At 43.3% G+C, this 245,488-nt stretch overlaps 1 protein-coding gene across 6 annotated transcripts; it reads right to left on the bottom strand.

The window, feature by feature from the left end:
- Nucleotides 1-13,457: 13,457 nt before the first annotated feature.
- On the bottom strand, nucleotides 13,458-159,438 carry PALS2 (protein associated with LIN7 2, MAGUK p55 family member). Of its 6 annotated transcripts, none has more exons than XM_050938639.1 (12): nucleotides 159,236-159,438; nucleotides 83,152-83,273; nucleotides 74,731-74,883; nucleotides 68,219-68,371; nucleotides 67,330-67,557; nucleotides 52,764-52,895; nucleotides 38,429-38,528; nucleotides 35,767-35,835; nucleotides 34,607-34,768; nucleotides 31,532-31,734; nucleotides 30,928-31,056; nucleotides 13,458-23,083 (listed from the first exon to the last, which is right to left on the bottom strand). In XM_050938639.1, exons 2-12 carry the CDS (start codon nucleotides 83,266-83,268, stop codon nucleotides 22,907-22,909), a joined length of 1,623 nt encoding a protein of 540 aa, XP_050794596.1. In that variant the 5' UTR covers nucleotides 83,269-83,273; nucleotides 159,236-159,438; the 3' UTR covers nucleotides 13,458-22,906. The 6 variants fall into 6 exon arrangements, with proteins under 6 accessions (XP_050794596.1, XP_050794595.1, XP_050794599.1 ...); XM_050938638.1 differs by having other exon boundaries at nucleotides 83,152-83,270; XM_050938642.1 differs by having other exon boundaries at nucleotides 83,170-83,270.
- Nucleotides 159,439-245,488: the final 86,050 nt, after the last annotated feature.

Genomic DNA, 245,488 nt, shown 5'->3' with positions numbered 1-245,488 from the left:
CTGTAAATTCAGCTTGGGGTATTTCCAGTTAGGGTCTTTTGCAATTACATTGACGGTCTTATGACCTTTTAATTGCGAATATATATTGCACAAGCTATTAGAATATTGCATAGGTCACACATTTTGGCAGTGATTAAGCTGGTCACTTGACAACGCCACCTGGCAATTTTCTGTAAGCAAACAGTCTTATTATGCTGTATTTTGCTTAAAGCCAGATTGGCAGGAAAAGACCCCCTGATCCCTCCCTGCCCAGTTCCTCTTTTGTCAGTGTCTATACCCTATTTCTTAATACTTGGTTTCCTCCCCACCCAGTGCAAGACATTGCTGATAAACAAGTTAGGTCTGGATATATGAGCCTATAAACTAATAAAGCTAAAAGCATTTAATTGTTACAATATTATATGTTAAGATTACAGATGCTTATAGACAATGGTAGAGCTCTGCAGCAGGGACAGATAGATTACTATTTTAATCATAGCCCTGGTACAGTATCTGACCAGTGACAGCAAAAGGCTTTGGTAGCAAGACAAGATCCCATATAAACAGTTGCAAAGCTCTATCCAACGAGATGGGGCCGGGGGGGGCGGGTTACGTTCCCTCACACTTCCCAACCTAAACTACCATCTTCAGGAGCATGGCAGCTGTCATGCCCCTTGATAGACCTAAGTCTTGGGCCTTATCGAGCCCAATCAGCACCATCTTGTTGTAGGCAAGGGCCACGGGAAGTGAAGCTCTGCTGCCTAGACACGGGAGGCCCAGTAGTAGGCCAGCTTGCTATACATGCATGTTGAGGCTCCCGCCCAGAGGACGCCTGCTAGGGTGTGAGATGGCCACAGGCCCAGCTTGAGCCAGGATGGCACCAGTCTGCTAGACTTTGGCCCCTCTCGCAGAAGGAAAGATAGTGGCCTTGATGCTTGGATTAGGGGCCGGGGGGGGGGGGGCGGGGTGCTGGCTGGGGATGTGTGTGCGCTGTTTGGGGGGGGTGGGGGGGTGGTGCTAGCTCTGGAGAGGGGTGTCACGGGATGGGGGGAAGGGTGTGTGTGTGTGTGTGTGTGTTGGGGCTTGGGTGCAGAGCGAGGGATGTTATGGAGGTGTGTGCATGTAGGAAAAAAAGGCCTGGCAGTGGCAACACTGTGCCCAGGGACCACCAGCCCCTCCCCACAACCAGCCCTGGCAGAGCTCGTTCTTCTGCAGTTTCCCCCCACCATGACACCTCCCCCAAGAGCCAGCATCTCCCTCCCCTTTGCCACGCGGTCCAGCCCCTCTCGACACCCCCCCCCCCACCCCAGAGCCAGCCCCTCTTCCCCCACGGTGCACCCCCCCCCGCCAGGATGTTGGCTCTGGAGGTGGGCAGGGGGGAGGTGCTGTGGAGGAGGGAGGGGCTGGCTTGGGGGGGTGGGAGGGCACATGGGGTGTGGGGGAAGGTGGTACAGAGGGTGGTGCCATGAGGGCAAGAGGTGCTGGCTCAGGGGCCGGGGTTGGGGGAGGGATGGTAGAGCCCACAGTGGTGCCACTGCAGTGCCTATTTTCCTGCACAGCAGCCTACTGAATGTCAAAGACGGACATGGGTGAAACACTGGTCACAGTCAGAAGCCCTTGCCCCCTTCCCTCAGGCAGTGCCTCCTGGTCACTCCATTTCCCCACTTCTGTCACTCAATTCCCCCCCCCCCCCCAAATCAGCTTCACCAGGCTGAGGGGGGCGGGGGGGGGAGGGAGGGGTCGGGGGTGTGGAAGTGGGGGGTGAAGGCTCCAGCTCGGGGTGTGGGCTCTGGGCTGGGCCCAGGGATGCGTTTTTCTGACCTAGGGCAAAGGGTTGGGGTAGAGGAAGAGGTGGAGGGGGGCATCTCCAGCTAGGCAGCACTTACCTCAGGCAGCTCCTGGAAGTGACCAGCATGTCCAGCACCTAGGCAAAGGGGCCAGGGGACTCTGCATGCTGCCCACACCCACAGGTGCAGCTCCCCGCACCTCAGGGTGGGGCAGCACACAGAGCTCCCATGGCCACCCCGAGCCTAAGAGCTGGACATAGCAGCCACTTCTGGTAGCTGCAGGGAGCCTCCCTTAGCCCTGCTGTGCTGCCAACTGGACTTTTAGCAGCCTGGTCAGCGATGTTGACCAGAACCACCAAGGTCCCTTTTCGACCAGGCATTCTGGTAAAAAAACCGGACGCCTGGCAACCCTAGTACTGGGGCTGTGCTTGGCTATGCCATGCAACCTGTTCCTCAAACAGGGGCTTGGCCACTGCTGGAGACAGCCTCAGTAAGTGTGGAAATATCTCCCATAACTCCTAGCCATGGCTGGAAGCTCGGAGGTGACCAGTCCCAGTTCCTTGCCACTTGGGAAAAAGAAGCCAACCAGGGCTACTAGACCAAGTTCTCCCACCTCTCAGGAGCCACAGAAGTGGCTGGGGAGGGAAAGAGCAGAAAGAGCCCAGCAGTGCCAGGGCAGTCTCTAGCCCTGCCCTCTTTCCCCTGCCACCAGAGAGCCAGAAATCTGCAGAAGGATATATGGGGAAGGGAAGAGGTAAATGAAGCATTCCCTGCTCTCCTCCCATGCCTGAAAGCAGAGGCAGGTGTGAAGAGGCTCCACAACTGCAGGAGGAGTAGAGGTGAGAATGCTGGGGGCAGACATGGGTTATTTGAGAGTGTGTGGGTGGTGGGGGTAGAATTGGTGCAGTCATGGGGAGGCAAAGTTGATAGGCTGAAGACTGGGGGAGATGTAGGGGCTTGGACACTATTGATACGGCAATTAGGGGAACAGATTTACATGGGGGCTGTGTAATTAATTGCTAGGCAAGGAAATGGGCAGATGGAGGGGCGAGGCATGGTCTTCATGGGAATTTTGTGGAAAAGCCTTCAGACAGCACCATGTACAAATCTGTGTCATTTGACCACAGCTGGGTCTTCCAGTAAGAGCTCCTGCACTGAGGGGTAAAACACATTTTTTCACTGTGAATTTGTGAGCTGTAGTAGCATTGTAATTGTGCCCCACACACTGAGGATGGGCACTTGGAGTTGAAGAGGATAGTGTATTTTGGTCTAGCATCTTTTTAAAAAACCCTTAAGCTTTTGGGGCTAATTTCATAATATTTCATGGGAAGAGGTCTGACTTTTCCCCTCTGAGGCTGGAAATACTGCTGTGTCACTGCAGCAGGGCTCGCTCCCTATAACTAGCCCATGGCCAAGAGGAGACAAGAGCTAGAGCAGTGGAAGGGAGGGGGAACAGCAGCCCTGGGGTGACCAGGACTCCCAAGCTGTAGGTTAAGAAAGCAGGAGAAGCACTGTGCTCCTCCTAACGCTCATTGCTCCCATAACTGTGCCTGCCGCTGCCTTTCCAACTCTCTTTTGACAACTCGTGTTAAAGGGGCCACTGCTCCCTGCCATAATACACGTGACACATACCTATATGTAAATAGCTAACAGAAAGGTGCCAGGGGCTGGCACTCATAGTTCCTAGGTACAGCACAGGACTAAAACTTGTGCACTGCATTTGGCTTCTTCTGTTAAGCTCTCCATCAGTTGCTAAGAAGATCCCCAAGGAGGAAAGGTCAGGATCTTCCCCTTAGCTCTGCTAGGATATACCTCAAGGAAAGGGGGAGTGTCCCTGCCCCCTCTCCCTTGACTCCCGCTCTTCAGCAGCCACAGCCACCCACCTGACTGATGGGGAACCTAGAGCCTCTTCCCTAGTTAGGGATCATTCTGAGGGAAGCAGCTCCAGGAGAAGCAGTAGCAGCTGGATTTTGAAGTCCCTTCTGCTGCCAGCTGTTCTTTTTACAAATGCTAGCAAAGAGGGTTGAAGGAAGGATGGATGGATGCAGGAGCAGCAGAATGAAGCAGGAGGTGATCTGTAGCAGTTCCCAAACAGCAGGGCTGGCACCCTAGCCAAAATTTTAGGACTTGTATTTAACATGTAATGTCTGCATGAGATAGCTAAAACGGATTGGGCACTCATCATGGCTGTAACTCAGTTTCTCAAACTGGGGTGGCTGCTTGTGTAGGGAAAACACTGGCCCCGTCCTCAGGTCCAGCCCATAGCGGCTCCCACTGGCCACGGTTCACTGCTGCAGGCCAATGGGGGCTCCTGGAAGCAGCGGCCAGTAAGTCTGTTGGCCCATGCCACTTCCAGCAGCTCCCATTGGCCTAGAGCTGCGAACCAGGGCCAGTGGGAGCCAAGATCGGCCAGACCTGCAGATGGGGAAGGTAAACAAACTGCCCTGGCCTGCCAGGGGCTTTCCCTGCACAAGCGGCAACCCCCGTTTGAGAACCACTGCTGTAACTCAAGCAATTTAACATGCTACAGGCAATGTGTTTGTCTACACTATACTTTCAGCACATTAGTGAACAGGGGCAAATATCACACCTTAAATTCTAGTCTACACAAGGCTGCTGGTCTCCTTGTGCTGCCCTTGGGGTGGGAGAGGGAGAGGCTCCATTTAGAAAGCTGACTTTCATGGCAGCAGCTGGTTTCAGTGGGCGCAACATCTCATTGCCCTGGGGGCTTGCCCTCCACTGCAGAAGCAAAAGCATTCCATGTTTTTTCTTCAAGGGTTCCAGAACACAGACTTAGCAAACCACTTTCCATACCCTTAGCCCCACCCTTTCCTCCAGCTACACCAAGAGATGCAGCCCCATTCTTCCAAATGGGGCTGCCTAAGGATCAATGCCCTGAAGTAGGCCAATGTATCTGCCACCCTTCACATCATGTTAGGATCACTTCGGACTTTCTGAAACACTCCTTAAGTCCTGAACAAAGCTGACTAAGGTCAGTAGAGCCTTGCAGGGACTTCAGCTCACAAAAGGATAAGGTTTACTCTGGACATGTGTAAGATGATTCTATGATTCATTTCTAGGTGTTGATGGAGGCCCATGTAATTGACCCTATCCTGCACTCTTAACAGTGCAGCTCTCTTCCTTTCCCTTTCGCCCTAACAAGGGAGATGGAAGGTACAGGAACAGGGGGTGTGAGGGGAGCTAGCATTGAAGAAGTCTCAGAAGAATAGCTAACAGCTCAGATGAACCTCCCAACAGCTGCAGACGCCAGAGAACTTACAGCTGCTGCTGTCACCTTCTTCCTGCCTCTCCAACTCTTCCAGACACAGAACTGACCTAAACGAATGCAAGCGAGCTTCTCTCTCTTTCCTGTTCTGCAGATAGAACCTTTTTAGAGGTTAGGTATAGGACTCTTTCATAGACCATGGCTACTAAAGCTGTTTCTGAAGCTGCTGGTGGAACACAGAGGCCTGCAGGCCTCCAATGTTGAGGCTACACATAGAACTAGAGGTTGAGGGCATGTTCTTCCCAAATTTTTTTTGGTTATACTGATAGCTGAGGCAGCAGCTTCCTGCTCCTGCCCCACCCCACAGCCAAGTTTCCCATATCAATAGCTAACCCAGAACTGATGCTGAGACAGATTTGTGACCTTGTGTACCAAATTTTTAAGTTCCTAGGGCCAGATTCCAGTGGTATTTAGGCACCTAAAGATGTACTTAGGGCATTTTGAAAAGCTGACTAGGTGCCTAACTCCCATTGCTTTTTATGGTTTAGGTATGTAGGGCCTTTTGAAAATCCCACTACACCTTTATCTATGTAAATTTAAAATCTGACATTTTGTGTTAGTCCTGGGTAAGGAACTAGAAGGTACTAGTCACAGTTTAGAAAGTTTAAATCAGTGGTCCCCAACATGGTGCCCACGGGCACAATGGGGCCCATGTACCGGCTGGCGGACAAGTATCTGCCAAAATACCATCAAAAAGCAGCAGCATCAAGAGGTGTTGCCGCTGAAAAGCGGCATCACCTTATTTTTGGCGGTGGCACCTCTTGATGATGCTACTTCAGTGGCTTCTTGGCCACCATGCCTCTTGATGTTGCCATGGTCCTCGGTGGCTCATTGTCCGGTGCCTGCCACCCAGTAAAGGTTGGGGACCACTGGTTTAAACCCTAGATGGGTAAATCCTTCAAATGACTCCCACTACCAAAGTTCAAGAATTTGGGACACATTATAACGGGTCTGGTCTATTTCCCTGCTCTAATCACAGTGATTTAGGCACCAAGCTCTGATGGCAAAGGAGGGTGTGGGAAATATCTGTGGTATGTCTATGCTACCATCACTATGCTCTCTGAGTGCCTCACAGCCTTTGAATGCATTTATCCTCACAATATCCCTGTGAAAGGATGTCATTGCCTCATTTTACAGATAGAGAAGTGAGGCAGAGAGACTAATGCCCCATGTCACACAAAGTCTGTGGCAGAGTGAGGAATTGAACATGGGTCTCCTGAGTTGTAGGCTAGTAGCCTAATCACTAGACAAGGGGAGCTCAATCTTTTCCTCTCTGAGGCCCCACCCCACACATGCTATAAAAATTCCATGACCTAGCTGTGCCACAACTGTTTTTCAGTAGATTAAAAGCCAGGGCCAGCATTATGGGGGCAGTAAGCAGAGCAATTGCCCAGGGCTCCCGCAAAGCTAAGTTAGTCAGGCTTTGGCTTTCTGCCCTGGGCCCCAGTGAATCTAAGCCTGCTCTCTGGCTTATTTTGGCAGACCCCCCTGAAACCTGCTCACAGCTCCCCAAGGAGCACCAGACCCCTGGTTGAGAACTGATGCACTAGACCATCCTTTCCCCGTTAGACAGAGGTAGGAAGAATACATCTTCTTGCCTTTTAGACAGGAATATAGAATGAAGCTGTCTGCCACAATACCTTCAGCAGCTAGTCCGAAGTGGGATGCAAGATTCCAGCCACCCTACTGGAAGGTGTTTCCTGGCCCAGGCATCTCATCTACAGCTCTTGTAAATTCCTGGATTGGCATAGACTCAAAAATCTGGCTGACAAACTCCAGAAAAGTTGCCTCTACCAATGGCATCAAAAGTATCATTCTGGTTCACTTATTTTGAGTACATAAGTGAGTGGCTGAAAAGGTCATCCACAAGGCTGTATCCTTGATAAGCACAGTCAGTATGGACTACTCCTTTGTCAAAGACCCTTGATGCAGGGAATACTGGTGTTGGGGCCAATTTCTGCATATCAAGAGAGCAAACTTCAAGGACTTAGCCATTGATGTGGGCACATAAAAGAAGTCCAGTGGCACTCAGAGATCTGCCATCTTATGTCATAGGGCTAGGGGAGAGCTCAATGGAAGCACTGCAAGCTTTCAGTCAGCTTCAGAGATGACCAGGTCTGACTTGGCCAGGTTCTTGAACTTGCACTGCTACTAAATCTTCCCAGCTTAGTCTATTCCCTGCACCATTATCCATCATTTCTTCTAAGGACAAAATACCTCATTGGATAAGGCAGAGCTTAGTACCCTCAATTTTGAGAGTCAAGTCAGAGGCCTGGTCCACACTACAGCGTTAAATCGATTTAAACAGCATTAAATCAATTTAACGCTGTACCCGTCCACACTACAAGGCACTTTAAATCGATTTTAAGGGCTCTTAAAATCGATTTCTGTACTTCTCCCCAACGAGAGGAGTAACCCTAAAATCGATATTACTATATCGATTTAGGGTTAGTGTGGACGGAAATCAAAGTTATTGGTCTCATTCTTTTACTGAGCTACCCAGAGTGCACCGCTCTGGAAATCGATGGTAGCCTAGGACCATGGACGCACACCATCGAATTAATGTGCCCTAGTGTGGACACACAAAATCGATTTTATAAAACCAGTTTTATAAAACCGGTTTTAATAATTTCGATTTTATGCTGTAGTGTAGATGTAGCCTTAGACAGCAGTACTACCTCAATATACAGCAAGACGTTCCAGGCTTAAAAGGGACACAGAAAAATGATAAAAGACAAAAACACCGTATCACTTGGGGGTGAACAGTTTCCACAAAGTGATCACTCCATATCTGACTTATCAGTCCTCATCCTCAAAGGAAACCTACCCAACACTTTCAAAAGATGAACCTGGGAACTTAAATTCATAACTTTGCTAGACACTGAAAATCATAGTCTCAAAGAACTATATTTATGGCTTAATACAACAAACTGTAACCTACTATTCTGCCCTGCCCATCCCCCCACCCATCCTGCTTTTGTCCTATGACTACAGGAATGTTAACAGGCACTTCACCTTGAATGGTTCCTTAGACTATGTGCTAACTACTTGTACTAAACTATCTGTTTGACCCTGTATTTAGTGGTGGCACTCTGAGTACCTTTCCCAAACCTGAGGAAGAGCTCTGAGTAGCTGGAAAACTAGTCTCTCTCTCTCACCAACAGAAGTTGGTCCAATAAAAAATTATCTCACCCACCTCATCTCTCTATAATCCTAAAAAATAAACTATACTTCAGGCAGGCAGTTTTGAAGCTCAAAACTCTGAAGCCACAGAGAAAACTGAGGCTTTATTAAATGTTTCATGGAGGAGCCCAAGTACAGGCACTAAGGCACCAATGTTCTCAAAACACAGACACAGAAGCACCAAGGCAAGGTCACAACTCACCAAAACCCTGATATGAGATGGAACTACAAAGTACTGCGAATACAGGTGCTGGCAAGGCCAGTGTCATAAACAGATAGTTAAGGGTTAATGTCTCTTTTACCTGTAAAGGGTTAACAAACAGGGAACCAAAAACACCTGACCAGAGGACCAATCAGGAAACACGATACTTTCAAATCTCAGTGGAGGGAAGCCTTTTTTTGTGTTTGGCTTTGTTCTCTCTGGGTCCTGAAAGGGACTAGACGTGCAACCAGGTTTCTTGCCAATCTCCCTGCTACAGTCTCTCATATATTCAGAACAATGAGTATTAAGTAGGAAAGGCGGTTATAGTCTTTTGATTGTTCTCTGTATTTGCAAATGTGTAGTTTGCTGGAAGTATTTTAAATTGTACTTTGCTGGGTGGGAGGCTTCTTTCTAGTGTCTATAAACTGAAAGACCCTGTAACTTTTACCATCTAAATTACAGAGACTTTTACTTTTTTTCTTTCTTTTTATTAAAAGTTTTGCTTTTTAAGACCTGTTTGATTTTTTTTCTCCTTGTTGAGGCTCAAGGGAATTGAGTCTGTACTTACCAGGGAATTGGTGAGAAAAGGAAGGAGAGTGAAGGGGGAAAAAAAAAACCTGATTTCTCTGTGTTGTGATTTAAGGAGTTTGAATCACGGTGATCTCCTAGTGTACCCAGGGAGGGAAAGATCTGGGAGGAAGAAAGGAAAAGGGGGGGGAATGGCTTATTCCCCTTTGTTGTAAGACTCAAGGAATTTGGGTCTTGGGGGTCTCCCAGGGAAGGTTTTGGGGGGACCAGAGTGTATCAGGCACTCCAAGTCCTGATTGGTGGCAGCTTATCAGATCTAAGCTGGTAATTAAGCTTAGAGGAATTCATGCTGGTACCCCAACTTTTGGACGCTAAGGTTCAGAGTGGGGAATTGTACCATGACACAGGCCAAGGCAAACTGAGAAAAGTGCCTAAAAATCTTGACCAGAGACTGCTCCTGGTGGGAGTCTCGGAAGAAGTTCCTTCACTACGGAAGAAACTTCCAGTAGGTTTGTTGCCTAAGAACAGTGGTTAGAGTCCGGAGTAGTGCACACAACCACTAGAAACAGGGAAAGGATGAGGGGCATTTGCAGAGTTCTACCTTTCTTGTGCTGTAAAGAGCACAAGAATTTAAGTGTGTAGATTTCCTTTGAGCATGGGGACTGAGAGGTCAGATATAGTGATCATTTTGTGAAAAGTATTCACTCACAGGTGATAGGGTGTTTTTGTGCTGTAAGAGCACAAGAGCCAGAAGACCTGCCCAAACACAATCTATAGAGGGAAAAAATGTTTCCACTGGAATATATGGAAGGAATGGAATGGTTGTCCCAAAAAATTTAGAATAGATTGTGGTGTTACACAACACCAAAGTGCTTGTGGATATTCAAGGACCCAGGGAATTTTCCCCCAAATTTTTTTAAACTTAAACCATACATCCCACCAATATATTCTCTACGTTATGACTTTCAAGTTAATTACCTTATTGGAAAGTTGCCTGCTGGTCTCGAGAGAGTTTTGGAGAGGCTTGTCTAAACTAATTTCTCATATAATTTTCAGTGGAAGTGTTAAGAGGCAAACTTTAGGACCACTGCTACTGTTTTAGACACAAACATAGACACTTTAAAATATCTGTTTGAAGAAATAGATTGAAGCCATTTCTGTAAAACCAATGACTTTCATTTAATTTTTACATCTCGTCTTTTTCCTTGCCCACTGCTGAGAACAGTACCATACTTCACATGGAGTGAATGTTAAAACTGATTTTTAGTAACTAAGGAAAACTACTGCATTTATGTGCTTAGGGCTCAAACTGGCAATCTGATCCACGTGGATGGATCTCTGAGTCCATGTGTAACCCCTTGACTTCAGTGGGATTCTGCCCAGGCAAAAAGATTAATTGCTGCTGATCAGATCACAAGGCCCTGGTTTGTAAGATGTCTGCCAGAATACTGTACAGAATTTCTAGGTATACTGATTATGTGCATTGATTGACAGACAGTCCACTTGCAACACCAGAGGAATTTTTGCACTTAAGAGAATAAGATGGCTCTAGTTAGGGATTTAATTGAGGTAGGATCTAATGTGTAGTGTGGTCTAATCTTGTCAACTTTATTATTTGATTAAAAGTCACAGTATAGTGAACATCATGAAAAAAAAGACGACATTTTCTCCAATATTAAATCTTTATTTTATTATATACAAAAATATTTTGTTGTGAATTAACATAATTTCACATTTGTACATTAATATTTTTTATGCTGGACTATGCATGGCATGAAAAAGATAACTGTGTAAAAGACAACATGATAATGGCGGGGATCTTTGAATACAAAATGATTAAAAACCATAGTCCGACATGTAAGCTGATTTTATCCATGTAAAGATATAATACTAACAGGTTCCATTTGTTGGACCTGTTCCACAATATCGTGTTTCTTAGGCAAAAGTTTCGTTGCTAAGTTATTTTCAGTGTCTTGCTTTAGAAAATATAACTCAATAGTTGCTTAATGTTGCAACGACAAGGTTTTCTGTTTTGTTTTTTGCACTGCTGAGACCTGTATACATCAGAAGAGAACAATTTTTAAAACTCACAAGTACCAAGTCCAGTTTTAAAATTTAATAAGTTACACAAAAAGCATGCACGTTAACATCCAGAAGAAAAAGTCACTTGTGAAAACACGCGAGGTAAGTCAAATCTTAATTCAAGGTGACAGAGACATATTTTATATAAATGTAAATCAGAGTTTAACTTGACCAAAATCTTGAAATTTCTTAGCACAATCCCCTGACAAAGAAACTTCAGATTTTAGACTCCTTCAGTAATGGTGGGTCCCCTTACTGTACCACAATATATAGAAACATTATACATATGAAGTGTTAAGATTTGTGGGAGAAGAGGATACTCAACATGCATTTTTAAAAATCAAGAAAAAGTCTATGGAAGTAATATTTTGTACATCATGAACACAGTATGATGTCCTGGACTGTGTTTTGAAACAGAATAGACACCAGTTCAAAACTGCATTGCACTGGCCAATACACTGCCATTCAACAAAACCCAGTGTTAAAAGGAATCTTGTGACTCCTCCTCTATGCCTTATTTGAGAGGTCAGATAGTATGGAAAAACCACTTGGGTTCTGGAGGAAGCATTACTAGTCTTCATGTTCTAGAGAAGTACCTGTTGGGTATCTTATGGAGCAATATTTAGATCAGCCTTGGAGGTGCCCAACTATCCAGTCCTTGAACCTGGATAACAGCTGACAGACTTATTAAAAAGAAAAGAGATTACAGGAGAAAGTGTCCCTATAGCCAATGTAATTCTTTCACACTTGAGGATCCAATCTTACATTAGCAGCAAAGGCAGGGGAATCCATGCCCACTAGCATGGAATAATGAAGTATTATAAAAATTATGAGTACCAAAAATCTTTCCTTCTGATGTACATGTATGATTTCACATTTACTTCTGACTAGAATTTGCGCCATAGAATATAAATACTGGCCACTATAAAAAGTAATTAACTGTTTATAGGCGGTTTACTTAACAGAAATGGAACTACTTACTTTACAGAATGCCTTTAGTCAAGATGCTTTTCATATTTTGTACAGTTAAACTAGAACTTGAGTAGAAGTACAACATACTGCAAATGACATAAAAGACAACATATTGCAAATAATTTCTTACAGACAAGACCCACTGACTTACTTGGGAATTCTCTATGCTGAAAAACGGTGGGGTATGATTCCTCAGGGTGATGGACATGTTAACTACCACTCCTGTTATGAACTCATGTACCAAAATATCCCTTTTAAAAACTAGTAGGACCTGACATTTTCAAAACTGAATTTGGCAGTATAAATTATACTTAATAATCTCTCCAGGATTTAATGAATGGGCCACAGTTCTAATTGCAGAAGCATGAACCTGCCTTTGAACAGGACCATGCATGTTCCCCACTGGGTTTCTCAACTGGGTTTTGAGGCAAAAACCCCTACGTACCACACTAAGTTTAGAATCTAGCCTCATATCTGTATTACAGTAGTGCCTAGAAGCACCTGAGCTGGGGACTGTATTGCAGAAGGCACTATGTAGACACAGTAAGAAACAGTGTTGTTTCTAAAAGCTTACAGTCTAAATAAGCAAGACAAAGTGTGGAGGGGAAACAGAGGCACAGAGAGTGGAACTGACATAGACAAGGTTATACAGAAGGTGAAGGGCAGAGCTGTGAAAAGAACCCAGATCTCCTGATTGCCAGTCTAGTGCCTGACCCACCAGACCACATTGTTTTTGCTGTAGCTAAAATAAGGAACAGTATAGACACAAACTTTAAAAAGGACCCAGCCAGGCATTTTTCATATTTCATAAAACATTTTTCTATTTCCTATTTGCATCACCATCCTGGAAACCTAGGACAGCTCGAGTGCTGAGCATCAGGCAATTTGTACAATAAAAGCACTAAAGTTTGATTTTAAAAGACATAATTAGGATTGCATGCAAGGAGCAGGAAAAAGTAGGTCACATTTTGAGCCTTCATAATCCTTGACAGTGTCTTTAAGCACAGAAGTTAAGGTTGACTTGCCATCCTGTTCCACACAATTTTTGCACCTCAATACACATACAGAAATTCTGATCTGAAAACACTGCACAAGGGAGAAAAATAGTCATACTATGTTGCCCATAAGGCTGAGTTTCCTTGTCGGTGTCAATTTTTTTCTTTTTGATCTTTTAAAAGAAAGCATCAATTTTTTTTCCATCCTGCCATGGAGTAATTTGTGGTTCATGACATTCTAATTTCACATTTTTTTATTTAATACTGAACATTTTAAAAGCCCTTCATAAAATACATATAAGTTAACAGGTTCTATTATGGTTTACCACACTGAACCTTAAACAGACTCTGGCTTGTCAGAATATTTAGAAATTTGAGTTGAATCAATAATATAACTTTTAAAGAACAGAGTTATTATGAACTAATCAGTTATGCACCCAAAATATTTGCATTAAAGTTTATTTGGTGTTTACTTAAATTAGTCCATCTATGAAACAGGGTGGATTAATTTATATCAAAGCAATTGAAATCAGCAATCAGGAAACCTTTATTTAAATAATCTATTTTAATTGTATTTTGCATGTGTACGTTTTAGTTATTTTCCCTAAAGATTGATTCTTATTGATTGGTAACCATTAAAACATGTTGATTTGCAACTAAATATAGCCTTTACACTAAACTGGCGTGTGTTTTGCTAACCAGGAGGATACATAATATATATGCATATTTAAGCAATTATATAGCTTAACATACATTTGTTCAGATTCTTAATTTTTACATTTTTTATGTTAGAAAATGGTGAATGATGCATTTCTTATTTACTAGATTATTTTACTTGCGATTTGTTTCAAGATGTATTTAATTAAAGATGCACAAAACCAAAATTTTTTAAACATTAAATAAAACTACATCAAATGTGCTACACGCTTAAGAAAAAGGTTTTATCAAAGTATGTTTTGCATTTAAAATTGGAATTGAACTGATAGTTTCTGGTCACTTTGTTTGTCAAGATTTTAGAACTAGTAGATCTCATCGTGACACCTAGTCTTTATTCCTAGGTTGGAAGAAGAAAACAACCTTTCCTGGTTTTCAACTCTCAATTGGTTTCTAATTATGAATGAACTAGTAACTGAACTGAACTAGTTGAATAAACAAATAAAATATTGTTTCTGCACCTGCAGAAGAGGCTACTCCTGTCAAAACTGCTGTGTTAGCCCTTAAACAGACTTTGGTTCCAGGTGCTTTGCCAGTGATTACCACCAGTTCAGTGGTTTGATTTTCTTTAAAAGTTGGCAGCAAACATGAACCGCTTATTTTTTTTATTTAATTTAAATTATTTTAATAGATAATAAGTTTGATGACCTATGCTAAGGTCTATTTCAAATTTAAACAGATATTTTAAAAATAAACCTGCATTTAATTTAACTTAAAAAATCCATTTTTTTTCTTTTTGATCTTTTAAAAGAAAGCATCAATTTTTTTTCCATCCTGCCATGGAGTAATTTGTGGTTCATGACATTCTGATTGCATTCTAGCAAAACGTTATCATTCACAGGATGAACCCAATATTTCCTCGATAACTCTATACATATACACAATTTTATGGTACATCATGAACTGCTTAATATAGATAGAAGTTACAGATACAGAATAATTTTTAGAGTGAGCAAATGTATATTTTAAAAAATATACATTTATTAATAATCACCACCATCCAGGTAGAGATATATGTGCCGGTTTTCAATATATCTCATAGTAAGGAATACTTCCTTTTGATTAAGTCTTGGTACATCAGTAATATGATTGTGCACATTAACATTTTTTGTTTTACCATCCACGCATGCACACATTCACCTCCCAGATATTTTACTATTATGAAGATAAAAGTAAACTAATATATTCATGTACCTTACAAATTTAGCAACATCTCTAACTCACTCACACATACCCATTGTGGTGTTATGGGTAGTCAGCATAAAGTTTAGCTACTTTACTTTTCCAGTGTCCAGGAAAAAGTGAGCAAGTGCTTAATACTCAGAAGATGAAAAACACAAAAGTGATTTCTGGACAATAGGAAATGTTATAATTTGAAACTCCCAAAATACTATTAACAATATAGTACATGCTATGAGAAATATTTTCATTTTTTCAAGCTTAATGCATTCACAGCATCTCATCATTACTTGTATATTATGCAGGTCAGCCTAACTTGTGTATCTTCTAGCCCAGTGGTTCTCAACCAGGGGTACGAAGAGGTCTTCCTGGGGGTATGTCAACTCATCTACATATTTGCTAGTTTTACAACAGGCTACATAGAAAGCACTAGCAAAGTCAGTACAAATTAAAATTTCGTACGACTAGTTTATACTGCTCTATATACTATATTATACTATGCAGTAACGTGCACATACACACTGTATTAAACATGCGTTTTATGTCATTTACTGATGCATGCAAGCACATTAATGAGGTTGAAGTTTTCATGGTATGTATGCAGTTCCAATGTAAAAACGGACAGATTTTTAAAACAAGATGCTGGAAGCGGTGGTAGTGGTGACAATGAAATTTGTAAGAAATTGAAGATGACTGCAAAAACTCCATCAGTTCTGCGAGGAATATGTTGCTTTTGGATTCACATCTACAAACAGCGATCCACCTCAAACTTAGTGTTTCCTTTTTGGAGAAGTCTATTAAACAGCAGTATGAACCTGGCATATTTACAACAACATTTGAAGACAAAACATCCTGTGCATGCGTGTAAACTGGTAGAACTTTTTCAAAGAAAGGTTTCTGAGTTCCAGATTTGTCAGCTTAAAATGAAAAAAGCTTAAACTATTTCTGCAAAAGCACACGAAGCCTCACATGCTGTCTCCTTTCTTATAGCAAATCAAAGAAGTTGTACACTATTGCAAAAGATCTGATTCTGCCTGCTGCTGTGGCGCTTGTTAAAAAAGCAGTTGATACACTCAAGAAAGAACCCTTATCAAATGTTACTGTGTGTCGCAGAATTGAAGAAATGGCTGAGGAAATTTTTTCTCAACTTGTAGAGAAACTTAAAATGGCAAAAATATTTGCCCTTCAGCTTGATGAATCACGGATATTAGTGGAGAAGCTCAGCTGATTACTTATGTTCGATACACGGAAACTACTATCAACAAGCACATACTGTTTTGCAAAAGTTTAAAGGCAAACTCAGTCGGAGAAGACATTTTTAAACTGACTTTTTCTTCTGAACACAATTTGAGTTGGAATTCATGCAAAGTCATCTGCACTGAGAGGGCCACTGCAATGACCAAGATAGTGAACGGACTTGTAGCTAGGATCAGGAAAGAAAATCTTTCCATGCAGTGGGTGCACTGTATCATACACAGAGAGGTACTTGCTTCAAATAAGATGAGTTCTTAACTGCATGAAGTTTCAAATGTGTCAAAATTGTCACTTTATCAAGTCTAGGCCCCTCAATGCTCACCTGTTTTGCATTGTTTGCGTAGAGATGGAGTCAGATCAGCAGCTACTGTTGCTTCACACAGAGGTTCACTGGCTTTCATGATGGAAAGTACTTGACAGACTGTCTGCATTACACAAGTTCACGCGTTTCCTTCTGATCATTCATTCCCTCATTTCCTCAGCCATTTCTTCAATTCTACGACACACAGTGTTATTTGAGAAGGGTACTTTCCTGACAGTATCAACTGCTTTTTTTATCAAGCATGTTTTCTGCAAGCGCCACAGTGCCAGGCAGAATCAGATCTTCTGCAATAGTGGACAGCTTCTTTGATTTTGCTATAAGAAGGGAGATAGCATATGAAGCATTGTGTGCTTTTGTAGAAATAGTTGAAGCTTTAAGAATACTATGTGGTTACCCCAACTTGCCTACCTCCCAGAAACACTTAGCAATCTGAATTATCTAAATTTGTCCATGCTAGGCTGTGAAACCAACATTCTGAATCTCTATGACAAAGTGAATGCTTTTATCAAGAAAACTGAATTCTGGAAGTCCAAATGTGGAGATAAAGACTTTACATGTTTTCCACTGCTTCATGCATGTCACTGATTTCTGCACAGGAGAAACTGAGCAGAGCAAAATTAAAGATATAATAGTAGATCATTTTGCTCAATTGCCCTCTGAGTTCATATTGTAGTGAGAGATTCTGCTTTGAATGTTCTGAAATACCTTGACTATCTCAATAGAGGCTTACAGGAAAAGATCAAAAGGAGTTTAAACTTTGCAAAAATTCACTTTTCCCAATTGATATAATTATGGTGGTGGCAGTACACCTCTACCCTGATATAACACGAATTCGGATATAACGCTGTAAAGCGGAACGGGGGGTGGGGGCGGGCGGCTGGGTGCTCCGGTAGATCAAAGCAAGCTCAATATAACACACTTGTACCTATAACGCAGTAAGATTTTTTGGCTCCCAAGGACAGTGTTATATGGTGTAACAGGACACTTTGGTTTGCATAAAATAGTAGTTCGTTTTAAGGTTAAGGCTCTAATTAAGTAGAAATTAATGATAGTTTAAATTTAGAAAATCCAACAAGGCTAATCAAAATGGGAGAGACAGGAATGACTTAGTTCAAAATTAGGTTGTGGAAAGTTTAGCAAACAAGATGGCATCAGAGGGAGGAGCTTAGAAAAGTCTAGAATCCAAGATGGCATCAGAGGAGTAGCTTTCCTACCTAAAAAATAGGTATCATGTCATATGGAGGAGCTGAAAAACTAGCAGCTGATTGGCTGAGAGGAGCTGACCTTGAGAGAGCAAACACTATATAAGGCTGACAGCCAGCAGCTGAGTTTGTAGTGGGTTCAGCCAGCAGGCTGAAACTATAGGAGGCTTCCAGGTAATAGGCTGAAAATAGTGGGTTTATAGTGGGTTCAGCCAGCAGGCTGAAACTGAAATACGGAAGCTGCTTGAAAAGAAGAACGGAACATCCTGCAAAACAGCTACCTGAAAAGCAGCTACAATAGCAGAATTCCAAGGTTGCCATAGCAACAAGCAACTGCCTGCCAGCAGCAACGAACAAGCAGCAGCCACCACTGCATCCGTGGCCCGACTGAGCAGGGAAACTGCACGCTGTGAAAACTGTGCTCTCTAAATTCAGACAAATCAGAGGGACCAATGGACGAATCACAGGGAAATTTTTAATAAGAAGTGATAAGTCTGATCTTTTTTATCTAATATTTAAGAGTGTATGGGTTTGTCTGTAAATAAAGCTGGATGCCTGTGTCTTGAGTGAGATCTTCCCTTCCCCTCTTGTAATCACTTGGCCAGTGCTTACAGGATGTTAAATGTTAAGTAAAGATTTTATGTTAAATGTTGTGACAATGATTTCTTATATATGTATATAGAGACTGCATATCTTATATTAAGTACAGGATTAGACTGTAACACTAAGACTAAAAACCTTTGTGTATGTGGGATCTTTATATACGTTACACTGAAGGTGCTGTATTCTTTGTAAAAAGAACAGGAGTACTTGTGGCACCTTAGAGACTAACAAATTTATTTCAGCATGAGCTTTCGTGAGCTACAGCTCACTTCTTTGGATGCACAGAATGGAACACACAGACAGGAGATATTTATACATACAGAGAACATGAAAAGGTATGTATGTATAAATATCTCCTGTCTGTGTGTTCCATTCTGTGCATCCAAAGAAGTGAGCTGTAGCTCACGAAAGCTCATGCTGAAATAAATTTGTTATTCTCTAAGGTGCCACAAGTACTCCTGTTCTTTTTGCAGATACAGACTAACACAGCTGCTACTCTGAAACCTGTATTCTTTGTGTGTGTAAATACTGTAAGCAGTCTGTCTTATTTAATTGCACTGCTTTAATTACGATGTTTTAAATGTAATTTTATTGCATTTTTACTATATTCTATGTTATTCTTTCTTGCTTCATTAAATACATGGTAACTACTTATCTTTTAAATAAACAATTATTTCATTTTCGAAGAATTACTGCTTATGTGTCGATCCTTGAGAGGAAGGCTGTATCCGTGTCTTTTTAGGGAGTAGCAAGACTAGCTTGCCCTGGGGAGTCCTCTGTGGGGCAGAGACAAGTCCCCTGGTAACACCCTGGCAATTCCTTTAGGGCAGACCACAAACCTGGTTACCCTTTCAAGAAATTAGAAGTGCCATTGTAGGTGACATAATTGGTGTCTAAAATTTTAGGGTAACAATATTGCCCCAACATTCAACACAACTTAGCTTAACTCGACTGGGTAAGAAACCCATTCAAACATCAATTTTGTCAGATGTTAACAGCAGTAACCTCTCTGCCAGTCGGCAAAAAAATCTTCTTGAGCCATTCTAAGACCAAGGTCAGCAAATGAAGTTTAAAGACTCTGTACTAAACACCAGAACTGGGTTAGAGTGGAAAGAGTACAGTGACCTTGGGAACCATGGTTTGGATGTTCGGTTACCTTTTGGGTAAACATTTTTGTGAAGTCTCATTTTCTGTTATGACTCCCATCAAGACAAAGAGTAGGAATAGACTCAATGTGGAGAAAAACTTAATTGTTGCTGTTGCTTCACTGCCTCCCAGAATGACAAGGATCAAGTATCACACGGAAATGTAAGTACAATCAATATTTATATTCCAATCCATTTATTTTATAATTATATGGTAAAAATGAGAAAGTAAGAATTTTTCAGTAATAGTGTGCTGTGACACTTTTGTTTTATGTCTGATTTTGTAGGCAAGTAGTTTAAGTGAGGTGAAATTTGAGGCACGCAAGACAAATCAGACTCCTGAAAGAGGTATAACAGTCTGGAAAGGTTGAGAACCACTGTTCTAGCCTACCACCCTTTCTACCAATATGTATTATGAGATGAAGCTATCACCGTAGTTATGGTGGAAATTGCATCTTCATTCTCTAACCCTCTGGTGAATGGCAACCTCTCTAAGAGGTTAGTTTGAATTCAAAATTCTTATTGCTGTCAGACTAGAAGACTTTTTTTTAAAAAGAGTAAAAGAAAAAAATTCAGCAATTTGAGTGACCATATGCGCTGAAAACCTATTTTTTATAGTTTAAAGAAAAGTTTCAATGTTTTCTGAACAGTTGTTTTAAATCCAAAGCAGGTGTGTTTATATAGCTAACCTGGTCCTCAATGAGGAAAGCATACTTCACTAAATTTGAAAGATTTGGTAAAAAAGTCTGGTAAAGAATTTTTTTTGCTTACCACCTTAAGTGTAGAGATCCAGATAATCCCCATAAAGGTTTTGATACACTAGGTTCTTATATACATCCTGTCAGACAATCCTTCCTGTGAAGGAGTCCCAGAATCACACTCCCCAGCTGCTTCTACATTAAATACCTAAAAGGATACAGCAGGCCTGATGGCACTTATGATAGGCTCCAGTGTGATCAATTTCACATTTTGCATGCTACTGAACACAGGAGGGCTTAGGCCCCAGCACAAACCACCACCACACTGTCCCTTTTGACAGTCCTATTTCTATGATGGTACTGGAAGTAGTACAGTAGTTTTCTGACTAGACCTTGGTGCCTACATTTCCATTTGGCGAAATACGCTCTTACAAAGCTGCAGAGTAAGTGAAATTTGCAATATACGGCACTACAGTGTGGAAAGTAAAATCTTCTAATGTCACTCACTAGGGAGGAGCTAGCTCAACCCACTTTTGGCATCACAGTTCAGGAGTTAGTCATTTATAACTCATAATGAAAGGCGTAGTGTCTGTCTAGATAACGTTTCCCACATACAGTACACGTTTATCTCCGATTACATAGTGTACAACAAGGACACTGATAGATCAATCATAGCTATAAAGTCCTATAGTACCAAGATTGAATCTTTAAAATATTCAAGCATAGGTTCTGCTATTTGTTGGCAACAATAGATCTATTCCTCAAAGTACCTTTAGAGCAGTAGCATCATAGAACCTAGTCTCCTGAGAATACCAAACAGAAAAAAGTGTCATGCTGGCACCACATATTATGAAATCTACCAAACTTTTAAAAAGAAAAAAGAAACAAACCCATATATATGATGCAGAATTTAACAGAATAAAAACAAAGTAGTGATACAAGTTTTCCTTAAAAGTTTCAGACTCACTTTAAAAAACTGAAATCTCAATACCAAGAGCCACAGAGACGACTGAGGCTATGCAAGATTTTGTATAACATTTACAAAATATACTGGAATCTTTGAAAAATATTTTAGGGTTTTTTTTGATTGTCTATATCTTTTGAGACTCACGGTTTCTTTGTATAAAGTAACTACATAAAACTACCTGAACCCTGTTTTCTTGTGCACGTAATCAAAAAACTTTAGAAGCCCAAGGGCACACTATTGTTTTTACAGTGTATCTACTCTTTTGGGTTTTTCATCAGAAAGAGAATTCAGCAGAAGTCCTCTTTTTGTTGGCATTCTGTGTAATATGCTTTGGCATGGAAAAAACTTCAGAAGACAGGTGCCTGTCACCAGAGAGAAAATAAATTAAGTGGACAGATGACTGTAATTTAGGGTCATAAAGCTGGTAACTGATGAAGAAATGTGACTATATACAAGAGCTAGTGTAATATAAAATATGGTCACAAAAGTTTGTCTTAGTGACAATTTGTGTTTTCATTTTATACTTGTTAAGGAGAATTTATATTAGTAAAAGCCTTGGAAATATGAATCAATATGAATTTGGAGATAACAGGAATTATGCCAGTGAGTCTACTGAATGGAGAATTATTTCATCACGAAACAAAAAAATCCTGTTAAAAAACAAAATATAAATAACATTGATTTTTAGCATCTGACAACAACTTTCTAATTTCACAAGCTATCCAAAGAAGAATGCAGTTTAAACACAATATAACAAATAGCACAAAAATCTCATCACATCACATTTCATAAACACAACAGCTGATCACTCACAATATTCCAAAATGTAAAATAAGAGCCAGCTAAATATCACAGGAACTCAATTCACAGATCAATATACAAATACCGAACAATGTCTCAATAAAAAAGCAGGTTTTTTTAGCCATGTGTTTTCACAAGTGTGAATAAATAGTCCTACGCACCAAGCCTCATTGTAAGGCTCTGCAGTATAAGGCTCTCTTCTCAGCTACTTCACTATGATCCTAACTACAACGACTTACATTACATACAACCTTTCTGACATCAGTACCTCAACTGTAATGGGCTAGAAGGTTGGCTCCCAAGAACAGCCTAATAAGTAGCGTGCAAGATATTGTTTTACATCATTGTTTTTTAACGGTACACAGAGGGGAAGTCTACAGTACATCTGTCTAAATCAAAATAGACAACAAGAAACCATGAAACTGCAAAAGTGTATAAACATTGAGCAGAAAAATGTCAGAGCAATGTAGCAAAGCAGTGCTGGTTGCTGCTTTAATATTTAATATTCTGCTCCCATAAAAAAATAATTTAAAGGTGCCTATTAGGAAAAGAATTAGTGTTTTTTCCTAATAACAACTGACCTTTGACCAGATGAACACTAACTTGAACAAGAGTTTTACAAAAATTGTTTCAAGTATCCTTCCTTATCACAGTGAAAATGTAAGACCAAAATGTAAATGCTAAAGTGAATGTCTTGAAAGTTTAGATGAAAAAGGCAAAGGTACTAAATTAAAACATATAAAAATGCTTCAACGCATTTCCTTCATGTGACATGAATAGAAAGGTTATCTGTAAAAAGTTAGAAAAATTAAAATAAATTACATATTTAAGTACACTTTTCCTTCAATGTGTTATATAAAAACTCAGAATAGTGTACTATCATCTGAATATACATAGAGTAAAAATGCAAGGGTGCTGCAGGTATCTTCCATTTCCACAGAATGTCTTCCAAGAATGTTTGTTGCAGCTAATTTCATTTGTTAGCTAAGTCCATCTTCAATAATCTGTCAGTATACCCAACTAATTGGGACCCATTGTTGCTCCAACCTCAATTTCTCTATAGCAGTCTGTAGCTTCTCAAAGGCTTTGTCTAGATTGTCATTTACAATGATGAGATCAAAATAGTGGTTGTATGCTCTCTGAATCCGTGCACTTTCATCAACTGTTTTTTTCAAATCAGTGTCCTGTTGAAAAGATTTGGAGACTAATTAAAAATTGTGACATTAGCAGTTCATTACAAGTTCAAACAAAGATAAATGAATGAAACAATTAGTAACATCAGTTTGTCAGGTAGTGCAACCGACTTTCAGTTTAGTTGCAATATTGAACAAAAGCTTTCATTTACTACAAATACTCAGAAGTAAAGTTTAAAATATTTGATAGAGATGGAAGAAGGTATGCTTAATGTAATTTGGGTAACAGTATGAGCACAAAGAACGAGGAGTACTTGTGGCACCTTAGAGACTAAGGTGTACTCCAAGTACTCCTCGTTCTTTTTGCTGATACAGACTAACACGGCTACCACCCTGAAATCTGTCACCAAGTAAGAGCAAAACTTTCAAAATCTGCTAAATTTGAAAGGTGACTACCAGCCCCAATTCAGGAAAGCACATAAACATGCGCTCAAACGTACATACATAAATGGTCTGATCAGCTGGTGACTATCTGCCCAAAGAGGCCTTTTACTGCAGCTACTTATTTTGTATGTGGAACTGTTGGATGCAATGAGTGTGGAGGTAATTTTTTCAGGAATTATTCACTCCTCCAGCAGCACACTTTCTCACTCCTTGCATACACCCCTATTAAGTGATGGGAGGTCCTTTTAAAACCAGAAGTCCTGATTAGCCTGCCTGCCATAATTGATTCTAGAAAGTTCTTAATTGGCTCCAGGTGTCCTGATTAGCTCGCCTGTCTTAACTGGTTCTAGCAGGTTCCTGATTGCTCTAGGGCAGCCCCTGCTATGGTCACTCAGGGAACAGAAAATTGTTCATCCAGTGGCCAGTATATTTGCCTTCTACCAGACTCCTGTAACCTCACTCCTGTTCCTGTTATTTCATTAGTTGTTCCCCAGAATTATTTGGTATCACAGACCTGTGGATTCTCCCCTTAGGCTGGGGGGAGGTCCTTTAGCAGTGGGCGGGCTTTGCCCACCCACTCCCTGGATACCAACAGGACCAGACTCCTATACCCCACTGGCCTGGGTCTGTCACAATAAGAAGACAGTAGATATCATAATGCCACTATATATATATATATATCCATGCTATGCCCACATCTTGAATACTACATGCAGTTCTAGTTGTCCCATCTCAAAAAGATGCATTAGAAATGGAAAAGGCACACAGAAGGGCAACAAAAAATGATTAAGGTTATGGAACAGTTTTCATATGAGGAGGGATTAAAAAGATTGAGAAGTTTTAGTTTAGAAAAGAGACAACAAAAGGGGGAATATGACAGAGATCTATAAAATGTGAATAATGTGGAGAAAGTGAATAGGGAAGTTTATTTTCCCTGTCATATAACAAAAGAGTTAAGGGTCAGCCAGTAAAATTAATAGGCAGGAATTTAAAACAAACAAAAGAAACTACTTCATACAACACAAAGTCAAACTTGTGAAACTTGTTGCCAGTGGCTGTTGTGAAGGTCAGAACTATAACTGGGTTCCAAAAAAAGAGTTAAGTTCATAGGGGATAGCTCCATCAATGGCTATTAGCCAAGACAGTCAGAGATGCCACCCCATGCTCTGATGTCCCTAGCCTCTCACTGCCAGAAGCTGGGAGTGGAAGATAGGATGGATCACTCACTAATTGCCCTGAGGGAATCTGTTCATTCCCTCTGAAGCACCTGCATTGGCTGCTGTTGGAAGACAGAATACTGAGCTAGATGGACCATTGGTCTGATCCAATATGGCCATTCTTAAGTTCCTCTTCTCTAAAGGAGGAATGCTAATTTAGCACCAAAACAGCCAAAAGTAGTAGGGAAATTTGCAATTGCTTGTTATATTAGAAGTGATTTAAAATAATCCACTAGTATGCAAAGCAGATTCAATGGGGGGAGGGATAGCTCAGTGGTCTGACCATTGGCCTGCTAAACCCACGGCTGTGTGTTCAATCCTTGAGGGGGCCACTTAGAGAACTGGGGCAAAATCAGTACTTGCTCTGGCAAGTGAAGGCAGGGGGCTGGACTTCATGACCTTTCAGGGTCCCTTCCAGTTCTATGAGATAATATAATATATGGAGATATACCTATCATCCAAATGCACCCATTTACTCCGAAGTGGCCACATAAACATATAATATTAAATAAATACACACTTTCTGTCTCTCTGTGTAACACACACACACAGATTCTGTATACATACATATATAAAAGGCACAACAAAAACACATTAAAAGAACATTCTTTAGGTTGCAAAGTCACACTTGAAAGTCAGGTATCAGAGGGTAGCCGTGTTAGTCTGGATCTGTAAAAGCAGCAAAGAATCCTGTGGCACCTTATAGACTAACAGAGGTTTTGGAGCATGAGCTTTCGTGGGTGAATACCCACTTCCTCAGATGCATGTAATGGAAATATCCAGGGGCAGGTATATATATGTGTGCTAGCAAGCAAGCTAGAGATAACGAGGTCAGTTCAATCAGGGAGGATGAGGCCCTGTTCTAGCAGTTGAGGTGTGAAAACCAAGAGAGGAGAAACTGGTTCTGTAATTGGCAAGCCATTCACAGTCTTTGTTCAATCCTGAGCTGATGGTGTCAAATTTGCAGATGAACTGAAGCTCAGCAGTTTCTCTTTGAAGTCTGGTCCTGAAGTTTTTTTGCTGCAGGATGGCCACCTTAAGGTCTGCTATAGTGTGGCCAGGGAGGTTGAAGTGCTCTCCTACAGGTTTTTGTATATTGCCATTCCTAATGTCTGATTTGTGTCCATTTATCCTTTTCCGTAGAGACTGTCCAGTTTGGCCGATGTACATAGCAGAGGGGCATTGCTGGCATATGATGGCGTATATTACATTGGTGGATGTGCAGGTGAATGAACCAGTGATGGTGTGGCTGATCTGGTTAGGTCCTGTGATGGTGTCGCTGGTGTAGATATGTGGGCAGAGTTGGCATCGAGGTTTGTTGCATGGATTGGTTCCTGAGCAAGAGTTATTATGGTGTGGTGTGCAGTTGCTGGTGAGAATATGTTTCAGGTTGGCAGGTTGTCTGTGGGCAAGGATTGGCCTGCCACCCAAGGCCTGTGAAAGTGTGGGATCATTGTCCAGGATGGGTTGTAGATCCTTGATGATGCGTTGGAGGGGTTTTAGCTGGGGGCTGTATGTGATGGCCAGTGGAGTCCTGTTGGTTTCTCTCTTGGGTTTGTCTTGCAGTAGGAGGCTTCTGGGTACACGTCTGGCTCTGTTGATCTGTTTCCTTATTTCCTCGTGCGGGTATTGTAGTTTTGAGAATGCTTGGTGGAGCTTTTGTAGGTGTTGGTCTCTGTCTGAGGGGTTAGAGCAGATGCGGTTGTACCTCAGTGCTTGGCTGTAGACAATGGATCGTGTGATGTGCCCGGGATGGAAGCTGGAGGCATGAAGGTAGGCATAGCGGTCGGTGGGTTTTCGATATAGGGTGGTGGTAATGTGACCATCACTTATTTGCACCGTGGTGTCAAGAAAGTGGACCTCCCGTGTAGATTGGTCCAGGCTGAGGTTGATGGTGGGGTGGAAGCTGTTGAAATCATGGTGGAATTTTTCCAGAGTCTCTTTCCCATGGGTCCAGATGATGAAGATGTCATCAATGTAGCGTAGATAGAGAAGGGGTGTGAGTGGACGAGAGCTGAGGAAGCGTTGTTCCAGGTCGGCCATGAAGATATTGGCATATTGTGGGGCCATGCGGGTGCCCATAGCAGTGCCACTGATCTGGAGATATATATTGTCATCAAATTTGAAATAGTTGTGTGTAAGTATAAAGGCACAGAGCTCAGCAGCCAGTTGTGCTGTGGCATCATCAGGGATAGTGTTCCTGACAGCTTGTATTCCATCTGTGTGTGGGATGTTTGTGTAGAGAGCCTCTACATCCATGGTGGCTAGGATGGTGTTTTCTGGGAGGTCACCAATACATTGTAGTTTCCTCAGGAAATCAGTGGTGTCGCGGAGATAGCTGGGAGTGCTGGTGGCATAGGGTCTGAGTAGAGAGTCCATATATCCAGATAGTCCTTCAGTGAGAGTGCCAATGCCCGAGATGATGGGGCGTCCAGGATTTCCGGGTTTGTGGATCTTGGGTAGTAGATAGAATAACCCTGGTCGGGGCTCTAGGGGTATGTTGATTTCTTCTGGTGTTAGTGTAGGGAGTGTCCTGAGTAGATGCTGTAGTTTCTTAGTGTATTCCTCAGTGGGATCTGAGGGAAGTGGCCTGTAGAATTTGGTATTGGAGAGTTGTCTGGCTGCCTCCTTTTGATAGTCAGACCTGTTCATGATGACAACGGCACCTCCTTTATCAGCCTCTTTGATGATAATGTCAGGGTGGTTTCTGAGGCTGTGGATGGCATTGCGTTCTGCACGACTTAGGTTGTGAGGCAAGCGATGTTGTTGTTCCACGATTTCTGCCTGTGCACGCCGGCGGAAGCATTCAATGTATAGGTCCAGGCTGTCATTTCGACCCTCAGGAGGAGACCATGTGGAGTTCTTTTTCTTGTGCTGTTGGTGGGAGGGCACCCGTGTATCAGTGCACTGTTCAGTGTTGTCCTGGAAGTATTCTTTGAGTCGGAGACGGCGAAAGTAGGCTTCCAGATCGCCACAGAACTGTATCATGTTGGTGGGGGTGGCAGGGCAGAAAGAGAGTCCCCGAGATAGGACAGACTTAGGTTGCCTCACAACCTAAGTCGTGCAGAACGCAATGCCATCCACAGCCTCAGAAACCACCCTGACATTATCATCAAAGAGGCTGATAAAGGAGGTGCCGTTGTCATCATGAACAGGTCTGACTATCAAAAGGAGGCAGCCAGACAACTCTCCAATACCAAATTCTACAGGCCACTTCCCTCAGATCCCACTGAGGAATACACTAAGAAACTACAGCATCTACTCAGGACACTCCCTACACTAACACCAGAAGAAATCAACATACCCCTAGAGCCCCGACCAGGGTTATTCTATCTACTACCCAAGATCCACAAACCCGGAAATCCTGGACGCCCCATCATCTCGGGCATTGGCACTCTCACTGAAGGACTATCTGGATATATGGACTCTCTACTCAGACCCTATGCCACCAGCACTCCCAGCTATCTCCGCGACACCACTGATTTCCTGAGGAAACTACAATGTATTGGTGACCTCCCAGAAAACACCATCCTAGCCACCATGGATGTAGAGGCTCTCTACACAAACATCCCACACACAGATGGAATACAAGCTGTCAGGAACACTATCCCTGATGATGCCACAGCACAACTGGCTGCTGAGCTCTGTGCCTTTATACTTACACACAACTATTTCAAATTTGATGACAATATATATCTCCAGATCAGTGGCACTGCTATGGGCACCCGCATGGCCCCACAATATGCCAATATCTTCATGGCCGACCTGGAACAACGCTTCCTCAGCTCTCGTCCACTCACACCCCTTCTCTATCTACGCTACATTGATGACATCTTCATCATCTGGACCCATGGGAAAGAGACTCTGGAAAAATTCCACCATGATTTCAACAGCTTCCACCCCACCATCAACCTCAGCCTGGACCAATCTACACGGGAGGTCCACTTTCTTGACACCACGGTGCAAATAAGTGATGGTCACATTACCACCACCCTATATCGAAAACCCACCGACCGCTATGCCTACCTTCATGCCTCCAGCTTCCATCCCGGGCACATCACACGATCCATTGTCTACAGCCAAGCACTGAGGTACAACCGCATCTGCTCTAACCCCTCAGACAGAGACCAACACCTACAAAAGCTCCACCAAGCATTCTCAAAACTACAATACCCGCACGAGGAAATAAGGAAACAGATCAACAGAGCCAGACGTGTACCCAGAAGCCTCCTACTGCAAGACAAACCCAAGAGAGAAACCAACAGGACTCCACTGGCCATCACATACAGCCCCCAGCTAAAACCCCTCCAACGCATCATCAAGGATCTACAACCCATCCTGGACAATGATCCCACACTTTCACAGGCCTTGGGTGGCAGGCCAATCCTTGCCCACAGACAACCTGCCAACCTGAAACATATTCTCACCAGCAACTGCACACCACACCATAATAACTCTTGCTCAGGAACCAATCCATGCAACAAACCTCGATGCCAACTCTGCCCACATATCTACACCAGCGACACCATCACAGGACCTAACCAGATCAGCCACACCATCACTGGTTCATTCACCTGCACATCCACCAATGTAATATACGCCATCATATGCCAGCAATGCCCCTCTGCTATGTACATCGGCCAAACTGGACAGTCTCTATGGAAAAGGATAAATGGACACAAATCAGACATTAGGAATGGCAATATACAAAAACCTGTAGGAGAGCACTTCAACCTCCCTGGCCACACTATAGCAGACCTTAAGGTGGCCATCCTGCAGCAAAAAAACTTCAGGACCAGACTTCAAAGAGAAACTGCTGAGCTTCAGTTCATCTGCAAATTTGACACCATCAGCTCAGGATTGAACAAAGACTGTGAATGGCTTGCCAATTACAGAACCAGTTTCTCCTCTCTTGGTTTTCACACCTCAACTGCTAGAACAGGGCCTCATCCTCCCTGATTGAACTGACCTCGTTATCTCTAGCTTGCTTGCTAGCACACATATATATACCTGCCCCTGGATATTTCCATTACATGCATCTGAGGAAGTGGGTATTCACCCACGAAAGCTCATGCTCCAAAACCTCTGTTAGTCTATAAGGTGCCACAGGATTCTTTGCTGCTTGAAAGTCAGGAAATGCCAGATTTACAGTTGCATATGCAATCTGTTTTCCAATTTTAAAAAGAAAAAGGTAAAACTAATTATTTTATGTGCAAATGTAAGAATATCGTACCACAATCATGAATCATCAGTAGCATTTCAGCCTTTGGTATTACAACAGAGATTGCTTCTACTAGAGCTACTTACAGGACTAAGAACATCAACTGGCAGCAAGCGAAGCTGTTTTCTCATAGAGGACGGGGAAGAAATGGGTTACTGGGTTCATATGGTGGATCCAAGGAGGAGCCCAGTCCAGCTCTCTCCTTTATGCTGCTGGAGTTGGGGGAGTTCCTGCCCAATGTGTTGACCCAGAGGGTGGATTGATATCATGTGCTTGGTCTATGGGATAGCCTGAGGAAGCACAGCTCATATTCTCTCCCCAAGGAGCTAGGGGAGCTCCTAGTCTATGGGTCCACTTGACTCCATGTGTTGCAGCCAGATAATTTATAGGGGCAGAGGAACCCAGCTTGGCTCTCCATCATCTCCCCTCTCCCCTGCCCCCAGCAGCTCCCAGGTGTTCCCAGTGCAGGACGTGCTGCTGCTGTGGTAGCAGCAGCACACGCCTGTTCAGTGATTGACAGGCTGTCAAAATCTTTCCAAGGAACACAAATGAGAGAAGGACCATTTTGATTTTCAAATCATTTATATTTTAGACAAATCTCAATGGAACTTCATGGGACAAAGAAAAGCTACCTCTGCAGCCCTAAAAGATTCTCCCTCTCAAATATCAACGGTCTACTGCAAACAGTGGAGGTGTGAGAACATCCCAAAGAAAAGTTTTAAGAATCCTTTATAACAGAAAGTATTAGGTAACCCAAATTATAGGGGGTGTCACCATAATAAATTAATTACCTTTATTTAAAAATCTATCAATTCATGTCAGAACATAACAACTTGTGTTAGTAGTATATGATCAGCTTAAATTACTCTGTATTATGCAATTAACATAAATCTTGCCTAACCTTCCTCAGCAAGACATTACATTCACATGTGTTACAAATAACTTTTTGAAAAGGAAAAAAGGTTTAAGAAAATCCTGTGAAAAAGAAACTATATATGGAAGAATTTGCTTACTGTTAGAAGTTTGGTTGTAATTCCAGCATCCACCACAGCCTTGTGCATACCACGCAGAGTCTCTAACTCTGGAGCAGCAATAAACACTACATAGGGCATAAACTCTGAAGTTCTCAATACTTTCAAGGCCTAGAGAAACAAGAAAACACACAAAAAAACAAACAAAAACAACGTCCCCCCCAACACTAAATTGAATTAGTTAAAAATGATAAGTCACTGTACCTCTCAGTCACTAATCACTGAAGTACTGCAATTTTAATCTGGTAGCATTAACAAAATAACGACAATTTTTGCACTCCTATCCCATCCTTAAAATGCTATTTTGCCAAAGGAAGGTATGAAACTCCCCTTTGAAACGTTCAACATCACTCTTACATTGGCCAAATGGATTACTGATCAGCAATGCAAAACACTGTCTGTTACAGGCCTAAATTGCCTTTTCACATTCCTGATCTCTTCCACCTCAAAATGTTAAAAATTCAAACTAACTTGTGAATCTTCCATGGTACTGTAGGATACAAGACTAGCTTACAAGTCTTCAGATTTAAAAAATCTCTCTTCAACACTCTGATATTCATCTTAGGATACATGACACATTACATACCTGTGGGTTCACATCCAAGATGCATGTCCTTCCAGTCTGAACCACTTCAAGGATGGAATCTATTTTGGTACCATAAAGGTTTCCTTCATACTCTCCATGTTCTAAGTATCTGCCAGCTTTAATATCTGCTTCCATTTCAGCTCGTGACACAAATCTGTATGCTTGCCCATCTTTTTCATCATCCCTTGGCTTTCGTGAAGTAACTAAATACAAATTTTTGGCAAATCACTGGATATAAAAACTCCCAAGACATCTGAAGATTGATTGGGTGTAAAACCACGTACATATAATTTGTGTCTTCTGTGTGGCGAACAAACCACTGTTCAAGCTCGTGTTCAAAAAACTTATGAGCATAATTCCTCCCAAACTCATTCCCTCTGCCCTCACTCTCTTCCCTCCCTCATTTCATCTACCCTTTCATTCATTTATTCCCTCACCTTCATCATTCCATACTCCAAATTCATTATGCCTCTTCTTCAATCACTATTGTGTAAGATTTTCAACAGCACCTAAGTCCCATTTTCAAAGATGACTTAGATACTTAGGAGCCTAAGTCCCACTGACTTTCAGTAAGACTTAGGCTCTTTCCAGCTGATCCCACAACACTCATTTATTTTCTCTCTCTCTCTCAGACACACAGTGTGGAAGTGGAAAAGCTGTAGAAAAACACTAATTACCCATTCCTCCTTCAAGACCCACTTCTATTGTAAAGCCTATGGTAAATTTTCAAGTGATAGTAATTAGGCAGTTGGACAGTAGAAGCTTCTAATATTTGTCTTATTTATTTCTTACAATAGCATTTTTTTAAAAATTGACACTAAAACCATCTAGCTGTGTTCAAAGCTTCCCTACATAAATGCATGTCCTTTTTACAGCTTCTCTGATGGTTCCTCCACCACTCCTTTCTACTGTTTGTCACATCTTATCTTAAATTAGGTAGAAAACTCTTCAGGGCAAATGCTGTCTTTTTATTCTGTACAGCACACAGTACAACAGAGCCTTGATCCTGAATGGGGCCTCCAGGTGATATTGTTATACAAATGAATAATAAAATATTAAATGTGTTTTATTATAGTTAAGTAGTTTTCATCATTGTCATCTTCATTATTTTAGAAAACCACAAGTCTCACTAGCTTCTTATGATGCATCAGACACCACAGTGATGAGTATGGTATAAAAACCTGGATGAACTAGACAGGGGATCTGAGGAGCTTGAAATGGCATTTGGAACGTGAGCAATGGAAGACTTCATATCCAAAATAGATATTATGAAAGCCCCAGAGGAGGGAAGGTAGACTTTGCACTGAATCCAAATCCACAGAATCCAGAGGATTCTATCTCAGTGCCAGAAGATATGCACATACACATCCCAAGAGTGGGGATCAATATCGATAATACACATCTAAAAAGCGGGGATCAGTACTGACAATATTTGAGGGAGAATACAACCCTGATAAAGAGAAAAAAGTATTTAATGAAAAATCTGAAAACATTTTACTGTTCAGTTATAGAAACTATGATGCCTTTCTGAGACCATTCCTATCTCCAAGTAGAAATATGTATATATTTATTTATTTAGGTATAGTTCTGCATATGAAAGCAGTTTTAAGTATACATCATTTATATCCACATACACACACATGCATGTGTACAGACATATACTAATATTACTGAATATGTACTTATATGAATCTCCAAATAAGTTACTGTGGTAGCTTGATTAAACACTATTTAACTTTACACGTTTTGTTTATATGTTGCTGGTTTACTGCTTGGTAATTTGCCTTGTCTATTTAAGTTGTCAGATCTTTGACACATGGACCATGTCTTCTCTGAGTTCTGTGACATTCCTATTCAAGTGGCCAAAAGTGCTCTAAATAGATTAAACAATAAATAAATAATGTTGGCACATATACTAATTGTGAGATCTCATTTATTACTTATAGGTTTCTGTAAGATGTCATAACTGCAGATAATTTGTTAATTTTTAGATAATTTATTGTTAATGTCATGTTGTGCATTGCCCTTTGCCTACATGGATTATTAACCTCATTCCCAGCACAGGTTCCTTTGGACAGATTATGCTAGCAGATATGCACATTGATTCTAATGGCATGGACCAGTTTGGACGTTTGGTGAGCATTACAGATGAGGAAAGAGATTAGGACTCCTACGGCTATCTGGTTTCCCCGCCTCAGACACAAGTCACTCCTGGCTTGTCTTTCAGACTTGCCCACATCCCCACTACTGCCGGTCCCATTCTTTGCCACACACTATGAGGCAGAAGTGAACAGATGGCTCTTAGAAGTGGCTGGACATAATGGGGATGGAGCAAGGAAACTGTTTTGTGCTCAGAGGTCAGTCAGAAGGGGTGGTCTGGCAGACAGGAAGGAAAGGGTTCTTTCAGAAAGTGCAAAGTAGGAAAAAATTCTGATACTGCAGGAAGGGGCACCTTTTTCAGCAGCTAAAAGGAAGAAAGACCAGAGCAGAGAGGGAAAGGGCTGGTGCTGGAAGAAGTAGGAAAAAATTACATTAACTGGCCTCTCATCCCTCAGTTTATAACATTAACAACAAATAAAACAGAATTCATAGTTTATTGATCCCTAGGGCTAAATCCATGAACTAAAATTTTCATATGAAGTTTTAGTTTCACATACAGACTAAGACAAACAATAAACAATAAAATGAGTTTCTAAGCAAAATTCTAGTAACTGTTGATTATTAAAATTTATCAGGAATTTTTAGAGCATTCAGATATTGATGATAACCTGAACTATATGAAAACCCCAAAATAGATATATTTGAATAATACTGCCAGATGAATGCAAGGGAACTCCTGTCTTCAGCATGAGCAGACAAAAGTCTGACTGGTAGTTAGATGTCATTAACACAGAAACAGGGTTTTCCTACTTATTGAGGAGATTGAAAACATATTTCATTCTCCAGTCAAAGTTTTCAACCCACAATTATTACTCCCAGATTGAGTCACTACAACAAGCTTCAGATTAGAGTAAATTTTTCCAGATGAATTACAGGCTTCAAAAGGATCTCACAGTTGGAATGCTGATAACTTACATGGCACTGTAGTTCCAAACCTAATAGGATTCAATACTATAAATCTGTTTTTCAAGCTTCTTCGACCCACTCCCTGGGCCCCTATTAAGACCAATGTCTTCCTCTGAAAAGGAGGCATTTTGGCTACCTCCTCATATATCTGGATTTCATGACGATCAAATTCTATATAGAAAAAGTGACAAAATATTAAATGCAGATCAAGTTATTACCATTTGTAGAAAACCAGCAATTCTATTCTGTATTCACATATTACCTATTACAGTAAATAGTATTTAAAAGGTATTTTTATCTGATATTTTTATCAGTTTTCTTATGTATAAACAGAAATGGGAATACTGTAGATTCCTTCAATGACCCTCTGCTCTAAACAGTGATTCTACAGGAGGATTGTTTTTTGGAAATGTAGGCAATAGTCACACCATGCACAGGTGCTGACTTTCTAATGTGCCGTGGGGGCTCCCCCCCACCCTCGGCTCCGTCCCAGGCCCTGCCCCCAACTCCACCTCTTCCCCAAGGGTCCTTGCTTTTTCTCACCCCTGCCCTGCCTCTTCCCACCTCCTCCGAGGAGCGCACTCCCTCCTGCTCTCCCCAGCGCCTCCTGAATGCCACGGAGCAACTGATCCATGGCGGGTAGGAGGTGCTGGGAGTGGCGGGGAGAGGAAGGATGCGCTGATCACCAGGGCCTCTGGCGAGCAGGAGAGGTTGGGGGAAGGCATTGATGGGGGGCTGTCGATGGGTGTTAAGCATCCAACATTTTTTTTCCCATCGCTGCTCCAGCTCTGGAGCACCCATGCAGTCAGTGCCTATGACACCATGCCAGCATTTACCACTGTGCCAGTGGTGTTTAAGCATTTGAAAATTGTTCTTTAATACTTTGACCACCTAATACATCTGCTCAAGAGTAACAACTTTTCTTTGGGCACCATGACTTTACCACAAAAACTACCCTGTTTATAATTTCTGATCTAGCTGATCAATTTGCAAATCAAGCTACTATAATTTATTTTAAAAACTTTCTCCTATAACATAGGAATTCACTGTCATAGTAGTTTAATCTGCTATACCCAGTGTGATAAAATGCAGATTCAGAAACTCTACAACATACTGGACTTGTACACTATTCCACTAGATTTTACTCATGATGTAAGACTAAAAAGTACCTGCATTTCTAGTTGTGAGGTACATCATCTTTTTCTTTTTTTTGCTACTTATTGTTCCACAAAAGGGCCCTGGAAGTAAAACAGACAAGTATACTAAAAGCAATCAAACTCACTTTTTGATAAATATCTTTTCACGGCGGCTTACTCTATGTAGATTTTAGGGTTAACTAAAAAGACATCCATATTTTGAAGGATGGTTGCCTTTTTTTTTAAAACCAGAGACACAGTATGACCTTTTTTGGAGAGACTAATCATTATTAATCTTCTTTGCACATACTTTAAATGGTATAGCAGACACATAAAAGCTAATGCTCTACATAAATGTACCAGAAAACAAAATTTTCTAGAAACAAATAGGAAAGGGTCAAAATGGTTTCCAGTAAGTATTTACATTTGGGCTGTTGATTAATTGCAGTTAACTCATGCGATTAACTCAAAAAAATTAATCAAGATTAATAGCACTTTTTTAATCGCACTGTTAAGCAACAGAATACCAACTGAAATGCATTAAATATTTTGGATGCTCTTCTACATTTTCAAATATATTGATTTCAATTACAACACAGAATACAAAGTGTGCAGTGCTCATTTTACATACTTTATTACAAATATCTGCACTATAAAAATGATAAAGAAATAGTTTTTCAATTCATCTGATACAAGTACCATAACGCAATAAAACTTACAAATGCCCATTTTTTTTTGTTACAGAACTGCACTCAAAAACCAAAACAATGTAAAACTTTAGAGCCTACAAGTCCACTCAGTCCTACTACTTGTTCAGCCAATCGCTAAGACAAACAAGTTTGTTTACATTTATGGGACGTAATGCTGCCTGCTTCTTTTTTACAATGTCACTTGAAAGTGAGAACAGACATTTACATGGCATTTTTGTAGCAGGCATGGCAAAGAATTTATGTGCCAGATAAGTTAAACATTCAAATGTCCCTTAATGCTGTGGCCACCATTCCAGAAGACATGCTTCCATGCTGATGACACGTGTTTAAAAAAAATGTATTAATTAAATTTTTGACTGTACACCTTGGAGGTCTTGTGCTCTGCTTTACCAGCATTCTGCCATATATTTCATGTTATAGCAGTCCCGGATGATGATCCGGGCACGTTGTTCATTTTAAGAACACTTTCACTTCAGATCTGACAAAACGCAAAGAAGGTACCAATGTGAGATTTCCAAAGATAGCTACAGCACTTGACCCAAGATTTAAAAATCTGAAGTGCCTTCCAAAATCTGAGAGGGAGGAGGTGTGGAGCATGCTTTCAGAAGTTTTAAAAGAGCAACACTCAGATGCAGAAGCTGCAGAATCTGAACTATCAAGAAAATCAACCTTCTGCTGGTGGTATCTGACACAGATGATGAAAATGAATGTGTGTCGCTCTGCACTGCTTTGGATAGCTATTGAACAGAACCAGTCATCGTCATGGACGCATGTCCTCTGAAAGGGTGACTGACACATGAAGGGACATATGAATCTTTAGAGCAGGAGTCAGCAACCTTTCAGAAGTGGTGTACCGAGTCTTCATTTATTCACTCTAATTTAAGGTTTTGCGTTAATACATTTTAACCTTTTTAGAAGGTCTCTTTCTATAAGTCTATAATATCTAAGTAAAATATAGTTGTATGTAAAGTAAATAAAGTTTCAGAATGTTTAAGAAGCTTCATTTAAAATTAAATTAAAATGCAGAGCCCCCTGGACTGGTGGCCAGGACCCAGGCACTGTGAGTGCCACTGAAAATTAGCTCATGCGCCACCTTCGGCGCCAGTGCCATAGGTTGCCTACCCCTGCTTTAGAGCATCTGGCATGTAAATATCTTGCAATGCCGGCTACAAGTGTGCCATGCAAGCACCTGTTGTCATTTACAGCTAACATTGTAAACAAGAAGCAGGCAGCATTATCTCCTGCAAATGTAAACAAACTTGTTCGTTTGAGCAACTGGCTGAACATGAAGTAAGACTGAGTGGACTTGCAGGTTCTAAAATTTTACATTATTTTATTTTTGAGTGCAGTTATTTTTTTGTACATAATTCTACATCTGTAAATTGAACTTTCATGATGAAGAGATTGCGCTACATTATTTGTATTAGGTGAACTGAAAAAAAATTCTTTTGTTTTCCACTGTGCAAATATTTGTAATAAAAAGTAATATAAAGTGATCACTGTACACTTTGTATTCTGTGTGGTAAGTGAAATCAATATATTTGAAAATGCAGAAAACATCCAAAAATATTTAAATAAATGGTATTCTATTATTCTTTAACAGTGTGATTAATCGTGATGAATTTTTTAAATTGCATAATAACGATTAATGTTTTTAATTGCTTTACAGCCCTAATTTTATTAATATATATATTTTAAAAGCAACGTGAAAAATGGTCACCCTATGGCTGATTTTCCCGCTTAATTTTACCATTCACCAGCAGGTGGCAAAAAGGCTCAGAACTCTGAAAACAGTGAGTGTACATTCTAATCCTCGCTCTTCCAGTCAAGGTAAAAATAAAATACATTTGCAACAACTAGCATTTATTATGTATTGAAACCACCTGTGGAGCCTCTTTTGTAAGGTCTGACTTATTGTGTAAATGGAAAAAGCAAAGCAAGCTAATCATAAAGGAACTCATCTCTGAACGCACATTAAACCTTACCCGAATTATCCCAGTCCCTCCTAACAAATGCCTTCCGCTTCTCTTCCAGGAACTGGCTAGGTATAAGACCAGCACTTCCTCCTTCTTTGACATGGCTAGCCTGTAATCAAGTTAATAAGCTATAAATCCCGTGACAAATACTTTAAATTTTAGTCCAATGATGCAATCAAGCAGCAGACTTTCAGACATTCAATCCTGAAGACTGGGTTCTTGAAAGATGTCACACTGTCAGTTAGGATTTCTGGAGGCTAAGCACTGATGCATTAGTGATGGACACCTGAAAAAGGACAGTTACCTGTTCTGTAACTGGCGTTCTTCGAGATGTGTTGCTCAGGTGTACTCCACAGTAGGTGTGTGTGCTCATGTGCTCACCATGTGCACCGGTGCCAGAAGTTTTTCCCTTAGCAGTACCCATAGTGGGGGAGCCCCGCTGCGACCCCTGGAGTGGTGCCTCTATATTGCACTATAAGGGGAGCTGCGCACTCCCCCCACCCTCAGTTCCTTCCTGCCAGACAACTCCGACAGAGGGGAAGGAGGGCGGGATGTCAAATACACCTGAACAACACACCTCGAAGAACGCCAGTTACGGAATAGGTAACTGTCTTTCTTCGAGTGATTGCTCATGTGTATTCCACAGTAGGTTACTCCAAGCTACACCTGATGGAGGTGGGCAGGAGTTTAAGGGTTACTGGGGCAGAGCACTGCCCTAAAAAACCGGCGTCAACGTGCATTTGGGAGACTATCGCATAGTGCAATGAGAAGGTATGGACAGAGGACCATGTAGCAGCCTTGCAGATGTCCTGGATAGGGACATGAGCCACGTAGGCAGCAGACGAGGCCTGAGCTCGTCGAGTGAGCCTTCATTATAGGAGGCAGGGGAACCCCTGCCAGGTCGTAACAAGTGCGTATGAATGAGATGATCCTGCAGGAGATCTGCTGGGTGGATACTGGTCACCCCTTCATGCACTCGGCGGAAGCAACGAAAAGCTGAGGGGATTTACGGACTAGCCTGGTTCGGTCTAAGTAAAAAGCCAGCACGCTATGCACATCTAGCATGTGCAGGCGTTGTTCCCCATTAGAGGCATGGGGCTTAGGACAGAGGACTGGGAGGATGATGTCCTGATCCATGTGAAAAGCTGAGATTACCTTTGGCAGAAAAGCTGGGTGCGGGCGGAGCTGGACCTTATCCCTATGGAAGACTGTATATGGGGCTTCAGAGGTCAGGGCCCTAAGCTCCGAGACCCGGCGGGCTGAGGTGATAGTTACCAGGAACGCCACTTTATACAATAAGTGGGACCAAGAACATGTGACCAAGGGCTCAAATGGAAGCCCTGTCAGGCAGGAGAGCACTAGGTTCAGGTCCCAGAGCGGGACCGGGGATCTAGCATAAGGGAATGTCCGATCCACCCTCTGAGGAACCGGGAGATCATGTAGTGTGAAAACGCCAAGTGGCCCTGCAACGGGGGGTGGAAAGCCGAAATGGCTGCCAGATGCACCCTGACCGAGGAGGGAGCCAGCCCTTGGATCCTAAGGGACAGAAGATAATCGAGGATGAGCTGGATAGACGTGGAGGAGGGGGAATAACTCCTCTCCCTTGCCCACATGGAGAACTGATACCATTTGGCCAGGTAGGTTCAACATGTGGACAGTTTCCTGCTCTTGAGCAGGACTTGTCTAGCACCCTCAGAACACCTCCCCTCTTCCTCATTCAGCCACAGAGCAGCCACGCTGTCAAGCGGAGTGTGGCCAGGTTGGGGTGAAGGAGACATCCTCCCTCCTGAGAGAGGAGATCCAGTCGGAGCGGCAGTCTGCATGGGGGTGGGGGCACTAAAAGCTACAGGAGGGTCCCGTACCAATGTTGACAGGCCCAATCCGAGGCTATGAGGATAATCCGAGCCCCGTCTGCCTTTACCTTCTGTAGGACCCTGCCTATCAAGGGGAAGGGCGGGAAGCCGTAGAACAGGCAGTCCACCCATGGGATTAGGAATGCGTCCAATATCGCCCCTTTGCCCTCTCCCGCCCTGGAGCAGAATCATGGGCACAGGCGATTCTGGATGGTGGCGAAGAGATTTACCTGAGGAGCTCCCCACTGTAGGAAGAGCTGCCTGGTCACCTCCCTGTTTAGAGACCACTTGTGTAGTTGGGAGAAGAACCTGCTTAGGCGATCTACGAGCATATTGCACCTGCTGGGCAGGTGAAAGGCCCTCAGAAGGATGTTGTGGGCTATACAGAACTCCCACAGGAGCTGGGCATCCTGGCACAAGGCCACGGAACACATGCCCCCTTGCCTGTTGATATAATACGTTGCGGTCGTATTGTCCATGAGGACCCTGATCACCCTCCCGCTATGTGCTGGCTGAAGGCTACGCACACCAGGCGTGCCACCATGAGCTCCCTGACATTTATGTGTAGATGCAATTCCGACGGTGAACATCTGCCCTGCGTTTTGAAGCTCCCAACATGGGCTCCCCATCCCAGGTCCGAGGCGTCCGACACCAGATCTAGTGAGGGAGGGGGTTCCCTGAAGCATGTTGCTTGGGAGGAACCATCATTGCAAGTCAGCTACTACATTGGGTGGCAATGTGACGACCTTGTCCAGGTCGTCCCTAGCCTGGGAATACTGAGATGCCAGCCAGAGTTGGAGGGGGCTCATCCTGAGCCTGGCATGTCGCACTACGGAGGTGCATGCTGCCATATAGCCTAGGATTTGAAGGCATACTCGTGTCGTTGCCACCGGAAAGGCCATGACTGAGGTGATGAGACCTTTGAGTGTCTCAAACCTGTCGTGTGGGAGGGAGGCAGTGGCTACCAGGGAGACTAACAGCACTCCTATGAAGTGTATGCGCTGAACTGGGACTAACCTGGACTTTCCGTTGTTCACCACTAGGCCTAGACTCATGCAGCAGGAATTCCATCCGCACCTGCACCTGGGACCGAGACTTGCCCTTGAGCAGCCAGTCATCCAGGTAGGGGAAGATCTGCAGCCCATTCCTCCTGAGGTGGGCTGCCACCACCACCATGCATTTGATAAAAAACCCTGGGGGCCGTGGAAAGGCCAAAGGGAAGGACCGTAAACTGGCAATGGTCTGTCCCTACCAGGAAGTGGAGGAAATCCCTGTGACCCTTGAAAATGTGGATATGGAAGTACACATCCTGGAGGTCCAGGGATATGAACCAATCCCCCGGGCCCAGGGATGGAATAATAGAGGCCAGTGACACCATACGGAATTTGCAGCGAACCAGAAACTGGCTGAGATTCCACAGGTCGAGGATGGACCTGAGCCTACCTTTGGGATCAGGAAATACCGGGAGTAAAACCCTTTGCCCTGGAATTCCCGAGATACCCTCTCCACTGCGCCTAGGGCGAGAAGATGTGTCATCTCCTGATTTAAAAGAAGGGCGTGTTCTGGGTCCCCAGGGACACCCTGGGGCAGAGGATGATGTGGTGGGGTTGCATCGAACTGCAGCCTGTACTTCTCGGAGATGGTACTGAGGACACACTGGTCCGACGTTATACGGGACCAATGCACTCCGAAGGCTGATGAACGCTTGCCAAAAACCAGCTTTATTAACTGTGAGTTTTCCCTGGCAACAGGCCAGGTGGTCCCCTGCAAAGAGTCAAAAACACCTCTTCCCCTTCGAGGGGCTGGGGCGTGGGGCTGAACGGGACTGGCACTGTGACCTGCACCTCTGGTCCCTTTTTGGCGAGGGCTCATATCTGCCTCTTACGCGGGGGAGCCAAGGGCTGCGGCCTGGGTTTGTCCTTGGCTGGCGGGACATACAGGCCGAGAGTCTGCACGGTGGTGCGGGAGTCTTTCATCTCCTGCAGACACATATCTGTTTGGTACACAAATAATGTTTTGTTGTCAAATGGTAGGTCTTGCATCATGGACTGGGATTCCATGGACAGCCCTGACAGCGAAAGCCACAACGCCCGTTGCATGGAGATAGCCGAGGCCATTGAATGTGCCACTGTGTCAGCCGCATCTGAGGCTGCCTGGAGAGCTGCTTTCGCCGCCGCCACACCCTCGTCGACTAGAGCCTTGAATTTCTTCCTGTCGTTCTCTGGGAGGGAGAGCTCAAATTTAGGCAGAGACCCCCACAAGTTAAAGTCATACCTGCTCAGGAGTCCCTGATGGTTTGCCACCCTGAGCTGAAAACTCGCAGAGGAATAAACTTTTTTCCAAAAGTGTCCAGTCTCCTCGCATCCTTGTCCTTGGGGGAGGGCGTGGTCTGGCCGTGTCTTTCATGGTGGCTGACCGATTCCACCACCAGTGAGTTCGGGGCAGGGTGAGAGTAGAGATACTCATGCCCCCTTGTTGGCACAAAGTACTTCCGCTCTGCCTTCTTAGAAATGGGTGGCAGAGAGGCCGGGGTTTGCCATAGAGCGAATGAAATATTGGCTACCCCTTGGTGAAACGGTAGGGCCACGTGGCCCAATGCCAAAGAGGACAGGACATTAAACAAATTGCCCGATGGTTCCTCCATCTTCTCCACCTGGAGCTGGACATTGGTGGCTACATGCTGGAGAAGCTCCTGATGAGCTTTGAAGTCCTTCTGAGAAGGAGGTGGCAGCGCCGCGATGGACTCATCTGGTGCCGACGAGACAACCGGTACCGCGCCTAGGGCATCGGATGGTGCTGGTAGGTCGCACTCCATGTTTGGGTTTGGCACCCAAGGACTGCTCTCGGTATGGAGGCAGAGACACCGAGGGAGCTTGAGATGCCCCAGCCACGGAGCAGGGCCCCGGCAGTGCGGGTGCCTGGGACCACGGTGCCCACTGGCACCACTGTCTTTGCCATGGTGCCCCTTGCCACTGCATGGGCTGAGGCCCAACCAGGGTTACACGTTCCTGAGGGACGGTGCGGCCTGGGGAAGGGCGGCAGGGAGCCGAGGTTGAAGTGACTGATGATCGCACGGTGCCACAGGAGGGGCTCAATCGGTCCCGTCCATGTCGGGTCTGACCCCGAATTTAGACCTCGACGACGATGAGACATAAAAGTTGGAGGTGCTATTTCTGGACTCTCATTGGTGAACGCGGATATGACATGTTGGTGCCGGTGACTGTCGGGATGCACTCTGAGCATGGTGCGCGCCATGGTAAGATTGGTGGTGCCGAAGGCATCGCGACCTGCTATCACTGCGGCTGGACGAGGAGCGTAGATGCTTTTGGTCCTGGTGCCTGCGGCTCCTATGAGCTGAGGACGACTCCGGCGACTCGCTCCCAGGCGACCCCGACAATGGAGTGGAAATGAGACGTGGGATACGGGAAGGCCCCGTGGATTGAGCAGGGACCTCAACCTCTGACCTGGCTGGTGAGGGCTCGTGGGCACTCAGCGGTGGCTTTCCTTGGGACCGGGGCCCCAACTGGGGTGGCCCGCTCGGTACCGGCATGATGAGGATGTCGCACGCTGCCCAAGCTGCCTCTGGCATCGATGGAATCCTCATCGTTGGGTAGGCACGCACTGACGGAGCCAGACTACTCTGCTCCATGCGAATCGGAGGTCTGGGTCCCAAAGGGGATCGCGGGCTGCCCAATTCGGGTCCGGCCTCACCCCTGTCCTTGTCTCGGCACCGCTGGGTCTTGCCTTGCTTCTTGGCAGAGGAGTGGTGCCGACTGGTGAATGGGGCTTTGCTCCGTACCAAGGATGCGGTGCCCAGTAGTGGGTCGGCGCACCAGAGCCAGGGCCAGAACGGACTCCATAAGTTGAGCTCGGAGTCGAATCTCATGTCCTCGTTTAGTCTGGGGTTTGAAGGACTTACAAATTTTACAGCGCTCACTTATATGAGCCTCGCCCAGACAGAGAAGACACTCGGAGTGTGGATCGCCTCTGGGCATGGAATTGCGACAGGAGTCGCACGACTTGAAGCCTGGGGCTTAGGGCATGCCCCGAGCCAGGCTACTAACTGGAGAAACTAGTAACGGTTGAAGATCGTACTCCTAAGGAAGACACTACAGTAAAGCTGGAACACAAGTTCCGACTACCTTCACTGGCGGCAAGAAGGAACTGAGGGTGGTGAGGAATGCGCAGCTCACCTTATAGCATGATAGAGGCGCCACTCCAGGGGTCACAGCGGGACTCCCCCACTACGGGTACTGCTAAGGGAAAAACTTCCGGCACCTGTGCACATGGCGAGCATGCACACCTACTGTGGAACACACATGAGCAATCACTCAAAGAACCACCCAAATTTAGCACACTATGCTTCCCAGAAACACAGGGGGGTTTGCCAGTTCTCTAGTCCACTTAAGCATCATAATTCAAGGAACACGGCTAGAGTAGACACACAGAAAACTACTTATTGATAACGACCTTATTGTACTGTTTGCCATATCAATTATTAAGTCTCTAATTCCAGAGGTTTATATTTCAGACATTAAAAAAAAACCCTTTGCTAAAATGTACATTTACCAAATGGACCAAAATGGCTCAGAAAACACTTAAAGCCATACATAATTCATTTGAAAGGATTCTGCATGGCACATCACCTATGGAGCTCTGCTGCATACTTATGTATTTATTCTGTATTCTTGTTATAATCCAGAGGCCCTAACCTAAGCATGATTCCAAATATAGGTATCTGATTAACCTATTTTTTCTGTCATTTCACGAACATGGATTATCATCCTTGCTTAATAACTGACCACACCTTAAAATTCCCCTTGCATTGTACTGTTTTACTACTTCTTGGGAGAGAAAACTCATAGATCTAGGTTTTATAAACCAAAAATTATGCTTAGTTGTGAAAGATTAGAAGACAGATATTCTCTACTGAAATCATTTTATGGTGAGAGTCCCATTGTCAGTAATTCAGGACACAAAAATGTGAAATTTTATAGTTTTGGTCCTCTCAATAGCAGCTACATACATCCATTTCTCTTAAAAAGGAATGGTATAAACAGCAGGCTGAGTCAGAGTTTCATCTTATTAGTCGCCAGGTGGAATGAAGTTAATATCTCACTTTTTGCCCACTCAAGAAAAATACTGGTTGGACGATGAAAAATCTCTAGCTGTAGAAATTCAATGACACCTATTCTGGTACACCTACAAGTTACTACTTACAACTTAATACATCATTCTTCATGTCAACAAACAGAATGAAATGCAAAAACCCACTAGAGATGGATTGTGTGAGAGGGCTTTTGGTTTATTTTGTTTGGACTCTTGCAAGTTGCCAGCTGGAGGAGTTTGAAAAGACAGATAGGTGACAGCATGCATGCTGAATGTCTCCAATATGCTCTTGTGAAGAGATTCAGAGTGCCTAACTTCAGAAACACATTTATTTGGCAGTAACTAATTATGCAGACTATTTTTTTTCTTCTTTATTTTCCCTTCCGTAGCTACTGTAGCTGGCTGGTTAGAAGAAGATGGGAACTTTAAACACATAAAAAGAGTGAGATGGAAATTCAACTCTTTGAGCAACCAAGAGAAAAGATACCTGCATCATAACTGCTGTTCTATGAAATGTGGGTGCAGACATGTATTCCACAACATGTGTGTGCATGAGATTACTCTGTCTTGCAATATTCATCATGCTCACTCCTGCCCGAACTCCCCCTCAGTTCCTTCACGCCAAAATCCCTGATTGAAGACTCAATTGCAGAGGGATGGAGAGTAGGTCATGGAATACATGTCTGGAATACATGGAATACATCTCGAAGAACAGTTACTATACAGGTAAGTAACCATTTTTTATTGAGTGGTGGTAGACATGTATTCCAATCAGGTGACTCATAAGCAGTTCCAGTGGGAAGCTGGCTCAGAATTATTCAAACAGTGAGTGCAGAACTGCTCCCAAGTTTGCAGCTGATCTTAATTCTGTGGTGATAGCACAATGTCTAGCAAAAGTATGTACAGAAGACACATCACAGCCTTGCAGATATCCACTACTAAGACACCACTAAGAAATGCAGCTGATGTCACATGAGCTCTCTTTGAATGACCCCACAAATGATGGTGGAGGTGTCATCTGAGTCACTTCACAAGCCAAAGTAATTCAGGCAGTTATTTACTTGGAAATAGTCTGAGCAGAGAATGGTTGTCCCTTCATCTGCTCAGCGTAGGAAATAAAGTGCTGAGGTGATGAATGAAACGGCTTAGTCCTTTCTAAATAAAATGCCAACCACTACATTTAAACCATGAGTTCTCAAACTGGGGGTCAGGACCTCTCAGGGGGTCACGAGGTTATTACATGGGGGGGCTGTTAGCTGTCAACCTCCACCCCAAATCCCTCCAGTATTTATAATGGTATTAAATATATAAAAAGATGTTTTTAATTTATAGGGGGGGGTCACACTCAAAGGCTTGCTATGTGAAAGGAGTCACAAGTAAAAAAGTTTGAGAGCCACTGATCTAAACTATGCAGATGCTGTTCCTCCACACTTGAATGTGGTTTGAGAAAAAAATATCAGTAAGTAAATAATCTGATTAAGGTGAAACTGAGATACTACTTTAAACAAAAAATTTTGGTGTGGTCTTAAAGCCATCTTGTCCTTGAAGAATTGAGTATATGAAGCATCTTCCATTAAGGCTACAACTCACAAATCCTTGTAGATGTTATAGCCAGTAGGACGGCAGTCTTCTGAGAGAGCTCAGAGGAGAGCCCATGAACGTGTTGCTATCAGCTCAAATGGTGGACCAATCAGTGCTGGCAGGACCATGTTATGGTCCCACAATGGCACCATTTCTTTTGCTAGTGGAAAAAGGTGCATAATACCCTCTCAAAACCCTTATAATCATAGGATTTGAGAATACCAACTTCCCCTGAATGGGAGAATGGAAAGCTGAGAACGTCTCCAAGTGAACTTTTAGGGAGCTCAGAGTGATGCCTGAAGATTTCAAATGCACCAAATACTCCAAAACGTGGGCTGAATTTGCATGGATGTTGGGTTTAACTGGCGTGGACACTGCCCAAATCAAAAATTGTTTCCACTTAGACAAGTAATGACCCTTATGGCTGGAATGCTACTACTAAGGAGAATATAGCTAACTGCCTCCGAGAGCTAGTCATGCAACATCTACACAGTAAGGTGCAGACTACTCAAAGCTGGATGAACAACCTGGCCAAGATGTTGAGTCAGTAGGTTGGAAAAAAAAGGAAGAGGCTTGGGAGGTCAAGGCGACAGAGAGGATGTTGGAAAATTAACACTGCCTCAGCCATGCTTGTACAACCATAATAAATTTGACATGGTCCAATTTGAGCTTGAGGATAGTCCGAGGGATCAGAGGAATAGGAGAAAAGGCATACATCAGGTTCCCGCCTCAATGTAGATGGAAAGAGTTGATAATAGACCCTGGGCTAAGCCAGGCTCAAGAGCAGAACTGATGACATTTTCTGTTCTCCTTTGTTGCAAAAAAGTTCATGTTAGAGACGCTCTATTGCTGAAAAATGAACCTCACACTCTTCTTTAGGGACCACTCATGGTTGATCGAAAAACATCAGCTGAGATGACTGGCCATTTGGTTCCGAGAGCCTGGCAAGTATTCTATGAGTATAATATCTTCCTTGATGCAGAAGTTCCAGACCTTTATTGTTTCCTAACAAAGCTGGTTGGAGCAAGCACCACTCCGGTTGTTCACATAATACACTGCAAGGGCGGTGTCCATGAGAATGTGAATCCATGCCCCCCAGATCTGATCCTGAAACACTCGATAAGCATTGTATACTGCTTGAAGTTCCAGCAGGTTTATATAACAGGAAGCTTCCTTTGACCATAAACCCTGAATTTTTAACTCTCCCAGATGTGTTCCGAAACCAATTGGGGAGGCATCAGTAACTACTGTCTTGGTTGGTGGAAGGTAGGCAAAGGGGACTTCCTGACACACAGTGTTGAATTCTATCCACCACTGTAAGGAGTGCAAAATTTTTAGGGCACCTGGACAGGGTGTCCAGCAACTGGCAACACAGGTGACTCCAGCCACAACTGAAGAAGGTGAAAATGCAACCTCACATGTTTCACTACATATGTGCATACCATAGGGCCCAGTAACCTCATGCGTACCTGAACAGTCATCAAAGCGTGCAACTGAAGACCCGAAACAAGGTGATGAACTGCCTGGAACAGTTCAGACAGAAGAAAGGCCCTCAAATTCATAGTCTATCACAGCACCAATGAACTTAGTTTTTTGAGTTGGCTTCAAAATTGATTTGCTCCTGTTGTTTCAGATCAGACCCAACTGATAAAAAAAAAAAAAGTCCAGTGTGAACCTGACGTGACAGAGAACCTGTTCCCTGGATGCACGTCCTCAGTAGCCAATCATTCAAGTATGGAAAGATATAAATTCCCCTTCTCCTGAGAGAAGCAGCCATCACCGCCATGCATTTAACAAAGACATATGGGGCTGATGACAGTTTGAAGGGAGAACCATGTGCTGGTAGTGATGGCTGGTGATGAAGAATCTGAGGTACTTTCTGTGGCCTGGGAAGATTGCTACATGAAAATAAGCATCCTGGAGATCGAGAGCAGCAAACCAGTTGTAATTCAGAGCAGAAAAGAACAGTAACTAGGATAACCATGTGGAATCTCTGATAAGTTTTTTGAGATCAAGGACAGGTTTCATTCCTTCCTTAGATGTGAGGATCAGGTAGTATCGTGAATAAAAACACCTTTCCGCAAAGGTGACGAGGAACCTCCTCTATAGCGCCCGAAGTATACAGGGTTTGTACCTGCTGTAAGAGCAGTGACTCATGAGATGGGTCCCTGAAAAGGGACGGGGTAAGAGGATGGGAGTGGGGAATGGATAGGAACTGAATGGCATAATCTGATCCCCCAGTGCTTAGGAGGACCCCTCTGACCATAGTTATTGTCTCCCAAACACTGTAGAAGACAGACAGCCTGTCCCCAAATAACTGGGGCATAGAAAACATTGACAACTGAGGTGCTGCTCTCAAAATACCAGTCAAACAGACTGTCTAGTAGAAGGAGGAAGATAGGCCATTTGACTAAAAGTAGACCCAGAAGGTTTCTTCCTCCATGATTTATGCCCCTTTCTGGGGAAATCTTGCTGCCTTGCAGGGTAGGAACACTGACAGAAATATCATTGAGGATGATATTGCTGCTGCTGCTGCTTCCCCAAATGCAGTCTCTTGCTGCCTGGATATAAATCCCCAGTGACTGTAGGGCAGCAGAAGTCTTTTAAAGAGTATAATGTCTCATCAGTTTTCTCTCAGAACAGGAGATGAACATCAAACAAGTCCTCTATGCTTTGCTGAATCTCAGGCGCTATGCCAAGGTTTTGTACTCATGAGGCCACAAGCCTGGACGAAGCATCTGCTATACCCAGGGTTGATTGTAAGGATATTTTTGGCCACTAAACTACCATCCATAAAAAAAGCCTTGAACTCCTCCTTACAGGATACTGGTAACTTGTCCACAAATACAGACATAGTGTCATAGTTCACAAAATCATATTCTGATAATGGAGCCTGATGGTTTGCAAAACACATCTGCAAGGAGGAAGTCAAGTAGATTTTTCTCCTCAATCAACATAGCATTTTGGACTCCTTTTCTTTAGGCATAGATTTATATCTTCCTGGTCTCACTCGCTCATTTGCTGCTGTCACAACCAGGGAATCTGGAACTGGAGGGGTGAAAAAGGATTTGAAGCCCTCCATTGCCACATAGTATCTCTTGTCAGTGCACTTTGCTGTGGGTGTTAAAACCAGGGTATTGCATAATGATTTACAGACTCTAGTGTTGCTTCGTTTATAGGGAGGGCAGCTCTCCCAGGAACCAATTGTCGGAAGATATCTTTCATTTTATGGGTGTTTTCCAGCACAAACCTGGCCTTAATACATATGGCTGATGCCATGTGTTTGAGCAGATCCTGATATGATCTGAAATCCTCTAGTACTGGAGATTAGGACTTGAGTACCACTGCATCATCTGGTGACGAGGATGACAATGTAGTTGGGGCCAGTCAACAAGTCCCTGAATATTGGTACCAGCCGTGAACTCATTCTGGGACCCCAAGAAGGCATCAGTACTAAAAATAAAGCTGGGGTCATGCCAGCAGATCCAGACTGCTGTAGAGAGCATTGATACAATGGATTCTATGCATGCCAAAGACACCCTCAGTACCAAGCAAGAAGTCGACAACACCCATGAATTGTGGGTAAACTGAAGTGTGGACGACGGTGTCAGAAATGATTTAAAATTCACCAACAACCCCAGGGTAGCAGAGGATACCACAGATTATGCAACTGCAGTCAGAGGAGAGTCCTGAATAAGCAGTGAGTTAGGAACAGACAGGCACAGCAAATCTGCTGCTGCCTGATCCACAGAGTGGAAAACGATGGTGCCATCATCTCTCTTGAAGGTACGGAATCAATGGGTGTCCCCAAGACAGTATACCAGAGTTGCTGGTACAGATTCACAAACCTGATCTAAACGTGATACTAGAGAACGGGTTGATGGTCCCACTCTATCCCTCACGCCAGGGGGCTCCCAGTGCCAATTAGTACTTCCCTTAGTCTGAGAAGATGAATCTCCCCATCCTCTGGAATGACCCTCATCTGTTTTGTTGGTTCTTTTTGTTTGGGGCCCCAATGAAGGGGAGCAGTCTCTCTTCCTTCTGGCAAGTAATCTGAGCTCAGTCTAGAATAGGGTGGGCAAACTTTTTGGCCTGAGGGCCACATTGGGTTTTGGAAATTGTATGGAGGGCCGGTTAGGGGAGGGGGTCGTGGCTTTGCCTCCACCCCCTATCCACCCACCATCCGGGACTCCTGTTTCATCCAACCCCCCGTTCCCTGACGCCCACCCCCGCCCCCGGGAACCCTACCCCATCCAACCACCCCTTCTCTCTGTCCCCTGACTGCCCCGGGAACCCCTTCCCCTGATTGCCCCCCGACGGCCCATCCGACTACCCCCCCCCCGGGACTCCTGCCCCATCCAACCACCCCTTCTCCCTGTCTCCTGACGGCCTCCGGAACCCCTGCCCCTGACTGCCCCTCGCTGCCCCATCCAATCCCTCCTTTTATTCCAGATTGGCCACCCTCGGAACTCCTGCCCCCACTCAACCCCCCTGCCCTCTGACTGCCCCAACCTCTATCCACACCCCCGACCACCACCCTGAACTCCCCTGCCCTCTATCCAATCCCCCTGCTCCCTGTCCCCTTACTGCACTGCCTGGAGCACTGGGGGCTGGCGGCGCTACAGCCGCGCTGCCTGGCTGGAGCCAGCTACGCCATCACCACTGTGCAGCACAGAGCACTGGGTCAGGCAGGGCTCTGCAGCTGTGCTGCCCCAGAAGCTCGCAGCCCTGCCGGCGGGGCAAACTGAGGCTGCGGGTGAGGGGGGACAGCAGCGGAGGGGCCGGGGGCTAGCCTCACGGGCCAGGAGCTCAGAGGCCGGGCAGGAGGGTCCCATGGGCCAGATGTGGCCCGTGGGCCATAGTTTTCTCACCTCTGGTCTAGAAGTACCAATACATACTGGCTCCAGTACCCTTTCAGAGGCCTGACTCTCCACACCGGTCCCCAATGTTGAGGCAGGCAACATTGTCTGATTTAATCTTACATCACTAGTTACCTGTGTCCTCTTTTTAAAGGACTTACAAACAGAGCCCCTTTCTTTAGCATGCCCTTCCTGAGGGCACAACAAACATTTGGGGTAGGGATGGTTATTGGGAACAGCTGCCTCACAAAAAGGGCAATGTTTTAATCCCAGTGAGGGCATCCCACCAGAAGAAGCTACCTGGCTACTAACTATTATTAACTAAGGGTACTAACAATAACTATATACAAAGATGACACAAAAAGCTGTAAAGACAAGTGACAGGAAAGATCACACTAAGTGCTCCAACTCTAGCTGTGAGCAGTGAGAGGAACAGAGGGGAGTTGGGATGGTGCTGCCCTTTTATAGCCTTGGGAAAAGCCATGATGGGAGGGAAGCCAGTGCCGATTCTATGGGTACTGCTAGGCAAAATTATCCAGCTTTGGTGCGCTGGGTGTGCACGCACCTGAGTGCAACACATGTCAGCAACCACTCAAAGAAGAACCTGCTCTTCCACAACCACTGTCAGAGGGAGGTTAACCATAATTAACTGACAACCTAAGACTTAATACTTTCCTGGAAATTATCTTTCTATAATGAATTTTGGAATGTAGCAGCTTGAGACCAAATAAGCAGTAGTATAAAAAGGATAGAGTGGTATAGATAAAACTGAAGTGAAAGACTGAATGATATAAAGTTGTTTTAAGACTTTGAGGTTACACTGGAGAGTGAAAAGCAGGATCAATACTTCTTCCTAAAACTCCTACCAACAGGATTAGATTAATACAAATCTATTACTATTATAAATAATAAAAGTAATAAAGGTCTCAGCATTTTACCAACCTGCCACCAATTTGAGTCTTCACGGTTTACGATTTGAAGAATTTCTCCTTTAGAAAATTTCAAACCTGCTTCTTTGCATGGGATCAGGTTGTCATTGTATGGATTATAATCAAAATGACACTTCACAAATACCTGAAACACATTGTAAACTTTCAAAGCTTAAAAGCTTGGATATCAACAATTGCTACTGATATCAAAAAGTCTCATTACTTCATTAGTAAAGCCAAAAATACTTAGTAACTTTGCTAAAGAGATACAAAATTTCATTAAATGGTTAAAAATGTGCCTCGGTCAAGCGAAATACAAGTTATTGGAGAAGATTTAAAGAACATTTTGCATGACATATATACTGATATTATACCAGCAAAGAGCACATTAAAGTAAGCAGCAACACTAAAATGATCTCAAAAAGCTTCTCAACCCAGGAAAATACAATTAAAAAAAACCACACATATATTGTCTAACTGGAACTGAAACACTCATTTTTACACTTCAGTATAAACCACAACTCAGCATTCTGACATGCACTAACCTGAAATTAATCTAAAATATGCATTTCTGAGAATGCGAGCACTGGCCTTGGGATTTGTGAAATTCTATGTATGAGCTTAGGCTACGAATTGCCGAGGTTTTGAGCAGTCACTTGTCTTGCTTGTATTAAAGGCCTTCCTCTCAGAGTTGCTATTGGAAAGTGAACTGGCAGTAAATTGCCCCCCTTCTCTGTGGTTCCAGTGCTTCAGAAGATGGGGATTTCTGTGCCTTATCCCCTGTAAAGGAGAATGCATCTCTGACTAAAGCTCAGTGCATTCATATAATCCTATAGCTCCTGCTTAGCCCAAGCAGTCTTTTGTCTTGCATATACTCAAGACTGGTCTTGGAGAATTTATGTTTTTGATAACCATATTCAGAAAGATAAATTTACCATCTGCAAAGAGCTTTTTTTAAATCTTCAAGTCCATCAATTTAGAACAATGTATTTACTCTTTCAGTGTACAAGTTAGCAGGAGCAATCAGTGAGAACACTGAGTTTTTGGCACCTCACATTCTCTCAACAAAATCAACTTCTGAGGAAGTTTCTCTCTCTCTCAAATTGAGACTGTACCCAAATTCAGGCAAGTCTCCGAAAACTGCAGTTTGCTCAGTAGAAATTTGTGAGACTGGCAGCAGCATCACTCTCTGAAGAGTCTGCCTGCACAGAGCATTCTTCATCCCCATACATCTCCTGTGGACCAGCCAGACTAGTCATATGCCGTTCCAGGGATATAGGGTTGGGCCAGACTTTACTTGCAATTGCTTCTCTCAACAGCTGAACAATTCTGTGCTGCCAGGCACTGGAATTGAGAACAGGAAGAATGTCCCTCCTGTGTTCTCAATGCTTCCACTGCTACCGCCAAGGCAGCATGAAGGAGAAGGAGGAAGCAATGTGACCTGAATGCAGAGGTGTGAACAGGAAGGAGCTGGTGGGAAGGGAAGGGAAGAAGTGGAGGTGGGATAATGAAATGAGTTGTGTGAGGGCGAATAAAGAGGAGCAGAGGAGTAGTGATAGCCTGGAGAGAAGGAGGACGGGGCAGAAGGGTCTATAGCCACCTTAATGACACTAACTATAAGATCACGTACTATTTTTCCAGAGTGTACTATAACACAATCTTAATTCTAGCATTTCTTAACTTCTGAGTGCTTGATATTCCAGCCTTAGCTTTCTTTAAGTGTGTGTGGGGGCGGTGGAGGCTGTAAAGTAATTAACAAATATATTAAAATAAAAACTAGTTGAAAGTTTTCTACCAAAACTGTTTCTACAGAAAATTCAGTTTTTGACTAAAATAGTTTTTGTGGAAAATGTCTACTTTCTATGGAAAATTGATTTTGTCAAAAAACTGGACATCCAAGAACCAAGCCCCTCTCAAGCTGGACTACAGCTTTCACAATGCACCATAGCCAGGCAACTGCCATTATCTATGTCTCTGCTCACCAAGAGTAAAGACCCATATGCATCATGGAAGATGTAGTTTGCCAAGGGAGCCCAGCCTACAGAAGAGAATGAGAGCATTATGTACTGCAGAAGCATTTCAGAGCAGAAATATTTTGGGTTTTGGCTAAAGTGTTCTGGTTTTCAATTTTGCATGGAAAACTCAACATTTTCTATGGGACAAATATCCCATTTTCTAGGAGGATATTCATGGGTGGGTGAACAGGGAGTTTGGCAGATCCATAAACCAGAACTGTCTCTGCCAATTGGGTGCAATCAGGATGACTTGAGCTCTGTCTTGGTGGATCTTCCATAGAATCTGCGGTATCAATGGTATGGCAAGGAAGGCATACTCCAGGCAATCCGTCCATGACACCAGAAGAGCATCTCTAATTGAGCCCCTGCACAGGGCTGCTCTGGAGCAGTACTGAGGAAGTTTCCTGTTCCCCCATACCTCAAAACAGTCCCAGTCTGGTGTTCCCCAGTGAGAGAAAACATTGAGAACCAAAAGTGTAAACCTCTCATTTGTGATTTGCAGAAAAATGTCTGCTCAGACAATCTGCTAGGGAGTTTTGCACCCATGGTAAATATGCTGATGGTAGGGCTATGCGAAGGCTGATGCACCAGTTTCAGAGGATGCTTTCTTATATGCACGGAGGATGTCAGCTTGTTCCCCCCTGCTTGTTTATATAAAATACCTCTTTCCCGTTGTCCAACATTTAGCCATGTTTGGGTTGTATGAATGGGAGGGAGGTGTCACAGGCTCAACGGATTGCTCGGAGTTCTAGTCAACTGATATGCATTCTGGACTCCCAACAGTCCAGATACCTTGTGCCATATGACCACTCACGTGAACACTCCAACCCAAGGAGGCACTGTTAAAAATGATTGCATCAAGAGTCAGTGTGAGAAATGGAATCCCCATCCAAACCTTTTCCAGTTTCATCCACCATCTGAAAGAGTCCAAAACTCTGAAGGAATGGTCACCTTACCATCTACATTGCCATTCTGATGTGTCCATAGAGAGAAGCTAGGCTTGTAGGCAACAAAGATGAAGTCTGGTGAATGGTGTCACATGTGTGCAAGAGACAATGTGGCCAAGGAGGGAAAAGCAAGTTTGGACTGACATCCTGAGTCTGATATTGACCTGACATATGAGTGCGCTTATGGCCTGAAACTGGTCAAGTAGTAGATATGCTCTTGCTGTGGTTGAGTCCTACATTGCCCCTGTAAAGTTTATGCATCTTGTGGAGGTCCACATGGACTTTTTGTGATTGATGCAGACATCCAGGTAAGCCAGAGGCTGAGCAGAACACTGGCTGTTCACTGGACTTCCTCATAGGAATTGCCCTTCAGAAGCCAGTTGTTGAGGTAAGGGAAGCCTGTAAATCCCTTCTTGTCCGAACTGCCACTACTGAAAAAAACCTTCATAAAGACCTTAGGTGTTATAGGTAGCCCAAAATGAAGGACACTGAGCTGGTAATGTGATTGATTGAAGAGGAACCTCCTGTGACTTGGGTGGATGTCTTTGTGAACATATACATCTTTCAGGTCAAGAATGTCAAACCATGGTGTCCTCCTCTAACAAGGAAATTATTGATGCCCAAGGATATCATGCAGAATTTTAGCTTTCAAATGAATCCATTCAGCTGCTTCAGACTGAGAATTGCTCTCCTTCTCCCATTCTTCTTGGAGGTCAGGAAGTAAGGGGAATAGAATCCCTTCCCTGATGTAGTGGTGGAACCCTTTCTACAGCTCCCTGGCAGAGAAGGGGGCTTGCCTTTTGTTGTAGAATTTTCTTGTGAGAGTGGTCCTTAAAATGGAACAGGGAAGGGGATTTGTGAGTAGGAGGTATCAGAAACATGATCAAATAGCTACTATGAATAATCGCTAATACCCATTTGTCTGTAGTGGTCCCTCCAGTTTTTGGCAAATTAGGTAAGGCAGCCTCCAAATATCAAGGGAGGAAAAGGGGGAATGAAGCAGCATCAATAAGGGTATGCTGGTCTTAACAGACCTATCAAAAGAAACTCTTCATTTGGAGGCTGGAATATGATGTTTCAGTTGATGTTACAGTGTCTGAGTTCCTGGATCTATAAACCCTCTGTCTCTTGTGTGGTGGCTCCTGAGGATGTTGGTGGTTAAAAAGCTGAGGAGATCGTCTTGCCCTATTCCCCGTGTCCATGGTGTTTTCTCTGAAGGGTGGGAGTATAAATGCCCAGCAAGCAAAGCATTACCATAAAGACTCAAGGAGTGGAGAAACGATCATGAAATAGGTTGATACTATCAAAAGGGCAGATCTTGGATGGTACTCTCCACCTCTCTAGGGAACTGAGGATTGCAACCCATTAGCCCCTCCTCATAACAATGGCTGCAGCCATCTTTCTAAATGAGCAGCTTAGAGGGAAGCTTTGGCCACCATCCTATCCTCATCCACTAAGGCCTGGGAGTGGGCCTTATCTTCAAGGAGCTTGTCCTTGAATTCCAAAAACTTATTACAGTTGCTAACATTGTATTTGGGCAAAAAGGCTTGCTAATTTGCGCTCCTGAACTGGAGTGATGTGGATGAAAAGACCTTTCTCCCTAGCAGGTTGAGTTACTTGTGTCTCTTATCAGAGAGTGTAGGCTTTGGGTGCTGTTGCTTGGACTGTTCTGTAGCTACCTGCACTACCAAAGAATTAGGCAGTGGGTGAGAAAACAAAAACCCCTCCCCTTCCCCTCCAGGAAAGAACAAAGCTTGAGATAAGCTTTTTGGCCCTCTTCGTGGTGGGCACACAAGAAGCCAGGGTGTGCCAAATCATCTTTTCAAGGTCCACGATGGCCTCATTGATGGGGAGGGCCACTCATCAGGGACCAGAAGGTTGCAGAATATCCAAACTGTGCTGAGGCTCCTGGACCTTCTCCAGCTCAATCTGTGGCTTTACCGTCACCTTGTGCATGAGCTCCTGGTATTGCTTAAAGTCATCTGAGGGAAACAGAGAGAATGGAGTAACCACCTCATCTGGTGAGGATGGCAAGAACTGTTGGCTCCTGCTTACCTTCCCCTTCCAAATATTCTGACAGTTTCAACTGTGGGTAACTGGATGATGATAAATAGGACTCCTGAAGTGATCCTTGGTGTCTCTGGTAGGCTCCCATAGTCCACAAGATTGCCAGTAGGATGGATCAACTGGTGGAGGAGGAATCCTTGGTATCAGATACCACCTGTCCTTTGGCCAGTTATATCTGGTCTGGGACTGAAATCCTGATCATCTGGGGTTCGTCTCATGTTCCCTCTGCCTGATGCTGCAGAGACTAATACTCATCTGAAGAGAAATCTGGATTCCTTATCTCTGGTGGAACCAATGGTACAAATGGCTGTCTTGCTGGAAGAGTCTCTTTCTAGGTGTATGCATGGCCAAGAGTAGAGATGATGCCAATAGGAGGGTGAATGAAGGTAAGGAAGAGCAAAGATGTCCTCCAGGGAGAGGCAGATCGCAGAACACCCTGTAGTCTGAGGAGAGTATTATTGGCAGAGCCATTGGAACAGAGCTTCTCTAGTCACCGTGGCTGCTGGCTCCCATTAGGGCCATGTCGTTATTGGTACCACATAAGCTTTAGAAGTAGATGGCAGTGTCAGAAGCTGTTTATCCCAAGCCTTCACCATCAGTCAATGTCAGAACCATTGGATCTATAACCTTGTGTGCCTCCTCATTCTGTCAAGAAGATTTACTGAGGCCTAAGCCCTTAGAGCCAAGTGCACCCTGGCTCTCTTGACTTTGATGGGTCAGGTAGGGAGCCTCTCTCTTCAGGGCAGTTTTAGATGAAGATGACTTGTCCTGATGTCTATCAAACTGCACCTCATGTGAAGCTTCCTCTCTAGGCTTAACAGTTGTAGTCTCCATTCCTGAACTTGTGCTTTGAGAGGCATAGCTCGCTTGCCGAGACTGATAAACAGAGATGTCCCCAGACAGGATCTGATTGGGGCCTTATTGCCTTCTCCACAAGATCTTTTCTGAGTCTCAGTTCCTGACCCTCACAAGTTTGGGGGGAGAGGGGGAGGAAGAGAATGGCAGATGCTGCACTAGACAGAAATATGAGCATCACCCAGGCAGTAGAGGCACTGTTGATCTTTGTCACTCACTGAAAAGGAGAGAGGGCAAGAAACAGTTTTTGACATCTGAGATCCTGGCCATAATCCCAGACTGCTTAGGGTGAAAACATCCCCGGGGGGGGGAAGAAAAAGGAAAAAACCCTATCCAACTATACTATGCAGAACGTGCTATAAAAATACTAAAAACGAACTATATCAAATATCCTACAGCAATGACAGAAAAAAAAAAAAAAGAGGAGCAGAGGACACCAAAGATTCTCACTCAGACCATGCAGCAGTAAGAAGGAACTAGAGGGGCATCGGCTCGCACCACCATATATGCTGAGTTTGGAGAACAAGGAGAACTATAGCCCATAGGTGGGGTAATGAATACTGCTTACAAAAATTTCCAGACTCAGACACATGGTGCGCATCCATATCCCACATGTGAAATACACATAGGAACCATCACTCGAAGAACAAGCTAAACTTTATTGCTGCTAGTTCTAGCCCAAGCACATGCGTCCACAGGACTGGCTCTGACTGAAAGTGAATGTAAACCAATGGAGGGCAGGATGAACAGGGGGGACACAAGAGGCATCTCCTGTAATTTTATGCAGTAACATCTGGTCATTACTGAGGGTGCCCAATCTTGTACTTATCAGTGTTTTTCTCTAAGAACGAAGACGCCTACTCACTTTAAATCACTCAATGAGATGGTATGGTAGATAGACTGAGCCTTAAAAGATTCTCTCAAGATGAAAGAACCTCTTCTTCTATTATAGGAAATAAGGAAATGTGAATTTATGGAAGGGTGAGAAAATGTTACCCTTTTCTGTATGGGTCTAGATTGGGGTGCCAAATGTTGTCCGGATCCAGCCCACCAAAGACATTTGCATGGCCTGCATAGCATGTTCACAATCTGTAGAACCTAAGCTCTCACCAAAAAAAGTTCCTTCTCTCCTGGCTACACATTATAACCTTTCAGATGTGAACAAACTGTAACCAATGTAGTGCTGTCTGCCTGATTCTGCAAACAGCCTGAAACAATGACTCACAGATGTGAACTTCCTCTGACTACCAATAAACTAGACACTTTAAAATGTAATAATTAACTATTTAATTTATTCTTTTAGCAATGAAATGAGGAAAGGGTTGAGATCAAAATCCACAGGTCAGAGGTGAGAAAGTGGGAGTTGCTACAGAGAACAAAGTACAAATGAAACAAAGTAACAGAAGGGGGAAAGAAGAGAAATAGTGAGCAGAAAAACAGCAGTTCTAAAGTGAAGTATGTTTTCCCTTCATGCAACAATAAGGTACTGAACAGATAATAAATCTGCACAAAATAAGTTTGACAAATCCAGTCCAGTCTTACGCTTGGGAGGCTTGAAGTTTCAATTTTGAGTCTTTAAATAAGTCCTTTTAACTGAATGATACTTAAAAGGATCCTTACATGATAAAAGAACAGCAGTAGTGTTACTGAGCAATCCTTATCGGTCTTGGCAGAAGCTAGACTTTGCTGAGGAAAAGAAGTTTCTTGTTTTCTGGGCTACTGATTATCTGAATTGAAGGTTCCAACAGGCTGAAGGTCAATTTGTGGGTGCCCAAGTTGAGACACCTTAAAGGGGCCACATTTTCAAAAAATGTTGAGCACTTATCCTCTTAAAATCAGGCCATTTTTTAGTAGTCTCAAGTCAGTCAGACAAAAAAAGTAGACTCAGCCAAAAATCACTAATCCCTTTTAAAAATCTTGCCCTCCATGTTCTAAGTGGCTTTTTCTGTTGCCTCGTAAGTTATACACAGAAGGAACAACCCATCAAACCAGACTGAAGATACAGAAATTATATCTCTTCTTGCAATTTTCCATCCCATGCTGATTTGTGTTAGCCAAAACCGTGGGTTGAAAAAAGTTTAAAGGGGGTCTTATGATTTGTCTCTTCATATTATATAACACCCAGCTCTAATATTGCACTTTTCATCAGTAAATCTCAAAGTACTTCACAATCTTTAATGCATTTATTCTTACATCACTGTGAAATGAGGAGAGTAGCACTTCCCTGTTTTTACAGATGGGGATTTGAAGCACAGAGAGGCAGACTGACTTGCCTAAGATCACTTAGGAAGTATTCTGTAGAGCAAGGAACTGAATTCAGGTCTATCAAGTCCTAGGCTAGTGCCCTAACCACTAGACAAGCCTTCCTCTCAGTTAGGCCTCTGAAGCAACTAAGGACATAAAGATCACTTGAGATAAGCTCACATGATTTACTGTAAGCCAACATATGTTTCAGTAAAATCTTATTCAAAATTTTTCAGGAATATAATTTATTTTGTACTTTATAGGTTTGATCATTTAAACATAGATTTCTTTTAGCGTGGAGAAAGTGCTCCGGGCAAGGGCAGCACGTGGAGCCCTGTGGCCCCCTCCTATCTAGGAGCTGGACATGCTGCTAGGCCCTTCCAGGGTGCAGCGCGGTGTTGGAACAGATAGGAACTAACCTGACTTAGCCAGGTAGTACCGCCAACGAGACTTAACGGCTCGGTCAGCAGTGCTAACTAGAGCTGCCATGACCCAATGCCTTCCATTCCGTGACCCAGTACTGGGTCACAACCCACAGTTCGAAAACCACGTATCTACAGGGACAGTGAGGGGGAAAATAATTTGAAGAGACATGACTGGAAGAATGTGCCTACCAAACCTGGCAAAGCACTGAAGCTGTGCAGAGAAACAATTCACCAAAGCAACAACAGAAGAGTCTGAAGTACTACAAGACCAGAGACACTGAAAAGAAGCCAACAAAGTGTGCCAAAATAGACAATCTATTAAGATAGAAACCCTCCAAATACAGAGAAGCAAAGTAGGATAAAACAAGCTCTGAGCTGACTCATGAAAGGATTTCAGCAGATGGCAAAGGAACAAGCAAAACTTTTGGAATTAAATAACCAGAAGCGCTGACAAAATGCACCATGGGTTAAATAAACCAGAAAAATGTATTACAGATCTGACTGGACTGGCTGATTCAAAAAGAAAGGATATAAATACAGGAGAAAAAGCTATCCTGGTACATGTGAAAACAGAAGTGGAAGCCCCAAAAGTCAGGCTACATCACTTAAGGAGAGATCTTTTACCAATCAAGGCAACACTAAGTGGAAAGTCCTGAAAACTGAAGTAAAGGCAGCTAGGAAATGAATGCTGACCAGATTGTATGAGGGAGGACAGAGAGAAAGAGAGGAGAGAATCTTGCTTGCTTGATACCACCATCTTATTTATCTCTCAGAGTTTGGATAGTTTTGCCCTATCTTACTATGGGGACGTTTCTGCTCTATTTTATTCATGATAGTTTGAGGTCCTTCAGAAACACATTATGTGATGTGACTAACAGCTTTAACATGTGGTTCATCCTCTCATCATCATACCCCAGAGGAAAAATTGTGTGGCAATAGAGTGTTCAGTTGTGGTAGTTTTTTTTTAAATATATGTATATTTTACTCAAGATATGACCAAAGAAGCATAACTTGCACTTGGAGTGGAAAGTGAAGAGATTTATGACAGTTCTCAGTTCCTGTGGGAGTGTGTTCCACAGTCTTGGCTCTGCTCCCACAGCAGCTGTCTCCTGCACACAAGAGCTTTACCTTTGTAGCAGACAGCTCCGTTGTGCCTGAGGAGCAGAGCTGTCAACAGCGATCCTTATTTCAGAGCTTTAGATGATCTTCTAGATATCCTGAACTCTAGCTATTAAGTGCCTTGAATGTAAGGATCAAGACCTTGAATTTGACTCTATGTTCTATGAGAAGCCACCATAGAGAGATGATGACAGGTCTGATGTGCTCACTGTAGCCCGTGTTGCTGTGGAAACACACTGCCACATTTTGTAGAAGCTGAAGTTTCCTAAAGTCTGATGGCTTCATGTCCAGGTATATTTTGTTGCTGGAATCACAGATTCCATGGACAAAAGAATCCATTGTGATCCTCTACTCTAACTTCCTGTACAACACAGGCCATAAAACTTACCTAAAATCAATCCTAGAGCAGATCTTTCAGAAAAAAACATTCAACCTTGATTTAAAAATGGTCATTGTCAGAGAGTTCACCACCTCCTTTGGCAAACTGTTCCAAAGGCTAATTACCCTCATGGTTAAAAAATTACATCTTACTTCCAGGCTGAATTTGTCTAGTTTCAAACTTCCAGCCATTGGATCATCCAAACAGAAGATGATAAAGGCAACATATAACTGAGGGCCAGGTCATTCTCCATCAGGATAGGACTTAGTCCTTGCCAAACAGAGACGGTAGAAAGTGTTACTCATGGATGCTATGTGAGACTTAATCTCAGCCAGAAATCCCGCAGCAGTTCTAAACTATGGAATGAATTGACCAATTGTGCATATGTACTTTTAACTAAAAGAAACTGCACTCAAAACTTCCTAAAGTGCTTTCTGCTGCCAATCAGAATCATCATCTTGATGATCACATTCAATCAGGTGTTCCTAATTGGTTAGCTGATCTTGTCCAACCACTGTCATGATAGTAGTACAGATATATGTACTGAAGGAGAGGTAGAAGTTGTGTCTCATCTGCATATTGTTGGCACTTGAATCCATGAACTCCCACCAATTCACTTAGATCAGAGAAAATTTATCCTACGGGACTCCACAAGTGAGGCACCTGGTGGCAGAGATGCTGCTTCACATCACTAGGCTTTGACTTAAACCATTTTAGCACAGTCTTATGGATCCTTGCTTCTTTTCTCAGATGAGACAGCAGTATCTCATGATCAGCAGTGCTGAATGCTGCAGAGAAGTCCAGGAGGATCAGAATGGATGTCTGCTCTCCATCCATTCACAGCAGGAGATCATTCATCAATGTCACTAAAGCTGTTTGATCCTAGGTCCTGGGCTTGTAAATTGGCCTTTGTCTTCTCTAAGATTGTGCTCAGGAACAGAAGATTTGATACTGGCTGGTAATTAAGCTAAATCTGAAGTATCTAAAGTGGATTTCTTCAATGGAGGTTGAACTATTGCGTATCTGAAGGAGGAAGGAAAGATTCCTTCCTAAATGAGGTATTGATTATTTTGGTAAGGAGTAACATGATACCCAAAAGTGAGAGCTCTGTGTGTAGCACCTTTAAATAAATGTACACTCTCCAGACCTCTTTACCCCCAATGAATAAAATTCCAGTTACTTAAACTAACTATAGGTATCCATGTGAAATGTGGATTTTGAAAAGAGAAGAGTTCAAGTAAGAGAAGACATGGTAGTTCAAGAGACTCTAATCTTACTCAACCCTTAATTGTTAAATATGTCAATTTTCTTTTCTTTACTATATACAAATAAGATTCAGCTTTTAAAATTTACAATTCCACAAAAAATAAAAAATAAAATAATCTATTACCAAAAACTGAGAATTGGGCATTTGTTTCAGCTCAAAGATTTTAAACAAAATAAAAAATACAGGAACTGCAGTAGAAAGCCTGATTTGCCTCAAATATAGAAATCAGGCTATGACAGAATATATAAACCCTTCAGGGTCTGACAGGCAAATGGGTTTACAACGGTGTGATACTCTGTACTTCGCATTCATTCCTTTTTCAAGACTATGATAAATTTTGTACAAAGTATGCCTTGTGAGGTATTATTTGAAAACTCAAAATTTGCTGGTCATTATTATCCAGGTAAGATACATGTGGCAACATTGTATGAAACGTTATAAGATTCTACTGTATGATATTACTAATACCAGGCACAAACCAGTTCTGCAGAGACAAAAGGGAAACGGACGTTTCAATCAGGTGTCAACAAAATGAAACAGACCATCACCTGATTAGGTGGCCATTCTTTGGCAGGAACAAGGGTGAGAGACAAATTTACAACTTGGCAAATAAATAGGTGGAGGTTCCTATCCCCACAGACTTTCTGTCTCCTGATTCTCAAAGAGGACAAGATGTAAAAATGGGGAACAGATGCCCCAAATCTCCTTTCATTTTTACTCACGACATCGACAACACTTGAAGAACGAAGTAAATAGCTTTGGACCAGGTGGAGAGATCCTGACTGAAAGATTCAGCCAGTAAGTCTTCTAGATGAATAGAGATGAGATGAGAGAGACCCTAGCTTTGAATTCACTGAGCTTATGATGTCAGGTATTAGTTTTGTTTTGCCTTTCATTTCTTTGTAATGAATTCTGACTTTTATGCCTCATTACTTGTAATCACTTAAAATCTATCTTTCTGTAGTTGTTAAACTTGTTTTATTGTTTTATCTAGACCAGTGTGCTTAGGCTGAAGTGTTTGGGAAACTTCATTTGAGGTAACAGGGTTTGTGCTTTGAGCATTGGCCGGCTAAACCCAGGATTGAGAGTTCAATCTTTGAGGAGGCCATTTAGGGATCTGGGGCAAAAATCTGTCAGGGGATTAGTCCTGCTTTGAGCAGGGGGTTGGACTAGATGACCTCCTGAGGTCCCTTCCAACCCCTGATATTCTATGATTCTATGATTTTCTATTAATAAAATGACCGACTTTATATGAGCTTGTGTTGTCCAGGAGAGGACTGGGCAGTGTAAGATGCACATTTCTGGGGAGGAATCTGGGACTGGTGTTGTTCTGCAGTGTAATTCAAGAGTGGCTCACCATAGCACTCACAAAGTATAGCTGGGAGTAATTTACATGCTGGAGGCTGTGCGTGACCAGTGTAAAAGGCACCCGAGGCTGGAGAATTGAGGGGACATAGCTATTCAACAGTCCAGATTGCACCCTGGGTAATGCCACAAACAAACAGACACACCCCACTTTGTGTTCTGTGTTGCAGGAATTCACAATCAGTGCACAAATTGTTAGAATATGCATGGGTCACTATTAGTAGAATCAGAAAACCAGTACTAAAATACCACTCTGTTTGCATTCACAACTTAGTTAACTAAATGTATGGGCATTCTGAAGCCAACTGCCATAAAAGCGAATTTGGCTGGTGGATAAATATGTGATAAAAGCCAGGATGGGATGTGGAAGAGATTTATTTTACATTGTATTATACTGTTTCGATCTCTTAAGCTCAGCAATACAGCTTTTTGAGATGCTAGAACCAGAAACACCCATTAAACAACAGTACTTAGCACTTACATAGAACTTCCTATTTGTAGGTATCAAGGAAGGACAAGACCCTGTATTTGCAGAACGTTAACATGGCTACCAGAAATCTATATAAAAGCCAGATCCAGAAGAGTGGCTCTCTCATACAGTTCATATAGATTAGGATAAAGTATATGTTCTAGTGTGCTGACCATTCACCAAGGTTACTGAGTGACCATTGGCAAGTCACTTAATTTCTCTGTACTTCACTTTCCTCATCTGTGAATGGAGAAACTGCTACTTACCCATCCTTTTAAGGCAGCTGAGCTCTTCTAATAAAGAGACACTATGCAAATGCAAAGGACTATTACTCAACATACAGGAATATGAAGATGTGAGGGATTTAGGGAATTCTTGGTATGAAATCAAATTAGAATTATTGGATAGTGAGGCACATGCAACACCAGCTTTGTGTGCACTAGAAAGCAAATAAACTTTCTTCATTGTTAATTGGTTAAAAGGTCTTTACATCATCCTGTGTGTCTATATGAAGGACTTAAGAGGACAGATATAAACATATGAAATTGGCACACGTTCCCAGAACAAAAGTTTTAAAACCAAAATGTTATTTATATTAGTAAAGGAATACCATATAATATTAAGCATACTCTTTATGTGCTATGTTTATCAATAAAAATTAATCCATAGCTCAGTTGTATACTCATCCGGTTTTGTCTGGCAAAAATCCTGTTAGGTGAACCTTCCTTTATTTATCCATCTTTTAATATCTGAAGCAACCTACCACATTAAGAGGCAGTAGGAGGCATTTTAAGACACCAATTACCATGGGGCCAGATACTTATATTCTCTAGTTTATCTGCAGCATCTGTGTTTACTACCAAGTGCTCCAAATGACGAGAAAGAAATACCCATACCGCATTGCTTTACATGAGAAAATGGTAGCAAATACAGGTCAAAAAGTCACTACAAAATTTAGTCCAAAAATTGTTACTCTTCAAAATATTCATTTTTTTCAAAATTTCAACCAGCTATATAGTAACTTTACATTACATGATGTATCCTGTGTCTATCATTAAAAGGACAACTTTATCTATTTAATTTATTTATTTATTTATAGAGAATTAAAGATACTACACTTGCTCTTCAACCCCTACGCTAACTTTTGTGGTTTTAGCTACATATTCCTTTCTCTTTTAAAACAATCTTTTTTCTTCCTCTTCTCTACTATATGGGAAAGACCCAGACAAAGGGGAAACTGGCTGACTATGCAGGGGAAGAGTTAAAGTGACTATACAAAGAGTGCAGTCAAATGCACAAACAAACAAAAAAATAGAGAGAAGTATTTTGTCTCCATTCCTTCAGTTATAATAATCTTATGTATTATAAACAACATCATTAAATAAAATATTTTCTGGCAGAAGGAATGAAAATATCATGTTACTGACCTGTTGAGGAATAACAGTGTCTCTATAGCTGGGAAGAATTTTCAGAGTGACACTGCCACTAATATTTTTCAGTAGTTCTTGTAGCTCTTTTGGATTGTTTCCAACTTCATGGCCATTCACCTCTTTAATGATGTCACCCACATGCAGAAGACCTTGTCGATCTATCATTCCGCCATGCAAGATTCGTGCTATTACTAGATCATTATTCTCAACCCTAAATGTAACACCCTAAAGGAAGCATTGAGTACCACCATTATTTAGTTTTACATCACAGTTTGAGTTTCACTTTACATTTTGTTTTAACATTTACCTAACAGTTACTACAGACATTATCGGAGCTATCCTAGTTATTCCTTATCCAAAGTAAAATGCTGAGTTTTTAATAGTGACCACAAATTGTTAACATACTGACCTTATTGCACTGTATTATGCAAATATGCATGGTACCAGTGAAATAAATGCAAATAATATGTACTCCAGACAGGAAGTTGATATGTAAGCATACACCGGTCAGACCATTTGCTCTTGACTTCACCAAGTTCTGTCGTTCTTTATTAGGATCAAATACTAAAAAAAGTTTCTTCATACCACTTATGTTATCATATCATCCTGCCTAATGACAAAGTCATCATTTGTCCTTGAAGAGAAAAGCGTGGGAGAATGGTAATGTATCTTCAGATTTTAGCCTTTCATATTCCATCTCTTGTCAAACTGATATTGAAAATGTAAAAGTGCACATTATAATCAATGGGATTACTCAATATAAAAATTATAAACGTCAGTATGAATAAAGAGAAGTAATAAAAACAGTGTAGAAAATTCAAAACATCTAAAATATTTCTCTTACTGTTTAGGTGAATGACAGACACACCTAATTACATTTACTTACCAGTGGCTCCCCTGCTCGTTTGTGAATGCCAAGTATACGAATGGCATCTACTGGTACTACCTGGTTGTTCATTGAAGAATTATTAATTTCTGGGCTAGAAGGAGGGGAATCATAACACTTTGATGCCACAATATCATGGGCTTCCAAGAGTGACTGTAAACGAAGAGTGAATAAAGCATGTTTACTATTAATATCCATGGAAAGCATGTCACTAAATGACAATTCAATACCTAAAGGTTTTGAAGTAACTCATTTAAGCCTAGATTTTGCAATTCTTATTTCATTTTGAATAGAGTAACACTTAAATAGAGTTCTTTGGGACATATGATTAAGTATTTACATGACCTCATCACCATACTATCTGAACAAATATGGGACTACTCACATAAGTACTATTTACTGTAAGCAGTTGTAGGAGATCCAGAGTAAATAGGGGTTGAATAGGACCAGGTGGACTCACATGCATGCACACATGTACAGACACCCTAAAATATTCTTTTTCTTTGACTAATAAGGAAGTATCTAAGCAGTCACATTAGGTTCCTAGAGGCTCATGAAGTGGTGGAAGTAAAACAAACAATCCCTCACAAAAAAGCTAACACTATGCAGAATTATACGTCCTAGATTTATAAGAGTGTCTAGTGATTTTGCAAGATGTGTGTGGTTTCTACTTACAAGAACCTGAATTATAGTCCCATTTACAATTTGGGATATATGTAAACTGAGATCCTTTATTTCAAAGTTCTGATAACTCCACTTGCTGGAAACAAGTGAGTTCTTCCCAGTCTACATACATGGACTCACACACACACACACACACAGGAAATCTTATAGTGAATATCTTTGGAAGATAATTTACTTTACAGTTTTAAGGTACCTGTCATTAAAAAAAAAATCTAAACGTCTAACATTTATGAAAAATCAACATAAATCTAGGTTTGCTGGACAAAGCAAGAGACCAGACTCTACGGGATAGATTATAGTGACTTCAGACCTAAGTGGAAAACATGGAAACAAGAAGGGTACTCTAACTCATGTCCGTACCACCTGGCAATAATTCAGTCCGATGAGATGGAAGTACCAGGCCACCTCATAAAGGTAGCTAAGGGGCATCTCATTGGTAGAGGCAGGGAGAGGAAATATGGGCCCTTGACAAGTTAGTGGAGCGGGATGGCCCTTAATCCTACCTCGCCTTGAAGTGAGGCAGTAGCAGTTTATTTCACAAAAGGACTTCCTGGAGTTCTAGTCACAGGCAAGGCCACCAACAGGCATCACATTAAGTAGTTGGATAAAAAAAAGCAGAGTACAAGATACCATGGATGGTAGTTTTGGTAGGGCCACACACACAGCACGGGTAGGTAGAGGACAGGACCAGTAGCTAGGTTAGGCTGTACTATTTGAAAGCTGCAGCTTCCAGAGGCCTACCAGAGCACGGACACAGAAAGCAGAGGCCTTCACGCAACTCACATGGGATGCTTCAGGAGCCTCTGTGCCACAAAAAGGGAAACAGCGAAACAGACATAACAGAGAAAAAGGAACTTCAGGTCCAGCTGTGGATAGGGGCTACAGGTTTTTGGGAGCCTCTTGGAGGGCCAGCAAAAATTTGCTTGAACTGCTGCCAGTTTGCTTCTGATTGAACCTGGCAGTTACAGGACTGGAAGCTATTCTTTTATAGAGGCAATCTTCTGTGGGACAGATCCTGGTCCTCTGCCAAAACTTGAGTAAATGGGTTTTTGTGTAGGAATCTCTGCAAAGGGAGAGTCAGAATCCTCATGACACCATGAGGAGTAAATTATGAAAAAATATTCTAATATACTCTTTCAAAATCAGTTTAACCTAATGTGGTGCCATAAAATGCTAAAATTGCTTAATCATAATAATCTCACAATGTTACTACAGGGCAGAGTTAAGGTTATTTTTTTTTGTATCATCACAGAACGTAGGAGCCCTAGTCCTGGGCCAGTACCCCACTGTGCTAGGCCCTGACATACACAGAACAAAGATATTCCCTGCCCCAAAGAGTTTAACAATCTAAATGAAAGAAAAGATAATAGAGGGATACAGACAACCCTACAGGAAAGTACAAGGACACAAGGGACATTATTGGTCAGCGCAATAAGCTGCAGGCTCAGTACAGCAGCAGCCTAACTTTTGTCAAGTTTTTGTACATAGCACCACACAGAAGGGTGTAAAGGAGGAATCTGAAGGAAAATAATGAGTGAGCTTTGCAGATATTTATGGGGAAAAACTCACAAGTGAATGGGGCAGCATGGGAGATGATGCTTGTTAAATTTTCAGATAAGTGAGCCGGGGAGGCTGGAGTTGACCTTTTGGTACTGAATGAGAGATGATGGATAAGGTCGTTTGGGTGCCATAACTGAATTTCTTACTTTAAACATTTTGGATCTCTTAAGTATTACCCTTAACTCTGAATTTCCTGGTTTTGTAGTGCTTGGTTTTGGTAGGACATCATCATCATCCAGGTTATGTTTTTTCCCTTAAGTTACTGGCACGTACACTCAACCTTAACTCTGCCTTGACCATTTTTTGTTTGAGAATATGTAGAGGGCATAGCTCACGTCAAGTGCAATTCCTAGACTATTAATGATTTAATAGATAGAAATATGCCATCTCTTTCCTGTTTGAGTATCTTGCTAAAAGTCCATAAATATTTATAATAATCAAAACTGATATATATCTAGCCTCAGTGTTGCTATTCTCATTTATCTTTAAGGAATTACAGACTTAGTTTTGGTTTTATCGGTGTTTTATCATCATTATTACTGCTTTGCACCTCATATGATTGCGAATTTACCACCCTGTACATACAAAAATTATTAGCTAATATAGGCATACAAAATTGTATTTAAACCATTTCTCTGTTGCTAAATTTTACACTTGGGATGTCCGGTAAAATACTTTACTTTTTGTGCAGCAAGGTGTATGAATATACTTAATAGATTTAACAGCATCCACAATGTAGCATCTGTTGACAGATTGGTCAAAACCAGCCTTTTCTGAAAAAGAACATTCTGTTTAACCCCTATTTTTAAGTAAATTTAAGTATTGTGAAAGGTGCCATATTGACAGCACTGGAGAGTGGGTTCCTCTGTTTGCTTAAGAGGTACAGCATGCACTATAACAGTGCAATGTTCCACTGATTACGTGCCTCAACAATGAAGAAGCCACCTTCTGAGAGTTCTCAGTATCAGTTCAGTCCTTGGTCTTTTTGTTAGACTGTAAACAAGACTGATTACTGTGGTTATGGTGATACTGTGGGCACATACCAAATTCAAATAAAGAACAGAAATTAATTTAATCAAAAGGCTGTCAAATGGTAGTAATTACAAGTTTAAAATCAATCCCAGATAGTGAGAACCAGACACAAAAGTGACTATTTCTACCTGCAGCGTTGTTACAACCGCATCTGCTCCAACCCCTCAGACAGAGAACAACACCTACAAAATCTCCACCAAGCATTCTCAAAACTACAATACCCGCATGAAGAAATAAGGAAACAGATCAACAGAGCCAGATGTGTACCCAGAAGCCTACTACTGCAAGACAAACCCAAGAAAGAAACCAACAGGACTCCACTGGCCATCACATACAGTCCCCAGCTAAAACCCCTCCAAAGCATCATCAGGGATCTACAATCCTGGACAATGATCCCACACTTTCACAGGTGGCAGGCCAGTCCTCGCTCACAGACAACCTGAAGCATATTCTCACCAGTAACTGCACACTGCACCATAGTAACTCTAACTCAGGAACCAATCCATGCAACAAACCTCAATGCCAACTCTGCCCACATATCTACACCAGGTTGAGGGGGGATATGACTGCTCTTTATAAATATATCAGAGGGATTAATATGAGGGAGGGAGAGGAATTATTTAAGCTCAGTACCAATGCGGACACAAGAACAAATGGATATAAACTGGACACTAGGAAGCTTAGACTTGAAATTAGACAAAAGGTTTCTAACCATTAGAGGAGTGAAGTTCTGGAACAGCCTTCCAAGGGGAGTATTGGGGGCAAAAGACATATCTGGCTTTAAGACCAAGCTTGACAAGTTTATGGAGGGGATGGTATGATGGGATAGCCTCATTCTGGCAATTAATCAAAGATCAATTGCCAAATTATCAGCAGGTAAGTATGCCCAGTGGTCTGGGATGGGATGGGATCTAAGTTACTACAGAGAATTCTTTCCTGAGTGCTGGCTGGTGAGTCTTGCCCACATGCTCAGGGTTTAACTGATTGCCATATTTGGGTTCGGGAAGAAATTTTCCTCCAGGGCAGATTGGCAGAGGCCCTGGAGGATTTTCGTCTTCCTCTGCAGCATGGGGCACGGGTCACTTGCTGGAAGATTCTCTGCAGCTTGAGGTCTCCAAACCACCATTTGAGGACTTCAATAACTCAGACATAGGTTAGGGGTTTGTTATAGAAGTGGATGGGTGAGATTGTATGGCCTGCGTTGTGCAGGAGGTCAGACTAGATGATCATAATGGTCCCTTCTGACCTTAAAGTCTATGACACCATCACAGGACCTAACCAGATCAGCCACACCATCACCGGTTCATTCACCTGCACGTCCACCAATGTAATATACGCCATCATATGCCACCAAGACTCCTCTGCTATGTACATCGACCAAACTGGACAGTCTCTACGGAAAAGGATAAGTCAGATATTAGGAATGGCAATATACAAAAACCTGTAGGAGAACACTTCAACTTCCCTGGCCACACAATAGCAGATTTTAAGGTGGCCATACTGCAGAAAACAACTTCAGGACCAGACTTCAAAGAGAAACTACTGAGCTTCAGTTCATCTGCAAATTTGACATCAGCAGCTCAGGATTAAACAAAGACTGCGAATGGCTTGCCAACTACAAAACCAGTTTCTCCTCCCTTGGTTTTCACACCTCAGCTGCTAGAAGAGGGCCTCATCCTCCCTGATGGAACTAACCTCATTATCTCTAGCCTGCTTCTTGCTTGCATATATATACCTGCCCCTGGAAATTTCCACTACATGCATCCGACGAAGTGGGTATTCACCCACGAAAGCTCATGCTCCAAAATGTCTGTTAGTCAATAAGGTGCCACAGGACTCTCTGCTGCTGCAAGAGAGAGTAATTTTTGAATCTTAGTAATGAAACCAATTTTTTGGTTTCTCGGTCTCCAGAAGCCTATGAATCTTGACACACCACCACTACAAACAAGGTAGATTCACCATCAGGATATCTCAAGTATTTTTCTCTGTTGGTTATATCCCAGAAGCAAATAGCTCCCTAAAGACTGATCTGACACAGCTGATAACACATTCCTACACAACTCCTCCCATTCTCAAAAGGGAATGGAAATCATCCACATCTTGCTTCCATTAATCCTTTTATTTTTCCCTTAGATAAATACAAATTCTCTCTGAACAATTTGTAATATCTACCAGCCAGATAAGTTTGTCCCAGTCAAATTCCTCTTCAGTCTATTTACACAAGTACAAGTCATAGAAGCACTTTTGGAAAAGCAAGTCACCACCTGCAACTGTGAACCAACTTCTCCTCTGAGGAAGGAAATCTACCAACCCCTTCAAAGCACACCATAATCCAACCAGTATTTAAACCATTGCTTGACAAAACCAACCTCTCCCAACTACTGCCCAGTAATTAACCCACCATTCCTGATCAAGCTAACAAGAAACTCACCAAGGTTCTGCACCAGTTTTACACAGATAAACTTCTATTTGCCCAGATTCTTAAGAAAACGTTTTTCTGAGGGATGAGAAATGCCACAGACTTATGAATAAGGGGTTTCCTGCACCTTCTTGTGAATAACCTGCTACTGGCTATTGTCAGCGATACTGGAATAATGGTATAGTTAAATGTCTGCCAAACACATCACAGCAGTGGAGAAAGGTAAATCCAAATTTAAGATAAAAGTAAGTCCAGAGTAAAAAAAAAAAGTTAGGGAAATCCTTTTAGACCTTGTGTAATCTTGGAAGCATAAAACTGTCTAGTAACCTCCCCGCCCAAAACACTGTATCCAAGAGTAACAGTGTGACCAGTTCTAAAAAAATCAGAAAGATTATTTAGCTGACAGTGCAGGACTAGGTTTCCAGGTGAAAGGATGTCAAATCTGTATGTAATATACATCATCCCCCTGAGCATAGCAAATTTGGACCAGGGGAAGAAAGAATGGCAAGTGCTTGGCTAGAGACAGATTTGAGAATATGTCAAGAAACGTATAATATGCTTTGATCAAAATGAATTAGTCAGCATATATACCTAATCCCTCTGAGTGGCCTTCTTTGTTTTGGTTTTATCCTATTTCTCGTTATCTTTATTCTTGATGAAAAAAGACTATGGTGTTTCTTCCAAATTCTTCCTCCTTATTTGGTTGGGGGTGGGGGGTTAAAATTATTTTTTCCACTCTTTCTAGTTAGATCAATATGCATATGTTGATATATTAAGTGGTAACATATTTAAATATTCAAACTGAAAAAAATGGTACCTGAAAATGAGGATCCTTGAGTATACCAACTAATTCTGCAATACTTTCATCTTTGTTTATTAAAGGACTGATGTCTTCAAGAATTTCATTCACTAGCTCCAGGTTGTTGTCACTGACAGCCTCAAGTTTAGAATCTTCCAGTCGCTCATGAGCCTGTGAGAGATTAAAAACAAGATTATATTAATGATAGCCAATGAGTTGCAGCAGTACTTTTAATTCATTTAGCACTGTGATTAATTTTATTTTCTGATTTATCTTTTCATCAAGAAGATTAAAAAGAGCACCTTATCTAAAGTAAATCTGCTGTTTTGCCTTCACAGACTCATCGTAGGATTAACATGCTTAACCACTTGGCCACAGAACCCCCATTTTAAAGCAGGACTGGACTGATGTTTGTGTGTACACGTATCCCCTCAAGCTCTACACAGTAACTTCTCACTTAAAGTCGTCCCGATTAATGTTGTTTCATTATTACATTGCTGATCAATTAGGGAACATGCTCGTTTAAAGTTGTTCTAATGTCGCTTGACAGCCGCCTGCTCTGTACACTGCTTGGGGAAGAGCAGCCCATTGCAGCTAGCTAGTGGGGGCTTGGAACCAGGGTGGACCGGCAGCCCCCCATCAGCTCCCCCTATCAGCTCCCTGCTCCTCTAAGTTCCCTGTGCAGCAGCTGCCCAGCAGGCTAGCAATTGCAGCTGTCCCTCCCCGCACTGCCATGTGCTGCTCCTCCCTCTACCTTGGAGCTGCTCCCCGAGACTCCTGCTCGCTGTGCAGGGGAGAGGGAAGGAAGAGGGGGCTAATGTCAGGGTGTCCCCCTCCCCCCGATCCTGCACCCCGCTTACCCCATCTTCCATAGAGCAAGGGGGGGACACCACAGGGCTCAGGATGGAGGGAGTTTGCTGTCAGCAGCTGCGGTCTCAGCAAGCTGATGTAATTAACAAGGCAGTGTACTTAAAGGGGAAATGCGCATCTCTCTCTCTCTCACACACACACACACACACACACACACACACACACACACACACACACACACGGTGTGTGTCTCTGTCTGCGATGCTGTCTCCCCTCCCTCCATTCCTGCTGCCTTGTAGAGTGTGAGAGTTAACCCTTGAGGACTTGGCCAACTGCTAGTTCATCATTTATCAGTAAGGCATTCCCTGGGAAATATCCCACCCTCTGACTCCTCCAGCTCAACCAAGTTTCATAATCATCACTGTGTACCAGTATTAAACTGTTTGTTTAAAACTTATAGTGTGTGCGCAAGTGGGGGGTGTCTTATCTGGTGAAAAAAATTCCCTGGACCCTAACCCCCTCATTTACATTAATTCTTATGGGGAAATTGGATTCGCTTAACATCGTTTCGCTTAAAGTCGCATTTTTCAGGAACATAACTACAACGTTAAGTGACAAGTTACTGTATTACACAACAGTCTAATAGCCCACCATCTCTGAACAATCTCTCAGTTCCTCTCTACCTTAGAAGTGCTACAAGGGCTGGGCTCTGAAACAGAGAGGAAGGAGGAGGATCAATGTTGCTTTATGAAGGCAATACAGTTGGAGAACAAGAGTTTATCTTGGTAACTCTCTTTTTCTTGATCCTGGACATTTATGTCACAGAGTCCCACTCTAAGAGACTAGTTAGCAGTGGGGTGACCAGGTGGCAAGTCTGAAAAATCGGAACTCTTTTTTTCAGGAGTAGGGGGTATAGTGCCTATATAAGAAAAAGTCCCTAATATCAGGATGTCTGGCCACCGTAGTTAGCAGTGACCTCCTTGAAAAGAAGGTCCAAGGAGCCCTGCTAGTTATAAGACTGAAGCATTGTCTTTCTGAAACAGGCATCTACTCTTGACAGCGTCAAGAGAACATGTGAACCAAGCCCATACAGCAGTCCTACAGATTTCTAACAGATGAACACTGGTAACCCTTCAGTAGAAAAGAGATGCGTCATAGAGGCTGCCATTTCCTCACATAGCATACCCTGAGGCATTCAGACACGGGAACATCAACGACTTCATACATGCTGGATGTAGCACCTCATCCACTTAATCTCTGTGCATAGATTTTTGAGTTTTTCTCCCCTCCATAATGACTGGGCAACATAGTCTGACTTTCCTCTAAATACATTATACTCCATTTAGCCGAAACCTTATTATCCTCATTATCTGAATCTCTTCCTTGTCTCCCAGCAGCAGAGGGCCTGAATCTATGCTGGGGGCCAAGAAAGGGATTTGGATAATGCAGAGATTCTGATACCTGAGCAAAGACTCCTGGCCAGGAGGACAACGACAACACACCTTGGCCACAGGGGAGGCCACCATGATGTGGAATGGCTCCTGCAGCTGCACAGGGAGCCCTGTGCAGCTCTGCTGTCACGGGAGTGGGTGAAGTGGTGCTATGACAGTGAAGCTGCAGAAAGTTCTCTGCGCTGCTGCAAAGCCGGTAACACCTGACCCCTGCAGGCGCAAGGTGCAGGAAGAAGGCTGCACTCCTGATGGGGAAAAGAGGAGACCCCCTACACCTTCTCGCTAGGACTGTGAGGAGGAGCCATCCCACTGCTGAACAGCTCCTGCCCTCTCCAGTATCTGAGCTCCCAATTATCTGAATAAAATCTCTGTTCCCCCAGGCTATTTGAGTAATCAGGAGTATACTGTAATAACTAAGAGCTCTTAATCATCTCAACCTCGCTTCCCCACAGCAGATATTGGGCTCTGGGGAAAAAACACAGGCAGTGAAACGACTTATTGAGATGAAATATAATTTTGGTCAGAAACTTGGGGTGCAGCCTAAGGACACCACTTCTTTGTGGACTATGATAATAATTGCTGGCTCTCACTGGCAGCTATGTAAATATGAATGTTGCCAAGAACTGCTTAGTGATACCAGAGATAGGACAAAGTCCAAGACAATTGGAATCAGACAACCACCATGCCAAAGCATCTGCCTTGAGCAATTTTAAGCCAGTTCCAACTTTGGCACCCCTCTACGAGGCTGCTTTCTGATCTCTAACTGACTGAACCACCTCAGACAAGTAAAGTTATCTTGTTTTGAAAATCAACAGCTATGAAGGGACATGAAGTCTGCAAAAACTGCTCTGCTGAGACAAGAAATCTGGACTCAAAAGGAAGAGTGAAAGGATAATCTCCTGAACAGAGCAATATGCTCTGAGAACTGGGTCTGCCAGTTCCATGTTGGCTTTTTCCTGCCAAATCTTCTACACAACTCTGGCAATGAGAGGAAGTGGAGAAAAAGCATTTTTTCATAAAAGGCCCTTTTCCCCCACAAATATAAGAGAAGAGTGTCGATAACCACACTGTGGATTACTGCTCAATCTAATGCAGAACCTGAGACACACATCTCTACAACCTAGGATTCGGGAAAGCCAACCACAATAAAGGCTGAGCAGATCAGATGGCTCAAGTCCTGTCTTCTCCTCTGTGCTGAACTACCTCCAACCTAAAGACCTTAGGAAAATGCTTTTTCCAGCTCCATGCAAGGTGATTGGATCCTAAGATTTATAAAGTCGTTTAGCTTATGTTGTCATTCTTTAATGATAACCCAGAGGACAACTTTGAAGTCCAGTGATGTGATATCAGGCTTTGACACTGAGGTAAACTACACTTCCAGTGCCTTTTTAGGGGACGATAACAGGCTCATGAGCTCCTATATTCCCTTGTAAAGGCAAGTTCTAAAGAAAAGTCTGTTGGGCCTCTTCATCCCTTTTCTTAAAAGACTTACAGATGTACTGCCTTCGACAGAATCCTTCCCTAAACTTAGCAGATACTTACTGTGGTCATCAGAAGCTGGGAATTTTGTGGTACAATCAGATTTCATTATTTGTTAACAGGGTGGAGCTCAAGACAATGAGAAAACAGGGGGGGAATTCCCAATGAAACCAACAAAAAAAATTAAGATGCTCAAGACCATATAAACTAGTAAAATTATTTACAGTAATTTTAACAAATAGAAATCAGCAAAAGGATTGATTCATGATCACTGGTTGGTAGAGAGAGAACTGACACCCCCTTACAGGGAGCAAAAAATATATACCCTCAATATATGGAGCCGGATGGACATGTGCACATGTCCAATTACTAAGTACTGCTTTAATATGGGTCCTTTAGTATGTGCCTAGGAAAACCACTTCTCAGAGTGGCTGTGTAGAGGCAGTGTCAAAGGCAGATGTTTAAATTTAATCTTGCTATATAAAAACAGAAAAATCTGTATATTTTTTCTGAAATAATGTCTCATGAAATAAGTAGAATTCAATAATAAGTAGAATTTACAGATAGAATCCATTCTTACCTGTAAATTTTATTAAGTGAGCTCCAATAATTGTTATTAACCTCTGAAGTAGCTTATTTAAACACAGAAAAAGACAAAGTTTCAGTTATTTTTCTATTTTAAAGAAAAAAAGTCAGGTCATTGACTAAAATAACCTTGTTTATTATAAGGCTCACTGAGAATTTTCAGCCAGACATAAACATTACTCTTAAAAGAATAAAGAAATGTTATGGTGCTGCTGTTTTTTAACCATAAGTGTGGAATGCTGCTATTGTAAGTGTGTATGGGGAGGGGAGTCTGCTATTGTCTGAACTTACAAGACAGCATACTGGCACACTCAGCCCCCCAAAACACACAGTCTCTCCCCCCACATACACACAACACACTACCTATCACACTCCACCCCCGCCCCCAATTGAAAAGCACATTGCAGCCACTTGCACACTGGGATAGCTACCACAATACACTGCTCATTGGGGTTGCAAGAACTGCTAATGTGGCCATGCCAGTGTGCTTGCAGCTGACAGTGTAAACACACGGCAGTGTTTTCCCTGCTGTGGTTTCCGAAGGCTGGTTTAACTCCCAGCGCTCTTCATCTGCAAGTATAGGCAAGCCCTGAGTTACTGTGTGGCACACTAGCACTGTAGATTTGTCTCTAACTGTTCTTCTAGACAAGCTCTTAGACTGTAATTTGCCATACAAGAGAAGCTCTTGCTAAAGAAGGAAAAGAAGCTTCTTTCTAAAGCATCATCTTCCTGGTGATAAAAAAATAAAGTATCAAATTTAACATAAAAGTGGAGGTATACAATTCACATTTGAAAGTCAACACCATACCTGTGCTGTAAATCTGTATGCAGTAGATAGGGAATGTCTTTTGTAAAAGCAGCAAAGAATCCTGTGGCACCTTTTGAGATCCCTGCAGTACTTTTGTAGAGTGGCCACTTCTTTAGCCCAGAAGTCACTCACTCTTGTTAAATTAACATACAAATGATGTTATTTTCTAGTCTTATCTCACTCCATACTGCCATTGTTTCTCTCTACACCAGGGGTCGGCAACCTTTCAGAAGTAGTGCACTGAGTCTTCATTTATTCACTCTAATTTAAGGTTTTGCGTGCCAGTAATACATTTTAACATTTTTAGAAAGTCTCTTTCTATAAGTCTATAATATATAACTGAACTATTGTTGTATATAAAGTAAACAAGGCTTTTAAAATGTTTAAGAAGCTTCATTTAAAATTAAATTAAAATGTAGAGCCCCCCAGACTGGTGGCTAGGACCCAGGCAGTGTGAGTGCTACTGAAAATCAGTATGTGCCCCATAGGTTGCCTACCCCTGCTCTACACCTCTCTCTCTTGGTTGCACCACGGTGTACTTTTTTCCTTTTTTTTTTTTTTTAAACTACAATTTTCTTTCTCTTACATAAATCTGATAGCATTCTTCAGTGAATCTCTTGCTTTGCCGGTCTTTATACTCAAAGATCATTGAACAAGGATTTTGTTGTTTAGATTATTTCACCAGTTCTGAAACTATGATTTGTGGAGCACCTGCCGATGATCCACACAGAGTTGGTCTGTCATATAGTGCTGGCTCACCTCCTTGTTTATTTGCATTAAGAGATCACTTGAAATACATTAACTACCTTTCCACATAAGCAATTACTATAGCTGCCACAGGTATGGAGGATGCCAGCATGAATGGGTAGGGATGTGCTCCATGAAATGACAATTAGAAAAGAAGATGGCTGATGAGGCCATCCCTGCTAAGATATAATTCAAATTATAAAAGTGTTTGAGAAATCTTCAATTGTCTACTTTACGTTTGTAAAGTAGCATTATCATTTATTACCAAAAATGCTTGATGCTGTACATGACACAAATAAGGATGGTCCATACCCAGAGATGCTTACAATCAAAGGCACAGATTCTGCACTGTGATCCATGTGGGTAGGTTTCTGTAACTGCATGGAGCCCCACTGACTTCACAGTGGCTCTATACAGACACTATCTCATATGTGTGGATCATAATGTACATTTGATCAAAGACAAACCAGATGAGATGCGACAGGAGACAGTACAGTACTATATAAATACTAAATACTGAAAATCTTGAAATATTGAGTATTTTGAAATTGTCTTCACAAATAATTTTACCATATTTTTGATATCTAAATTTCTTAAAACACAGGAATTTGCCTAATCAACAACTCCTACCTTTGATCGGCCTATGATGTCAACCTCCATTGCCCACTTGTTACATTTTCATAGATTCCAAGGCCAGAGAGAACCATGTGATCATCTAGTCTGGCCTCCTGTATAACACAGGTCATAACACTTCCTCAAAATAATTCATAGAGAATATCATTTATAAAAACATCCAATCTTGATTTGAAACTTGGAAGTGATAGAGAATCCACCATAACCCTTGGTAAGTTGTTTAAATGGCTAATTATTGTCACTATTGCCTTATTTTCAGTCTGAATTTGTCTAGCTTCAACTTCCTGCCATTGGATCATGTTACATCTTTCTCTGCTAGATTGAAAAGCTTATTATTAAACATTTGTTCCCCATGTAGATACTTATAGACTGCAATCAAGTTACCTCTTAACTTTCTCTTTAATTAAGTTAAACAGATTGAGCTCTGAGTCTATCACTATAGGGCATGTTTTCTAATCCTTTAATTGTTCGTATGGTCTTCTCTGAACACTCTGCAGTTTATCAACATCCTTCTTAAACTGTAAAAGCAGCACATCCAACGAAGTGGGTATTTACCCAAGGAAGCTCATGTTCTAATATGTCTTAGTCTATAAGGTGCCACAGGACTCTTCACTGCTTTTACAGATCCAGACTAACACGGCTATCCCTCTGACACTTCTTAAACTGTGGGCACCAAAACTAGACACAATATCCCAGCAGTGGTTGCACCACTGCCAAATATAAAAGTAAAACAACATCTATTCTTACTCAAGATTCTCCTGTTTATGCATTCCAGGATCACATTAGTTCTTTTGACCACAGTGTCACACATGGAGCTCATGTTCAGCTGATTACCTTCCACAAACCCCAAACCTTTTACAGAGTCACTGCTTCCCAAGATAGAGTCCCCCATCCTGTAAATATGGCCTATATTCTTTGTTCCTAGATATACACATGTACATCTAGCTCTATCAAAACACACATTGTTTGTTAGCACCCAGTTTACCAAGCGATCCAGATAGCTTTGAATCACTGACTCGTCCTCTTCATTATTTACCGCTCCCCGAATTGCAAACTCTATCAATGACTATTTTGTTTTCTTCCGGGTGACTGATAAATATGTTAAATAGCATAGGGACAAGAACTGATTCTTGCTAGTCCACACTGGAAATACACCTGCTCAATGACTATTCCACATTTACAACTACATTTTGAGACCTGCTGGCCAGTTTTTAATCCATTTGTGTGTGCCACGTTAAAAAACTAGAATGATATAAAACTAATCAAAATATTGTGCGGCACCAAGTCAATTTCCAGACAGCCTCCTTTGTGTTTTCTCCCTTCATGCTTGGAAGAAAGGCTCCATGACATCTACAAAACTCACTCATTCTTCTCCCTTAATTCCCTCCTTAAAATTCTCCTCTGCCGAGGTGCATACGAAAACCTGACAATGGTAAGGCTGCTGGTGTGTGCTGAGGCCACAGCCTATCACACTGACCAGTAATGTTTCTTGTAGTTACCTATTGGTCTGTCTATAGCCATCTAAAAATTTCCTTTTATTTAGATTGTAAGTTCTTTTGAGGCAGGGAATGTCTTTTTGTTCTGTGTGTACAGTGTCCAGCAGAGTAGGATCCTGGTTCACAACTGGGACTCCAAAGCTCTTTGATAATACAAGTAATAAATAATAAACTTATTTTCATCCTCCCTATTCCAACCCCTTTTCTAAATGCTAGAAATGAAACTGAGTTTGATAGGTGGAGAAAGGATCAAGTCAAGGGAGTCCAGGATTAAATCTGTTCTCACAATTTCCTCCAAGTCCACCAGTGGTAGCTATGCTCTGGACAAAATGAATTTATACTACCAGTCAGAGCTCTCGAACTGACAATATTCCAAGTAAAAATATCAAAAATGTCAAATTTAATTCAAACTATCAATACATCAAAATACCTTAGCAAGTGATCTTACAATAGGGTTCTCCATAATTCCTTTGAGGAAAATAAGGTCTATTTCTTCAGCTCCTGTTGATGTGGGCAGATCAGTAAGATTATCCAAAACTTGCTGCATTGCTGCTGATAAAAAGAAAAAGTAATGACAAAAATACTCAGGACAGGCCTTTAAAAGCTGAAATACAACTAAAACCCAATATTCATAAGACATCTCAGATGTTTAGAGACTACTGATGTACTGACTGCCCCAGTGGAATTACTGTAGATATTTTATATAGCACATTGGAGTGAGTGCGGGGCAGTCAACATTCCAATTGCATTTACAAAGAAAGATTTTTAATTTTTTTTTTTTTTTTTGAGATCCACCTAGAATTTTACCAATGCAATCGCTTTGAAGCCAGGTGCAGCACATCTTTTCCAACATTTGCTAGTGTGTAAAGGTGTCAAGAAATATATAAATGAGTATATGCTATACATTATATTCTTGGAGACAAACCTGCACATATTATTAAATGTAACATGTATTAATGACTGCTTTCCTTCTATTTCTCTTTTCTTTGCACATTCAAAAAATGTTTTCAGCCTTCACGTGCATATGTCCACACATACTGCAGCTCCAAACATATGCATGTTGTACCCTTACACTTATGTACAGTTGAACAATTCTGACATTTGCATGTACACGTGGGCTAGCAAATGTTTCACACCATTTTTTTTTAAATAATAATAATAATAATAAGCTACTGTACTGCAATAGTCCACAGGCTGCAAAAAGTCAGAAAACTACACACATACCCTTTCCTCCCACACAGGAATGCATTCCTAATCTGCATTACTTTTTCATGGCTTTCCACAATAGCTTTCATTATGTAACAACAACTTTACAGAATGGATGGTATTTAAAACACCTACATTCTGATATCTATCCTTCCTAGAAAAATCCACTTCATGAAAATATTTACTGGCCACTCTTTATTAAGTAGAACGTTTTAACACAATTGAATGCTATCCTGAAGTACAATAGCTTTTGTCAATCAACAGGTTCGTGAACCATTTTTAATATTTAAAAAAAGTCTTCTATAACCATATTTTGTAATAAACATCCCCCCCTTTTACTTTAAGAAAGTGAATTCTCCTTGAAAGGGTGAGTAGGAGGGAAATGACAGTTACATTATGCTTTCATAGATTCTGACAGCAATATATGATTTCCAATCTTTAGCTGATAGACAAAAGCTGTTGACAACCACACTGTGAGGTTCATGCTGAATACTGTATTTAAGTCAGCAAAACAAAAATGACTAAAAGCAACCAAATCAAACTCTACATAGCCCATATGTTTTTTAAAAGCCCCTGTTCAAGTTGGCAAACAATGCTGCACTCCCATTTCCTGACTTCCAAATTCTCTAACTACACAACTGTAACATTCTCTTAATGCTGGTTTTCTGGTATAAAATAAATAGCTTTGTATAAATATACAAGTGCTTCTATCTAGCATTTTTATTGGTGTAATATGTGTCCATACAGTGTTGGAATCTCAAATGTTAAATCACAATAATATGCTTTCTTTGCTTTACAAAGAAATTGTGCAGAGCTCACCAAATTCCACAAAATTACACATCTTTGCCAATGCCATTTCATAGTTAATCTTCCTAAAATTAAGAACTTATTCCAAAAAGTTCTAACAAATTATGTGTTTTACAAACAGAAGCAACCATTACATGTGGAACAACAGCACTAGTTACTTATTATTGATACTATGCATCAGCTTTCTCCTTCTCTCTCTCTTTAAAGTCCCCCATATGGGTGATCTAACAATTTTTAAATGCCAGGGAGCTCTTTAGGCTGACAATCTGTATACTTTTCCACATTTACTGGGCATACTTTGTCTTTGCAGACTGTAAATTCTTTGGGAGCAGGGACTGTTCTTCTTAAATGACTGAAGCACCACATGTACCACAGCACTGTATAAAAAATTAACTACCATCACTCCTCCCCTCTCCAGGTTAGATTGAAAGCAGCACTGTGAAACTCTACACAGTGGGGGAACGCCCTGTAACCCCCATATTCATCATTTGTATATAATTGTGATATTGCATATAAAGCACGCCATGTACAGTATCATGGGAAAGATTATGATCTGCTGAAAGCCACTGTTCTATCTAAATATGTATATCATTAATGCATATGAAGTTATGAGAATTGCATTGTATGGTTGTCATTAAAATATTAAAATATGCTTTGAGCATCCAGACATTAGCTCCCCAAAGACAATAAGAAGGGGCATAACCAGCGTCCAGGTGGGTGCTGAACAAATATCATCAGCCATTGTCCAGCAAGAGACAATTCAATGACTCACTTGCAGAAGGCCACATTAGGAGAATAGTTCAGCCTTGACTGATGACTCAGCAATGCCTACTAGACATGCCTAGACGTATGTTCTCCAAGCACATGGACTAAGGCTATAAAACACAACACAATGGCCCGATCCTTCGTCCTCTCTCTTCTCCCCATCTATGCAGAAGGCAACAAGAATGCCGGAGCTGAAGAGACTGGTCCCCAGACTAAGAGGGAAAAGCCTGAGTATTGAAGACTGTAACCAACCTGAAATATCCAGTGAGGTGAGAAAAACTGCTTAACCTAGATCAGGGGTTGGCAACCTTTTGTTTACCTTGATCATCCAGAGGTACGGCCCCCTGTAGCTCCCAGTGGCCGTGGTTCACCGTTCCCAGCCAATGGGAGTTGAGGGAAGCAATGGGCCACAGGGACATGCTGGCCGCTGCTTTCTGCAGCTCCCATTGCCCGGGAACTGTGAATGGCAGCCAGTGGGAGCTGTAGAGAGCCGTACCTGCAGACGGTCAACAAAGAAAATGTGTTATGGCCCACCAGCAGATTAATGATGGGCCACATGTCAAAGGTTGCCGACCCCTGACCTAAATGTTGCCCAGTCTAGTAGGGTTGAGAATTTAGACTGCATGCTTATATTTTCTCTTTTTTGGGGAGGATAACCACTCTTTTTGCCCATCACTTATAATCACTTAAAATCTATCTTTTGTAATCAATACACTTGTTTTACTATTTATCTTTACCAGCGAGTTTGTCTGAAGTGTTTGCCAAATCGGCTCAGGTCACAAAGGCTGGTGCATTTCCACTTTCCACTGATGAAGCTGTGAACCAATTAATAAATTTGCATTGTTCAAGAAAGGGTCTTGAACAGTGCAAGATGGTATATTCTTACGGTACAAGGCTGGGAGCTGGTGGGATCTGGCTGGTACCTTTCTCTGTGTGCTCCATGAGTGACTCTGGGGGTATTCATGCAATCTAGCTGGGCGTGGGGCTCCACATGCGATTGTACTGAGTGGTAACAGCACCTGGAGGGGTTTGCTGCTTGCCACCAGTAAGGCATTATGCGAGACAACCCAGAATAGCGAGCAGAGGCGGTACAATGGTCCCACAGTCCCAGGTTGCACCCGGGGATCCTATCACAAGCAGATACACTAGAATTCTGCTAGGCACTTCATTACAACTACAGTGGTATAGTTCCATTCATTCTTTAATAATTAACTAATATAGTATGTAGCTGAAATGTTAAATCTGTGATGCACCAAGAAAACAAGAACGCTCTTAGGCAATACATAAGACAGTTGATCCTGTTTCAATATTATTTTCTGATTTTCCTTTCACTTCAGACATCTATCCCTCAGAGCTGAATCAATCTCTGTGCCACTAATCTCAAATGTTTCCAGAGCAAGAATTCCTGACATAAGGGGAACTTCCAAAAGAAACTACTAGAGATGAGATGAATGCAGGGGACTAGGTGCCCAGAAACTGAAAGTCCTGAGGTGCTCATATCTTTGTTGCTTCAGTGAAGGACAAGGGTATTTACCATATGAAGGCTTATTCATTTTGGTAGACTATTCTGGACACCATATTCAGTATTGTACTTCAGGATTGCAATTCGCGGAGTGAAACTCTCGGTGCCATCAAGAGGAGGAAGAACTCTGCTTGAAAGTGCTCTTGATCCACTATACTGCACAGGAATCTCTTGTATGCTGGATGGAAGTGCTATACGAAAATAGGCACCCTCCAAATCAAGGGCTGCAAACCAGTCACCTTCACTTGGGAAAGGGATTATTGAAACCAATGTGGTTATCCTGAATATTGAATGGTATATAAAGACATTCAAGCTTCCTAAAGTCCAGCCCCACTTCTTTTAGAGGATGAGGAAATATCTTAAGTAAAACCACTTGCCCTTGCACTGAGGTAGCACAGGCCCTATTGCCCCCTAGGGGAATGAGGAGTCCACTGCCTGTTCAAGAGACCTCTTGTAAAAGGGGTCCCTGAAGAGAGACGGGGTGCCGAGGTTGGAGGAGTAGACAGGAATTCTATGGTGTAGCCAGTCGAGATGATGTTTAGGACCCATTTGTGCAACACAATATAGTATCACATCAGGAGTAAATCAGCCAGGCAGCCACCAAAAGGTGTAGGAGTAATTGAAGGTGTGGAGACAGGTTAACAGCTCTCGAGCATCCCTCACAAAATGCTTTCCTGGTGGGAAGTTGGGACTGAAAATGGGATGGTGGTGGTGCATTGTGCCTGCTGTACTGTACCCTCTAACACTTCTTAGGGGGATCACAGGCCCTTTTAATGACAGAATGGCTGAGAGGAAGAACTGTCTCTGAGGCAACTGGATAGAATATTACCTCCAGCGTGCCAAGGCATATATCCCTGAGGAAAGGAGAATTGTGTGAGTGTCCTTAAAAGAATGAAGTGACTCATTGTTATCTTGCTAAATAGGTTGTTTTCTTCGAAGGGAGATCTTCTACTATTGCCCTTGCTTCCTTGGGGAAGCTGAAGATTGCAACATGAAGCCTGCCTCATCACGAGCGAAGTTGCCATGGATCAGGAAGACGTATCTGCTGCATCCAGTGACACTTCAAGCAATGATCTGACAACTAATTTCCCTTCATCAAGGATAACCTGTAACTAAAGCCTCAGCTCATGTGGCAGCTTATTAACTAATTTCAACAGTTTGTTGTAATCAAACACTTGTTTGAACATCAATGCCTATCATTTTGCTATATGAAATAAAAATTCTGCCAAAGAGATCCCATCTCTTGGGTCCTTGTGCAAAGGAGTAGACCTAGGATGGTGAAGCCTGTTGCATTCCATGAAACCTTGGACCACAAGACAGTTCGGATTAGGGTGGGAGAACAAATATTCCTCACCTTTGGAAGGAACAAAGTATTTTTTGTCCACCCTTTCAGGGACAAAAATATGCCAAACCACCTTAGCAGGGTCCAATATGGCCCCATTAATAGGGAGCAACACCTTATTATGGCCCCTCATCTGGAGAATGTCCAGAAGTTTATGGGTTGGATCTTGAACCTCTTCCAAAAGGATCCAGAGAGTTTCCATATTCCTCCTCAAGAAATCTTGATACTATATTCCTCTGGTGACGAGTGTAAGGCCAGTGCCCCTTCCTCATCCAGGGAAGAGGAAGAAAGAACTGCCAGATAGAAAGAAAGAAACAACTGATGGGGCTGTTCCTCTTCCTCAAAATATTTGTGGTGGGGCGGAAGGAGTACTGCAGCTTTTCTCCAGGAATTCTTCTGTCTAAAGTGTTGCCCAGAGTCTTCATAGTCAGGAGCGCTAAAGCAGTGTGCCTCAACCTTTTTGATACCAACGACTGGCTTACTGCCTTCCTAAACTATCTCAGGGAGATCTCAGGGACCGATGCTGGTCCATGGACCAGTTGTTGAGAAACATTACTCTGAAGTAAGGATCCCAGGAGCCCCATTATGGCCAAAAGGATATGGAGGAAGGTCTCAAGAAGAGGTACCACAGGCCAATAAATGTGCACTGTAGGAACATGAAGGTGTCCAGGAAGCTCTGAAAGTTGTGTCAGGGCTCATCTCTCACCTCAGGACTGTTGAGGGAATTGCTGGTAACACTTGTTCATTAGAAGAATAGGAGCTGCCAGACTCCATTGGCAGAGCAGACAGTACTGACATTATAGCATTATAACGTTCTGGTTGGTGGAAGGAGCCAGCACGTGGCGCACTGACAGTGTCAGAGTCTCTGTATCACAGCCGGTACTCAGAACTGACATCTGCATGCCAATCGTGTAGGAACATCCCTGGGCAGTATCAGATCCAGAAGGATCAGTGAAGATCATCAGGTCCTCGATACAGGACTATGTAGGCCTAGCAGGCAGAGAGTAGGAGGGACTCCTGACTTTAGGTGGATCCACCAGCGCAGGGTTTTGTGAAGTGTTCTTCTTGCAGTGCAGTACTACTGGTACAGAAGGTGAATGGTCCCTTCGCTATATAGGTGGTGAAGAAGTCAGTCCTACCCCTTTCATAGAAGGTTTCAGAGGACTCTTAGCTCCTATAACATCAGTGCCAAACACAATCACCCTATGTGCTCTCGACACACCTACACCAGAGAACAGTGAGACTTCAGAGCGCTTGTCTTCACTACCATGGTACATTGTAGCATGTCTGGTGAAGAGTGCTCTCCCCTTGATGTAATTACTCCACCTCACTGAGAGGTCCACATTATGTCATTATGTCAGCAGGAGACCATCTCCTGATGACACAGCATGGGGTAGACACTGCTTTAAGTTGATGTAATTTACGTCGTTCAGGGAGGTGGTTTTTTCACACCCTGAGCCACATAAGTTACACTGACATAAACAAACCTAGAGTCTCACTCAGTACCAAGGATAGGTGAGACGCAGTCTTCTGCTTAGAGGACTTATGAAGTGATGTATCCCTCTTTGTGAAGCGGGTGTCCACCTTTAGTTTCCAAATGCCTCTGCTTAGACAAGTCCTTGGGCTTGATCAAGGATTGCTAGGGAGCCTTGTTGCTACAGGGGCACTACACAGAGGCTCCAGCCAGCAAGCCAGGGAGCAGGAAGGATCAGAATTGGAATGAGGCCTCTTGGAGAGTTCTATGAAGTGGCTGCAAAGTTGGAACTCCCCAGCTTGTCCAGTCCAAAGGGAAAGGATTGACAGATTTTGCACTTAGAAGAAATGTGTGATTCTCTGCATCAACACAGGCAGGGTCCCTAGCCAGGCTTGTGGGCAGGCCAGGCAAGGCTTAAAGCCTGGAATCTTGGGCATACTAAGTGCTTCAGACATTGGAGCAGCAAGTAGGGAAAACCCCTAAACCCCAAAACGAACACTAACAGCTAACTAAAGGAAAAAAAGTGAATTCAAGCAGGACTGCCAGCAAAAGCTGAGGACACCGAAGGGTTCTGTCTCAGACCACAAGCAATAGAAAGGAATTAGAGAGCAGAGAGGTCCTTCGGGGCCATCTGCCTGTCCCAAGTCAAGATAAAGGAGGAGGGTTGGGCGTGGGGCTAGCAACTCCACCCCGTAAAAAATCAACCTGCTACAGAAACGCCAACAATAGAGACAACAGAGACTTTTACCCTGGAAAAAGAAGGGTCTTCAATTTGAAGATGCATGACGCTGGGTGGTAAAAGCCGTGAGGAAGCCACTAAGCCGATTACCCTTCTTGCAACCAGGAGGATTACCATAGGCACATGGAACGTGAGGACCATATACAAGTCAGGAAAGACAGCGCAGGTTGCAGCAGAGATGAGGAGCAACAACCTGACCCTATTAGGCATTAGCAAGACAAGACGGATGCAAGCGGGGCAGAGACAACTGTTGACAGGAGAGTTGTTGCTGTATTCAGGACATGAAGAGAGCGACACACCCCACACACAGGGAGTAGGCTTCATTTTGTCCAAGCAGGCACAGAGAGCACTGATTGGTTGGGAGGCACATGGTCCCAGGATCATCACAGCATCCTTCAGAACTAAAATGAAGAGGATTAAGATGAACGTTGTTCAGTGCTATGCTCCAATTAATGACAGCGAAGAGGAGGACAAAGATTATTTTTACAACAGACTCCAGAAAATATTAGAGATTCTCCCAGACAAAGACATCATCATCCTTATGGGACATTTTAATGCCAAAATTGGACCTGACAACACAGGATACGAACAAGTCATGGGGACCCATGCTCTGGGAGAGATGAGTGAGAATGGAGAGAGATTTGTGGATGTGTGTGCACTTAACAACCTGGTCATAGGAGGTAGCATCTTTCCTCACAAGCGGATCCACAAGAGTACCTGGGTATCACCAGCAGGCATGACAGAAAATCAGATCGATCATGTCTGCATTAGCAAGAAGTTTAGAAGATCCTTGCAGGACGTTAGAGTTAGAAGAGGAGCAGACGCGGCGTCCGACAATCACTTAGTGGTGGCCAGATTGAAGCTGAAGCTGAAAAAGAACTGGATAGACGCGTCAGACAGAAAAGTGAAGTACAACATCAGCCTTCTGAAAGACCATAAGACCAAGGAAGATTTTGGACTGAGGCTGAAGAATAAGTTTTCAGTATTACAGGATCAGTCTGAGGAAGAGGAAGATAGTGTACTAAACAGATGGCAGAAAGTGAGAGACACACTTAGGTCAGTATGCCAGGAAGTGCTTGGAATTAAGAAACACCAGCAGAAAGAGTGGATCACAGCAGAAACCTTGATCAGGACAGAAGATAGAAAGAAGAAGGCGGCACCAGTCAACAAGAGCAGGACTAGAGCAGCAAAGGCCAAAGCTCAAAAAAAGAGTATGCTGAAGCCCACAGAGTAGTGAAGAGGAATATCAGGAAGGACAAGAGAGAGTATGTGGATGAACTGGCAGCAGAGGCGGAGCAGGCAGCCTACAGCAGTAATATGAAACAGCTGTATGATACTACTAAGCGACTGTCTGGAAAGTTCAGCAAGCCAGAACGTCCCGTTAAAGATAAGCAGGGAAAGTCTATAAACAGAAATAGAACAACAGACGAACATATGGGCGGAGCACTTTGAGGAACTCCTGAACAGACCAGCACCACCAAATCCACCAGATATCAACTCAGCTAACGAGGACCTCCCAATTAATTGCGATAAAACAACCAGAAACAAGATCAGAAAAGCCATCACCATGATGAAGAATAGAAAGGTGGCTGGACCTGATGACATCCCAGCAGAGGCCCTGAAAGCAGACCTGGATGCTTCAGTGGAAATGCTGTACCCCCTCTTTGAGAAGATATGGGAAGAAGTAGTGATTCCGGTAGACTGGAAAGAGGGATATCTCATCAAAATCCCCAAGAAAGGAGACCCTAGTAACTGTGCCAATTATAGAGGAATCACACTCCTGTCGGTGCCAGGGAAGGTCTTCAACCGAGTCCTCTTAGAGAGAATGAAGAATGCCATTGATCCACAGCTACAAGATGAACAGGCAGGTTTCCCGCAGAACAGATCATGCACGGACCAGATAGCAACGCTTCACATCATAGTCGAGCAGTCTATAGAGTGGAACTCCTCATTGTACATCAATTTTGTTGACTATGAGAAAGCATTCGATAGCGTGGATCGATGAGACCCTTTGGAAGCTCCTTCGGCACTACGGCATCCCAGCAAAGGTGGTCAACCTGATCAAGAACTCATATGACAGTACACACTGTAGAGTGATTCATGGAGGGCAGCTTACTAACAGCTTCCAGGTGCAAACTGGAGTCAGGCAAGGATGCTTGTTGTCACCACTTCTTTCTTCTCGTCATCGATTGGACTATGAAGACATCCACCTACGAGCATAGGAACGGAATCCAGTGGACTTTGTGGACCCAGCTTGATGACCTGGACTTTGCTGACGACCTTGCACTCCTTTCGCACAGTAAACAGCAGATACAAGAGAAGATCAATTAGTGGCAGCCATGTCATCACAGGTTGGCCTCAACATTCACAAGGACAAGACCAAGATCCTTAGGATTAACTCCACCAGCAATGACCCAGTCACACTGAATGGAAGCCCCCTGGAAGAAGTGCAGTCCTTCGCCTACCTAGGTAGCATCATCGACCAGCAGGGTGGCACAGACGCAGACATCAAAGTAAGGATTGGTAAGGCAAGAGCAGCCTTCTTACAGCTCAAGAATATCTGGAGCGCTAGAGAGCTGTCTTTGGCAATAAAAATTCAACTGTTCAACTCCAGTGAAATCACTCCTACTGTATGGAGCTGAAACCTGGAGGATAACTAAAACAACCATCAGGAAGATCCAGACCTTCATAAACAGCTGCCTCAGAAGGATTCTCCAGATCCGCTGGCCAGACACCATCCGTAACATCCACCTCTTGGAGAGGACCTGTCAACTCCCAGCAGAGGAAGAAATCAGAAGGAGATTGGGGTTGGATAGGACATACACTACGCAAGCAGCCAACTAACATTACCAGACAGGCACTGCGGTGGAACCCTCAAGGCAAGCGGAAAAGAGGCTGTCCAAGGAACACCTGGCGACGTGACCTTCAGGCTGATAGCAAAAAAATGGGCTATACTTGGAACCAGTTAGAACGAATGGCCCAGGATAGAGGACTCTGGAGATCTGTTGTTGGCAGACCATACCCCGATTGGGGTGACGGGCATGAGTGAGTAAGTAGAGAGCAGTTGGTTCATGCTGCCCTTTATATACATGGTGTGACAGACCCAGACCAGTGGGGTACAGGAGTCTGGTAGAGGGCAAATATACTGGTCACTGGATGAGTATTTTTCTGTTCCCTGACTGACCACAGCAGGGGCTGCACTAGAGTAATCAGGAACCTGCTAGAACCAATTAAGACAGACAGGCTGATTAGATCACCTGCAGCCACTCAAGGCAGGCTAATCTGGGCACCTGGGTTTAAAAAGGAGCTCACTCCAGTCAGGTGGGGAGGAGCCAAAGGAGAGGAAGTGTGTGTGAGGAGCTGGCAGCAAGAGGCACCAGGAGTTGAGAGTGAGAGGGTGTGCTGCTGGAGAACTAAGGAGTACAAGCGTTATCAGATACCAGGAGGAAGGTCCTGTGGTGAGGATAAAGGAAGTGTTTGGAGGAGGCCATGGGGAAGTAGCCCAGGGAGTTCTAGCTGTCATGCAGCTGTTACAGGAGGCACTATAGACAGCTGCAATCCACAGGGCCCTGGGCTGGAACCCGGAGTAGAGGGTCGGCCCGGGTTCCCCCCAAACACTCCCAACTCCTGATCAGACACAGGAGGAGTTGATCCAGACTATGGGGAAGATCACCGAGGTGAGCAAATCTGCCAATAAGTGCAAGACCCACCAAGGTAGAGGAGGAACTCTGTCACAATGGTTAAGAGTTTGAGGAGGCGCAGAGCACAGGAGCAGACCAATGAACATGGCCATTAAAAAGTCTTCTGGTCTCAGGTGCCTGGAGAACATGTGCACCCTCTGTGAATACCAATTGGGAGAAGCGCTTGAAGAACTACTCAGATCTTCCCTCTGGCACTGTGCTCCTACCTCTTCTAGTTCCATCATGTACATCAGCGTATTCTTGTTGGAATATTTGAAAATATATGACCACAGTCAAATAGGCAGTCAATTGACTTTGACTAGTTACAGCTGACCACCGTGTCAAGCCTACCATCCACAGAGCTAGACATATAAATCATAGAATAATAGGACTGGAAGGGACCTTGAGAGGTATACTAGTCCAGTCCCCTGCACTCAAGGCAGGACTAAGTATTATCTAGATCAGGGGTCAGCAACATTTCAGAAATGGTGTGCCAAGTCTTCATTTATTCATTTTAATTTAAGGTTTCGCATGCTGGTAATACATTTTAACGTCTTAGAAGGTCTCTTTCTATAAGTCTATAATATATAACTAAACTATTGTTGTAGGTCAAGTAAAAAAGGTTTTTAAAGTGTTTTAAGAAGCTTCATTTAAAATTAAATTAAAATGCAGAGTCCTCCGGACCGGTGGCCAGGACCCCAGCAGTGTGAGTGCCACTGAAAATCAGCTCGCATGCTGTGTTCGGCATGCGTGCCATAGGTTGCCTACCCCTGATCTAGACCATCCCTGACAGGTGCTTATCTAACCTGCGCTTAAAAATTTCTAATGATGGAGATTCCACAACCTCCATAGGCAATTTATCCAGTGCTTAACTAGAAGACCTCTTATTTTGCCTTACTGAACGTGAAGCACATACAACTATTTCTAAAGGAGAATTATTTGGTGGAATTTTTAAACAAGTTTTCAGGCTGTTAGTAGCAAATGTAAATTTTTTCCACTTAGTAGTGCATTCAAGAATGTAGCAGGTCAAGTTAGGAAAGCAGTATTAATAATTTTCAGAGGTCTAATTAAGATTCCCCAGAGCTGAGGGCATATAATTCTGGAGCACATGCTCCAGAATAGCTCAGTGGTTTGAGCATTGGCCTGCTAAACTCAGGGTTGTGAGCTCAGTCCTTGAGGGGGTCAGTTGGGGACTGGTCCTGCCTTGAGCAGGGGGTTTGTCATAAACAGATAAGTAAGAGTTAATAGAACAGTAGTACTTCATATCTCTTTTGCCTGTAAAGGGTTAACAAGTTCAGTGAGCCTGTCTGTCACTGGACCAGAGGACCAATCAGGGGACAGGATACTTTCAAATCTTGAGGGAGGGAAGTTTGTGTGCTCTGTTAGGATTTGGTGGTTGTTCTCTCTGGGTTCTGAAAGTGACCAGACGTGCAACCAGGTTTCTCTCCAATCTCCCTGATACAGGTTCTTATAGATTCAAAATAGTAAGTTAGGCGTATGTTTTTCTTTATTTGCAAATGTGTATTTGGCTGGGAGGAGTTCAAATTTGTCTCTTGCTGAAAGGATTTTAAATTTGTACTTGTATACTTAGGCTGGGAGGGTATTCCCAGTGTCTATAGCTGAAAGACCCTGTAACATGTTCCATCTTAAATTTACAAAAGATAATTTTTTATTGTTTTTCCTTTCTTTAATTAAAAGCTTTTCTTGTTTAAGAACCTGATTGTTTTTTCATTCTGGTAGACCCCAGGGGACTGGGTCTGAATTCACCAGGGAATTGGTGGGGAGAAAGGAGGGAAGGGGGAGAGAGAGAGAGGTTAACTTTCTCTCTGTGTTAGGATTACTTTCTCTCTCAGGGAGAGTCTGGGACGGGGAGAGAGAAGGAGAGGGGAAGGTGAATTTTCCTGTTTTAAGATTCAAGGAATTTGAATCACAGTGATCTTCCAGGGTAAACCAGGGAGGAGAAGTCTGGGAGAGGCAATGGTGAGGGAAAGGGTTTACTTTCCTTGTGTTAAGATCCAGAGGGTCTAGGTCTTGGGGGTCCCTAGGCAAGGTTTTGGGGGGATCAGAGTGTACCAGGCACTGGAATTCCTGGTTGGTGGCAGCGCTACAAGTACTAAGCTGGTAATTGCGCTTAGAAGAATTCACGCTGGTACCCCATCTTTTGGACGCTAAGGTTCAGAGTGGGGGATTATACCATGACAGGGTTGGACTAGATCTCCTGTGGTCCCTTCCAACCCTAATAATCTATGATTATTAACTGACTAAATCTTGGAATTCAACTATCCATGAAAACAGAAATTAAATCTTAAAGTACCTGGTATGTTCAGGGTTCATTCCAGGCTGCAGGTTCACTATCTTTGTGCCAGAGCCTGTGAATACAATAAATATGAGCAGCTAAAATGACGTAGCAGCATATGCAGTCCATTGCAGCAAGTCATTAGCTATGCTATAAAGCAAAATAAAATCAGAACTATTACACTGCTCTACAGCCAAAATGCTTCTGAAATAAATGTAGTCCAACCTTACTAATTCTGGGTCACTGAGAACAAAAATGATGCTTAAAATTGTTGATTGGCTCTAGTTTTCAAGATATGCTATTGGATCAGTATATACGACCCTTGACTTGGGAATGGCGGAGGATAAGTGAGTTATAAAGGGAAGGTATCTCAATTTAAACCAGAAATGACTAAAATACATCTTTGACTGGATCTATGAATAAATCTATGACTGGGTTTGGACAGTACTTGCTTTTTGGGCAAAACAATGAATGATGCAATCTGAAGCCGGTATTGTGTCATACATGATATGAATTGCGCCATGTTTTTCTAGAAGTCATAAATGATGCAATCATAACAAAGCTTACATCGCTCTGCTGAACAAATTGCCCTATATCAGCTCTAGAAATCATACAGTGTGGTGCTCTTATTTGTCAGTGTTTGATTTTGCAAAGGGACACATTTCCGTTTAGCCAAAGTGAGCAGAGATGCCTCGTACTTGTGTGAACAGTGCAGATAACTTCTGCTATGTTTGTGGTGAAGTGACTTTTGCATCACAAAAGTGCAGTATAACCACTATGGTTAAGAAAGCCTATCACCTTTCTTTTGGCTGCAAAATTGGAGATCAGGACAAGAGGCGGGCCCCACACATATGCTGCAACACTTGTGCAACAAATCTTTGCCAGTGGTTGAACAGGAAAAGGAAATCTATGCCTTTTGCAGTGCCAATGATTTGGAGAGAGCCAACAGATCATACCAGCAATTGTTACTTCTGCATGGTGCCTCCACTTGGGAAAGGTGTGTCAAAGAAGAAAAAAGTGGACTGTGCATTATCCAAACTTTCCATCAGCTATACGCCTGGTACCCCACGGAGAAGGACTTCCGGTTCCTGATGCACCAGAATCATTCTCATTTGAGTCAGATGAGGAAGAGGAAGAGGATGAAACTTCTGGTCCTGAACCATCAATGTCACAGGACCCACATTTTCTCCCATCCTCCTCCTCTGAACCACACCTCATAACACAAGGTGAACTGAATGACCTTGTCAGGGATTTGGAACTACCCGAGAGTAAGGCAGAGCTGGTGGGTTCCAGACTACAGCAGTGGAATCTCCTGGAAGGCTTTCAGGGCAAATGGAGCCCATCAATGCTTGCAGACTATTGCTGGACAGTGACAAGAGATGCTCCATTTAATGAATACAAGAGACAAGCCAAGAAGCGCCGAGTAGACACTGAATAGGACTAAACTATGCACATAAGTTTTTTGCCTTTTGTTTCATAATAAATTTTATTTATATAACCCTTTTGCTGATTTTTAAAGTGTTACATAGACTGGTGAAATATCACGTAAAGCAACCATAAACATATGAAAAGACCTAGGTTTACAAATTTATGATTAAAACTATCTACACAGTACACAGACATAAAATGTAAAAACTTAAATATCTTAGAAACAGTAGCCAATCAGTTGTTTTAATTGTCATATTTGAATTCAGCACATCAAAATACATAATAAATATCACATTTTATCTCTGAAGCAGACGACTTCTCAAAAATTGTAGACCAGTGTTATTATTCATTTGGAAGAAACACTTTGGAATGGTGAAAGCATCCTTATCCTACAATACTTAAGAAAAGTTAAGGTCAACGATTGCAATTTCCAAAGGGACCCAGTGGGGTTAGGCACCCAAATCACATGGGTTTTCAATGAGGAGCAGGCACTTACCTCCCTGAAAGGACTTTTAAAATCCCATCCACTACTTGTTATAAAATTTCATTAACCTTACATGCTATGAAAGAGATCATACCAAACATGTTTAGTTCAACACTATCAGATCACATGGAAAATTATATATTCAAAGATACACATACTTTTTATGGGCAAAAAACAAAAAAACACCCAGCGCAAAGCTACAAACCCCAGAAAAGCTTAATAAGCCCATGCAACTACAAACATTACCCCTATCCAAAACCAAATAAGTCACCAAGGTGACAGCCAGATCGTTTGAACTCTATCATTCGTGGGAGGAACAAGTATTCCTGTAAGACCATTGCATTTTTTGTTTTGGAGGTTTGGTTTGGACATTATATGCCTTTTGGAACTTCAACCATTTAAAAAGGGGGGATGTATTTTTTCTAACCCTGGATTTGTGAACTATGCTATTGGTAAACAATGTTAATGCACTGTTGCACGACTTTGTGTTAGCAAAGGGACAGCTATAATAAATTTGGTTTTTGTTGTGACATCCCAGAACCTTCTGCCATGTTACTTTACACTGAAGTTAGCTATTTTTGTTAAAATTCTCAAACCTGTATTCTTATGGTCTTACCCAGCGCTCTACATTTACCAAAAATATGAAGTTCCTACTACAAATGAAATTTCATGACTGTAGATGCCTAATTTCTCACAAAAATGGTCCCAAAAAAAGTGACTCCAAGTTTTCAATATGGTTTAAAAACAAAAAACACCACCAGCTTCTCAACTATACTAGCTAAAAAAAAAAAAAAAAAAAAAATTTAGAACAGTAATTTTCAACTTTTTTTCATTTGCAGATCACTAAAATTTTTTGACTGCAGATGTGGACCCCTTTGGAAATAGTACACATAGCCTATGGACTACCAGGGATCCGTGGACTACAAGCTGAAAACCACTACTTTAGAAAATTAAGCATTTTTGAATTTCAAGTGTTTCCTCACCCTATCCCCAAAAAATCCAACTATGAAACATATGAAAGAACTATCCAGGTGCATCCTTAATTATGGATCTCCTATCAGCACCTTTATCATATCATCATAGTACAGAAGATGGAAAAAGGGTATCAAGAAAGAAAATATGAAACTGAGGGAATATGACAGAACTGCTTCTTTGGACTTTTTGCCTGCAATAAATGTCCATATTTTTGCCATTTTTAGCAGTATGGTGATTGGGAAGCTTGAGTACCCATGCGATTGAAAAGTAAAATTAGCTTCTTTATCCGTATCTCTACTTGCTCCAACTGTGTATCTGCTGTTTTGGAACCCATCCTGTACTTATCAGAGGGGTAGCCATGTTAGTCTGGATCTGTAAAAACAGCAAAGAGTCCTGTGGCACCTTATAGACTAACAGACGTAGTGGAGCATGAGCTTTCGTGGGTGAATACCTACTTCATTGGATGCATGTCACATGCATCCAACGAAGTGGGTATTCACCCACGAAAGCTCATGCTCCAAAATGTCTGTCAGTCTATAAGGTGTCACAGGACTCTTTGCTGATCTTGTACTTAAGTTTCAGTAACATGTAGGTTGTTTGCATGGAAATATTTTTACTTCATAATGGAACCTGGAGAATGAGAACATGAAAGGCTTTGCTCCTGATTATATATTTAAACAAAAGAAGTCCTATTAGGCCAGTTTTGGGGTCATTTTGAATTCTTGTGCTTATTATTTAGTCTGTATTTCAATGTGACAGTATGCCTTGGCCAGGGATTAGCAACCTTTGGCACGCGGCCCACCAGGGTTCACTTGTTTACCAGCTATGTCCACAGGTTCGGCCAAATGTGGCTCCCACTGGCCGCAGTTCGCCACTCCAGGCCAATATGGGTAGCAGGAAGCGGCGGCAAGCACTTCTATCAGCCCGTGCCACTTCCCGCAGCCCCCATTGGCTTGGGACAGCAAACCACAGCCAGCAGGAGCCACGATCAGCCAAACCTGCAGATGCGGCAGGTAAACAAACCGGCCCAGCCGCCAGGGTGCTTACCCTGGCGGGCTACATGCCAAAGGTTGCAGATTCCTAGCCTAGGCTCTCAGTGTGGCTGCAAAATCTCAACTAGGTCAGCCAGAGGAGCCAACACTCAGCATGAGCAAAATAAGAGTTATTTTACTATCTCTGTCACATGATGTTCGTGTGGAAAGCCCATCAAAGCTCGATTGATGGAGCAGCACATAGCAACTTGGGACAAGACATTATGGTCAGGAAATGAACTATAGCTATCTCCCACCTGAATGAATAAGCGTGTCTCAAAGTGGAATAGGCTTCTAAGGGCTTGTCTACACTACCCACCCACCAGATTGGCGGGAAGCAATCGATCCAGCGGGGGTCAATAGACGCGATAAATCGACCGCTGAGCGCTCTCCCATCGACTCCAGTACTCCACCAGAACGAGGAATGCAAGCGGAGTCAACAGGAGAGCGTCAGCTGTCGACTTACCACAGTGAACACACCGCGGTAAGTAGATCTAAGTACGTTGACTTCAGCTACGCTATTCACGTAGCTTAAATTGAATATCTTAGATCAGGAGTCAGCAACCTTTCAGAACTGGTGTGCCGAGTCTTCACTTATTCACTCCAATTTAAAGTTTTGAGCGCCAGTAATATATTTGAATGTTTTTAGAAGGTCTCTTTCTGTAAGTCTATAACATAACTAAACTATTGTTGTATGTCAAGTAAATAGGGCTTTTAAAATGTTTAAGAAGCTTCATTTAAAGTTAAATTAAAATGCAGAGTTCCCCGGACCAGTGGCCTGGACCCAGGCAGCGTGACTGCACAGAAAAATCAGCTTGTGTGCTGCCTTCGGTATGCATGCCATAGGTTGCCTACCCCGTCTTAGATCAACCCCATGCGATAGTGTAGCCCTACGGAAGGTTGTGGAATCCCTGTCATTGGAGATTTTTAATAACGGCTTAGAGAAACACCGTTCAGGGATCATGAGGTCCTGCCTCAGCACAGGGAGTTGGACTAGAAGACCTCTGGTAGTCCAAACCAGTACTACATTTCTCTGATTTTAAGTGAGAGAGAAGGCTGTCCTTAGGCAAAAACAGTACCAGACTTAGCTCTCATTGTTCTGTATCTGCCAGAGATGTAGAAATAGCAAGCCTAAGCATTTGGAACACTGGTAAAATTTTCAAAAGCACCTAGGGACTTAGGCTACTAAGTCCCATTGATTTTCAGTAATATTTAGGAATGTAGTCACTTAAGGACATATGAAAATTCTACCTTGTCTAGATAGATGTTCTATTTCCTTGTTCTTCTATTTTTAAGATTACCAGAAAAGCTTCAACAATAGAAATAAATTTAAATGTTAGATTTTTCTCAGCACCCATCCCTTCACTGAAAGCATAACTAACTAACTTACATAAGCCAAACAGTTATTTTAATTTTTTTTAAAAGCCACACAGAGGGATTAAAAACACAATGATTAATTCTGTAAATGGCAAATTACAGCCAAAAGCCTTTGAAGTAATATTAAAAAAACCTGATGTGTATAAATATTTCATTGCTCTTTAATCATCATGATTTAAACATGGGATAGCATGCTTACTATATTTTTATTTGAATATCTTAAAAATGTATTTGAAACAAAGAGGTTGCTAAGATTTTAAATGAGTATCTATAAAGTCCAAAAGAGTAGCAAAACAGGGGTAACAAAATGGGCACAGCAATCCTTTAAAGTGTGCCTTTTCTCTTTCAATTTAATTTCTCTCATCTGTAATGTGTACCTTTTCAGAGGAGTCATAAAACTGATGTGGTTACAGCTATGATCCTGCTGAATCATTTAATCAATTTGTTGCAGTGGAGGTGGAACAAACAGTATTGCTTTAACCAGTCAGTCATACTAAAAAGCATATTTCACTGCTGCAAATTCCATACCACTTTACTGCCCCACAAAATGAATATTCATAATATACATACATTTGTTAGACTAATTTTTCTTTGTGAAAAGATTAATGGTCTTTCCAACAGTCCCCACTGCACATCCAGATCTGATAGAGGACAGGAGCTATAGAACTTCATCCCACAGATGTTCCAGTCTTGTCCCTCCCTGTTAATTAGTGAATCCACCAGGGAGCAAGCTGCTAAAAAAAAAATTAAATCACATCTTCACTGTATTGATGGTGAGATCTTATCTTTCTGCTCTCAGCTCCAGAATGTTCATATATAAAGCATTTTTCCATGATAACAAGATCAAGGTATTATTAACATGTGACTTAAGTGAGATACCCTGCTCCTCAGATTAGCATCAGTTTTGAATGATACCTGTTGAGCTCTAATTACTCTCGCCCCTCGCTCCACCGAAATGGTCACAAGGTGCCTGTTATCTACCAGGTAATGAGCGCTGGGATAGGGCGGAGGCTCGATCACTGGATGCCCTCGGGAGGGGTGAGAAGTGCCCCCGAAGGTAGCAATGGGGATAACGCAAACAATGAGTCGTGGAGTTAAAACTGAGGGTTTATTGAATGGGTCACAGGTGCGGATAAGGACCAACTTAATACTAGTTACAACTTGGGCCTACAATACAATATTAGAACAAATAATAAAAATACTGCAATTACAAACAGAACCTGACCCTGGTACCGCTCTAGGCCCCAGTAGTTATTCAGGTCCTTCCAAGGGTTAGTAAGGGTGCTATTGGTGCTATTATTAAGCATAAACGCAATTACACGTCTAAGTAAAAAAAATGCAGTAAGACAGTTAAAGATTGCCGTGAGACTCCAGCCAATCCCCCTTGCGTTCAAGGTTTCCTGGTTACTGGGTTTCCCCTCGCAGGAGCCTTGGGGCGGCTAGAATCGGCTTTCATCTCCGGCTTACAACAGACGATTACAGGCTCAGTTAGTTAGCAGAATTAGCAGCTAGGCATACTTACACACACAAACCACAAAAGTTTCATCACCACCGGCAAACGGGTAGGCTTCTGAGAACACGGAGCCGAGGGAGACCTCGAGTTGATCAGGCTCGGTTACGGGTACAGGTTTCTGCGTTTCTCCCTGCCCACCGCTTGCACGGTGGGCAATTTATAAGGGTAATGACGTGTTCAGCTTTTTGGTCAGGTTTCTCCTAATTAGGAGATTTACAGATGTTTCGTTACCACCCTCATGGGGGGGGCTGTCACGAACTGGCTGATCACAAAATTTGCCTAGCCCCAACGGTTACTTTCGGGGAAATGCTTCTTGTTTGAGAGTACGTGTATGCTCGTTTCCTGAACATGGAGGCCAGGGCAAAACTGCCTAGGGCTGTGGCACTAACATGGGCACTAACAATACCTAGTCTGATTTCTCCAAAGGGCGACCCTGTGAAGGTTAAGGTTCTTGGATCACTATACATAAAAGTGTGAGGATGAACGAACAACTTTCTGGAAGAATTCCTTTATTTTCTACTTTCTGTGCACCATTATCCTTTTTTAGAAAACAGACTGTTTATCAGCCAAATTTTAACAGAATTTCTAGACTAGAAATGGGGCTCAAAGGCTCCTCAAGCTTCTCCACTTGTGCTATAATCTTGGGGTTCAGACAGACAGACAGTCTTAAAAATATCTAACTCTGCAATAAAGCCAGAGGCAGAGCTTGCTAGCTCACCACAACACCAAGAACGGATACTGGGATAGTAAGGAGCCCAAGACTAGTACAGGCTATGCCAGCCTAACCAGACAAGTGCCCAGATGAAGCCCATCAGCTAGCATAAGGCAACAACCAGAGATGAGATCACCTGGTCCCCCAAACTGTAGCCTTGTTGCCAAAGACCAGGCTGTTGTGGAGAAGCTAAATGAATTATTTGCATGGGTCTTCACTACATAGGTTGAGAGAGAGAGTTCCACATCTGAACCATTCTTTTTAAGTAACAAAATCTGAGGAACTGTTCCAGATTGAAGTGTCAATAGAGTAGGTTTTGGAACAAACCGATACATTAAACAGTAATAGGTCATGTGGACCAAATAGTAGTCACCCAAGAGTTCTGAAGGAACTCAAACACTAAATTGCGGAATGACTAACTGTGGTATGTAATCTTTCACTTATAACTTACAGTTATCTGAACCAGATGACTGCAGGATATCTAATATAAACACCAATTTTTAAAAAATGCTCCAGAGGCAATCCTAGCAATTACAGACCAGTAAGCCTATCTTCAGTTCCAGGAAAATTGGTTGAAATTATAGTGAAGAACAGAATTATGAGGTGCATACATGAACATGCTATGTTGGGGGAAAGAGTCAACATAGCTTTTGCAAAGGGAAAATCATGTCTCACCAATCTATTAGAATTCTTTGAGGGTGTTGACAAGCATTGGACAACGGTGATCCAATTAATCTAGTGTACGTGGATTTTCAGAAAGCCTTTGACAAGGTCCCACACCATAAGCTCTTAAGAAAATTAAGCAGTCACGAGATAGGAGGGAAGGTCCTCTCGTGGATTAGTAACTGGTTAAAAGACAGGAAACAGTAGAAATAGATGGTCAGTTTTTACAATGGGGAGAGGCAAATAGCAAGGATCTGTACAGGGACCAGTGCTGTTCAACATACTCATAAATGATCTGGAAAAGAAGGTAAGGAGTGAGGTATGAAAATTGGCAGACGATACTCAATTACTCAAAGTCCAAAGCACACTGCAAGGAGTTACAAAAGGATCTCATACAACTGGGTGACTGGGCAACAAAATAGCAGATAAAATTCAATGTTGATAATTGCAAAGCAATGCATGTTGGAAAATATAATCCCAATTATAGATATAAATGATGAGGTCTCAGTTAGCTGTTACCACTCAAGAAAGATCTTGGACTCGTTATGGGGTGCTCTTTGAAAACATCTGCTCAATGTGCACCAGGAGTCAAAAAAGCTAACAATGTTCAGAATCATTAGAAAACAGATAGATAATAAAACAGAAAATATCATAATGCCATTATATAAATCCATGGTACACTCACACCTTGAATATTGCACGCAGTTCTGGTTGTTCCATCTCAAAAACAATATAATAGAATTGGAAAAAGTACAGAGAAGGGCAACAAGAATGATTATGGGTATGGAACAGTTTCCATATGAGGAGAGATTAAAAAGAGTGGGCCTGCTCATTTTCTAAAAGAGGCAACTAAAGGGGGATATGATAGAGGTCTATAAAAACATGAACGGTGTGGAGAAAGTTTTATTTACACCTTCACATAACACATGAAGCAGAGGTCACCCAATGAAATTAATAGGCAAGAGGTTTAAGACAAACTTAAGGAAGTATTTCTTCACACAATGTATAGTCAACCTGTGAAACTCTTCACCAGAGGATGCTGTGAAGGCCACAAGTATAACAGGATTCAAAAAGGAACTGGACAAGTTCATGAGGAATAGGTCCATCAACAGCTATTGGCCAAACTGATCAAGGATGCAACCCCATGCTCTGGGGATCCCTAAACCTCTGACTGCCAGAACCTGGGACTGGATGACTGGGGATGGATCACTCAATAATTGTTCTGTTCGTGTCCTCCAAAGCATGTGTTGTCGGCCACTGTCAGAAGACAGGCTAATGGGCTAGGTGGACCATTGGTCTGACCTAGTACTGTATGGCCATTCTTATGTCCTGAAACTGATGACTGAGCAAGCTCAAGAAAAACTTTTATTCTTTTAAATACCGTTTTCTTCTCCCTATTTTGTGGTTAGGGACACCTGAGACCTCTACTCTTGATTTTTCTCTGAACAGTTCTTTAGGTGTTAATGAGAGAGAGGAGAGAGAGAGAGAGAGAGACAGTCAAAAATAGCATGTGCGTATCCAAATTCTAAGTCAGTCCTATCTTAAATCACTTTGTGGGTTATAAAATAGTGTCTGCAAAAAATACTTTGCCTAAAGGATATAGTAAGGATAAATTAAGTCAGGGAAAGAGACACATGGTGAAGTCACTCAGGGCAAATCTACACTACAAAATTACGTCAACCTAAGTTACATCAACACACAGCCACGACAATAATTAAATCACTTTAGCACATCTATACCATGCTCCTTATGTCAGCGGTGATATCCTCACCAAGAGCACTTTCACTGATTTAACTGTCAGTATGGGGCATTGCAGCACGTCTTCTGAAAGGCAGCAACAGTTAACGTAAGCAACACAGTGTCTATGCTGATGCTGCATCAACCTAACTACACCAACCTAAGTGCTACGCCTTTCAGAGTTAAGTCAGTGTAGCAGGTAAGTTACATTGGTGGGAGCGGCATTTTAGTGTAGTCACTTATGTAAGCTGCGTAACTCTGTAGTGTAAACCAGCCCTCAATGGCAACCTTGAAGGAATCTAGACAACTTCGAAGTACTGAGAAGCAAGCCATGCCTCCTTATGTTTCCAGGGACAGTATGTAGAAGAACTGATCATGTGTTATCCTCATGATTAAATCTTATTGTGGTCATCCAGTGATTTTGTCAGTAACTGACAATAGGAAATGAAATTTGTTGATTTATCAACATTTCCAACTGTCATTTTGATTAGATAATTGTGTTTAATCCTTCATTGGTTAGTAAGATTTATAATAGTTTTAGTGACAAGTTTAAATCAATTTTACATTTATTATTTGTAATAAAATTCACAAGTCACAGACTGGTTTTCTTTCAAAATCACAACAAGACCCACAAATCTGCCCCTCCCTGCAGGACAAAGGTCATTTATTAAAGTATCTAAGAACTACATAGCGCTGTACCTAAATAGTACCCATGTCTCATACAACGGCCATGGTCTCCATTTTCTATATCTACACAACATGGAATTTAGGTTCAGCAAAATAAGTGCTGCAGTGCTCCGCTACTTATTCCTTTTTCTATCTGTTTTGAGCAGAGGTTGTTTATTTGTTTTGAGTTTGAGATGCTGATTCACTCACTACTTCGAAGAAGGAAAAGAGGAAATTAAATTTTCAGAAGTCCCACAATAAAGAAACTAATTACAGATAGCTACTTGCTGTCTTTGTTTTTAATTATTACATAAAAGCTTAATGTTATAGCATTACATATTAAACTAACCTTTTAAAATAAACTAAAAGCAGTCACAAGCAAGCATTAAGACTCATGACCAGATATTTCTTTTCAAATTATTCAGCCAGCCACTTGCTAATATTGCATGAACAACTAATTTATTTTCACTCAGTTGGCTGCTAGTATCCATCAAACATACCAGAAGAGACTGGAGTTCTCAAGTTTTCTGGAATTTTATAGTCAGTAGGTGCTATAGTCGCAGAATTTCATTGCTTCAAAATGTCTGTTATTTGCAGAAGCTGGCTCTGAAGAATCTTAGAATTGCAAGGTTCTAAATAAACGTGCTAGAGTTAAAAGCAGTGCCAAATTGCTTTTGTATATATATGCTACATAAGAATAGGTCCGGTTCAACCTAACCTTTGCAGAAAGACTGAACCAAATCCATCCTCGTGCACATTTATCATTTAATCCATACAAAGAAAAAACAAATTGTTGATTTTGTATTTTATTCAGAAGGAGCAATCTGTTCTCGTACCACCAAGAATTTTAAACTAGTTAGGGTACTTTAAGTGTCCTCCCTAATATATTAAAATCAGAACGTTAAAGGAAGCCAGAAGGCATTAGCTTCCTATACAATGGACTTTGTTTTGCCACAAAGATATAGTGTCTAGATATTATGAAGACAAATTCCTGAAATAAATATAACTAGTAAAATGTTTTGATAGTACATTAAAATCAGATTACAGGATGTTTACAAAGTTTAGACTTATTTCATAGCAAGAGCTGGATGTTTACATACGATGCAAACATTTAGTGAAGTACTGCACCTCTCACAAGCTTAGGGCCCTGATCCTGCAGATGCGCCATGCGGGTGGATGTCTGCACCTGTGCAGAGCTCCCTTGGACTTAGTTACCACAAACTAACATTTACCACAAACTAACATTGCCTGCCAATCTATGTTCCTCAGAAATGTCAGCATATATCAATTTTAATTGACAAAATGAATACAACACCTCTTACAGTTTAATACACTATACAAAATAAGTACTTAAATATTCAAAGTTATTCAAGACTATTTTAAAATATTTGATGTTAATTTGTACAAACAAAAATCAATTATACAGGACAGCATTTATAATGAACTCCAGCAAAGAAGATGAGCTATATTTCCCCCCATCCCCATTATTTAAACATGATCTACACTGACACTCACCTAAAAAACAAGAACAACAAAAAATCTGAATAATTTTTATTTACTATTGTTACAACTAACATTTGGGGTTGCTTTGAAATAACAGAAAAATCTAAATTTCAGTTCAGTTACTTTGTGCATTCAACAATTATGAATCTAGTCAGTTTCACCTGTGTAGTTTCCCCTTTTCTTTGTGTAAGTCTTTCATGCAGGAACAGGGGAGCATAACATTTTTCAAACTAGAAAATCAGATTGTAAAGGCACTAAAACTGACACAGGGAAATCAGAAGCAAATATATATCTCTAATCAGTTAACTTTTTTCTGTAGTTAGACACTATCGAATTGAAATCTAAGAACATCATTCAGAACAGCTTTATTTACAGCTGATTCCAAGACAAACTTTAGAGTTAACTGTAAATAAAAAGTTTTAAGAATTTAAATTGTCAGACGTTGCTAGTGAGGAAATTCATAGTCCAGGCTTCAGGTCCCTTCCAACCCTGATAGTCTATGATTCTATAAACTGTCTAACAGGTGATTTGCAACCGAAAAACATTGGACCTGCATCCTTCTGCTTTGTGTAATAAAGAACTGAATGTGTTTTGTCCAAAATAAAAATAAAATAAGAAGTCTTAGTTACTCTTGAATACTCTTATTGTAAAATACAGTTTCTGTGTAATTTAAGGGGAGGATGCAGTTAAACCTTACATAACGGGGGAGTTTAAAAAAGGAAGTAGATCGAAGTATACTATGATCTTTCTATAAATTGATTGGTCTTTCTGTCTCATTGTGGAGAGATTATGTTCTATAAGCAAATCAGATACATGAAGTGATCACCATTAAAAAGCCTCAGCAAATATTGTGCCAGAACCACGATCCATGTCTGGCTAGTACTTATAGTGTTGAATCCATGATTACCTTGATACCGCTGACTAAAACAGAAAACAATTCTTATATGGGAAGGTGTACTGTTCTGTGAGAATCCACCAGATCGCATGTTAGAATGCATTTGTCACCTAAACTATTTCTGGTTTGTACATACAATTCCATTCATTTATTCCAGACTTTGCATTTCATCATTGTTGACAACTGGTTCTCTTTCAGACCTTGGAAACCCATGCTCAGAACGTCTACCTCGTAGATAATAGTACTACCTTGACACTTAGGTTAAATCAAATCGCACACGGTCATGCATTTCAGACCCTCTTTACAGAAGTGTCCCATACCACTGCTCAGAAATTTGATAGAGGTTTTTTTTAGATCACTTTGCTTTTTATATTGAAATTTAAAATGTGAATATTTAAAGCTTATAATTTAAATTTAGACAATTCAAGATGGTCTAAAAGCTACAATAAAAAAATTAGACAACATGTAGGCATTTCCTATTGTAAGGGGGCAACTGAAGTTGGGGAAAGTATGTCTGGGTCAGCGCAAGGTGTTTTTTAGATTGATATTTACTAATATGTGAAGTGAGGCTTTGAGATTATTGAAACATTGTCAGTATGGTGGTGAATACAATGATTGATCCTGTATCAGTGTCCAATCTGTTTGCAGAATCTTAAGTGACCACCAAATAATCTTTTTAGAAGTGGTCATTTGCACTTGTGTTTCTTAAAGTTCGTTCTCTCTTTTTTTTTTTTTTTTTTTTTTTTTTTTTTTTTTTAAAAGCACAGAAATATCAGGAATGGACCTCTAGGAGGTTTCTGGAATTTTAATCATGAGCTCTAGCACCCTAAACAGGGGGGCAGGAGTGAACTTTTAACACAAGCTTCTTTTATCTGAAGTGTTAGCCACTGAAGCAAAATAGATGTTAAATTAAAAAAATAGGTGTAATGCTTATTTTCCAGACAATTCTTCCTTCCTTTTATTATGAGAAAATGGGATACAAGATCACAAGCACAAGTGTCCCCCAAGTGTCTATATTTATCACAATATATACACAGTATAGAAAGCACCCTTTTTTTGTTTTAAAGATTTTGAAATTCAAGATATATATATTGCTGGAGAGAGCTTTGAGGAAAGACAACAACATTACAGAAGGATTTGGAAGTCTGACAAATTATTTCCATCAGTTTACAGTCAACCTTAGCTAGACTGATGTCACAAACAATGTTAGACACTTTCCACCTCCTTGTATTGTCCCAAACGTAGTCAAAATGGAAGCCAGTGCCCTGCATTTTTATGCAGAGACTAATAATGGGATTTGGAAAACTGGGCATGACATTTCCAACTGTCAGTTTAAAAAAAAACCTCTCACTATCAACAACTGTGAAGGCATTCACTACCAAAGGATGGATTTAAATCAAATCCAAAGCCAAATTTTAATTTCTCCTCTTGTTTAGGCTGTAAAAGTATTGAATATTTTATGTCAAGGCCTGATGTGTACACAGTTTTTGTAAGGGAATAACTTGTTTAGGAATGCGATTTTTACCAAAACATGTACGTGTTACAACCCCTACTGTGGATGCAGTTATACCGGTCTAATTTATTTCCCTTTCTGTAGGGGACTAGCACCCTTATATTGATATAACTGTGGTGACAATGACTGGTAGAGGTGTTACTGGGCGAAGCTGCAATACATGGGTCTGCCCAGGAGTTTCAGTTGCAGGGCCCATGTGATTAAATTCCATGTGCAACAACCACTCTGCAACTGTCAAATGCAAACAAGAAGTTGTCCGCACATTTTTCATGCATCTCTGATACTTGAAGTAATGTGAAACACTTCTGCAGATTGAAAACAAAACAATTTTCTAGGCAGTAAGTGAAAAATCTGTGAAGAGTACAAAACAGGATATTGACTCCATTTGCCAAAAAATACCAAATGGCTATCTGAAAAGGTTTGTTATGGGATTGCTCAAATACAGAAGTCCATAGTAATGACAATTACTGTAGAGGGAAATTAATGTTCACTAGCTAAAGTTGTTGAAATGTGGAAGAAAAAAAAAAAAAAAAAAACACCTTTCAGTGAACTGCAACTATATGTTGTCAAAATGTTTTCAGTATTTTGCACCATGTCATTTTCCAACATATGTGATCAGCAGTTCAAGTATGAGCCATTTCCCCCACACAGCAAAACACATGCAGAAGTTTAAGTTGTTTACACTACCACGGTAAATCGATCTAAGCCAGGGGTCGGCAACCTGCGGCACGGGTGCCAAAGATGGCACACAAGCTGATTTTTACTGGCACGCTGCTGCCAGCTGGGGTTCTGGCACCCAGCTTGGCTCAACCCGGTGCCTGCCTGGGTGAACAGAACCCCAGAGCAGAAGTGGGCTGAGCGGAGTACCAGACAGAACCTCAGATCGGCAGCAGCTCACCTGCTGCCGGCCAGCTCCTGGCCACTGGCCCCGTTCAGCCCGCTGCCGGCCTGGGATACCAGCCACCAGCCCCACTCACCATGCTGTTGATATGGAGTTCCAGCCGTTCGGTCCCCTGCCAGCCGGAGTCCAGGCCTCCGGCCCTGCTCAGCCCACTGCCGGCCTGGGGTACCAGCAGCCAGCCCAGGACTCTGCTCCTGGCCTGGGCCCAGTGCTCTGCAGTTGCCCCCAGTTTCTAAAAAATCTTGCATGTCTTGCACCCCCAGAAAGGGCATCTCGCACCCCTGGTTAAAAACCACTGCACTAAACTGATAAGATCTGCATTTTAATTTAATTTTAAATGAAGCTTCTTAAACATTTTTAAAACCTGGTTTACTTTACATACAACAATAGTTTAGTTATATAATATAGACTTATAGAGACCTTCTAATAATGTTAAAATGTATTACTAGCTCACGAAACCTTAAATTACAGTGAATAAATGAAGACTCGGCACACCACTTCTGAAAGGCTGCCAACCCCTGATCTAAGCTATACTACTTCAGTTACGTGAATAACATAACTGATGTCGGTGTAGCTAGATACACTTACCACGGTGTCTACAGGAGATGTTCTCCCAGCAACTTACCTTATGCTTCTTGGGTAGGTGGAGTACAGAAAATTGACGCTCTCCCATTGATTTAGCACATCTTCATCAGACCTATTAAGTCAATGCCGCTGCATCGATTGTAGCAGCACTGATTTAGCTTTGTAGTGAAGACGTGCCCTGAATTTCTTCCAATAGTACAGCAGTTCAACTGTAAGCCGTTTCCTACATTTCAAAAACCACACTTCTCCAACGAAATACTATAGAACAGGACAGTACTAGATAAATTAAGGGTATGTCTACACTGCCCACGTTACAGCAGTCATGATAGCGCTGAGATATGGGCAGTGTAGACATGCTTTATTGCCAAGGTAGAGCTTCCGGCAATAAAAAAAAACACATCTCGAATGAGTGGTGATGCTAAAGTGCTGTCTATAGTGGTGCTTTTCACTGCTAAAACTTTTGTCACGCAGGGAGATGTTTTTTCACGCTCCTGAATGACTAAAGTTTTAGGGCTGAAAATGGCAGTATAGACACAGCCAAAAAGTCAGAGGTGGGCAAACTACGGGCGCAGGGCACATCCAGCCCGTGGGACCCTCCTGCTCGGCCCCGAGCAGCGGGGCTGTGAGCTCTTGCTGGGCAGTACAGCTGCAGAGCCACGGCCTGACCCAGTGCTCTGTGCTGCATGGTGGCGTGGCTGGCTCCAGCTGGATGACACAGCTGCCTGTTCTGGTGCTCTGGGCAGCACGTCTGTAGCGCCACCGGTGCTCCAGGCAGCACGGTAAGGGGGCCAGGAATGGGGGGGGGGGGAGACTGGATAGAGCACGGGGAGTTCAGGGTGGTGGTCAGGGGGTGGGGTATGGATAGGGGTTGGCGCAGTCAGAGGGCAGGGAACAGGGGGGTTGAATGGGGGCAAGGGTCCTGTGAAGGGTAGTCAGGAAGAAGGGAGGGTTGGATGGGGTGGTGGGGAGGCAGTTGGGGCAGGAGGCCTGGGGATTGTCAGAGTGGAGTGGATGAGGCAGGGGTCCGTGGGGACATCAGGGAACACGGGGGGTTGGATGGGGCAGGGGCCCGCTCATGCCTGGCTGTTTTGAGAGACAGCCTTCCCTAATGGCCCCTCCATACAATTTTGGAAACCCGATGTTGCCCTCGGATCAAAAAGTTTGCCCGCCCCTTGCCTAAGTGCTCTGAGAGAAAACAAGGATGTTTCAACCATTAATTCCTATAGGCCTTTGCTGGTGCTAAAGGAGGTCTGTCTCATAATGGTTCAAATCTACTTTAGTCACTCTAATGCCCCCGTATGCCACTCCAATCACCAACACAACAGGAGGAGCCACCTCATCTTACCCAAAGGTACCAGGAAAAAAGAGGAGCCAAAAGATTGGTAGTCAGCCCCAAAAGCCTAGCAAGAAACAAGGGTCTGCTTTACCGGGGAAGGGGAAGGGGGGAAAAAAGAGGATAGAAGAGAAAAAAAACCTACGAACAGCATAACAAGGAGCAACCACCAAAGATTCTAGACTGGTGGCTTTTTACATGAAAAAGTACTCACTTTCCAGCAGATTTTCTCTTCTGCTTAATATAATAAGCATATTTGAAAGTTTACTATGCTTCATTGCAGGTTACAAAACTGCACCATTAGTATGTGTCACAGAACTGACATAGCAGCTCGAGTTCAGATGCATAGACATTCTTGCCTTATCTTCCAAAAAATCACTGATGGAAATTTTAGTGTTATAAGCAAAGCCAACAAAAAGTTGCATTTGTTTCCCCATTATCTTTGGAATCTATTTTTTCCCCAGAAGATATCAGAGTAAGCCCAGACTGTGAGCACCTTAAAATAATTAGCCTATTTCTTCTTGAGATATACAATAGTTGGGTGTGTGTGGGAGGGGGAGAAAAGGGTGGCTGATCTTAATCCTTCAGCATTTGTGGGGAGAATGAATGGTGGTGGTGAAGTTCTTCTCTTTATATGAATCTCTTATTTTAGAAATTTGTAGGTTATCCCATTCATCACAGTATGTGACTGATTACCAAACATGGTAATTAAGATTTACATAAGGCCATATGAAGGGTCTCTGCACTTCACCTTGCCTAGGGCCTGTCTATACAAGATTAAAAAGATATTTTTAAATATGTTATCTCACATGATCTTTTGATAAGCAAATTAGGGAAATATAGCCTGGACAAACCTATTATAAGGTGGGTGCGTAACTGGTTGGAAAACTGTACTCAGTGTAGTTATCAATGGTTCACAGTCAAGCTGGAAGGGCACATCCAGTGGGATCTGGCAAGGATTTCTCCTGGGTCCTGTTCTATTCAATATCTTCATAAAGGATTTAGATAATGGCATAGAGAGTTCATTTAAAGTTTGCAGATGATACTAATCTAGAAAGTGTTGCAAGCACTTTGAAAGATAGAAATAGAATTCAAAATGGAGAAATGGTTTGAAATAAATAGGATGAAAGTCAGTATGGAGAAATGCAAACTAGTACAATTAGGAAGGAATAATCAACTGCACAAATATAAAATGGGAAATGACTGCCTAGGAAAAAGTAGTGCAGAAAAGGATCTGGGGGATATAGTGGATCACAAACTAAAATGTGAGCTGACACAGTAATGCTCTTGCAACAAAAAAAACAAAACAAAAATGATCATTCCAGAATGTATTAGCAAGAGTGCTGTAAGCAAAACAAGAGGCAAATCTTCCACTCTTCAGCATTGAGAAGGCCTCAAGTGTAGTACTGTGTTCAGTTCTGGGCATCACACTTCAGGAAAGATGTGAACAAACTGGAGAAGGTCCAGAGGAGAGCAGCAAAAATTATTGAAGGTCTAGAAAACATGACCTATGAGGAAAGATTGAAAAAAACTGTATTTTGTTCAGTCTGGAGAAGGGAATAATCGGGGGAAAAAACAACAACTTTTCAAGTATGTAAGAAGGTGTTATAAAACAGAAGGGTGATAAATCATTCTTCTATCCACAGAAGACAGGTCAAGAAGCAATGGGCTTAAGTTGCAACAAGGGAGATTTAAATCAGACATTGGGAAAAAGTTCTTAAATTGCAAGGGTAGTTAAGCACTGGGTTGCTCTGTCACTGGAGGTTTTTAAGAACATTAGACATACACCTGTCAGGGATGGTCAACGTTTCTCACATACCGCCACCAGGGGCTTCTTTGTGGCCACAGCCTCATGAGTGGTGATGAGGGATGAGGGGGCCACAAAGCCATAGCCTCTCCCTTGGGGCAGCTGGCAGAGGTTGGGCCTTACCCCCCTCTGGGGACACAAATGCTGGAGAAAGAGGCAATCAGTGAATTCCTCACCTTCCTGTGGGTGGTGAACAGCAGCTCCAAGCCCAGGCCTTCAAAATCCATCTTCACCCCAGGGATCCAGCCCCGGGCCTCATTCCAGGGCACAAGGCTCTGCCCCACAGCTGCACAGTGGCAAGCTCCAACCCCAACTGTCCCTGTCCCCTGCTGCCTCGCACAGCCCCTATCCATTCTTCCTATTGTCCCTGGCCCCACTGGCTTCCTATTCACCTCCCCATCCAGGGCTTATTTTGTCCCCTGGCTAGCCAGGGCTGAGTAAGTTTGCAGTGAAAAGTGGTATATGTTTGTTAATAACACTTTTCACAGCAAACTTAGTAGTTAGCTGGGAGGCCGTGCAAAGTGGTATTAATATACAAGCATCACTTTTCACAGCAGCAGACTTACTACCCAGAAAGTCTTTAAAAAAAAAAAAGCAACTAAATCAGCAAAAAAAGCAACAAAAGACAAGAATGTACAAAGCACCTTACTTGTGTTTCAATTCTGCTTAGGTCCAGTAAAGAATAGACACAACTGTACATGATTTTTATTACTGCAAAAAAAACCCTACAGAAATCAATTACAATGATTTGGACATTTATAGGTGCATATTTGGGTTTTTCTAAAGTTAAATATTTTAGGAAAAATTGTCAGAGGCCATCAGCAAAAGTTGGCAGCCACACTCGGAGGCCGCCAAAAAAAAAAAAATTGTTGGGATAACCCCTAGATATTATTTAATTCTGCCTCAGTGCAGGAGACTGGACTAGATGACCTACCAAGGTCCTGTCCAATCCTACATTTCTTTGATTCTGTGATTTAAAAACCCTACAACAGATGGGACAAGCTGTATTTTAACATGTCAACAGTAGGTTCAAGGTAAGAGGACAGTGTCTTCTCTACACTTGGATTTAAAATAATCACACACCTTATCTTAGTGCGTACAGTGTTCTACGTACCACAATTTAGTCTGCCATTTTTGTTCTCTCATATTGGTACAATTCTTCATCTTCAACTGAGACAGCTTTTCCAGACAAAATAAGACAACCTTCAACTATGTGCAGAAATAATGTGTGTTAAGATGAAGACAGAATTTTGCCCTAAGATTGTGACTGTCTTCCTCAGCAGGCAAGTCCTACTGAAGTCAATGGACTAGTAAACAGAATAAAGCAAAGATGATTTGAACCCCAGGTCGTTTAACATTCCTAAAATAATTCCTTGTGCAAGAGCCATCCTAGTAAATTCAGTGGAAATCTACTGAATAATCAGAGGCAAAACAATGCTTGGAATGTAGGTAGTGTGCAACTTTTGTTGCCTCATGCTAAAGCTAGAGTTCTGCAGTTGTATACAGCAAAATAGGATATTTGCACCTTTTCAGACTGATTACCAACATTTGTTTATTTTGTCACTGTTAAACTTTCCCTCCTTTGGTTATACAGTCCTACACAATTGTTAAAATAGTATCTGTCTGGTAGCAATTTTTCATTTGAAAACTTTGATGAAAACTGCCAAGAGAAGTTTCTTTCAAAAATCTCTTAAAAATACTGTTTTCCAACCATTTCTACCATCACTCCTGGCTTTCCTCAGATAAATTATGTTTTAGTGCCTTAGAACCAGGGCTGATTCGGAAAAGTTATCATACATGCACACAGAAGACTGAAAACTGGGTATCAAAGTTCAGACTTGATTTCAATCGGTTCCACTAGCCAGAACAAAAGTAGAGTGTATAATTGAATGATTTAAGCATGTGCTTAACTTTAAAGTCAATGGGATTACTAAAATGCTTAAAACTGGGCATGTGCTTAAGTGCTTTTCTGGATCTAGAACACAAGAAGGTTAACCTAAATTGTATTAAAAGACTCAGACTGAGTTTGTATACAGCCTCTTGAATAGAGATGAGCTAATATGGCAAGAGCATGTACAGTACATTTGAATGAGATTTATGAAGTTTGCTTGAACTATATCCATAACCCTTCTTATTCAGTTTTCATATGCAATTTGTGATCAAAACTTGTGAAAGTGTCAATCCCATTATTTCTATCCACCTAATACCATACATACTTTCCTACTCTGCTCTCTATTGATTTAATGTTCAAAAATATTCTGAAGTGTTGAAAACTGCCTGAAGCCACAACAGCTTTTCTATTGATTGCTATGTGGGAGGAGTTTGATTAGAAACAGTGGACGCAAGAAAACTACTGAGACCTGTAGGCAATTTCCAACACTAAAAGTGATCTGAAACACAGCTTTGATATGGATATGAGAGGGAAGGGGAAAAAAAAAAAAAAAAAAAAAGTAGTGAGAGGCAGAGCTATCAGGACTGTAGCCTCAGTCACAAGTTAAATCTACTGACATTTGCCAGTGAATTATCAAAGCTAGGCATCACAAGCCCTGGCATAATTCTAACACTGCTCACAGCTTGCATAAGAGTGGCTTTTTGGATATCATTTGAAAATAAAGTTGCATCAAAAAAAATTAAAGTATTCAAACTGTTCCTTGCAATGTGTATGTCAAATGCAACATTTACTTTTTTTCCCCTCCATAAAATGAACATACACAAAGCTAGTCCTAAATGCTATAATACAGCATTTACTGAGTTCCCAGATCAAAAATACATTAAAGGTAAAAGCATTACATGCATTTCAGTTGTCTAAAACACAAAGCATTACGAGCCACAGATATTTAGAATTAAGGTTAAATTTAAGGATATCCAACCAGGTTAAAATATGGAGATGCCTAGTTCAGACTCCCAAATGTTGACTGTATTGTGTCACTACAGGACATGTATGACTAGTGCACAGTAGTGTTTGTAGTCCTAGATACTATTAAACTGTTTTAAAAAAAAAACAAAAAACCCACAGATTTCTTCATCATTCCCACCTTCTCCTCACCCATGTCACTAGAGACTAGAGGATGAGAAGCGAGTAGTTAAGGTTTTCCTCACATATACAAAATCCAAGTTAGCACTATTCCCTGGGAACTCTTTATATTTCATACATCAACACTAAACAAGAAACCCTAAGAGAACATAACCTTCAAGTTATTAGGAAAACTACATTATATGAAGCATCAGCCTTAATTTTTTTCTTTTACTTTGAGAGTCAGATTCATCTGTGGATTCTGACTGCTTTGCCATTTTGGGACAGCTTGAGCTTTCTGGCTCCTTTCCTTTCGGGTAACAATTCACTACCCTACTACATTCTATTTCACAGCCACAATTTCTCCTCTCACTTTCCCCTGAGCATACAGGTTTCCTGTCTGGTTCTCCTTGTTGACTAGATCTGATGCAATGGATAGTCCTAAGACTTACTTAGTTTGAGAGTGCATGGTTTTTTGGGGGGGAGAGGGCCATTTTTCATAATTAAGTTTTGTGAAACAGTCTGAAGAATATTTTTCTTCAGATACTTCCATGAAGAATTGTGTTTTTTCCAATACAGTTGCCAGCTACCATCTTCAATGAAACGGAGGCCATAGTGTCCTCAATTGAGCCAAGCAGCTAAAAAGTGACTGGAAGCCAGTGAAAGGATTTTAGCATGGACCGGATTTACTCATGATAGCCTACACCATGGAGTAGGGTGGGCAGCCACATTCTGTACCAGCTGCAGCCTGTGTATGGTCTTCACTTCCAGCTGGAAAAATGACCCTTATTGTATCTGAAGCTGAAAGTGACTAGTGCATTGATCACTGTGGCTCAGATCTCATCTGGAGGAACGAGTGAAGTTTCCTAGCAAGTTGGAGGCAAGAGAGAACATATTTTATGTATCAATGCTACACAGTTACCCATGCTAGTGAGGAGTCAAATAGGGCAAATGTGCACATCAGAGGTTTCACACTACTTTAATGAAAGCGGTTGTATGCTTTCCAGTGAAAGAGGACAGTGTCTGCTAGTTTTTCATTTCAAGACCAAAGAAGTTTAAGGCCTTGGCTACACTGGCGCTTTACAGCACTGCAACTTTCTCGCTCAGGGATGTGAAAAAACACACACCCCTGAGCACAGCAAGTTACAGCGCTGCAAAGCACCAGTGTAAACAGTGCCCCAGTGCTGGAAGCGCAGCTCCCAGTGCTGTAAGCTAATCCCCATGGAGAGGTGGAGTACCTGCAGCGCTGGGAGAGCTCTCCGCCAGTGCTGGCGCTGCGACCACACTCACACTTCAAAGCGCTGCTGCAGGAGCGCTCCCGCGGCAGTGCTTTGGAGTTTTGAGTGTAGCCAAGCCCTAAAACAGGGCAGGATTTCTTAAATGACCAATTTTTAATTAGCTGCAACTCAAAATTAAAGGATTTAGATGCAAGTTCTCACAAAATTCATTCTGTACTCAAAGTTTGTAATTTTGGGAGGATATGCTATATTCTTCATATGTAAGAGTGGCTGAAATCTCGCTTTAGGTGAAAACTCAACCTTAAGCTACAAACAGACCTGTTTCCACACGATAGTAGAATTCTAAGATGTTAGACTAAATAGACTTGTTTGAAACACAGTTGAAGAGATATTCCTAAATGCCATAAAAGTTGACCTCTGAGTTGTGTGACCCAGACAAAAGCCTGACTCTCTCTTAATATTGGTGATAAAATTAACTTCTGAATGTCAATTTTTAGACCTCTTACTCCTTATTCATCCAGAGAGTTCTGTAGTTTATGGATTCTTCATATTCTGGTTGTTATGGCAGCAGACTATACATTACTGTCTTATGATTACACAGCACTGGCACATTGCAAGGGACAAGAACGAAGTCCAAGGTCTTTGACAACTCAGAGCTTTAATTGTAAGAAAGTAATGCACAATGAGTGCATTATGACAAAGAAATATTAAAGACGCCTATTAACAAAGTCTTTATTCTCACAGCTGTTTATCGTAACTGATTGCCAGGTCAAGCTCCAGTTATTCAATTTTCAAATAAAGTTTTCTCATTCTGATCTGTTTACCATACTGAAACACCTAAACTGAATATGCAAATACTGTTGCTACTTACAATTCTAGATTTCTTAATCACTGCTGTTCAGAGGGAATAGTAGGATGGATTTTGTATTTTGTTTCAGATTTATTAAAAACAAATATGAAACTAAATATAGGAGTTGTGCCCAACTTGCTGTTCTGTGTATCAGTTTAGGGGGCCAAAGGTAAATCTTCAATATTAAGAAGCTTGCAATAACTACGAAGTATGATATTACGAGACATTCATGTATTAAGAGACAATCTTAATATTTTGCATTTAAAGAGAACAAAAGGATAGTTACGTATTACATACAATTAGCAATTTCCATAAATGCTAAGGCTGGAAATGCAGGCCCTCTAAGCCAATAACTGGAATATTTTAAACAAGAGATTGTGCAGAAAGAGGGTCCCAATGAAGGTCTAGTAATGACAAGCTGCTGCCAACAGCCACTTCATGACATGGAGTAGTAAGAAGGCCTTAAGTCTTATTTTCAAAATTGCTGCAGTCACAAGATCCCTTAACTGACTGGAGTTGCATGTACTTTGAGAGAACTTCTAGTGAACGTCTAGAGCCTTAGGCCAAGACTGGCATTCACAGTTTTAGAAACTTTGCCAAATACCCAGTCAACTCCTTAAGTTCTGAGTACTGATCTTAGAATTCTCACTACATTCTCTTTTGCAGAGTGACTTTTAAAGCACAGATGAGAGTGGGAGATGAAGTTTTCGGAGTGAGACGTCACAAAGGAATAACCTGAATTTACGAGCGATGTAAGCTACAGATCTAGGTGGGAAGCTCAGAGGGTCCTTCATTGGCAAGAGGGAAAAAAAATTGTGCAGTTACAAGCGTCTATACCATCACTTCTGGAGCACAGAGAGTTTTACAGGGCAGCAACCCTACACCCACTAGTATCTTCAAAAAAAGCCTTAGTGGGGTGGTTCAGCAAGAACAAGCAAGACTAAAACATGCAAGTACAGCTTCATCATACTCCTGTAATGACTTCTCAAGGAACCGGATCTTGGTCAAGAAAATAGGTAAGCCTCCAGTCAACCCTTGGCCTAAGACTGCCAGATGACGAGCAAACTATGCCTGTATTTGAGATCAGAACTATATAAGCCATCAACACATTTAAATATAGGCCATTGAACACAGCAACAGCTTTGTCACTTTTGTTGAAGAAAATTCACACCTGTAACCACAAAATGCTTGTAGAAATAGGAATCACTTCTCCACACAGAATAGGAAAGGAGAGGCTGATTTATTTTTCTATGGGATAGGGCTGACTGTGCTCTTCCTGTCAGTCAGAATGTCACCTCTTCTACACTACAGAGCTAGGTCAATGCAAGGCAGCTTACATTGACCTAACTCTTTAAGCATCTAATATAAAACGTCGCTCCTGCCAATGTAGCTTGCCCATTACGCTGACTTAACTCCACCTCTGAGAGAGGCATAGCTGTTAGGTCAATGTAGTTAGGGTGATGCAGTGTCAGTCTATATCGACACTGCGTTACTTACATTAACTTCAGTGGCCTCCAGGAGGTATCCCACAATGGACCATCATGACCGCTCTGGTCATGATTTTGAACTCCACTGCCTAGTGACTAAGTACACAGCCCTCCCCTTTTAAAGCCCTGCAAATTTTAAATTCATGTCCTGTTTGCTCAGTGTGGACAGCTCACCTAGCAACTGCCCAGCTGACCATGCCTGCTCCATGCTGCAGATGCGCTCCTGCCTGGAGTAAACAGAAGGTGGTGGATCTGTGGGGAGAAGAGGCTGTGCAGGCACAGCTCTGATCCAGCCGTAGAAGTGTCGATATCTACGATCGGATTACTTGGGGTATGGAGGAGAAAGGCTACAGGAGGGACCCACAGCAGTGTCTCATGAAAGCTAAGGAGCTTGTGGCAGATGTACCAGAAGACAAGGGAGACTAGCAGTTGCTCTGGCATGGAGCCAGATACATGATGCTTTTACAAAGAGCTACATGCCATCCACAGCAGAGATCCCACCACACCCACAACAGCCCCATAGATACTTCACAGGAGTTGAAGTCACAGGCCTCCCAAGTGAACAATGAGGAGGTGGTGTTAGATGAGGAGTAGTATGAGGGACAGGCAAGAGGATCCAGTGGCACAGTGAGCCAGGACCTGTTTTTGACTCCAGAGCAGACAAGCCAATCCTTGCAGTCCAGCACAGGCAAGCTTGATGCAGGAGAAGGAACCTCTGGTAAGTATGAAGTTTTGATATTGCAAGGACACATCTTGTTCATTCATTCACTCTTTTTTAATCATTCTAGAAGACGTAATGAAATAACCAATAGAGGTAGAGTCACTATCTGCTTCTCATTCCCCTGTAGTTAGGCAGAGGAAGCCCTTCAAAACAGGTTATGTGCACTGGGATGTCCATGAATCCTCCATAGAGATTGCGAGGAAACATTCCTGGAGGTAGTCTGCAATCCTCTTACAAAGATTTCTGGGGAGGGCTGCCTTATTTTTTTTCCCTGCCACAGTAAGACTTTCCCATGCCATTCAGCAATTACCACTGGAGCACACTGGCCAGCAGCGTACGAACCCAGTATGCAGCTGGACACGTGCAGGAGCGGTTCCCTTTCAGTCTCCATTACCCTCAGGATTGAGATGTCAGCTAAAATCACCACCACCTGTTGAAAACAGGGTCATTATTCAGTTCAATTGTCCAATCCACATATCCTCATGCCCATGACCTATCCCACCCCTTACTGAACCAACTCATCCCCTCCCCGCCAGGCGGTACTCACTGTGGTTAGGACTGACACCATGCTCTATGAATCCCAAGGAGAAATGACTATGTAGTATTTGTAACTTGTGTGGATCAAGGGGAATGAGTTCAGTATACCAAATTTCCATTTATCTTGTAAATACAATGCATAGAGATACTATTGTGAGTGTATCTTTTACAGCTGGAAACATGACCTCGAGGGTCTCTCCATCCATAGCGGTTGGGCAGCTCAACCGATACGGAGAAGGAAGACGATGCAGGATGACATGTTCCAAGATACCCTGCAAGCCTCTGGTATTCTGAATACTTAGTCTATTTATAGAAACATAGTTCATCTTTATTAATTCACAGCATATGCTGGCTGGGGCTGACGTCATTCACCGATAATAGCAATAGGCACATTTGCAATGTTATAGTATTACACACAGCATTCATTACAAGGTTCATACCAGGAGCAAAAAAACAAAAACCAAGACAAAAAAAAACCACAATGCCAGACAGAGCACACTACAGAAACACGCTCACTATTTAAAATGGTCTTTCAAAGCCTCCCTGAACATTACAGCTCCTCACTGAGCAATTCTCATAGCCCTGGTATCTGGCTGTTCAAAATCAGCTGACAGCCACTCCACCTGCACCCTGGAAAAAAACTTCCCCGTTTGCTTCACAGATATTATGAAGCATGCAGCAGACAGCTATAAACATTGGGATATTTTTTTCCACTGAGGTCTAATCTCATGAGTAGACAGCACCAGCAGCCTTACAAACAGCCAAAGCCACATACAACTATCACTTGCTGAGCCTGTGGCTGAAACACTCCTTTGCCGTTGAGATGGCTGGTGTACAGCTTCATGAGCCACAGAGTAAGGGGTAGGCTGGGTCCCCCAGGATCACCATGGGCATTTCAACATCCCCCCGGTGGTAATCCTCTGGCCTCAAAAAAAAAAAAAAAAAAAAAAGTCCCTGCTTCCAGAACCGGCCTGCATTCTTAAAGATGCATGCATCATGAACCTTCCCTGGCAATCCCACACTGATGTCGGTAAAATGTCCATGGTGATCCACCAGTGCTTGCAATACCATAGAAAAGTAGCCCTTTTCATTGACGTACTCTGTGGCAAGGTGGTCTGATACCAAAGCAGAGATGTTGTGCCATCTATTGCCCCATGACAGTTTAGGAACCCCACTGCTGCAAAACCATCTACTATGTCCTGCACATTGACCAGAGTCACAGCCCTTTGTAGCAGGAAGCAATTAATAGCCCTGCACACTTGCATCACAGCAACCTCCATGAAGATTTCCCAACTCCAAATTGACTTCTGACTGATTGGTAGCAACCTAGTGTTGCAAGCTTCCACACTGCAATTGCCACTCATTTCTCCACCGTCAGCACAGCTTTCATTTTGGTGTTGCTGCACTTTAGGTGCTGGAGCGAGCTCTGCACGCACACTTTTCAGGAAGGTGGCTTTGTGCATCCAAAAGTTCTGCTGACACTGCTCATCGTCCCACCAGTTTGTGCTAGTTTCTTGGCCCCAAAACTGGTACTTCACCATCTGCAGCTGCTCCGTGAATGCCAACAATTGCGTTGAGAGGTTTCTTTCTATGTCCCACAGCAAGCTAGCTCCAAGGAATCGTCATGTTCCTCACAGCTCCACAAATATTGCAGGATCAGGAGTACTGTGCTTGCAACGCTCATCATCAGAGTGCAGAATTGTACAGGATACATATTTCTCACACAGATGGCACACGTGCAGGTTTGTGGGGCTTTTGAAAAGCAGCATGAAACATGAGATGCAGATAAAATTATGGAATGAAGAAAAGTACATTATGGGACATTGAAGTCATGTTCCCAGTCACCCCTGCACAACTTGTTTGACCCTATGATATTTCCAAACCCTTACCAAAACACCCTGCGCTAGATGGTGGCAAGTTACACAGTGGGATAGCTACCCATAGCGCACTGCTTTCTGCATCGATGCACACCGCCTACACAAAGAGCATAATGGTGACGTGCAAAAGCTATTTAATTACTGTAGTGGCTGTACATCGATGTAACTTCAGTTGACTTCATTTTGTAGTCTAGACTTGCCCAGTATGTTAGCCAGAGGAGGAACAGTGCTTTAAGAATGAATAACTATGTTTGACCCAATTAATAGTGTGCTTTTTTGGTACCTATTACCTGGATTAAATCTGAACCTGAATGATTCACCTTCTTCCCCTGAACATGCACCCTCACCACTTAGGGCTGGGCATTTAACTGGTCCAAAAATAACTAGTTAATGTGTGTCAAACATTGGTTAAAAAAAAGCCAAATATTCGACACTAATTTTTAGAAAAAGTAACAAGAGAAATCTTAAATAGATACTTATGCCTAATTACAAAAATCACGTTAGTTCACCGAGTTACTTTAATTACAAAAAATGCTAAATGCAATGAAATGGAGTTCTAAAAAAGCATAGTGTCTTTTCACTGGTCACGCTGCAATGCCACAGCAGCTGCATCAGTACAAATGGACTGCTGCAGCCCTGTACATATAAACATGCCCTTAATGGACCAACTTCTGTTGGTGAGAAGAATTTGAGCTACTCAGAGTGCTTCCTCAGGTCTGGGAGATGTACTCCGACTGCCCCAGCTAAATGCAAAGGTGGAAAAGATAGTTTAGCATAAGTAATTAACACATTCTAAGGGACCACTGTAACATTCTGTACCTTGTGGGAACACCCTACACCTCCATGCTCATCCTCATAAAATAATCGTGTGGCATCTAATGCAAAGTTTGTCATGTTGGGTGTCTTCGGATGCTCATGTTGCACTGAGCACTGTTACTGTAAACATTGTTATAGGTTGTAATTCCATGTATATAGTTGTGAGGCTCAGAATGTGTCCTCCTGGCTTAAAGTAAGCCCAAGCAAAAACTCCAAGAGCAGAGGGGCAGTTCACACCCATCAGGGCATGCCTGGGCCAAACCCAGCCCAGCCTCACGGGAACAAAAGGACACTGGCCTAGGCAACAAAGGATCTGTTGGATTCTCAAGTGCGTCACCCCCCCTTCCTTTGGTCAGTATGGGACTGCAATGAGGTAATGCTCACCTGACTCTGAAGGGGGTGAGGGGCAAAGCCACAAGGCAAGAAAGAACATGATAAAAGGGAGAGAGACATTTGCCAGGCTCTTCCTCTTCTATCTCCATCTACAGACACCACCATCAAGCAACTGAAGCGCTGATAAGAGAGGAGAGCCTGGCTGAAGGGCAACCAGACAGCCTGCGGTAAGAGGCATCTAAGTTCGTAAAAACAAGGAGTCCTTGTAGTACCTTAGAGACTGACAAATTTATTTGGGCATATGCTTTCGTGGGCGTTAAGATCAGCTTAGAATGCGTTTTGCTTTTGTTTCATTTGACCAAATCCAACTTCTTCTGCTTTGACTTGTAATCACTTAAAATCTTTTATCATTAATAAATTTGTTTGTTTATTCTACCTGAAGCAGTGCATTTGGTTTGAAGTGTGTCAGAGACTCCCCCTGGGATAACAAGCCTGGTGCATGTCAATTTCTTTGTTAAATTGACAAACTCATGTAAACTTGCAGTATCCAGCAGGCACAACTGGACACTGCAAGACAGATGTTCCTAGGGTTGTGTCTGGAACCAGAGATATTGGCTAGTGTTATTCAGTTGCACAATCCACGGAGCAGTTTACATGCCAGAGGTTGTGTGTGAACAGCCCAGGAGTGAGGGTTCTCACAGCAGAGCAAGGTACGGCTGGCTCCTAGAGAGTCAAGGAGTGGAGTGACCTAGTAGATCACCGGTCCAGGTAACACCAAGAGAATGTCACAACCACTCAAGGTGAAATGGCCCGTTAACACTCCTGTAGTCAAGGTACAAAAAAAAAAAATTCCTCAGAACAACTATGTGGGTGAAACCAGAGAGCTATGCGCTCAAATGAACTCCAACAGAAAAAACACATCATCACTTGTGTGTGAACATTTTTCAGAAAGTGATCACTCTATCTTTGATCTATCAGTCTTTATCCTGAAAGAAAACTTGCATAAAAACTCTTTCAAAAGACGAGACTGGGAACTTAAATTCATAACTTTGTATTAAAACCATGATTTTTTAATGTCTAGCAGATATTGGATTTTGTTTTGATACAACAATCTGTAAATTACTATTCCTCCCCATCCCCTTTTGAATTATGACTACAGGAGTGTGTGGCACTCTGTACCTCAAAGCAGCATCCTGGAACCCCCATATTCACCTCTGTCATATAATTATATGTTTTGTACAAAGTACGCCTTGTGAAGTCTCATTTAAACATCTTGATCAGTTGAATACTAATGTCCGGTTGGATTGTACGTGCTATCATTGTACATGTGTGTTACTGAAATATGTTGTGAGGTTGGGAACATCCGTAACCAGCTTTTCAGGTAAGACGGAGTAGCCAGACACGCTGATGGCCATTAAAGGGAATCTATTTTCCCAACAGCTATCCCAGAAGACTTCTCAGAAAGAGCACACAGACAATGGAGAATGACTGACCAATAGGGGTGAACCTCCCTGTCAAAGTATACATCTTTCCAACAAGCTGGAAGAAAACTACAAAGAATGGAAGTGATGTCATGACTGGGCCTCACTTCCCCAACAACTCAACACCTGGAAGCACATCTGAAAGACAAAGATTTTGAACTAGGGCAGGGTGGTCCCAGGCTGGAGGAGAGTCCCAGCCTGTGTATTGAACTATACCATCTGCCAGGGTGAGACACTGCTTGAGTCAAATCCAATATAGTTTATAGAACTCGGACTACAAATCTATTTTATTTCGTAGGTAACCAATTTGGATCTCTACTCTTACTACTCATAATCACTTAAGATCTATCTTCCTGTACTTAATATTTTTTATATTTTACCTGAAAGCGTGCGCTTTGGCTGAAGTGTTTGGGCAATCTCAGCTCAGTTTGCAAAGGCTAGTGTTTGTCCTCTTCACAACATGAGAGGGGCAAAGTGGGTAATGAACTTGCCCTGGTCAGAAGCCTGACCAGTGTAAGACAGTACAGTCCTGGAGTTCAAATCTGGGGAGCTGGAGGGAACTGGCTAGAGTAGAGGTGGACAAACTTTTTGGCTCAAGGGCCACATCTGGATATGGAAATTGTATGGTGGGCCACGAAAGTTCATGAAATTGGGGGTTGGGGTGCGGGAAGGGGTGAGAGCTCTGAGTGGGACCCGAAATGAGGAGTTCAGGGTGCAGGAGGGGGCTTCAGGTTGGGGCAAGGGTTTGGAGTGTGGGTAGCGGTGGGGGGGAGGGAATGAGGGTTCCAGCAGGGGTGCAGGAGGATGGAACTGAGAGGTTCAGAGGGGGATCATGACAGGGGAAAGGGGTTGAGGCGCAGGAGGCGGCCAAGGGTGCAGGCTCTTGGTGGCACTTACCTCAAGCAGCTCCCAAAAAACAGCAGCACGTCCCCCGTCTGGCTCCTACGTGGAGGAGCGGCCAGGCAGCTCACCATGCTGCCCTGTTTGCTGGCCAATGGGAGCTGCAGAGGCAGCGATTGGGGTGGGGGCAGCCCCTATGCACAGGAGCCAGAGGGAGGGGGACGTACTGCTGCTTCCAGGAGCCACACGCAAGCCCCGAACCCTACTCCAAGGCAGGAGCAGGAGGGCCAGATGTGGTCCCTGGGCCATGATTTCCCCACCCCGGGCTAGAATTTCTCTAGTGTTAGCTCCCAGCCACTTATGAACCAAGCTCCCTATAAGCTGCATGGCAGCGCAGCAGTCTATTTAGCACTACGCAGGCGCCCAGGGAACCTGCCCAGCCGGGACCTGCCATGGGCAGGGGAGGGCTGCCCCTTCCTCAGTCCCAACCCAGCTCCGGACATGCTGCGGCCGGAGGAAGGGGCGTCCCTCCCTGGCCCCAACCTGCTGCAGCCAGAGAGAGAGGGGTGCCCATAGAAGGCAACTTCCCCTCTAGTTGGGGGGGGTGCTTCATTCCCCCCCCCACAGGGCCCACCACCCTCCCCCAAGTGCACCCCGTCCCTGCTCCTACCCCTCCCTCCCGAAGCTTCCTATATGCCGCAGAACAACTGTTCACAGTGGGCAGGAGTTGGTCAGTGGGGCAAGTGAGAGGTCCTGAAGTTAGGGGAAGCTTGGCCTGCAGTACAGCACCCACTAATTTTTCTCTGAGAGTGCTCCAGCCCTGAAGACACTGACTCTGTGGGTGCTGTGGGGGCACTCCTCCCCAGGACCCAACTCAGCCCTGGACCTGCCATGGCTGGAGCAGTACCACCCCCAAGCTCCCCCTCCCACACACACACACCATGCACTCCAACCCTCTGCCCCAGCTCTGAGCCCCCCTACACATTCTGAACCCCTCAGCCCCACACCCACATGAATTTTGTTGTGTGCACCAATATGAAAGTGATGTGTCACATCATCTCCATATTGGTGCACATAAAATTCATCCCACACACGTGGGAAAAATTTGAGGGAATAGTGGCTGGGAGAATCATTTTTATTTAGCTGTGGCACTGCGTACCTCTCTCAGACCTGAGAAAGGGCTCTGGGTAGCTTGAAAGCATGGCTCTTGCACCAACAGAAGCTGGTCCAATAAAAAGGTGTTACTTCATCCACCCTGTCACTAATATCCTGGGAGCAACATAGCTACACCACCACTTAATAATGCGGAACTATAAAGTGTTCCATATTCTGGATGGCTTGAGCTATAGGTTCAAGTAGTTAAGAGTTCTGCCTCCAAAAGACAGTCATCAAGAATGTCAATGCTGATTACATAGGGGCAACAACTGGCAGCCCCTTCCTCAACAGCAGCTGCCTGAAGAGCTTTCTTGCATATCTGAAGATCTTTGGAGACATTTAATAGAAGATGCTTATCATATATGACAAGGCTCTCAGTGCGGATGAAACTGGCACTAAAAATGGCTGCAAGTAACTGTTTTTGAAAAACTTGTCAGATCTCCAACTTGTGGCAAAAGTGAAAAGCACTGGCAACTTTCTCATCACAGCACCAGTGAAAACCGTCATATAGGCAGCACATCCAAAAAAGGTGTGGATACTCCTTTATCAAAGCCCGAGCAGCCTTTATATTAGCCACGTTATTGGTCACAACCAAAATAGCCTTCATGGACCCAGTCCATTGACTATATTTTTAAACTGGTCACCAATATATTGGGCTGTGTGATGCTCAGTCGTCCAACGGAATGAATGAAATACTGGTTGTGGAGTTGCTATTAAGTTGATGACACACTCACTGTGAATATTGCTCTATCCATCAGACACTGGGGGAGATGTGAGGAGTTTGTGCAAAAACATCAACTCTTTTTCACATTGTCTGCTTTGGCATTCAGAAGACTTCCTGCAAGCTGTTTCCTCAGTACTTTGTAAATTGGAGGCAATTTATGAAAAAAAATACTAACCTATAATGATTAAACTATATGAAATGGCGTATTGCTGGCATAAATAATTAAATACATCTAGCATCAAGTTCATTTTTATGGTCATAGGACATTCAATCCAAAAACCTCTTAACACTAATTTGATGAACTTCTGAAGACTTTCCAGAAGTAGGAGTTTCGATGTTGAGACAGATAGAGTAGCAAAGCTTTTTAGAAAATAAAGAAATAGAATTAGCTTCACTCTCATACCACTTCCTTCATCAAAATGCTTCATGCTCTGTGGTGATGCTGCCAAAGATGAAGGATAATGCACAGGAAAAAAAAAATTCTGGTGAAGACCAGTTTTCCTGCTGTTTGACAGCAGCTGGACATATCTGAAGACTTTAACAAGTGTTTCTCCATTCTACCTACATATGTCACACTCCCAGAAGGAGAACCTGCACTTAGCTTTAACAGTTTTTCCACATTCGTCTCTAATAAAAGGTTTCATACAAATGATTTTGGCTTTCCCTGACTGCATACTTTGTCGTCATGTCACTTATTACTGTTGCACTTTCTGGAATGCTCTATTAATTATGAAATATCTTATTTCAACTAACTAGTAGCCATTCATATAACTACTATGTTCCAAAAGATGCCAGTCACTCAATCAAAAGCTGCACCCTCCCTCCCAGGACCCTGGAAGGGGTGCAGAGGAGGCAGCTCTTCCTCCCAGAAGCTAACACAATGGACTCAAGCAGCTGCACAGCATGAGGAAGAGGAACAGAGTAGGAAGGGAGGGACCTCTGAGATGTGTTTAATGAAGGGTGAGAGACATCACAACTTTTCATATTGTCTGCAGGTTTGGCTTGGGATAAACAGGTATGCAAAATGGGGGGACATTAAGGAGATCCTTCCTCCCCTCTTATCTACATAGGCATTTATTACGTGGTATTTGTTTTGTTGAGGGTGAGGGAGGTTTTGAAGGGGATTTATAACTATGAACTTTTGTTTGTTAAGGAAAAGGTTTAATGGCTGTGCATCTTTTCTCTGCGTTGAAAGAGGAAATTGAAAATCTGAACCCTCATCTCTTCCCTCGCCTAGTCCCTTCTGAGTTAAGTTCTGTATGTTTCTCTAGTCCATTTAAACTGTAAGCGGTTTGAGGCAGGGATCATTCCTTTAACTTGTTTAATGTACTTTATGAACTACCACATATCTTGATGGCCTGGTATACAAATAAAAATATACATACAATATTTCTGCTAGAAGATTTTAGCCAACTTTAAGTTAGTTCACCCTTTTCCCCCACAACAGGCTGCATGTAGTAAAGTATGTGATCAAGACAAATATTTAAGCAGGCTTGCTAACAGATGGTCCCATGATGCAACTCGAGGTAAACTGTTGCCTACATCAGAACATTCCTGCTGGAAAATTTAACCATGGAAGTCCAACAACAGGTCATTTGACCAGCTTGCCAAGTCTACACTTGATCATCCCCAGCTGGTACCTGTCATAGTGATCACTCTGCCTGGTTCACAGATAGAGAATTACTTTCTTTCCTCCTAAAGTCAGATTTTCTGAATCCACCAGTTGAAGGAGCAGAGACAAGACAATGGGACCTTGACCTCTGCCAATACATATGAGAGGGCAAGATGTGGAGAGGATTACATGATAGATATGAACTCTGGCTGACTGAAACATCAGCCCATATGACAACCATTCCCAATAGGCTCTGCATATATTTTGTTTGTGGTACCATTTGTCTTTCCTTATAGCAGCCTTCATCTTCCATTAACATTCTTTTGAGATAAGACCTTGTACCAGATAGTATTCCAGATCTATGACAAACACAGAAAAAAGCATGTGAGCAAACAAAGTAAACATTGAACCCAAGATGCTCCAGGCAGTCTATCACTATTTCTTTCTGCTATTACTCTATGCAGTGCACTGATCCACATAATTGTCCAAACAAAATATGAATACAACTATGATCCTGGAAGCCACCTTGAAGGAGAACTTGCTGGATGAATCAGTAATAAATGGAGTTGGAAAAGGATGCCATCCATATGTGGAGTTATGGAATTGTCTGTGTGATGGTGAAATGGGATTATGAAAACAAGCCTGGTTTCTGAAACTTGTTCCTACAAAGCTATGTCCAATCTGTCCCCAATTCAGAGGCTAGAAACTGGATGAGGACAGCTCTTGATGGGGAAAACAGATGTTATTACTCCAATCTGGAGCAGATTATTATTTCCTACAAATCCTGGCATGATAGGGTGCTCATGACAGGGATTGGGACAAGTGTGCTATGCAAGAATTGCAGGCTCCACAGACTAGACCTCTGGACAATGGATGTCATACCTGAAACACAGGGGTCATGCAGAAGAGAAAAATGAGTACGGGGCATTGAAAGGAGCACCAAATCAGTAGGTACAAGCAGTTTCAAGCACTCTGACACAGGCACCAAACTCTAGAGCTTCCAGAACTTGTGGAACAAGAGTGCCTAGACACCGCCATCAGTGAAGCATAAACATTACTGGCACCCAAACACCAAAACTAATGAAAATGCCATAGAATTTTTTAGATCACCACAAGGGCTGGGAGCACTTCAATGTTTTGTTTTGGGTTTTTCTTCACTTAAGTATGTCTACTGCCCAAGCCAAAGGTCTCAAACTTAGTGTTATTAGAATCTCAAAAAGAAAGGATAGCCCATGTTAGGATCAAATGAAGAACTGGAACAATGGTCAATATGGTCCAGCAAGAAGCTTCTGTGCCACTTTTGCACAAGGAAGAACTGGCTATTTCTACACTGAAGGGGGTAATTAATCATGGTCAGCAGGTGAGCTTGATTTGCGCTCTATTCTACTTACTATTTCTACCTACAAGTTGTCCTTATTTATTTTATTTAAATTTTTAAGACACCTTAAAGGCAAGATGAGTTCCACCAAAGGAGTCAAGACCCAGGAATATGAATCCTACAGAGACAGCAGGAATTTTAGATAAGCAGGAATTTTACACTCCCTATTGGCCTTTGACAGCCAAGGGTAAGACAGATATACTCGCTATAATCCATAGATTTATCTCCCTCTACCATCTATAAGGGTGGAGTCAACCAAAATTAAGGCCTCCACCTTTAAATCACAGTTTAATTGCATTAGCCACTGACCTTGCATTTAACAAGCAAAGCTCAACATCCATTAACATACTGTACTCTTGAAATGAAACCCTGGAAGATGCCAATAGAACTGAAACTAAAAGCCTTGGCCTAGACTTCATTTCTTCACCTTCTGTCTGCCTTGTCATGCCTTTGCTCAACATTACAGTAATCAAGGGGACCAAACTGTATAAAATCAGAAAAACAGGGATGGACAAGACCTCAAGAGGTCGAGTCCAGCCCCTACGTTGGGGTAGGATGAAGTATACCTACACAATCTGTTTGTCTAATCGGTTTTGTGGGATTCTACAACCTCCTTTGGAAGCCTACTCCAGTGCTTCTTATCTTCAGGGGATATGCAGAACAATTCATTTGCACTATGGTTTCAGCAGTGTTGGTCCCAGGATATGAGGCAATATCTTTTATCAGACCAACTTCTGTTGGAGAGACAAGCTTTCTGGCTTACACAGAGTTCTTTTTGATCATCAGCCTCTTTATAACAGTCCTAGCACATCTGAAGACCTACCAGTTTCCCCTTCAGTCATCTTTTCTCACCATTAAACATGCCAATTTTTAAGACTTTCCTCATAGATAGTTTTATTACTCTCCTCTAGATTCTCTCTAATTTGTCTGCATCTTTCCTAAAGTTTGGTACCCAGAACTAGACAGTACTCCAGCTGAGGCCTCACCAGTGCTGAGTGGAGCAAAATCATGTCTTCCCATTTTTTACTGTGACATTTCTGTTACTACACCCCAGAATAATATTAGCCTTTTTCACAACTGCATCCCACTGTTGGCTCATTCCGTGCATTATCTACTATAACCCTCAGATTCTTTTCAGAACTACTGCCTAGCCAGTTATTCCTCATTTTATATTAGGCAAGAAAAATCAAATTCACTAAGTAGTACTCTGCAGTTGTCTTAATGAATTTCACCTTTCATTTTAGACCAATTCACCAATTTTGTCAAGGTTATTTTGAATTCTAATCCTGTCCTCTGAAGCTGAGGCCTCTCCTAGCTTGGTATCATCCAGAAGTTTTACAATACTCTCTACTCCATTATCCCTATAGCCTGTCCCCATCATAGACCATCCTACCCCCAAGCTGACAGATACTTCTATCAACAGCTTCTTTCTGGTTAAGAGTGGATTGTGACAGGGTCTTCTTGATGGCTGAGCATTCTTGGCTTTGAAATTCATCTCCCACTTTGGTTTACTAGTATCCAGATTTGGTGACCTTAAGAGCCACCTACTCATTCAGGGTCCCCCAGGAGGTGGGAGTTTCCTGGCTATAAAAATCTTCTCCAAGTGGGTACCTGGTGCTCCATCAATCTATCTCCAATAGTCTTTCCACCTTAACAGCACATGCAGACATAGAAAGATAATCTGTTTTGTCCAAGCTGGTTGGTTGTTTTTCTGTCTGACCTGCTCGAGATGCTGTAGGCACACAGAGCCTAGGCATACTGCCACAACTGAAATACAGACTAAATAGTAAGTTAGCACAAGAATGCAAAGATATCCCAAAAACCATTCTACTGAATTGTTTTTAAAAATATTAAAGTCTTTCATGTTCATAATAATGGAATCTGGAGAGAAAAGGTAAGTATTTCCATGCAAAAGAAAAAACCCTACATATTACTGAGCCTTAAACTCAAGGTGGGTTCTGACAAAAACAGCAGTTATCCACTTGGAGAAAGAAGAAAGAATTACAGGTTAAGAAGCTAATTTTGCTTTTAAAGCAATACGAGTATCCAAATTCCATACTGAAACAATAGGAAGAAGCAGGCATTAACATTTTTCAACAGCCAGTTTACTGGGGGGGGAGTGGGGGGGTAGGGGGGAGAGAAACCTAAATCCACCAGTTCATCCATCTTGTCGTGGAGAAAAAGGCAATCAAAAATTAATTTAAATTGGTCAGAGGTAGTCCTGGACAGTTTGCCTTCTGGAAATATAGTGATTGTATTTGTGCTGGAGAGAAGACTGTTTCTCTGGTGGGGATGCCTAAGGGATCTCCTTTGTAAAAGCTTTGGAGTAAAACTTCCAGATGCCAGGGAGTGAATATTGAGAGTGTTGAGGACCTTTTGACCATGGTCCTCTTTACTGCTTTGATAACTGTTTTTATACTTAGACAAGCCCTGAGCTTTTACTTATCTCTACAGAATTTTGCCAGCAAAAGACAGCTTTTGGCGGCAAAACAGTTCCAAAACAGGATAATTTTGTCACTAACAAAATAAAGCCACCTTAATGAGAATTTTTTGCAGCAAAGTTTTAGTGGCAAAGTGCCAAAGTAGACACCATACTTCATTTGGATGCTGTAAATGGCCTCCAGGAGGCATCCCACAATGCCCAACCTGACCGCTCTGGTCAGCAGTTCGAACTCTGCTGCCCTGCAGCCAGCTAAACAACCTTCTGCCCCTTCCCCTTTGAAGTCCTGTGAATTTTTGAAATTCCACTTCCTGTTTACTCAGCCTGGAGACCTCACTTTGCATTTTCCCAGCTGACCATGGAGACTCTGTGCAGTAAACTGTCTCCTGCTTGGACCAATACAGAGCTGTTGGATCTGTTCAGTATTTGGGGAAAAGAGAATGTCCAGTCCCAGCTTCACTCCAGCTGCAGGAATTTCAATATCCACAGGCAGATTTCTCATGGCTTTTGTGAAAAGGAGTATGATCAGGATACAGTGCAGTGCAGAGAAAAGATCAAGTAGCAGGTGTACCAGAAAGCAAGGGAGGCAAACCATTGCTTCAGTGCTGCACCAAAGTTCTATAAGGAGTTGCCAGTTCTATAAGGGAGTTGGATACTATCCATGGCAGTGACCCCACCTCCACCACCAAGAGCCTGGTGGTTACTTAGGCGGCGCTTGAGGCAGCAGAAAGTGGACCTACCCAGAGGACAAGGTCATGGATGAGGAGGTAGAGTTAGAGGACGTGGTGGAGCCCACAGAGGGGTTGCCAGGGTTGTCAAGCCAGTCAAGAACCGTTCTCCAATCCGGAGTGGTCTAGCCGGTCCCAGCACTCACTCCGGTGAGCAAGAAGCAGGAGAGACAACACCTGGAGAGTGATGTTAAAAAAGGTTGATGGTGCTTGGTTACATGATGGGTAAAGGGATAGAAATGGACAAGGCTAGCTGTGTTTGTGTGCTGACATTGCTATATGCAGCTAAGTAGTACAGTGAAACAAGTGTTGATGCACACAGATTTCATGGGACTCCTCCAGAGAAATCTCTAGGACTTTCTTGGAGGTACTTGGCAATCCTCTGCCAGAGGTTCCTTGGCAGAGCTGCTTTGTTCCTTTCTCCACTGAAACTTTCCTGCCCCACTCTGCAATGACTTGTGCAGGGACAAAGTGCCACACAGGAAAGCAGCATAGAGACTAGGTTGGAATCTGCAAGCCTGCAGCAGATGCAGCCTTGTTTCCCTGGTTATCCTCAGGAGTGAGATATCTGCTTCAGGTGACCCCTGCCTGTGGAAAAGGGTTTACAATATTGTCCCTAGTCACCGATACTGAAACCCTTTCAAAAGCACCATTGCTATTTAGCCCAGATAGAAACTCACCTACCCCAGTGAAACTCATCATGCCTGGGGTGTTCACCGAGATGTGTGATTGCCAAGGGACAACGAGAAAGGAGAAAGTGCTTGGTATGTTACAAGGGGTGTGCTAAACTAATATTCAATGTTGTGCGTTAACAATCATGCTTCTGTGTATTGTTTCTTGTGCTTCTGCAGATGTGGCCTTCAGTGGAACCCCTGACATACATATGGAGCAAGGAGAATATGTCCCGGGAAGTCCTGCAAATCTGATGCAGAAAAAGGGGAACACAGAGAGAAGAGAAATTGAAAGGCAGGACAGAAAAGAAAATCAGAACTTCGTTAAAGGACACCACTAAGTGGATGATAAAAGTAATGCAATTCATTCAGAAACATGCTTAAGTCCCTCATAACACTGCAGTCAGAACAGATGCATGCCCATCCTCCCCTGCAGCACATTCAGAACTGTTTTCCACACCCTCACAATTCTATCTGCATATTCCCTGATGCTCTCCAGAATTTCTCCCTTTCCCATTCACTCCACCCCCTGGGCCAGCTTTCAAAATGATAGCTGGACCTACGCACAGCTCCAACGGTCTACCCTTCCCTGGTCCCTTCTTTTCCCGCCAAGCATTTGTGTGTATTGATTGTTTAATTAAAAAAAACATAAGAACGAACATCTTTATTTATGACCTACAAATTGAGATAGCAGGTGGCAGCAAGACATACACAGGCAGTTTAATCCTTTGCTTATTGAAATCCTAGATGACGAATCTCCTCAAGTGCTTCCTAGGAAAAATTGATTAATGAAGCATTGTAGTTTGCAGCATTAAAAAAAAAAAAAAATACACACATTATTGGTTCTCATTCTCCAAGTGTTGCCTCAAAACTTCTGATTTGAATTGGCCCCTGTTTGCTCCTCTAATAGCCTGGTATCAGGCTGCTCAAAATCAGCTTCTCCAGCTGGTGTGCCTCAGTCTACCCCCAAAGAAACCTTTTATCCTTAGCTTCACAGATATTATGCAACGTACAGCAGGCAGCTATGACCATTGAAATATTCTCCCAGTGAGAATAATGCCATAAATGCATTGCCAGCTTGCCTTTAATCTGTCAAACTCACGTTCCATGGTCATCCTGCACCTACTCAGCTTATTGTTGAAGTACTCCTTACTACTATCTAGGTTTCCTGCATATGGCTTCATGAACCATGGGAGTCAGGGGTACGCTGGTCTCCCAGGATCACCATGGGCATTTTAAATGTTCCCCACTGGAATCAGGTCCAGATAGTCCCTGTCCGCAGCTTTCTGTACAGGCCAGTGTTCCTGAAAATACGTGCACTATGTACCTTCCCAGACCATCCAGTGTTTATGTCAGTGAAATGCCTGTGGTGATCCACAAATGCCTGCAACACCATGGAGAAGTGCCCCTTTTTATTAATGTATTCTGTTACAAGGTGGTCCGGTGCCAAAAACTGGGGTGTGTGCACCATCTACCACCGCTCCGCAGTTAGGGAATCCCATTTCTGCAAAGCCATCCACTATTTCACATACATTGCCAAGAGTCATGGTCCTTCACAGCAGGATCTGATTAATGGCCCTGCACATTTGTGTTAACGCAGCCCCAACAGTCCACTTCCTGACTCCAAAGTGATTGGCGACCAACTGGTAGTAATCTGCAGTGCAGAAGCTGGCGACTCCAATCACCACGCACTTCACCACCAACAAGGCAGTTCCCATTTTGGTGTCCTTGCAACACAATGCTGGAGCAAGCGCTGCACATTGTTCCAGGAAGGTGGCTTTCCACATCTGAAAGTTCTGCAGCCACTGCTAGTCATCCCAGACCTGTATAACAATAATGCAATCCCACCACTCAGTACTAGTTTCCTGAGACCAAAAGTGATGGTCCACCGTGTGCAGCTGCTCTGTGCCAAAACTAATCATGTCACTATCCATGTCACCCAGCAAGTCAGAATCCTGTTCCGTTAGAAACTTTATGATTAACTGTATTGCCATCTATGATGTGTTAATGACCGAGCACTGGAGAGCAGTGCAGGATCCATGCTTTCACACAGAGATGGCAGGTGAACAGTGAACAAGAGCAGTTGAAAAACATGCAAACCGATTCTGGAAGACCATGGAATGCTGGGACAGAAAACAGTGCATCATGGGACTTTGAGCGCACACCCATGATGTGCTGTGATCCACTCTGACAACCCACAAGTCATAGCAGCATAATGTGGCAAGTATCCCTGTGGGATAGGTACCCACAGTGCAGTGCTCTGTCAATAGTACTAAGTGTGACGCACTCTACCGACAGAGGGAGCATAGTGTGAGCATGCAACAGTGTTACATAGCACTTTTTGGTTGTCAACATAACTTCTGTCTACAAAACTCTGAAGTGTAGACATAGCCTTAGAAAATACTGGTTGACAGGCAGAGTTAAAAATTGAGTGTCATCTAAAAGTTGCATGGAAACTAGATGCAATATAACTTACTGGTTTAAACGTACAACTTCTTGCAATAGTACTTCATCCCAGTTTGTAACTAGACCAGGAGTCGGCAACCTTTCAGCAGTAGTGTGCTGAGTCTTCATTTATACACTCTAATTTAAGTCTTTGCATGCTGGTAATACATTTTAACGTTTTTTAGAAGGTCTAAGTCTATAATATATAGCCAAACTACTGTTACATGTAAAGTAACTAAGGTTTTCAAAATGTTTCAGAAGCTTTATTTAAAATTAAATTAAAATGCAGATCTTATCAGATTAGTGTGATCCTTGCCCTTGCTTTTCCTTGCTGAGTTTTCCAATGTGTGGCATTTATTTGGATACTTTAAGTTGCACAGAGGCTTCTGAGTGATCACTTGTTAAACGGCTCTGAGAGGGACAGAGGACAGATTTTGTGTGTGGAAATACCTGTTCACACAGGTATGTGGATCCAAATGCTGAAAGCAATTTTCTTCAGACAGTTAAATTTCACTGGCAGGAATGTTCAGCAGGTCAGAATAGAGGCCCCATGATCTCTCTCGGTAGCTTCAAGTGCGCTCCGCAGATCCACAAACTGATGTCTACAATTCTAAGCTTTTTAACTGAATGAGTTGCATTTCAAAATCTTCAACACCCATCCACGGAAATACAGACAAATCCAAGCTGCTTTCGTTGAACTTTTCAGGTTTAATTAGAAAAGAAAGCATTGGGCCAAATCACTGGAAATCTTGAAATCTGTCAGAAAATTCTGATTCCAGTTCTTGCATGTACTTTCCAACTCATCAACATTGATGGTGCAACATGTCAATAGCTCTTTTATGAGTTGGAAGTAGCGGAAAGAAGAAGTTTGACTATCCCTGGAAAAAACCGCTGGTTTCACAACAAATGCTTTCCAGGCTTCATAAAGATTCAGAACTGTTTGCCCTGAACCCTGAAGACAGAGGTTGAGTTTGTTTAGGTGAGCGGTGATACCAGTTAGAAACATGACCTTACACAGCCATTTGTCATCATCCAGTTCAGGGTAGTTTTGTTCTTTTTCCAACAAAAAGGCCATGATTGCATCAAAACAGTTTACAAAGCACACCAAAACCTTGCCACAACTTAACCACCGAATGTTGCTGTGAAGTGGGATGTCGTTATAAGCACTGTCCATCTCTTCTAGCAGTGCTGAAATTGTCTGAGAGTCAAAGCAGATTGAGCAACAAGGAAATTCACAATTCGCACCACTGTATTCACCACATTAAGCAGCTCTGAATTAGAAATTTTAGCACACAGGTTCTCGATGGATGATGCAGTGAAATTTGACTGTCGGATGGCCAATTTGATCTTCAAGTAATGTTACAAATCTCTTCTGTTTTCTGACCATGTCAGGAGCACCATCTGTTGTCTCACAGAATATTTTTCTGAAGTCAACTCCTTGTTCTTCAAAATGGTTTACAAACCTTTCCAGTATCTCTTACCCCTTTGTTGTGCCATGCAGGGGTTTTAGGCAACAGAGTTCCTCTTGGATTTCATCAGAAGCACAATATCTTACAACAACTGCCAAATGTGGAACGTCGTTTATATCCACGCTCTCATCAACTGCAACACTAAACACGGCTGTGTCTTTCAATGCAGTTGTCTGCTTTTCCACAATGGTTTTCTGCCATTTCACTTATGCGTCTCAACTGTTCTGGCAGAAATGGGCAGTTCTTCTATCTTCTTGTATCTTTATTTGGCAAATCAATGAACAAAATCTCCAAACTGCTGAGAAAAACTTTATATATTCCCCATCTGTAAATGGCTTTCCGTTTTTTGCAATGCACTGTGCAATCTTGTAACTTCCTTCTGTAGCTTGATTTTTACTTACACGTAAGCTTTTAAAAACACTGCTTTGCTTCTCATAGGCTGCGACTGCCTTTTTGATTGATTCAGTCTTGTCTGCCTCATCAAGAAAGGTTCTCTCGGGCTTCGTTTCAAAATGTCGAACACTTGATGTGTGACAAACGCTTTCATAACAGAAAGCACAAATAGCATGGTCCTTCTTTTCAATAAATCCAAATGCGTCTGTCCAAGCAGGCTGAAATGATTGGACATCTAGCTTCGCTTTCTCAGGAGTTGCCATTTTGTCAAATGTTCTCTTCAACTCTCAGTGGGGGAAAAAAAATGGTGATAGAAGGCAGGCACAAGATCACACACAGTGTGGTCTGATATAAGCAATTTTAAGATGGGGTGCTGAGCTGCACCCCCTCTTGCCTTGTGTGCAACCCTCACTGTCCCAGGCTGGGAACAGTGGGCAACCGCAGGGAGGCTGCAGAGCAGTGATCCAAGGCCAGGAGCAGAGCCCAAGGTGGTCTGCTGGGACTCCAGGCCAGAAAGCAGGCTGAGCAAGGCTGGAGGTCCAGACTCCAGCTGGCAGGAGGTCAGCAACTGGAACCCCAGATCAGCAGCTGAGGTGAGTGGAGCTGGCATATGGCAGGGCTGAGCAGGGCCGGAGGCCTGGACCCTGTCTGGAAGGGGGCCTGTGCAAGGTGAGTGGGGCTGTGGTGGGGGGGACCCTGGCTGGCAAGGTGCCAGCAGCCAGAACGCCAGAGCAGCGACTGAGCAGTTCAGCCTGCCCCGCTCTGGGGTTTCAGCCCCTGGCTCCTGCCAGCTGGGGTCTCAGCTCCCTGCCAGCCTGAGGTCCCTTCCCTCCCCCAGGCCAGCTGCGGGCACTGAGTGGGACTGGCGGCTGGACCCCAGCTGGCAGGAGCCAGCAGCAGAAAACCCCAGAGCAGCGGCAGGCTGAGCCATCAAAAATCTGCTCGCATGCCACCTTTGGCACATGTGCCGCAAGTTGCCGATCCCTGAACTAGACTAAGCTGTATCTATCTTACAGCCCCAAATGTAGAGCTCTCACTAATTTCAAAGAACTGCAGAAGTAGCTTAAAAGAGATTAAGCATTTGTCAAAATAAAAAGCATATGCATGAACTTCAGCCCACTTACTGAAGCATATGAAGAGAGTCTGGTGTCAGTCCCATCTAGGCACCTATACACAAGTAAAGACGGTCACCACAACTGACAGTCTCAGCAAACAGGTAGAAGACTAACAGCTTTCTCCCATGAACCTGAAATACTGCATTTTTTTCTGTAAATTTTGATTTTTTTATTGCATGTCTTTATGATAAGCAAAGAACAAATGAGGGTTTAACTTTGGCTCTTAGTCTTCCCTACATGTCTAGCAAGATAAAGATTTAGGAGTTAGTTGGTTTTGCATAGTAATTATAAAACAAGAGCCTATTGTGAAACATCCTAGAAAGTTTAGACAGCTATGCATGTTTGACTGTAAGCAGCAAGGAATAGCCTTTTAATTTAAACTAAGCCTTATGTAAGCTCAAAAGCTTGTCTCCCTCACTAACAGAAGTCGGTTCAATAAAAGTTTCTCATCTACTTGGTCCAATATCCAGAAACAAAGTAGATTATGCAGTTGCAGCCTAAACTATGACCATTCATGTGCACAACACACGAAGGGTGAAGCCATCCTGCATTTGTTATGCAAGAAAGTGGGAGACCCAAGAGCTTTCATGAGTTGCTTAAAAACTCCAAGAACAGGAAGCTAGAGACTCCAAAAGGAGTTGTGCAATTTAGTCAGTAGTACAGTATTCCCTTGCACAAACGCCAATGATATTTCAACTAACTTGATCCAAAAAAGCATGCTTTTAAATCTTAAATTCCCCTTTATCCTATGTATAGAAGGCATTTTTAAAATTTTTTAGATGAACATGTCACTGAACATTTTGTAAAAGAGTTCCTGTTCTTCCCCCCCACCCAAATAGACATCTTGGTCCTTGTAAATAAGACAAAATACAATTCCAGTGCTCTTTGACCACTTTTATCAGTAAAACTGCTAACTCAGTGCATCACCACAGGGAGCCATTCGTTACAGATGATCTATTTGGTTCTAGTTAGCTGGGACAGGCAGGAGTGTTGGACTGCAGCTCCAAAGCTTAAGTCCTGGAAGTACATGCACCTGAAGTCTCTCTTGGACATGCATTAAAAATCAGTCTAAATCAAAGTGCTGAATGGACGAAAGATAGATACGTTTGGAACAAACAGCTTTTGACACTTCCCACGAGACTGGAGTTTCTATATATGTAAATACTATTTACATTTACTGTTGAGGAAGCATGAGAAATCAGTCTGTTCTAATTAAATTATTTAAGCAGCTTGTGCTGTCAGTCTTGCGCGTAGGTTATACTACAAAGGTAGGTCAAAGTAAGCCACCTTGCATCAACATAGTTGTGCATATGTCTATATTTAAATTTGTCTCCTACCAATGTAAATGCCCCGTTACAGCAACCCAGCAACACTATCTCCCCAAGCAGCATTGAGCTATGGTCAATATACTGAGATCATAGAAGCATGACTATAGACACTGCATTACTTTTGTCAACCCTAACAGGCATCCAGTAGTTGTCCCAGAATGTTCAATACTGACCACTCTGGGCACAACTGTGACTGCCACTGCCCTTGGGTAACAGAGAAGAAGCTCCCCCACTCCTTTAAAGCTTTTGAAATGCCTTTTCCTGATTGTACAGCCTTGCGAGCACACCCAGCAGCTTTCCATTGTTGTGCACAACTACTCAGCTGAGCATGCTGGCTACATAGTCCAGACGTGCTCTTGCTTGGAGTAGACAGGAGATACTGGATTTCCTGTGCGTGTGGGGAGAAGAGATTGTGCAAGCACAGCTAGAGACCAGCTATAGAAGCATCAACATCTACGAGCAGACTGAATGGGGAGGATGCAGGAAAATGGGTATGACAAGAACCAGTAGCATTGCCATGTCATAGTGAAAGAACTGCGCCAGGCACATTAGAAGGTCAACAGTTGATCCAGCGCTGCGTTGAAGACCTGTTGCTTTTAAGAAGAGTTGCATGCCATACTTGGCAGATATCCCACAACCACCCCACATCCCACCATGGATACCTCCAATGGATCCAAGACATACGCCCCTAGCTTCAAAAGTGAAGACAAGTTGGTGGAAGAGGAATAGAATGAGAAACATGCAACCAGGTTGTCCAGCTATGCTGTGAGCCAGGACCTGCTTGAGACTCCAGCACAGTCTAGTCAGCTCTGGCAGATGAAACCAATGAAGAGGAAGGTACCCTAGGTAAACGTGAAATTATTTCACATTACAAAGATGTACTGATGGTGTCCCCAGCTTAACAGGGCCCAGCTATCAACTTTTTAGTTTAGCCATACAAGAGGCAATGGTACAACCAAGACAGACAGCATTATGATCTGCTTTTCTTTCTCCTGTAGAGTTAACCAAGAAGGGCTACCTGGAGTAGTTTTGTTATATACACAAGAATGTCCCTTGAATCCACCTGAAAGATCTTGATGAAACTTTCATGGAGGTACTCTGCAAGCCTCTCCTGAAGGTTTCTAGGGATGGCAGCCTTACTTCTTCCTCTGATGCAGGACACTTTCCCACACCACTCAGTGATAACTTCAGTAGGCACCATTGCAGTATACAAGCTAGCAGCATACTGGGGCATACAGCTTCAGGATACCAACAACAGCTGTCCTCTCTGTGCCTTTGTTACCCTCAGGAGTGAGATATCAGCTAAAAATCGCCACCATCTATGGAAAATGGTTCCAGTATTCAGTACCATTGCCCTATTTGCATACTTTCATGCAACCGAGCAATTCTCTTCTCATTTCCCTCACCCCTAGGCAGACCATACTCACCAAGGTTTGTGCTGTGAGTAGTGCCGTGCATAAGCACCCCAAAGCAGAAGTTTCAACAGCATGTCTTATTTAAAACTTTACAGGAGCAAGGGAAGGAAGTCCTGAATCTTAACTTTTGATTTCTGCTGTGACTATACTGTTTTAACTGCAGCCGCAGCCTTGAGGGGTTCCCCCTTAACACCCGCAGAAGATCTGAGCCAGATACGGAGGAGAAAGACAAACGACTCAGGATGACAAGTTCAATGAGATCCCGTAAGTCAGTATTGCTTCAGATCAGGGCAAAGGGCCTCATGGGTGAACACTGCAGACAGCCTGGAGAAGGCAAGAGGACAGGAGAAAGGCTCTGGAGTTCCTGGAGGAAAAGGAGAGGGAAATGCACCAGACCACAATGGGGGTTCACCAGCAGCAAACACAAATGCTGCTGACTCTTGTGGACCTACAGAGTTAACACTCCCTGGTTCATCCTCCTTTGGAGTTCTCCATGGAGAACTCCATTACAGCACCTCCCTACATACCCCATCAACATTCCACGTGACATCAGGGACATCTCATTCTATGCAACATCCCTACCGTTACCACTCCAACCTGAAGGACATTAAGGACAACCACAGCTTCACATAGAGCAATCATGGCTTTCACAGATCAGTCTACATGCAAGTAAAATGGACATGAATGTTCTGTCCCCTTAAGTACTGTTCCACTAATGTATTAGGTTTAATGTATATATGCTTTTAAATTGCAGGATTTTTTTGGCACTGGTTTTGTTACTGAATAAAATTCTATTTGGGAAATAATTCATCTTTGTTAGTTCACAATATATGCTGCAGAGTGCCTAGCAGTTCTGAAAGCACCCACTTTACTAGCTGCTGTACGGGGTGACAATTCATAAGATCAGTGACAGTAATCATCAAATGTACAGCAAGCACTGCAAAATTAATAGATTCAGTGACAGTATTATATTCATCGATATACACCAAGAGCACCACAATTTCTAGCAGGGTCAAAACAGCAGGGTCAAGTAAAACATAGTACACAACACATTACTGTGGCTCATTATTAAAGTGTACTTCCAAAGCTCCACACTGAGCTCTTCTAATAGCCCTTATGTTTGACTGTTCAAACTCAGCGGACAGCCACTTCATCTCTGCCTTCCCCCAAGCAGCAACTCCCTCTCACCCACTTTGCTTCACAGATATTAAGCAGGACACAGCAAGGAGCTAACACCTTTGAGACTTCTCCCCCCCACTGAGATACAATTTTGTGAACAAACAATGCCAGCAACCCTTCGAATGACCAAAAGCACATTCAACTGTCATTCTGAACCTGTGGAGCTGGTAGTTGAATCTCTCCTTGGTGCTGTCGAGATGGACAGTGTATGGTTTCATGAGCCTGGGGAGCAATGGGTCGGCTGGGTCCCACAGGATCACTATTGGCATTTCAGTATTCCCAATGATAATCCACTAGTCGGGAAAGAGACTCTGGCTTGTATCTTTCCGAACAGTCCTGTGTTCTTAAAAGATGAAAGCATCATGCACCTTCCCTGACCAGCCAACACTGATGCTGGTGAAGCATCCCTGGTGATTCATCAATGCTTGCATAACCATAGAAAGAATAGCCCTATGTGTTCTGTGACAAGGTCTAGTGCCAAAATAAGGATGCAAGTGTCATCTATTGCTCCCCCACAGCTCCAAATCCACTCACTATGTCCTGCACATTGCTCAGAGTCTCAGTCTTATGTAAGAGGAGGCAATTAATGGCCCTTCACACTTCCATGGTAACAGCCCCCACAGTGATTTTACAACTCCAGAGTGATTTGCCACTGATTGGTAGCAACCCAGCATCGGAAGTTTTCACAGTGAAAACACCACTCTTTTCCATTGTCAGCAGTGCTCCCATTTTCGTGTCCCTCTGCCGGAGGATTTGGGAAAGCTTGGCATACAGATCCAGGAAAGTTCTGCAGCCACTGCTCACCATCCCACCAGTCAGTGCTCATTTCTCAGGCCCACAAGCGGCACTACACCATCTGCTCCACAAATGCCACCAACCACCTTGAATTAGTTCTCATCATATCCCATAGAAATCTGTAGTTAAGAAATCATGTTTCACACTGATCCAGTTCTTCTTGCAGCTCTGCAAATACCCAGAGGATCATGCATTCTGTGCTTGCAATGCTTTTGACAAAAGTGCTGAGCTGTGCAGGCTCCTGCTTCTGTCAGAAACGGCCAACAGGGCTTGAGGGATTTTTTTTGTTTTATTTTAAAGTGTGAACATTATGGGATAGAGACAGTTGCACACTGGGAAGCTGATCCTTTGCTCCCAGTCACTTCTGCACAACTCCTTTCTGCCCCTCCATGCATTGCCAAAACTTCCCAAAAGACAGTGTGCTGGCTGGTGGCAGGTTGCACATCGTGCACTGCACTGTGTATTAACACAAGCATTCCTAGTGAGTACACACAGCACTGACACAAGGAGCCAAGTTTACACACACACGTGATATACTAACTGTGGCAGCTTCATGCTGACGTAACTTGCAATGACCAGTTTGTCGTATAGACATGGCCTCACTCTTCACTGAAGTGATCTGTCTTAACAAGTACTCTTAAAACTAAGGTTTGCTCAGTGCAGTGGATCCCTATAGTCACATAATTAGCTGAAAAAACATAATAAAAAGTTATAAATGTCTGTTTATTGTTCATTATTCACTTCCAAATATGCACTTGAAAAGTTTTGGGTTTTATTTATTTTTTAAAAAACAGAGACTTTAAAAATCTCTAATAACTTTTCAAGCATTGGATGATCAGGTTACCAAGATTTCTAGACAGAAGACAAATGAAAGGTAGTCAGGTGCCAATGGCCCAGGAGAGAAGCAAAAAAACCAACACACATACACACCTCTACCATAGCAACTCGGTCTACACTAAGGAGTGCTTTGGAGTAAGCTACATTGCCAAAAGCAGTTTTTACCAGCATAACTGCAACTAAGGTAGGAACTTTTACCATCACAACTATATCAATCACAAATGTAGACTGGGTCTGGGAAGATTAGAGGTGTTGGATTTCTGCCAGGATGCAGTCACCATTGAAGGGCTCAGTTTTTTCTATCAGCCTCTGCTTAGGTAGGTGTGTGATTAGTTTGAAGCCTTCCATCCCCACCAACTGCTGGAAAGACATTCTCTGTTCTACCTTCAACTCCAGAATTTCATGACTGCTGGGGATATAGGGTCTCTGCTATTCTACACACCCTAGCCCAACTTCTGATTTGAGCACCTCAACCCACACACGTACACTGACTAGTCTCAATGCATTGACTCCTTTAAGCCCCCAGATAGACAACTTCATTGCTTCTGCAGCTGCTCATAGGTTTCTTAAGATGCAGAAGGGTGAAAACTCGCTTGCTACTCGGAACATTGTGGAGACTTAAAGAAGCAATGTATTGACTTCTGCTTCAGAAAGTTCTCTCCACACAGTCAGAGCTAATAAACATACATGTTTTGTGTAAGTGGAAGATCACTATAGAGTCATCATGATTTGGTAGCACTAGCTCCCCTGCTTGTCAGAGAGAGAGAGAACGAACTGCTGGATAAGTAGGCAAGTAAAATTTCCAAGTACACTTATTACATGACATTTTCTGAACCCCGCTTTATTTTGTCATTTATTTTGTAAAAATGTAGTAGGCTACCGTAAGAGATACTACACGAGATTTTTATTTTTATTTTTTACGTTACACAACCAAGGAACCATACACTACAAAGTTCATCAGGCAACTATATAGCTTCACATAGCATCCACACCAACTACAACCTCTCCCAGGACTACTTCTCAATTTAGATACCGCAACTCAACCACTAGATGGAGTACTCTAGCTAAATTTGTTTCATAAGAATGTTCTGCATCTAAAACTGGGGTGGGCAAACTTTTTGGCCCGAGGGACACATCTGGGTGGGGAAATTGCATGCAGGGCCATGAATGTAGGGCTGAGGCGGGGGGGTGGGGTGCAGCAGAGAGTGCAGGGTGTGGGAGGGAGTGTGCTGTACAGGAAGGGGTTCAGAGAAAGGAGTTGCGGCAGAGGAGGGGTGCAGGGTGTCTGAGGAGGCTCAGGGAAGGCGGTTGGGGTGCAGGATGGGTGCACAATGCAGGAGGGGTTTGGGGTGCAGGCTCTAGCCCCGTTCTGCTTACCAGGGAGCCTGCCCTGGCCCCGCACTGCTTCAGGAAGCAGCCAGCACCACATCCCTGCAGCCCCTGGAGGAGGCGGCGATGGCAGAGGGTTCCATGCACTGCCTTTGCCTGTAGGTACCTCCCACAAAGCTCCCATTGGCCACGATTCCCCGTTCCCAGCCAATGGGAGCTTCAGGGGAGGTGCCTTCAGAGCTGGGGGGCTGGAGAGCAGTGGCTGCTGGCCAGGCACCCAGCTGTGAAGGCAGCACCACCACTACCAGCAGCATAGAAGTGAGGGAGCCATGGCATGGGGTTGTCACTTTTGGGGGGAAGCAGGGCTGGCCTTATGGACGGACAACTGCCCATGGTGCCATGGTCACCCTCCCCCCTACACACACACACACACACACACACACCCTTTAACCTGAATTCTGGGGAGGAACAGAGCTGGGGCATCCTACTGTGCACCAGGCTCCAGCTGCTAGTCCTGGCAGAGTTATGGTGGTACAGGACTTCCTCTTACCTGCCCAGACCACTCTTGGGGCCAGGTCAGACCTACCTCCTGGGGCAGCACAGAAGGGTGGCAATACCATACCATGCCATCCTCACTTCTGCACTGCTGCCAGTGGTTTGCTGCCTTCAGAGCTGGGCTCCCAGTCAATAGCCGCCACTGCCCATCTCTGATAGCAGCACAGACGTAAGGGTTGCAATACTGTGACCTCCCCCACCACACAAGCCCTTTTTGGATTAGGATCCCCAGTTATAATACCATAAAATTTCATATTTAAATATCTGAAAATGTGAAATTTAAGATTAAATCCTAGGACCAGGAAATTTATCAAAATGTACTGTGAATTTTGTAGGGTCCTAAACCTGAGCGATCTGTTCTTAGTAGTCATAGTCAAGATGACTAGGACATTGCCATCAAGTCCTTAGGAAACTCCAAATGGGCTACATTGTCTAATCACTAAAGGCTACCATAAGCCCATCACACCAGATGGTCTTCTGCTCTCCATCTAGCTTTCTATAGAACAGGAAGAAAATTTTGAATTTGACTTGATTTTCAAGGCACTCAGTAAACTGGATCCCAGATACCTAAAAGGTTGCCTGAGGCTCCAGAATTAGGACCATGAAACAGAATTCCATTCCTCAAGCACCATGAATCCACTTTAATGTTAAAACTCATCTGCGGACCAAGCACAAAGTTCTAAGGCTGTGGAATAAACTCACAGCAGCTAACAATCACCTTAAATATCATGAACTTTCCCCTTGAAAATTAAAAAAAAAAAAAAAAAATCACTGTGTGCTTCTCTATTTATGGTCTGCTGTGCGATATACTGAAAGCAATAGCAGTTTTCCCCTTAGAGAACGGCTCACATGACAAAGTCTAGTCACATCCTCTGGGCCTGGTCTACACATAAAAAGTCAAGTCAACATAGCTATGGCACTCAAGGGTGTGAAAAATTCACACTCCAGACCACTGTATCTATGCTGACCTAACCCCCATGTAGATGCAGTTAGGTTGATGGAAAAATTCTTCTGTGGATCTAGCTACTGCCCCTCAGAGAAACTGATCACCTATAGAGATGGAAAAACTCCTTCCAGCATTGTAGAAAGTGTCTACACTACAGTGTTACAAAAGTACAGGAGTGGAGTGACTTTCTGGAAGTGCTCAAATACTACAGTGATGAGGGAAGTTTAAAAGTCTTGTCAAAAATGAATTGAGCAGAGTGAGTATTTTTCATCTTATTCTGCTGTAACTTAGCAAAGCTATAAGCAGCAAGAAGCCACAAAAACTACCTATCTGCACACTTAGGAAGACCACACTACGGTTGTTTTTGCAGCCAGAAGGACTAGAAACGTAAGTAGTAGTAGCCTCCCTCAATCCTCTCCACTAATGAGTGAGCAAGATCTTTCAAGCATTGATAACCACAATAGTTCCTCCTGCATTTCAATGACCATGGCAAAAATACAAAGACTGCTAGTATGAAATATTATGAACAAGAGATTTAAGTCATTTCTGTGTAACACTGTACCTAGCTATAAGTAACAGCCAATGTTAGTGTAACCTACAGTTGCTAGGAAGTATCTCTAGTTTTTCTATTTGATCATTCTGTGCATTTGACTCCAGCTTCTTCATAGTCAGTTTAATTGTTTCTGCTATGTAAGTACTCAGGTTTTCTTGTTGAAAAGATCTTTGTAAACATTAACAGAAAATCAGGAAAACCTTTACTCAAATTATAAATCATTTGAATTAAGAGGCCATTTAAAGGTCGATTTACCAGTAACTATATTTCTAAAAATTAGTCTCAAACAATTTAAGTCAGTGTCTCCTTAAGACAAGTTAAAAGTTTGTCTAGGAGGCTCTTCCTATGCATGAATCCTCCTGGTGTGACAAATACTTGCAGACCTTTGTTTACACTGGAATGGTGCCAATTGCATTCAATTTTTTCTGGAGATCAGCAATAAGGCAGTTAAAACTACTAATTTTTCCATTCCCCACCCCTCCTATTTTTGTTTTCCCAATGGACAGCAGATGCTATACAAGAGTTCCATCCCTCTGATAATTGTATAGAATTTAGTCTTAACTCCCCTCCCTTACTAGATAGCTTTTTTTAATGGCAAAACTCTCATTCTACTCAATACATTTTCCTGCACCTTACACTTCAATTCTCAGGTTGCACTTCAGATTCTCTGCTAAGCACATTTGACCATGAGGTGGCAATATAGCCATAAAAGGACAAATTATAAACCAATGAATTGACTGCAATCACTCTTCTTGGGCAGCACACCAGCATACTCATGCTATCTTGATGAAGAGGTAGAATGCAAGGAAATATGTTTTTTTTAATCACAGTGATTTTTCTCAATCAAGCACACATCAATAAAAGTGTGTCTTCATCTGTTTCATGATCAGCAGCATTCTACAAATACTTTGGCAAAAGGCTAAGAGTCAAAAAGCAAAGGTTTGAACTGGTTTGAAGTCAACGGCTTGTCTCCAGCTACTGGATAAGTGAATTTAGCAGAAAAAGCTAAAGCAAGATTTGATCCTTCCAGATTCTGTAACTAAGCAAAAACAGAAACTGACAGGTCAGGGCAAGATGCAAAAGACTGAAAAGTCAAAGCTAAACTAAGCCCCACAAACTTATGGAAAATAGACAATAATCAGCCAGCAAGGATATAGGACTCTTCTGCTGTTCAAAAAGACTGTAAAATTAAGAAGTGAGAGTCAGAAGAGTAAAAAGTCACAACACCTAAAGCTCTTACTTTAACAAGACATATCTTGGTAGTTTTATACATCGTGTTCACTTATTCCAATTATTTTTTTTCTTCTGATGTCACTTTGAACAGAATTTAAGGAGACAGACATTAAAAATCAGCAGTAATTCTAAAAATGTTTATATTTCATATTAGCAGTACCCTTCACATTTTAGTCATGTCCTTTAATCAGCAAGACCTTGAAAGTAATTAAACATGGACTAAACAAAAGGGAGGGCTTTCTGAATTCCTTCCATCTTCAATTATAGGAACAAATTCTATTTTCACCAAACCCATTTGGGATTATTTCATATGGCCTGTGAAAGTACTTTACAAGTACTTATGCTATAAAAGCAGTATATCTTTTTAAAAAAAGAGTTGTTAGTCTTATTCTTGGCCCCCTTGTTTCTCACCTATCCTCCACCCCCCCACACACACACCCTCTCATATATCCTTCCTTCTGCTGTCATCAGCTTCACCCACCATCTCTCTAACAACAACTAAGACTGTCTTTGGCAACAAAAGGAGAGGTTTGTTACCTCAGGACAGCTAATGCTCATCAACTATCCGGCTGTAAAAACATAGTGGGAACAAGGAACTGTAGTTTTAAATGTATTGTGATTAGGTGAAGTCAACCATGGGCATAATGTTGACCTCACCTAACTTACAATGGGTTAACACTACAAATGCCTTGTCTCCATTTAGGATTTTACAGCAAGACAAAACTCATTATGCATCATTGCTGTCTTGTCTGCTCCATCCACACTTGTATGTCAGCCCAGCTCCCTGAAACCACTACCACTAACCCCCTCACTATTCCTGTACCAGCTGACACTACCATCAGCCTCCTTGTCACACAGAATCTTAATCATGTGGTCATTTCACTCTAACCTCCTCCTACCCCCACTGCTGTATAGTCTGTATTCAAATTCTGCTGCTTCTCCCCCTCCCACCAACATTTCTAGAAACCCATCTTTTTTGTTCTACCCATAGAACTAAGACTCATCCAAAGACACCCTCAACACATTCTACCTTCTCAACCCCAATACCCATCATCACCTCCCTTTTTCCAATTCACAGAAGACAGCTGCTAAGGTCACCTTACTAGCTCATCTAACCAGGCCTTCCTTCCTCATTTTGGGTATGTCTTCACAACAACCAGAAGGTGCAATTCCCAGGAAGGGTAGATATACATGTGCTAGTTCTGCTTGAGCTAGCATCTAACTCAACAGTATGGCCATGGCACCACTGAGTAGTTGTCCAAATACCTATCTAGGGAGCCAGACAGAATCACACTTGGGCAGTGTCATAAACAGATAGCTAAGGGTTAATGTCTCTTTCACCTGAAGCACCTGACCAGAGGACCAATCAGGAAACCGGATTTTTTCAACTTTGGGTGAAGGGAATTGTGTGTCTGAGTCTTTTGTCTGCCTGCCTGCTTTCTCTGAGCTTTGGAGAAGCAGTTTCTACTTTCTAGTCTTCTGTTTCTAAGTGTAAGGACAAAGAGATCAGATAGTAAGTTATATGGTTTCTTTTCTTTGGTATTTGCATGAATATAAGTGCTGGAGTGCTTTGATTTGTATTCTTTTTGAATAAGGCTGTTTATTCAATATTCTTTTAAGCAATTGACCCTGTGTTGTATCATCTAATACAGAGAGAACATTTGTATGTATTTTTCTTTCTTTTTATATAAAGCTTTCTTTTAAGACCTGTTGAAGTTTTTCTTTACTTCAGGGAAATTGAGTCTGTACTCACCAGGGAATTGGTGGGAGGAAGAAATCAAGGGGAGATCTGTGTGTTGGATTGCTAGCCTGATTTTGCATTCCCTCTGGGGGAATAGGAAAGTACTTTTTGTTTCCAGGATTGGGAACAGAGAGGGAGATTCACTCTGTTTGGATTCACAGAGCTTGTGTCTGTGTATCTCTCCAGGAGCACCTGGAGGGGGGAAGGGAAAAAGGATTATTTCCCTTTGTTGTGAGACTCAAGGGATTTGGGTCTTGGGGTCCCCAGGGAAGGTTTTTCAGGGGGACCAGAGTGCCCCAAAACACTCTAATTTTTTGGGTGGTGGCAGCAAGTACCAGGTCCAAGCTGGTAACTAAGCTTGGAGGTTTTCGTGCTAACCCCCATATTTTGGACGCTAAGGTCCAAATCTGGGACTAAGGTTATGATAGGCAGCTAATCTGATCTGACACCCATCCCACCATGGCCACACTGCTATTTTAAATGTGCTAGCTCCAGTGCAGCTAGTACAAGTGTGTCTACCCATGCTGGGAAGTACACCTCAGCAGTTGTGCATACATATCCTTTGAATCCCTTCACTGGCTTTCCTTCGCCACCAGAAATTCAAACTTTCCACCTTCAAGGTTATGCAACTATACTATTCACTATACCAGGGGTCGGCAACCTTTCAGAAGTGGTGTGCCGAGTCTTCATTTATTCATTCTAATTTAAGGTTTCACGTGCCAGTAATACATGTTAACGTTTTTAGAAGGTCTCTTTCTTTAAGTCTATAATATATAACTAAACTATTGTTGTATGTAAAGTAAATAAGGTTTAAAAAAAGGTTTAAGAAGCTTCATTTAAAAATAAATTAAAATGCAGAGCCCCCCCGGACCAATGGCCAGGACCCAGATAGTGTGAGCGTCGCTGAAAATCAGGTCGCATGCCGCCTTCAGCACCCGTGCCATAGGTTGCCTACCCCTATACGTACAACTTTATTCTTATATATAAAAAAAACTCTTCAACTCTTGATGCCTCATTTGACAATCTCTTCCAGAGCCTCCCCTATGCATAGAATGACCTTCCTGAACCAGTTGCTTGGCCACTGCCTTTTACTTGTTCAAATCCCTTCCTTAGAAACTATGTATTTTAAGTAAAAAATAAAGAAACTGCCACAATATAGAACAAGTCAGAAGTGGAACACACTAGTGCCAATCACCTCAACCATTTGCTTGCATCTTGCATTCCTCTCCCATTTAGTCCATAGGATGCAAGCCCTTTGGGGCATAGATTGTTTCTTTCTATATATATAGGTACAGCACCATGCACATTCCAACTACTATTGCAACAACTAAGTGTTATGGTTATATAGGTACTACTGACACTCAACTATTAAAGAAACTCACTTCTCTGCCTGTAGGATTAGGGACTTGTATTTAGATCTTTATTTATTTTAAATGAGCAAGCCTGTACAGAGAGGCAATGGGATCCAGGGAACTGGACAGGTCAGACCTTGGTTCTATAACCAGCTCCACCACTTTCTTGCTGTATGACCTTGGCCAAATCATCTCTCTGCATCCCTGTATACCTTCCCACTCTACAGCTACCCTATTTATGTTGCCAGCTTTGGGCGAGGAACGGCGTTACTCTGAATTTGTACAGAGGCTAGCAGAATGGGGACATAATCTCAGTTGAATCTTGATTGTCCCATGCCACTAACAGAGCTGGAAGATGCTTATAAATGGTATTTAAACTTTGCAGGTTCAGATGCTTATATGGGCAAGTTGCACTCTGGATCATTATTGGGGGGGGTGTATTATAATTAGTCCTGGCATTCAATAATAAATGATGCTGTCTAGATTTCTGCACATTTCAAACTCACCCAAGTTTTCTGTTCCAAACCACTAGATATAGAGTTAGCCCAAGGGCAATTTTTTAAATCCAAAACTTACTTGGAAAAAAGTCATCTTTAAAAGTTCATCCTTTCCACATCCGCACCAACAGTTCGATATTTGCACACTTTGGTAATTTACATCTTTTACTGAAAAGGTTCCAGTGATTAGTCCATTATTTAAATTAATTGCTTCTGTTTTTGGCAAAAAAAAATTGTAATTTTCTTTAGAAAATGATCTACTGCACATATTCTGCAACCGTCTTTAAATCATTTCAGAAATTTTTGGTACACACAGTTCATCCACAAATATAGCAACAGAACAAATACAGCTCTGAAGGAGCTGTAATGGTCTAACTAGCAATAACCTTTATGTTACGTTTTTCTTGACGAGATAAACCGAAACAGCAGTGATCTGTAGGATCTGCAGCCTATGGAAGCACACTGAATTCAAAGGAGTTGAAGGCTCAATACATTCAAGAAGATGTTGGAGGAACGTTATTTGAAAATAAAATGTTACAAAAGTTGGAGAGTCTCCTCTACAACAGAGCCACAGAAATCCAAAGCCAATACTGACACTTCAGCCTTATTCATGACATTGTGCCCTGACACTGCAGACATCTCTGAGCAATGCGTGATCTCAGATAATCTATGTTTATGTGGTGCAATACCCAGGCTCAAGCAGATAGGAAGGCAGAGAGACAGCCTCTGTACTCAACATTCTTGTAATTTTGTCAGTTTGGTCTTCTCTTAAAAGCCTTTTAAGATTATGAAAGAGCAGTTAGTAAACTAGCTACCAATTAATCAACATTTTATTTAAAATGTAAAGTTTCTTTATGGCATTTCTAAACAGTATCTGGCGACAAATGTTGGCTAATTAAGAACATTTAGGAGTGTTAAAAGCCAACCACCATAGCAGGAATAAAAGGAAACATTATGACACTACTGACAACCAACCAGTTTAACAGACACTGTGTGTTCATAAGTAACACACCAAGATTTGTTCAAAGCCTCCTCTAGATGTTTATTTATAGCCACCCAGCCTCCCCTCAATTTCCCTTGGCCCCTCCTCCTCCCAGAGCCAAGTCAAGGGAAGTTTAATGCATGTAATCCTGGGCCCTGAGCTGCAGAGCTCATAGGAAATTCTGCAGTTCCAAACCAATGATCCCATGTTCAGCAACTGGAGATAGAGAAGAGATGAGTGGTCTGACCCAAGTGGGAGCAATACATAAAGGGTCACCCTTATCGCTACTCCATTAAGCAAACTTTTTTTCCCCTCAATTAGTGTCACTGCAACACTAGTCCATACACATACACCAGGGTCCGAGTGCAAGATGTTTGCCCCCTTCCCCAGTGATCAATCAACTACCTTAAGAAAGAGAAACATTCAGTTCAGAGCTGATCCTGCACAACAGCAATGTCATTCATGTAGCTTCTTCGTGTTTTAATTTTACCTTACTACTGTATTTGATGAGGTTTTTTTTATGAACTGGAGGCTAGGTATTTTCTCTAAAGACACTGTCCAAAAATAAGTGATTGAAAAGGAGACTCCAGAACCCAACAAGAAAGTGCATGTGTGCCTATATAAAGCATAATACCAGACAGCTGGTTTCTTCTCTCTCACCAGCAACATCATCAAGAGCATTAATGCTTTGGTGAAGCTGGATATTTCCTCCTGCATTTAGCACACACACTGCAGCCCTAACTCTGCCATGTATCTCCCTACATCCCCCCCACCCGTGTACTTCCATCAGCCTGTACTACCAGTACAAAACCTAGTAAGGTGACAGCCCTGTGGCAATTACAACCCACTCTCCTCCCCGATCAAAACCAGCTCTCTTTCCTCCATCTCAATGCGGACTGCAGCGAGGGGAAGGGAGATAAATTCACTGGGGAAGAAGGAACGCCGGGCAGGGATCGGGGATAATCCCGCAGGAAGGGAGGGGAGATAATCCCTGGGAGGGGCAACACGGGATCAGAAAGGGGGAGAAGGGAGAATAATCCTCCTGGGGAGGGAGGATGGACGGGAACAGATAATCTCCAGGAGACCAGAGAATGGGGGCTGGGGAGGGAGAGATAATCCGGAGCGGCCAGAGAATCGCTGGGGACACAGCAGCGGCGAATGATCAGTCCCCACCTCTGGGGCAAAAGCAAACCCGCTCGCCCTCCCAGCGCTGCCACGTTCCCCCGCAGGTATGTGGCTCGCTCGGGGCGGGCCTGCGTGCGAGCGGCTCACACACGGGGTGGCTCGACCCCCAGAGGCAAAGGAGCCGCCTCGCAACGCCGCGGCCAGCTGGCCCCACGCGGCACAGCCTCCCGCCGCAGCGCAGAGGAGCGGGGCGGAGGGGTCTCCGCAGAGAAACCAGAATAGCAACAGGACCCCCTCCCCCCACCGTCTGGAGAGCAGCCCCGTCCAACATCCCGCATCGACCCAGCCGCATGGGGGGGGGGGCACTCACCGGCTGGCCCCGGCTCCTCCTCGGCGGGCACAGCTCTGCCCCATCTACAGACTCAGGTTCGGCTAGTCGGCTGAGGGGGGAGTGCCCAGAAAGCCGAGGCAGCTCCTGCCGCTGCCCGCTCGTGCTCCAGCACAGACTCCCCGTCCTCCCTCACAGCGCGCGCGGCCGCAGCCACTATGGCGCGTGAGCGCTACCAGGGGCAGCGGTTGCGCTTCTGCCGAGCGCCCAACAGCTGCTCTAGCCAAAGAGCGCGAGCGCGCCCCCTCCTTTCCTCAGGCCCCGCCCCTTTAACTCTTCGGAGCCCGCGTGGCTCGGCCACCGTTTGGGAGCGTGCGCGCGCGGGTTTCCTGCTCCTGTCAGTGTGCCCGAGTCGGCTGAAGGGCCCGCTCGCTTCGCTGTGGGGAGCCGGGATCTGGTTGAGGGAGCGTCCCACGGCCATACACTGGGGCTGCAGGCCTTGGCCCCTTAAGGGAAGGACAAATGGTGCGTTATGCCCATTGGCTGCAGCTGGTGTTTGGTCCGAGTACGGGAGGCCTGGTTCTGGGGCGAGGTGCCAGAAGTGTCACGCCCTTAATTAGGCTGTAAAAAAAAAAAAAACTTACTGTGAATGATGCCCTGCACAGTGTGGGGTGATGTGCGCAGTCTGTTAACACACACCCCCTCCCCCATTTGGGACTCGACTCTAATCAGCAAGGGTTACACCAGGAATTAGTTTGGCCTGATGAGTGGGGATCAAATGTGTTTAGGAACCTAAACCCCAGATTCAGGATTTAATTGTAGAATATCAGGGTTGGAAGGGACCTCAGGAGGTCATCCAGTCCATCCTCCTGCTCAAAGCAGAACCAGTCCCCAAATGGCCTCCTCAAGGATTGAATTTACAACCATGGGTTTAGCAGGCCAATGCTTAAACCACTGAGCTATCCCTCCCTCCCCAAAAGTTGTCTGAGCTAGGATTTGAACCTTAATCTCCAGTACCACAATACAGCACTTTAATTACAGGACCACCCATCTGTCCTCTCTGGTTGGTGTGGCCTGTTGGCTAGTTTGGCAGCTCCTTCCCTGTGGGTCCCATTCTAAGACATGAATCTTTCCCCATTCGTTATATAGGGAGCCTAGGTGTCTAATACAGGCTTTGTGAAGCACAGTGTGTTCTTCAGGTTTTCTAGGTGCTAGGTGCTTAAAAATTAGGCTCTGTGATGCTGAACACTACAATGCCTGAGTCCCTTTGTGGATCCAACTCAATGCACTTAGCTAGCCAGTGAGAGAGACTGGAAAATTGAAAATCTTATTTTCCTGTCAGTTTTTAAGTTGTTGTTCACTTTTTGCATTTTACTCCATTTGAACAATGACTAATGATATCACTTTTGTTTATAGTCTGTGCCACAGAAACTTTCACATTTAGGCTCTCACGGACCCAGCCTAATGCTGTAGTATCTGAGTTGCAAACACTGGACCAATTTATGTCCTTATATTAGATATGCATGCAAAATGCCCGTTGAAGCCAGTAGGAGTCACATGCATATGAAAGGGAAGAATTAGCCCTAGTGCACAACAATATTTAAATCTAAAACAAACCACCAAAAAAAGAATCCCATTACCTGTTTTAATTCAAACTTTAAAAAAAAGTCTGTTAGTCTGTAAACCCATTTTTAAAATTGAACATATATTTTGCACGTAATCTATCTGATTATGTCACTTTAAGAAAACCAGATAGAGTGAGGAACACATGATCACTCTGAGTAATGGCTCAATGCAATTCACACTGGCTCCTGCAATGGGAGAAGTAAGGGGGAGGAGGAATAAGGGCTTGCACAGTCAGAGCAATTTGGGGTAGAGTTCATTTGGGAAAAAAATTGGCTAAGTATTGTTTTTCGTTGAACAGTTTGGGGTTGTGCTCTTCCACTAGATAATGAACAAGCTGACTTTTATACAGCCAGAAGAGTTAAAGGAAGCAGTGTATACAGCAAGCCCAGCAAAAGAAAACCAAGTAGCAGCCAGCATGTTAAAAATCTTTTTCAGATTAACAAGTTAATACACATAGTAAATATGATCTTGCCATTGTATGTGCGGTCTTAGTTTAGGAGGCCAGGCTGTAAAATTCCTCCTATAATTATTTACTATTTGAATTACAGTTGCAACCAAAGACTCCAGTCTGAAGTAGGTCATTGTACTGGAAGCTGTACAAACTCATGGAATGATGTGGTCCCTGTCCCCAAAGAGCTTACAGTCCTCTCAATATCTCAGCCACAAAGATTGGGAGCATGAATGGGGCTTAAAAACACCTTTGTCTCCCCTATCTTGCACTGAGTACCATTGGACTAGACTGGAGATTACAGCCATAAAAAGTTGTGGACTCAGTCCTCTGTGTTATGAGGAAATGGGCCTCATTTGGGTGGAATCATCTCTTTATTATATCCAGAGTTCAGTTGCCCAGTATCCCTCTAAACATAATGATAGAGAACAGGGTTGCTAGTTTTGTGGTCAAACTCTGTTGGTGTTACTAGTACAATGGAATATTTCTGTCTCTTTCTTTACCTAATACTCTTGGCATTGGGATAAAAGGGGGAAAGGCATACGCCCCCTTTATCCACCTATTATTGGAGGAATGCTCCCATTAGTAGTATCTTTGGGCCAAATTCTGTTCTGCTCCATGTAATTCCATCAGAGTCTGAATAATTGTTAAAACTACTGATTTAGCTGTGAGATCCAGCTTCAGAAGATCCTGTCCTTTTGACAAAGTGTTCCCTGTGTGTAATCCAGTTGTTGTGAATCAGTGTGGTCGAATTGTTAAAGTGAGGGATGAGACATCAGTATACTTTTTGGCTATGTTCCCATCTGTTCACTGACTCACTGTGAAACCAGTGTGAATTCTGTAATTTCTGTGCTTCTGTTTACATTTCTGTAGTATGGATATAATAATGCACACTTCACAAGAGCTTTGTGATGGTAAATTATTGAAGTACATTGAGATTTGTTTATGAAATGCAGTTCTTATTATTACTTCTTAGATGAGTTTCAGTCTACTATCATGTTGGGTAACCCATGGAATATGTTCCACTTGTCACATGATATTATATTGCAGTCAATACACCCATAATTACTTTGCCATATTTGCCAGCATCTGGGATATTGGCTCCCTAGTTTATTTATTCTGCTGACAGTGCACAGGGCAATCATAATAAACATTAGTAATCTCTTTTTATGAGGTTCTTTATGGCAAAGGACCTAGCTAGGAGTTTGAGGCAGATAATATGAAGTGGTGTCTCGTGAAATATCCTCCAAATTGAGAATAAAAAAGGTCCAGTGAAGTGCTATGAAGGTGTTAAACAACATGAGTGTAACCTGCATTTGATGAGAGATTGCACAATTTTAGGAGTTTTTAGCTGGAAAGAAAAATAATTCAGAGGGGTCATTAACATTAGTAAGGATAAAGTAAAAAATGACCAGTTTCTCCTTTTCTCTGACCCAAAATGAGATAATTAGGGGAACATTCAGTTATATTAAAAGGCAGTACGTTTTGAACAAATGAAAGAGAATATTTCTTTACAAAATATAAAGTCTATTTATTTAGGCTCTTTCACATATTCCAGCAATATGGTATTTTCACATGTGGAATTCAATGCCACAGGAGGAGGTAATCAAGACAAATATTGTGGCTAGATTTTTTTAAAGGGTTGGATAATTTCATGACTGCTTACAGTATTGGTAACTGGACAAGCTGCTAATCAAATCTCATGCTTCAGAACACTAGTTCCCTGTGGGATCAAGAAAGGTTCTTTCTCCTATCTACAATATTGCACAATTAGTTATCCTTATTATTGGGATGGCATAGAGGGGGAAAATATCTTCTTCTAAAGCATTGTATCGTAAAGCAAGTATTAACTACTGTTGGCATCAGGATGCCATACTTGTTGGACTAGATGAGCCAGCAGGCCAGATAGACAAAAGATCAGTGATCTTTTATGCCTGTTCTGTTACTCCTCCCTCAATCATCTGTTAGGTCCAGTATTTTAGGGATATAAGTACCAAGATTTTTTTTTAATTACTTTCCTCTCTGGGCATTAATGCTTTCAGACATCAATGTTGCCAAATATCTGTCAGAAATCTTCCCCAGTAGGACTGAGCAGGCCAGCCAGCTCAAAAATAGCAGGCATTGATTGGACTCAAGAATGGCAATGATTAGGTGGCTTTTCCTCAACTTTTGCAATATATATTATCATCTGTTTAGGTCAGTATTGATATAGAATCTGCCTAAAACTGCTTCCCTGTGATGGCTCAAGCAGAAACTCATAGTCCCAAATGATGATCAGTTCTTTTAGCTAGAAGCTAAAGTGACATGTGTTTGGAATATTTAGTTGTAGAAGTACTGTTCATTTTCTTTAATTGCATGAACATATTGTTGTAGGTGTTCTGTCTGTATACTTGAATTTTATTTTCCTTCAATGTGTGCAGCAGGGAGACGATATTATTTATAAGTGAAAATATTATGCTATTTCTTTGTGCAAGAATTATATTCTCCATGTGAATGTGGCAGTCCTTTACTATTTTGTCTTAGATGGTGGAAGGATTACAATGAAAGGACAGAGTGTCTTGGAAGTCCACATTTCAGAAGGAACTTCATCTCCACTAGCTATAATGTACATAGTACAACTGGGAAGTGCCCATCTTTGATCTCTAACCCCAAAGATATTAATTTTAAATGTATCAATTATTCTCTAATGTATAACTTCTTTCCTCTGTGCTCAGCCCACATACATTCTCAGCTCTCAGCCCACATGGTTTAGAATAAAAAACTAATCCCCTTCCTGGGGTTGGCTTTATTGACAAAAAGATTAGCATGAGATGACATGACATAAAATTAATATCTAGCCAAGGGTTCTTACCTGAGGATTACACAGTCAACACTCTAGTTTCTTTCTTTATAGACAGCCATTCTAACCCCATCCCAGCCTCACATCCATGTAGGACATTGAGCCACCTGTCTCAGCAAACCCCCTTAAGCCTCCCAGAAGAATCAACATCTAATAAAAGAGTAGGGTATTTCAGGCAAATATTGTCAGCCTGTTGCACACATATTCTGTCTAATTAGATGAAAAGCACTGAAGTAGTGTTTAAAAGGAAGTGATATAGTTAAATATGCTATGATGAATATTATTCTTTCCCGTCTTTCACCATTCCCCAAGATATGTGCATGTTTTAGCACAGAACAAAGAATATCCATAGAAAAGCATGACCATAAAAAAATTTTTACATGCTATTCCATTCAGTCTTGGATCCTGTCAGAGTAGGGTGACCAAATGTCCCGATTTTATAGAGACAGTCCTGATTTTGGGGTCTTTTTCTTATATAGGCTCCTATTACCCCCCACCCCATCCCGATTTTTCACATTTGTTGTCTGGTCACCCTATGTCAGAGGGAATCACCCCTCTCTGTCCTCTGATAATTGTGTAGCTGATAAGCTACCTTATTACTTGTAACTTGCAACTGATGAATTGTTGCCCATACCTTGTAAAAAACTAGATGAAAAAAAAGCACAGCAAATAAATAATGGGTGCTTTGAAAGAAAAAGTGTGAACATTTTTTAAAATGACTAAATTGTAGAAAATTAGTTTAATGGAAAACAGAAACTAAAAAGAATGAGGAAAAAAATAGATAAAGAACACCTCCCCCCCAAAAAGGTGAAATATGAAAATGAGTGAAGAACAAAGAGAAGGGAAACATGGTAAATTAACCTTGAAAAATAATTTTTATAATACTATCTTTAATTTTATAGCACTTTTCATCTATATAACCAGGGATAATTTCACTTCTGACTGAAATATAACAACCCCAGGAGGAAAGCTTGGCAGTTGCCTAATAGCACACAGCAACACTTCAGAACAGTTTAAGAAAGGAAGTGAAGAAGAACATGATATCTAGTTGAACATGCAGAGAGAATTTAGGTAAATAGAATGTAATCATCCAAATTGGAATTTGGACAGGACCCCAAAATTCACTCCTGAACTCTTATAAAACTGCCATCTGTTCTCTAACCATGAGCGATGAGAGCCATTTACTTCTCATTCAGTTGTCAACTAAAGCCAAAGACCTTCATGTGGTGATTTGGCATGACTCAAAGGAATGATCACATTGGGCTTCAGGTTCTGATGGGTTCCTAAATGAAAATTTTGTAGGGGGCAATACACAACAACAATATATTTATCAAAAGTGTTTAAGGCATTACATATCAAGGCAATAGATTGTTTTAGGCTTGCAGTAAAAAGATTAGTCATCTGCTGTCCACCAATTGCTGACCTATCATCCCAAAGCCTCTGCTCGTATACATTCTTGTCACTTTCCACCTGCATTGTCTCTATGCAAATTATGAAATACTATAAAATGCTCCCCATAATCAACTTTTTAGGTTCAAGATAAAAATTAGAAGAATTCTAGAAAATTAGGGGAATTCTAAAAATGGTGGTATCTTCTCAGTAGCTATAAATTTTGCTGTTATTACCATATGTGATTCAAACTAGCCTATGGAAAGTGTATAAATTCAATGACATTCTTCCTCAGGAGTGGCAAGATAAGCTCCAGAAGATTGTCTAACTGAAAATATTGTGTGTATGCCCCTAGAAGTACTTGAATATGTCATTTAATGCATATGACTCATTCATTTAGTTTAGATTAAAATTTTCCTGTCTCATGCAAATCTGGTATTCTCCCACTGTTACTTACTGTACATCATTAACATGAAATTTGTTGGATCATGAAACTGAGAAAATGGGTAGTGTTTAGAGGAGGGAACAGGAAGTCGAGGTTCTTGGATACTATTCCTAACTCTTCCACTGATTGTGTGAGTACACAAGTCACTTAAGCTCTCCAGCTAACTGCCTCAGTTGATCCATTTGCAAAATGGTCTAAAATTACACTACCCTGTATCTATCTCATAAGACTGTTAGGTGGCATAATTAATGTTTATAAAGGGTTCTGTGATCCTGGGATGAATGCAATAGTATCATTTATGTTAAAGAAATCGGCCTGGTTTCATTTTGTTCAGGTTCTTGTACAGCACCATTCACTGTGATGTCCAAATACCTTCCAATGTTAAAAATAAACAAGGTGACTAATGTTGATCATGTGTTCTCTCTGCATTTGTCCCTTACAGAGGCAATGATATATGAGGGAGGGTTGAAGTAATTAATTTAAATATAAGAAATATGCTCTGTGTTGCTATTCAGGAAAGTACAGTTAAAGGGGAAGGGTAGTCCAGTGGTTAGGGCACAAGCCTAGGCATTAGGAGATATAGGTTCAAGTTCCTGCTCTGCCACAGACTTTCTACATGACCTTGCTTGGGTCACTTAACCTCTGTGCCTCAATTCTCCATCTGTAAAATGGGAATAATATCACTTCCCTATCTCACAGGTATATTGAGTATAAACATGTTACAGATTGTGAAGTGCTCAGAAACTATGGTGAGAGATTCCATAGAAGCACTTTAGATAGATAAAAGAAGGGGGATTTACATTTGGACCAGAAAGAAATGAGGTTTGAGTTTACTTTTAGGGTCTAATTCACCACTACCCTGCACCATCTGTAGTCATTTACAGCACTGCAGTGAGTACAAAGTGAGAATGCTACCAGAGCAGAATGATCGTGTTTTAAACCAAATCTGCACTGGTGTAAATAGTTACAAAAAGTGCAGAGCAATGGTGAATCAGTCTCTCTGGTCCAGCAGTAGTGAATTCCACAGTCGTGGGGTAGGCCCTGAGAAAGCCCTGTTGCCAGCCCATACAAACTTCACCCTGGAGGTTGATAGTTCCATTGTTCCAGAGGGGCAGAACTGTCAAGGGCTATTCAGGTCATCATAGAAGCTTTGGTCTCTATTTTTTGTTGTGTTCCTTATTTGGGCTCTTGTTGCATATTTTGAAATCTATTTGGGCCTCAGCGAGGTGGAGATCTCTGTGGTATTAAAATCTGAATATAATCACTTCCGAGTGCAGCAACTCCTTTGTTTCAGCAACATTTCCTCAGTTCAGACAATAAAGGCTCACTAAAAAAAATAATAAATACAAAGACCCTGATTCTCATTTGCACTAAGGTCTCTTTTATACTGCCAGAATGTTGTATAGAGCCCTTTATGTAAATAAGAATCAAGCCCCCAGAAGCCTTTTTCATATTCAGTAGAATCAGAGCACAAAGGCAAAGACTTTTAATTAAAAAAACTCAAACTTGGGGAAGTCAAATCACTGTGGATCTCAGCACGTTAGAAAAGCTACAGTTTGGTGGCCAACATGAATGGACTGAGCTCACTTCCTAATAGATTGGTGTCCACATTACAAAAAAAAACAAAAAACACAAAACCATCACAAGCTAAAGTAAAACTAATAAGAATTAGGAATCACCATGTTTCAGGGCAAAAAGTTAATCATCAGCTGTGGTCAGGAAGAAATATACACCTCCCCCCAATACACAATAATGCACAAGATTAGTATCCTCAGGAGTGCATACCCCTCTTCACTCTACTGCAAATATCTCTCGCTGCAAAAGGCAGCTCCTTTCCAGATCTCCTTGACCAGCTAGCTGCAAATCTTCTCAAGTCAGAGTATATTGCTCTGCATCCCTACAGCTCCTTGGGATGCCAGGGAAAGAATTAAGCACCTAATGAAAATCTTATAGAAGACGATGATCTTCAGTAGCAAGCATTGCTGTCTGTTCTCTGCTCTCTGCCCTGGCAAATTCATTTAAAGGGAACCACAAGCAGATCTGGCAAGAATGACAGCAGTGTGAGAGGAGATTTTCTGCCTGAATGAAGAAAGAAAGAGGAAAACCAGAGGAGACAAAATATGAGGCAATATTCAGAGTTAAACACTTTGGAGAGGGGAAAAAAAAGAAAGGATTAGGATAGGTATTTTACTGTATCTGACTTTCACATATTTTAAAAGTGTTAATTTTAATTACAACCACATTTAAGGACCAGATTCTCACTTCAGTTATGCATGACATCATTGGGAGCTGCAAGTGTGTATCTAATGAAAAAATCCGATTCAACGCTACATACCTTTCCTACTTACTTTTCTCTTACATTTCCATATACTTTTTTAAGGGTCAGAATCTGTAGATTTGGAATGTAGGCCAGTTTGTCCTAAATGTACTTTAGAACAGAGGATTGAGCTTTTTGGGGCAAGTTTTCAGAGACGCTTCAACCAAACTAATTTTGCAACCACAGTTGTAGATGCAAGTGGTAAAATACAGAAATCTAATTACCTGTATTACCCAATCTAATTAGTTTGGTGTATAAACCCTACTGTTTGTTCCTGTAGTTAGTTTCAGGCATGAAATTGGAGGCCGGTTGTGAAGACTTGGCTCAGGAACACCAATTTTGCCCTTACATACACAGGTATAACTCCCATTACAGCATCACCCCCATTATGAAGTGCATCCATGAAAGCCAAGGTGGAGTTGTGTTCCCTTATCCCTTTGTGCTAGCTGTTCTCATACAAGTGGGCTGCAAAGCAGATGCATGAACCCATGGGGAATACCCACAGTGCCAGGAACCTTCTGTGGGAGCCACAGAACCAGCTCTGCATACCTTTTCCCTAACAGGAAGCCATGGCACAAGGAGCTTTTCAGGGCATTCTTATGCCCTAGTTATTCTCCACAGCTGCAGTGGCCTATAGGTACCATTGCAGTAGGAGCAAAAGTTTGGGCAGTTGTCACCTGCACTGAGGCCTAATTGATCATTTGGCAACCCTCTGAATAGGAGAGGTGAAAGCCCTCCAGTCCTTTGCAAGTGCTGACACAGGGTTGAATTCCCCTGTTAATGTTTATATTCCACAGTTATGAAATCTATTACCTTTTCACATTCAGAGACTAATTGGAGTTTTTAAATCAAAACTGAACTGAGTATGTTTGATGCTTTATATTGCATTGAGTTTAGGAAACCCCAGGATCTGTGGGGGTGTATAATTTAAAAAATATTTATTAATTTATAGTAAAACATCTCTGTTTAGTGTTTTATAATGCTATGTCCTCTTTCTCACCCCCTTTGTCTGTCTTGTCTATTTAGATTGTAAGCTCTTCAGGGCAAGGGCTGTCTACAACTGTGTACTGGGACAGTGCCTAGCACAATAGGGCTTTGTCGTTGGTCAGTTCCTAGGCACTATCATAAAAATAATAGAATGTAATATTATTTTGAATGTGTTTTTTTTTCCTTTTTTTTTTTTGTGTGTTTTTTAGTCACGTCACCTAAATGCTCACTTTGGTTCCCCCTTCTTCTTTTCAGATTTACTGCTCTGACTCCAGACTTCAGCAGATTTCTACCTGACATCAGTGCTTGCATGGTTTTTCGAAATCACTTCACCCACTATAGTGCTACTTTTCAACATTTGGTTGGGGTTTTTAATTAATAAAAGTCAAATTGTGAAGGGTCTTTAAAGCTCAGAGTTTTTTTAAAAAATAAAAAGTTAAAAGCTCTAAAGTCAAGGGAGATAGTTTCTGAAAGTCACAGTTGAGCTAGTGCCATCAAAGGAATAGAAAGAATCATTTTTTTTTTCAGCAGAGACTGTCAGTGGCTTTTAATGCTGCTTCATTTATGGCTGTTTCAAGGTTGATTTTCATTTCTCATTAGAGAAGAAAATCTAGAGAATCAAACACTTGTCACTAAAATGTGAAAGTTAAAAGCAGCAGTGTCCTGGGTACAGAACTGTTCAAAGCTGTGCTGGGTAAGATTGATAACTATTTGCCATGTAGTTGTGTATCAGGATTCAACCTAAAGGATCCCAAAACACTTTATAAACTGATACACATGTACAAAGGCATCATTTCATCTATCACAGGAATACAGAACCTGCAGGGGAGATGCAGCAGAGAACAGCTGTTCTATACAATACTTTAAGACATGGTGTGAAGAAGAATACCCAAATTCAAATGAAACTAGAGGCTGATTTTAGGAAGGAGGTAAGTAATTTGGCTGGGTCACTCAGGGGTTAACTTTTCTAGTCTTACAAATACTACTATCTGTTTTAAATCACTGCAAGTGGTGAAGTTCCTTATTTTACATCTTAGGCATTTGACAGAGGCCCAGATCCTCAACTGTGGCCAAAGAATGTACAGCACAACTTGGGTGTGTGTGAAGGGGTGGCCTTAAGGCACTTTTGCAGTCCCCTAATCATTGTCCAGCTGTGTGCTGGAATAAGTTAGAACCTGAATGCAACTGGGGATTACCAGGGTACAGGGAATCCCCAGTCATGCCCCCCATTTTATGGTCCCACCTTCTACTGTGGAAGGCGAATGCTGCAGGAGCCATTACACCATCTCTACAACACAGTGGATCACCCGTTCGGGAGTGATCCTCCTGTAACCATTGACACTGGCTTCTGGGCCAACGGCAGCATGCCACAAAGTGGCCCTAATGCAGGGAAGAATCTGGGTCACCGACTTCAGAAACACAATTTCCCATGCCAAAATTTTGGTTCAGTGCTGCCTCTGAGGGAGGTGTGCCATCTACTGAATCACCTATGCCACTTCCTGCAGAACCTGGTATTCCTTGGAGGTCTCCCATTCAGCAATTGATAAGATAGGCAGTGCTGGGCTTTGTGAGAGCTAATAGGCTCACCGCCTAAGATGTAAGTAGAATTGAGGCTTCAATGTAGCCTAAAAGAGCCAATGTATAAATCAAGCTTTATAATTCCAAGTAGTTATAAGAACATAAGATTGGCTATACTGGGTCAGAGCAAAGGACCATCTAGCCCAGTATCCTGTCTTTTGACAGTGGCCAATGCCAGGTGCCCAAGAGGGAATGAACAGAACAGGTAATCACCCCAAGTGATCTCCCCCTTTTCGCCCATTCCCAGCTTCTGGCAAACAGAGGCAAGGGACACCATTCCTGTCCATCCTGGCTAATAGCCATTGATGGACCTATCCTCCATTAACTTATCTACTTCTTTTTTAAACCCTGTTATAGACTTGGCCTTCGCAACATCCTCTGGCAAGGAGCTCCACAGGTTGACTGTGCATTGTATGTGTCATAGTATAATTCCCCACTCTGAACCTTAGCGTCCAAAAGATGGGGTACCAGCATGAATTCCTCTAAGCTCAGTTAGCAGCTTAGAACCTGTAGCACTGCCACCAACCAGGAATTCCAGTGCCTGGTACACTCTGGCCCCCCCAAAACCTTGCCCAGGGACCCCCAATACCCAGACCCTCTGGATCTTAAAACAAAGAAAGTAAACCCTTTCCCTCACCATTGCCTCTCCCAGGCTTCCCCTCCCTGGGTTACCCTGGAAGATCACTGTGATTCAAACTCCTTGAATCTTTAAACAGAGAGGAAAATTTACCTCCCCTCCTCCTTCTCTCTCTCCCTCCCAGACTCTCCCTGAGAGAGAAAGTAATCCTAACACGGAGAGAAAATTAACCTCTCTCTCCCCCTTCCCTCCTTTCTTCCCACCAAGTCCCTGGTGAATCCAGACCCAGTCCCCTGGGGTCTCACCTGAATAAAAAAAAAATCACATTCTTAAACAAGAAAAGCTTTTAATTAAAGAAAGAACAAAGGTAAAAATGATCTTTGTAAATTTAAGATGGAATAGGTACAGGGTCTCTCAGCTATAGATACTGGGAATACCCTCCCAGCCTAAGTATACAAGTACAAATTAAAATCCTTTCAGCAAAATACAAACTTGAACTCCTCCCAGCCAAATACACATTTGAACTCCTTCCAACCAAATACACATTTGCAAATAAAGAAAACAAACATAAGCCTAACTCGCTTTATCTACCTAGTACTCCCTATTCTGAACTTATAAGAGCCTGTATCGGAGAGATTGGAGAGAAACCTGGTTGCACATCTGGTCCCTCTGAGCCCCCAAAGTGAACAACAACCAAAAAACTAACAGTACACACAAAAACTTCCCTCCCTCAAGATTTGAAAGTGTCCTGTCCCCTGATTGGTCCTCTGGTCAGGCGACAGCCTGGCTTACCGATCTTGTTAACCCTTTACAGGCAAAAGAGTTCCATTAACTCTTAACTATCCGTTTATGACAGTATGAAAAATACTTCCTTTTGTTTGTTTTAAATCTCCTGCCTATTAATTTCATTTGGTGCCCCTAGTTCTTCTGTTATGAGGAGTAAATAACACTTCCTTATTTACTTTCTCCACACCAGTCATGATTTTATAGACCTTTATCATATACCCCCCAGTTGTCTCTTTTCCAAGCTGAAAAGTCCCACTATTATTTTTTTTGAGATGGGGCAACCACATCTGCATGCAGTATTCAAGATGTGGGCCTACCATGGATTTATATAGAGGCAATGTGATATTGTCTATCCCTTTCTTAATGATTCCTAACATTCTCTTCGCTTTTTTGACTGCCGCTGCACATTGAGTGGATGTTTTCAGAGAACTATCCACAATGACTCCAAGATCTTTCTTGAGTGATAACAGCTGATTTAGACCACATTATTCTATATGTGTAGTTGGGATTATGTTTTCCAATGTGTATTACTTTACATTTATCAACATTGAATTTCATCTGCCATTTTGTTGCCCAGTCATCTAATTTTGAAAGATCCTTTTGTAGCTCTTCACAGTCTCCTGGGACTTAACTATCTTGAGTAGTTTTGTATAATCTGCAAATTTTGCCACCTCACTGTTTACTCCTTTTTCCAGATTATTTATTAATATGTTAAATAGGACTGGGCCTAGTATTGTTGAATAGGACTAGGCCCAGTCCCCCTGGGGGACACCACTATTTACCTCTCTCCATTCTGAAAATTGACCATTTATTTCTGCCCTTTGTTCCCTACCTTTTACCCAGTTACCAATCCATGAGAAGACGTTCCCTCTTATCCCATGACAGCTTACTTTGCTTAAGAGCCTTTGGTGTGGGACCTTGTCAAAGGCTTTTCTGAAGATCTAAGTACACTATATCCACTGGATACCCTTTGTCCACATGCTTGTTGACTGCCTCAAAGAATTCTAATAGATTGGTGAGGCATGATTTCCTTTTGGTTGACTCTTCCCCAACAAATTATGTTCATCTACGTGTCTGACAATTTTGTTCTTTACTGTAGTTTCAAGTGGTTTGCCCGGTACTGAGGTCAGGTTTATTGGCTTGTAATTGCTGGGATCAACTCTGGAGCCCTTTTTAAAAATTGACATCACATTAGCTATCCTCCAGTCATTTGGTACAGAAGCTGATTTAAATGATAGGTTACAGACTACAGTTAGTAGTTCTGCAATTTCACATTTGAGTTCCTTCAGAACTCTTGGGTGAATACCATCTGGTCCTGGTGACTTATTATTGTTTAGTTTATCAATTTGTTTCAAAACCTCCTCTAATAATACCTCAGTCTGGGACAGTTCCTCACATTTGTCACCTAAAAAGAGGAATGGCTCAGGTTTGGGAATCTCCATCACATGCTCAACTGTGAAGACCAATGCAAAGAATTGATTTAGTTTCTCTGCAATGGCCTTATCATCCTTGAGTGCTCCTTTAGCATCTCAAAGTCCAGTGGCCCCACTGGTTGTTTAGCAGGCTTCCTGCTTCTGATGTACTTAAAAAAATATTTTGCTATTAATATTTTGAGTCTTTGGCTAGCTGTTCTTCAAATTCTTTTTGGCCTTCCTAATTATATTTTACATTTCATTTGCTAGAGCTTATGCTCCTTTCTATTTTCCTCACTAGGATTTAACTTCCACTTTTTAAAGGATGCCTTTTTACCTCTCACTGCTTCTTTTGCTTTATTGTTTAACCATGGTGGCACTTTTTCATTTCTTTTACAATGTTTTTTCATTTGGGGTATACATTTAAGTTCAACATCTGTTATGGTGTGTTTAAAAAGTTTCCATGCAGCTTGTATGGATTTCACTTTTGGCACTGTACTTTTTAATTTCTGTTTAACTAAACTTCCTCATTTTTGTGTAGTCCCCCTTTCTGAAATTAAATGCTACAGTGTTGGGCTGCTGTGGTGTTTCTCCCACGACAGGGATGTTTAAATTTAATTATATTATGGTCACTGTTACCAAGCAGTCCAGCTATATTCACCTCTAGGACCAGATCCTGTGCTCCACTTAGGACTAAATCAAAAATTGCCTCTCCTGTTCTGGGTTCCAGGACTAGCTGCTCCAAGGAGTACTCTTTAAAGTGTCAAGAAACTTTATCTCTGCAACCTGTCCTGAGGTGATATGTACCCAGCCAATATGGGGATAGTTGAAATCCTCCATTGTTATTGATTTTTTTATTTTAATAGCCTCTCTAATCTACCTGAGCATGTCACACTCACACCATCACCATCCTGGTCAGGTGGTCAGTAATTGATCCCTACTGCTATATTCTTATTATTAGAGCATGGAATTTCTATCCATAGAGATTCTATGGTGCTGTTTGGTTCATATAAGATTTTTAGTTCATTTGATTCTATGCTTTCTTTCACATATAATGCCATTCCCCCACCAGCATGACCTGTTCTGTCCTTCTGATATATTTTGTGCCCTGTTATTACTTGTGTTCCATTGATTATCCTCATTCCACCAAGTTTCTGTGATGCCTGTTATATCAATATCCTCATTTAAAATGAGGCAAGACTTCTAGCATTGGTATATAAGCACTTTAAAAACTTGTCACTTTCTAGCTGTCTGCTATTACATGATGTAATTGAATGGGACTTTTCTTCATTTGACCGTTTCTCATCAGATCCTACCATATTTTATCATCTTTGATCCTTTCCTCCTTACTAGCACACAGAGAATCTCCATTAGTAGGTCCTCCCATAAGGGATTTCACTGTCCAAACCACATGCTCCTCCGCACCTGTCGCTTTCCCCCAGCCCTTAGTTTAAAAACTGCTCTACGACCATTTTAATTTTAAGTGCCAACAATCTGGTTCCATTTTGGTTTAAGTGGAGCCCATCCTTCCTGTATAGGCTCCCCCTTTCCCAAAAGTGTCCCCAGTTCCTAATAAATCTAAATACCTCCTCCATACACCATTGTCTCATCCACACATTGAGACACCTCATTTAAATAGTTTAAAATAAAAGTTAAAAAATTGAGATTCACATTTTTTCTATCAGAATGAATGTTGACCTCCAGTATCTACCAATGGCAAAGCCTTTCACCTGGATGGAGACTCTCTCTGTTCTCTGTAGCAACACAGCTTTTGTAGTGCCTTTCGCCTTTTGATGTCCTGGAAACTCTTCTTAGGAGCAAGGGGGGAGTCATGTCACAGTGGTGGAAGTGGCATAAATTAATGCTGACAGGGTTAAGGAGGTGCTTCTGGGTCACCACTGAAAGCAGGCCATAGACCTGACATTCTCTGCTCTGCATCCATCCTCTTGTCAGGATCTGCAGCTGTTCGCTCTCTTCCACTTGCAGAAGCAGAAGAGAACATATGACTCAGTATATTCATGTTTTACATCTTGCTCTTCTTTCCCCGTGACCTGTTTAAGAGAATGTGTCAAAAATCTTGCCTTTTTCAGTTGGATTTGGAGATGACTAATACTGGGTACAAATTGATGATGTCTGTTCTGTTTAGAATTAAAAAAAAAAATTCTTAACCCAATAGACTAACATAATTTGGGATCAGTTCTGGTGCATCAAGTTTAAAGTACACATTTTAAAAAGTCATTACAAAGAGTAAACTAAATTCCCCATTCCTTTTACTATAATTACTTTTTTCATAAAATAAAGATGCATTCAATGAACTGCACACAAATTAATTTTCAGATTTTCATTATAGACATTCCTTGGTAAATACAAAAGATCCATATTATTACAGCAATAAGACACAACAAGGTATACGTTGGCCAATAATACACTTCCTAGGTGGTTGAAGTTACTTGGCCTTTTGCTTCACAATGCATATAAGGCACATTAAAACATGGCCTGTTGTGTCTTATTGCTGAAGTAATCTATTATCTGAATTAACAAGAACTGTGCTAGAAGCTCTTTTGGAATGAAACAAGTGGAATTCAGATGAGACCATATTTCATACTTTTTGCCTGGGAAATGAATGAGAGTACTGTTCTCCAACTACGATACTCTCCATTTACAGTTGGGAAAACCAGAAAAGTCTGGTGTTTCTAAAAAGGTCTAGAACTTTTTGGAAAGATTTTGAGTCAGATTGTCCCCTCTACCTCAGTGGGGTATGTGAATGACTTAATGCATGGATACTTCAGCTATGAACACTATAGAAAAACCAAGGATGGATGGATGGGCAGGCATAGAAGGAATGGGTAACATGCTTGCCACAATACCATTCTCCCCACTCCCTCTGGAGTTTTGTAGGTTGGGCTTCTGTAATACATGAACATAAGAGAGAATGGATAAGAGTGACAGCTGCTCTCAGTGTAATTATTCTCTGTGAACCCTATAGATTTCTGATTGCGAGTTAATGTGCTTCAAGGATTAACTCCTGCTAGGTCATCTTCATGGACTTTCAGTCCCTAGCCCAGGAGAGGGCAAACTACAGCCCACAGGCCGGATCTGGCCCATCAGTGCTTTCAATCCGGCCTGCAGGAGTGCCAGCCCCATGACGCAGCTGGGCTAAGACACACTTCCTGCTTGCCCTGGCCCCACGCTGCTCCCAGAAGCAGCTGGCACCATGTCCGTGAGGCCCCTGTAGGAGGGAGGGCAGAGGGCTCTGTGGGCTGCTCTCGCCTGCAAGCACAGTCCCCCACAGCTCCCATTGGCTGGGAACGGGGAACTGCGGCCAATGGGAGCTTCAGGGGTGGTACCCACAGGCTAGGGCAGCATGCAGCCGAACCGCTTGCCCCACCCCACCCCTGCCGGACGTGCTGGCCATTTCTGGCAGCAGCGCGGGGCCAGGGCAGGCAGTGAGGCTGCCTTAGCCCCATTGCGCACCACTGCACCCTGGAGCCGCTCGAGGTAGGTGGCGCCAGGCCACAGCAGGCACCTCAAACCCCTCCTGCACCCCACACCCCAACCCCCTGCCTTGAGTCCCCTAGCCCACTGCCTTGAGCCCCCACCCATACTCCTCACCCCCTCCTGCACCCAAACTCCCTGCCCTAAGCCTCCAACCCCCTGTCCATAGCCCCCTGCTGCACCCCACATCCCAACCCCCTGCCCTAAGCCCCCAACCCCCTGCCTTGAGCTCCCTGCGGCACACCTCCTGCATCCCAAACCCTGCTCTGAGCCCTCACCGCATCGCGCACCCCTCCTGCACCCAGACCCCTTGTCTTAAGCCCCTTCCTGCACCCACTCCCTCCTGCACTCCAACCCCTTGCCCCGAGCCTCTTCCTGCACACCACACCCCCTCTTACACCACAACTCCCTGCCCCAGCCCTACATTCATGGCCCTGAATACAATTTACCCACCCAGATGTGGCCCTCGGGCCAAACAGTTTGCCTACCCTGCCCTAGCCCCTCCCACTAGAGAGGATGATCTGAGGAAAACTTCTATCAACAATCATGTCCTGGAGTTTCTTGGATGCACTGCGTCTCTTGTCCCTTCCATGGATATCTTTGCAGGAAATGATGGTTTGACTATTGTGCTTTAAAATCCTGGTGACCATGTCCCCGTTTCTCTCCTTGTATCAACATTCAGTCAGTGTTATCAGAGTTGAAAATTAGTTGCTTCCAAGACTGCAGAGCATGTCAAATTAAAGAAAGGATCTCTTAAACCAGAACAGAGTAATTAAAACACAATCTAAATTTACTACTCACTCTAGAGATCCTAATCCATTTCCTGTGTTTGTCTTTTAGATTATAAATTCTTTGTGGCAAGGGTTCTTTTTATATTTGTGTCTTATACTTTTTCAGTTCTTAGCAAAATAATAATAATAATAGCAGCAGCCCCAAAACTAGTCTACAATCATAGTTTGCAAATAGGCCAAAGTGTATCTGTATTCTAGTGCATTTAGAAAAAATACATTAGTGCAGCAAATAAGCTATGACAATATAGAGAGCTGTGGAAATGACTCAAAGCAAGTTAGAAAAAAAAGAATCTCTTTATTCAGAACTGAACTAAATAGGGAATCTGACATATTGATCTGACAGTATTAAACCTTAACACTGTATTATTTTGATGGTTTTGTACCTACATACTTTAACATCACAGAGCTAAAACTGTGGTGTTGCGTGCCCTGTTTATCAAAAAACGGTATGAACGAAAGAGAAGGAATTTGTTTCTTCATCTTCTTCATATTTGTGTTGTTGATTCCACATTTTATTTTAATCTGAAAATTAATTACATTTTTCATTCAATTAGGATACATATGGATGCTATTAATTGGAAACACAATGCAATATTAATAATAAGGGAATGTTTCATTTAAGCTCCAGAGCTCTGGTTAGGTGAGGAGCTAAGTGCTTCCTGAAAAGGAGACAAGGGTCTTTCAGAAGGTGCTTAGCACCTCTCAGAACTGCACCCCAGATCTCTGATATTTATATTCTTTTAATATTTTAAAAGATTTTCAATAATGTTTCTGTTGTCTTCATTAAATAATGTGATGTTTGTGGTGGCCAAAAGAAAAATCTAATCCTTCCTGTGCTGAGCACCTCTTGCCAGGCATAGAATGCACTCAATTCCCAATGAGGTCAATAGGTTGAGGACACCTTGCAGGACTGGATGGCCTACCCCATTAGCATCCTCTACTCTCACTGACTTCAGTAGGAGTTGAGAATTCTCAGCCCCTCTGAAGAGGTTTTCAACACCTTTCACAACCAAGCCCTTAATTTCCAGTGAAAATGGCTCGTGCAAATGTATATAGGCTTGTAGAAAAAGTGTGTATTTTCTATTTCAAAAAGTACTTAGTCAAAATATTGGGTCTGATCTAGTTTACAGCAATGAAAATGAGAAGAAACAGTGATGGGTTTAACATCAGAATAAAAGAGATGTAAGTGAAAGGAAAATCAAGCCCTTGTGTTTTATTTTTTTTTTTTGGAAGTTCATATCTATTTTCTCTGTGTCAAATGCATTGCTACACAGGGCCCATCCTGCCCTCAGATACACAATAGGAATGATAGGAATTACATCTGTGAAACTGAGGCCAGGATTGGGCCTTTAATTATTTTATTTATTCCAAAATACTTTTAACAAAAGTCCAAGAAGGACCATTTTTTTAAAATAACTAAAACATAATATGGGCTATTAACTCAAATTTTAGCTAAATGACTGCATGTTGATTTTGATATGTAATATAGAATCCACTCTGTACCTCACAATCCTTATATTCAGTTTTAAAATTAATTTGTTAGTCATTCTCAATCAATTTCTATTGCATCCATGGGAAAATATGTGAGCCCTCTGGTGGTCAAAACAATACCTTTTGTTTCTCCTGGATGGTATGCTAAAATAGCATATCCTAACAAAAAAAGTGTCTGCTTTATATATTTCAAAGATTTTGAATTAAAATTTTGTTAAGATTGTACTTTTACGACGACTTCTTGTATGTTTTTCCTCCATAGGTGATTTTAGACTGATCCTTACTATCCCTGTAAAGCCAAAAGTAATAATATATGAATCAAAACTTTTGCTTTAAAAATAACCAACTTAGGACTTGTCTACACTACAAAATTAAGTTGACCTAACTTATGTTGGCATACATACACCACGGTAATTACATCACTTGTGCATGTTGTTGCCTGAGTTTCGGGATTTACAGTGTCTACTGTCAGCTGAACTGTCAGTGTGACGCATTGTGAGACAGCTTCTGAAAGCCAGCAACAGTTGATATAAGCAATGCAGTGTCTAAACTGACACTGCGTTGACCTAACTACATCCATGGGTGGCTGATGACCCTGCTGTTCAGAGGCAGGCTGGCCAGCCCCAGCCCCAGCCAGCCTGGGACAGGGCAGAGCCCCAGGAACTACAGGACGCAGTCTGGGGGCGGAGTGTAGGCGGGGCCATGCCAGGCTGTTGGGGGAGGCACAGCCTCCCCCTGCCTATGATACCTGCCACCCATGACTACATCAACATTGACTCTGTACCTCTTGTGGAGGTGGAGTTATTAAGTCGGTGTAATGAGCGAGTTACATCAGCAGGAGAGAAATTTAATGTAGACACTTACATAGGTCAATGTAAACTGCTTTACATTGACCTAACTCTGTAGTGTAGACCAGAACTCAGAAAAATCACAGCTCCTCCACACAGAGATACATGACCTGGTTCTCTGCTGCCTTGTCCTTTGTGTAAGCATGTGCTCTTTTGCTCAGTGGGTATAAAATACTGCCCTGTGGCAGAGAATGAAGCCCATGATATTTAAAATATACAGAAACAACCATGTAAAAAGAGATTAACTTTTAAATGGCCAAGTTAAGCAAGCCACAATTAAAGCTAACTGGTCATCCTGCCCAATTTAGCAATTCAGTGTGTTGCTAGGCTTTAATAAATTCAAAGATTTTTATGGCTCAGAAGGATATCTATTGTTTCCAGAGTTGTTGTAGCCATGTTAGTCCCAGGATATGAGAAAGACAAGTTAGGTGAGGGAATCTCTTTTATTGGACCAACTTCTATTGGTGGAAGGTACAAGATTTTGAGCTGCACAGAGCTCTTTTTCAGGTCTAGGGAAGGAAGCAGAGTGTCTGAGCTAAATACAAGTTAGGACAGATTGTTAAGCAGAAGATCTAAACTCTCTCATACACTGCCACCACAGCTTCAACAACCACCACCTGTCCATTAAACTCTCTCTGGAACACTCCCACAATAGCATCAACTTTCTGGACACCACAATCAGCTTCAGCAATAGAACCCTACAGACAACCACATACAAGAAACCCACAGATCACCACACCTACCTCCTCAGATCCAGCAATCACCACAGACACCCCCTAAAAATCTGTTATCTACAGCCAGGCACTCAGATACCACAGAATTTGCTCTGAAGAGAAAGTCCAGGATACACACCTAAACCACCTTCACTAAACAAGGACACTCCTCCAGAGAAGTAGATTGAAGGTCAGGAGATTCAATACAGGAAAAGGAAACCCACTGACTGCACACCACTAGTTATCACCTACCAGCCCACCCTGGACCCCATACAGGATTTCATCAACAATTACAATTCATATTTGATGGGGACCACATTCTGATAGAAATCTTTCCTGAATCACCTCTTCTGGCCTTCAAACAATCCCCACCCCTCCCCGCCTCACCAAGCTCACCATCAGAAGCAAGCTACTCACGGACCAGGACACACCAACTCAAAGCAGCACCAGACCCTGCCACAACAACAGACACAAAAACTTACAGACATATCTCCACTGCTGCAATGAGCAATTATTCCCACAACATACCTTTCAAGACCCATGGGTCCTACACATGCCTATCACAAGTGGTGTACAGCATCCAGTGCATCCAATGCCCCAATAACAACTATGTCAGTGAAACATAGACAATCACTACACTCTCAAATGAACTCACACAGAACATGATAAAAGACAAAAGTACCATATCACTTAGGGGTGAACACTTTTCACAAAGTGATCACTTCGTATCTGACCTTCCAATACTTGTCCTCAAGGAAAACCTGCACAACATCTTCAAAAGATGAGCATGGGAACTTAAATTCATACCTCTTCTAGACTCCAAAAGCCATGGACTTAGAGATGTTGGTTTAATGGTTCATTTCAACAATTTTTAATGTACCACACTACCTGCTACCCTTTATTGCCCACTTTGAACACTTTATACATATCAATCTAACCCCCAATTGTCCACTTCATTTCAAATGACCACCAACAATGTGTATTACCCATTCTGTTAAATAATCTGTCCCAACTTGTATTTTAGCTCTGACACTCTGCTTCTTTCCCTGGATCTGAAGAGCTCTATGCAGGTCGATAATTTGTATCTTTTACCAATAGAAGTTGGTCCAATAAAAGATATTACCTCACCCACTTTGTCTCAAGGATATCTATAACACTCTTGTCTGATTGATATTAACTTGCCAGCAGAACAAAGTGCCAACAGGCTGGTGTCCTACAGAATCACAGAATATCCACAGTAATCCATCTAAAACTGGAATGTAATTTGCTACTGAACTTTCACACCCATTTATTTATAACAGTTAGAACCTGATGGTGTTTGCACCTGTTTTTTCACTTAAGGATTCATAGAGTTTAAGACCAGAGGGACAACCAGATCATCTAGTCTGACATCCAGTCTGTCTATCACAGGCCACCAACACAATCTAGCACACACATACTAAGCCAACAACTGAAATTAGATGAAACTATTACAGCTCGATTGTCATGTGCCACAGACAGAGAATAGGAGGGACTAAGGTGCAACAGTGCCTGAGGCCCTGCAATGGCAGAGAAATGATTTAGTGTTTCCTATTGCTAACACCTACACGTAGACGCTAAAACCCCTGTCATTAACTGTATGTTAACATCCAGCAGAATTACAGAAAGGAGCTGACACCCAGTAATTTCAGATATTCATATTTTTCCCTGCAAAATCTTAGATCATTGATATACTGATTTTTCTCCTCCACAAGCTTGGCCATTTATATTTAAACCAGGATTAAAACCCCAAGTGTATTGTAAGAGCCTTTTTTAACATACATTGAAGTCAAAGGGAGATTTGCCATCCATTTCAACTGAGCAAAATTAAGCTGTAATTGGCCAGCTGTTAACAAAGAAAAATAATTCACATGTCCATATGTTAATGTATTTTTATTATACACAGATGTCTAGGTTTATGAATACAAAGCAGGGCCCTCCTGTTAACCCTAATTATGGAGTTTTGCCATCTTTATTAACTTGACAGAGGTGTCAGTGCTGCTGTTTTTGTTATTGGGACATGCTCTCTCACGCCCACCCCCTCTGACGCCATGACTCCCACACACTGCTCTGGCAGCACATATGAACCCTTAATGCACCACAATAGTTTGAAGAAAAGTCCCCCAGCACAGGTACAGTGAACGATCAACATTCACAGCACTATGCTGCCCACCTCGCAAGTAGAGATGGGCAAAATTTTTCAGCCAAAGTTTTTCTCAGCTGAAAAATGCAGATTTGGATCAAATAAAGCAATCTATGCACTTCCAGTGCTGTGCCTTCACAGAATCATAGAATATTAGGGTTGGAAGGGACCTCAGGAGGTCATCTAGTCCAACCCCCTGCTCAGTGCAGGACCAATTCCCAATTAAATCATCCCAGCCAGGGCTTTGTCAAGCCTGACCTTAAAAACCTCTAAGGAAAGAGATTCCACCACCTCTCTAGGTAACCCATTCCAGTGCTTCACCACCCTCCTAGTGAAAAAGTTTTTCCTAATATCCAACCTAAACCTCCCCCACTGCAACTTGAGACCATTACTCCTTCTTCTGTCATCAGGTACCACTGAGAACAGTCTAGATCCATCCTCTTTGGAACCCCCTTTCAAGTAGTTGAAAGCAGCTATCAAATCCCTCCTCATTCTTCTCTTCTGCAGACTAAACAATCCCAGTTCCCTCAGCCTCTCCTCATAAGTCATGTGCTCCGGTCCCCTAATCATTTTTGTTGCCCTCCGCTGGACTCTTTCAAATTTTTCCACATCCTTCTTGTAGTGTGTGGCCCAAAACTGGACACAGTACTCCAAATGAGGCCTCACCAATGTCGAATAGAGGCGAATGATCACGTCCCTTGATCTGCTGGCAATGCCCACACTTATACAGCCCAAAATGTTGTTAGCCTTCTTGGCAACAAGGGCACACTGTTGACTCATAGCCAGCTTCTCGTCCACTGTAACCCCTAGGTCCTTTTCTGCAGAACTGCTTCCTAGCCATTCGGTCCCTAGTCTGTAACAGTGAATGGAATTCTTCCGTCCTAAGTGCAGGACTCTGCACTTGTCCTTGTTGAACCTCATCAGGTTTCTTTTGGCTCAATCCTCTAATTTGTCTAGGTCCCTCTATATCCTATCCCTACCCTCCAGAAGTGGCAGCTCAGAATCAGACCCATTATTTATTTATTAAGTACCAACTTTGTGCTTGGCCCTGTTTTAAATGAGGACATTTCCTGCTTTGAAGCTGAGAGTTTATTTGTGTATATAATTTTGTTTCACTTTTGGAGGGACTAGAACGTGGAGAGGGTGATGGCTAGGGAATTTGGGATGAGGGCGGGTGTAAATAATAACAACAATAATGGATAATGGCACGGAGGTGGGAGCAGAAGGAGGAGGAGACACATGGGGCAATGAGACTGGCCCTGACCAACAGCACCACAAAACCTAATTACAGCAGAGAAAGTTGGTGAATTTCATATGGCAAAAATGGCACTTGAATACTAACAAGTTCTGCCCCATTATTGTCACATTTTAAATCCATTATGTTTGAGCAGGTTTAAAATTTGGCAGTATAGCAAGGTGGTCTGGTTCCCTGTCGCCCTGGAGGGGGACGAGTCTCTCTGGACACCAAAGTGGGCAGAGCCAGCTAATCCTGCGCCCGCTCGCAGAGGTCAAGGTGCAGGACAAGAAGTATAAAAGCCCATCCCCAGAGCTCACTTGGAACTCAGCCACCGGAGAGGCCAGACGCCTGGTGGCATAGCTCCCTGTTGGGAGACCACAGCAATCGGCAGCCGACATGGGGACTGACCAGACCAGCCAATGCCTGATGCTAGCCTGAGCCCAGAGACACTGCCAAGCCTACTGCTTGCCCATTGCCCCGAGGAACTGCCAGGCCTGCCACTTGCCAGTTACCCCGAGGAACTGCCAAGCCAACCGTGTGCTAGTTACCCCGAGGAGCTGCCAAGCCAACCATGAGCCAGTTACCACGAGGAGCCCATGGTGTGTGACCCCTTGGAGGACACCATCCGGACCCATGTACCTCTGGGGGGGGGAAGGTAGTAGCCCAGGGGGCAGCTGACCCTCGTCTGGCTGTGGCACCCCCAGAGCCCATGTCAGTGTGTTGCAGTCAGGATCCCACTGATAGAGCAGCGGATCTTCTGCACTGCTAGGGCCCCGGGCTGGGATGTAGTGGAGTGGGAGGGCCTGTGTCCCCCATGCCACCCGCCTCGTAGGTGGCATCTCCCCCTCTCCCAGGCCGCTTGGAGCCAGGAGCCTGAGGTTTGCTGTTCAACTGTTTGCTCAGCCCCGGTCTGAGGGCCTGAGCTACTGACTGTTTGTTGCCCTGCCCTGATCCAGGGCCCGGGCCTGCTAACATTGAACTATTTGCTCAGCCCCAGCCTGAGGTCCTGAGCTGCTGACTGTGTGCCGCACAGCCAGGCTAGTTCTCCAACACACCTGACCGAAGTAGTGAGGCGGCCTGGTTGCCCACCGCCCCGGAAGGGGATGAGCCCCAACCAAACCTCCCCTACAGGCAGATCAAGTTTTCCCATCTTTGTGCCAGTGCACCCTTCAGGAATAATGTATGAGCTAGGAGACATGGCATCATACAAGCACTCAACGAATGAGTTTCACTTCTGTGCCAGAGGACCAGCACAAAGTCATTGCACCACTTAAGTCTCATTTAAGACCCCAAAACAAAATTTAAGTGGGATTTAGATAGGGCTTGTGATGGATCCCTGCACAGGGATGGGAATGTCTCTTAATATCTTCTTTCAGATATTAGCATTTCAGATGGAGCATACTTTTTATTTGTTTTCATTTTATGGCATTTTTGAAATAATGATTTGTCTTTCCTTAGCTCTGTGATTCATTTGATTGTTTTCTCTCATTTTAAGATGAATTTTAATGTTTTAATCTGTTTGCTGTCATCTCTCATTTCTATGAAGCACTTAGATTGTCATGCAGATAGTTTCTATATAAAGAAGATATATTATTATAATTATTAAAGTTAGAGAACCTTGAGTCATCTCTTACTAAAGATAGCGCTTGCACTCCCATCACATTGAATCTTCATTTCTACAGGTAGTGCTTCCTTTTAGGTGACTTGGAGGAGGTGCAGTTCCCAAGTGTGTCCATGCAGAAGAGCTAGGATGAAATATTAAATGAGAATGATAGGGTGGATTTAATACTGAAATGTTCAGAGAATTATTTTACTCAATAAAAACAATGATCAGGATACTGTCGCAGAGGTTGATCTCATCATATCAGCTCTCAGCCAAATAGAATAGGGACAGGTCAGCACTCCGGTGAGAGATCTCCAAAGTGCAGCAATGTTCCAGGCAGTGGTGGTGTTGAATGAGGAGGTGGTGCTCTCTTCTCTGAGGATATGTTTACAGTGCAGTCACACAATGTGAGTGCAGCTCACGTAGACATACCCAAGCTAGCTTTAATCTAGCTGGTACCGGAACAATGAAGTCACAGCAGCGTGCGCTCTACGAGCCCATCCAGCAACCTTGGTTAATTACTCAGACAGCTAGCCCATGCAGAAGCCCATTCTGCCATGGCTTCACTCCTCCAGTCCCCAAGCCAGCTAGATTAAAGCTAGCTCGGGTGTGTCTACACAAACTTCAATCACGCTCCACAATTACAGCATAGACATACCCCGAGTCAGGAATGAACCAATGCCCAGCCAAGTGCTAGAGGACACTGCTGCTGGAGGTTGTGTCTTTTGGATAAGGGGCTTTTGGAGGCTGGCTCAGCCCTGTTACCTGCGTAGGCTTTTCTAATTAGAACCACTGATTTCAGTGACTACTATGGAGCAATGCCAGGGTGCAAAATCACCAGTGCTCAGGTTTACCCCAGCACATTCCTTCCGTTTTCTGGCACTCTCCCATGCTGACCTCCATGCTGCTCCTGGAATGCCCCCTATACTGGCGAATGCTGCAGAAGCAGCACAAAGGTGACGGAATCACTTTTTTTCCCCCCCAGTTAACTGTGACAAGAAGGACTCCAGCTTTTCTGCCTCCCCAAGCGGTGCAAAAAAAAAAAAAAAAAGGCGGCAACACTTTGGCGGCAGCTCAATTGTGCCGCTTCTCCTGCGGCAGTTCGGTGGCAGGTCGTCCCTCCCTTCCTCTTCGGCAGAAAGTTGGCGGCAGCTCAAAGAGGAAGAGAGGGAATGAGGGACCCACAGCCAAATTCCCGCTGAAGACCTGGGCCTGCCACTCCAATACTGGACAGAGTGTTGCCCCTTTGAATTGGCCGCTCTAAGCACCTGCTTCCTACGCTGGTGCCTGGAGCCGACCCTGCATACATGCCCTCTGCACCAGTGCAATTCATTACAGGGCACAGAGGAGCAACAGAACAATGCTGAACCAGGACTATTGACTTCAATGAGAGCTGTGAACGCCTAGCATTTCTGAGAATCCGGCCCATAAAGCGTTGTTGTTTTATTTTATCTGCACTGCTAGGTTTAATGCTCAAGGAATTAACCCTTCCTTCCCCACAAAATAATTATCCCGTCCTCATGTCCTCCCATATTCCTTACAGATTTGTTTGCCAAAGGTCAGAAATAAATACTGAAAATATTTTACCTAACAAAAATTTTAAAATAGCTGCAAGTGCTTTGTCTTCATCACATAGGGGACTGAAACTTCCAGACAATTTGAGAAAAGACATTAATGCTCAGAGCCCTTTATTAGCCAAACAAGATTTGTTTTAATTTTCCGTTAGCAATAGCAGTAGTTCCATCAGGTTGCTCAACCAGCCACACCTGAGCAGAATCCAGATGAGGATGTCTTTCTTTTCAGCCTGGAGTTTTTAACTCTTAGCATGGCTGCGAAAAACCACCCGATATAGCTGGGTTGCATAGGGTACAATACAGCATGATATTCTCCCCACAGCTAGAACAGATTACAAGTCAAAGGAGAGTCTTCATTTCCTTTTCTATAAATATAAGCACACAGGTCCATTTACTCACACCGCCCATCACTGCGGAGAAGCTCCTGGCGCTTCTCTGAAACTCATGCTGTTGTAATGTACTGTTTAACAGAAGAAGCACACCACGATCTCCAGATGTCTGTCAAGAAACCAGTAACATCATGAGGTAATGATTTGGTTCTGATTAAGTCTCTCTCTCTAACCAATTGATTTTTGCAGTCTGAAATATCTTACCCAGAAAGCCTTTTTTATGCTGCTTGCCTGTAGGTCAGGTGTACTAAATCATTCAGCCCATCTCTCTAGCAGCTGATCCACTCTGAACTGGGGACTGTTTTTTTTTAAAGCATGAGGTAGTGACAATAACTACCCAATCACATTTCTCTTTTGAAGATGATGTCTGAGTTCCGATTATTCCCCCCGCCTGTATTTGTATTCTGTTCTCATCTCAATTTGAGTGAAAATCGTGCTTTGCAAACCAGATGAAAAAATCCAGTACTATCTGTGTCAGCTTTAGTTTGTTTAGAATCCAACTATCCATCTTAAGAGCTCTGAGATTGTCGTCTCTTTTGATTCCAGCACATTAGGTTTGCTTGAACCTACAAATATATATTATATATATATATATATTAAAATGGTTGTCTTTGAGCATATCTGATTGTTATTCTTTGACAGAGCTGTCACTAGAGGATCCATTTTGAGCTCATTCATTGAAAGCTGTGGGAGCAACAGCTGCCAGACTTTGCTCACTTCTGCCTCTAGAGATTTGCAAAAAAGCTATTGGAGTTTATCACACAGCTTTACAAAATACTACAGCCTCAGCATTCTGTTATAAAGAGGTTCTCACTCCTACTGGGATCATTAACAAATACTGTTTTATTATGCTCTACCTTTATCTTGCACCTTGCAAAGCCTTTCTTTACCCCCTTTACTCAGTGGCTAAATTAAACAATTCTGGAATGGCATCATATATGTTTAGTATCTTTGAGAGAGACAAGGTAGGTGAGGTAATATCTTTTATTGGACTGACTTCTGTTAGTGAGAGAGACAAGTTTTCCTGCTACTCAGAGCTATTCCTCAGGTCTGGGAAAGGTACTCCAAGCGTATTTTTAATTAATTTATAATTCAACAGACATTGTGGTCCTATCACACCTGAGTTCTTTGATTCTTAGCTTGAGTCGTTCTTGTCACAGTTAACTGGGGAAAAAAATAAATTGATGTGAACTCAAGTATCAAAGTGATCCTCCCCCCATCTAGGGTTTCTACCTATAACCATGCTGTTTGCCATCTATCTACATGTCAGGCACTTCCGTGACATCCTTGAGATAAGGAAATGGTAAACCTTGAGCACAGGAAGCAGCTGTTGTGTGAAAGATAGTGTGATTTTCATTCTATTATTATGAACTGGGTGAAGCCTGGCTATGGCGAGTTAAAATCTCATTGAGATTGATGGGTGTGAACACACTCTCCACATAACCTAATTGTAAAGATCAATTAATCACAATCTTCCACCTAAAGCAAAATGGTTATGTGAACTCACCCAGCAGAAGAAAAAGTCAATGTCACCCAGAAAGCAATGGAAAGGCAAATATGCAAGATATCGCTCAGTGATCACATACTAAATGAGGAGATCAGAAGGCATACAGAGGTGACCGATGTAGTTCAGGTGGTGTATGACGCAGAGCGGAGATGGGTAGGTCATGTAGTCCATAGGCAAGACAATAGGTGGACAACCAACATCAGTGACTGGATCCCCAGAGACCCACAAGTGACTGCTAGGCAGACCAAAAGCATATTGGACTGATCTCATGACAAAACTCTTTGGCCAGACATGGAAAAAACATGCTCACAACAAAACAGAATGATGTGGTGTTGACTTATGTTTGTCGAGGGACATACGAGGACAAGCTGAACAAAGGAGACCACAGCAGAACACAGAACCAGAGATAGACAGAGACAGCCTGAAGAAATGCAAGTAGAAGCCTGTAAGAATTTCATGGTGTGACCCTGAGCAAAACCTAGAGAGAGGTTCTAGGTTGGATGGGCCTGGCGTGGGCCTGTAAGGCAAGAAACGGCTCCTTTTGCCTTTGGATCCTGATGCATTTGGAGAAGCAAGACTTTATACATTCCTCCAAATAAACAAGACCGCATCAAAGAAAATGCCAGACTCCATCATCAATTTCTGCTCCTTACTGAAACATCCCCAGGTCCCTGAATTTTGACTAGCCACTTGGGTTGAAAAGGCGTACATTCTCAATAGACTATGACAAGCTAACAAAGGTACATAAAGCCCAGTTTGTCATTGCACCATGCCCCTTTTATACCACCTCTGTCAGTGAATCTAGCCTTCAGGGCATTCTTCTGATGTTGGGACTTGCCCAACTGGTGATGGACTAGGGGAAGGGTTTTATGCTACCCCCAGCAGTGTGACTGCTCCCTGTGGATGTCTTGGAGAGGCACTTCCTCCTCTCTTGTAGTCCTGTGCAGGGTCTAATCAGAAAGGCAGCCTTCACGTTCTCCTGAGTGCAGAGAGTGCCCATCAGAGACATTCCAAAGGGCATGGGGAGAAGGCTTGGCCTTGGCTTGGCAGCAGAGCTAAGTTACTGTGAAGGGGGAATGCTGCCCCCTTTAAAGGAGATGGTGCAGTGGGTAGGTTCCCCTTGCAGGCCAGCTATCTCCAGACAGCACACCAAGGAAGCTAGGAACTACTTCCAGCACAAGCAGATATATAAATGTCAAAACTGGCTTTCTGTGACTACCTGGTCACTATTGAGCTCTCCAGTTTTGGTTCCACATTTTATAGGAACCTTTCCCAGAATACTCTGCTGGTGACAGGTCCTTTAAATCTAGGAGAGAAAAGCGGCTGCCACCTTAAGGTAGCTATTTTGCATATGACTGCTGCTGGCTAGCCCTCTCTCCCTTCCCCTGGTATATTTAGCTCCTGTTACGTTTTCCTCTCTCTCTCTTAATCCTGAGAGGTGGCACGTCCTCACGTATCTCTCTGGTCAGTATGGAACTTGTTTCTCCCTCAGTTTTATCTGACATCACAGTTCCATATGGGAAATGAAAATTACGTTTTTTATGTTGCTGTCTTGGCCAGTGCATGATTTTATATCTATGTGGCTGGAGTAATTCAGATGTTTATGTCTTACATATGCTGTTCACACAGGTTAGTGGGTGATGTCTGTTACTAACAAATTCTCACCCTACTAGATAACAAAACATATTCTTACTCCTTAAAAATGCATTTCATAGCCACACATTCCTGTTCTATCATGGGATCATATCTGTTTTACCATTTGTTCTCTTGAGAACAGCTTTTTAATCACAAAGAATTGACCATTGCATTTCTGAGGATTCTTGGTTTAATGCTACTCCTGTTACAGGCATAGAGGCAGTGCTTAATAGAGGCATAGAGGCAGTGCTGGCCTTGGCAAGCCCTGGAACCTCTAGGCTTGGCAGTTCATAGCTCCGGCACCTTTGGGTTTGCCGCATCAGTTGTGAAAGTTAAAACATTGTTTGAGCCCCGGCACCTAATTTCTTGAGCCCTGGCACCTCTTTAATCACAAATTAGGCACTGCATAGAGGTATCTGTTTGCAGAAGAGTTTCTCAAAATGTAGGCTATGCAAAACAGAAGAATAGCACAACCATTTCTTTTTCTCTTAAACGACTCACATTCTATATTATACTGATTTTTTTTACACTTATCTTCAAGGATGCTTGTTGATAGAGCAGTAATTTCCCAGAAATTACAGCTCTATTGATAGATCTGTAATAGCTGGCTAACCTTATACAATGTTTCACCTCTTTTTTGGTGTTAGGAACTTACTCCACTTCTCTGCCTTAACTTTATCTTAGTCAGGTTTCATCACTTCAATCCTTAAAATAAACCCAAACTCTTTAATTTCCCTAGGGCTTAAATAGCTTCTTTGGATTAATAGTTAGCCCTGTTGGTCCAATTGTTTTATGACACACGAAAATCCAAGAAAGTAAAGTATTTTAAAATGTCTTATGCTGCTCATGTTGGAGCGCAGAACAAAGCTAGAAGACTCCTGAATGTTAGGGTATTGTTATAGCTAATGCTAATGTTGACCAGCATTTTCTTCCCTTTTTTCATCTCTTTTGCTCTAATGAAGAACATAACATAGCTGCTAAGGAGCTTGCATGTACTTCTGACAGGAAGGACTTCCTTCAGTGTGTGACTGCCTGAAGCAACATATGAATGTCTTCCAGGGGTCCTCTTCTCATGCCCATGCCAAACTCCAGGGTTAGGAATAATCCAGGGGTGGACAATATAAATCTTACTCTTGAAAGCTGCATTATAATAGATGCTGTAAATGCACTGCTGTTTTTACGGGGAGTGGGGGTTAAAATGTATGTGTGCTTATGTAAAGTCCTCAATTTATTTTTCAGAAGGGATGCTGCACAATTCAGCTTCCTGTTCTGCCGCATGTGTCATCTGCAGAGGCCTCATCTGGGGGGTGGTTCTTAGTGTCTCGGCTGAAACTGCTGATGGTATGACGTGAGCGCAGGTGGACAGAAACGAGACCACCAACTTGTTTAATACAGACTACCGAACAAATCGTCATCATATGACAATTTTTGATCACCACTCATCTTGGACCTGATCCAAAGTAGTGACGTAAAGATGAAAGCTTCTATATCCCACTACAAATCCTCTAAGCCATTCAAGTCCCTCTAAATCTCTGACTGTTTGTTAGCTGAAGACTTTTAGTCTGAATATATAGCATGGGTGGCATAAAATGCTCTTGTAGAGTGCACTGATGTCCTTTTTATTTTGGATGCTTAATCTATTTCCTTTTTACCTTACATACAATTATTTTTATTGTACATCTGCCCTGTGGGAGGACAATAGCTGTTTCATAACATTTTAGTTTTATTCAACAAGTTGCCTGCTTAATTAATTTGCTAGATCTAACGAGTATGAGCTGTTATTGCAGTTTGTTGTATTTATAAATGACAATTTTATGTTGCCTGGGTTTACTAACTTGCGTGGGCTTAGATTCTTATAGCAAAACAAATGATAAAATATGTTTCCAAAACATCCAAAGCTGCCTAGTTTACATTTTTCAGTGAAAGTGGCAAAGGGACATGGAAGGAGTTTTTAGTTTTTGTTTGTTTGTTTGCAATACCCTCCTGGAACCTGACGATTAACATGTTTTTCTTACCAGTGCAAGCCTCTTCCATTAGGTGAACTTTGGTTCCTCTTTCCAATCACCCAGATTTAGTGAAGCAGAAGTAAAATGTGGCTGTTTCACTTAGTTCTCTTTCAAAATCAGTAATACTTTTCCAACTCTGAAAATAGAGATTCAAGTCTGCTAAGTACTTCAGGACATCCTTAAGTCCCATTGACTAAAAGTTAAGCATGTGTCAGGGTCTGAGAGCTTGCAAATCCCACTGATTTTTAACCAGCATCTCTCAGTATATGGGCCCAGAGTTTGTTATTTAACATATACTCCCTCTGCTAGATCAATGGCTGTAAAGCAGCAGAGCACTAAAAACAGTGGGTGAAATCTTGGCTCCATTGAAGTCAATGAGAGCTTCGCCACTGACTTCAATAGGGTCAGGATTTCAATTAGGTAGGTCCTACCTAAAAAAATGTATTGGTGACCAAGTGATTGATTAAAATGTATATTATGGCTGCATTCTTGAGCTCCACTCTTTGAAACTGCTCTGTTGTGGTCTATGCCAAGAGGAGTCCTACTAAAGTCAATAGAACTCAATGCAGGTGCAAGAGTCCATCGAAATGAAGTACCTTACAGAAGTAGAGCTTAGTTTATGTTGTGCTTTAAGCTTGCTGATCAAAGAGGATGCATGTGATCTGTATCAGGCTTTCATATGAAAATATTTTAAAATCACAAAAATTAAACTTCAAAATGTTATTTCAATCTCACAGCATTCTCTCCATCAAATTATGATGAATTCAAGTAATGATAGTACTGGACTGTCCCCTTAAATTGATGCTTGGAAATATTCGAATATGCTGCTTACTACAAAAAAATAATAGCTGCTACACTGTATTCTGGCGCCTGCTTCTTTTGAATGTAGTCAGAACAACGTTGCATTCTTTGTAGATGACATAACTGGTTTAATTCCCTGGTGTGATAGGAGAGTTTAAAAAGCTAATCTCATATTGGCTGATGCAGGAAGATAAAAATAATTTATGGTTTATGTGTAAGAATCATAAATATAATTAAATACATTAATAGAGACATTTGGCTACATTTGCAGCTATGTGTAATCTTATTAATGGCACTCAGTCAAATTCCAAACAGAAAGTTGGGACAGCTCTTCATTTAATTTACAAGCACCTTCTAACTAGGGGCCCAATAGAGTTCTGATCATTTTATGTTAATGAAAAACAAATTTCAGCAGTCATTAGACATGCTAATTTAATGTATTCTAGTGGCAATAAATGTATGAGCTATTTATTAGTACTTATTCAAGCAATTGCAAATTACCCAAAGAGAAGTCCAGGCTGGTATGCCAGTTTACTGGTTGGAGTTCTGGATATGAAATTAAAAAAAAATCCTAAGGGCCCTGTATATCTCTCTGAAGTGTCCTGGTTCTTTATATCCTTATCCAGAAAATTATTTTAATGGGGAAATGAAATTGATATAATATGCAAGTGTGTCATAGAGGAAGTTTTAGTTTAATTTGTTTATGGTACTCTAATAACAAAAATTTTAATTTAAGTCAGTGAACAGACCAGATTTGAAATGGAACCTAAGATGCAACTATATGTGTATTAGACATATGACTAAGGCCATCAAATATGTGCACTTTGCCACACAGTTTGGGAGAGTTTGGATATGAGGTTCTGATTCAGGCCCCTTGCTAATGTTTATTTTTAAAATGTCCCAGTACCCACCCAGGCTGATTAGATGACATTGCTGTTACCACAGCACCTGCAGCACAGACTCATATACTTTAGGGCCAGAAGGGACACCATGATTATCTAGGCTGATCTGCACACTGCAGGCCACAGAACCTTTCCCACACATTCTTGTAATAGACCCCTAACCTCTGGCTGAGTTGTTGAAATTACAGAGAATCCACCCTTTACTCTAGTTTAAACCTGCAAGTGACCCGTGCCCCATGCTGCAGACGAAGCAAAAATATCGCAAGGTCTCTGCCAATCTGACCCAAAGGAAAATTCCTTCCCGACCCCAAATATGGTGATGAGTTAGACCAGGGGCGAGCAAACTTTTTGGCCTGAGAGCCGCATCGGGTTTTGGATATTATATGGAGGGTCGGTTAGGGGAAGGGGTCGTGGCCTATCCCCCACCCCTTATCTCCTCCTGTGGACTCCTGCCCCATCCAACCCCCCACTCCCAGATGGCCACCTGGAACCCCTGCCCCATCCACACCACCCCCCGCTCCCTGTCCCCTGACAGCCCCCAGAAACCCCGCCCCTGACTGCCCCCTGCTGCCCCATCCAACCCCTCCTCTCATTCCTGATGGCCCCCCCGGGACCCCTGCCCCATCCAATCACCCCTTCTCTCTGTCCCGTGACTGCCCCAGGAACCCCTGACTGCCCCCTGCCGCCTTTCATTCCTGATGGGTGCCCGGGGATCTCTGCCCCCATTCAACCCCCTGTTCCCTGCTCTCTGACTGCCTCGACCCCTATCTGCCCCACTGCCCCCCCGAACTCTCCTGCCCTCTATCCAACCCCTCATGCTCCCTGCTCCCTTACTGCACCACCTGGAGAACCGGTGGTTGGCAGTGCTACAGCTGCACCACCCAGCTGGAGCCAGCCATGCTGTCACCGCCGCGCAGCACAGAGCACCGGGCTCTGCAGCTGCACTGCCCCAGAAGCTCGCAGCCCCACCACCCAGAGCATTGCGCCGGTGGCGGGGCGAGCTGAGGCTGCGGGGGCGGGAGAACTGCAGGGGAGGGGCTAGGGGCTAGCCTCCCAGGTCAGGAGCTCGAGGGCTGGGCAGGATGGTCCTGTAGGCCAGATGTGGCCCACGGGCCATAGTTTGCCCACCTCTGAGTTAGACCCTGAGCACATCAGCAAGACATAACAGCCAAACGCCTGGGAAAGAATTCTCTGTAGTAACTTAGAGCCCTCCCCATCTAGTGTCCCATCTCTGGCTGTTGGAGATATTTGCTAGTAGCAGTTACAGGTGGGCCGCATGCCATTGTAGGCAGTTTCATCATACCATCCCCTCCATAAACCTGTCAAGATCAGTCTTGAACCAGTTAAGTTTTTTGCCCCCACTCCTGTCCTTTGAAGGCTGTTCCAGAACTTCACTCCTCATCTAATTTCAAACCTAAAATTGCTGATGGCCAGTTTACATCCATTTGCTCTCATGTCAATATTGGCGCTTAACGTAAATAATTCCTCTCTCTCCCTAGTATTTATCCCTCTGATGTATTTATACAGAGCAATTATATCTCCCATCAGCCTTTGTATGGTTAGGATAAACAAGCCAAGCTCCTTGAGTCTCCTCTCATAAGATAGGTTTTCTGTTCCTCAGATCATCCTAGTAGTCCTTCTATGCATCTGTTCCAGTTTGAATTCATATTTCTTAAACATGGGAAACCAGAACTGCTCTCAATATTCCAGATGAGGTCTCACCAGTGCCTTTTATGATGGTACTAACACTTCCCTATTCTACTGGAAATACCTCGCCTGATGCATCCTAGGATTGCATAAGCCTTTTTCATGACCACATTACATTGATGGCTCATAATTATCCAGTGATCAACAAATATACCGAGGACAATGCATTGGCATGGAGATTTCAGCTCTCTCCAAGGATATGTCTGCACTGCAATCAGACGGTATGATTGCAGCACATATAAGCATACCTGAGCTAGCTTTGATCGAGTCAGCTCGCTAAAAATAACTGGGTATCTGCAGCAGCACAGGCAATGGCACAGACTAATCACCCTATGGGTCTGGGCAGGATTGTGCTTGACCAGCCAGCTCACGTTGCCACCTATACTGCTGCAGCTACACTACTATTTTTAGCAAGCTGGCTCAATCAAATCTAGGTTGAGTATGCCTACATGCAATCACACCTCTCGACTGCAATGTAGGCTACCTCAAGAGATAAAGGGCCAGATCTCCAGCTGGGGTAAAGTGAAGATATGCTGATTTACACCAGCTGAGGTTCTAGCTCAAAGGGGCTTCTATGTTTATCAACCAGAAACCCTCTAAATTACTGAACAGGAGAGAAATCTGCTAAAATGTCTAATACATTGCCATTGAACAACAAATAATATTTCTTTATCAATGGTCTATCTATAAGTGTTGAAACCAATAAGATAACATTGAACCAATGTTAAAATCAATTAATATAAAATATTTTGATATATACATGGAAAACTATACTATCCACTCCACTTTCAATTCAGCTGACGAGGAATCGCACTTTTTTCAGATTTCCAATTCCCATGTAGTAAGATCAGCTGGTCATGATCAGAGAATAAATATGTAGTCCTGTTATTAACAATCTGACATTTACAGTGTGATTCCTCCATGAATTTAAGATAAGGAATGAAAGCTAAAAACCTTTTCCTCGAACAAAAAGTGAACTGAATAATGCTTAGACAGATTAAAACTCTCTGCTCCTGAAAAAGAATGCCTGGACATTGTCAGGCCAGTTTATGTATCCATTTCCAGCCAATAACAAAAAATTAATGAATAAGAGCTTCTTTTTGTATCAGCAATAAAAATGGTGCATCCTTTCTATAAATGCTGGCACTAGTAAGAATATTTTGGATCAGAATATAAAATATTTTTGCTTTAGGAGGAAATGTCAAACCTCTTCTACACAGGATTTTTTAAATGTCAGGGCATACATAACAAGGTGTCTCAGAGGTAATCAAAAAGACAGTTTTACAATAGGTTTGCTTTTCAAACCAGAATTATGATGATTATTTCAATATTTTTCTGATTCCTCTCCTAAAAGATGGAACTAACCTTTATGCAGAGTGCCTGCACAAGGGCTATGTGGCACTTAAGTCTCACTTTAGCTCTATTTTGAGGTCCTTGTGAATTTCACCCCAAAGGCAAAGGCACAGTTGATTTGAAACAGTTTGCCCATTTTATCCTGACAGAAGGAGCAAGTTACTGAAATTCACTAACTGTGAGAGAGAAAAGCATGATCTTGTAAAGGGAAACACTCTTGTAAATATCCGATCAAATTCTCTGCTGATGCAAGTCTATTGCTAGCAAAACTCCACTGACTTCAGAGAGTTTAGCCCATTACCTCAAAAAAGGACAGATTAATTCATCTTGGAGAGTGTCTACCATCCCAACATGGCATCAGAAATCTTTTGCTAGAAGAGGATGCTCCCCATGTTAAATTTAAAATTGCCTGAATATTTTCCTGGCACTGAAAAATATTTGCTATTGGTTATTGCCTAGTTCAGTTCCATTTCCAATCAGTGGAATGTCAACTTTAGTAACAGAATCAGAACATAATTTATATCAAGTTTCAGTTGTATATAATAAATTGAGTGATGTTTTGATGAAAGCAGCTCTCAGTACTGGAAAATTCCAAACCCTAGTGACAGAGTGTTAATATTTAGATTGCATTTGTTTCCCAGACTTTAGGAGCAGCCTGAGACTTAGCTGGCTGTTTAGATTAATCATTAGTGACAGTTGCTGGAAACACCAGATTGAGCATAAGCTGCCAATCACTTCTGGGAGTAACACACTTGTAAACAAGGTCATCAGGTGGCCATGAAATATCTTATGTCATCAACTACAGAAAAACCTCTCTTTTGCTTTTGACATTGCAAGAGTCTTGTCATGAGGGTCAAGAACAGGGCTCTGACAATTCTGCAGCATTGGGAGCCCAAATTCTGCAGGAGGATTCCTTGTCTATAGCATTAGTTCTGAAACAATAGTCCTCAAAAAGTGCCTTTATTAACAGCAATATTGTGTCTCTATTTGAGAGTCCTGGTAGGGAGTCTAAGGTGAACTAGCAGAACATTAGGGCATCTATTCCTCAATACAGGCCAAATTATATGGGGAACCTGTGATATTATTAGTCTAAAAATATCACGCATCAAACTTCGTACTTTTGAGTTTCTGCACAGATTGGCTGCCTCCAGCCTCATGGGCACTAAGTCTATGCAATAATGAAAAAATAAAATCTTTCAGACTTTAATGTAGAAAAAAATTCCCATTTTTAGGTAGAAGTAATAAAAACCTCAGAGCCAGATTTTTCCGGTGGGTGGAGGGATTGAAAACCTGACAGTTCCCTAGTATGGGGAAAGTAATGAGGTAACTGCTGCCCCCAGAGCATTATTCCCCCTTCCCTTTCCGGGGACATAAGAGAAGTACCTCTGAGGTAGTTCTGCAAGCCTGGGATCTCTGGGGGTGGAGGCTGTGGTGGGAGGGAGCGGAGCGAGTACTCATTGCTCTCCACAGCATCGTCTTCGGCTGACCCTAAGGATTTCCAGCTGGAAATCTGAGCTATAGTTAATACTGCTTGACACAGAATTAATTCTCAGAGTCTCCTCTGTAGCTACTATTACACAGCCACAGGGGAACTCTGCCAGTGACAGCACACCTCCTGTGCTATGTTGCTAGGAGAACTGTGAGGCTAGAACAGCAGCATGGAGGGACATCCCCTCTGTGAGTCCGGGGGTGCTCATCCTTCTGGAGCCCAGAAGGGGATGATTTGAGGCAGACTTCATGATCTGAACTGCCCTAAGTTTCCTAGATCTCCAGTGACTCTCCCACAAGTGTAACAAGGGAGAGGACAATATGCCCTGCAGTAAAATGAAATTGGATTTAAATAAAATTTTGCATGCTGGTATATTTGGATATGAACTAGAGAATGCACTGGAAACTTCCTAACCTTTCTACTGAATGTTTACGCATACTTTCAATCACCTAATGATAAAATTATAGTACGAAAAATTTCACTCTATATAATTCCAATAGAAAAACAGGACCCATTCATTTTTCCATTATACCCCAAATGGTAACATACAAACTAGGCTCATAAGAATTATATTTAATTCCACATTTTAACTCCTATAGGTGGCCTTGGCAATTCTATACATTTGCCAGTTAATTTAATGCCAGCACCTCTCTTCTGTCCTTGTAAAAGACCAGGGCATGGTATCTAAACCCTTGTACATAGAATCATACAAAAGAACACAAAACATGGAGCCCGATCCTAGTTCTAGCACTGTTCCTGAAACTGGGCCCCAAGCTTCTCCAAAGAGCCCTCAGCAGCTCCACAACAGCACTTCTATGTGGCAACCTAACCCAACCCCCTCCAAAGGGGCTGTCCACAACTCCAGCCCAACTTCCATATACGGCAATCAAGCCACTGTAGATTAAATCAGCTCAGGCAATGCCTCATTGCTGTCAGGAGGAGGGCAGGTTTCTCCCCATCTGAGAAACAGGTGGACATCAAATAAACTGCCACCAAAGAGAGTGTCTGTGGCTAACAGTTTTGCTGTCTTTGCTTCCTGAAATAACACTGTTGGACAGGGACTGAAGACTGTAGATCATGCCAAACCGACCTGATCTCCTTCTTTGAGAAGGTGACAGATTATTTAGACAAAGGAAATGCAGTAGACCTAATTTACCTCAATTTCAGTAAGGCATTTGACACGGTTCCACATGCGGAATTATTAGTCAAATTGGAAAAGATGGGGATCAATATGAAAATTGAAAGGTGGATAAGGAACTGGTTAAAGGGGAGACTACAACGGGTCGTACTGAAGGGTGAACTGTCAGGCTGGAAGGAGGTTACTAGTGAAGTTCCTCAAGGATCAGTTTTGGGACCAATCTTATTTAACCTTTTTATTACTGACCTTGGCACAAAAAGTGGGAATGTGCTAATAAAGTTTGCAGATGACACGAAGCTGGGGGGTATTGCTAACACGGAGAAGGACCGTGATATCATACAGGAAGATCTGGATGACCTTGTAAACTGGAGTAATAGTAATAGGATGAAATTTAATAGTGAAAAGTGCAAGGTCATGCACTTAGGGATTAATAATAAGAACTTTAGATATACATTGGGGACACATCAGTTGGAAGCAACAGAGGAGGAGAAGGACCTTGGGGTATTGGTAGATCACAGGATGACTATGAGCCGCCAATGTGATATGGCCTTTAAAAAAGCTAATGCGGTTTTAGGATGCATCAGGCGAGGTATTTCCAGCAAAGATAAGGAGGTGTTAGTACCGTTATATGAGGCACTGGTGAGACCCCACCTGGAATACTGTGTGCAGTTCTGGTCTCCCATGTTTACGAAGGATGAATTCAAACTGGAACAGGTTCAGAGATGGGCTACTAGGATGATCCGAGGAATGGAAAACCTGTCATATGAAAGGAGACTCAAAGAGCTTGGCTTGCTTAGTCTAGCCAAAAGAAGGCTGAGGGAGGATATGCTTGCTCTTTATAAATATATCAGAGGGATTAATATTAGGGAGGGAGTGGAATTATTTAAGCTTAGTACCAATGTAGATACAAGAACAAATGGGTATAAACTGGACACTAGGAAGTTTAGACTTGAAATTAGACGAAGGTTTCTAACCATTAGAGGAGTGAAGTTCTGGAACAACCTTCCAAGGGGAGTAGTGGGGGCAAAAGACATATCTGGCTTTAAGATTAAGCTTGATAAGTTTATGGAAGGGAAGGTATGATGGGAAAGCCTCATTTTGGCAATTGATCTTTGATTATCAGCAGATAAGTATGCCTAGTGGTTGGTGATGGGATGTAGGATGGGATGGGATCTGAGTTACTGCAGAGAATTCTTTTCTGAGTGCTGGCTGGTGAGTCTTGCCAACATGCTCAGGGTTTAGCTGATTGCCATATTTGGGGTCGGGAAGGAATTTTCCTCCGGGGCAGATTGGCAGACGCCTTGGAGGTTTTTCACCTTCCTCTGCAGCGTGGGGCATGGTCACTTGCTGGTGGATTCTCTGCAGCTTGAGGTCTTCAAACCACAATTTGAAGACTTCAATAACTCAGACATAGGTTAGAGGTTTGTTATAGAAGTGGATGGGTAGGGTTCTGTGGCCTGCTTTGTGCAGGGGGTCGGACTAGATGATCATATTGGTCCCTTCTGACCCTAGAATCTATGAGTCTATGAGTCTATGACTGGGTCTTAAGACCAAAAAATGCCCTATTCACAATCAGAGCTCCTGTGTTTGTGGCAGCATGGCAGGGAGCCTTCCAGGAACCCCCAACTAGTTCAAGTGACTGACAGACTCTGTGTAGTTGGTCTCTTTGTTCCATACCTGGAAACTTGAGTGAAGGTTACTGTTCATCCTTCTCAAACAACTCAGCAGCTCTTTATCATGGATCTCACCTGGATGTTTTTGATGCTTTGATGTTTGCTTTATTAGAGGGTAATATTAATAAATAATATTATTAACAATGATTTCTGCAACTAAGTAGTTACTCACACTGGGCTGAATCCTCTTTTCTAGCCAGGCTATGCTCAGCAAAGGACCAGAGAGAAGGAGCAAAGGTGACTTTGGTACTGTCAGTTCTCCCAAACCTGGAGCTGTCTAGGGGCCAGTTTGGCTCCCAGTGCAATGTAGTGCAGCCGTAGGTCTGCTCTAAGTTGTAGCTATCCCAGTGGGCTGCTCCAACACTTAGGGATCACTGGAGTGCAGTAGTGCTCAGAATACACCCATTTTTTGCCAGATAAGCCTTCTGTGCCAAGAACTGTTACACTGGCTCTTTGCCACCCAGGAATCTTCCTACATAAGAGGCCTCCTCAGGAAGACAATTAAGCTGCTTTATGGCCCTTTGTGCTGCCAGAGATTTGCAAAGGGACTGTATATAGCGACGCTAAGGATCTGGTCCAATACTTGTATTTCATGTACATTTAATTCTTTCAGAACTGTTGGAGACTATATTAGATGACAAAGGGGCTCTCCAGATATTAAAGATAGTGTGCCACTGATCCAAATAAATGAAAAGGGCAAAGATTTGTGCTGTAAATATGAAACAGAGTGCATGATTGCAATTCAAATAGGTTACATTTGTCATCTTAGATTAAATGGCCTTTCACCCTAACTCTTCTAATTTTAGCTAAAATCCTTCAACATTAGTGCTCCTCTGGGCTTGTTTTATGTTCTCTGACACACTCCCTGTGACACTTTCTTAGGGCATCCAGAACTGTAAGTCACCCTGTCACCTTTCTGCCTTAGCAGAAGAGGAATTTGTTGGTGCTAGCCTGCGTGACAGCTCCCTGCCACCATCGTTGGTAAGCCAGCCAAACAAACTCCTCAGGACTCTGTCAGTCCTAACTTTGCCATGCAGGTTGATCCTTGGTGTACGTCAGTTCCTGAACTCTCCAGAAGCATCTCCCTGCAGCATCCAGCCCCTATTCTGGATGCCCACAGAGATACCAAGCCCACTGTCTCCAAAAACATGAGCCTGTTGGTTCAACTGCGGATTCCCACCTCATTTGAATATAACAGCACTGAGGTGAATGTATAACAAAACAGAGACTTAAATTATACTAAGCAGAAATACTAGAAACCGAAAATGATTACAAATAAAACAAAAATATAATCACACTTCTTAGTGACCAAAACTTAACTCAAAAGGTTACAAATCCTTGTCTAAGGCAGTTTTCTCACCTACAGCCACTTCTCTGAGTCACCAGCCCCAAGAGGTTGGGCAGTGCCAGTGCTAGCCCATTGGGCATACAACACATATTAATTATTAATAAAGGACCCCCTTGAGCTGTTTGGGGCCCTAAGCAATTGTTTAGTCTGCTTATGCCTAGCGCTCTCTGGGGTTAGGGATCCACTGGCCATGGGATGCAAAGAGCGCTGACCTCTTTGTTCCCTCAGTGATGGATAACTTATATTCTTATATTCCCTGAGTTCACTCTCTTTGTCTCCGGCGTGCTGACGCCAGGCTGTTTCCTCATCCTCCTGATAACTGGTGTTTACCTCAGATACAAATGAACTGTCCATTATCTCTGCCACCGCCATGCTCAATTTACATTGGAGACATAGGCAAAGAGTCAAATCAACATTCTTTTCTCTAAGACAAAACTTTTTTTTTTTAATCAACTCTGCCCCAAAACATATTTTAGGAAGGTATTCCCAGCACTCACACCATCCGTTCCTACACACACACACAATTATATTAATGACCAGGGTGTCGCCAGCTTTCATTTGATAATTCATACAACACTCTTTACAGATAAACACTATCACAGCAATGGGTTAGGTGTAGTGAGCGTGTCAGGCCTAACAGGAGTTACAAACATTGGGCCCTCTGCCAGTGGCACTGAGGGGCTCTTAGGGTAACACTCCCTTTCCAAAATTCTCTCAGTGATATGCCTCAGCATGATTTTCTCCTACCTTTTCTTCTGTGTGACAGAGAAGGGAGATAGCTGAAACCCTTTTAGGAGATAGTGTTGTCTATTTTCTTTAAATAGGAAGAGGTGCCTGTCATAATTATATCATAACACCAGGGCCGTCTGTGGGGGGTGCAGGGCCAAGGATGGAAATGACAGATTCATCTCTTCCAGGACCGACTGCACTGGCCAATCGCACCAGCCCTCAGGGCCCCCTAAGGTGGAGCAGTCCCCCCAATTCACCCTACCCAAGGAATGGCTCTGCATACCACTATGCCTCATTTTCTTTAGGCATTGACAAATATAAAAGATCACATGATGCAGAGTAAACCAGGGGAGAGTGCAGAAGAAACAAAACCAAACAGGGATCCAAACCCCATTCAAGCATACAATAAAAACACCAACATTAATATATTATATCTATATAAAACTATATAGATCTACATATAACTATATCTACATCTATCCGTCCATCTCCATATAACTACCTCTCTCTGTGTCTCTCTCTATATCTGTATGTATATCTATAGCTATAGTTCCTTGCTATTTTGTTCATTCCTTTGGACAAAGTAGAAGTTTCAGAATGGTTGTAAAATATCCAGTACAATAAGTATAGTGCCAGAAATCTAAATCAAAGTTCTTTTGATGGTGAAGATAAAAGGATCTTCCATGTACAGCATAGTTAAAAATCACACACTGAGCATATCAAAGGTAGCAATGCATGCAGCATCACGATTTCATGTTTTGGAAAACAAATCCCTCGGCCTTTTCACCGGAGGTATATATTAAATAGCTGACATGTACAGCTGAGTTTCATAACATTAGAAGCCCAAGGTCATGTTGAAAATTAATGTAAAATTGTTTGCCTAATTTACACTCAAATTACCATGATCACATGTGCAAATTGCTTATTTGTAAGTCTGCTTTAGATATTTTTGCATTTTAACCAAATTATCATAATCAGCTTTATGCAACAATACCTTTTAGGACAAAATTAACCATAATTGTTAGTCATAATCCTGAGTAACAGGACATAATAATGGAACATTTATACAATGTAAACAGCATTTTGTGCAAACTGCAAATTTATCAGGAAGCAGAATTTATGACCACTACATTATGAACTTCAATATGATTTGTATGGAGCAAGAATATTAGAATGATACTATTTTAAAAATAGAATCTCATCGTGTTTTTAGTGTAATCAACCATGGACAAGGCCCATCTGTTATATCCACTCCGTATGTCTAATTGTTAGTGATCTCTAATTGATATTTAGTTGTATTACATAAACAAAGATGCTATTAGAAATCCACTAATTCAATCCTATTATAAGCAGTACTTTGGGGGACAGGATAGATGAGTCTATGTGGTAGATTTTTGGCAGTGGTTTTGTTTATATGTACTAAAATAAACATGTTCAATACTAAAACTAACAAATCTATCTGCAACACGCAGCAGAGCAGCGTGACAGATGTCTAAGTTATGGCAAACTCATCTGGAGTGTTCCCTGCTTTGGAGAGCATTGTGAATGAAAGATGGATGCATACACATCCCATACAATACACTGAGCTCCAAAAAAAGGATCTGTGGTTTTGCACCAGAGCAGTAAAGGCTAATGCTATTCCAAAGCCAGAGAATTTACAGGACTAGTTTAGAAACCTAGGATGAAATCCTGCCCCTGTTGATGGCAAATCTCCCATTGACTTCAGTGGAGCCAGAATTTCATCCCTTGAAGGCAAAATGCACTTTCTGTGAGGCATTAAATCCCTCAATTGTCATAGATTAAGTTAAGGGAGAGATGATGTTACTCAACCCAAGACAAAACTGGATTCTTCATCACTAGAAAGCAAAGGGACTTACTGTTTGTGCTTAATGAAAGAGTGTTTGTTTTGAAAACCACCTTCTAAGGGCTTGTCCACACTTGAAATGCTACAGTGGCACAGCTACCGCGGTAGCTTTTCAGATAATTCCTACACTGAGGGGAGCGGTTCTTCCATCAGTGTAGGTAATCCATCTCCCGGAGAGGTGGCTAGGTCGACAGCAAAATTCTTCCATTGACTTAACGGTGTCTGCACTGGGGGTTAGATTGGCTTAAATACACTGTGATTTTTCACACACACCCTGAGTGATGTAGGTAAGCCATTTAATTTTTTTAAATTTTTAGTGCAGACCAAGCCTAAGACCCCTAACTCTTGCTCAGTAGAATAAATAATGACCAGATATATATCACCAGATGCAATTTTTCAGTGGGTATATTCATAAATTGGAAAAGTGAAACACCACAGCTTGTGCTAAAGGCAGAAAAGTCTAGAGATCTAGATTTTTTTGATTTCATTTAGCCTCTACTGATTTTCTCAGCTAATCTGCCTTGTTATGCAGGTGTCTTATCACTATCAAATAAAACTGAGCAACATATTTAATTCTAAAGACTTAAGGTCTTGTGTTCCATTGGTGTCTGTTGTTGTGTAAATACCTTGTCATTGGTACGCTTGAGAAGTATGTGCAGGGCCGGTGCAACCACTAGGCGGACTAGGCAGCCGCCTAGGGTGCCAAGTGGTTGGGGGCGCCAAAAAGCGGTGCCCCCCAATTTCTTTTTTTAAACAGCAGAGTGAAAGGCTGCTGCTGCTCCCCGCCTCCCGACTCCAGAGGGGCTACCTGCAGTGCGGCCAGTCCCTCCCGCCGGGGGAGCAGCCGGTTGCGGAGCAGGAAAGGGGAGGGTCTAGAGCTAGCAACTGCACCTTCTTCCTCGCGCCACAGGCTGAGCCGGGCTCCCTGAAGCTCCCGGGGCTCTCAGTGGCAGCGGTGGCAGGCTCGAGCTCGGGGAAGGCACAACTGCCTGTGCCACTGCTGAGAGCCCTGGGGGCGGTGGGGAGCCAGGCTCGGCCTGCAGCTCAGGGAAGAAGGCGCAGCTGTGCTCTGCTCTTTGTGAGAAGCTGGTTATATACTCCACCTGCAAGGTACCTAGCCGGGCTGCAGGGAGCCACACAGGCCTGCGGAGAGCTGGGGGTGGGCAGGTCCAGTCCCTGGCCTTGGGAATGGTATATGTGGGAGCAACTCGTGCACCCCTCCCCCAGCCAGCACCACCCCATTCAACACTCACCAACCAGCTACCTTCTCCCCTGTGCATCCCCTGCCCCAACAACCCACCCTGTCCTGCCACTTTTGCCTCTGGGCAACCTCCACCTGGCAATCCCCCGAGCCAGCCATGGTCACCTTCACCCCTGCATCAACCTCGGGACCCCTCCCCTGCCAGCGAGCTCCCTCCTGCCCACTCCTCCCTTGTGCAAACCACTCCCTGCCATCTTCACTCCCCTGCAACAACCCCGGGCACAGACACCCCCTGCCTGTCAGACCCTTACAACAACGCCCTCCTGCCCACTTCTCCCTTGGGCAAACCCCTCCCTGCCTCCTTCAGCCCCCTGCAACAACCCTGCGCACTGACAACCCCTCGCTGCCAGCCCCTTGCAACAACCCCCTCCTGCCTACTTCTCCCTTGTGCCACTCCCTCTCTGCCACTGCACCCCCTGCAATGAGCCCCTTTTGCCTCTGTGCAATCTCTTCCCTGCCCCTACACCCCCACCTCCTCCACCTCTTGGCCACCTCTACCCCCTGCAACAATCCTGTGCACCTCCCTCTCTGCCACTTTCACCCCCTGGAAGAGCCCCCATACAACCCCCCTCTTTGCAGCCCGCTCTTGGTGCCCCCAGCACTTTGTGAACATCTGGGCCCCTGGGGGGAACTTGGCCGTAGGAAGGTGGGGGCTGGACATTGGGGGGGCGGGGCAAGGTGGAAGTTTCGCTTAGGGTGCAAAATATCCTTGCACCGGACCTGAGTATGCGGGGCTATTTTTACTGCTAAAAATCAACAAAGGGCTTGATGCTGCAAAGTGCTGAGCTCTTTCTCTCCTACTGAGCACACTGATAATCACATTCAGTACCCAGCAGGAAGTGCTCAGTATCTCACAAGATTAGGCCCTGGCTAGCAGTGCTCTGTGTATTTGGAATCATTTTTTTGGTACTTTGACCACCTAGACAAGAGTTGTTGTTTTTTCCTGAGTGTCACCTATTGGTTGGGTAGTGTTGCTTTTATAAGATTTAAACTTCAACCATTCAACATACAACTGTACATATAAGTAGGTGGCCACTTAGGGCATAACCTATGAGAGCAATACCGGAAGAAAGCTGAGAGAACTAGCGCCATTCACCCACAGACCACGCAGAATTGTTCTTCTCTGGCTTAGCTAGAGATTCCAAGCCAGGAAGGTCTCTCTGGTTCTGCTTAGTCAACTAAATGCCTTAGGTCTTAGATATACTCCCAAGACCTTTTGCATTTGTTGCTGTAGAGCTCCTCTCTGAAACACCACTGTAGCTGCTACAAGTAATTCAGTGGTGCTGTTAGGAGACTGAAAGCACCTGTTGCAGATGACAAAAGCAGAAACAGGGACAACTTTCCAGAGGAAGAAATAGTTCAGATTTGTGGTGATACAGCTAAGGAGAAGGGAACAGGAAGTCACTATGTGGAAAGAAGAGTCAAATCCTGTCTGTCTAGGGCACCAATGGCCTGATTCTAGCTGTGTCATAGAACAGGATCCCCTTTAATTTTATTACCCATAGTTATAAGGATCATGCCTATAAACTTAGACTAATGTGAATTTTTATTTTTACTAACAGCCCCCACAGCTCATATGAAAGATTATTCTAAAAGGGTGGACAATATTGTCCAAGAATACCACTTATTGCACAGAGGCCAAAGCTTGGGTAAGCCCTGTGCTAGAATCCCTACCAAATGAGTTACTATCTCCACGAGTTCAGAAAGAAAGTGGGAGAACTGCAGCATTGTTTGGCATGTAGCATGAAGTAAAAGCATGTCACTCAGGCAGATTCAGTTGCCTGGCTTTTTCCATTGAAAGCCTCAGACTGTCTGTTTTCTGCTGTAACAGATACTTTCACTTCTTCGAAACATGTGGTCCCATCCACAGTGCAAAGCTGATATCAGGGACTGCTCTTGCTCTAGAGAGCTGAACGGTTGCATAGGCTGGAAGCCAGAAAACTCAGCTTTGGGACGCTTTCAATTCTCTTTTAGTTTAAAATGTGCTTTCTGTTTGCCTCTTATTTTATACAGTTGGTCATGATCTTCACTTGCAAGCTAGTGTCACAAATGTTTGCTCTCTGTATGAGCTTTTTGTTATTTTTTTCTGCCTTTCCCAAAGAACAATTTTCTTTTTCTTGCTTCATGTCTTTTTTGTTGTTGATAACTTCACACAATTTTGAACGCTAGAATTTTGCTTCCTGGATTTTGCCAATAGGTGTGGTTTGTTGTTAAGTTATATGTTATTAAAGCAAACTCATATTTAGGGTTAGTTTAAAACAAACAAAACCCCAAAACTGTCACGTGTCTGTGTTAAGTCTGTGCTAATATACCAGCAGATTCTGCATCCCCAAAGCTGTGGGGTAACATTTTTGAAAGCACCTAAGTAAACCATTTTCAAAGGGGACTTAGGCCCAGTTTCTTAAAGGTATTTAGGCACCTCAATCCACCGTTTAGGCACCACGGACATTTTCAAACTGCCACTCAGCTGTCACCTAACTCCCTAGGCACCTACGTTTTCACCAGTCAGCATTTGCAAAGCCCCACAAGCCCTGCCTCCCAGCTATCGAACAACTCACAGCCCTAGCTCAAGTCAAAGCCCTAGTACATTTGCACAGCCTACGGCAGCCAGCCATCCAGTCCAGGTGGACAGACTGGGGCTAATGCTCTAAAAACAGCTGTGTAACCAGGGGGGCTGGAACAATTTGTATAGCAGGGGTGCTGAGAGCCATTGAACCAAACTGTAAACCCTGGATATAATGGAAACCAGTTCAAGTTAGGGGGTGTTGCAGCACCCCCTGCATCCCTAGTTCCAACACCTATGTGCGTAGCCAGCACTTTGAAGTTGCCACTCAGGCTCTGAAACCTATGCAAAGGGGTGGGCTTTGGAGTCTGCGCTCCACCCCAAGTGGCAACTTCAAAGCGCTGGCCATACAGCTATTTTTAGAGCACTAGCCCTTGTCTGTCCATCCAGACTGGGAAGCTCACTGCCAGGGGCTGTGTAGACATGCCCTGAAGCAGGATTCTCAAACTAGGCAGGGGAACACCTGGCTCACCAGTGGGGCCTGATCCTATAGGCATCTCTCCTGCTGAAACTGTTCTACTATAGATAAAGAAAGAATCATTGGACTGGAGAGAAAGAATGATTTTGTAATCCAGTGCTTAGGGCACCCAGCTGTGGGACAGGAGACCCTGGGACCAGTCCGCCTGTTCCAATCACTCTTTATTTCTCCACAGCAGAACTGCTTCAACAGGCAATACTGATGGAGCCCCACATCAGACCATCCCACAACTCAGTGCTTAGAGCACTCCCCTGAGAGGTGGCAGACCTCAGCTTCAATCTCCCGCCCTCTTCCCTGATGCCAGGGAGGAGGGAATTGAACCTGGATCCCACATCCCAGGTAAGTGCTCTAACCACTAGGCTAGAAGTTATAAAATGGGCATCCCGGCACCTCTGCCAGACAGATTTTGAATGGGGTCTGTCATAAACAGATAACTAAGGATTAATGTCTCTTTCACCTGTAAAGGGTTAACAAACAGTGACCTGCAACACCTGACCAGAGGACCAATCAGGAGACAAGATACTTTCAAATCTGGGTGGAGGGTACTGGCAAGTACCGCTAGATGAACCTGCCAAGGAAAGGTCAGCATTCATCACCCATGCGGGGGTGTATGAATTTAATGTACTTCCTTTCGGGCTGCAAAATGCCCCTGCCACCTTCCAGAGTCTGGTAAATGGTCTACTAGCAGGACTGGGGGAATATGCAGTTGCCTACCTCGATGATGTGGCTATCTTTTCAGACTCCTGGCCCAAACACCTAGAACACCTGGAAAAGATCTTTGAGCGCATCAGGCAGGCCGGACTAACTGTTAAGGCCAAAAGTGTAAAATAGGCCAAAACAGAGTAACTTACCTGGGACACCAGATGGGTCGAGGAACCATAAACCCCCTACAGGCCAAGGTGGATGCTATCCAAAAGTGGCCTGTCCCAAAGTCAAAGAAACAGGTCCAATCCTTCTTAGGCTTGGCTGGGTATTACAGGCGATTTGTACCACACTACAGCCAAATCGCTGCCCCACTGACCAACCTGACCAAAAAGACAGAGCCAAACGCAGTTAAGTGGACTGATGAGTGTCAAAAGGCCTTTATCAAACTTAAGGCGACGCTCATGTCTGACCCTGTGCTAAGGGCCCCGGACTTTGACAAGCCATTCCTAGTAACCACAGATGCATCTGAGCGTGGTCTAGGAGCAGTTCTCATGCAGGAAGGACTGGATCACAACTTCCATCCTGTCGTGTTTCTCAGCAAGAAACTGTCTGAGAGGGAAAGTCACTGGTCAGTCCGTGAAAAGGAATGCTACGCCATTGTGTACGCCCTGGAAAAGCTACGCCCATACGTTTTGAGACGGCGGTTCCAGCTACAAACTGACCATGCTGCGCTAAAGTGTCTTCATACTGCCAAGGGGAACAACAAAAAACTGCTTTGATGGAGTTTAGCTCTCCAAGATTTTGATTTTGAAATTCAACGCATTTCAGGGGCTTCTAACAAAGTAGCTGATGCACTCTCCTGTGAGAGTTTCGCAGAATCCACTGGTTAAAAATTGTTCTTAAAATGTAGAAAGTCTTGTAGTTTACATACTTAGTAGTATATGTAAAGAGGCATGAGTTGTATTAATCTGTTTATTCTAAAGTTCTAGGAAGAAATCGCCGCCAGTGATGTTCCCTACTGTCTGCGATTTGGGGGGCGTGCCATAAACAGATAGCTAAAGGTTAATGTCTCTTTCACCTGTTAAGGGTTAACAAACAGTGACCTGCACCACCTGACCAGAGGACCAATCAGGAGACAAGATACTTTCAAATCTGGGTGGAGGGAAGTTTGGGTGTGGGTCCTTTGTTCTTGGGCTGTTCTCTCTCTGGGCTCTGAGAGTGACCACATGAATCTCCAGGCTCTCCAATCTTCTGTTTCCAATTTGTAAGTACAATGGTAGAAAGACAATATAGGCTTTTACATTGTTTTTCTGTATTTGCAAATGTGTAGTTTGCTGGAAAAAGTTTAAATTGTATTTTTTCTGGATAAGGCTGTTTATCCATTCTCTATAAGCTAAAAGACCCTGTAACTTTTTACCATCTGAATTGCAGGGATAAACCTTTTACTTTTTTCTTTCTTTTTTATTAAAAGTTTTGCTTTTAAGACCTGTCTAATTTTTTTCTCCTAGTTAAGGCTCAAAGGAACTGAGTCTGTATATACCAGGGAATTGGTGGGGAGAAGGGAAAGAGAGCAGGGAGGGAAAGGTAAATTTCCTCTTTGTGTTAGATTCACGGAACTGAATCTGTATTGCCTCTGGGAGAAGGGGGGGAGAAACCTGATCTCTCTGGGTTGTGTTTCAAGGAGTGGAAGCAGGGTAATCTCCTGGTGTACCCAGGCAGGAAAGATCTGGGAGGAGGTAAAGAGGGGGGAGGGAATGGTTTATTTCCCTTTGTTGTGAGACTCAAGGAATCTGTGTCTTGGGACCCCCAGGGAAGGTTTTGGGGGAGACCAGAGTCTATCAGGCACTCTACTCGAAGTCCTGATTGGTGGCAGCAGTACAGGATCTAAGCTGGTAATTAAGCTTAGGGAATTCATGCTAGTACCCATATTTTTGGACACTAAGGTCCAGATTTGGGAATTATACTATGACAGGGTCTGATCCATTAGGTGTCCTCTGAGTGCACCCACCAGATCAGGTCCCTTGGGTGAGTTAGGCAGCCAAACACCTGTCTTCCTTTTGCTTGTGAGTCACTCTGGGGCATAGGCAGGAGATAGGTATACAGATGTCTAGAAGGAGGCAGTCGTGCACATGACCAGAGGCAGAAACTTAGACACCTAGGGAATTTACTTGGGAAAACTTAGCTGCCAAGTGAATTTAGGCACCTACAGGGTTTGCCGAGAGCTTTGTGGGTCACAGTGAGGGACCTAGGCACCTAAAGATGGGTTTAGATGCCTAAATGGCTTTATAGATTCCACTCCTAATCGCCTGTCGCTTAGGCGATTTTGAAAATTTTTCCTGTCATCTTACACAAAACACTCTCCTAGCTGCCATGCAAGTGTTAGCTTGTGTTATCTCACATAGTAGGTGTGTGTTATGCCTTCCATTTCTTTGCCCTGCATGCCACGCATGCTGCAGCCCTCTTTAACAGTGAGTCCATTTATTTTCCATTTTCTCACTTGCCAGTTCCCAAACAGAGGCCAGATTATTTTTCTGCCATGTACTTGACTTTATGGGCCCAATCCTGAGCTGATGCAGACTGGGATAGCTCCACTGACTCCAATGAATAGTAAAAAGAATACAGACAAAAATACTGTCATTTCCACACTCTACATTAATTGAATATTAGTGCAGTTTTGAGGTTGCTGGAAAAACTCAGCTGTTAGCCTCATTCCTTAAAATGCAGCTGAGGTTTAATACTTCAATAGCCCTTGAATAAACTCCCTTGTACATTCTGCTGACTATATTAAGCCCCAGGATCCCAGAAGACCAGGCAAATTTTGCTATGCCAGGCGACCTCCTGGGGGGATGAGTGTCTTGCAGTTCAGACAATTCCTGTGAGACAGGGGTCCCCAATGCGAGGGAACCATGGCGCCTGTGGGGGCATCTTAATGAGCCCATGTCCTGGCCCCTGGGAGAGCACCTGCTGAAATGCAGCGGCATTTTGGTGGGGATGCCTCTCGATGCCTCTTGCCGTCAACAGGTGATGTCATCGAGAGGCGTCGCCGCCAAAACGCTGCCGAATTTTGGCGGCATTTTGGCAGGTGCTCTACCGCTGCAGTGGTCCTTCAGCTGTCGCCTGCCAGCCAAAATGGTTGGGGACCACCGCTGTAGGCTGCCAGTCAATGTTCTCTGTCTTAAGACATCTAGAACTAGTAAATAGAAATGAGGTCAAGCCCACAATGTTTACCACAGAGTGAACATATATAAATGTTGAGACTGATTAAATACTATCTCTTCATTCATCTTGAAAGTTTACAGATTACATACCAGCTTATCCGATTCATAACTCATACATAAGGCCTTACCAAATTCATGGCCATGAAAAGCACATTATGGACTGTGAAATCTGATCTTCCGCTGTGAAATCTGGTCTTTTGTGTGCTTTTACCCTATACTATGCAGATTTCACAGGGGAGACCAATGTTTCTCAAATTGGGGGTCCTGACCCAAAAGGGAGTTGCAGGGGAGTTGCGGTACTTCTGCGCTGCCTTCAGAGCTGGGCAGCTGGAGAGCAGCAGCTGTTGGCTGGGCTCCCGCTCTGAAGACGGGGCCCCACTAGCAGCAGTGCAGAAATAAGAGTGGCAATACCATACCACGCCATCCTTACTTCTGTGCTGCTGCTGGTGGCGGCTCTGCCTTCAGAACGGGGCTCCTGACCAGCAGCTACATCTCTGCAGCTGCCCAGCTCTGAAGGCAGTATCGCCACCAGCAGCAGCACAGAAGTAAGGATAGCAGTACTGCAATCCTCCCTACAATAACCTTGTGACCCTTCTCCCCTGCCACACCTTTTTGGGTCAGGACCCTTACAATTACAACACTATGAAATTTCAGATTTAAGTAGTTAAAATCATGAAGTGTATTATTTTTAAAATCCTATGACTGAAATTGACCAAAATGGACTGTGAATTTGTTAGGCCCCTACTTATACAGTTTTGTACCAATGTCGCCAGTTTTTATTCAATTATTTCAGATCTCTCATTTTATAAACTTTTATTTCTTATTTTGTCTCTCCCTCTGTCAGGAAATGTCTTCTGGGGTCAGTTTTGAAAGCCTGCACTATGATTTAGGTTCATGACTCCCATTAATGTCAGTAAGAATCATGCTGCTATGTCTCTGAGCACTGTCTTTAAAATATACCCCCTAGTATTTTCAGCTATTTCTGCATCGTAAGCACTTCTGTATAGGATGCCTCATGTCATACAAATATATTCTTAGCATATACAGAGTAGCCAATGAAAAAGCACTCTTTTCTCTACACCTCCCTCCGCCCCCTCTAATTGCGCTGGTAGAGGAGATGAATGAAAGCCTCTGGTGAATGCAGATAAAAGGACCAGGGTCAGACAAGGAAGGTTAATGCCTTCTACAGAATCTCATCATAGGACTTAGTATAGCTGCAGCACAACAGAGAAGCAGATTGTGCAGCTTGGTCAGCAGCATACACCATGCAACAACATGAGCATTAAGCTAATTAAATAGACAAAGCAGTTTTCAAGATCAACAACTGTCCCTGTACCCACTCACTTTTCAAATTAAGAGATTTTATTTATGTAAGTAGTTCTTATTTCTGTACATATGTCTGTAAACTGACACATGACCACCCATCCCATACCTTACATTACACGTTAACGTTAAATTAGAAGCATATACCAGTGCTTGGTACTGTCTGCAAGGCACTGGTCCTGCCCAGGGATCCTTACCTTGTGACGGAAGAGATTGGAGTGTGCTAGGGACCAAGAGTGGAACACAGAGGATATGGATTTTTATAAGCTCCGTACTTGCATTTATAGGAGTCACACTTAATAAGCTCTACAACTGTGCATTTTATACACTTCCTGTATATTTATTTTTGAGCAGCCAAAATTGTACTAGTTGTTTTACAGAATAAAGTAAAGGTAAGTAATGTTGACAATCCATGGCCTCGATCCTGCAAATACTTGTGCACATGCTGAACTTTAGTGCCTTTGAGGACCTGCTCATGGGTATAGTCACAGGCATAAAATTAAGCACTTGTGTAAGTGATTGCAGGGTTAGCCAGGACTAATAAATTCCACTTAGATGAGATCTGTGCTTGCACCACAGGTAGAACCAGCTGTTCCCTGGTGCAGCTGCTCTTTTCCTGCCCTTTAATTCTACATATAATGCCTCTTTTCCCCCCTCAAAAGAAAGTCTGGCACTTTTACTAGAGATGGCTGGTGGACAACAACTATGTTCCATGGCAACTTTTGAGGTTTTGAAATTTGTTCTCTTCTGCACTGGAATGAAAACAAAACATTTTGAACAGTTTCTTGAAACTAAATAGCATTGAAAAGTCCATTTTTGACTCAAAAAGTTCAGGTTTTTAATTGAGATCTCTCTTATTGGAAGTGATGAGAGAGCTCATGGGCCAATATATCTTTCACTATGAAAATGTTCCCAAAACAAATACATCTCCGTGAAACACTTCAATGAAACAGCATGTTTTGACAACATTTCATTTTGTTGAAAATGTTCAAACCAGATCTACTTTTTACTTATTTTTTTTCCTCCTACAGTATGGAAACTGTATTTTTATTCTTCAGTGCTTTATATATTACTATTAGGAATGAACAAGGTGAACAAGGTCCAGAACAAGGGTGAACAAGTCCAGATAAAATAAGAACCTCACAACTCATACAAACTTTCATTCAAAACTCAAATGGAACCCAAACCAAAAACTCTCCTTCAAGGTTCAAATTTTTTTTCTTAGGGTATGTCTACACTGCAGATACTAGAGTGGCACAGCTACAGCACTGCAAGTGAGCCTCTGTAGCACTGTAGACACTTGCTACAGTAATGGTGGGGGCTTTTCTGTCACTGTAGTTAATCCACCTGCTGGAGAGGCACTATCTAAATTGATGAAGAATTCATCTGTTGACCTAGTGGTGTTTATACTGGGACTTAGGTCAGCTTAACTATTGCTCTCAGGGCTGTGATTTTGTCACACCCCCACACACCCCCGAACAACACACTTCATTTGACCTAAGTTTTAGGTATAGACCAGGCCTTAGTTTAAGGGAAGCAGATGTAGTGAAATGTGGCAAGAAAACCTGTTCCCACAATACTTCCATCCTGACTGAAAGCACAAAATACTGGAGTTCTCACAGGAAACCCTGTTCTCATGAAATTCCAAGCTTCATTATCAATCTCAGGTGGTTCAAGGTAGATGCAAAATGTCTCAATTAAGCATCTAAACTGTGGGGTGATTATCTCACTGAACTAAGCCTGGGAACCTTTCAGTGTTTCTCTGTGTGTGATACCATTCTGCAGTACAACTTTGTGATTGTTGATATAATTAAACTGAAAAACTGGACACTTTCTTCCAAGGAAACATAACTAATGTCGTCAGGGATTAAACTTAATCTAAACTAAATCTCTGTCATTTGTGTTTCCACTGTTCCAAAATCACACAGAAGGATGACTTTCTGCCCACATTTAATTAGTAAAGTTTCCAGAAATAATTGTTTGATCTTTTTGGCAGCTCCATCACACAGGGCTGAGGGACCCTCCCCCCACCTCTTTCTAAAACAATACTTCTGATTTACTGCTTCTTTTTTTCCCACCATCAGACACTGTAGCCAGGTAAACTACATTTTGTCAGAAAAGGGAATAGAGGAAAGGGCATATATACTCTTTAGTAATTGAAATCTGGCTCTAAACCCTGGGTGGTGTCTATATTTCTAGTAACTTGCATCCAGAAGCCTTTCAACCTGTCAACACACAATGGGGGAATTCAAAAAGTCCAGATTTACATTGCTCACAGTTGCAGACAAATTAAATCATATGCTGAAAAAGACTGCACACCAGAACAGGTATGGCAGCCAACTCCTGAGCAAGCATCCTTGATCTCTCTTCTATTTCAGGCTACCTTTTTCAGACAGGTAATCAGACTCCATAAATCCCTGTGAAACTAGGGGTTTTGTGATAACCAAATAAGCCTTTCTGGACCCATAGCAGGTTCTTGCCCTTCAAAGTACAATATTTTAGAGGCAACTTCTTACATTCTTTTATTTCTCAGACCAAGGATATGTCTACACTACAACGGTACAGCTGCGTGTTGGATCTGCGCTGCTGTAGCATACATACTGCCTACAATGACGGAAGAGGTTTTTCCATAACTTTAGCTATGGTTCTCCTGTTGCTGTAGTAAATTTATCTCCCCAAGGGGAGGTAGCAGTGCCTACACAGGGGCTTAGGTCAGATTAACTGTCTCACAGAGTGTGAATTTTTCACATCTTTTGTTGGGTTTGTTTCACCATTTTGTTTTTCTATTATTGTTGTTTGCCCTCTATGTTGGGTCCCTTCCTTGTCACCCAGTTGGTGCTCTTTTTGAATAATGGTGGGAAAGTGAGGGTGGGAAAAGTCACCTGACTTGGTGAAATCTACCTAGCAACGGCAGACTATATAAAGACTGTACACCCTGGATGAGGTGCTGTCCACCCCAGTGGCAGCCGTGCTTGCTCCGTGTCATCTTGGAAGAAGAGAAAAAAGATTGTACCTACCTCCTCCTTATATCGATCTTGATCCCGCTCCTGCATTGTTGTGGTCTTCGACGCTGTCCCGTCCATTTTGATCCCTGGTGGTATCAGCTCTCGGTGGTTCCTGGTCCAATCGTTGTCCTGGTGTTGTCTCGGTCCATTGGGTCCCTGTGAAGGAAATGATGATGTGCACAATTATTTGTCTTTCTTTGTAACCCACCTTATTAGTTTGTGGTCCTGGCTTTAAGCCATTGAAAAGTTAACTACCAAGTTATTTTTTAAATAAATCTCTGTTATTGTATGTAGCAAGGGGGCCTCACTCCCCGACGCGTGGGAGGAACAGGCCAGAACAGGTGTGGCAACAGGCGGAGCCACCGCCACCTGTCCCCGCCCCCCCGAAGTCAAGGGGCAGGACAGGAAGTATAAAAGCCCGGACTCAGCGCTTAGTTGAGGGGAGGCTGCTGGAGAAGGCAGATGCTGGGGCCCGAGCTCCCGCTGGGCCCAGCCTACCCCGTGCTCGATACCCGGAGCAGTACTGGCCTGACCTACCCCGTCCCCGGTACCTTGAGGAGCTGCCTGAGCTTCCTGATGGCCAGCCTTCGGAGGAGCTGTCAGAGCCTCCTGACGCCCAGTACCCAGAGGAGTGGGCTGGACCTCCCGACGCCCAGCACCCAGAGGAGTGGGCTGGACCTCCCGACGCCCGGTATCCCAAGGAACCCATGGTCTGTGACCCACCAGACGACGCCGGTGGATGGCAGGTCCCCAGTGAGGGGGAGGTTGGAAGTGGCCCGGGGGCAGCCGACTCCAGTCAGGCTGCAGACTCACCCGAGCTGATGTCAGTGTGTTTCGGTCAGGATCCCCACTGGCCGCCAGCGGTGTTGACCGCTACTAGGGCCCCGGGCTGGAACACAGTGGAGTGGGAGGGCCTGCGTTCCCCCTGCCACCCCTTCAAGGGTGGCAGACACCCCCTCCTCCCTGGCCTGAGGAGGTCATTCCTGGTGTTTGTTGGCTCAACCCCTCCTGAAGGGCCTGGGCCCTGAATCGCTTGTTGCCCTGCCCTGGGCCAGGGCCTGGGCTTTCTGCACCTGAACTGCTTATTGCCCCGCCCTCCCGAAGGCCGGGGCTTCGGGACTGTCTGCTTGTTTGCTCAGCCCTGCAACCAAGGGCCTGAGCCACCTGTTAACTGTTTGCCTGTTTTCTCAGCCCTGCAACCAAGGGCCTGAGCCCCCTATTAACTGTGCCTGTTTGCTCAGCCCTGCAATAGAAGGCCTGAGCCACCTGTTAATTGTTTGCTTGTCTGCTCTGCCCTTCAGTCAAGGGAGCCACCTGCTAACTGTATCTGTTTGCTCCACCTGCAGCAGAGCGCCGGAGCCTTAGGTTACCGTGGGCTGCTGCACAGCCCCGAAGCAAGGGGTGGGCCCCGGGCCAACGGAGCGCCATGAACCGGTGTGGCTCCCCTCTGCCTTCAAGGAGGGTTGAGCCCCGGTCCCGCTCCGCTCCAATGTATCTTAATTGCATTCCCGTTGAATTACTGGTTGGGAAAAGGGTAACCACCAGTGAATACATACGGAATCAAGGAAGAACCTTGGGGGAAAGAGGCTATTATAAAAAATGTCTCTCTTTGTTAAAGCTGTTATTTTACATTTTTTGGTTAACACCTTGAGCGACATAGTTAGGTCAACCTAAGGCCTCGTCCAGACTAGGGGGGGAAAATCGATCTTAGATATGCAACTTCAGCTACGTGAATAACGTAGCTGAAGTCGAATATCTAAGATCGAATTACTCACCCGTCCAGACGGTGCGGGACCGATGTCCGCGGCTCTCAGTGTCGATTCCGGAACTCCGTTCGGGTTGATGGAGTTCCGGAATCGATATAAGTGCACTCGGGGATCGATATATCGCGTCTAGATTAGACGCGATATATCGCTCCCCAAGCAATAGATTTTAACCTGCCGATACGGCGGGGTAGTCTGGACGAGGGCTTAGTTTTAGAACAGGCCTTCTCAGGCAGGTAATACAACTGCTTTTTTGTAGAAACTTGGTAGAAGAAGAACACTTCTTTTTCTGTCTTACTGGAAGACATTTTTCAGAGCAGGTTTTTTTCCTCTTTCCTCTGCCAAGTCTATGGATGGTTGTAAATTTTCCTTTGAAACAGTTTTTCAACAGGAAATTAGATTTTTGACTGAATGAATTTCTCTGCAAAAAGTGCATGTTTTCTATGTTATTTTTTGATTTTTCAATCTAAAACAGAATGCCCAATCACACAAAAGATTTTGGCTTTTGATATTTTTTGCTAAAAAGTCAAAATTATCCACTGGGTGGGGAGATCAGTCGCTGACTGGCTATAGTCAAGAAACATCAGATGTCTAATTCCTTATCTGTTTACTCTTCCAATATCAAATTACCGTATCTTTCAAAGGACAGGAAAAAGCTAAGCTTTCTAACTCATACAAGTTTTACAGGTTTTATGTTGTTCTGTTCAAATAATACTTCCCTGTCTTTTTCACAAGATACTCCTTGAATTTCTCATCATGTTGTGAGCAGACAATGTCCTAATACAGAGGTCGGCAACCTTTCAGAAATGGTGCACCTAGTCTTCATTTATTTGGTCTAATTTAAGGTTTCGCGTGCCAGTAATACATTTTAACATTTTTAGAAGATCTCTTTCTATAAGTCTATAATATAAACTAAACTATTGTTGTATGTAAAGTAAATAAGGTTTTAAAAATGTTTAAGAAGCTTTATTTAAAATTAAATTAAAATACAGAGCCCCCCAGACCGGTAGCCAGGACCCGGGCAGTGTGAGTGCCACTGAAAATCGGCTCACATGCCACCTTCGGCACACGTGCCATAGCTTGCCTACACCTGTCCTAATAGCTAGCTAGCTTTTGATGTAAAAGCATGGTGGAAATATTATAACCCCAAACCCGTCCTCTGAAAGTTATGTCTGTCTTCCCTCAAGTCTTTGGTCTTAATTGTTCCTCTTTCCGGAAAGCATTCTCCTAGCACAAGAGGACTGGGAACCGAGCTGCTCTTTTCAGAGGACAAGGTAACTCCATCTTTCTTCCTTTTCCTAGAATGATCCTGTGATTCATTCCTTCCATTTTACCTTCCAGTTTTTGCCCTTGTTTTTCCTCTGCTGGGTGAGGCTATGATATACATTAGATTGTCAAATTCTATATGAACAAGATAGAGGACGAAGGTGGTTAGGGTGCTAGTTTGAGGCTCTAGAGACCTGAGACACCATGGTGCATCATGGCAGATGTAGTCTAGCCACAGAGCCCAGTCCATTGAGGACAATGGGGGCATGAGGCACCTGAACTACAAGTCCCATGAGACACCATGGTATCATTTCCAGATCAAAACATCAGTTTTCAGATGATTTTTTTGGGGGGAGGGGGTTGATTTTTTGCCAAAAAGTGAACATTATCTGTGAAAAATTAAGAATTTTTTTTTTGTTTTCAGTAATGTGTTCTCTAGAAAAACAACCAACCCATCGTCTGACCAGCACTAGTATCTAATCACATAAGAAAAAGCCTCTTGTGTAAGGTTTCCTTTACTCTCTCTCCCTTAAAGATGCTTCAGCAGAAAATCTGCTATGGCCAATTGAGACACCTACCCACTACTTCTCTATCTATTAGATAATGGGCATCCTGGGAGGTACACAAGGGCTAGATACAGTTGCTCTAAAGCAGAGGTGGGCAAACTTTTTTGGCCCGAGGGCCACACTGAGGTTGCAAAACTGTATGGAGGGCCAGGTAGGGAAGGCTGTGCCTCCCCAAACAGCCTGGCCCCCGACCCCATCCAACCCCTCCTGCTTCCTGCTCCCTGACTGTCCCCTTCAGAACCCCTGACCCATCCAACCCCCCCTGCTCCTTGTCCCCTAACCACCCCTCCCCAGGAGCCCTGCCCCAACCACCCCCGGGACCTCACTCCCCATCCAACCCCCCTGCTCCCAGTCCCCTGATTGCTCTGGCCCCTATCCACGCCCCTCCTGCAACAGGTCCCCCAGGACTCCCACACTTATCCAAACGCCTGTCCCCTGACCACCCTGAGAACCTCTGCCCCATCCAACTGCCCCCTGCTCTCTGTACCCTGACTTCTCCCCGGGACCCCCTGCCCCTTATCCAACCCCCCAGCCCCATTACCATGCCGCTCAGAGCAGCACGTCTGGCAGCCATGCCACCCGGCCGGAGCCAGACATACTGCCACGCTGCTTGGCAGAAGCGTGCAAGCCCACTGCCCAGAGCATTACCCCTGTGGCATGGCTGCAGGGGAGGGGCCAAGGGCTAACCTCCCCAGCCGAGAGCTCAAGGGCCAGGCAGGACGGCCCGCTGGCCATAGTTTGCCCACCTCTGCTCTAAAGTTTTCTGGTTCTTTCACCTCTAGTTCCTACTGAATGTATGGTCCCTATGGACAGAAAATGAAACTCTCACCTGTAAATTGTGTTTATATGAATCGGACCCACAAATCTTCCCAGGAATCAGACCGACAAATCTCCATTTTTATTTATTTTTTTTGCTTATTTATTTTGCCTTTGGTTTTGCAACAAATACAAAATAGTGGATCTGTTTTATGTTGTTTATTCCAAGGATGCCAATCTGGGCATTCTAGTAAAAGGAGCATATGACTGTCATGATGATTTTCTCATCTCAGATTGTCCTATCTTTATGTCAGGCAGGAAAGATCAAGTTTGATTGTTAAATCTGCTTTGCAAAAACCCAATTTACAGTCAGAATAAATTCCTTTTTTCTTGATTCAGGAATTTCATTTTGCCTATATTGAGTAAGATTATGCATTTATTGTGCACCCAAAACTCCCATTGACTTCAAAGAATTTTGAGCACACAAAGAGTGCAGGATCAAGGTCAACATAATTCTATCACTTGATAATGCAGTATAGTACCTGTATGGCAATGTGAAATTACTTTCTCCCATTTAAATGCTAAGTGCTCTAAACACTAAAACATTGCACATATCTCTCTATTGAGGAATTGTTAAGGACTGGAATAGAGTGGGCATTGCAACTTAGAATTGAAATGCATTAGTAGAGCACTGGGAAAGAAGCACCCCTCTCACTTTATGCTTAGCTTAATATGCTATCCATCCCTTCCTTTTATGAACACTACATTTACTCACAAATTTAAAAAAAGTTTCCCATGTCTGCACCATAGACTCATAGACTCATAGACTCATAGGTCAGAAGGGACCAATCTGATCATCTAGTCTGACCTCCTGCACAAGGCAGGCCACAGAACCCCACCCATCCAATTTTATACAACCCCTATCCCAGGACCGAGTTATTGAAATCCTCAAAAATGGTTTGAAGACCTCAAGCTGCAGAGACACCACCAGCAAGCGACCCGTGCCCCACGCTGCAGGGGAAGGCGAAAAACCTCCAGGGCACCTGCCAATCCGCCCTGGAGGAAAATTCCTTCCCGACCCCAAATATGGCGATCAGCTAAACCCTGAGCATGTGGGCAAGAGTCACCAGCCAGCACCCAAGAAGGAGTTCTCCGCAGCAACTCAGTACCCATCGCATGCAACATCTCCCCGCAGACCATTGAGCAGACCTGTCTGGTGGTAATTCAAGATCAATTGCCCAAATTGACGATCCTATCATAACATCCCCTCCATATACTTATCAAGCTTTGTCTTAAAGCCAGGAAAGTCTTTTGCCCCTACTACTTCCCTCGGAAGGCTATTCCAGAACTTCACTCCCCTAATGGTCAGAAACCTTCGTCTAATTTCAAGTCTAAACTTCCTAATATCCAGTTTATAGCCATTCGTCCTCGTGGCTACATTAGTACTAAACTTAAATAATTCCTCTCCCTCCCTAACGTTAACCCCCTTGATATATTTATATAGGGCGAGCATATCCCCCCTCAGCCTTCTTTTGGCCAGGCTAAACAAGCCAAGCTCTTTGAGTCTCCTTTCATAAGGCAGTTTTTCCATTCCTCGGATCATCCTCGTAGCCCGTCTCTGAACCTGTTCCAGTTTGAATTCATCCTTCTTGAACATGGGACACCAGAACTGCACACAGTATTCCAGATGGGGTCTCACCAACGCCGTATACAACGGTACTAACACCTCCTTATCCTTGCAGGAAATACCCCGCCTGATGCATCCCAAAATCGCGTTTGCTTTTTTAACAGCCGTATCACATTGGCGACTCATAGTCATCCTGCTATCAACCAGTACCCCAAGGTCCTTCTCTTCCTCCGTCGCTTCCAACTGATGCTCCCCCAACGTATATCCAAAATTCTTATTATTAATTCCTAAATGCATGACCTTGCACTTTTCACTATTGTATTTCATCCTATTTCTATTACTCCAGTTTACAAGGTGGTTCAGATCTTCTTGAATAGCATCCCTGTCCTTCTCCGTGTTAGCAATACCCATACATGATGAACAGCAGAGTCACACATGATAGACAGAGCTATCCACCACAGTCATAGTACCTTTCCCTATAAAACATCTTTGCAAAACTATAGAAGGTATGTTACCCAAGTTATTAATAGTTACTGTCAGTTCTGATAGGCCAATAGGCTTTACAGCTGCACACAAAAACATGGCTACACCCCTTCACTCTGCCTGCTTTTTTTTTTTAAGTTAGTTGTTACTGATTTTCAAGAGTAAGTGCATCCAATAAAACTATCCATTTCAACAGAAGAACAGAACACAGACTAATAAAAACTGGTGGAAATAACACTAACAGTAGATTATATACCAAAGCACAAATCAAGGACCAAATTTTAGTCCATTTTTACACAGGAGGAAGGACATATGACTTTATTAGCATATAGCTAGTGGTTAAAGTAGATTAGAATCATAGAGGGAGCTCCCCAGTTCTGATGACCATCATTACAGGTGACATGTCCTGCTTTGGCATTATCTTGTGGTGACAGGTTGCAGCGAGAGCAGAAATGTATCCAAAAAGATTTCATGTCCCCAAGTAGACCCATAGCTAGTCAAGCACAACTATGGGGCGAGTGGGGGGGTGGGGTGAGCTGGGCAGAGGCACATCCCTGAGTCTCTCAACAACTATATTTACATATACCCTTGTTTAAACTTACCCTGGGTGGAGAAACTGTCCTGATGTAATGACAAATAAAAAGGAAGGGCCCAGGAGTTCTTTTCTGGAAAAACTGGAGTGCCTGGTGCAGTGTCCTGAATTTTAAATGTGTTTAAGACAGTTCAGGAGACAGATTTTATGAATTAAAAATAAAAGGGAAAAGGAAAGGAAAGGAGCTTGATCTTTGCCTGCGATTTGTATGTGGTAAATTAGGTTTGGTTAAAAAACAAAATAACCCAGCAAACACTGGCCAAAGCCACCAGGTATCAAACTTGCAAATTTTCCCATCCAACACACATATTTAAATATGTCAAGCTATTGCCAAATGCCAGCATAGTTGATATACAATGGCATATCCCACCAAAACTCCTCTCTAAAAATTCTAGGTTCCTGTATTCATCTCCTACCCACAGCCAAATCTCTACATTCCCCTCCTACTCGAGCCTGTGCCCTAACAACTACTTTGTGTATATCATTGTAATATTGTTATATCAAACTTTCCATATGACAATATACTATTTTTTTTACTTACTGTGTCTCCTAGGTCTTCTACTTTCCCTTTTCTTTTCATTAATTCACTCCATTTTTCTCTCTTCCTATGCCTACCTGCCTCTCGCCAGGTCCAACTTTTCTTTACTTCTCTCCCCCACTTCTTTTAGGATACATCAACACAGCAAAAAAAGACCTGTGCAGTGAGTCTCAGAGCCTGGGTCAACTGATTTGGGCTGATGGGGATCATGTTATGGGGCTAAAAATAGCTGAGGAGCTGTTTGGGCTCTGAAACCCAGCTAGTGGGGAGGGTCCTACATCCCAAGCCCAAATATCTACACTGCTGTTTTTCAGTCTGCAGTACAAGCCCGAGTCAGTTGACACAGACTCAGAGACTTGCTGCCTAGGGTTTTTTTGCTGTGTAGACATAGGCATAACAACTATGGGTATAATCCCTGTCCCCATAATATCCAGTCTCTCACTGTTTTCATGTATTTAGCGTTACAACACTAGAGTATGATTCTCTCCATTTTGCAGATAAGAGACTGAGGCCCTGTCTACAATGGCAAGTTTCTGCACAGTAAAGCAGCTTTCTGCGCTGTAACTCCTGAGGTGTACACACTGCCAAGCCACTCAGTGTGGAGAAATTGCGCAAACAAAAACAAAAACAAAAAAAACCCAAGGAGAGGTGTAGAGCTTTCTGCGCTGGGGCTACAGTGCCGCAGTACCAGTGTAGACACCATGGCAATTACAGCGCTGTGATAGGCCTATGGGAGGTGTCCCACAATGCTTGTTCTCACGTCTCTGGTCATCGGTTTGAATTCTACTGCCCTGCCCTCAGGCGACCAACCATTATCCCCACCCTGTACTTTTCTTCCTTCTTGTTTGTTCAGTGATACATGCAGTGGTCTCAGCGCATCTTTCCAGGTGGCCATGCCTGCTCCATGCACCAGGTGATCCCCTGCTTGCAGCAATGCCGAGCTGCTGGACCTCATCAGCATTTGGGGAGAGAAGGTTGTGCAGTCCCAGCTGTGCTCCAGCCGTAAGAATTATACCACCTATGGACAGATTTCACGATGCATGACAGAAAGAGGCCATGGCCGGGACACATTGCAGTACTGTGTCAAAGTGAAGGAGCTGTGGAATGGCTACCACAAGGTGTAGGAGGCAAACCACTGCTCCGGTGCTGTGTCCACGAGCTGCCAATTCTACAAAGAGCTGGACGTGAAACTCGGCAGTGACCCCACCTCCACTGCGAAGACCACTGTGGATACTTTGGATGGCTCGTATGCCAGTTGAGAGTGGACTGAGCCAAGAGGAGGAAATCTTGCATGAGGATGTGGAAGTGGAGGGGAACCCAGAGGCAGAGGATGACTTGGAGGTCAGAGATGCATGCAGCCAGGAGCTCTTTTCTACCCTGCAGGAGCCTAGCCAATCACAGCTGTTGGATGTTGAAGCGAGGAGGCCCCTGGTAAGAGGATCTGATCTGGGGAATTGTTGAAGCGAGTTGTTGGGGGCAGGAGGGTTGCAGAAAGCAGGCTTGTCTCCCACTGCATGCCTAGTCTGAGTGGCGGAACAGACTGTTGGCAGATTCCCATGATGTGAGGGAATCAATCTCAGAGTTGCTTTGTTTCTTGCCCCATTAATGGTAATTTTCCTGCACCAGAGTGCCATCACGGGGGCGGAGGGACCATTGCTGCACACAGGCGAGCTGCATAGGGGCCGGGGTGGAACCTGCAGTCTTGGAGAGAACCCTTCCCTGATTCCCTGCTCACCCTCAGTTGCAAGAGATATTCCATAATGATAATATCCTGTGGAAAGTGCAAGGACAGGAATGATTATCAGTCCTGCCCTACAGTGCTGGCCCTCCCCAAGAGCCACGTGCCCAGTGTACAGCAGGATCCGGGAACAGTGATTTCCCCTGCCCCTGCGGCTACTCACCATTTTGGTGGTCTTGTGACTCTTGTGTGCTTGCCTGGGGTCAGCCAGTGAGTGACAGGTGAGTACTGGCTGTGTTTTAAAGCACCGAATCAGTGTTCTGTTTGGTGCAAACAATACTGCTTCTGTAAATTGTTGCATTTAAACTTCACAGAGATGACCTTGGGAGCCCAGCCTCCCTCTTTGTTATCGGCGGTAGAAAGGCTGCGCAGAATTAGAAAGCAGCCACAAAGAACTAAGGAGGAATTTCTGCGTGAGGTTATGATGCACTCCATGGCCAAGAAACAGGAATGGAAGGAGTGGTGGGACAGCGTGAATAGGGACTGAAAGGAGAACGCGGCATGCCAGAATGAAGCCATGGAGAGGCTCTTAAACGTTATGGAGCATGAAGCAGACACCTCCAGGTGATACTAGCTCTGCAAACCAAGCAGCTCTGAGCCAACCCTCCCATGCAGCCCACATTCCAATGCTTGTTTCCTGAGCCCAAAAGCAGCATTCCACTGTGGTCAGCACCTCCCTGAATGCCACAAGCAATCTTGTGTTGTAGCTGCTACACGTGGCAAGATCAATGTCACATTCCTCTTGCCTTTGTAGTTTAATTCCACTGCCTTTGTGATGTGTTGGTCAGAACAAGCAGCATACTGGTTAACAATTTGGGATCCATTCCTGCAGCTCAAAGAGGCAGGGCGTGCAGTACACAAATCACTGAAAGATGGCACCAGATGGGGACATAAGCACAGAATATCAGGGTTGGAAAGGACTTCAGGAGGTCATCTAGTCCAACTCCCTGGTCAAAGCATGACCAATCCCCAGGCAGATTTTTGCCCCAAATTGCCCCATCAAGGATTGAACTCCTAACCGTGGGTTTATCAGGCCAATGCTCAAACCATTGAGCTATCCCTGGGATTGCTGGGATGTAAAGCAATGCATCAAAGGGCATTGGAACAGGATCCAGGATGGCCCTCAACCTCTCCATCTTCCCACAACTCTTAGTGGCAGAAGAGGAAGAAATGCTCTGTGGGATAGCTCCCCAGAGTGCAACCCTCCAAATACCGCTGCAAGTGTGAACACGCTATTGCACAGGCAGCTGACAGTGTGAACACACAACAGCGGTTTCCCTTCAGTGCTCTCTGAATGGCGCTGTAACTCCCAGTGCTGTAACTCTGCCAGTGTAGACATGCCCTAAGTTACTCAAGAAGGCTGTGGCTGAGTAGGGAGCTAAACCTGGATCTCCCAAGTAGCAGGCTAGCATCCTAACTACTGCACCATCTTACCTCTTCTCAGGTCCCTCTATTCTGCCCCCTCAATTGCCCTCTATATTCTTTTTTAAAAAGCAAAGAAAAAACATTTCCAGCTGTGACAAACTGGGAAAGTTCTTAATGTTTTCTCTGAATACTGTGTTGGTGCCTCAGTGTCCCCTATGCAGTTCTTAAGTATCTAGCAGAGCAAAGGGCCAGTGCACCTAAATGCCTGACACTCTATCTCCTAGCAACTGATGGTCTGGGCCCCTCCCCTGCAAGGTGCCAACTGAAGGTGTTGGAGACAAAGAGGTCAGGTGGCCTCCTGGCCTGGGAAATAAACTGAGCAGAGGAATCTGGGGCTGGCTGGGGACGAGGAGTGAAGTGCAGATGTGGGGGTCTGGCTCGCTGCCCCCCAGAATGGACCCAGCTGAGAGGTCCCGTTCGCTGTACCTACAAGCTCTGTTTTAGACCGTGTTCCTGTCATCTAATAAAAAGACGGTTACTTACCTTTGTAACTGTTGTTCTTCGAGATGTGTTGCTCATATCCATTCCAGTTAGGTGTGCGCGCGCCGCGTGCACGTTCGTCGGAGAAACTTTTACCCTAGCAACCCAGGCGGGTCGGCTGGGCGCCCCCTGGAGTGGCGCCGCCATGGCGCCCAATATATATCCCAGCCGACCCAACCACCCTTCAGTTCCTTCTTGCCGGCTACTCCGACAGTGGGGAAGGAGGGTGGGTTTGGAATGGATATGAGCAACACATCTCGAAGAACAACAGTTACAAAGGTAAGTAACCGTCTTTTCTTCTTCGAGTGATTGCTCATATGCATTCCAGTTAGGTGATTCCCAAGCCTTACCTAGGCGGTGGGGTCGGAGCGAGATGTGGCGGTATTTAAAACTGCTACGCCAAAGGCCGCATCATCTCTAGATTGTCTGACTAACGCATAGTGATCGGTGAAAGTGTGTACCGATGACCAGGTTGCTGCACGACATATCTCCTGTATAGGCACGTGAGCCAGGAAGGCCGCCGATGTCGCCTGGGCTCTTGTGGAGTGTGCTGTGAGGTGGCCAGAGGGGACACGAGCTAAGTCGTAGCATGCGCGGATGCAAGCAGTTACCCAGGAGGAGATCCTCTGAGAGGATATAGGTTGCCCTCTCATGCGTTCTGCGATCGCCACAAACAGCTGAGGGGACTTCCGAAACCCTTTAGTTCTCTCGATGTAGAAAGCAAGCGCTCTACGTACATCCAAGGAGTGTAGCTGTTGCTCCCGCCGAGAAGAGTGTGGTTTCGGGAAGAAGACGGGGAGGAAGATGTCCTGGTTGGTATGGAAGGTGGAAACCACCTTAGGGAGGAACGTCGGGTGGGGTCGTAGATGTACCTTGTCTTTATGGAAGACGGTGTAGGGTGGGTCCACTGTGAGAGCTCTCAGCTCTGAGACCCGTCTGGCCGATGTAATGGCCACCAGAAAAGCCGTCTTCCATGATAGGTGGGTGAGTGAGCACGTCGCCAGTGGCTCGAAAGGTGGGAGCATGAGCCTGTTCAGGACTAAGTTAAGGTCCCAAGTAGGGGCAGGGCGGCGTACGGGGGGGTATAGACGCTCCAGGCCTTTAAGAAATCTGGCGACTAAGGGATGAGAGAATATGGAGCAGCCACCTTCGCCTGGCCGGAAGGCGGAAATGGCCGCCAAGTGTACCTTTAAGGAGGAAGTTGCCAGGTCCTGCTGCTTAAGGTACCAGAGGTAGTCGAGGATTGTGGAAACTGGGGACTGCGTAGGGTTCACCCCTTGAGAAGCGCACCAGCAAGAGAAACGCTTCCACTTGGCCCTGTACGTAGAGCGAGTGGAGGGCTTCCTGCTGTTAAGGAGTATATGTTGGACCGGTGCGGAGCAGCTGAGCTCCGCCGAGCTTAGCCATGCAGGAGCCATGCCGTGAGGTGTAAGGCTCGCAGGTCTGGGTGGTGAAGCATGCCATGATTCTGGGTAATCAGGTCTGGGTGGAGAGGAAGGTGAATTGGGGGGTCCACAGAGAGGTCCAGCAAGGCGGTGAACCAGTGCTGTCTGGGCCACGCAGGTGCGATCAGGATCAGATGCGCCTTGTCTCTGCGCAGCTTCAACAGGACCTTGTGTACCAGGGGGAATGGAGGGAAGGCATACAGGAGATGGCGGGTCCACGGCAGGAGAAATGCATCCGTGATCGACCCCGGGGAGAGACCTTGAAAGGAGCAAAACTCCTGGCACTTCCTGTTGGACCTGGTTGCGAAGAGGTCTATGCGGGGAAAACCCTACCTCTGAAAGATGGAATGGATGACGTCCGGTCTGATCGACCATTCGTGGCAGAGGAAGGATCGGCTGAGGTTGTCCGCCAGCGTGTTCTCGACCCCTGGGAGGAAGGATGCCACCAAGTCTATCGAGTGGGCTATACAGAAGTCCCAGAGTCGAATGGCCTCTTGGCATAGGGGAGACGACCGGGTTCCCCCCTGTTTGTTGATATAATACATGACCGTTGTGTTGTCCGTGAGTACGGAAACGCAACGGCCTTGTAGGTGTCGGTGAAAAGCCTGGCAGGCAAGGCGGACTGCCCTTAGCTCCCGAACATTTATGTGGAGTGATAGCTCGTGGGACGACAATAGGCCCTGGGTGCGCAGGTTTCCTAAGTGAGCTCCCCACCCCAGGGATGACGCATCGGTTGTTAGAGTTACCGATGGCTGTTGCGGATGGAATGGCATCCCCGCGCATACCAACGATGGGGTCAGCCACCAGTCGAGGGAGCGTAGAGGATCGGGGGGGACCGTCACTAACACATCCGGGTGGTCTCTGCTCGGTCGGTATACTGAATGAAGCCACGTTTGGAGGGGTCTCATTCTGAGTCTGGCATGCTTTGTCACGTAAGTGCAGGCGGCCATATGACTGAGGAGTGTGAGGCATGTTCGAGCCGAGGTGAGTGGGGATGCTTGCAAGCTCCGGATGATCACCCCGATCGCCTGGAAGTGAGGTTGAGGTAAGAAGGCCCTGGCCTGAATAGAGTCCAAGGTCGCGCCTATGAAGTCCAACCTCTGTGCTGGAACCAGGCTGGACTTCTCGGCATTGACAAGCAGGCCCAGCAGGGAAAAGAGGTCCGTGACGGCCTCTACATGCCGTCGCACCTGCGACTGGGAGGATCCTTTCAGGAGCCAGTCGTCTAGGTACGGGAAGACGTGGATTTTCCGCCGACGGAGGTGGGCAGCCACGATGGCCATGCACTTGGTGAACACCCTCGGGGCTGTCGAGAGACCGAAGGGTAGAACTGTGAACTGGAAGTGCTGATGTGTGACCGTGAAGCGGAGGTACTTCCTGTGCGGTGGGAAGATGGCAATATGGAAGTACGCGTCTTTCATGTCGAGGGCGGCGTACCAGTCTCCAGGATCCAGGGATGGGATAATGGTTCCCAGGGAGATCATACGGAACTTCAACTTGAGCATCCACTTGTTGAGGCCCCGAAGGTCTAGGATGGGTCTGAGACCTCCCTTGGATTTGGGAATCAGGAAATATCGGGAGTAGAATCCCTTGCCTCTCTCGGCTAGAGGCACTTCCTCTATAGCCCCCGCCGCCAGGAGGGAACGAACCTCCTGCAGGAGGGTTTGCTCGTGAGAGGGGTCCCTGAAGAGGGACTGGGAAGGGGGGCAGGAAGGGGTGAAGAAGCAAATTGAAGATGGTATCCATGCTTCACTGTGCATAGTACCCAATGGTCTGACGTTAATTGAGACCACGCCGGGAGGAAGCGGAAGAGGCGGTTGGAGAAGGTAGGAGAAGGATCCTGAATTGAGACTGATAAGCCGTCCCCGGGCGCACCTTCAAAAACCGGACTTGGGGCCCGGCTGTGACTTGGAAGGCCCTTGGTTCTGGCCTCCCTGGGAGCTGGGTTGGCGTGTGCGTCCCCCGCGGCCACGCCGTCTATTGAGGTCTTGCCTCTGACGGGGTGGGAAGTATGGGCGCCGTGCTTGGGGCCTGAAGGGTCTACGCTGGGTGGAAGGGGTATGCATCCCCAGCGAGCGAATAATGACCCGATTGTCTTTTAGATTTTGCAATTTGGAGTCCGTCTTATCCGAGAACAACCCTTTCCCATCAAAGGGTAGGTCTTGGATAGTGTATTGCAGTTCTGGAGGTAGTGTGGAGGCTTGAAGCCATGAGATGCGTCACATGGTTATTCCGGACGCCATGGTTCTGGCTGCTGAATCAGCTGCATCGAGGGAGGCCTGGAGGGCGGTCCTGGCCACCTTCTTACCCTCCTCCAGGAATGCATTAAATTCTGGGCGTGAGTCCTGGGGTAGTAGTTCTGCAAACTTACCCACCTCCACCCATATGTTGTGGTTATAACGCCCTAGAAGGGCCTGCTGGTTGGCCACACGGAGTTGCAAGGCCCCCGCTGAGTAGACCTTGCGACCCATGAGGTCCATGCGCTTAGCCTCTTTGGACTTGGGGGCCGGTGCCTGTTGTCCATGCCGTTCCCTGTCGTTGACCGACTGGGCCACTAGGGAGGAGGGGGGAGGGTGTACATACAGGTACTCGTACCCCCGAGAGGGTACCATGTACTTCCTCTCCACTCCCTTAGCTGTCGGCGGGATGGAGGCTGGTGACTGTCACAGGTTTTCGGTGGTAGACTGAATAGTCCTTATAAACAGCAGGGCTACCCGGGTAGGGGCATCGGCCGATAGGATGCTCACCACCGGGTCCTGAACCTCTGAGACTTCCTCCACCGGGAGGTTGATATTAAGGGCCACCCTAAGGAGGAGGTCCTGGTGGACCCTGAGGTCTATAGGTGGAGGTCCTGATGTTGAAGTCCCAGCCACTGCCTCGTCCGGTGAGGAGGAGGAGGAGGAGACTCCGGGGATGAGGTCATCCTGTGCGGTGTCTCGTTGTTCCTCTGGTTCCTGCTCGTGACAGCCCGGTGAGTCTGGACGCGGCTGTTTGCCCGACTCAATCACAGGAGGGCGGGAAACAGTGGCCTCTGGCACCCGATGCTCTGCGGTAGTGGGACGTGGCTGAGGCAGGGGGGCACCCTGGGTCTGTTGGTAAGCCCAGGGTGTCCAGAAACCCCACTGTTGGGCACTCGTGTCCTGTGTGGGGGGGTCTTGAAACTCGCCCAGCGGTACTTCGGGCTCGTAATAGCTACCAGCATGGGAGGATGCCGACGTGCCTCTTGATGGCCACGGTGGTTCTGCAAAAGTCGGTGCCGAGGTACCGACCGACTTCACACCTCTGGATACTGACGACCGGTGCTGGTATCGGTGTGGAGAGCGAGACCGGGACCTGCGACCGGCTCGGTGCCGGGAGGTCGACCGGGATCGCGAGTGCCGATGTCTGGATCTGCTTCTGTAGGCGCGGTGCTCCCTGCGGTGCCGTGAGCTGGAGCGGTTCTGGGAGTACGAAGTTGACGCACGTGACGTCGACCAGTGCCGGGAGCCTGACCGGTGCCGGGAGCGTGAGCGGTACCGGGGTGATCGGTGCCGAGAGCTCGACCGGTGCCTAGGCGATCGCCGTCGAGGTGATTGGTGCCAGGAGCCCGATCGGTACCGGGATCGGGACCGATGCCGCGAGCCTGAACGGCGTCTTGATGCCGAGCATCTGCCGGACTGCGACCTGGAGCGGTGCCAGTCTGTCACACTGACCGAAGCTGGTCTGGTCATGGTCGGCTTGCCCATAGAGCACAGGACCCGCACCGGCGGTGCCGGGGGTAAGGGCATCGGTGCCTCTGTGATGGCGATTAGCTCTCTCGCCGCGGCAAATGTCTCCGGGGTAGTAGGTGTGGAGAGCTCTACCACTGTGTGCACCGGGGAGCTACCAGGTGCCGGACTCGACGGTCCTCGCGGGGCCGGAGTCGACGGTACCGGTTTCGGCGGTGCCGCGGCTGGTGTCGGTGCCGGGCAATCCGTCTTCTGCGCAGGGTCTGGCTGCGGGGCGGCTGATGGCGAGGCAATTTGTGCCTTCGCCGCCTTCGGTCTCGGGGAGGTGGAGCGGCTCTGGCCCGGTTTCGGTGCCGCCTTCTTGGAGGAGGTACTCGGTGCCGCGGTGCCCTTGCTCACCGGCTGACTTGCGCTCTGAGCCGAGGGCGAAGGTGTCAGGGCCGCTTCCATTAGGAGCTGTCTTAATCCAATGTCCCGCTCCTTTTTGGTCCTTGGCTTAAAGGACTTGCAGATTGAGCACTTAGCAGTTAAGTGCGACTCCCCTAGGCATTTTAAGCAGGAGTCATGAGGGTCTCCCACAGGCATGGGTTTGTGACAAGCCGAACACGGCTTGAAACCGGATGAGCCGGGCATGGGCTCCGGCTCCCCCTGTGGGGGAGGGGGGGGTACCCCGATCCCCTCGCTACCACTAAAAACTACACTAACAACACTAAATTACTGACTATTAACAACTATGATCTATATATGTACAATAACTAACTATATACAACGAAAGCTAAATGAGCTGCTAGGGAGTGTGGAGGTCAGCGAAGCCGCGCTCCACAGTTCCAACGACCGACACGGGCGGTAAGAAGGAACTGAAGGGTGGCCGGGTCGGCTGGGATATATATTGGGCGCCATGGCGGCGTCACTCCAGGGGGCGCCCAGCCGTCCCGCCTGGGTTGCTAGGGTAAAAGTTTCTCCGACGAACGTGCACGCGGCGCGCGCACACCTAACTGGAATGCATATGAGCAATCACTCGAAGAAGAACCTCTGTTTTACTGGCTGGCTGAGAGTAACATCTGACTTCAAAGTAGGGGTGCAGGACCCTGTGGCTTCCCCAGGACGCCACTGGGGTGGGCTCGCTGTGGGAAGCGCACAGAGGGGCAGAGGATGCTGAGTGCTCCAAGGAGAGACCCAGGAGATGAAGACACGTGAGCTTCTTGCCCTGAAGATAGTCTGCTCCAAGGGAGAGGAGGCTACACAAAGTCCTGCCTAGCTTTGTGGGGAGCAGTTCCAGAGCATCGCCTGGGGATTCTATGACACCAGCCTCTATTAGTCATTATAAAGAAGCGAAACAGGCTATAACTTTGATTTCTCCTTTTTTCAAGTCTCCTTTAATTCACTTGCAATAAGAAGGGAGACAAGTTTGAAAAGAAATTGAGTCTATACTCACCAGGGAATTGGTGGGAGGAAGAAATCAGGGGGAGATCTGTGTGTGTTGAATTTGCTAGCCTGATTTTGCATTTCCTCTGGGTGAAGAGGAAAGTGCTTTTTGTTTCCAGGACTGGGAACGGAGAGGGGGAGTCACTCTGTTTGGATTCACAGAGCTTGTGTCTGTGTATCTCTCCAGGAGCACCTGGAGGGGGGAAGGGAAAAAGGATTATTTCCCTTTGTTGTGAGACTCAAGGGATTTGGGTCTTGGGGTCCCCAGGGAAGGCTTTTCAGAGGGACCAGAGTGCCCCAAAACACTCTAATTTTTTGGGTGGTGGCAGCAAGTACCAGGTCCAAGCTGGTAGCTAAGCTTGGAGGTTTTCATGCTAACCCCCATATTTTGGACGCTAAGGTCCAAATCTGGGACTAAGGTTATGATATTTTTCCTTCTCTTCATTTTCTTTTTGTTGTTTTTCCATTTCTCGGCGGTGGGCCAACTCTTCTTCTTCTTGCTTCCTTCTGTGGGCCAACTCATCTTCTGCTTGTTTCCTTCGGTAGGCCACCTCTTCTTCTTCTAGTTTACTTTTGTGTGCTGCCTGTTTGATTTGTTCTTCTCTTTCTTTCATCTCCATTTGTCGCCTGTGTTCAGCTTCTTTGAATTGCTCTTCGGACTCAATTTTTGCCTTAGAAGTCATGATTCCTGTTTTCTTGTGTTGGGGTGCCCTCCGGTGTTTATCTTCTGAACTGCAGGCTCTGTTGCCTCCTGGAGTCTGCCTAGCAACAGTGCCTTTAGCTAATCTTCAATGTTAAGTAAACCTGAAAAACCACTTTATTTGCATATATATAGTGCTGGTAATGACTCTCAATGGGAGTGCTATTGTGTGACAAAAGACTCTTAATAGCACCTTAATGGTTTCTTGCTTAAGATGCAAGCCACAAACTGCCAGAGAGAGCAGAAAAAAAAATTCTCTCTGGTTCCCTTTTAAAACCAAACTGTTTCTCTCTGCTAAAAAGCCCTTAGCAGAGAAAAGAAAAAAAATAATATTCCTACTGGCTTCTGGATTTTGTCTATATCCCACCGCTGCTACTCATATCATAACCTTAGTCCCAGATTTGGACCTTAGCGTCCAAAATATGGGGGTTAGCATGAAAACCTCCAAGCTTAGCTACCAGCTTGGACCTGGTACTTGCTGCCACCACCCAAAAAATTAGAGTGTTTTGGGGCACTCTGGTCCCCCTGAAAAGCCTTCCCTGGGGACCCCAAGACCCAAATCCCTTGAGTCTCACAACAAAGGGAAATAATCCTTTTTCCCTTCCCCCCTCCAGGTGCTCCTGGAGAGATACATAGACACAAGCTCTGTGAATCCAAACAGAGTGACTCCCCCTCTCCGTTCCCAGTCCTGGAAACAAAAAGTACTTTCCTCTTCACCCAGAGGAAATGCAAAATCAGGCTAGCAAATTCAACACACACAGATCTCCCCCTGATTTCTTCCTCCCACCAATTCCCTGGTGAGTATAGACTCAATTTCCCTGAAGTAAGGAAAAACTCCAACAGGTCTTAAAAGAAAGCTTTATATAAAAAAAGAAAGAAAAATACATACAAATGGTCTCTCTGTATTAAGGTGACAAAATACAGGGTCAATTGCTTAAAAGAATATTGAATAAACAGCCTTATTCCAAAAGAATACAAATCAAAGCACTCCAGCACTTATATTCATGCAAATACCAAAGAAAAGAAACCATATAACTTACTATCTGATCTCTTTGTCCTTACACTTAGAAACAGAAGAGTAGAAAACAGAAACTACTTCTCCAAAGCTCAGAGAAAGCAGACAGCCAGAAAACAAAGATCTCAGACACAAAATTCCCTCCACCCAAAGTTGAAAAAATCCGGTTTCCTGATTGGTCCTCTGGTCAGGTGCTTCAGGTGAAAGAGACATTAACCCTTAGCTATCTGTTTATGACACTCCTTTTTTCAAGTCTCCTTTAATTCACTTGCAATAAGAAGGGAGTCAAGTTTGAAAAGATAACAGTTAAGTCTGTGCTAGAATTATGTTTGAGAAGGGCCTGATTTTTCAAAAGGAACCTATCCTCAGGGCTGGTCTACACTATGGGGGTGACGGAGGGGGGATATTGATCTAAGTTACACAACTTCAGCTACATGAATAACGTAGCTGAAGTCGACGTACTTAGATCTACTTACCACCGTGTCTTCGCTGTGGTGTGTTGACAGGAGATGCTCTCCCGTCAATTTCCCTTGTGCTTCTTGTTGAGGCAGAGTCTATACTAGACATGATAAATCAACCCCTGCTGGATCGATAGCTGCCTGTCGATCCGGCCGGTAGTGTAGACAAGCCCTTAGTGTGAAACACGTTCTAATGTTCTCCAAACAAAACCCTTCCAAAACAGGACACTACACAGCACTCACTGGGGAGATGGTTACAAAAGAAAAACCTACCATGACAAATGTTTGCCATGTTGCTGAATGCAGGATTAGAAGACACTATGGTGAGGAGGGTGGTATAAGAACCTATAGAGAACTGAATTGAATGGAAAAAAAATTCTAAAGCATGACTTTTCTTTTTAGTGACTTTGGTTCCTTTTTGCTTGCAAAGTCCTTTGGGACACAACAGGAGATATAACCATTTGTGAGGAGATAGATTTGATGTGTTCTGATGTTGGTCTATGTTTTCTTGTGTATGTGGTGAATGGAGCCTTTGATAGGATGCTTATGATTTCCATTTGTTCTTTCCAAATCTATAAATAGGATAAAGAAAAACATATTCACAAAGGAGATTATATGATCTAGAAATATGTCAGATACATAACTAAAAGAAAAAACAGCAATGACCTGATCCTAAATATCAGAGGCTCCCTAGATAAATTTAACTCCTGCTCATTTTATGTACCAAAATCTCAAACAAAATGTTTGGGTACACAAAGAAAGCAGGATCAGACTCCAAATGGCATATACAGTATTCTTCTATTTGGTCTGAATTGCTGTCCTTAAACTGACTACGCAACACTCAACAAAATCCTTTTTTAGAAGTGTTTAAAGGTGTTTTTAAAACAACGTAATGCTACCACGTAATATGTCATAACAAAATGTGCCATTTAAGCTACCTAACCATTTTATAGCAGCAGTTGGATGTACTATGGCCTAAATAGAGGCAGTCATTTGGATACAGCTCTACAGCCTGCTCTTCTGCAATGGCGCTGCAGAGACAGTGCTGTTGGCATGTTCGGTGGTGATGAAATTACATTTTAAGAAGTAATTCCACTTCTTTAGTTTTCTTTTTTTAAAAAGGAGGTCCCACCAGTAACACAATGATTTGCAGGAGATCTTTCTACCAGATAATCACATGGTAATTAAGATTACATTTAGATAATGTCATGGTAGAATTACATGTCTCTAATAGGCAATTCAGATAAAAAAGATGAGGGAAAGTGTGACTCTTATCACAAGAGTGGCCAGTTCATTTTGAATAGCCATATTTGTATTTTTCTTGAAACTTTATTGGTATTTTCATAGGAGATCAAGATCATCTAATTCACCAAGGATGACACTCACTGGTGATGCAGAGGGCCTGTGCTGCATAACTATAGCCCTTCCCCTCCACTGGAATGGCACAGGCAGAACGACTGTGCAGGTATTCTCTACAACCACTCACACCAAGAAGGGGGTCTTCACACCAGCCCTGAATAGACTTGTGTATAAGGAGGCTTGAGGTGGGCCAGGGGCAAAGGTAACGTGTTCATGATTACACACATCCGGTTACCCAAAAACCCAGTGCCTGGGGTGTGGAGTACTAGTGGCCAATCTTCCCCCTCATGGGCTGGAAAAGCAACCTTTTGTGCAGGGTGATGTGAGCTGGGAGCCTATATAGTACGTATAATTACTATACCTAGGTATGCAACAGCAGGGAGGAAGGATAGTTCAATGATGAGGGCACTAGCTTTGGATTCAAGAGGCCATGGTTCAATTTACTGGTCTGTCCCAGACTTCCTGTGAGACCTTTAGGCAAGCCATTGAGGGCTAGATCCACAAAGGGATTTAGGCATCATCATGCTACTTTAGGCAGCCCAAGTCCAAAAATGTAGATCCCCAGTACCCCTGCTCAGCAACAGCCTAACCCTGTAGGCATCTAAGTTTCCACCTTTAAAGTCACCTAGGCCTATATTTCTGACACTGGGTGTGCAGGCTGCTGCCTACGTCCTAATGCCACCAAGCTGCTTGCACTCAATCTTTCCTGCTGAAGCTGTTCCACTTACCATAAAATACTTGAATATTCATTGGGCCAAAGAAAGCAAGAAAATGGTTCTAGAGCCCAGCGATTAGGACGTTTCCCCTGGGGTGTGGGAGAGTCGGTTCATAGTCCCTCCTCCAATTAATATTTAAGTATGTTACACAAAGTGGAACAGCATCAATAGGAAAGACTGGAAGAAACCCACTCCAGAATAGCCCAGTAGCTACAGGACTCATCTGGGAGAGCTGGGCTCAAATCCCTGATCCACATCAGGCAGAATGGGGATTTGAAGTGTGGTCTCCCACAGTCTGAGCAAGTACTTTAAACACTGGGCTACAGGACATAAGGTGGGGGGGCAGCACCTCCTCAGTTCTTTGTGATAAATCACTGATCTAGTTTAGGCACCCAACTAGGGTGACCTTACATGCTGTTTTGGCCAAGACTGTCTCTTTTTTAAGCCATGTCCCAGCCGTTCCGACTTATTTTGGCAAAAGTGGGCATTTGTCCTGTTTGCTCGTGTCAATATGGGACAAATTCCCACTTTTGTCAAAAAACTGGGCTGCGGAGGATCAGAGGGAGGGGCGATCAGTGATGCCTGCCCCCCACGCAGGGAGAAGGGCTTGGGCGAGCAGCTTGGGCCAGCACCACATGGTGTCCTGTTTTCCTCTGAAGAAATATGGTCACCCGACACCCAACTCCAGTAGAAGGCTCATGGTTGAGAATCCTGAGTGGCAGGAGGCAACTCCCTCTGGCCCAGAGTTAGGTACCTAGTTCCCTTTGAGGGGTGTGGCTTAGGCAGTGGTGTAATCATAAACTGTAAACTAACCTACATTAAATTGCCTATCCCCCAAATGAGAGGTGGGTAAATTCCATTTACCCATTTTGATCTTCTACATTACTCAAGTTTAGGCCATACTCCTCTCCTTGACATTTCTTATTGGCTAGCTGATGTGGTACCCTGCCCAGTGTGCTGGCTTCTGTGCATTCTCTTCTTACATGCCTAACTCTCCCCGTGCATTGTATAGGGAATCTGGGCACCTAACTCAGGCCTGAGGATTCCACTAGGTGAGAGGGTGCCTAAAGTTAGGCACTGTAACACTGAAGCTAAGTCCCCTTTGCAGATCTAGCCCTTAGTATCTGATCCCCCATCTGGAAAATAGCACTTCCCTACCGCTCAGGAGTACTGAGAGTAAACACAGACACTATGGCAATGGGGTCCATATAAGGCCCATAGATATGTAACTGCATGCACTGATAGTCCAGTCTGGTAGCTTGTCAAATAGCTGATAACACAATCTGTGTGCTCAGTCATGATATAATGGATAGAAACGACACATGCTGTTTGAAAATCTGACCCCCAGGATCCCTATGCATACTCCAATATCTGTCTGCTAGTACCACATTATTAGCTATATTAAGGGTATAATGTAAGACACATCTTTGGTGACTTTTTATTGTTGTTTTGAAGAGAGGGAACAAAATCCTTTGCCTAATATTTTAAATTGTCCCTTTGATTTATTTCCCATTTAAAATCAGGCTTTTTTTCTCTCTTCATAAAATACATTTGCACTCCCTCTAGTGTCAGAAATTGTATATAAGCTTAATCCAAGTTTTGTTCAAGTATTGCTATAAATGCTAGACTAAGGTTCAGTTTCATCATTCCACATTTCAAGGTTAATAAGTTAGAGTAATATATAAAATTAATATCAGTCCTACATGGCACTGCCTTGCATCCACAGTACTGAAGCAGTAGAAAAAAATCTAATGCTGACCTGTAAAATTAAACGAGTACTTCTCTTATTTATAAAGCCAATGCCTTGATTAGCATAATAAATTATTCCCCATTATTTGTCATTCCTATTCTAAGTTACTGATCTAGAAGAAAATAACTACAGGGCCAAGTCCCACAATAAAACCTGTCAGAAGAGCTCACATGGAAGAAACTAGTTTCTCCTCATTATACCCCAGAGAAGAAGCAGAGCCCCTGAGAACCTATGGATTCTTCCCTCCCCCAATCTTAGGGATCTAATGGAAATCCAGAACTATCTGTGCAGGCAAGATGCGCCTCTACACTAGCTCCAGGGCTCTTTAATTGCAGTGCTAGGGCTTTTTCCACAAGGTCCATTGTGAAGGGGGTTCCACTGTGTGGAATGAACCTGTATTGTTATCTTTCAGGGGCAGGATACTGGGGGATACTGAATATCCTCTCTGGTCTCTTGTCCCCGTTGCAGCCACAGTGCCTCAGATCTGTAAAAGCGGGAAACACCATCCAGGTTACTGCTGATGGTATGAGGGCCATTACAAGTTTCCAGCCAGCTAGCTGCCTGTAAATGAGCTAGCTCTTCTGCTAAGCAGCCAGTGTCACAAGAAAAGGTAGCATTCTTGTGTGAGAAGCAGTGGAAAGAAAAAGGACAAATTCCAGCTCTGACAGCAATTCTCTGTGAGGTCTTGGTCAAGTTACACATGCTAAAATTTCCAAACTTGGGTACCTGAAGTTAGATACCTGAATTCAGAGGTGCTGAGCACCCCCAGCTTGAATTGGGTTCAGCCAGAGTTGTAATTACTCAGCACTTATGAAAAACCAGGCACCTATATAAAAGGGGTCTGTGGCAAAGTACCTGCTTCTCCTCAGTAGCCTCAGTTCTTTTTAGCCTTGGAAACACCATCTTGGGCAAAGCAAAATCCTTCCAGGTAGCACAGGGTCTGATTGATCTGTTACCCAGGGTTCTTTCAACACAAAGCTCTTGGTAACTTTACTGTGTGTGAGGTGGTGTCAGGAAATAAATCAGGGGAGACACGGCCGTCTGACCAATCGATAGCTGGCACAAACAGGACAACACAAGAGTGCTTTCACTTAATGCTAAACTTTACTTAGTCTCAAGCACTTACACATGTCCGCAACAAGTTAGTAAAACACCCCCAATCCTTGATAATTACCAAAGCTGAGTGTGGCTTTTGAGTGACACAGTGGCAGCCCATCTGCCGCTGGGGAACAGAAGATGCATCCAGAGGAAGAGTCCAGTTCTGAAACGAGTCCCCCCTGTCTTTTCCCCCTTATTTATACATTAGTAATTAAAGAAACCTTGTTAATAAGCAGTTTCAAGCAAGAAGTTCCTTCTGATTATTAATTAATCAGGTATAGGTTTTTCCAGAACTTGCAGCCTTGAGACCTCAATAGACATTCCTGGGGCATATCCTACTCTTTGAAAACACATGTATCAGCAATTTAAACTCAATTCTTATCAGGAAGGACGCAGGGTCAAGCTGCCCTTTCAGTGGCACCCTAAAAGCCCCTCCCCTCCTGCCTTGGTCAAGCTGAGACTTGCTTTTAACAGCTTGCTGACTAGGCTGTCTTTAACAATAAACCATAGTGGTTTCAGGCACTTTACTGGTTTGCCAAAGTCTCTCTGTACAGATCCTTCCCTCAGTCAGTCCCTTGTGCTGATTTTCTCCCCTTCTGGGGACAGAGTGCAGCCTTCATTGCTGGAAGGGTTCAGAGCCTTGCTGCGCCTCACTTGCTAGCAGCTTCTCTCACTCTCCCCCCTACTTCCATGCCAGAGAGGGTTTAAAAAGGTCTCCAGCAGTTGGAGCCAGCTGAACCTAATTAGTTCCCTGGTAACTCCTTTTCCAGTTGAACCTTATTTCCCCATAGCTCTCTCTCCTCAGTGGATAGGGAGAGACCTTTTAACCCTCTGGGACTAATTACTACCCCTCCCTTTATAGCCATTTGTCCTGGGTTTGCCACAGGGTCTAACTATTGATTACACTGCTCTACAGCCAAAATGCTTCTGAAATAAATATAGTCCAACTTTACTAATTCTGGGTCACTGTGAACGAAAATGATGCTTAAAATTGTTGATTGGCTCTAGTTTTCAAGATATGCTATTGGGTCAGTATATACAACCCTTGACTTGGGAATGGCGGAGGATAAGTGAGTTATAAAGGGAAGGGATCTCAATTTAAACCAGAAATGACTAAAATACATCTTTGACTGGATCTATGAATAAATCTATGACTGGTTTGGACAGTACTTGCTTTTTAGGCAAAACAATGAATGATGCAATCTGAAGCTAGTATTGCGTCATACATGAATTGCATCATGTTATTCCTAGAAGTCATGGATGATGCAATCATAATGAAGCTTAAATCACTCTGCTGAACAAATTGCCCTATATCAGCTCTAGAAATCATACAGTGTGGTGCTCTTATTTGTCAGTGTTTGATTTTGCAAAGGGACACATTTCCGTTTAGCCAAAGTGAGCAGAGATGCCTCGTACTTGTGTGAACAGTGCAGATAACTTCTGCTATGTTTGTGGTGAAGTGACTTTTGCATCACAAAAGTGCAGTATAACCACTATAGTTAAGAAAGCCTATCACCTTTCTTTTGGCTGCAAAATTGGAGATCAGGACAAGAGGTGGGCCCCACACATATGCTGCAACACTTGTGCAACAAATCTTCACCAGTGGTTGAACAGGAAAAGGAAATCTATGCCTTTTGCAATGCCAATGATTTGGAGAGAGCCAACAGATCATACCAGCAATTGTTACTTCTGCATGGTGCCTCCAGTTGGGAAAGGTGTGTCAAAGAAGAAAAAGTGGACTGTGCATTATCCAAACATTCCATCAGCTATACGCCCAGTACCCCACGGAGAAGGACTGCCGGTTGCTGATGCACCAGAATCATTCTCACTTGAGTCAGATGAGGAAGAGGAAGAGGATGAAACTTCTGGTCCTGAACCATCAATGTCACAGGACTCACATTTTCTCCTATCCTCCTCCTCTGAACTACACCTCATAACACAAGGTGAACTGAATGACCTTGTCAGGGATTTGGAACTACCCGAGAGTAAGGCAGAGCTGTTGGGCTCCAGACTACAGCAGTGGAATCTCCTGGCAGG

This window comes from Gopherus flavomarginatus, chromosome 2, assembly GCF_025201925.1.
Source record: "Gopherus flavomarginatus isolate rGopFla2 chromosome 2, rGopFla2.mat.asm, whole genome shotgun sequence".
Classification (NCBI taxonomy): domain Eukaryota; kingdom Metazoa; phylum Chordata; order Testudines; family Testudinidae; genus Gopherus; species Gopherus flavomarginatus.
Note: the sequence above shows the minus strand (reverse complement) of the source record. Positions and strands in the feature narration are given on the sequence as shown.

What these genes read in the sequence shown, in the direction of transcription:
- PALS2 (XM_050938639.1), bottom strand. Translation starts at nt 83,268, where the DNA reads ATGCAGCAAGTTTTGGATAATCTTACTGATCTGCCCACATCAACAGGA. An exon ending in AAGACTCAAATTGGTGGCAG is followed by an intron (nt 38,529 to 52,763) that starts GTTGGTAAAATG and finishes ACTTGATTACAG; the next exon opens with GCTAGCCATGTCAAAGAAGG. An exon ending in GAGGGACTGGGATAATTCGG is followed by an intron (nt 35,836 to 38,428) that starts GTAAGGTTTAAT and finishes TTTTACTTCCAG; the next exon opens with GGCCCTTTTGTGGAACAATA.